This window comes from Bombyx mori, chromosome 12 (genome assembly GCF_030269925.1).
Source record: "Bombyx mori chromosome 12, ASM3026992v2".
Lineage (NCBI taxonomy): Eukaryota > Metazoa > Arthropoda > Insecta > Lepidoptera > Bombycidae > Bombyx > Bombyx mori.
In genome coordinates, this window is record NC_085118.1 from 17,406,849 (window position 1) to 17,693,079 (window position 286,231).

The 286,231-nt window shown below is 47.2% G+C and overlaps 14 protein-coding genes, 2 long non-coding RNA genes and 6 other non-coding genes across 43 annotated transcripts; 10 read left to right on the plus strand and 12 right to left on the minus strand.

Annotated features, from left to right (window-relative positions):
• Positions 1-339: 339 nt before the first annotated feature.
• On the minus strand, positions 340-26,754 carry LOC101739453 (reticulon-1-A). 9 transcript variants are annotated; one of them, XM_038014379.2, is made up of 9 exons: positions 26,595-26,754; positions 26,440-26,489; positions 25,434-26,086; positions 15,944-15,979; positions 4,507-4,714; positions 2,476-2,577; positions 1,748-1,854; positions 896-1,001; positions 340-519 (listed from the first exon to the last, which is right to left on the minus strand). In XM_038014379.2, the coding sequence occupies exons 3-9, from the start codon at positions 26,080-26,082 to the stop codon at positions 465-467; spliced, it is 1,263 nt and encodes a 420-aa protein (XP_037870307.1). In that variant the 5' UTR covers positions 26,083-26,086; positions 26,440-26,489; positions 26,595-26,754; the 3' UTR covers positions 340-464. The 9 variants fall into 9 exon arrangements, with proteins under 9 accessions (XP_037870307.1, XP_037870306.1, XP_037870308.1 ...); XM_038014378.1 differs by lacking the exon at positions 26,595-26,754 and having other exon boundaries at positions 25,434-26,321; XM_038014380.1 differs by lacking the exons at positions 15,944-15,979; positions 26,595-26,754 and having other exon boundaries at positions 25,434-26,321.
• A 5,396-nt stretch (positions 26,755-32,150) lies between these two features.
• On the plus strand, positions 32,151-43,162 carry LOC101739306 (serine palmitoyltransferase 2). 2 transcript variants are annotated; one of them, XM_038014715.2, is made up of 10 exons: positions 32,379-32,521; positions 34,266-34,370; positions 34,888-35,085; positions 36,765-36,919; positions 39,102-39,315; positions 39,427-39,654; positions 39,736-39,967; positions 41,250-41,424; positions 41,935-42,105; positions 42,262-43,162. In XM_038014715.2, the coding sequence occupies exons 3-10, from the start codon at positions 34,894-34,896 to the stop codon at positions 42,389-42,391; spliced, it is 1,497 nt and encodes a 498-aa protein (XP_037870643.1). In that variant the 5' UTR covers positions 32,379-32,521; positions 34,266-34,370; positions 34,888-34,893; the 3' UTR covers positions 42,392-43,162. The 2 variants fall into 2 exon arrangements, with proteins under 2 accessions (XP_037870642.1, XP_037870643.1); XM_038014714.2 differs by lacking the exon at positions 34,266-34,370 and having other exon boundaries at positions 32,151-32,521.
• Positions 43,163-44,691: 1,529 nt separating this feature from the next.
• Sir-3 (sid-1-related gene3) lies at positions 44,692-72,509 on the plus strand. Of its 3 annotated transcripts, NM_001113265.1 has the most exon segments (20): positions 47,650-47,880; positions 49,975-50,044; positions 50,291-50,387; positions 52,031-52,287; positions 53,940-54,050; positions 54,665-54,748; positions 54,891-55,070; positions 55,520-55,676; positions 58,368-58,520; positions 59,914-60,155; positions 60,450-60,611; positions 61,415-61,597; positions 67,761-67,878; positions 69,104-69,226; positions 70,056-70,172; positions 70,806-70,920; positions 71,848-72,035; positions 72,292-72,482; positions 72,484-72,488; positions 72,490-72,507. In NM_001113265.1, coding segments are annotated over 20 exon segments (2,634 nt in total). In that variant the 5' UTR covers positions 47,650-47,806; the 3' UTR covers positions 72,497-72,507.
• Positions 51,498-62,070, minus strand: LOC110385326 (uncharacterized). Its single transcript, XR_009974555.1, has 5 exons — positions 61,705-62,070; positions 61,408-61,615; positions 60,398-60,640; positions 54,828-57,753; positions 51,498-54,746 (listed from the first exon to the last, which is right to left on the minus strand). It is a non-coding gene; the product is annotated as an uncharacterized LOC110385326 (long non-coding RNA).
• A 374-nt stretch (positions 72,510-72,883) lies between the features above and the next one.
• Positions 72,884-87,716, plus strand: LOC101739172 (blastoderm-specific protein 25D). Its single transcript, XM_038014397.2, has 5 exons — positions 72,884-82,022; positions 84,488-85,957; positions 86,112-86,449; positions 86,784-87,009; positions 87,462-87,716. The coding sequence occupies exons 1-5, from the start codon at positions 81,972-81,974 to the stop codon at positions 87,714-87,716; spliced, it is 2,340 nt and encodes a 779-aa protein (XP_037870325.1). The 5' UTR covers positions 72,884-81,971.
• On the minus strand, positions 80,817-83,968 carry LOC101737108 (chitinase-3-like protein 1). Its single transcript, XM_004926866.5, has one exon. It carries the CDS (start codon positions 83,362-83,364, stop codon positions 82,075-82,077), a length of 1,290 nt encoding a protein of 429 aa, XP_004926923.1. The 5' UTR covers positions 83,365-83,968; the 3' UTR covers positions 80,817-82,074.
• Positions 87,717-95,917: 8,201 nt separating the features above from the next.
• Positions 95,918-106,982, minus strand: LOC692993 (guanine nucleotide binding protein). 6 transcript variants are annotated; one of them, XM_062671315.1, is made up of 10 exons: positions 106,182-106,982; positions 105,730-105,899; positions 105,454-105,554; positions 104,693-104,895; positions 103,630-103,726; positions 103,146-103,268; positions 97,890-97,999; positions 96,983-97,192; positions 96,528-96,675; positions 95,918-96,351 (listed from the first exon to the last, which is right to left on the minus strand). In XM_062671315.1, exons 1-10 carry the CDS (start codon positions 106,419-106,421, stop codon positions 96,224-96,226), a joined length of 1,530 nt encoding a protein of 509 aa, XP_062527299.1. In that variant the 5' UTR covers positions 106,422-106,982; the 3' UTR covers positions 95,918-96,223.
• On the minus strand, positions 100,825-103,090 carry LOC105841729 (uncharacterized). Its single transcript, XM_021348471.3, has 2 exons — positions 102,703-103,090; positions 100,825-102,509 (listed from the first exon to the last, which is right to left on the minus strand). Exons 1-2 carry the CDS (start codon positions 102,833-102,835, stop codon positions 101,512-101,514), a joined length of 1,131 nt encoding a protein of 376 aa, XP_021204146.2. The 5' UTR covers positions 102,836-103,090; the 3' UTR covers positions 100,825-101,511.
• A 478-nt stretch (positions 106,983-107,460) lies between the features above and the next one.
• LOC101736804 (protein phosphatase 1 regulatory subunit 14B) lies at positions 107,461-128,708 on the plus strand. 2 transcript variants are annotated; one of them, XM_004926863.4, is made up of 6 exons: positions 107,461-107,603; positions 118,262-118,420; positions 118,965-119,090; positions 120,598-120,696; positions 127,026-127,067; positions 127,311-128,708. In XM_004926863.4, the coding sequence occupies exons 1-6, from the start codon at positions 107,574-107,576 to the stop codon at positions 127,350-127,352; spliced, it is 498 nt and encodes a 165-aa protein (XP_004926920.1). In that variant the 5' UTR covers positions 107,461-107,573; the 3' UTR covers positions 127,353-128,708. The 2 variants fall into 2 exon arrangements, with proteins under 2 accessions (XP_004926920.1, XP_037870326.1); XM_038014398.2 differs by lacking the exon at positions 120,598-120,696.
• A 6,682-nt stretch (positions 128,709-135,390) lies between these two features.
• LOC101739025 (serine/threonine-protein kinase grp) lies at positions 135,391-143,498 on the minus strand. Of its 2 annotated transcripts, none has more exons than XM_012691008.4 (6): positions 142,981-143,498; positions 142,582-142,741; positions 141,389-141,591; positions 138,526-138,855; positions 137,087-137,329; positions 135,391-136,030 (listed from the first exon to the last, which is right to left on the minus strand). In XM_012691008.4, the coding sequence occupies exons 2-6, from the start codon at positions 142,641-142,643 to the stop codon at positions 135,507-135,509; spliced, it is 1,362 nt and encodes a 453-aa protein (XP_012546462.2). In that variant the 5' UTR covers positions 142,644-142,741; positions 142,981-143,498; the 3' UTR covers positions 135,391-135,506. The 2 variants fall into 2 exon arrangements, with proteins under 2 accessions (XP_012546462.2, XP_012546460.2); XM_012691006.4 differs by having other exon boundaries at positions 138,460-138,855.
• Mir79 (microRNA mir-79) lies at positions 136,141-136,240 on the minus strand. Its single transcript, NR_107257.1, has one exon. It is a non-coding gene; the product is annotated as a microRNA mir-79 (primary transcript).
• Positions 136,147-136,236, plus strand: Mir9b (microRNA mir-9b). Its single transcript, NR_107275.1, has one exon. It is a non-coding gene; the product is annotated as a microRNA mir-9b (primary transcript).
• Mir306a (microRNA mir-306a) lies at positions 136,318-136,425 on the minus strand. Its single transcript, NR_107302.1, is given in 1 exon segment — positions 136,318-136,425. It is a non-coding gene; the product is annotated as a microRNA mir-306a (primary transcript).
• On the plus strand, positions 136,334-136,409 carry Mir306b (microRNA mir-306b). The gene is given in 1 exon segment (NR_107463.1): positions 136,334-136,409. It is a non-coding gene; the product is annotated as a microRNA mir-306b (primary transcript).
• On the minus strand, positions 138,315-138,422 carry Mir9c (microRNA mir-9c). The gene has a single exon (NR_107298.1). It is a non-coding gene; the product is annotated as a microRNA mir-9c (primary transcript).
• Positions 143,499-148,545: 5,047 nt separating the features above from the next.
• On the plus strand, positions 148,546-151,809 carry LOC733135 (nonmuscle myosin essential light chain). Of its 3 annotated transcripts, none has more exon segments than NM_001047082.2 (5): positions 148,546-148,762; positions 148,836-148,863; positions 149,269-149,450; positions 151,061-151,207; positions 151,298-151,808. In NM_001047082.2, coding segments are annotated over 5 exon segments (444 nt in total). In that variant the 5' UTR covers positions 148,546-148,759; the 3' UTR covers positions 151,382-151,808.
• Positions 151,810-151,964: 155 nt separating this feature from the next.
• On the plus strand, positions 151,965-162,210 carry LOC134198670 (protein borderless). The gene is made up of 9 exons (XM_062671593.1): positions 151,965-152,930; positions 157,954-158,185; positions 158,259-158,540; positions 158,609-158,799; positions 158,886-159,104; positions 159,190-159,418; positions 161,029-161,235; positions 161,314-161,553; positions 161,847-162,210. Exons 1-9 carry the CDS (start codon positions 152,733-152,735, stop codon positions 162,041-162,043), a joined length of 1,995 nt encoding a protein of 664 aa, XP_062527577.1. The 5' UTR covers positions 151,965-152,732; the 3' UTR covers positions 162,044-162,210.
• Positions 162,211-167,252: 5,042 nt separating this feature from the next.
• Positions 167,253-183,356, minus strand: LOC101736467 (serine protease snake). The gene is made up of 10 exons (XM_038014635.2): positions 182,405-183,356; positions 176,709-176,806; positions 175,996-176,063; positions 175,744-175,805; positions 174,847-175,013; positions 174,654-174,766; positions 174,410-174,562; positions 171,720-171,858; positions 167,529-167,660; positions 167,253-167,453 (listed from the first exon to the last, which is right to left on the minus strand). Exons 1-10 carry the CDS (start codon positions 182,499-182,501, stop codon positions 167,289-167,291), a joined length of 1,194 nt encoding a protein of 397 aa, XP_037870563.1. The 5' UTR covers positions 182,502-183,356; the 3' UTR covers positions 167,253-167,288.
• Positions 183,357-247,570: 64,214 nt separating this feature from the next.
• LOC101740213 (uncharacterized) lies at positions 247,571-249,983 on the minus strand. The gene is made up of 3 exons (XR_210106.3): positions 249,969-249,983; positions 248,628-249,175; positions 247,571-248,380 (listed from the first exon to the last, which is right to left on the minus strand). It is a non-coding gene; the product is annotated as an uncharacterized LOC101740213 (long non-coding RNA).
• LOC119631101 (collagenase) lies at positions 249,094-258,361 on the plus strand. Of its 2 annotated transcripts, none has more exons than XM_062671595.1 (6): positions 249,094-249,182; positions 256,607-256,867; positions 257,303-257,570; positions 257,659-257,748; positions 257,873-258,069; positions 258,203-258,361. In XM_062671595.1, exons 2-6 carry the CDS (start codon positions 256,673-256,675, stop codon positions 258,305-258,307), a joined length of 855 nt encoding a protein of 284 aa, XP_062527579.1. In that variant the 5' UTR covers positions 249,094-249,182; positions 256,607-256,672; the 3' UTR covers positions 258,308-258,361. The 2 variants fall into 2 exon arrangements, with proteins under 2 accessions (XP_062527579.1, XP_062527580.1); XM_062671596.1 differs by lacking the exon at positions 249,094-249,182 and adding an exon at positions 256,063-256,396.
• A 10,207-nt stretch (positions 258,362-268,568) lies between these two features.
• LOC101740345 (microvitellogenin) lies at positions 268,569-272,002 on the minus strand. The gene has a single exon (XR_005246526.2). It is a non-coding gene; the product is annotated as a microvitellogenin (transcript).
• A 6,025-nt stretch (positions 272,003-278,027) lies between these two features.
• On the plus strand, positions 278,028-279,748 carry LOC119628337 (low molecular mass lipoprotein 3-like). Its single transcript, XM_062671594.1, has 2 exons — positions 278,028-278,189; positions 278,410-279,748. The coding sequence occupies exons 1-2, from the start codon at positions 278,170-278,172 to the stop codon at positions 279,698-279,700; spliced, it is 1,311 nt and encodes a 436-aa protein (XP_062527578.1). The 5' UTR covers positions 278,028-278,169; the 3' UTR covers positions 279,701-279,748.
• The last annotated feature ends 6,483 nt before the right edge of the window (positions 279,749-286,231 follow it).

Consider the following 286,231-nt stretch of genomic DNA (forward strand, 5'->3'; position numbering starts at 1 on the left):
GCACACAAATAGTGCATTTTTTAGTTTGATTTTAATTCAGGATGTTATTCCTTCATCGTGGAAGTCTTTTGTGATCATGAGTTAGTACGTACGTATTTTGTTAGATAAATTGGTGCCCGTCCGCGGGACTTGAACCATGTAGAAAATGGGACAACTTTCCTTTTAGACCACGGCCATTTCAAGCTCCCTCACATCTCACTGCCGGGCCAAGGCCTTCCACCACGTGATATAAGCCCACGAGTCTACGCAGCGCAGCCGTCTGCGGAAAGCTACTAGATTCGGATTCCATCCCAAGCCGAGCCCCTGGTCGTCTCCGACAAACAAAAATAAAACGCAACGTTTCGACAATTATTTTATTTAATTTAAAATTTCAAAAAGCAAATACAATAATCTCCGCATGACTCTCATAAAGCTTTACACGTAAAGTAGTAATGTAGTTAATAAATAACAGCGCGGAGCGGCGTCTACTTGTCCTTGTCGCCCTCCGCCCTCCTGCCCAGCGGCACCGCGGCGCGCACCCTGCAACACGAGCCCTCGGTCAGCACCATGTACCAGCCCGCCGCGGAGCACGGACGGTCGGCGGAAATAGGCGGAGCGGTGGTACCTACCCGCGCGGACTCACAAGAGGTCCTACCGCCAGTAATTACGCAAATTATATTTTTGCGGGTTTGATTTTTATTACACGATGTTATTCCTTCACCGTGGAAGTCAATCGTGAACATTTGTTGAGTACGTATTTCATTAGAAAAATTGGTACTCGTCTGCGGGATTCGAACACCGGTGCATCGCTACATACGAATGCACCGGACGTCTTATCTTTTAGGCCACGACGACTTAAAAACTTAGATCAACAAGTATGGTACGTCGCGCGGAGGGGGGGAGGGGGGGTACTCACTTGGCGGTGATCTCGTTGATCTTGGCGCGCGCCAGCTCGAGGTTGGCGTCCACCTGCGCCTTGTTCATCTCGTAGGCCTTCGGCAGCGTGAACAGCGCTATCCAACCTGCAACAGTACGCGCGCGTTCTCAGGTATATGACGAAGACTAGTTCCATTGTGTTTTATAAATGATGACGTCAAGTCGCTGACACCATTCTTTTCATCATTATCATTACCTTCCTTCGTGACGGTAATTAAGACTCACTTTTCCAATGAATTCTATTTATTACCTATCAAGTGTACAACGATAACAGCAGCGAGCTCCATTCCGTTCGGCTGCTCGGGCTGGAATGCTTTGTGCGTTTTTTTCCCTACCCATGCTGATAGCCTTGAGAGACTATTTCACTTGGCGTGTAGGTAAGCTCACGGGGCTCAAACCGGAGAGTTGCTAACACTGACCCTAGCAAGAGCAGTGCTTCGCAGAATCTACCACCGGATCGGAAACGCGACCCACTGAGAAGATCCGGCGAGAAAGTCAGTGGCCTGTGTCTATAGATTAATTTACTCGTCTAGCCCTTCATCGCAAACGACGGGTTCGACGAGGACGGTGACCGACAATAGTCACTCGTATTTATAGTAGAAAGTAGAGGTAGCTTAGTCATGAATTGTTATGAACACCGTCTTAAATAATTGTATACACGCGTTAGACTTACAATAGTCCACAAACTATGTCAATATCAAGGAGACAGATGATCATTAAAACCACTGTAGATTTATATATTAGTATAGATATAGATTATGTGCTTTAGTTGAGTTGTGGGCAGGGAGTGCGTCAGAGGTCCCTTGTGATGCTGGCGGGCAGCGGCACGTACCGAGGATGATGAGCGTGATCCCGTTGAAGCACGCCCCCACGTACGTGAGGCACCACAGCAGCACGCCGAACTTCAGCGAGTCCACCAGGTCCTCCACCAGGAACAGTCTGCGGACACGCGGGGCGCAACCGCGCTGTACAAACTACTCTCATCTTCGGAGCCATTACAAGTGCCGGGTTAAACAACAACAAATACTCAAGGGACGCAGGCGGGTTAAAATATTCTGTGCCCAGTGTAGACAAACTACGGCAGATTGACAGTCGAAATAACGGCAACCGCTTTTTTTATTGCCCTTGTAGGCAGACGAGCGCACGGCCCTCCTGATGGTGAGTGGATACCGTCACCCGTGGACTTCAGCAATGCCAGAGGCAGAACCAAGCCGCTGTCTACGGCTTGATACTCTCCACAAGCCTCGTTTGAAGAAGGACATGTCATAGCGCTCGAGAAACACCGTGGAGGGGAGCTCATTCCACAGCCGGATGGTACGTGGCAAAAAATATATCTGTAAACGCACTGTGGATGACCGCAGTGGCTCCAGGTAGTATGGATGAACTCTACTCCGGTGGCGGGCGGTGCGATGGTAAAAACGAGATGACAGTATCATCTCGAACAATTCCTCAGACGTGACGGATAGTATGTCGACTACTAACTACAATAAAATGAAAGAGTGAGGGATGCTGTGGTAGGATCTTCCTGAGAGTTGATCCCCACGTGGCGTGGGTGTGTACCTGCGCAGCTCATACAGGGCGGCGTTGAGGTGCGCGGTGGCGGCGGCGGCCAGCGCCTGCGCGCGCTCCGCCGACACGCTCACCTCCGCCTCCAGCAGCCATCTGGAAGCCACACCACCGACACCGTTAGTGCCTAATCAGTTCCCGCGGGACGCGACATGCGCCGCGGTGTGTGTGAGGCGAATTAGGAGCTCGCGCCACTAATATACTCAACAAGTCAGCACACAGGCCAATTAACCGGAAGTCGTCGTGGCCTAAAGGATAAGACGTCCGGTGCATTCGTGTTGAGCGATGCTCCGGTGTTCGAATTCCGCAGGAGGTTACATACAGTTTTTTCTAATGAAATACGTACTTAAAAAATATTCACGATTGACTTCCACGGTGAAAAAATAACATCGTGTAATAAAACTCAAGACCTCAAAATTATAATTTGTGTAATTGCTAGTGGTAGGACGTCTTGTGAGTCCACACAGGTAGGTACCACCATCTCGTCTATTTCTACCGTGAAGCAGTAATACGTTTCGGTTTGAAAAGTGGGGCAACCATTTTACTGTAAAAACTGAGACCTTAGAACTCATATTTCAAGATGGGTGGTGGCGTTTACCCTGTAGATGTCTATGGGATTCGGTAACCACTTAACATTGGGTGAGCCGTGAGCTCGTCTGCCCACCTAAACAATCTATATATATATATAAATGAATTGTTGTTCGTTAGTCTCGCTAAAACTCGAGAAGGGCTGGACCGATTTGGTTAATTTTGGTCTTGAATTATTTGTGGCAGTCCAGAGAAGGTTTAAAAGGTAAACATGAAAATGCTCGAAATTAAATAAAAATAACAATTTTGTTTTTCCTTTGATGGTTCCCCCCGTTGGACGGATGCCTTTTGTTTGGTTTAAATTTATTTTATACAAAAGTTTAGGTCTTTTATTTATCGATTGAGGCACAACAAAGTCTTCCGGGTCAGCAAAAAAATAAAAACATAAAGCTGCCACTGACATTCGGCGGGCAGGGAGTTTGGTTCCGTTCGAGTGGTGCGTGCGTCATCGTTAGTATTCCTGGAGTCGGAACTGACCGATACACACAGTTATTTAATCGTCTGACGTTCTCGCAACTATTTATGATACCATGTAGGTATTATTAATGTGTATTATTTTCTATTTCATTAGTCCCAAGTCATATTTCATTTTGTTTTCGTTTCTCCAGTTCATACCTTCATATTCCTCAATCATGGCTCAACAAATGCCTGAATTCAGAAATATATGCGAAAAAAAACGCGAATTTGTTTTAATTTTGTATCTGCTCAACAACTGCCCGAATTCAGAAATATATGCGGAAAAAAAAAACGAGAGTTTGTCGAGTTTGTTTTAATTTTGTACATCATAATTAAGGGACTGTTTTCAAATAAATAACCCGACCTGATACCCTGTATTCAGGTATACCTACATATTATTATGTTCTATACAGTTATAAATATGGGACACACGGAGCAGACGGCCCGGCCGCCGCGTTGCTATCGATCGGATATGTAATTGAGAAGTACCGAGCCGTGAGCCGAGGCAGGTAGTTGTGAAGCATCACGTTACGTTATATATCTATAATCATCGACTCGCTACTCCATTCGTTAACGGCCACACAAACATAATAATATGAACAATCTCAAGATTATATAACTTCATTATATATTTGCAAGTTTGAGAAGTATGTTTATCCCGCTCACGGTGAGAAAGTCAGCGTAAGCAGGGACTCGGCAGCACCGCGAGCCTGTCCATAGTACATACACTCTTTAAATGTATTTTTAATTCGAATACTTGAATATAGTTTTCCCGCACACATTACTCCTATCGAGGTACTGAGAGAGCACCACAAGAAACGTTCCCAACACAATAATTTACATAAATCTGTATGGAATTGTGCTAGCAACAGCGTCGCGGCGCTCCGAGTTACTTCCATAAGGATCCATAGAGGCAATAATAACACACGATAATATCGTTAGTTCCTGGTGGTGGGGACAGAGTGAAGTCGTTACACTCACTTGAAGGGATGTCCATCGTTGGTCTTCTGAACGGCCTGCAGCACGTTCTTGTAGAGGCGGAAGGCGACGGCCGCGCTGAGCGCCAGCAGCGACACGTAGGCGAGCACCGACACCACCGAGCAGCACGCCAGCGCCACCAGCAGCGCCAGCCCCGCGCCCAGGGCCGCGCCAGAGCGTGCCGCGTTCCGCCAGTAGATCAACGACTCCACTGAGGAAAACAAACCGTCACACTCCTGCAATGTCTCACTACTCACTCTCAGTACTCAGTACACCTCTCCTCACATTGCAACAATAGTTTATTAATACCCTTAATATGTCGCTTCTGTCGCTAAACAGCAACAGAAAAATATGCTGTGTTTATGGGACACCGGCGAGCTCTTAGCATTAATCACCATCACACAGGCAGCAATAGAGGACCTTTTGCGCCAAATCCCATATGAATTCAATGGACACACTACACTACCGATATAATGAGTCACGACAATCTATGTAGTAAAGACCGACGCACGGTGCGTCAACCAGCCCCCTCCACGCCCCCGGCCTGATCATCATGTCATACCGGAGCACAGGAGCAGAGCGAGCAGAGCGAGCACCTATCGAACTGGATACATACCGCTGTCAATGTTTTCACTAGCTCAAAAATAAGAGTACCTCAAATAGAAACAATGTACTCGGTTATAGTGTGTTTAGTGCAATTTTTTTTAACTTCTCAATTGGAGTTGGAACAGCGCCACTAGCGGCAAACGAAGGGCCTCCCTGTTCCAAATCCAAGTTAAAAAAACTCGCACTAAGCACACAGGTATGTATAAAATTATAAATTTATAAATTATCTGTAGGATGCTGCAGAACAAACACCATAATATTATGAGATAAGCAATATGCACCGATGGGTTGCAGATGTGCAACCAGCTAAATTAAATTATTTTACATACGGCAACAAGGTTGATGACGAAATACTAGATTAGCATAACTAATAAACGATATAATAGTATTCATCTTTAAATAAGTTCTACTTTAATAAGCGTAAGTCGCAAAAATTCAAATTCTAATTGACATTTAGACGAATTAATATTTTAAGTTCAAGATGCGTTAAGGAAGGATGTCCTTGGATGTTGGATGTACTTTGGAATTTATTTATTCACTGTTTTGTTATAATCGCAACGAGCAACGCAAACATGGTCACACTCCGTACCGTGTGAGAGCAACTAGCACTTGGTTTGCGACAGTCGCGACACGCCCCGTGCTCGACGACGTCCAGCGAGGCAGACTCCCACCACCCCGACCTCAGTATCGATATTGATGTCAGTATGGTCATAGCAGTCCGGGGCAGGAAGACTAACTGAACGAGTTTTGAACATGAAACGTGGAGAAGGCCAGCATCCTCTTGCACAACTAACTCACAAATACTAATTATGCTCTGCTCAATATTATGATTAAACGCAGAGCGTTTGTATTTTTGACCGCGTTCTCAGGAGTAGCCTGTTGTGTTCGGATGCATTCCAGTACAGCAGTCTACGTACAGACTATACAGTGACGTCATCGATGCTTTAATACGGGTTGCTGGTAGCGGATGACGGCGGGTGTCACTGGCCGCGTGTTCGGACGTAAAGCTCTTGTGTGTTTCAACTACTGAGACAAAGTCGATTAATAACGAACACAAGCCGATCGGCAGCAGGTGAGTGGTACTATTTGACACAAACATTTAATTTTGTTCGTTTCATATAAACGAAGTCACGACCGCTTAGTTCCGCAACACCGTTATATTATATCAACGCTTTCATTTTATCTCTTACATATTCTACCGCGACTGTCATTAAGCTAGTAATATAATATTAAATATTAAGATAAATAAATAAATAAAACTAAGATAAGATAGTTATTTGAAGACAGACACCTTCTGTCTCTGCAAGCAACTGCGTTTTCGTGATTTTTAATTGTATAGGCACTGAATTGTAACAAAATAATTAAGTAGCAATCGAGTTTTCATTTCAAATTATTTATACGCAAACTTCACTCTTACCATTAGTTTGAACAAAGAGTCTACCGGCTACTAGCACTCGCGAACGGCAAACATTCAAGTTACGTCCAAATGACTTAATAAGACCGAAAGTGTACGTGCACAGTTTGAAGCTGCGACTTGATCGATCCGACTGCACTGACTGCCGCTGACTGCACTGCACTGGGCCATTGACACACCTCGTTTTATAACATAGGTACTCACGCTTACATTTCAACTTGAGCAGACTTTAGGAAGGACGCTAGGCTCGGGAAGCACACACTTTTTAAGGAACATCAGAAAAAATACTGGAAGTACATTTAATTTTGTTAATTAGATTTATACCTAAACATTACTTTAGGCAGTAGTTTGTTGCGATAAACTGGTACACTACGAGGAACAAGACACATCTGTTACATTACGATAGTTTTACGGAAACGACTAATTTTTTCACGTATTTTGGATCCACGGATATATTTGAATATGTCCACTGTGATGTTTAGGTTGTTAGAGGTACGGTTTGTGTGAATACCTGGTCCACGGGGCGGCAGGTCTGCTTGGGAAGTGAATCGCGGCGTCTGCCTCGAGCGTGCCATGGCGACTGAGTGAGCGCGGGTGTCGGCGTGGCGCTCCACGCGGCCGGGCCTTTCTACACACGTCACCCGCTACCGCCACGCAACCCACGACTCCACTCTTACACTACGCGACAATCATTTATCGCAAACTATCGATAACATATTATCTGTCTCTGCCTGCATTCATTTTCAATAATTATGATTCACGATGACTGGCTATCCGCAATATAGACGATCACATTGGTATCGTTTTACTAATTTATTCATAACAAAACTATATAAAAAAGAAATCAAAAAAACTACCTTACATAGAACTGAATACACGACACTTAAAAATCGTATCGTAATATATAAAATAATCACCTATCGACATTTCAATGAATGCAACGATGCCAATGCTGTGAGGTTATCACCAGGTCGCGAAGAAAGTCAAAAAATCTATCTCTTTCTGTTTTAATAAGTGAGAGACGTACAGGATTACGAGCATAGGACATTGAACTTGAAGCGTGATAAATTACAAAGTCAATAATTTGATACAGAACTTAAAGAAAAAAATTCAAATTAAATTGTTGTGTCAATGTTAAAATAATTTTAATCGGATTTCACTGTAACCTAAGTAACATCTAACAAAAATGCTGTTATCATGTGATCTCAATGGCATGTAACGCATCTTCTATACTTCTATACTAATATTATAAAGAGGAAAGATAGATTTGTTTGTTTGTATTGAATAGGCTCCGATACTGAACCGATTTGAAAAATTATATCACTGCTTGGAAGCTACACTATTCCCGAGTGACATAGGATATAATCTTTTTTGAAAAAAATTAGGGATCCTTACTAAAACTCCAATAATGTAGCCCAAGGTGTAAAAATATTACCTAAAATATTCTTTACATCGCGTGCCCTGCGAAAACTATTGATGATAGAATAAAATAATGTACTACGACTTTGTAAAACACATCACTATTTACAAAAAGTGTCGCGACAGCATACGTCTAACTATTATAGTTGTGCCGCAATAAGTGTACTTTTATTTAAAAAAATAAAACAACGTCAAATATCGTTGAAATTTTTGTTAAGACCCGAGCGGAGCCGCAGCCGGAGCGTGCCGCTAGTTTTATATAAATTAAAATTACTGTTTAGTCTTAATAGTCTTGCATTTGCTATTTACATTTCAATGTCTCCGAAGTTTTGAATACTTCATAATCTTTGTGTAATTGTAATTTGTTCAGTTGTCGACTCTGAAAACTAATATAATCCAAACGTCGGAAATAATAAAATGACCATAGCGCTCAGTAACACTGCGGAGAGGGGTTTATTCTAAAGCCGAATGGTATGTGATAAAAAGTATGATCTTTGTAAGTGCACATTAGACTACATAACAGCCAAGTCAGACTCCAGTTCGTCCACGTGATAGCTTTCAGAAATGAATGTTGTGAACGTGCTGTAGCGCAATCAACGCCGGAACTATCTGGTTTCCTATTAGTCCACTTTCAGTTTCCACGCATCTGAGCCGATCACTTTCACTATAACGTACGTATGTAACTATGACTCTGTATAGTTTTGCATTATGTAAATAGATTCGCTTCGGTAACACGCACATCATTGTGTTAACAGAACCTCGCAAAGTATCAACCTTCCCAAGGGATGGTTTCCCTAAATAACAATAGCGTCACCTAGGTCTTTGATAACGTCGGTACATTTCTAGCAGCGGCTGCGTTACCTATGTTCTGTGGTGTTCGAAAAAACTGAAATTATATTAAAATACGTAGTACGTATCCTATGTCTTGAACCCGGAACATTATTTTTTACTGCATAAACGTACCTACACGGCCACTTGCTGTTACGTACATAGTATTCCGAGCTCAGATACACGACCGCCACCCACCTTGAGATATGAGGTTGAAGTCCCAATCGTGTTATTGTGACTTCTTAATTCTGTTATATACTTTTGTCTGCTGTAAAGTTTAGCCGGTGACAATGTTAATAGTCAATGACAATAGGCACAAGCCCACTGAGTTTCCTGCTGCATCTTCTCAGTGGATAACGATCTCGATACGGTGAGATTCTGCAAAGCATTGCTAGTACTAGGGCTATTACTACTGCTACTGATACATACCCAATCCTCTGGACCGAAGGGTAAGCAGTCGACGTCGCCCTAAACACGTCATTACGGATCCTCCCGTTTTTTCCTACCTAAGCTGATAGTCTAGAGAGACCATATCAGCGTAACCTTAACTAGTAGGTGAGCACACGGTGCTGAAACCTGACGACGTTGCTAACACGAACCCTAGCAAGAGCCATGCTTCGCAGAATCTATTAACGGATTGGAAACGCGACCCACTGGAGAAGATCCGGCGAGAAACTCAGTGAGCTGTGTCTGTGGGTTAATTTACTCGTCGAACCCTTCGTCGCAAGGGACGTGTTCGACTACGACAGGAACTTATAATGTATTATAAAAACTGATTCAGAACGTTGCTTAGTTAAATCCCATCAACCTAGTGCTGTGAAGATATCATAAGATACTTAAATTTATATTATGAAAGAAACAAACGTAGCAAGCGTACGAGTACACCATCATCCATACTACCTGGAGCCACTGCGGTCATCGACAGTGCGTTTCCAGAGGTCTTTTCTGCCACGTACCATCCGGCTATGGAATGAGCTCCCCTCCACGGTGTTTCCCGAGCGCTATGACATGTCCTTCTTCAAACGAGGCTTGTGGAGAGTATTAAGCGGTAGGCAGCGGCTTGGCTCTGCCCCTGGCATTGCTGAAGTCCATGGGCGACGGTGACCACTTACCATCGGGTGGGCCGTATGCTCGTCTGCCTACAAGGGCAATAGAAAAAAAAAAAAAAAAAAAAAAAAAACACCGGCGGGCCTTGATAAGTCTCGGCACACGATCGAACGTGGGCGGAATAAATAACGTTTTGTCGATCGCTAATTAAGAGCGATGAGTAAACTAGGGGCTGTCCGTGCCAGCGACCACACAGCTCAAACACAATCCGTCCGTCGACACCTATGTAGTCTAAGTGCAGAGAACCACAACATGGCGATTAGTATTACAGACAAGGTGTCCAGTCAGCAGAGGTGTGCCACTGTTCGATAAAGTGTCGATCCCTGGGCATTGTTTTTGATATTATATATATGTATTTCTTCGCGGCATATAGTACACGTAATAAAATGAGAGCCGCACATAATTCAACGTAGTCGTGGCCTAAAGGATAAGACGTCCGGTGCATTCGTATCTAGCGATGCAACGATGTTCGAATCCCGCAGGCGGGTATAAATTTTTCTAATGAAATACGAACTTAACAAATATTCACAATTGACTTCCACGATGAAGGAATAACATCATGTAATAAAAAGCAAACCCGCAAAATTATAGTTTGCGCTCTAAAGGGTGGAGCAGCCTGTACTGTAAAAACTGAGACCTTAGAACTCATCTCTCAAGGTAGGTGGCGGCATTTACGTTGTAGATGTCTATGGGCTCTGGTAACCACTTAACATCAGGTGGGCCGTGAGCTCGTCCCCTCAATTAAGCAATAAAAAAAACGATCAACAACGTACGCCTTGTTATAATTAGCGTGTTATATATAACACAACGACTTGAAATTCGTATACTTCAAGTCGACAATCAAGAGTAATACCGGTATGTAATGTTATATTACTAGATGGACAAGTCGCGGTTTAGACGTACGCACGCACTTCGCTAGTAGCCATTGTTGCCAATATAAATACGCAGGTAATGCCGTGTCTTGGCATCGCAGTAGCGAGTGCAGCGGTCAATGCCACTCGACAACAGCCCCGAACAGATGACGTATGTTTATCTGCTGATCTTTTAAATGGTCGCAGACGTGAAAGCGATGTTTCGGATCGGTCCATCCTCTCAGTGATTACTGTGGCCTCAAGACACCATAATGCTAATGCTGCCGTCCAATAGGACTCTCAAAATTAAATTTTTTGTAACAAAGCCTGTCCTACCCTTCAATATGACTCAAAGATTTTTGTACAACTGACTATTAACTTGACTGTAATTTGACATTAAAATATTGGTCTACTTACTGTGCGCCTTGTTGTGGAGACATGAGAACGTTGCTATTTTAAGCATCCTTACAAACAATGATTAAAAATAAAACTTGCAGGAGTATTAATTGCTTTGTGGGTTTGTTTCGAACAAAAAACTGAATATTATGTCCGTCTGAGTCATTACACAATTAGTTTCGTAGACACGTGGGATCAATGCTCATGTGAAATATTAAAGTATTATGGTAAGGTTCAAGGTTGAGTTTGGGCGCCGCAAGTGATTGACCTCGAACTCGGGTGTGATTACGTAATGGTATAGTTTTTGTGTCCAATCACTTGTGACGAAAACAAACGAACACATAGTCTTTAACGCAACTACCTACTTCCCCATTAGACGAACTGATAGTGAACAGGTCGATTGCTTCGCTGATTCATTGTTTCCAAACAGTGCTATTAATTTTGTAATTGCATAAAATTTGGTAATATGTTTTAATTGTAATAGAAAGGTGTTCGATATTTAGAAAACCACAACACCATCACGAAATTTGAGGGGGGGGAGTCGCCGTCCAAACTATCACAATTAACAATAACTCTTCAGGACCCGACTGAATACCGTCCAATTTGAGGTACGAGATCGAAGTCTCAAGTAGCTAGCTAGAAATAGGATTAATTATTCTCTGGTAACAAAGACTAGTCCAGCCTTCAAACCAGAAAATCTAGGAAAAAAGACAAGACAATGATACCCACCCGTGCGGGCTCACAAAACGCCCATGACGTTGCTGACGTACTTGAAAGACAGTGACCACTCTCCATCAGGTGGGACGTGTGCTGGTCTGCCTACAAAATCAATAAAAACAGAGGAACGATATTCGGATTTCCATGTCTAGTTAACGTATCGCGTCAGAAAGCAGCGACTGATTGAAAGTGGCAAGTGTCGCGTTATGTCGTCACGGAGCGGCATCATGACGACGGTAACTAACGAGCCAAACTACGGAATGTAAACCGGGAATACACGCTACATAATTTGAGGCAGATTTATTGAACTAACAAACTTTTACACAAACATTTCGAGGACGGAGCTCAATGTCAAGAGTCGATGCCCAGATATTTCACTACACACTTAATACAGTGAGCATTTTGAAGAATTATATTATATAGACTTGCACTTGTACAGAACGGACGACGAGCTCACGGTCCGCGTAGTCCTCGGTTGGCGACACAAACTACATATCAGAAAGCGTGAGGAAAAGATTTTTCTAGTCTTTTGTAGGAACTGACCGTGAAGGTGCTCCTCAGAGGTGTTCCTCGACATTTGAATATTGCACTAACGACTGTATTCTGTCCTACGTACCAACGTTTATAAGTTTAAATTATATTAATCTGACCTTTCTTTGCACACAGCAACAGGACTAACTAGAGTCTTGAGGTCTGGCAATATTAAACTTTAAAAAGTAGTTTTAATAATGTTAGCGACTCACGAAAAATAATGAAACCACTACATTGACTACTACACAGACGAAGTTACTGCTAGCGGATCTGCCAGTTAGGATCTTTCTTGCCACGTACCATCCGGCTTTGGAATGAACTCCCCTCCACGGTGTTTTCCGAGCGCTATGACATGTCCTTCTTCAAACGAGGCTTGCGGAGAGTTCTTTATGGTAGGCAGCGGCTTGGCTCTGCCTCTGGCATTGCTGACGTCCATGAGCGACGGTGACCACTTACCATCAGGTGGGCCGTATGCTCGTCTGCCTACAAAGGCAATAAAAAAAAAAAAAAAAAAAAAAAGGATCACTACATAGTGGGACATTGTTGTTGTCGCCTTGTGGCGAGAGTAGACAGGAAAGTACTCACGTTATCAGCTCATATCAATGACATTATCAGTGCGGGGCAATAGTGTTGAGTAAAGAGTTCGGTCGATAAACACGCTCATTATTTTCATGCTATTACTTGTCTCGGTAATTTACACATCTACGAGTATAATCACAAGTAAACTGATTTGTTAAGGCGACGTTAAACAGATCGGAGCTAGAATTTACAGTATTATTGCATTCCCGGATAATTTGATAAAGTATTATTGTAACTGAGCACAGGGAAAAGTGTCCGTTCAGAGAAACAAATTAACCTTAAACCTACATGCGTTCGATGATCGAAGAGGGTCATTCTACTACCGGCTGCTTTTAAGGCGACAACAATACCTCAAGTTTTTTAAACATTACAGATCATATTACTAGACACTAGACACCGATACAGACAAATTCAAAGCTGTTGTTCTCGGAACAACCTTGAATACAATATGAAAGCAAAGGTTGCGAGATTGACAAACAACGCAAGAAAAGACAATTCTTAAAAAATGGTGTTGGGTATGTTTTTGTTATGATTAATATTTGAATGTAGTTTTTCAACTTATTATTGGGACAAGCATCTATCTGCATGAAGGATGCCAGAACACAACGGTCAGATCACAAGATTTGAACGGACACTCGGCAGCCGAGAAGTATCTGAAGGGGCATGTAATGACCACCACCACCACCACCATGAATTTTGGAACAAAGTGCGCAGAAAAGTTTATTTTTTTCATTCTATCAGCACACAGTCGTCGATTACTGGACATTGGCCTCCCACAAGCGTCGTCACGACGATCGGTCCTGCACTGCCTGCATCCAGCGGGGACCCGCGAACCTTTATACCTTGAATAGGTTATGGTAACCTTATCATAAGGGTCTTCAAATCGATTTACTGATTTTTTTTATATTGTGCCTGTGGCTTCTCTCCGGGCCCTTCTTCTCTCTTCGCATATTTTAGATTTTTTAAGTACTGGATTTTTTACTTTTGCGGCCTTCCGAAAATACATAATATGTAATGGAGGCATTACAATGAAAAATAAACTTATGTATTTCTTTAAAATTTAAACGACAACATGGTAAGTTATCTTTCTGATCATCAACACTCTCCACTTTGTGATTCAAAAACTCTGAGATTCGATGCACAAAGAGCGGCGACATCACATTAGTCAGATGCATAAATCTTCCATACTACATCATGAGGTGACGTAAGCGACTGATGATTGGTTACAAATGGGCATCAAGGCAACCGCTAATGAGAATGTTAATAATGCATGATGCCATTACATTCAGGTGTATCAAGAAGAGCTTAAATATTCATTTTATCCTGTTTATGTCAACTCCAGAGTAGTTTTTTTATTTAACTGTTCAGTGTGGGTCCCGATTTTATTGAAGTACATTTTCTAAGTATGTACGTGTCGAGTCGGCGACGTGATCGATACTACTATAACAAACACAGGGTTTCAAACAGTCTATCTATTTAGACTAAAAAAAACAACTCAAAACTATTCTTTTAGAAAAAAAACAAAGTCATAAGTAACCCTAGTGTGTTTACGACTTCAATCAATGTTTACGATACATAAGACTGAGCTTTGTCGGACTCAGCTTCCGACCCGCGCTCCGGTCACCGAGCAGCGACGGGGAAACTGTCCCATTGTCATCTCTTTAAGAATCATCTGCAAACCCAACGAATTACTATGTACGTGCGCCACTAATTCAATTAGCGTGTTACGTCTTAGGGATCGAATCTAGGTCATTCCGACAATCTAGCTCGGGATTCAATAGTAAAATCAGAGAAGTTCTTTTGACAAAATTTACATCGGTAAAGTCATGTTATATTTAAAATGATAATTATCACAACTGGTGTTTATGAGTGTAACCTTGTGTGTCGAATAACGCTCGTATCATAGGATTAATTAGTTTTCACCCAGTGTCGCACGTCTTGTTACATCCACATTATTTATTGATCTAACCAATTTACCAACGTTATAAATGTAAGAACATACCTACATAATACAATGACAGTTGCTACTCGGATCATTACAACAGGTAATTTAGAGCGGGTTGCTTAGACTAGGTAATAATAGCGGGTTGCTTTTCTTTAAATAAAAATAAGAATTAAGTAAGATTAATTTTGACAGTTGATCTGCTGGCTTTTAAATTGCTTACCTACCTACTGGTAAAGAGTTATTCATTGAAGTACTCTTTGTTTAGCGCATCACAACCACACGAATTTGCTTTGAAAAAAATATTGACATGAAGATGTTCCTTGTGTGTGGGGATTAATTAAACTATAAGTCAATAGTTTTTAACTGTTTACAAAGATCATTGAATACTTCAAATCATGCCTGACCTATTTCTAGTTTGGTGACGGTCAAATCGCATTAATCAGGTGCGCAGTCATCAATGTCAGCCGAACTAGTCCAATCTGATCTTGGCACGGTCGTCGACGGCACGGTGTCCGGCGAGGGGCGACCGGCACGAACACGCATGCGCGAATCGGACGACTTTTACGACAAGGTGCATTCCAGACGACATAACTAAGTCGGGTGACAAAATTAAACTTTGAGAAACAATAAAGCGGATACGCATCAAATGGACGGTTGCACCTTCTCGTCTCTATCGGCGAGATATAAATACACAAGACTGTAGCCGCGTTCCTGATCTACACAGACTGGTGGTCGATGACATTTGGACGTAAGCCTTCTCGGCGCGATACCTACGACATTCCACGTGTCGTGTCGCGCGGCCGATCCAGGTGCTTCAGTGTAATGAGAGCGAACCTTGACGCGACCTGGCAACTTAATATTGTTATGTGGACGCTAACTGATCGCAAACTGTTCTCTCTCACGAGTTCGGACATCCTTCCGGCTTCTTGACAGCGAGTAGCGACTAGTGTTAGTGCTACGCCAACACAAGCAGCGAGTTAAATGCGGCGACGGCCGCGGCGCCCGGGCGGGAGCTGGCGCCTCGCCCGCCCCCACCCTCACACTCACCTTCGGGGTGCAGTCGCTGTGGGTCGAACCAGGCATCTGGAAGAGAAGGCGGCGCGTTAGCGGGTTAGTTGCGACAGAAAGAAGAAGCGAGAGAAGCGTATTCGGCGCGGCTACTCACGGGGGTCGAGGATGGTGCATAGCGAGGGTGCTGACTCGGGCATGCTGACACTTTACGTAACGCGTGAGAATGAGAAACGAGCGGCGTTTGTTACGGGCGCCGCGCCCGACTCTCGCGTCGATACTGGCGAGGAGGAGCCCCGCGCCGCTCATCCCCTCCCTCCCTCGCCCCGCGCCACCACACAACCCGCACGCATGCGCGGCCCAGCTCACCCCCGCACTGCATCACCCTGCGACCCTCGACCATACCCTCGACCGCAAGCATGCTTTTACATTTCGCACTTAAACTTTAAAAATCAAAATCCTACGAAAACAGGCAAACTAAGGCATAATATTAAAAAGCAAATGATAAAATACTTACCTACTTCACGAACATCACAAGCGAGTCACTTGATTAAAAGCAAAACAGATAAAAGCAAATCAAAATCTAGTTTACCTACTTGCTTCATGGAAGAAACAACATTAATGTCATTCAAAACAAAACAAAATCCAATCGTGAAGAAGCGAACGATTGTGCTATAAGGTACAATATGTGCCGGTCGATCATAGCCTGGTGACCCTTATCAGCTACAGACGTTATAGTTGATAGTGCCGACAGTGAGTCAGCTCGTACGTCATCACACTTAGCACATTAAATCACGTTCCTACATACTGACGATACTACTCTAATTGCACTAGTTCAAATTGCATCCTCTAGTACATAATGTAGATACTTAGTAAAAGTTATACAATTAGTTACGCAATGAGTGTGAACCACTTCTATTGGATTTATTATATTCTTTACCTACATGTTATTGTGAGTTTTTTAAGTAATCTGAAACAGCGAGTCATGTCTTAAGGGGAGCAGCATAAATTATAGGTTAATGCAGAACATCTAGGAATATCCAGGAAACACAAAATCTCAATAAAAGGATTAGTTACATTGACAGTACAGCTTAAAAAGTACTCAACATTATGAACAATAGAATTTAAAGAACAAAATAGGTCAGCAGAATCAAATGTATAAGCTCCTGCAGTTGAGATTGCTGACAAATTGCAAAAATATGAGTGTAATGTTCATAGGCACCGGCATCACTCAACACCAGTCGGATTGTCACATCGTCTGTCTAACCTGTCTTCCGGCTTACTTGTCCCAAACGCTGCGCTTTGGTAGTTTTGGTGTGAACACTAAGATAGCCGCTATCTAATGCCATTGGGAATAAAGGTAACAGACAATCGTAAAGCATAAATTACCAAAATAGGAACCGATAATCAACTACTAATGACCCGATGACTCTTTAGTGCAAATCACACATATCTAGTGCCTATCCTACTTAGGTCACATCAGCAGCGATGCGGCTACAGAGTTCAATAGGCCATAGGACTAAATTAGAAAGCATGCGAGGAACGGATAGCTTTGCTATTGGAGACGCTATGAGAGTAAGACGATAGTGTAGTCTAATAAGGTCTACTATAAATAAAATCCATCCTTATTTAAACGATAAGGCACATGAAAAAAGTTTTGGACTTATTTAACTACTTCTTCAAAGAAATATTCTAAAGTTGAGGTTGACTGCTTCATTCTGCCGTGAAGCAGTAATGCGTTTCGGTTTGAAGGGTGGGGCAGCCGTTGTAACTATACTTGAGACCTTAGAACTTTATATCTCAAGGTGGGTGGCGCATTTACGCTGTAGATGTCTATGGGCTCCAGTAATCACTTAACACCGCCCACCTGGTGTTAAATGGTTACTGGAGCCCATAGACGCATTACTGCTTCACGGCAGAAATAGGCAGGGCGGTGGTACCTACCCGTGCGGACTCACAAGAGGTCCTACCACCAGTATAATTCTTGGGTCTTCGACGGATAGAAAACTACTCAAATTGTTTTCCTATGCGTTTTTTCATGCTCTGAGCAAGTTAGATAGTGTGGCAACTTAATACAGTACCTATTCATGAACATTTTCTAGTGAAACACGGACGACATTGACCGATTACCTTCATGCACCGTCAGACATCACACAAAAAGTTCAACCGACTCCAACCAAACTATTCATCGTTGAAAATCGGCAATTTAAGATACCAGTTAACGATTTATGGCGATTCTATTATATTGTGAAAACACTGCAGAAAGCCAAAAGAGAATTATAACTGTAGCAATGTGGATAAATTTATATGTTCATCCATTGCTCCAAGTATTGTGTCCACGAATGCGATTAGTTACTATCGTTGTTTACGCGACTCACGTTTTGTCCCGATTATTCTATTAGGTAATATAATTTTTTATTTTAAATTTATGATTTTTAAGTTTTTATTAAGTACTCTGACTAAAAATCGTAAAATTATTCTTAAATGAAACCGAAAAGCCATTGTAAACATTTTCCACTTACTTTAAATACCTTTTTATCCGACCATAGGCAAACGAATTTAAGGCCCATGTAATTTTATATGGGTAATTACGAGGATAACGGACAATGTGCAATGAGCATGCTATCGAACTCCAGAATCTACGACTTCATCTTCGACATTTAATTTACAATCAATTACTAACAATTTAATTTGTTTAAATATCCAGTCTTTGCAACGAGTAAATTATTTCTAGTTTCATTAAGCGAATGTTTTAAACATTTTGTGGTCACGTACTCCTCGCTTCGAAGTTGCAGATTTGGTACAATTAATTCCATCAACGCCATAATAATATTAAACTGTCATAATTCTTCGTTACGAGTTTTTATCTACCTATTCGCTGGTAGCCTAAGGGGCTATTGCAGCTACGCGCGGACGTGTAGGTCAGCTTTCGGGCTCAACCTAGGACAATTTGCTAATTGTAACCCTAGCAAGGGCAGTGCTTCGCGAAATCTACCACCGGATCGGAATCGCGATCCACTGAGAAGATTTGCCGAGAAAGTCAGTGGGCTGTTTACGAGTATCCACCAAGCCTCTTTCGTACAGACTCACATTACAATGCGTGGGTACGTAACTTGAACCTACAATATATTCTCTAAATTAGCGATTAGCTGGTACTATGCTTATGGTGCAAATGTCTTATGGTGCAATTTTTAATAACCAAAACATACAATAAAAATGATATAATTTGAAGTATTGCATTAAATTATTTGGGGCCAATAGATCTTACCCGATACGATATTAATAATCTAGATATGCGGATGAGAATGGACGCCACCGCGGGGTGAAGACCCAACGGAGCAGAGCGTACATTTGGCGCCACGGTCCCGCCTATTTCATTCGCGAATGCTTTCGTTGCGAACAACGATAGGTATTTACGTTCTCGCATCGAAATACCGCTAACTAAGAGATAGCTGAGCTGAGATGAGCTTAATAAAAAATTAACAATCTGAAAGCAAGCTTACTATGTATTTATGATAAGCCATTTTAGGAGACGCTTAAATAACGCCATTTCGGAATAAGTGTACACAACATCATATTTTGTTATACCAAGCCACGCGACTAGGCCAGCGTCAGGTACTTGTTCAAAGTTGTTAAAATTCAAAATTTCTTAAAATGATCACGATTCCGACGTGGCAGATGGACAGCACGTCGTACTTTGAAGTATTGTATTGTTATTGAGTTCAGCCTCGTTTATTGTGGTATGTACGAATATATTGAAATCACGAGAAGCCTTGCATGAGTCACCCGGTCCCGCCGGTACTGATTGCTCGGGCCACACGAGTCTACACGATCATAACTCGAAACTGTTCAATAGCACGCAATTCAACTTTCAAACAACGACCATAATTGAAAATGTTGGCGGACTTGTTCCACGGCCAGACGCACGAACACTCATTGACTTGGGTCCACGCAGCCGCACGGGCTCCGGGCGCTCCTGTCTCGGAAGCTACGGGGATGTTCTCTGTACATATCTTCGTAATGACGTCTCTAATGACGAACAGATAACTACAAACATATTCAGAAAAATCTCAATTAACAAGCTCAGAATAAAATTAGTCGTATGCGTGGGCACAGAAACATTTGACACTCTTAATTTCAAAATTTTAATTAAAATAGATAAATGTAGAACTGAAGTACTTGTTCTTTGTGACGTCTACCTTGGAATATGAGGTCGAAATCTCAATTGTATTATTTGTATCTCAGCTATTCCATCCTTTAAATCAAAAGGTAGGTATGACTTCTTGGCAGAAGTAGGTAGTTTTTTTTTTTTTTTTTTTAGGTAGTAATGGAAAGTAGGTAGCATGTGGGCTCAGAACTAACAATACCTATCTTCATTCATACCGAAATTCAGTTTTTGGCGGCTTCATGTTAAAACAAAAAAAAACATTCAGAAAAGTATTCAAATACTGTTAATAATTGACGTGGTAACAACGCACGCGAAATACCTAGTGATTCATTTGACGAGCCGGCACCCCCTTAGCACTTTAATCGATATCATAGTACACAGCTCACCAAGCTCACAATAGCTGAAACAAGTGAACGCGGTGCGTTGATGGCGAGTAAAACTTCCTGTGAGGAGCTTTAATCACAGTTAGCTATCACTGAGATTATGTTCGCACAACTAACTGCATGCAGACTAACTGTAACCAACCGGCTCAATTTGAGCTCAAAGTTAGGTTAGAAAGCCTACATCTAAAAGAGAGTAGCCGAAAGTAATCGAGCGACCAGACCACGAAAGGAATGTTTCATATCGATTCTGGTTCCTGAAATCAATGCGTTTCAACAATCAAACTCTCCAGCTTCACGTGGTGCGGATATATGCACAACTCGTGCCGCTAGTGCCGCTACTCTACCAGCGACATGTGAGTCACGCTGCGTATAACGTTCGATATTTTAGTAACAATTTACAAATCACCTGATTTTCACCTGTGATTTCAAATCGAAGTCGAATCGAAGCTTTCAAATTATTCAGGTAATCTTCGAACTCATTCTGAGTCAAGATATACAATTTAAAAAGTTCGCTGATAGGTTTTGCACACCTACGTCATATTCTGTTATATATTGGATAGAAATCTCAATGAAACTATAATAAAAATGCTAAGAAAAAGAAACTTTAATTTGATTAAATGTGAGCTCTGTCAAAGTTGTTGTAGTAATACATAATATACATTATGGTAAACTATATTTATGACCTTGTGACAGACAGGCACACGCTCGCGGTCTGATAGTCAGCCAGGGCAGTCAGGTGGTCGTGGACGGAATCCTCTTTTATAGAACATACACTGTTGTCCTCAAGCTAGCCACTAATATTAGCCTATCAACAACGCAGCGAACGAACAGGTCTCGCTTTAAGGACAAGAGGGCAAACGTTATCTGTGTTATTATTGCGATGCGGTGTCAGTGCACTCGCGACAATACTCGTCGAGTATATGCACTCACTTGGAAATGTATATTACTTATGTTACAATCTAATACTCAAATATAAAAACACTGTTGTAAGAATGGCCAACCCGAACCTTGTAGCAAACTTAAAGGCGTCATAAAATATGAAAATATGTAACCAAATTTTCATCATACGTGCCAGCTTAATAAATTTCTGGCTGAAACATACCGAGCAGTCGTCCTAGCTATGACCGATGTCAGATAAAGCGGTCACCATCGTTCTTCGATATCAGCAGAACTATTGAAGTTACAAAAATTATAGCTGATAGTTCTAACTAAGTGTCAACACTGGCACCTCTGTCTTCTCTTCGCAAATACTATTCGAATGAATCGCCAGTATGGCCCGAATCAAAGCTTGCAAAAAAGCACGATATTTATTTGGCAGTTTTGTTTATAAATCTACCTAGTTAATTATTGGCATGTCTTCGTAGCCTTAGAAATGAAGGAGGAGGTGTAAAATTGTTCAATAGATTAGCATAGAGTCGTGTATCCAAGGGAACAGACGGTGTGTCTGCACGGAGGGCGGTATCGATTGGAGCCGAGCGCCGCCGCCGCGCCGCCCGCCCCTTACTGCACGAATGTCTGGCCCCGACGTACATCACCAAATATATACTAACCTATCTCTAAAACTAGACATTTACTTTTATCAACATTTTCGATGGTTGGACGTGCCGCAGGACATGATTGCCTCTTGAATTCACTGTCTATTTATTACAAATGTCTTTACATACGTAACGGAGTAATGATGCGTTAGCTTAGTGCCACTGAGGCACAAAGTGGCCTGGTGTTCACAATGTTATCAACCTCTCGGTTCAAAACGGATACGTCTTATATCAGGACATATTGTTCGTCAAAAACGTCAATTCGATTAAGATGGGAGTGGCTAAGCCAAGGGTGACATTTGGTAACGTCATCGTTTTCAAACAAAGAAAACAGCGCACCGAGTGAAGAGGGTGACAACTAGGACAACGCCGAACCGAAACACTACCCTATTCCAGATTACAACGGCATAGGAATTACTTTAGGAGTCTTACGAGAATCTAATATCTACGCAGTGATATTTTAAAGCTAATATAATATTATCATTAGTTGTATTATTGAACGTATTGAAATCCAAATTGAATCATGTTATCAGAGTCCTCTGGGTACTAGAGTATCAAGTTCACAACAGGAAGCTATTACTGATAATTATAAAACTGTAACAGAAAACCAAATGCATATTTAAATTAAATTATTACGTGTTTACAAATGAAAAGGTGTACAGGAGGTACCTACGTGCCCAAGTCCAAAAGACATTATTTTGTTTCTTGGTTAGTTTGTAACCCTGTATGTTAGTTCGGTAAAAAATATCTTCTCGGCAGGCTTGTTTGGAAAACAGGCGGCTAGCATTGTTATCATGATTGGTTTTAAAGCTAATACGTGACTTCAATATAGCAAATAGCAGTGAATTTAACTAATGGTGTCTGAAGCTATGACACTGATTTTAATATATAGTAAAAATAGGTTATTAAAGCCAAAATTCAACAAACGTACTCAGTTGTTGGTAGACGTGTCGGGAATGGACATAATCACAGAAAGAAAATTAACGAACTATTTCTAAAACTAAACTGCTCTAGTTCTGTCCCTAGCTGCGTAGCTACGATCGACAATATTTAGTTTCATGTCTTTAGGTACTGATTTTTGTGTATTTTTTATTTATTTCTTACTTGGGGCTCCCACCTGATGTTAAGTGGTTACTGGAGCCCATAGACATCTACGATGTAAATGCCACCCACCTTGAGATAAATATAAGTTTTAAGGTCTCAATATAGTTACAACAGCTGCCCCACCCTTCAAACCGAAACGCATTACTGCTTCACGACAGAAATAGGTGGGGTGGTGGTACCTACCCGCGCGGACTCACAAGAGGTCCTACCACTAGTAATAATAATATTCAAATAAAAATGCCGCAAATAAAAATTCGCGGGTTTGATTTTTATTATACAATGTTATTCCTTCACCGTGGAAGTCAATCGAGAACATTTGTTGAGTACGTATTTGATTAGAAAAATTGGTACCCGCCTGGGATTCGAACACCGGTGCATCGCTCAACACGAATGCACCGGACGTCTTCTCCTTTAGGCCACGACGACTTAAAATCTGAAGTCCGCAAACAGTTACGAAATAGCAATGTGTCGGAGCAACCGACGCAACCGTGTCACTATGCGCCATGCGGGATGGCAGTGGACAGATATAATTTATGCCGGCAGATACTGAATAACCGTTCTCTATTCAACTAAATACACATACGTTTTGCGAATATTACAAACTATACCTAAACATTGCTAACTACGAGCAGACGAGAGACAGCCTAGTTTTGAAAATCAATAAAATAACGCTAGAGATAATAGGTATTGGTTTGTTTGCGACGGAGCTCTGAGGACGTTTCGGTCACATGAAACGTCTCGAAACAAAAAAAATCGATGTCACGCATAATTAAACGGAGAACAGACACAATATGTCCGTATCGAACGCCTTCACTGACTACATAATCATATGTGTAAATATATGTAGCGCAGCTCTAATAGCTTAACGTTCATATCCTTCCAGTACAAGCGCCAAAAAAGGCCACGGGACACAACGAATGATTCCGGTTGACGTAATTGTTTACTGATATCAGTGCGATTGGATTATATTTATACTTGTATGAAAGGGAGGAAAGCACACCGTGCAGCAGGAGAGCACTCGCTCGGGTAACACACACAGCCGACCTCGGTAATGAAGCGCCAACCCAAGGTTTTATAGTTTTTTCCACATACTCACATGTGACATCGGCGCTATCGGATCCCATGTTTGTTTTCAAATAGGTACACAATTAAATTACAATTTAGCGAAGAGTTATGAGTCTCGATCACTGTTAGAACACAATGCTACATGACAGAGTGCCGGCGATGTGGACAGCGAGAGCGCGGAAGACGTGAGCCGGCCTCCGACAGATCCTCGGTTGTGTTCGTGCCGCTTCCGAACTGCTGCTATAATTAGCATCGGCGGTCTGCACAGAACGCTTACAGCGCGCCCCAATCTTACGTCGAGTGCCATTTTTTCATGACATTATCTATGAATCTACCGCATCTGAGCCCGCGATTAGATACAGTCTGCGTAACTTTGTCGCTCTGAGTCCGCTGCGATAAGGCAAACCTACTATCTCTAGTGAAGTACGGCCTTCAAGCATTATTTGCACTAACTCGATTTTATGATAAAGGAACGTGACACAACGTAAAGTCACAACAAATGAAATGCAATCATTAGCTACAATAAGTTCTCGATTGATCTGCATTCTTCACTAGTTGTGCACCTGATGCATCAACATGGTTATTGCGATATCAAAGATGTATGAAATGTAATAATTAGATGAGTCTGTATTGTACGTGCATTGTGTTGATCTCAATTGGCAATGGAACGGAGGGTGAAAGGCGAAGTGAGCGGACATGGTTTTGCTGGAGGTGCAACCGTGCAGCGACAGACAGCCGGCTCCGTTAGCCGACACTGCAGCGCGGTCATCGCTCTTGCCGCTCCGCCACCTCGCCCACCTCTGCGGACCACCCCTCCCTCGCCGCCCACACACTTGCGAATCATACCTAATCATATTGCGTCTTCTATCCTGAGCGACTCTGAATCATACATTTGTATTGCGTCATCTCAGGTGTTCTAAATGTCGCTATGTCCTTGCTGACACACGGTGTGTAATGAAATATAAGGGAGAATAGTATGTTTTGTGAGCTAGCCGTCGCCGCCATTGTTCACCTGCAGACGAGATTCTTCACGCTCCGTGGCACATAGAACTAGACTATAAACTACATCATTGTACGTTCTAGCTACTGTGCGACAACATTTTGGACTAAAACGATAAAACTATACTGTTGGAAATTTGTAGGTGTGGCGATAATAAACACAAAATTAAAAGTTTGCATGCTCGGTCAACTATCGATTTGTACGTTGCGTGTCTGAAGCTAAACTGATGCTACATACGGATGCTTATTATATAAATAGAAAAACTGTAACTCACCAAGTCCCATTTGACAGAAGATTACTTCTGCTTCGATGACATGCGCCGTAGGTCCGCGAGTCGGCTCCGGCTTCTCCTCTACGGGGACCGGCTTTGGTTGCGAGGCTGGCTCAGGCTTGGGCGGAGCCACCTCTTCTCGCTTGACGGGTTCCGCTTTCGGCACCGGCTTAGGCTCAGGGACGACGGCCGGCTCCACTTTGGGCTCCACAGGTTTCTCGGGGACAGGCGGAGCGGGCGCGGGGGCCAGCACCGGTGTCGGGTCGTGAGCTTCAGGCATCGGTGGTTCCGGTGTCGGAGCGCTAGGCTTCGGGAGTTCGACCCTCGGCTCGGGCCGATGGAGGGGCGACTCTCCTGCAGTATCGGCGTCTGACTCACTGTCGGTAAATTTGTCGGCCATGTGGTCCATAAGCTTTTCGGCGACGGAAGGCGGCCGATGTTCCGCTGCGGGCCCACGTTCCATCTCCAAGAAACTCTGAGTGGCCACGCGATGATGGTGTACCGGTGAATCCGCCGGGTCTTGTTTAGTTTCACGATCGAGATGCTCGAAATCATCCGTCGAGTCCTGGTCGCGCTTCATGGTCTGATCCGCACCGGGCGCCGCATCACCGGCGGCGGCGAAGCCTCCCAGGAGGGCGCCTGTGCTCTCCATGATACTTTACAGAAAAGTAAAATAAGTGATCGATAGGGTGCGGTGCAGACGCGAGTGCGAGGGTGCGACGAGCGGGTGAGTCCTGCCGAGTCTCGGCGCGGTGTAGTACTGCGGCGGGCGGCGTGCGGGGGCAGCGCGCCGGTCGCGGGTCGGCACTGCACGACGTCACTCACCACGAGAAACGGTACCTATTACTCACGGACCGGCCGCTGCACAGAGCGCCTCGATCGAACGTTGCACTGTTTCATGAAAATACATAAACTTCTTATGTTCTTAATGATTGGTCTAAATAACGTGAATGCGTCTTAACTGATCAACTTGTAGAAAACATAAAATCTATTGAAATTTCTTGCATACCTTTTTGTTAACGGCGCGGCGTGCTGCTTATGATGTTTTGACAACAGTGCCTGACAAGTTAGAATAGCAGTAATTTCACATAAAAAACAAAAACTTCGTAGAGATGCAAAACTATGTACATTCATGCTATCTAATGTTTCAATAAGGATACATACCTAAATAATTAAGTAAATTACTAGAAAATAAAATCCAATAGATAATAAAATTATTACATATATGTTTCAATATTTCTTTAACTTTAACACATTTATTATTTCATCTCCATGGAAAATAATGTTATTGTGTTCCCGTGACTTTTTGGCGGGAATGCAAGAAGTGATGCTGTATGGAGTTATTTAATTATTTTGAAGGTTAACAAATCTGAGAAACTGAAACAAAAATACCATTGAACTTTTAATGAATTTTAATTAACATTAAATGGATGGTTCCAAATTAAATGGAGCTAAATATATTAAATTGACTAAATTTAATATATTTAGCTCCATTTAACTTTTTATAAATCAGATACGGTTCTATCGCTGTTTTTTTTTTTCCTTCTTTTTGGCTTTTACATAAATCGCTGTGTTCCTTTGCTGATACAATAATTATATTTTTTTTCGGAAGACTACGTATCTAATACACATCGACTTTTTAGCGGAAAAGCACGGCGTTAGTTGAATTGTTTTATTTTGTTAACTTAATGTTTCCCGGTGTGGCGTTTAAGAACGCACCTTTTTATGATGCGTAGGTCGGAACGCATCAGAGGTGAGAAAAAGAATATAGTCTGTGACACGAGATCTTTTTACCGCCGAAAATTTAAAACGTAAAAATTAAATTATAATGTGTTTAATAACTAATATAATATAATATCTTAGAATTATTTATGCCCCTACAACAATAAAATTTCTATTGTTTCAACTGTGGTGTTAATTACATAAAACACGACATTACGGCGAAATAAAGAAAGGACTCTATAATGGACTCCCTCACCAGGCTTAAACGTGCAACAATGGTGACTTATTAACTGCTTAATATTTATGAAAGTGTACAAGTGTGGGAAATTGAAACATCGTCCCTGAACGTAGCTTCTCAGGCTCTTTCAATGAGATTTATGTAAATTGCTAACATTTAACTGAGGGGCCATTCAATTCGTCTCAGTCAGTACCTTAATAAAATTCAGAATCATAATATAAATTAAAATAAGACATGACTTAAAGATTTTAGTTACCAGGTCATAAAATCCCTTAAAAAAAGGTGCTAAATCTATGGTATGTTTTTTTAAGGAATTTTATGACCTGGTAGCTAAGACCTTTAGGTCAAGTATTATTTTAATTTATATTCTTAAATTTTTATGAAAAATGATAATATGGAGCGAAATGAAATGAAGTTGATTAATATGAAACATTGCATGATTTTAGCGTACTTTTTGGGGGATCCCGAGAAGTTACGTTCAGCGGCTTTGTTTCATTTTTCCCACTTTGTGCACTTTCACAGAGATACTAAACAATTAATAAACCACCATTATTACGCATTTAAACCTGAAAAAGCACTAAATAGACAAAAAAAAAAAGTGTGCAATTCACACGTGGTAGAAGTGAAACCTTCCAAAATTAAAATACAATTATCCTAAACGTCTTAAGTATATGTAAAATTTTGTCATTTGTAAATAATTGTAAGGTAGCGCCCTCTGTGAATTGATATTTTAATTTCACGTATAATCCTAAATTAAAATTCACTATAAGAGCTTTCATACACACGTTAGTATTAAAAAATCTCACAGATGGCGCTGTATTAAATAGTATGTATATTTCTGTCTCATTCTTTGCTGGCTTCATCCTACACATTTTTGTATTTGTGTCTCTTACCTGTCGTTTTTTCCGTTGCATCCGGTTTGAAATCACAACGATTCTAAAGAAGTTTTCACTTCAATAAAACAAATCACACAACTTCACTCCTCGCGTTCCCGCCAAAAAGTCCTATGGGATGGTACCTATCTAATATCTATCACCAGCCGTAGATATTACACCGGTCACTCACATGCGCACGAATAAGCAATAGTCTAGTCAACAAGTTCAAAAACGTGTTAAATAGACATAAAGCTCCTAAAAATATGTACGATGCGGAATGATGTCTACAAAAATGTTTTTTAAGGGCTTGTTAGCACATAAAAAATTGCGATTGTTATAAACAAAATAAGATTTAAAAAAAAAAGAATTTGGTTTTTCCTTAATAATTTCTAAAATAATGATATTTAAGGAATTTTGAATAAAGATCCTGAAAGAGGAGGAAATTTCCAATAAAAAAGTCCCAACTCCCGGAATTCTATCTCTATTATTTATAAAAAAAAATTAACGCTGAAAATAGCGCTCCGCGAGGTCGCTACGGCATAGGCGCGCCGTCTAAAAAGCCGGTATATCACCTAAAATATTTTTTTTATAGTATTAAATAACAATTTAAAAATTTGAATAAATTATGGTGTAATCTAAACACTTGAACGAAAAAAACCTAGGTGAAAAAAAAATTTTACATCGATTTTTCAAAAATTTACACCATTGTTAATTAACTAACTTTTTTCCAATCTCTGTTTTTATAAATTACGGTATAAAAGTTACAATAATTCATCTATAAATTTTTCCCTTCGTGGAGCTCTTATCATTTAAGTACTTAATAAAGATAAGCAAAAAAATTTTTTTAATCTTTATTATTTTGATAATTATAATTTTTTTTAATTAACAAAAAATTAAATTTCTAAAAAATGTTTAGAAAATTTGTTTTTTTCCGTAATATCTTAATATTGCTGTTTTTGCATCTATCATAGGTATTAACTAACATTTAAAAAAAAAATTTACGCTATTTGTTAAGAAATTGTTTATAAACAAATAAACTATTTTGGGACTTTTTAAAAAAAAAATGTTACCGTCTTATTGTATAGGTGAAAAAAAAATTTAAAAAAAAAAAAATTCTTAAATAAATGTTTTAATTGTTTAAAATCGTTTTTTTCATATTTCAATTGTTTAAGAAATAATTTTTTTCTTAAAAATCATCATTGACTCTTTTCAGCGGATTAACAAAGAAATAAATTTTTTTATAAATAATTTCATTGTTTATTAACTTAACAATTTGTTATAAAAAATTAATATTAATCATTATATTTTTTTTCGAAAACTACAAAAAATTACAAAAACAACCATACATAACAAAATATAGAGAAAAAAAGTGTGTGTGTCCGCTCCGACGCACGACTGGAGTTTACTGGATATAAAAAATTAAACGAAACAATACGAGAAATAGTTCTATATTACGACAACACGATACACTACAGATTATTAACAAATTAACGAGACACAAAACAAACGACTAACAAATATATGAAAATACAATAATGAGAGAAACGCGCGATCAGTACGAGGCTTTGTGGCGGACTGCCGGCGCAGCAGCCCGGCGTCACCTGCGATAACGCATTTCGTGTGACATGCGCAATCAGGCGCATAACGCATTTCGTGTGACATGCTAGTACGATTTTGGTCCCCATAATTTTCATACCCCGGGCCTATATATGTAAATCGATTCTAAAGGAGTAAACTCCAAAAAAAATTGTATTTTTTACAGCATTTTTAGATATTATATGATAATGAAATTACAGCCGTTACATAATTTGTCAAGCTTGTTACAACTTTTAAACTATAAGAGATACGGTAAAGGACACTCAGGTCATTTTTATAAAGGATTTATTAATATTAATTTTTTATAACAAATTGTTAAGTTAATAAACAATGAAATTATTTATAAAAAAATGTATTTCTTTGTTAATCCGCTGAAAAGAGTCAATGATGATTTTTAAGAAAAAAATAATTTCTTAAACAATTGAAATATGAAAAAAACGATTTTAAGCAATTAAAACATTTATTTAAGAATTTTTTTTGGAGTTTACTCCTTTAGAATCGATTTACATATATAGGCCCGGGGTATGAAAATTATGGGGACCAAAATCGTACTAGCATGTCACACGAAATGCGTTATGCGCCTGATTGGCTCCTGATTGCGTGATGCGTGCGCGCGCCAATCAGGAGCCAACGCGCGGCCGCGTTATCGCAGGTGACGCCGGGCTGCTGCGCCGGCAGTCCGCCACAAAGCCTCGTACTGATCGCGCGTTTCTCTCATTATTGTATTTTCATATATTTGTTAGTCGTTTGTTTTGTGTCTCGTTAATTTGTTAATAATCTGTAGTGTATCGTGTTGTCGTAATATAGAACTATTTCTCGTATTGTTTCGTTTAATTTTTTATATCCAGTAAACTCCAGTCGTGCGTCGGAGCGGACACACACACTTTTTTTTTAAATCTTTATTTCACCTATACAATAAGACGGTAAATTTTTTTTTTTTAAAAAGTCCCAAAATAGTGTATTTGTTTATAAACAATTTCTTAACAAATAGCGTAAAAATTTTTTTTTAAATGTTAGTTAATACCTATGGTAGATGCAAAAACAGCAATATTAAGATATTACGGAAAAAAACTATTTTTCATAACATTTTTTAGAAATTTATTTTTTTGTTAATTAAAAAAAATTATAATTATCAAAATAATAAAGATTAAAAAATCTTTTTGGCATTACTTTATTAAGTACTTAAATGATAAGAGCTCCACGAAGGGAAAAATTTATAGATGAATTATTGAAACTTTTATACCGTAATTTATAAAATCAGAGATTGGAAAAAAGTTAGTTAATTAACAATGGTGTAAATTTTTGAAAAATCGATGTAAAATTTTTTTTTCACCTAGGTTTTTTTCGTTCAAGTGTTTAGATTACACCATAATTTATTCAAATTTTTAAATTGTTATTTAATACTATAAAAAAAATATTTTAGGTGATATACCGGCTTTTTAGACGGCGCGCCTATGCCCGTAGCGACCTCGCGGAGCGCTATTTTCAGCGTTAATTTTTTTTTATAAATAATAGAGATAGAATTCCGGGAGTTGGGACTTTTTTATTGGAAATTTCCTCCTCTTTCAGGATGTTTTTTCAAAGTTCCTTAAATATCATTATTTTAGAAATTATTAAGGAAAAACCAAATTCCTTTTTTTAAAAATCTTATTTTGTTTATAACAATCGCAATTTTTTATGTGCTAATAAGCCCTTAAAAAACATTTTTGTAGACATCATTCCGCATCCAATGAGCTATCGTACATATTTTTAGGAGCTTTATGTCTATTTAACACGTTTTTGAACTTGTTGACTAGACTACAAATCCGCAAGTGTAGGACGACATTTGCGAATGATTATGCAAAGTTTTCGCTGCATTCGTGGTTTTCCAAGCTGTGTCGGTTTTTTAACAGACATCAAAGCGCGCGAACCTCGAACCTTCGCGTAGTCTCCCACACATTCGCTTGCCCAGTCCCAGTTGCGCCGACGATTGCGAAGGTAACGGACGTATCGCCATTTTTATAGTTCGTGACGTCTACTGTGTAGCGTATCTTCATCAAAAGAAATCCCATAAAAAGAGCATGGCTGTTAATGATGTCTGGGAAAGAATTCAAAACTCTTTCTTTTCAACGTTCTATTGACGAATTAAAAAGGAGGAGAAATTCGTGAGACTTCGTAAACAAGTGTAGGAGGAAGCGCAAACGGGTTCGCAAATTGAGTATGCGAACCCGTTTGCACAGCCGCTAGGTTTGCGAATGAATGTTTCACGGCCCTTCACATGCGCGCAAACATTCGTACAATGTACGATAATTTGCGCGCATGTCAGTGGCCGGCATTACGCTTGCTGCCATAATGCACCATTACTTATTTAAAAAAATCTCGTAATGCACTTAAATAATATTTATGATGCTTGCCATAGATTATACACTTAATATTTGATGCTTGCATTGCATTGCAGCTCTCAAGTATAATAAGTGTATAATCTATGATTGCAGCACTTGTTAATTGGCACTTACTTGTATAGGATGGCGGCTAAAAAAAATGGTTTTGTTGATATCGGTGATGGTGATTCACTAAAGACTACTAAAAAATCATACGAGCAAGACGAAAAATTAATTAATGGTAAAATAAAAGATCGCAAAAATGGTTACATGAAGTCCACGCAGTCTAATGGATCAACGGTAAGGAGGTTTTGCATTTATTTTCTAACCTAAATTGAATTGATGATTAAAAAATTAGAACAGTATGTATTTAACGGCACCGCCTTGTAGTTGGATAGGTTGCAAAGGTACCGCTGGCAGAATTTTTTTAATTCTTCATTTAGCTTTCTGGGACAGGCCTGCTTCTATGCTGCCTGATTTGACCTTCTGCAAATTGGAAGGTGCAATAATGGGCTTAATGTCGCATTTATTATATTTATAAATAATCATGACAATACGAAGTCATATATTTCCGGACAATTGAGGCGTCAGGTCAGATATCCTTGTTTGGAACTGTCTAGATTAAAAATATATAAGTGTTGATTGATTGTGTTAGTAATAAGTGTAACCCTTTTTATTAAGTTGTTTAATTATTATTTAAATAATACTCTAGAGGTTGAGGGTTTTAGGGAAAAGAAGTAAACACAATGATATCATTTTGAAAAAAGTCAATTTAAGTTTTTCTGATGTTAACATACTATGATTTGTCCATAAAAAAACAAGGATCATTAATAAAAAAAATTGATACATGTGTATTGTGACTAAAAAATTTATTAGTTTTGCATTTATTTCTCATATATTATGTATGGATTAATCCATACTAATACTATAAATGCAAAAGTAATTCTATTACGCTTTCACGCCAAAACTACTGAACGATTTCAATGAAATTTGTTACACAGCCTGAATATATCTTACTTTTTAATGCAAAAAATGGGTTGTAAAGGGTTGAAAGGGGGTGTAGGCATACGACAAAGGAAAGATTTCCACAGAGCAGATGATGTTAGTCAGCAGACTGATTGTCTGAATGTTGTTGTTCGGAACTAAGAAAGAAGTGTTGGCTGCTCGTGTTAAACTCTAAAGGGATGTATTAGTCAACAGTGATGTAGGAAGCCAAGGTCATAGACCTGTATCATATTTAATAGCCGGGCAGACTATTGAAATACAAGATTTACCTACTATCTACACAACTTGATATGAAGTAGTCACTTCTATCTGTAAGTTACTGCTATTTTGTTGTAGGTAGTGGTATACTCAAACTTTTTTTAAAGAAAGCCTTATTCAAATTAATATTGGAAGAATTTTGTATCCCTACCCAATATATCTCAACAAATATTGTCTTATTGTGGCAGTGGATGTGTTTAATAACTGAAGATATTATTATGGAAAAGTTTAATCTATAAAAAATTGACCTCACTTGACATCATTTATTCACAATAAGGATTAGAGGAAACTTAGCTAAGGTGATTGTTAAATAATAAAATACTAAAAGTTGAAAAATAGTTTTCAATATACTGACTCGGTGGGTCAGTAATAAGCGCCCCTCTGTTGCTCTGAGGGTCGTGGGTTCGATTCTCATATCAAACAAACATTTGTGTGACGAAAAAGTTTGTTTGGTCTTTGCCGGCACATCAATTTCTGCACCAAACGAGTGTTGAGTGAAGCCGAGATAGAAGAGAGTGCAAAGGGTTAATAGAGTAGAATATGTAGACAATTGGGTAACAATTACATTGTAAAACACTATCATTGAAAACAGAAGAACAGTGTTTGATTGTAATTTGATACCTGCTTATTGATGATGTAATTATGCCTTGTGCTGTTTAAAAGTCATTATCGCACCTATTTAGCGTTGCGTTGTGTTCCACAAGCTACTGCAACAATCCAATACTAATTAAATACTGTAGGAAAGAGTCAGCTGATGCAGACGATGAACGGCCTGTTTTAGATAGTACCGCACTAGTTCACCTTCCATGTGATTGCGTTCTATGCCCTATACCAAACGAGGCTTGAGAAGAGTCCTTATAGGCGGCAGCCGTTAGAATTTAAATGAGTAAGTATAGTTAATTTAATCAAACTGGGAAGGACATGGTCTGGTGGCTTCTTCCTATTTATTTCAAGTTATGTCTCTTCACTAATATATTATTATGTGTATACCTAGTGCTCTATCATATTCAATAATACTCGCATACAAAAAAAAATTGAATACAACAAACAGCCACCTCCTTAACTACATGTAACTACAGTGAAGCCAAACTTTTACTGTTTATTGACGAATGCACGATTTGAACTGTAACACTAAGTGCCATAACATACTAGCGGATTGCGAGCCTTCTCAAAGCGGAGTTCGCCACGAACGAATAACAGCGCGGACGCCATTTTGTACCAGCTCTCGTACAGACGCCAGCCCGTCCGCCCGCCTCACTTCACTCCGTTAACGATGTTATTTGAATTTACTGTCAATTTTCAAATATTAAACATTATAAAATTGTAACCGACACAAATTACAAATTATAAAACTACATGACGACATTAACTAAATCTTCAATCTTGCTAAAATATGTTTTCAGCCGAAGATGACACAAGTGGAGGGAGGCGGCCTGCCAAAGATAGACTGGTCCAAGTACGACACGTTCCCGGGCTCGTTCGAGAAGTGTTCCCTACTGACCGCCGTCCTCACGCACGTTGGACTTTACGTTCTCATGTTCCTGGGCTTCGTCAACCAGCTCATATTCAAGCCTAAGGCCGCCACCGAGAAGAACAGAGAGGTTCGTTGATTGTCTAATGTCTCTAATACTATCTCACTAACAAAAACTTTTCCAATAAAATTAGGCATCCATGTAGGCTTTTAAGATTATAACCATCGCTTCAGAAGCTGTTTGATAACTTCCTTGAGACTGTCAACTTCTATCAAGGCAACGGCGGCCCTCTTGTTAATATTTTTATTGTCTCATACAAAAGGCTATCGATAATTACAGCCTATCAACGGGGACATTGTTCAGAAACGAGCGTTTTAATTTCTTTGCCAGACAGAGAGCGAAGTGCCACAGGTGCATTGCAGCACTCGGGATAGCGCTCAATCTCTATGAGCAATTCACAAATCACAGAATTCTTTAGTAAATGTCGTATATTTTTTTCAATATCAGCACGTATAATATTTGACGGAGCGACTATAACCTGGCTGTTTTCAAGAGACTAACGTCACCATCGTCATCACTAAGGCCGGGCGGCCGCTCGTGCTTGGCGAAGTAGAAAAACAAACTTGTGCACCTGTTACAGTTCGCACTAGACGACTACACTAAAACCAAGGCTCGTAAACTGCCTTGAAATGTCGATAAAATATTTTTTTGTGAATAAGCAAAGGTCAAACAAAATTAGGTAAAAATAATGGGAATTAAAGATTAACTTGTCATTGAAAATTGATCTTCTATGTACAGCTGGCCTATTCCCCGAAATAGATTCCAATCAAAGAAAATTAAAAAAGCTCAATGCTCATTGTAAATTTCAGATTAATTAGTACAGTATCATCGTAGAATTTAGGGAAGCTTAAAAAGTCGTCGGTAGGATTCGAAGGCTTGGCTGGAAGGGCACTCGACAAATCCCAGACCCTGTTGTTTCACGGGGCCAGGAGAGCACCGCCTCGGGGTGCCCACTCTGTGATCGGAGGCAACGGTAGTTAGAGTTGGGTCTGTCCTGTGGGGCCGCCGTATCACTGAGGATGGTATCGTTGGTCGTCGACGATTGCCTCGAGAACCTAACGGTCAGGTATCGTCGGGGTGCCGTCACGAGTCTAGTTGTACTGTCAAGTCGCCCATACTCATAAAATCAGCACTGTTCGATGCATACACTTTAAACAGCATTCGCCTTTTTTCTTTTCTTTTATTTATCTACCTGTAATAATCTCTAAATCAGTGTAAAACTTAATAAATTATTATATTATTATTGTAATTATAAATATAAAAATGATCATGGAAATCTTAAAAAAATATGATACTAGAACTTGATACAGCGACTCGTATCAAGTTCTCACTGGATAGACATTACTACTACACTACTCCATAGACATCACGTGAACGCCGCCAGTCACCTTGAGGTCAAAACTCAATTATATTGTACAACAGATGTCTCAATCTTCAGACCCGTGCATTTAATTCAATAAGACTAGTATATTTATCAATCGATGAAGCCAAGGTCGTAACCTGATTCCAATCTGTTCCGCTAACTACTAGATAAATAATTAAAGGTCGAGGAGTACTGGCAGTGTTCCTGATTGCTCGGTTGCGACTGCCTCGATGGTACGCCATCTTGTTCTATCTCCTAGCTTGAGTTCAGATAAAGTAGTTGTCGTAAAGCTCGATTGAATGAGCAGTGTGTGTGTGGTGTAAAAGATCACGGCTCAAGTGGGTAGTGAAGGGCGCGGAGTGTAGAGCGCAATGGTGGCTTCCAGGGGTACGCTCCGCTGTACGATCCGTTCGAGCAGTTCTTCTCTCGGTACGTGTACCGGCGCGTGCGGCACTGCTTCAACCGACCGATATGCTCGGCGCCTGGAGCCGAAGTCGTCCTCAAGGAGTGGGAAAGCACCGATCACAATTGGACTTTCAAGTATGTATTGTGTCATAAAAGAAAGAGTGTATCTAATTTTACAGCACGTTGAGGTCATTGATTTTGGCAAAAAACGTTTCTAAATGATTTATGTCGTTCATGGAAAACATAAAAAAAAAAAATCCCCAAAGTTGTAATTTAGGTACCCGGCGATGTGGCCCCCGACCGGGAACGTCCTCTTTAAGTGTACGCGCGCGCGTGTGTGTTGGGCCGTTGGCTGAACTCATTCTGTGGCATAAAGTAAATACTATGGAGATTGATTTGAACAATTCGCTCAATTATGATGTTAATTAAATATGGTTTCCTTGGTTCAACAAATTGACTAGGTTTTTTTTAATACAATTCGGTTTGAGATAAAAGCCAATTATTATTACCCAATCCCAAACGAGTGAGGTTCTCGCTGAGCTCTGAATAACGATATTCACGTTGCGATGTACTTGGAGGCGGCGGGTCCCGTAGCATCAAGCAGAGCATTCGATTGTCTGTCCATCTGCGCCAATACTTGACCTTGTAATTGTACCTTAATGGGTTTTTTATTGTAGAGTGCACAGAGAGCGTAGAAACTTAGCTTCTTAAATATTAGGTCTTTACCTACGAAATTACGGTTAGTGATTTTGGTTTTTTTTTTAATTCTATTTTATTTCTGTCTATCAAAATATGCATTCATGATATCGATGCATCTCTGCCAGCGCAGTCGTAAATTTTCAATGTTCTTCGTGAAGAAGTCAGGGGTGCGGGAGCCAACAAATTCTTCAAAGGTATTGTGCACTGTCTCTCGGGTACCTACCTATTGAATTTTTTCCCAGCCAAGAAGTTGTCCAAACTTTGGAAATAGTAGAAGTCTGTCGGTGCAACGTCTAGTAAGTACGTTGGATGACGCAGAACTATCATTTGGTAAGCAGCTGTGATGAATTATACCGGATGCACTAGATCACCAAACAATGACCATGACTTTAAGGCGTAAGTTCTCGTTTGAGACATTGCCTAGATGCTGTAACTAGGATTACAATGACCAAAAAGTGTCTACTTTTCAAGCGGCTCAAAACCCCTTCGTTTCTGTATCTGTTAATCAACGCACGGCACACCTTGCCGCGTGCGTCGTGCTGGCGATCGTTCAGTTCGTGCGACTCACACTTATCGAGTTTTGTTATCTCGCCAACTTGACGCAAATGGACCGATATTGATTTGATGCTAACGTTGAAAACTGCAGCTAACTCAGCGGTAGATTGAGTATCGTCAGTTTCTTAATAGACTAGTTTTTAGTTGACCACAAATTTCATTTAAAAAAATTCCATGTCGGAAACGTTCAAACTAAACGAGTCGTGCGTCGTGCGTCATAATGTCTTGAGTCATTTGTGCGGTATTGCTGTAGCGACGGAACTCGTAATCCATAATTACGGGTATTCTTATCGTGTCCATATTGATGATAAAGATACAAATGTAGATAAAACAAAACACTAATCATTATCAAATCACTGAATTTAAAAATAGAATTCCAAATTTTAAATAAACGTTATTTGAATTAAGAATTTATTGCCAACCATACATAAATAGATGATGATCTTCGAAGAGGGGTCGGCAGGTGGTGGATGGGGAGAGCCGGAGACCGGGCTCAATGGTGTGGATCCAGCAGTGAACGACTGGGGGCTGATAATGATTATGATTATGATGATGATGATGATACATAAATTACGTTTAAAATGGCAACTATTGCAAAACGCAACTTCATAGGTAAAGACCTAATATTAGGCTTCTCCTTTGTCTATTATAATATTTTTACTTTATTGACTGAGATGGAAGGTAGAAACAAGTAATGAGCAGTTAGGGCGTGATAGCATAGGATTGTTGACCGCGGGAACTTACTCTGTCCCGATTCTGACTCCGAGTGGAGGTCAGACGGCGGGTGAGACAATACTAGGTACAAGGTACAGATAACAGATTTGGATTTTAGTTCTGGGTCAGTATATCGTAAAGGTGTTTTTATTGTTAATGTTAAATTACGTCCATTTGTCGCTGACCTGTTTTAGAATGAAACTCATTTTTAAAAGATGAAGTTGAAAAAAGATTTTATTAAAATAAACATACGACCTGCTTACAGCTAGCGTAAACAATGAGAAAGCGTATAATAGCGATATGAAAGCGATGATATCGTGTGCCGCCTTAACCTGAGCCTGTCGGTCAGGTTCACGGGCGTGGAGCGGCGCTGCGTCAACCTGGGCTCGTACAACTACCTGGGGTTCGCGGGCGGGGAGGGCGCGGAGGGGGGCTGCGCGCGCGCCGTGGCCGACGCCGTGCGCCGCTACGGCATGGCGCAGGGCTCCTCGCGCGCCGAGCTCGGCACCACGCCGCTGCACCTCGAACTGGAACGGGCCGTGGCTGACTTCTTGGGGGTCGAGGTACGGTAGCGCGGTCCCACTTACCGGAACCCATAAGCCTCAACCGACTAGAGCGACGGGGGAGTGGCGCCGCTGAGCGCGTAATTGATCTACCCGCGTCTCCGTCCGCAGGACGCCATCGTGTTCGGAATGGGGTTCGCCACCAACACGCTGAGCATACCGGGGCTGATCGGGCCGGGCACGCTGGTGCTGAGCGACGAGAACAACCACGCGTCGCTCATCCTGGGCCTGCGCCTGTCCCGCGCCACCGTGCGCGTGTTCCGACACAACGACGTGCGCCACGCCGAGGAGCTGGCCCGCGCCGCGCTGGCCGAGCGCCGCTGGGCCAACGTGCTGCTGGTGAGGGACGCTGCACTGGGCCACAATACGCGTTAGTGGATCGGATGATGTTAGACAGTCAGATGTTATGGACGCCCGCAGGTGGTGGAGGGCGTTTACAGCATGGAGGGCTCTGTGGCGGCACTGGAGGGCCTGGTGGCGTTGAAGCAGGCGCTGGGGCTGCACCTGTACGTGGACGAGGCGCACTCCGTGGGCGCTCTGGGGTCCACGGGCCGCGGCGCGCTGCAGCGGTGCCGCGTGCTCGCCGCGCACGTCGACGTGCTCATGGGCACCTTCACAAAGAGCTTCGGCGCGGCCGGGGGGTACATCGCAGGTCCGAGCCTGCACACATAAACACAACACTAAGACAACACTGTGGCAACACTGACAGCACAGCACAAATAATTTGTCAGTCTAAGGTGTCCGTTAACAAAGCTGCAGCAAAGGACAATGCCCATTTTCTATGGGCGTTTGGGCCCCTAAAAAAAGTTGTCCAATGATGATGGTTTTAACTTAATTTGATAGACAAATAAATATCGTTTCATATTCAGAAAACGATTTTTATATTCTCACCCAGGTTTAAGAGAAATTGTTTTTTTCTGCAGCTAAAATTAAGTTGTTAATTGTTTTCTTCGAAATCAATAATTGCTCTCATCATTATTTACAGTATTAAATAAGTTAATTGTGGTTAATGTTGTTAGAAATAAGCCCTTACGTACATTTTATTATTATTTTATCTTCATAATAATAATAAAATGAAATGAAATCCGGAAGCCGGCAAAGAGCGTAGCCTATACAGCCTAGTCTGTCGTAGTTTTTTTTTTTATGTCAATAAAAAGTCGGTGTATCTCTTTTTATTGCTTTTTGGGAGTTTTGATGTCAACTCGATGAATAGCAATCTTGAAAAAAAAAAAAAACAGTCACTGCTATGTTAGCCACAGTTTTATTCCAATGCCTCAATAATTGTGAACAACGATTATTGACGTTTAGTACACAAAACAACACCCAATGTGTATATTATACATCACAATAAACTATTAAAAAAAACATTAAAATAAAACTTCAAGTGACGCTTCACTCGGGTAGCTGCCAAAACTCTCTGATCATATATAATAAGAATAGAGTAATGGTAGGCCATTGAGATTTTTACTAATGAAATCATTAATATCTAAAAATATTAAATAATTCATAGTTTTAAGTAATAATTATTATAACAATAGATAAATATTGAATTGTAAATTGAACAACAATAAATTAAAAAGTCTGTGAATTATAACCATTACCTATATTTTTTTATTTGTTATTCAAGTCACAGACAACTCTTTCGTTTGGCAGCTTATAGGTTTACTATAAGGCTGTATGGGCTAAGCCCTTTGCCTATTGGCGAATTTAAAAACTGGCATTCAGTTTTGGGATGTTATTAAATAAGTAATTTATTTTTTTGTAAAACAATACCAGGGTGAAAGAAGTGTTGATATATAAACTAAACAACGTGAAAAAATAAGGCATAGTTTTTCAAGTACAAATAGTTTTGACATGAAGTTGGCCCACTTTTGTCCTTTGTTTGAAATGAAATACCACTTGACCATTTGAGCACTCGACGTGTGGTCCCGCAGGCCCGCGGCGGCTGGTGCAGTGGCTGCGCGCGCACGGGCACGCGCACGGCTACGCGCACAGCATGTCGTGCGGCGTGGCGGCGCAGGTGCTGGCGGCCGTGCGCGCGCTGGACGCGGCGCCGGGCCGGGCGCGGGTGCGGGCGCTGGCGCAGAACACGGCCTACTTCCGCCGCAGGTCCCACTCCACACTCCAACTCAATTCTAGTAAAACGAACACAATCGCCATAGTTGTGTTGATGGAAGTACCCGCGACGCGCTCGGGTTCGGGATAAATAAAATTCACCGAAACACAAATTAGAACTCAATTTAATTATTACAACACTTGAAGTACACTTCACAATTCGAAATTTTCTTCTTGACTTCGCCTCGAGTGACTGACTGACTTCATGTTACAACGTTTTTATAATCAACACGACACGTGTACTACTATTGTCAGGAACGTTCCCGAGAGTACTAGTCGTTTCGATATGCTAATTATTGACGGCGGGCGCTGCTCGCACCGGCACAGCGCGCCGCACCTGCTCATTTCGTTACTCGTTTTACCCCCGAATGACATCACACGCAATTCAACTAGGATTAACCGCGTTCTATAAAAATGCCCGTTTTTATGTCAATTGCTGATAAAGTCTTAAATTACAAAAGATCAACTATGAGATTGAGATGGGCCGGTCGGCTGTGCCCGCAGGCTGCGCGAGCTGGGCGTGGTGACGTTCGGGCACGACGACTCGCCGGTGGTGCCCATGCTGGTGTACACGTTCAGCAAGATGGCGGCCACGGTGGAGCGCCTCACGCGCGCCGGCGTCGCCACCGTCGGCGTCGGCTTCCCCGCCACGCCGCTCAACATGGCGCGCATACGGTACGATACCAGCTCGGGACCTTTCCTGAACTATTCTAAGGAACTATCTTACAAATTGAACTTTTTTATTTTATTACCCGGACATAGCGCTCTGGAAACACCGAGAAAAGGAACTATTTCCAAAATGGGATGAAATGTGTGTCTGTCTGTTTCCAGTTTCTGCCTGTCGGCGTCCCACACCCGGGAGCAGCTGGACCGGTGCCTGCTGGCCGTGGAGCAGGTGGCGGACGAGCTGGGCCTGCGCTACTCGCGCCGCCGCCCCCTCGCGGAGCCCCGACCCTCGTAAACCTTCACGCTGCACAGATACAAATAAAAGTTGCATGAAATGCATACTTTAACTGTTATGAAATTCGCGAATCGATCATAGAAAATACTTACTCGAGTTAATTACATACTTGTTTAATTAAAAGTTTCGTGGTGGGTTGGATGTTCTGATGTTCCGCAAAAGGGCGCCGCGTCCCCGCACTGGCCCCGCACTCTGTGTGCACACCATCACTAAAGATGTAATGAAGTACCCATATACTGATGTGATCACTGAAGTGCACCTTTAAAAGCGGAACAATAAGCATTATTATTGCATTTAATTATTTTTATGAAGATAACATTAAGTATCAGTAGTGAGCAGCGGCACGAGTCCGCGAGACGGCGGGCGGGCACTGAAGAGAACTTCTAAAATTAAATTGTGTTCAAAGTGCACAAGGACTATATTGGAATGCACTGAATGTAATGGAATGAGCTGCAGCCTCAATTGATTTATGAAAAACTAGTTCATCTTATTATATGATATTATATAAGCTGATGTAGATCAATAAACAATCGAAGACGCTTCACACTGCGTCACCCGCCCACAGACCTGCGCGGTCTGTGCGTGCAAACCGGGCTCACCGACAGTATTGGGGGCCGCCCCCGCCGCCGGCAAACCGGACTGGGACCACCTGTTTCTTCACAAATTGATCAGTCCATGTTCACATCGGGTCCGGTGGACCGGCGCACGAGTCTTCATGAGCGTGTTCGTGTGACTATTTTTATACTCAATAAATTATATTTTGTCACGCTGCATCGTTATTTTTCTTAATATAAGAATAGTGAGTCGTCGATTCAATGCACACAATTCGTGACACAAAATTAACAGAATGAAGTTGCCCACTAAATCGCTCATTACAATACGACCGACGTAACTTGGCGAGTCTGAATATAGCCGCAGGTGAACTTTCCGAACCCTTTTTTTTGTCCTACCTATGCTGATAGCCTTGAGAGGCTATTTCAACTTCACACTAACGTTTGTATGTGAGCTCACGGGGCTCAACCGGAGAGTTGCTAACACTGACCCTAGCAAGAGCAGTGCTTCGCAGAATCTACCACCGGATGGAAACGCGACCCACTGAGAAGATCCGGCGAGAAACTCATTGGGCTGTGTCTGTGGGTTAGTTCGCATGACGTCGAGCCCTTCGTCGCAAGCGACGGGTTCGACGAGGACGGTGACCGGCCGAACCGTACCGAGAATTACCGAATTTATACGATTTCAAGAAAAGGGATGTCCAATATGCGTGTTTGAGGATGTTGTTCAATTGATTTTTTTTCAAATTGATTAAAGTTTAAATAAAAAAAAAAGAAATTTAATAAAACTTCTTACGCGCGTACATAAGTACACGGACCGTTTTTTGTTATATGGTGAGCGAAATCACGACCCAGCTGACGTCAAGTGGTTACGGGAGTCCATGGACAATCAAACATCAATGTCGACACGAGGTTGAAGTAGTATGTCTGCAGCGCGGCAAACTGAACAGAAGGGCGGTACCCACACGCAGGGCACACCCGCTGACCGACACCCATCACACACTATGACAAACCGATTTAGATTCAATCTGTACATGACGAATGACCGATGCCCTGACTATTTCGAAAAGGCACGATGTCAGGCATGCTGATGTCACTACCTTCATTCATAACGGTGGTGGCTCATGCGTAGTGAAGTAGTAGGAACACAAACATGTGTACCTGTAGCCGTTTATTTCCCTTTATAATATTCAAGAGGTCCGACCTGTTCGGCGGTTTGTACTCGACCACGGTCCTCCTGCGTTGTTGGCAGGAGTGATGTTTATGCTGGTAGAATGATGAACAACGAGTGGTAGTGGTGAATGATGGTGGGGATGAGGCTTTGAGACGTTTGATAATGACGATCAAACACAAAGTAAACTAGAATAACACTGAGTAAGCCAATATTAATCAACACAGAGTCAGAGGTGTGACAGCAACCTCCTTTAATATTTCCATGCTGGAGCTCTCACCCATACAGGAACTGTACAGACCACAGGAGCGATGGGAGAGGGCTGCAGCGTGCGCTCAAGCCCTCTTCAGTGGAGGTATTTACACCGATCCGGACCCAAGAGAGCACGGAGCGGAAGGGTCCCTCCCCTGACGGTTCCACTATCGCCTCCAGACGGGGTGGCGCGGTTCTCTGCCTCTCGAAATGTGAGGAGAGGGTGAAACCCAGTCCCAAGACGGGCTCATAGATCCTTTTTAACTCCGAAAGATGAAGAAGTTCTCGGGGAAACGTCTTACCATCGGGTGTTTTGGCGTGTAACGGACAATGTTGTGGAGATGCTTATGGGGACCGTTTTCGGCTCGTACATGTTGCAGGCGAGTCTACCGACGAACTCCACACCCAAGTCGCGGGCGATAACGTCGTTCCTGATGTACCGCCTTGCCCCGATAATAGTACGGAGGGAACGATTTTCCTGGGCCTGTAACCTCGCCCACTGGGACGGCGACAAGGCTATTGGTGGTAGGACGTCTGGTGAGTTCGCATGGGTAGGTTCCACCATCCTGCCTATTTCTGCCGTGAAGCAGTAATGCGTTTCGGTTTGAAGGGTGGGGGAGCCACTGTACTGTACTGAGACTTTAGAAATATCTCCAAGTAGATGGCAGTATTTACATTGTAGATGTGTTTGGGCTCCGGTAACCACTTAACACCAGATCTACGACCAGAGCGGTAGCCCCGCGTCCCGCTGGTTGTGAAGCAGCCCCTCGTGTCACACACGGTCAAAGGCCTCAATATCGAGTGTATTGTTCCGAGTTGCGCCGATCCAGAAAGTGGTGCAGAACGCGGTTCAGTTACAGAGTTGTTGGTTGGCCGGTCCTAAAGCCGACTTGCTCCGGCCTGAGGAAAATATACGACGATATTCAGTCAGGAGAAACATCTCAAACAACTTGTCCCCGTGCAATAGTAAGGTAACCAGTCGATAGTTGGAGACCTTTCGCCTATCCTTTACGGGTTCTAGCAAGACAATAATCTAAGTAAGGTAGACTTGGACCAGCCTGTAGTTCTCCATCGACGGCGGCAGAATACGACAGTATGTCCCCATTCGACGCACAAAGCGAGCTCTGAAGGCGTTTCGTGATGGCTGCGATGTAGTGGGTCCAATTGGTGAGCGTCTCCACCATCATCGGCGGATGTCGTTTGAGCTCCACTCTGTCCTTCCCGTCCCGATTTGACTTCGAGGTAGCTAGCATCCCCTTGTCCGCTCTCGGATAGAGATATTTGTACTAAAGCTAAGGTCCGCACGAGCAATGTTTTCAAACTTCACTAAAAGTTAGCGGTGGGTAGTTTATTTAACTAATCACCCTCGGATAGACCGAACAATAACATTTGGATATTCGTCTTCAATACAGTTATATTGTTGGGGTTTAATCTCTTGACACGTTGTGTTATTTTTGCCTCTACCTGACACATTAGAAAGGTATTATTTGTCTTTTAAAGCTAAACATAAAAGTTTTCTTAAAATAAATATCAAAGGTTCGTGCTAAGCAATGATACAGCAGTTACTCTACCGCTGAAACCAAGTTATAAGTAAACCGTGGGTATCGAAGCGTTGGTTCTCTCGTCCCTACGCGGCACGGAGCGGCACGTCAGCGCGCAACGACCTTGTGAAATTACTGAACTATAAAAATGTATTGTTATTTGGAATTCATTAAACTGTACTGGGAATGTTGCAGTGACGATTCTTATGATAGTGCCCTGTCAATCCCTGTAAATCACGACTAAATTTGAATCCACGTGTCTTATTGTTGATTGTTGGGTGATAATTGGAATTCAAAAGCCATGTTCATATACCTATATATAATTCTGAGCGATTCCCGTCTGTCCGTGCGACAGGGACGGGTGTAGGTTTCGAGTCGAAGTTAGTCTCGACCTTCTCAACCAAAGCTCGTTTGGCTCCCGGTGAACTTATTAACACCTGCCTATATCTACTATCGACCTAAAGTTGTGAAATACGCTGAGAAAAGTTATAGCGCAGGTATATGGAAAAATTTGAAAATTGTTTATTAGTACCTTTAACGAATTTTTTCAAATAAAGATCAATTTATTTTCGTCCTTCAAATCAAAAGGCACTCCACAATTTGATGTGATTAAGATTCTTATGCTGCTCGAAAATGAGCTTTTGGGCTGTGAATTCGTCCACCCATATAAGCAAAAAAATAAATAAAAAAAGCTTTGCTTAGATAAGGATGAACGCGCTAGTCTTATCTTCATTATAGTACATCCGAGTATTTGCCTAAAAAGTTTGAAATTTCGACACCTACGTAACGCCTGTGACTTCACCCTTGCGGTCTAAACATGGGTGGCCTTGAACTATCTACCAAGATCGCTTATGATATAATAAATACAGAGTTGTAAATTAACAGTATGAAATTTAACAAGATGAACCCGAACCGGATAGTAGGTACTAGAAGTATTGTTACAAATCATACGCGTGGCCCTCATTAGAAGATTTGCAGATTGGCTTCCCTCCGAATTGCAACACAAATTCTCAGCTTCCTATAGCTTTGTGGCGGAAAAAATTGCTATTTCAACATCAAAGCTCACGCTATCTCAATTACCCATTGAAATTAATATTTGAATAATCAAATAAAATTTTGATTTACGACGATTTTTCATTAATTGTGAACAAGAAGGTTATCAGTGTGTATGTGGGTCACAACCGACATTGTACATCCACCAGGCTTACGTCACCACAGTGACAAGGAACTAATACAGATTGTCATGTACCTATATTGTTATTACTTAGGTACTAATATATAATAAGTGAGTTAACTCAACAAGATGCAAATCAAGACCAGATTAGTATTGTCTTGTCTTGGAGTACACGTCTTCGACGACACATGACACACGACACACGACACACGACGACATCACGCCGCTTAGCAAGTGGACAGTCCTTGACCCCCAGTACCCCCTTCCCCTGTCTCCTCGCACACCCTGCGGTACTTCATACTCAGAAAGGTACGTAATACAAGTTAAATTTAGATTCCTAAAAACACAAATATTAGTTGTGAATTTGATAAGCTTTAAATACGCACTTAATTCCACAATTACATACGTCTATTAAAGCATTGCAAGCGCAGCACCGGGACGCACGCTCGCCGCGAGGCTCCGCCACCAGTCGCGCCGACCAGTGCTGTAGCCGTTTCTTATCGTATCAAATCTGGTACATTTATCCGATAAGTAGACTGATTCACGGGGCGAGTGATACAGGTCGCGCTAGTTATCGATGTATTCCAAAACTTGATAGTGGTGTCGGCGTACTGATAACGCGCAAGCCTGATTCTGCGAACGCCGAATTCCCAAGTACTCATCCAGTGACTCTTGGAATGTGTATTAGTATTGACGGATGTGGTTAGTAGCGTGCGCGATGCAGCGATGATCTCGTGGTGCGCCCTAGCCTTGTGCGTGAGCGTAGTCCTCGCAAGCAACATCACCGTCGAGCAGAGAATGTGAGTACCCAGGGAACGTGAAGCCAGGCCTTTCTAGACCAGTGCTGTCTGCTACTCTTGAAACTGCCACAGCAAATACAAAGCAGTCAGCAACTCTAGTTTATAGGTTAGGCTAACATTCGTAACAATACACCCGTGGATATAATTTAGGTATATTCGCGACCCAGCTTCAGACATGAGGTCGAAGCCCCACCTGTATTGTGTAACGGCTGCTCCGTCCTTCAAATCACAACGCATGCTTCGCGGCAGAAATAGTCAGAATGATGGTAACTGCTCGTATAGGCAATGTGCGAGTACAGTACTTAGAGAACTGCTGTTTATTCTCCGGTCAATTCCAAAGTTGATTAGTAGTTAGACGCCACCACGGCGACGGGAGGAAGCGCGGTGGTAGGTAATATTTTAGGCCACCGCACACCCAAAACTCAACACATGTCACTCGCGCAGTACAAACACACTGGGAATCAACACTGATAGTCAACTCGGCACCGGCATTTCGATTTCATTTAAACAAGATTATTTAATAGCGAAATGCAAAACTATCGATTAGGAACTGAACTCCGACTTCAGCATGCACAGTGGTGTAGCTTGGTGCTTCATATTATGATTCCTCGCTAGTGAAAGTCATTTCAGTGACGATTGGAAATGATCAGCATGAATTCACATTTACATAGCTGAGCACGTATTTACGTATTTACCTACTGTATATAAAAACACTAAATCCGTTCTAATAGAGGAGGCCTTAGCCAAAGTTGGGCAAACCGTCGAAGTTGTCGAAGTCATCGACTCAGCAGAGCCGATAAGTTAAATTTATTATTTGTAAATATCTTTTTAGCTCTTCCCAATATACGTATTAATTGTAAATGCCGTCTTTCCTTAACTGTCTATCAAAACTAATATTAAACCGGAGTATTTGTTTGTGGGCTACAAAAATCATCATGACATAGCTATTTACGTATATAGTAAATACTTTAAAACCATAAATTATAGCAAATTATCCACAAACACACACACAAAGACTAACACACACACACATTTAAAAGTAGGTAGGTATTTAATGACTAAACTTTTGCACAGAACTGGGCGTGGCTCGGACGAATGTTCCGTGTTTACAGTAATGTATTATTGCGACAGGAAAACAAAACAGATATTGTTGGAAATTCACAAAAAAATCGCGGTCACAAATAAGAACTGTTTTATTTATTCACTAAGATTTTGCCGTGAGCAGTGTTCCTGGTAACCGCTAGGAACTGAATAAGAGATCTAGCCGCTGCCACCTGCCTATACTCCGAATGTTGACTACACGACTATTACATATATTAGAAACTGGGTATTTAGAAACATTATTTTGATTATGATGTTAATGTCAAAATACACATTACCCTTAACGAAATGTGAAATGAATTTGACGGAGATATCCGTTAACCGTGATGTTTGAGGGGGCGGTAGTACTGCTACTTGCTATCCAGGACTGAATAGCGATTTAGTTCGAGAGCTGTTTACCACGCTATGCTTACTTCCAAGATGACATGGAGTTGAAAATAAAGTTTAAGAGTTTCTAGATAAGACTGTTCAAAATCAAATTCCAGTCAGAGCATTGTATAGAAGTTGTTGTGGTATAAACGACCCCGTCCGCGTGTAGTTGGAATAGCCCTTTATGCTACCAGCGAATAGGCAGGGAATAAGAACACGATGTGGTACCTACACGATGTGTTCGTATCAAGCGATGCAACTGCGCTGATGTAAGAGTCTCACAATGAAGTGACGATTGGTGCCATTGGTATCAAGGAATTACGTAGCTACTTTACATGTGCTCACGACCGACTGGCACGATCAAGGACTGATATTGTGTAAAAAATCAAAATTTCAATATTTTCGTAATTACTGTTGATAGTTCGTATTGTTACCGCACGTGTAAGTCACGCTTATTTGTATAATAATAATATGCTTTATTTTGCTTATTTGTATCGCGATGCAGTCATGCGTTCCGGCTTCAACAGCGTCACAGGCGTGATACTTTGTACTTATCTCTCAATGTAGGAAGCCGCGTTCACATTGTCTTTTATTTAAGTTAAGTTAATGTTCACGTCACTCCAGATTAAACCTCGAAGAAGAGTACACGTTGGTGGTGACGCCATCCATAGAGTTCATTCTACAGTTTGTGCCGGTGAGTGAAGATGTTACATTCTAAAAATATTTTCTGAAAACAGGTGGATACAGACTTACAGCACACCGATTACTGACCACATTAAACGATTATCGGAGCCCATGGACATCACATATAATGCCGCCAACCATCGTGAGACTTGAGGCCGAAGTCTCGATTGTATCGCGCTACAAACCGCAACGCGGCAGGAGGAGGGCAATATTTCGTATACACTCTAAAGTAGGAATAATAAGTATCTCTACCCAGAACGAAGATCAAGCAGAGTTCCCGAGTCGGTTGTGGGTGCGCAGCGTCGGCGGGGACACCTCTCGGCCGCTACTGCTCACCGCCAGAACTAAAACAGGTAATATCAATCGGTCGATATTACATTACAATTACAACAAGAAATCAAACATTAGATAGATCAAACTGCGCTGCTACGCAATCATTAGAGCAGAGTGCGGAGGCTCCTAGCGTCGTTGGTAGCAACACGCATCAACATACAATAACGTTCATCTTATATCTAGATGTTTTAAAGATACATACGAGAGTGTTACCTCAACTTGCTTCAACGATTGTTTGGATTATTCATATTTTTTGAATATGTAATTTTGTAAACGTTATATACATATGTACATTCAAATGATGTCGAAAAGACAACAACCAAGCGGGCGTTGTGTCGATCATATACTGTTATATCCATTGTAATCGACAGCAGTGCATGACCATTCATCGCCTTTTTAAGAAAAACTCCCTCAATCATAATGAATCCGCTGCATTGATAATGTTGGTTTGAATGAAGTTACTCGACAACACAAACGTCACTACCTACTCGTATTACTTTTGAGAGTATTTCAAGAAAAGTAAAGTATGTAGTTGGGTGGTTTAGCTCGAGTTTTGTGGTCAATTACATTTAAGAAATAATTATCTGGCGGTTTAAATTTTAACTTATTATTTAACTACTCATTCTCTTGCTGACATATAAAACCAAAATGTTTGAATTTATAGTAGATAAATACGAAAATAAATAATGTATACATGATCGACATTGGATTTTGGTATGATTGGGCGATGAGTGCAATTACACTTCGCACATGACCCTGATAATTAATAAATGTATATATTTAGCTACAAGTTGGAACGTCTAATATTCTGCATTCGACTGCATTAAATTTCGTCCCAAACTTTGTCCCCTCCTTACTCGTAGTTGGTGAAAAACTATAGTAAATCACGCATTAAGCGAGTGACAACATTTTATTAGATATTGATAACCTTTAAATATTTATTCAAGGAACCCAACGATAGCGCGTTGTAGAAATAAATTACAAGTTTGTACTTTATTTCTACAACTCGCTATAGGTAGGTATGTCCTATGTGCGGATGCAATACGAATATACACCAGTCAATATACAGAATTACCATAAACACTTACGAGCTGTGTGACAGTGCAGATCGTCCTCTGATAAGAAAGAAAGAAAGAAAGAAAATCTTTATTCGCCAGAAATATAGTTTATAAGATATAGGACATAGCTTCATATATTTCGCCTGTTTAGGCATGCGAAAATTTAATTTATTTTTATATTAATTATAACACAAAATTTACTAAATCTATCTATTTTTACATTCTATCACTTCTTATTCTAATATTTTATTATGTACAACACTTATCATTTAAAAATTCTTGCACACTATAATAAGCCTTATCTATCAGCCATAAATATAATTTTCTTTTAAATTGAGTTAGTGGAAGATCTCTTATGCTGTTTGGTATCTTATTAAATATTCTGATAGTCATAGGATAACAGTTTGTATGGTAGTAACGAGTATTTATACTTGGTAACATTAGTTTAGTAGGGTATCTTGTATTAAATTGACAGTACTCGCCACACGATTTATATAATTGTGGGTGCTTTTTAACAAACAAACAACTATGATATTCTAATAATAGTCGACGAAGAGAGACAGAGACGAGAGTTGATCTAGTTTCACAGTTTGTTGATGACGCAGGAGCGACAACATGGCAGCTCCCGTACCAGTCCGGATCGATGCTGATGTCTGAGCTGGAGCGCACGCTGTGCTGGGATGGCTCCCCGACGGACGCGGTGGGGGCGCCGTCCGAGTGCGAGGGCGCGGGCTCGCAGCGCGGCTTCACCCTGCACCTCGCGTCCGCCTGCGCCGCGCCCCTCACCGTCACGCTGCGAGCCGCACCCGCCAGGGACTGGCTGCTCGGCTTCCAGGCCCGCACCACCGTCACCGCGACACAGGTACTAAGTCTCTGCCCTTTATAATTCGGCCCAAGCTCACACATTCTCCCGCTATATGTGAAAAGGTTATAAAAACGATTAGTCCTTCACCGCCTCAAACTGCCTGACGACGTTAAAGATCGTTTACGAGCAAAAAACCGATCGATCCAGGTTTATGATTCGTAGCCAACCGAAACAAGGTTGCGAGCTTCATAGCGTTATCTAAAATCATCGTAGAATTGTCTCAGACCTCCGGGCCCGACGCGGCCGCCGTTGTGTCTCCTCGCACACGCCGACCGACCGACCTCCGGCATTCGATGACATAGAAAATTAGAGTTACATACTCGTTCTTGTATTAAATCCGCGAGCCCCGAACAGCCAGAGCTATTCCTTATGGTTCGAACGTAGAACTCCCCTAAAACCCTACGTAAGTAAGTAAGTAATAGACATTATGGGCATTTACAAACTCTGCAAATCAAAATAGCACCTAAGCCCACCGTCAGACTAGCCTCATGTCTCTAATAAACAAATATACGAGTATCTGATCTGCAAGCGCCTCGGGGATTCGTCTCCTCCCAGAGCATTCCCATGGACGAGTAGTGTAGGTGTTAAGTGGTTACGGGAGCCCTTAGACGTCTACAGGGTAAACGCCGCCACCCATCTTGAGATATACTTAAGTTCTAAGGTCTTAGTATAGTTACAACGGATGCCCCACCCTTCAAACCGAAATGCATTACTGCTTCACGGCAGAAATAGGCAGGGTGGTGGTACCTATTTGTGCGGACTCACAAGAGGTCCTACCACCAGTAATTACGTAAATTATAATTTTGCGGGTTTGATTTTGATTACACGATGTTATTCCTTCACCGTGGAAGTCAATCGTGAACATTTGCCAGATACGTATTTCATTAGAAAAATTGATACGCGCCTGCGGGATTCAAAAACCGTTACATCGTTCAAAACGAATGCATCGGACGTCGTATCCTTTAGGCCACGACGACTGGGTTCCACTTCAAACACTTGTGCACCACATCACGGATCTCGTTCAAGTATTTCTTAACAGACCCAAAATCGTTTACACGGGAGTCGCTTTCTTTAATGTTGTGTAGGCGTTCAGCAAAGTTACAACAATTACAACGATTTGCACAACACTTCACGAGAGTTCTCATCCAATCATTAATTTCAGTATCGGGTCAAGTAAATTCGTTTCTGTTTGCGCCCAATCTTGTTTGGAGCTTCGCAAGGGTCCGTCCGGTCCGCGTTACTGTTCAATCTCTACGTTAACCGATAACTTAGAGCAAAAAGGTCAGGGAAAATGGGAGTTATTCTGCAGAACTCCGACACGTGAAGTGACTCCGTGATCGCACCGCATTCAGCCTCTGCAGACTATATGGGGTAGACTTGCCAACGAAGGAAAATGTTCTTTTCTCGTAAGGTGGCGTTGCATCAAGCCTTCCTATCCTAAAAAATACCTCAAAGCCACCTCCTATATATTTCCAATATGACCGACAAGTATCGCATTGCGTCTGCTGTACTTTCGACTTTTAGGTACATCGGTGTCTGCTCTCATGCACTAACATGAGCTGTAAATCAAACAAAGCTATGAATATTGAACAGACTGCTTGACTTATTGAGCACTACCTTCACTTGAGAATTAATAAATAATATTTCAGACTGGTCCTGCGGTAAACTACTATGACTTCATTCCGGGACAGAACAGCGTCCGACTGATCGTGGAGTCGGAGGACGAGGTGTGCGCGACCATCTCCGTGCAGAGATACACGGTAGATCTTATGTTTGTGGTCGGTGGGTGTGATTGTCCGTACGTTTTAGCTCAGGCGCACATTGTACGTCGGCCCGGTGTGGAAAGTAAGTTTTTTGTTTCTCTTTAAAAAAAGTTGAACGAAGAAAAGCTCTCGCATTAGAAAAAGTTGAACAATTAATAAAGCTTGTGAGGTCTAATAAAATTGTATACATAAAATGTCTTTCGAAGCACCGGCGCTGACGTCCAACATGCACCCGAACATGCATGTATTGATCTTTAGAAATGGCTTTGGATCTATAGTTGTTTTTAATTTCGTGATTACAATAGTACGTGATACTCTGTGTAATGTTTGCTCGGGTCAGAACGCATACACGCACACGTTGCTAATGATGATCTGCAAACATTTTTGGTACAAATTGTATTATTTTAAAACTAGCGTTCTGAAGTTGATTGTATAGAGTGGGTAGTATCTAGGGAGGATGCTCTGACCTCGTTTGGTAAATATAGCCCCAAATGTAAATAAATTCGCTCAACTCGTGCATTTTTCAACAACAGTAAGGTTACGTCAACATGACCTGAGTTTTTCATTATTATTATTTTATTTTGAAGACGCGTTTTGTTTTTCTCCTTCAGTGTCCGTTGGCGGAGACCATCGAGGACATCGACCTGACGACCCTCAGGATGACCGTCATGCGCTCCGGCGCCGTGCAGCTCTCTGTAAGAACCACAATACAGTTCGTAAACATCGATTCAATACAATCCATTTAATTAACTAAAAAACCGAAAGATTTGTAACTCGTCACTTCGATCCTTGAGATGTTCCGCGTCATCGAAAAGAGTTCTTGTCGTGCGTTGACAGCGCAGCCTGTACCCGATGGGGTTCTACGTGGTGTCGCTGGTGCGGCCCGACGACGCGGCGTGCTCCGGCGAGCCGGCCCCCGAGGACGACTGGCTGCTGGAGGCCGCCCTCTGGGCCCACACTGACCGCCCCTCCCCCCCGGCCACTCTGCGGCAGAAGACCTTCACGCTGACCGTTAGGGTACAATCACTCATTCTCACAACAAATAGATAACTTTTCTGTTCTTGCATCTTTAAATCGACGAAAATTTGAGAAAATTTTTTTTTTTTTTTTTTTTTTTTATTGCCTTTGTAGGCAGACGGGCATACGGCCCACCTGATGGTGAATGGTTACCGTCGCCCATGGACTTCAGCAATGCCAGAATCAGAAATGAACCTGACATGATTGAATTCTATAGAGAACATCGTGTAGTCATAATTAAAACTATTGAAAGAGATTCAAGAGGCTTGCGTAAGCAAGGACGGACAAGTAATTGTCCGCCCGGGCCTGTCACTTTGTTCTTCTCTCTTTGTCTTAGTGAGCGCTAAAAGATTCGTTCAAAATTTGATGAGTGTCTTGTAGACTCTCTGTTCTGGCCCAAAATAGCGAAACGTGCAGTAGGTGATTAGAAGTAAGATGTTGGTGTGCAGGCGTCGCTGTCCCGGGCGCAGTACATGGTGGGCGCGGGCGTGACGGTGGCGGTGTTCCTGCTGTTCTACGCGGGGTTCGCGGCGCTGGTGCTGGCGCAGCGCTGGCCCGCCTGCGCGCGGCTCACGGCGCCGCGGGCCGTGCTCGCCGACGCGCACAGTACGCACGCACCCCGCGCGGTCCCACTACAGTACACCGGGCCAAAACGTGACCTCTGTAATGTGTTCCTCTACGTGTTCGTTCGTAGCCGAAGGGGTTTGCTAAGTGAACTCACAGAGCTCAACCTGGGACGACTTGCTAACACTAGCCCTAACGAGAGCAGCGCTTTGCTAAATCTATCACCGGATCGAAATCGCGACCCACTGCAGAGATCTGGCGAGAAACTCAGTGGGTTTCATTTATGGGCTGGGCTGCAGGTCAGACGGCACCGAGAGTGGATCGGGAGGATAAAATAGGATGTGCTTGGCGTCGCTCCGTCATCTGGGTCGAGCATATAAGTTTAGGAAATCACAATATGAGGGCTATCGTGTCGCGTCGCTTTTTTGAAGAAGCGTTCTGACAATAATTAGTAATTTCATACAATAACTAAATTATTACCTAATTGCTTCACACTTTGAGAAAGCGGCACGACAGGAGAATCCTCTTGTCGTAGCCGCTGGAAACTACATACCCAATCCTGTAGACCGAATGGTAAACAGTCGACGTTGCCCAAAACGCGTCATTACGGATCCTCCCGATCCATTAACGGTGCTTTTAGGTATCTCAAGCACCGGTCACCGTCCTCGTCGAATCCGTCGCTTGCGACGAAGGGCTCGACGAGCAAATTAACCCATAGACACAGCCCACTGAGTTTCTCGCCAGGATCTTCTCAGTGGGTCGCGTTTCCGATCCGGCGGTAGATTCTGCGAAGCACTGCTCTTGCCAGGGCCAGTGTTAGCACCACTCCGGTTTGAGCCCCGTGAGCTCACCTACACATTAGGGTGAAACTGAAATAACCTCTCAAGGCTATCATCATAGGTAGGAAAAAAATAATAATTGCTTCAACTGTTCTATGAGAGCCTTGACTTTGTACAACAAAAGTACCATTGCGTCGTTCATTCGGTTCATGCGTCAGAACAAAATTATAACAAAGGCTTTCAACTTATTTCAAACAAAGAATACAGCAAAATACAATCATATCACTAGGTTCACAAGGCTCAAAAGCTTCTGCAAACTTGAACATGTTATTATATTACTTCTTTATTGCAAAGACAAAAGAAGACACATTCGGAGCGACTGCCGCAGCCCTTCAAAGGCCTGAGTCTTGGCTGAATTTGTGTAGCGGAACTAGGACTGTTATTATTAATTTACTGCTGTACATTAGTTGTTGAGCATACGGCGCACCTGATTTTACGTGATTATCGCACCGCAACTCATAGATATTATAACATGTATACCACCACCTACTTGTGAAATGAGGTCGAGTCTCCATTGCAATCTTGCTTTCTATCCTATCTTTGAAACAAGTATATGTAACTATAATTTGACGCATGTAGGTACGCGGCCTACTCCGATTGGAGTTAGATTTCGACTAATTAATTAAGTAACACGCGCGACGAAACTTAGCTCTTGCAAACTCAGAGTCTGTTCCATTTTCCTTGACCTAGATGATACAGATGGTTCATCACGTTCCAAAGAGGACTTAATGAAAGCGATATCGCCAGGACAATGCCTATTGAGCGGAGAAAATCGTTTACTTCGGACTTACTCGTAGCCTGCGTTATTTTTTGAAGTGAAACTTATTTAGGCGCATTGAGAGTAAAATTTAACTCGCGACAGATTCATTGCGGCTAGACAGACAGGATACAATTTAGGAAGAGCGAGAGTGAGAAAATAGACCGAGCGTCTCGCGATCCACTCGACGAGCGCGGGGAGAGGGAAAGGACAAAGAGAGCTAGGTCGTTTCTCTTATACACAGCATTCCCTATTACAAGAAAATTTTGATTTAAGGTCGAAAAATGAAGAAAATCACAATACTAATAATAATAATAACCTTAATACGATACCTTGTGTAATATAATTCAAAGGATGGCCGAAGAATGGTTTGTTCGTCATGTTCAAGTACTCTTTATTACGAAACTATTTACTGGGAACTTTTTTTCTTTTGTCGAGTCAATTATTCTGATGGAACGCTGTCTACAGTTTCGGCTCGATGTACTCTTTGTGGGACAGCCGGTATGCAGGCGCCTCAGCGCACCTGAAATAATATTCATAGCATTAACGATAGAATATAACATTTAAAAATAAGTAGCCTCTGAAATCAGAGAGTAAGACTTCTTGAAATATGTAGGTACATTGCATTAATGGGTACCACTGCAGCAGCGTTCTTCTACTCAGTACACTTGAGACCTTAGAACTTATATCTCAAGGTGGGTGGCGCATTTACGTCGTAGATGTCTATGGGCTTCAGTAACGACTTAAAACCAGGTGGGCTGTGAGCTCGTCCACCCATCTAAGCAATAAATAAAAAAAACATTTCTGCCGCAAGGTAACTCTTTGTTCTTAATTATCTGAGCTCTCGGACGGTGTGAACGTTGTCCACGGCTGTGCCCGCACCTCAGTGCGGACGTGCCTCGCGTCGTGGTCATCAGTCACCACTTTAATAAGTCCGAAGTCGTCATGATCTAAAGGACGGCAATGTTGAGATTCCGCTGTTTTTGTATTTACTATCCTATTGGGACCTAAGTTGAGCTAGTGGTTACATTCATGTGGTAATGTCCATAAATCAGGTGGGTCGCACATCGTCTAGATAGACTATCTTTTACTACTAACGAGACGACTACTACGACTAAGATAACTTGGCGTCTACAGAGTCTGAGAGCGGAGCGTTGTCGGAAGGCGTCAGTGTGACCGGCGTGACTGCCGAGACCGGCGTGACGAGCGTGACCGGCGTGACGAGCGTGACCGGCGTGACGAGCGATGCGGGCACGCCCGTGCGGACCGCGCGGCGGCGGCGCGGCTCCGGTGAGTGCGCTGTATACTTGCATTCTCAGTGCTCTTTGCTGTCGTTGTGGTTGCCGTTAGGTTGGCACAACTGTTTTCTATTTTGGCGCGGAGTTTGAGTTGCATCTGCTATTTGGATTGCTACAGTGCTGTTCTTGTTTATATCACATTTAGTGTGTATTGCGAATTTGATAATGGACAAAAACATCGAAGAAAGAGACTGTCTTAAATTTTGCATTTGCATTCAAATTTGTAAGAGATAGCCGCCGAGCTTTCTCTCTCGCAAGTCGATCCGTACCATTTAAATAATCACTTTGTTTGAAACATATTGCCGCTCCGCTAGTACTAAAACGCTTGAATTTTCTTCAAAAACTCAACCACACAAGGAGTCGCTGAGGACATATTTGGAACGATTCAATTCCGACACAAGATTCATGAAATGCATTGACATTGCACTGGTGACGAGACGCGGGTTTACGAGTTACACATGGAAACTAGCCAACAGTCTTCGGAGAGGCGCCTTCCAACTGAACCGAAACCGAAAAAAACCACGACAAATTGATCAAAGTCAAAATCGTGTTGAGTGTTTTCTTTGACTGTCGCGGGGTTTGTGCACTCGGAATTCTTCTCGAAAGATCTAACGATAAATGAAGAATTCTAATAAATATTTGAGCGTTATGTGGCGTTAAAGTTCGACACAAAAGATCACATTTGAGGAAAGAAAAGTCTTGGGTTTTTCATGATGATAATGCGCCCTCGCACAAGAACATCATTCTGAATGAATTTTTGTCCAAAAACAAATACCATGTAGTAACCACCTCATTCACCAAATACGGCTTCCAGCCGACTTCTTTCGATCGTCATTAAATACAATCGGTCTTTAGCTATGAACTTGCCTCAATAAAAAATTATGAAGTGAATACTGCTGGCTTAAATCTTTGATCCGTATACTTTTTTCCATAAGACTATTCTATATCAGTATTTTATACTCGTAAATTATAATTAAGCGTAATGCAGATGATAATTACACTGTCTGTGCACTGCAGACCTACTGTAGCGCTAGTTATAATAAAATAAAAGGAATTCGAAAAAGCTTGAACCAAGCTAAGGAAATTTACAAGCCCCAAAAAAGTGCCGGTATAATTCATCATAGCTTCTTACCAAATGACACCAGCATTACTGCAGATGTGTACTGTGAGGAACTGGACACAAGGGCGAAGAAGCTCGCGAACTCCGGTCAGTCTCAGTCAATCACACGTCCCCGCTGCTCCTACACAACTCTCGACCTCATAGCTAGGGTTTACTGTTTTGCGTCATCCTTCGTACTCTCCAAACCAGATATAATATCCATAAATTTTCGTAGAAGGGGCTTTTAAAGAGTACATTCCACAATAAAAAAAATAACGCATTTCAGATGCAACATTTGACAGCAGTGATGCAAGTGATACAGATTCGGAGGAGGAGTCTCCTGCCGTCACAAACGACACGATCACAAACAATATGATCGCCAATCCCACCGCATCGTCCTCTGCCGCTAACCCCACTACGTCTCCCGGGACCCCCGGTAATCACGGAGCAGCCTCGCCCCCGGACCGAGCCAATGGAGCCGTCACGGAAGGCGACGCCATAGAACGGAGCACGGTACAGGAGGAAACGGTAAGGATCATTGCTTCTTCTCTCTTCCTTCTCTAACTTTAGGGGGACGTGAAAAGTCATGTTCTGGAAAACTAATGCGTAGATGGGCGGAAGAACTCGCAGACCTCCTGGACGCTAAGTGATTACCAAAGAGCACAGATATTACAACGAAGTCTTCGTTGTGCACCTTTCGAACTAAGCTACAACTGTAGTGAAAAAACCGCTGTCTTACCTACGATGCATGGAACTCCCGCTTCACTTACTGGTAGGGCGTGTTGGATAGAACCGTGGGTCCAGATGTACTGTGCTCTGCAGAGTCGTCCGTTCGGTCTGCCGGCGCGGCTGCACGTGGCGGCGCTGGCGCGGCGCGGGCGGCGCGTGCTGCGGGCGCGCTCGGACCGCTACCTGCACACGCTCTACACCGTGGCCGTGTTCTACGCACTGCCCGTGCTGCAGTTCGTCGCCGCCTTCCAGGTGGTACGTCCTCTTTTTTTTCTTATTTATTCCTACTTAAGCTGATAGCCTTGAGAGGCTGTTTTTTTTTTATTGCCTAGATGTGTGGACAAGCTCTTAGCCCACCTGGTGTTAAGTGGTTACTGGAACCCATAGACATCTACAACGTAAACGCTCCACATACCTTGAGATATAAGTTCTAAGGTCTCAGTATAGTTACAACGGCTGCCTCACCCTTCAAACCGAAACGCATTACTGCTTCACGGCAGAAATAGGCGGGGCGGCGATACCTACCCGTGCGGACTCACGAGAGGTCCACCAGTAAATGCCAGAGTTACCCTAACGTCTAGGTGAGCTCTTTGGGTTCAAACTTGGAGGCGTTGCTAACACTAACCCTAGTAAGAGCAGTGCTTCGTAGGGTCTACCACTCACTGAAAAGATCCGACGAAAAACTCAGGGGTCTGTGTTTATGGGTTAGTTCACTCGATTCAGTCGATTACAGCGAGTTCTACGCCCTGCCTATTTCTGCCGTGAAGCAGTAATGCGCTTCGGTTTGAAGGGTGGGGTAGCCATTGTACTGCCTGTATGAGACCATTGTATGAGACCTGAAAACTCTTGCCTCAAAGTGAGTGGCGGCATTTCCGTTGTAGTTGACATTGACGTTATAGTCCACACGAGGAAAATACTAAAATGAAATTTATTCCCAAGCGTGATGGAATATGAGTAGCTCAGATTCTAACACTAGATGGACACTACTTTCCGGTGGTTTCCGCTACTAAGCGTGCAGATGATCTAGCATGCGCCATACAAGTGGGCTCACTCGTCAGATGCTGAACATATCGGGGTCGCTGGACATGTGCTACTACAACTTCCTGTGCGCGCACCCGGCGGGCGGGCTGTCCGACTTCAACCACGTGTTCTCGAACCTCGGCTACCTGCTGCTCGGCGCGCTCTTCATGCTGCAGCTGCAGCGCAGGAAGCGGAACAGGAAGCGGGCGCCACGACATGAGGTTCCACTTTACGTCATTCTACCACGAAACATGTCAAACGTTTACATACATAATAACGACAGTTGTCCAGAAAATGTTTAAAAAAAGGAATATGTTTATAATTTAACCACAATTGAGAAGTGGTGCGGACAGAAGCTACGTCCGTCGCCGATGGCGGAAGGGCTTGTGATGAGCCCGCAGGAGTGGCTGTCAGCATTATATCCCTGCCGCGGAGCTGTAGTGCGTCCCGCGTGAGGCTAGCAATAAAATGTAGATTTCGACCTAATGCCTCATTGTGAATAGCGGCAATCAGGCGGGCCACGGCGCGGGCAGCCATCTGCGCTATCCACAGATTCGGTAGAATCTGGCGCCAAGTTCCGTTCAAAAATCCCGTTGTAAACGGAGCGCCAGACTACCGACTGTGTTTACTGTGAGCAGAACAGTTTTTTGAGGTTGCGAAATTTTATTTAATTCTACGGTACTTCTGGTTCCTAAATTGTATATTATATCAATCACTCACAACTTTATTTTACTGATATTAACTAGTTATATCAATTACAACAATTAATCTACTTGAAATTATTAATTTTATCACCACAAACTATGGCTCGCTCAAAAATTTCGATCCTGACTTTTTTCGATGTAAAAAGTGACATGCCACAGACTATAAATATTCGAGAATGGTAATCTACGGCCGCCAGGGTGCGCTGGAATTATTCCTATTTGTAATGGATTTTATGACCTGGTAACTGAGACCTTTAAGTCATGTCTTATTTTAATTTATATTCATATTTTTATGAAAAATGATATTATGGAGTGAAATGAAATGTGATATTATGGAGTGAAATGAAATGAAGATGATTAATTTGAGACATTAATCAAAAGGGATGAAATGAAATGAGATGAGATGATATGGAATGAAATATAATCTCAGTAAAATGGTGGTGGTCATTTACTAAGATCTCAGTGGACTTTTTGGAGGAAACCGAGAAGTTACGTACAGCGGCTTTGTTTCATTTTCCCACGTTTGTGCACTTTCACAGATATTAAACAGTTAATAAACCAGTATTATTACACATTTAAACCCGAATAAAACACTAAATAGACAAATTAAAACAAATCACACAACTTCACACCTCGCGTTCCCGCCAAAAAGTCATTATTCCTACATAAACTGTAGCTTCAAGGGGATAGTTTGCAGTTCTTATTGAACGGTTTATACATTAAATAACGTTAATGTTGTTACTGTTAGTATTTTAGTTTAAGTACTGCCGAAGCAAGTACTGTTGTTACTGTTGGAGAAACAATTTTGTTTTGTAATGTAATACCGAAATACTTTACGAGATGGCGTTACAAAAAATCCCTTCCCAAAACTATAAAACCGTTGTGATTGTCTACGAATAATAAATAATATAATAACTAATATTTATTCGTAGGTGATTGTTTAAGATGCTATGAATATTTCGGTTTTGATTTCATCAAAATAACTTGAACTTTACTACTGAATTCCGATGAAAATTCTAATTAAGGCTGAGTTAAGTTCAGCTTTTTATTTAAGCCTCTTACTGTAGTTTTTAAATTACATTTATGCGGATTGATGTTTCAAGGCTTTCAGATTTTAATTTTAAATTCTGAAATAATTAAGAACAGCGTCATCTACCCTTCACATTTGAAACAAAATTTAATTCGGTTTAAATTTGTAAAAGTTGATGTTGATTATTATTACACTGTAACGCAGCGTTCCGTTTCGCGGGGCAACAGCAGCCAAAGGGAATGTGACTCAGGTCCGTGCCCGACGACCCATCCCGCGCTACCCGCGCCCGCGCATCTGTTGCATCATTCGCACCCCCAATTATGGCAATTAGTGCGCGCCAGACTTTGAAGCGAAATACACGCGTCCCCGGTCGATACCGGAACTGACAACCCGAGTCTCATGCCAGTCGGGCACCTAACATTAAACTGGCAGCCCAAGCGCGGGCCCTTTAACTAGTATTTCGGAGTGAATCTACGTAATTACGACACGTACTCGTCGTCAGTCACGGCGTCAATCCGATTTTCAAGACGTTGAAGAAGAAATTGGTTCAACCGCGGGACCGACGCCAACATTTACCGCAAACAACATGGCGTCATTACAAGAAAGTCAAATGGCAGCATTCGAACGCCTACTCGACCGAGTTTTTGAGCATAAAACTCAACTCGAATCATCAGCAACACCGACGTCGGAGCCGACATCGCCGCCTTCCTCGACGCCCGCTCACCATTCTGGGAACTTCGCGTCATGCACGGCGCGGTTCAGCGGAGCGCCCGGCGACTCACTCGACGGTTTCCTTGACGCGGTCGAATCATACAAAGATTGTGCTGACGTAGGACACGCCATCGCGTTACGAGGATTCCCGATGTTACTAACCGGAAATGCAGCCGTGTGGTGGCAAGGCGTTAAAGCTAGCATCACTTCCTGGGACGACGCTTTATCATCGTTACGAAGCGCTTTCGGTGATTGCAGACCGCCCCATCGAGTCTACTTAGAGCTCTTCAAAATGTCGCAAGGACAAAGAGAGAAGACGGAGATCTTCGTTGCCAGAGCACGAGCCCTACTAGCTCGACTCCCACCTGGTGACCTTAGTGAGAAAGTTCAAATTGATATGCTTTACGGCCTTCTACACCGTCGTGTTCGTAAAAGATTAAGAAGAGACGAAGTAACTTCATACGACACGTTATTAAAGAAAACGCGCCATATCGAGGACTCCATCTACGAGACCAGTCCGCCTGAATTTATTCATCATCCTCAGCGAGCGACGCCACGTTCATCGGGTAGTACCGTAGGCCGCCGGTGCTTCGACTTCGGCGCGGATGACGCCGCGGAAAATATTCAACTCGGGCGCCGCTGGCGGCCCGCCACGCGACGACAGCGCTGCGCCGAGCACCGTTCGAGTCCCCGCGCCTCGCTACACGAACACTGATAATGTATCATCTACGTCGATTGTTAAAAGACTGTTCTGTGTTTATTGCAAAAAGTACGGACATATTCGTGATGAGTGTTTAAAATTAGCGTCAAAAACGAAATTCGACAACGAAAATACGCAAGCTGTATCCTCGCGTTACGGGTGTGGTACCAAAGGTGTTACTCGGTCTCAGTGTACAAAGTGTAACGCAAGTTATTACGCCGTCGACGCTGCACGGACCCGATCAGTCACATCCGATTTACCTATTGGTAAAGTAAATACACAGCTGTCAAGTTCAGTGAACTCTATTCATCGCGACAGCTCGTTGCATACAGCTTGCACTTCAAACACCGTAAAGTCGTCCATTTATATTAATAATCGTAAACAATGTTTTGTTGATAATGAAAATAATTATTATCCTACCGATTTTAAGGCGATTCTTCCTCCGCGCTTTTTCGGTACTGATAACAAGGTTAGACTTCAAAATTATTCTAGACTTAATCATAATATAAACAATAATATTAGTTCTAGGAATAGGCCCCTGATGCGTTACTCGAGTGGTACCGAACCAAAACATAGTTATTCCGAGGTACCAAGTGGCCGCGATAGGGTGACCATGATGAACGAAAATAGGGTGACCATGGAAAACGTCGGACATTTTTCGACAATTAATTCTAATGTGAAAAGTGTTGCCCAGAGTAACTCTACTGAGCACCAGGTTAGGTTAAGACCAATTTTAAGTGTTCAAATGTTAGGTATACGAGGTAATGCTTTGTTGGATACGGGAGCTAAGAGTAGCGTTGCTTTATGAATTGCTGTTAAAGCATAACCATCCGTGTGAGGAAACCAGGCGTCGGGTGAGGCTTGCAGACGGTTCCGCGCGCACCCGCCGAGTTTTGCTCACTACTCTTGAAGTAAGGGTAAGTCCCGAAAGGTCAGTAACCCTTGAATTTACTGTTTTTCCAGATGCTCAAAATAATGAAACTTTGCTTGGCATGGATTTTTTGGTGGCAGCAGGTATTGTGCTTGACTTTGCTTCATCCACTTGGCATTTTTCAGGAAAACGGGTTACCTATCCAATTGAATATGAGTGCCCTAAGCCATGCATGTTTGCTTCTACTGCTGACTTCCTGCGTGATGATAAGGGTTCTATGCTTGGCTCCGATGAACGGCAGCAGCTATCACATTTATTGCAGGAGAATGGAGACATCTTTAGGGTGGGGGGAGCCCCAACCCTTTACGCCGAGCACCACATTGATACCGGTGATCATCCGCCTATATTGGTACCGCCGTATAGGCTCACTCCTGTGCTTCAACAGCGAGGAGAGGTTCTCGCAATCGATTTGTTCGGGCCACTGCCAGAAGGAGAGCAGGGGAGCGATGGGTACTCCTGGTAGAGGATGTAGCTACAAGATGGGTAGAACTCTACGCACTTGTTGATGCCACCGCCGTGGCTTGCTCCCGAGTCCTACTGGAAGAGTATTTCCTTCGTTATGGCTTGCTTATGCGTCTAGGGGTGTAACACGTAAGTTCATGCCACGACGGGATGGCCCGTATCGCGTAGTAAAGATAGTTAGTCCTACAACGTACTTCATAGCAGACTTGTCAAACAATGTCATCGGCAAGTATCACACCGCGGATTTAACCCACTCTCCGTCAAATTCAAGTACGGATCCAATTATGCCAAAGAGGCAGAGAGGAAGGCCGCGTCTTCAGACTAACAGTCCCAAGTTGGACTCGGGACGCGTTCCCAACTTGGAGGGGGAGTATGTAACGCAGCGTTCCGTTTCGCGGGGCAACAGCAGCCAAAGAGAATGTGACTCAGGTCCGTGCCGCGACGACCCACCCCGCGCTACCCGCGCCCGCGCATCTGTTGCATCATTCGCACCCCCAATTAGTGCGCGCCAGACTTTGAAGCGGAATACACGCGTCCCCGGTCGATACCGGAACTGACAACCCGAGAGTCTCATGCCAGTCGGGCACCTAACATTAAAACACTAATTAATTGAGCGTTTCATTAGCTTTTAAGCTGAGTGACTATTTATAATTTATTTTTATTAAGTAATAAATGAGCAAAAAATAATACTTAACAAAAAGATATGAAATCCGAACAAAAACAGTTTCACTGTAAAAAATTGCGCCAAGTCCACGTTTATAAAACTCATCTCAATAACATTTGCACTTTACAAAAAAAGAAGACTTCAATAGCTTTCATTCTCTACAAAAATATGTGAAATACAAAAAAATACCAAGAAACCGTCATAAAGATGAAAAAATTAAAAAAAAATTGTTGAAAATTTAAAAATAAAAAAATAAAAATTTTATCGTGCTTGGCGCGCGTCATTGAGTACCCCAAAATTTTTCGGAAGAATTTCAACCCGAGAAAAAAACCATTTTGCTTTAATATACAGTGAAAGCTGAAAAAGTTACCCAGGTTGTCTTTTTCGCTCTTGTTAGCGTTTTATGAGAAATTGAGACAGAACTACGGTAATTTTCAACAGCTCTCACTATATACCTATGGGCTATTATATGCCAAATCGACCACTTTTGCGTCCGACCCCTTTAGATTCAGCTGAAACTTTAATATTCTTTTCTACCCTTTGAAAAACATCTTTGAGAATTTTTTCAAATGTTTTGAAGCCAACGTATACATACGTATCGACTCGTAAGTAGTTTGTATTTGTATAAGCGAACACGAGAGGGTGTTTAGTTCAAATCATAAAAGATGAGTGGGAAATGAAAAAAATTCAAATAACATACGTATGAGATGTCGATTTTACTTAACTTTTGTAAAACTTATTATGAAATAATAATTCATTAATTACATTTATGCATTTCATAGGTTGACCTACTTATAAATTTCTAAACATTGAAAGGATGTTCATTTATCCTGAAAATTTTGGGGTACTCAATGACGCGCGCCAAGCACGATAAAATTTTTATTTTTTTATTTTTAAATTTTCAACAATTTTTTTTTAATTTTTTCATCTTTATGACGGTTTCTTGGTATTTTTTTGTATTTCACATATTTTTGTAGAGAATGAAAGCTATTGAAGTCTTCTTTTTTTGTAAAGTGCAAATGTTATTGAGATGAGTTTTATAAACGTGGACTTGGCGCAATTTTTTACAGTGAAACTGTTTTTGTTCGGATAATAAATACTATAAATGATGACGTGTGATACAAACAAGCCGGACGGTTGTGCGGCGTCAAACCATTGTGACGCATCGACACTGTTGTGCAGGAGTACGGTATCCCGGCGCACTACGGACTGCTGTCGTCCCTGGGCGCTGCCATGATGGTGGTGGCGCTGCTCTCCGCCAGCTACCACGTCTGTCCCAACAGCCTCAACTTCCAGTTCGGTATGCACTTTGGAACCTCCTCGCTCGCACTAACTCTACAACTCTGCACATGCCACGTATCATTGAACGAAGTTCAGCAGAGAGGACAGACACAGAAAGTCATTAAAATTTTTGGAATGCAATATTTATTCAGACTGATGCGTAGAATTCAATCTTTCAGGGGGATGCCTTCTAATATCGTCGATTGAGTTAAATATCAACGACGACTGCGTACCGGAAAGCGCAGCGCGGGTGGGTGCGCCACCGACCAGCAGCCGACCGGCTAAAAGTCGCGGGGACTCGCTGGATCCGGCTGTCACTGTGGCGAACCTTAGAGGAGGCCTATGTCTAGCAGTGGACATCCGTGGACAGAGGGAAAAAAGAAGGAGTTAAATATTAGAGCGAGAAAGAGGGAGAGAGAGAGAGAGTCTACAATTATCGAGAACGTTCCCGACAGTACTAGTTGTTTTGATATTCGTTTCTGCTATTTGTTGACAGATGGCATTATTTATAAAGGCATACAATACGATTACATCGTAAATTTTTTTACAAAGGCCTTCCAAAAGCAAACCGTCTATCCTAAGCTCTTGTCAAAAAGCTACTTTTTCTGTCTTTTAAATTTGGAAAGAGCGTACTTTTGATATTGTCTCTGTTAGAACAGCCAGTATTATATTAGCTAGTTACTAAGGTTTCAAATATTTATCTATGAGTTTATTATTTATTTATTTTTTATTGCCCTTGTATGTAGACGAGCATACGGCCCACCTGATGGTGAGTGGTTACCGTCGCCCATGGACTTCAGCAATGTTAGGGGCAGAGCCAAGCCGCTGCCTACCGAAATTACCTACCTATTAATAAATTTATTTAATTTATTTACTATAGATATATTATTTTGAGACTTTTCCTTTTACCTGTGCTATAAGATTTAGCCTCTCACCAAATTTTATTATTCTAGGTCAAGAGAAAGTGCCCTATAGATTTTTAGGAGTAAAAATGTAGCTGTGTGTTTTTTGTTATTTGTTATTTTTTGCTTTTGTTTGCATTGAGTTAGAAGATTGAGATATTTAATAATTCTTTGCGCCGTAGACCTTATGTTATCAATATTTTTAACTAGACAAGAATTTGGTTCAACTATGTAGTTGAATAGAGAGACAAACAGACGGACAGCGAAATGAGGACTTCATGTTTTCTGTTGAGGGCCAGTTCCTTAAAAACATGTAGTTGAATACGTGATGTGTGTCTTCAGACACGGCCTTCATGTACGTGCTGGCGGTGCTGTGCATGGTGAAGATCTACCAGTCGCGACACCCCGACATCAACGCGCGGGCGCACGCCACCTTCGGGGTGCTCGCCGTCTTCATCGCGCTCGGTAAGGGCCCACCTCATCATTCAACATTAACACCTACAAAACTTCTGCACCTGCGCAAATACAACTAAACGTAAACATCACAGTGCTGCTACTTTAAAAATGTGCCGCGTCAGGCTCCTTAATCGGGTACAGATATATATTGAATTCTATTTAATTTAAAATATATATTGAATTCTATTTAATTTAAAATTAAAGTCCCATTTTCCCTGGTAAATTGAGGAACAAGTGCCTCAGAACATAATAATATCGCTTCATACAAAATTTGTATTAGCCTGCGACGCTCACATTAGCGGTATGCCCCGTGGCGTCGATCTCTCTCGGTGCCTGCAAGTGACGTAGTCATGTTGCTAACAGTATCTGCGCGAGTACAGTACGTGCGCGCCCACTTCGACAAAGCGGCACGACACGAGAACCCTCTCATCGTGGCCGCCGGTAACTACATTCCCGATCCTGCGGAAAGAATGGAAAGCAGTCGACGTCGCCCAAAACACGTCATCTCGGATCCTCCCGATCCACTAACGGTGTTTTTAGGTACCTCAAGCCCCAGTCATCGCTCTCGTCCAACCCGTCGCTTGAGACGAAGGGCTCGACGAGTAAATTAACCCTCAGACACAGTCCATTGAGTTTCTCGTCGGAGATCTTCTCAGTGGGTCGCGTTTCCGATCCGGTGGTAGATTCTGCGAAGCACGGCTCTTGCTAGGGTTCGTGTTAGCAATGTCGTCAGTTTTGAGCCCTGTGAGCTCACCTACTAGTTAAGGTTACGCTGAAATAGCCTATCAAAGCTCTCAGCTGGGTAGGAAAAAAAAATCAAAACATGCGCGTGTTGCAGTGGTGTGGGGCGTGCTGGGCGGGGGGCCGCTGTTCTGGAGCGTGTTCACTGTGCTGCATGTGTTCACGTTCCTGCTGCTGTCCCTGCGCATCTACTACGTCGGACAGTTTCGTCTCGGTAACGAGCTTGCTATTTTTAGAATGTACTTCTTAGGAATTGATTTCATATAAAGGTCCTATGGCTTCGTCCTAGAACGACACCGCTCCGATGCTCGCGCGGATGTCGGCACGAGCGACTGTGGGATACGTTGGAGAATGGCATTGTCTGTGTATTACACCGGGGTACTCCGACCGCCGACCGGAATATGAGACACGCGTCTCAAGATGGGGGCAAATTAGCGATAACTATACTTTGCGTAATTGTTAAGATTCAATTGTACAGTATGACAATTATCCCGTCCTTCAAATCGGAACGCGTTACAACTGCTCGCGGCAGAACTAACCGCGGCGGTGGCACCTTCACGTGTGGCCTCACAAGATGTCCTATCACCAGTAATTATGAACGTTTGGATAATTTTATTTTTAAAATATTATATTATTCCTTCATACGGAAATCATTCTTGAGCATGAGGAAAGTATGTACAATAGGCGACACCACGTGTGGACGCTGCCCAATCTATAGGTCTCATGGACTAGCTTAGCAGCTGGCGGTTCGTCTCCAGCAGCGACGAAGTAATAGAGGACTGTGTCCTGAGCATCTCGTACGCCATGTTGTCCCGCGACCGCCTGCCATGTGTGTGTGTGTGCGCAGAGAAGTCGAGCCTGGCGGTGGCGGCGCGGGGCCTGCGGGCGCGGCCGCTGTACACGCCGCGGCTGGTCATGCTGCTCATCGCCAACGCCGCCAACTGGGGCTTCGCCATCTACGGGTGATCTCACTGCTCTATTACCTTTATTTTTTTGTTTCGGCAACCAAATTACCTACGTGCTAGTGGGTCAATAGGGGCAGTCGCGGCCATCTTGGGGATGAGTCACCGTATAATTTGTCTGCGAAAAGGAACGCGGTACTGAATAGGATCAATGGGACAGGCTGCTTCCTGCGGGGTCTAGAGCTGAGCGTAACCCTTCCCCGGCCCGCAGCCTGGTGCCGTCCGATCGGCGCAGAGAGGCCACTGCTGCTACCTTAATCTAACACGTTCAGTAGCGGACGTTGTGAGATAGATGTGTACCTAAGTGAAATCATTTAGTATACAAGCGCGCTGCTTCAATGCGGCTGCAATAATCAGATAAAAGGAATGAAGATGCTGATTGTATACGAATCCTCAAACCATTAGGATTAAAACAGCTTCAAACCTCGACAGTCGGCCCTCACGGGGTCTTCTTGGGGCTTTCGTCCTGCCCGCGGGCAGGTACCTAACAGTCTCTCGAAGGAAATATTTACTTAACACGGTCTCAAAAACGATTTTAATGTTGGTAAAGTAATGAGATCGCAATATGTAAACAAATTAACATAATTTAGAAAACTGCGCAATTACAAGGTTTACCGCCGGCGGCACAATGCGGCATAATGTCCGCCGTAAAGTATTCGATGAAGTGGAGCAGACGTCATGGTGACGACGTGACGGCTGGCGACATCACTATGGGCTTTGATGAATACTATAAACCTGACGTTCATATTATTTGACCATTTAACGCAATAACAAACACACACTCTCACTCTCATCTCTCTGGACACGCCAACAATGGCGGCGGCAGATGGACAGGACGACGTGCCAATTCGCAGAGCTAAGTTTGTCGACTTGCCTGCTAGCGCGAGGATCCTGCCCCCTCGCCAACCGCACCATGTGCTCCGGCAGGCTCCTGACCCATGCGGGGGACATAGCGACCCACCTGCTGAACGTGCTACTGTGCAACACGCTGCTGTACATCGTGTTCTACGTGCTGATGAAGCTGCTGCACGGGGAGCGCATCCGCTGGTACTCCTGGTGCTTCTTGGCCGCGGCGGCCGCCTGCTGGGTGCCAGCTCTCTACTTTTTTACTTCCGGTAATATATTTATTAAACTTTATGTATGTATAAGAGTACAGTGGCGGAAGAGTGCATTGCTTTATTGTAAAAAGTAACGTACACAAAATGTGCAGGATATAACAAACCAGCTAAGTATATGTATTAACTAAAACTAATATCTTTTTACCATGAAAGGTTGCTGCTATTGATCTACCGACATACCGGCCGCCGCATCGGTATATTATTGTATATTGTATTCACTGACATAAAGTAGCATGAGTGCGGTCGTGCGCAGGCAGCACGGACTGGTCGGCGACGCCGGCGCGGTCCCGGCACCGCAACCACGAGTGCCGCGTGCTGCAGTTCTACGACTCGCACGACCTGTGGCACATGCTGTCGGCCGCCGCGCTCTACTTCACCTTCAACGTCATGCTCACCTGGGACGACGGACTCTCCGCCGTCAAACGGACAGAGATTGCCGTCTTTTGAATTTAATATAACTATTTTTTATTGTTTGTATCTTTTATTTCTAAGTGTATTTATCATGTTAAAACAATTCGTTAATAATTGTAAATAGAAATGCTTTAACAAAAACCGACTTCAAATAGAAAAAAAAAAGATATTCCAAAACAAATTTATATACACTAAAAACAATAATCATCGAAATCGCTTGGCGTGACATTGAGTTATTGAATTATTCATCTATTTGTCGCGCACGTACTTAATGTAAATTTAAGACTTATATGGTTTTCTCGTGGATACGATTATCAGAACTGGTCTAAATTGAAATGGGACCACGCGGGAAGCGTCAGCTTTCTAATAAAAAAGAATCATCCAAATCGATTCACCCATTCAAAACCTATGAGGTAACAAAAAAACAGTCGGATTGAGAACTTCCTCCTTTTTTGAAGTCGGTAAAAACAGTAGAATCCGATGTGTCTCGTACATTGAAGAAAAAAAATTAAAATAGAAATAGGGGCGGCACTGAAAATTTCGGGAATGAACGAAGTGATACAACATTACTATTTAAAAATGAATTTATTGCTTTTCGAAGTATTCTCCGCGAAATTTGACATATTTTTCCATACGATAGAACCAATCATTGAAGCAACCATTCCATTCGGAAGTTGGGGTCTCCAAAATGGCCGTTTTGTAGGCGTCCACAGCTTCTTCAGGTGATGAAAATCTCTGTCCACGCAATTTATTCTTTATTTTAGGGAAAGTATAGAAATCATTAGGGCTTAGGTCGGGGCTGTACGGCGGGTGGTCTAATAATTCTATGTTTTCTTGCTCTAAAAACTCTTTTGTTCTGTGCGCGGTGTGAGAACTCGCATTGTCGTGATGGAGGATGATGCGGCGGTTGCAGTTCTCTTTACGGAGTTCAGAAACGACCTGTGGCAAACAAATGCTAGCATACCATTCTGCATTAACCGTTCTTTGTCTCTCAAGAGGAATAGTCGTAACATGGCCGGTTTTGGAGACAAGCGTGGCCACCATTTTTTTGCAACACTCCGTGAACGAACAATTTTTGTTGGCTTTAACTCATTTTCGAACACCCAAACTCGTGACTGGTTTTTTATTTCGGGTTCGTACGCGTATATCCAGGATTCGTCACCTGATACAATGTTGTATACAGCATTTGAGGATCCTGTGTGGAATCTTTCGAGAGTTCTGACGCACCAAGTAACGCGAGCCGCTTTTTGCTCTTCACAGAGCGAATGCGTTATCCATCGGGAAAACAACTTTTTTACACCTAATTGTTAATGCAAGATTATTGTATTTGACTCATGCCAATGTCTAAAGTTGCCTGAATTTCGCGGTATGTCACACGTCGATCTTCCTCAAACAGCTTACGCACAGCATCAACGTTTTCTTGGGTGACTGCAGTTTTTGGACGACCTTGACGGGGATCATCACTGAGCTTGACACGTCCACGTTGAAACTCAGCAAACCAGCGATAAATTGTGGTTTTGGATGGGGCTTCATCACCAAATGCAGAAATCATCCGGTCAACACACTGTTTTTGTGTTAAACCACTTCGAAAGTCATAATAAATCATCGCTCTTGAATTTTCTCGAGTCAATTCCATTTTCTCAACGACTAAACAAGTTTGAGTCCGTTGTTTATAAATAATTTTTATTTCTATCAATCATGGTATCGATGCATCTCTGTCAGCGCAGTCGTAATTTTTCAAGGCCCTTCGTGAAGAAGTCACGTAAGCCAAAAAACTCTTCAAAGGTATTGGGCACTGCCTATCGAGTATTGAATTTTTCATACCAAGAAGCTGTCCAAACTTTAGAAATAGTAGAAGTCTGTCGGAGCAAGGTCTTATTTTTTTTAGATTTGTCTAATGTACTCTCTAAAAGCCCCGTCTACGAAAATTGATGGATATTTAAATCTGGGCTGGTCTGGTGAGTACGAGGGATGACACAAAACTTCCAACAAAAGCTCTTGTAGCTTAGAGACCGTCTGTTGTGTCGCGTATGAGATCGAGCGATATCGTATAGGAGCAGCGGGGACGTGTGAATAAGAGATAGAATAATCCCATTTGGTAAGAAGCTATATTGAATTATTTCGACACCACTAAAGTGACCATGACTCTTTTATGGATAGGTTATAGTTTAGGGCAATGCCTAGATGCTCAACCAGGTTCTAACAACCATGACTTACGATATCAAAAAGAGTTCATTTTTCGTCGCAAGTGACACTGTGATTCAAAACCCCTTCATTTCTGTGCTGTTAAGCAATATGACGCATCATCATCATCATCATCATCATCATCAGCCTTTATCTGCCCACTGCTGGACATAGGCCTTCCCCAATGCCTTCCACATAATGCGGTCCTCCGCCTTCCGCATCCAACGACTTCCCGCCGTGCGCACTAAGTCGTCAGTCCACCTGGTTGGAGGACGCCCCACGCTCCTTATACCCATCCGTGGCCTCCATTCGAGGACTTTCCTCCCCCACCTGGCGTCGCTGGCTCGACAGATGTGACCGGCCCATTGCCACTTCAGCCTGCTAACTTTGAGAGCTATGTCGTCGACTTTGGTTCTCCGTCGAATTTCTTCGTTCCGGATTTTGTCCCTTAGAGAAATACCTAGCATAGCTCTCTCCATCGCCCATATGACGATATCTCTCCCATATGACGCATAATAATATCAAATCGCGTTCGTCGCGCTCGCGATCGTTTGATTCTAAGTAGTGGTAGCTGCTAGAAAATATAAAAGCGATATACATTACGTAAGTTTTTTTTTTTTAATTTACCTTACTCAAACCAAAATAAAATAAAGCTTTCAACATAGCGTAAAAAGAATCTTAGTTTTTAATGTCAAATCAGTGACACTGTCATGGTGAAGTGACGTCACGGCGGCGACTGTCGTCGCGTTCTCATTTATTTTTATTTCGCAACTTCCAGTAGGTATACCTATGTAATTTTCTCTTTTCCAATCAAAGAAAACGCCAACATTTCACTTAATTACATATCATCGGAATGGATAACCAATACTATTACAAGTTAATGGCGAGTTATTTATCGAAACGAAACTGTGACGAGTCATTCATGAGGTACTTTTTTGGAAAGAATGCCTTGAAGAAGACACCCGAAGAGTTGGAACGGGCTGATGAAAGGAAGAGACGACTACAGCGGGAGCGGTCACGGAGGTACCGAGCGCTAAAGAACGCGCGACGACAAAACGAGAACGGCAGTCGGGACAGCAATGACGGAGATTCTTCGCGATCGAAGTCTCGCACGCTGCTACTCGAAGAGGAGTTCAGCGACGGCGACGAGCCACCCACTTTGTGCGATCTTAACTACGAAGATAAATGGCGTGAATCCTCCGACTGTGCTTCAGACGACAACTCTGCGCAGTCGGCTGCAGAACTAAAGGACTCGGCGAATGGCAACGAGTCGCTCACTCTGCGTGAGTTCCTTTCTTCACCGAATGCGGAGCTGGACTATCCTACAGTGCACAGTCTCATGTTCCACTGGTTGCAAACGTAACATCTGAATGTCACTACGATCTCACTACAGGTACTGTTTCGGTATTGTTTGATTAATAGTTCTAAATTACAATTACCTGTAATTGAATCTCTGAAGTGAGCACATGACTGAGCGTGGTAGTGTAACACATATCATAAATGTTGCTGCTTAAATTCACATCACATCTTGACAGAACCGTCCTTAATAATTTTTACTTATAGTTAGGTTGTAATTTTGGTTGAAGTGTCAGGCTGGTTTTGCGTATGTTCTGTTTTTATGAAATTTAAAAATTTAATTTCACAACAATTATAAAATAATTGTCACATACAATGGCTAAAAGTGGTTCATACCATCAGCGGTTCATAATAATATGTATAGCATACTATGTGTTTGATAAGTACACATCTTAAGTGAAAACCAACATGTACCAGAACAATTAATTATTCTGTGTGAATTATTGTACTGAACCCTTCTAAAGTATAATGTCAATGTTTTATTACCTACAGTAAAGAGCGTAACCTACAGCCTGATTACTTCTAGTTGATAGAATATTCCAATAGACAATAAGATGTTAAGTTGCCATATCCTAATATTTAGATACTCAACTATTATAATTATAATATATATATGCATATAGAAATGTATAAAGTATTATATACCTAGTTTGTGATACGAATGAATTTACTTTTGTGTGAATATACAACATAGATATAGCAAGTTTAGAGTAAGAACTAAAATTTAATGTCAAGATTAAAAAAGGAGAAAAATCTGTTTTTCAATGTGGATGCGTGCTTCACATAGCTCAGAACAATTTAGTTATTAATGTTTCCATTATTGAGTTGACATTATTAAGGACATGGATCATATTTGTAATTAATACTATGATGACTTAATAATAGTAGCATTCATTACAAGAAATGTAATAGTTTATAATTTATTAAGAACAATATTTGGAGTGTTTATCTCTTGAGCAAAGCACATGATGCCTTCTATTATGACAGTAAACAATAACACCATTTCTTAAGTTGTTGACTGTGGCTTCACTTCAACTTACAATCTGCTGCTTGAACTAGAGTCAGAATATTTGGTTAAATAAATTAAATTATTAAAGACGATTTTAACATTCTACTTAAGTAAATAAGTCTACTTTGGGCATTTTCATAAATAAGCTATGTGTGGAATGCATCCACTTTATAAACAAAGTAATTTCATTATGATACTGACTGTTTCTTTTAACATTCCAAAATTTGGTTTCTCTTACGAGTTTTTTTGTATTTTTTTATTATACTGTTTGTGTTTCCACAAAGTTTTTCTTTTTATATAGAAATTATGTGGATTAATGTAAAACAATGGCATGATATATTTGAGTATACCATCTTTGTTCTATGAAAGAGTGCATATTGAAAAACTAAAACCCAATAATAAAATTAAACATTGTGTGTACATCAGTACTATCGGTACTCACAAATATTTAAAGACTAAACTATAATATTGTGCATTTATTATAATTGTTCTCCAATTGTATGCTCTCTTGAGTTTGTCTAATGTAGTTATTACTTTCGTATGTATGGAGGATAACAAACTTAAAACCTTGTCATCAGTGCTCCATAGAGTCATCTCATCTATACTCGCATTTTGTTAGACTGACTGACAAAGTAAATTTTGTAGGTGTGCAGACTAGAAGACCCACCCAAAATTTTGCGACAGACAGTCTAGTACTCGGAGATCTCGAGGCAGAGCCAAGAGATTTTCTAGTACGTCACTCATGTAGTCTAAGGCTATCAGCCCAGTACAAATAAGTTGGGGTCTGTTTTAAATTCATTTAATTATATAGTTGGTTGTACCAATATCCTTACATAGTAAACATTTGCCATTCCTAGCTACAGCGACGCTACGAAACAATACAATTGATTAAACGGGCCAGGTCCCAAGATCAACCCACATGACAACCCCGCCACCATGACCACATAACTTCATGGCCTCAATATTCGAGATGTAAACATATCTGCTCTTAATTTTGGATATAATGTCTTGTGCCTTTTCATATTGATAATCTGCTTTTATTTTCGTCTATAATTTTACCTAATTGTATTTTTTAGGAGTAGTGATTAGTTTTAACTAGCAACTATGCTTCCTTTATTCGAACATGTTTCGCTCAGATGTTAGTAAATTTTAAATTATAACTAATATATTTGATTAGTGGAATTTTTTGGTAATCAAAATCTAAAAACGTGAACAAGACGTACATATGATCCCTCTTTATAATGTTACATATTATATTATTATTAATTTATATTTTTTAATGTGGATAGGATGTAAGGCTCTCCTGAAACTGAAACCGTACGGAGCGGTTCTGTACACCCTACAATATGGGTACAATGTAACTAATAAATAGTGCCTATAGGCGGTGTAGATATTGTAAGCAAACGTTATCAGAGCACCGCAGCCATAATTAGTTTTTAGTTAAATAATAGCACTTATTGATGTTGGTGCACTAATTTAAGAAATAGTCTCCAAAAGAGCAAGCAAATTCATGTAATGTAACAACAATTAAAGCCGTTGATATCGACTTAGTTCAGAACGATACGGAACAAAATTAAATATCTTGCCGTACCTACCCGCATTGTCATACGTCAGTGAAGTCGGTATGTGTACGTTGGGGCAATGGACCGTAACAATATAGCAGATAGTTATAATAACCGGCAAACTTCTTGAGCATTTGTTGACGTAGTGGGGGTAAGTTTGCGCATGGTACACTCACGTGCAAAAAAATTACTTACTCTGCGTCATAATGCTATTAAATTATTAAAATCAACATGTATTTATTTATATATTTATTAGAACATCAACAAAACATATAGGTTAATAATTGTAATAATTTAATCTTGGGGTAAAATAGATATTCCTTCTATTAAGTCAAAACTAGAGCTGTTGCCAGGTCTTGGTTCAGTTAAAGCGAAGCTGGTATTTGTAATTTTTTTTTCGTTATCATAATCTTGACCATCATCTGATCATCATCATCACTGTTTTCATCACCCGAGTCGCTATCATCGTGATGAGTCGACATAGGGCTCATCGGCGTAGTTTACAACTCGGTCGATTCGGTCTTCTTTTTTGTCTATAATTAATTATTTTTTGAAGATATTCGATTCGTAGTAATCGAATGTTACTTTTTTCATTTACCAGCTTCCGATTATTTTCTGTTCTTTTTTTCCATCTGAAGCCTAGCTCTTTCATAATTCGTCGTAAGCTTCGTTCCGAGCCATTAAAATTTATATCTTCTTTAAATTCTTCGAAGCCTTTCTACGGTACGGAGTTTCGCTGCTTGTTATGTAGTTATTATGATTACATCTTTTTATTACAGATTGAACGAAACTATCCGTTCCGGTAACTTTCTTCTTCCCTGATCTTTTCTTACCCGGAGTCCGAAACACGGCGAGCAAGCCAGAGCCTTTAGCTTCGTTAATAATGCACCTAACAGTACTCACTGATGTTTTTGTTGCTTCCGAAGTCTGTTTTAATTTTTCCATATCATTATTCCCCTGTTTTATAATGAAGCAATATACGTCGTACACAAATTTTCTACCCTTTCTTTTAAGTACTACACCAGTTTGTCACGGCATAGTGTATGTTTTATAAAAAATCAACAAACACTCAACAAATAGCAATGGCAACAAAGTCCACAAGCAATTATAACAAATAACTTAACGATTAATAACGATAGACTTTCCACTGTACACAAGCGTACTTTTGGGAGCAAGCGGAATGAGGGCGCGGTGCGGGACGCAAGGTTCGACTGATCTACCAATAACGCGCTCGATACGATTTCCCCTGCCGTCGCGCCTCACCCTCACCACCAAAGTGACCTAAAATTCGGTTCTGCGCAGTCAAGGTCATTTGCTCAAGAAGTTTGCCGATTACTATAATAATTGTTAGAATTGAAAAGAAGACGGGTGTCCGGCGGCCGGCCATTTTAGATTTAGTACAGGTAATTCTAATTTGGAGCCGGATGACCGTGCGTGACTTGTTCACTTATTTATTATTTTCCGCTGATATTTTTATACGAGCCCTTAGATTAACACATTTCTGTTTAATTGCGTAGATTTAGGATGAATATTATTAATCAAACATTTTTCACGCGGCGAAAACCTAAGTCATATATTTTAAATCCTGCTCGCCGAAGAACTTACATTTGCATTTTGAAATCTGATTGATACATTAGTGTCATCATGTCCGATCTGTGTGCAGATAAAGGATTTGTTACGGTCCCTCCCACACCGGCGTACACCGTCTGCCGCACTGCATTCATAGGCTACACAAGTAAATAACATTTATAAGTCCTTGCAAACATAGTTCCACTTGCCTATTGGTTGGTGCTTATTAGTGTTTGTACTTATAGTTCATATATTTAGTATTAATGTTGGCAGCTGAAAAGGCATAAAACGATAGCAAGAATAATAATTAAATATGATGGTACCCAAAACTGTACAAATGGGTTAAAATGATTGAGGAGGATGCGTGTTCGGAACTGTTGGAAGGAACGTCGTCGAATGTCGATATGCGACGGTGCCGGCGGTATCAGAGCACGCGTCCTCTGCCGCGAGATGCCTTTTATGATCGGTCTAGTGTAGTCTAATGCATAGGTACTATAAAGTAGTGCCATATTAAAGAGCTTCCTGTCTATTTTTAATACATCTTTTATTTGCGTCTGAGCGCCCGAGTGAGCACCGCACCGGTCGGACCGGTTTCCTTCCCACTACCTTCACGTGCTCCGTGCAACTATAAATATGTACTTGATAATATAATTTACTGCAGCTTTAGTTTTCTATAGAACAAACAGGTTTATAGAATATTAATTATTTTTATTCATTTATTACAAAATAACATTATTTAGACATCTGTAACTTAAATAAACATATTTAATATGGTAGAAATCGGATCTTAAAAATAAATTTATTTGAGAGCTAAGCCTCGACTAGATCTTTGCACACACAGTCGTTAGTCGCCTACGAGTTCCGCTTTAGCCTCTAAAATGGAATGTCCAATGTCGAATGCTGTTTTCACAACATCCATAGTTTCGGCAGGTGGTGCAGCATTTATAAGCTCATTTACAACACTGTCATTGTTATAGGTATATTAAATCTAATGTTGTAATTATTATTTGTACTCCTCTTCAGATTAACCTTATGGCAATTATATTCAGCCTTCAGAATGATAGACTACTAGATGCATCGACATAGTGAACAAAAAAGGCTGCTTGCCCTTGCTTGATTTAGATAACACCTATACAGTTGATAGTGATGTTTATGAAAACAAAAGAGATAACGATTGGTCAAAGTGATCTTGGAAATAGCGATCGCCTAAAATGAAACAAACTTATAGAGTTCGTGGAACCGCGAATGTTAGTTCACATTATGATACTAGTCTGGTCTCTTGACAATTTAACAGACGTTGTAACAGTATTGTAAAGCCCAAAACCAATTAAGACAGCGCAAATCGAGAGTCGACATAAAGAAAGCTATAGGTCCCACTAAGGACAGTTCACACAGATCGACAACAGTTCGGTTAGAAAACAATCGTGTTTGACTATTTACATCTTTTATTAGTTACTCTCGACAAATCGTTCTGACGGACGCACTAGTGTATTGTTCATAATACGTTATAACTGCCCACATGTACGTCACGCCCAGAGATTATTATGGCGAGCGCCTCAATAATTTATCTTATTATATCATATTTGGCCTGAAGGCAATCAACTCTCCCACACATTGTCGGCAAACTAGAATAAATGTGATTTAACGGCATAAAACAGTGCCCAGTGGAGCGTATATCTCCGGATAGGGGGTAGGGGTATGAAACAGTAAGACAACATTCTTACTTTTTTAGAACGGTAAAAGTTAATTAATATTGTCTAATGAAGGCGCGTGTGTTCTGTTTGGACGAGCACGAGCCGGCGCGGGCGACTTCGCGCACTGTACGCGAGTACTACAGCAGCCATGACATCCCGCACCATGTATAAAATCACCTATGTCACCAAGAGGCAACAGGTACACTATTTTCTTATCAACACTTACTTTATTAGACTTGGGCCGCCCCTGCTTAGACAAGTATAACATCTTGTGTGCTTTTGGTTATGAGAGTGTCCCTAATTGATTGAACAAGAGGGAACAGTATGGTGTTATTTGTTTTACTAGTACATTTTCCTTCATAGTCATCAGCATTTAATGAATACACCATAGCACCTCGTAGTCTATTGTCTTTTATATATTTTGCCTTCTCCATGACACTGTGAGCTGAGTCAAATGAGGTCCATTCTTTCTGTTTATATAAGTAAGGCACTTTTGCGTGATCATCAAATATCACTCTAACATTACTGTTGGCTACAAATAAGCAAACATCTGGGTAATTAACAAAGCCTAGTGAACCTAGAGATCCGTAGCCTGAAGCTGGACTGCCAATATTTGGGTTGTCTGCATTCACTAGAGTAAATGAATGTCCATATGTTGGTATTCCAACAACTATCTTATCTCGATCCAATCCTTTATTTAAATACATGTTGACTGTGTAATTAACATTAAGTGTGCCCATGTACAAACTTTCCGAGGGTCTTGAGAATAATGGGGAGTTGAAGCCAGTGAATGGAGTGTATTTAGTATAATAGTGGTAGTCATATGTCATGATGTTAACATAGTCTACATAATTATTAATCTGCTGCACATCGTAGGAAACATCAACTATTGCCTCTGGAGCAGCAACAGCTACAGTCAGCAGGTAATCTCGCTTTTCCCTCAAATATTCCATTCTGATTTCACGCAGTAACTGGGAGAAGTGTTGCCTCTCGCGACTTCCTTTCATTTTATAAAGCTTGTGCACTTCTGGAAACTCCCAGTCTAAATCTATTCCATCTAATTTGTAATTTCTTAGAATAGTTTTGATTGATTTGATAAAAATTTTCCTAGAAGCATGATTGGCAACCATGTCTCTAAAACCAGAAGCTTCTCCAGCACCTCCCACTGAAATCAATACTTTAAGGGCAGGATTTTCCTGTTTGAGTTTGCACAATTCAGTTATAGTTTGGTATTGATATTCATCTAGATGTATCTTTTTGTCGATGACTCTTGCAAATGCAACATTGATGTGTGTGCACAGGTGAGGGTCAATACTGGCTGGCAATAGTTGTTTGCCATCATTATCAGGTGTGTTGTAATAACAAGACACTACTGTATTACTTTTGATGTCTGATGTAACTGGGATGAAGAACACATTATCCTGACTTTTGGAATGCAGCTGACCACTATATACCAGAGTTAGCATCGACATGTATACAGCAGTTCCAAGGACTATGAAAAGGCTCGCTTTCGTCAGAATTCCATCGTAATCTAAACGCATCGCTATATTCGTCTTGTTGCAACTAATAAATTGTAAATTCTATTTAGATGTTATCAGCTGTTCATAGTACATTGGATATGTTACACTCACAATAATTAACAGTATCTAATATTGTATTGATGAGATCATAGGATCATAGGTTTGTCATTTTCAATTTTGTTTTCGGAATGTCAATACACAATATAGTAGCAATATGGTAGGTACCTACCCATAGATTATACACAAATATATTTTACCTACCTACCTACCTACCAAATTACCTGCATTCTTTGATTCTATGACTTTTGACAGCACTCACTTTTTGTTGAGCTATTCTACTTCAATACGCAAAAGAACCAAGCCTGAAAATCTTAAATTGTTTTTGCATTTGTTAATGGAAGGAGTGTCCTTTTGGCGAAAAATGAAATGAAATAGTGAAAATTTTCTAGATTTCATTAGTATTATCTGAGAAACCAATTCCATCAACTTTGTTCAATTTCTCTACGATTGTATTCATTTTAAAACACTAATGCTTAAAAAAGGAGGACCTTAAGTAACTCGTTTAAGGTGTTTTATTTTGTGTAACTAATGGTTTAAATGTCTCATAATAGTGGTTTATATCGTCTGTGGAAAAATAAAACAAAAGTCTCTGGTAGCTATGGTATTGTCTTATTTCACTTCATTACTACATTCAATCAATTTAATTTCACAACTCCTTATCACTTTTCAAATAAGGACATGACTTCGGCTTTGGTTTCAAAAAATTTGGCACTATAAGGTAGTTTCTTATGCCCATCCAAATAAATAAATAAAATTGAAAAAATTGCAGACAGATAACAATTTCATGACAACTGACAATCCGATTAGGATGTGTGATATGAGTTTCTAGATGAATTAATAAGAATGTGAACAAACAAATAATAACATAAAACAATTCCACTATGTAATACAACAAATTGAGTTGAGAGTTGAGAGTTGAGACTTATAATACCTTCTCTTTCTTTACAACGGAACGTCAACCATGGAAGAATCTACGATGAACCATTACGAGAAACAGCTGTACACGGTGTTCAAAACATTCGACGTAGATAATAAGGAAGCTCTTGACAAAAATTCCGTTCACGCCCTCTGTGACTCCTTACAGCTCGATGGTCGTGGCGTTCAACTCGTCGAGACGCTCTTCGGTCGGCCCTCCGACAGAGTCACCTTCACGCAGTTCCGTAACGGGCTCCTTTCCGTACTCGACACCGACAGATCTGATCCTTCGGTTGAGCCATCAACTTCAGACGACGCCGACTTAGAACTGGCTCCAAGGTACGTTTTCGGTTCCAAAAAATATGGTCGCCGTTCTCGTCCACCTCGTCCTCTTGAGACTACCTCGACCCCTCGGGCGTCCTCTGCTTCCCGTCTTGATAGCGACCACCGTCGTGCCCGCCATCGTCCTGTATGTAGGCGTAGCTCTTCGGCTATGGAATCACGGGACTTTGAGTCTGATGATGACTACAAACCTTCAGCAGAACTTGATCCTGGTCGTCAGATCGATCGCTCCGAAGCTTTAGCACTGTGTCAAGGTTTGAATATGGAAGGAGTTGACCGTCTCATTGAACACATTTTTACTCAAAGTACTGGTACTGAAATGACTGTCGCAGAATTTTTTAGAAGACTGGATTCAGAACTTGCCACAACAATTCGAGAAGTACGAGAACGTAGTAATACCAATCCCAGAACTGGATCCTCTGAAAGCATTGAGGAGACTAGACTATCAGCTGACAATATTATTGAGGCGTGGGAGAATGCAGGGGTGCCGCGTCCACGAGCCCTGCTTGCTGAGTTAGGATTTAAGGAAAATGCAGTGAACTCAGTTGGCTTGGAAAACATTCTTGATGAAGAACTGCGCACACTGAGCAGTCCTGTTGATGAAAGATCACTACTACTCAATGCAGCTCTTGCAATCGCACGACTACAGGCTAAACTATTACGTGAGCGTGCCGACGCAACTGCTGCTGAACGTGACAAACTACGAGCAGATGTGGCTGATGCTAATGCGAGAGCTCGCCTTCTTGCTCAAGAAATTGATGAAAACCATGCTCGACTTGAAGCTGAATTAAAGTCTAATTTAAAACGGGCAGAAGCACGTCATGCTGAAGCAGTGCGTGGAGCGTCAGCCGAAGCTGCTGCAGAGAGAGAGCGCACTGCTGTCTTATCATCGCGATTGCAAGAAGAGATTAAGCGACGCATCGAAGCTGAAACACGATTAAAAGTAGAATCAGAAGAATTGAAATCGCGGCTTGAGGACACAGAAGTGCGACTTCATAGATCTGAAGAACGTGTTGCGGAAGTCGAGCGCGAGAGAACTCGTCTCGAAGCTGAGGTACTCGTAGCAGATAGGGCAAGTGCAGGGCGAAGCCCTCTGTCCGCAGAGCAGGGATCAGCTGGCGAAATCGAGACGCACATAGAACGACTACAGCTCGAGAACCTACGGTTGCGCGACCGCATCGACGAACTGTGTGCAGCATTGGAGGTACAGGGTCGCGAGACAGTATCCACTGTCGTCACGGGGGTCGATGATCTCTCTGCTGAGCTGGGTTCACTGTTATATCCGAATCGTGCTGAGGTGATCATAGTTTTGTATACCATTATTCACATTTCATTATACTAGCACAGCTATAGGCACATAGCACAATATTAACAAATTGCTTATACATAATTGGTTCTGAAGTATTTTAACTACTATTTACTTCTTCTCAGAATTCAAAATGCATTTCCAGGAATGTGATTCTTCACCAACAAGCTTGGATCAAAAAGTGCTCAGTCATGTCGAAGCAGTTGTTAAATTACGTGATCTGCTGGATAGCTTGCGAAAGTTGTCGGCGAGCCAGAGCACTTGTGAAGTTTGTTCAAACATTCTGGATACTATAGAAACCCTGAAAGAGAAGATCCAGGAGTTAACAGAGGCTGTGGTTATGGCAGGGCCGGAGCGATCAAATACTTGTGAAGGCAGTACTCAAACAGAACAAGAGGAAGACTCTGTTCAGCTGACGATGGAACTGGCTGATACTCTGCAGCAACATGAGGAGGAGAGAAACAGACTTGAAGCTCTAGTCAAGTAACTTGGATTTGGTTAAATAATTGTAACATGTTCAATAATCTGTCTCAACACTGTCAACATGTTCACTGTTGACTGCCTCGAGCCATCTGTCGACACTGTCCACTGTGAGGTAGAATTATTACAGTGTCTATTACATCAGGTGAATTGTTACCCTACCTTTTAAATAGAACGAGTAAATGTTATTTGTTCCAAATAATTAACAGAACTTCTAGATAGAAAGTGGAAATTTAATATTAAAAATATCGAAAAACTGACCAATACCAAAATTGCATAAAATTTGGTTTACTAAGTAAAAGCTTGAATTTGAATTGAAGTACTGTATCAATTTCAGAGATTTAGAAAGTAGCCTGGAGCAGATGAAAGCCGAGTACGACAAGTGCGAGGAGTACTGGGCCGGCAAGGTGGAGGAGGAGCGGCGGCTGCACGGCGACGAGCAGCGCGCGGCCGACCAGCGCCTCGCGGACCTGGCGGCCAGGGTCCACGACTACGAGCGGCAGTTCGCGCTGCCGCCCATCGACGAGCGACCCAAGCTCGAGGCGCAGGTCAACGACCTGCAGGTACTCACGCATCATCACGACCGATCTAGATCCGAACCGATACTCGTCGAAAGCTGAATACAGAAAGTAAATAACGATATTTAATTTGAACATCGATTGTCGAAGTTCCACAATAGTATTTTGGCATAATGAAACGCAAACGAGACCGTTTCATTGAAGCACTGAGGTCCTTCGTCCACTTATGGTCCAGAACACACGCAGGTATTGCAATACCTACAGCAACCCAAGGGCTCCTTCAGCAAGTCACAGGACAGGACCACTGTCAACTCAGAGTTACGAGTGCACTAATGTAATGAGTGTTCACACCGGGTGGCTCTCCATTAACGGTGCTTTTAGGCACCACAAGCACCGGTCACCGTCCTCGTCGAACCCTGTGGTTAATGTCTAAACTTCTGTGGTTAATGAATATTGAAAAAACAAATTTCTGTTCCCTAATCGATCGCCCCTCGCAGGAGGAGTTCGCGCGCTACCGCCGCGACAAGGAGGCCGAGCTGGCGCGGCTGCGGGGCGAGGGCGCGGGGGCGGGGGGCGGGACGGGCGGCGCGGGGGGCGGTGCGGGGGGCGCGGGGCGGCGCGAGCTGCGGGCGCGGGCGGCGCGCGCCGAGGCGGCAGTGCGGCGGCTGCAGGCGCGGCTGGCGGCCGCAGACGTGCTGGTGCGGGACCTGTACGTGGAGAACTGCCAGCTGGCCAGCCGGGACCGGCTCTGACCCCGTCCGGGGCCGTGTCCTCGAACTAATCGTTTCGGTAAATTCGCATTTAATGCATTTTGTAGTTACTCCGCATTAGGAGCGAGGGAGGCTCACGTCCGCCCTGTACATAAAATATTTAAATGATAATTAATGTATTAGCACGTAACCGCAAGTTCCTCAATCATATCATTTAGCTAACCCGTGAGTGTCGGCAACTTAATATGCTCATTACGAATTGATATAATCACAATCTCATGTCGGCCGGGGCCGCTCGTGCTTGTGTTTATTAATGCTCTGAACCACGCATCGGCGTGTCGAAGTGTCGGTCGGGCCGCGGTGTGCCCACGCCGCTCATTGCTTCACTGGATGGACGAGCTTCCGGCCCGTTTACGGCTTAGTGCGCACCGGGGCTCACAGAGATCACCGCGTGGATGTCACTGGCCACAGCCCTCACAGTCGCGGGCTGCGTGACTGCTTCGCTGCAAGAGTCGACAGGGAAGTGGTACCTACCCGCGCGGGCTCACAAAACATTTTCTGCTTATATAATTCAACGTGAAAGTGTCATCACGTTCTTATTCACCAAGTGCCTTCTGTGCTGTATCACTTACTGTATACTACTTATAATAAGATTAGTCGAGTCGTGTGTGTAAACAACACGTTTAATGCCTTGCGCAAGTTTCCAGTAATTCATATAAGTACCGCAAAGTTCTTAAGAACCTTAAGCGGATCCTAGACTCTAGATCTGATTTTGCTTAGTTTGCACTAAACTACAGAACGAAACTGTCGCTAAATAAATATACCCGTTACTTAGTATTTGTCGAAAACGAAAAAATATAATCCGTTTATAAGAAAACCGCTCGCTCGAATCTGGGTCCTTACTCTCCATTATATAGAATCTTCCGGCACCGCACCGACGTGTGCCCGGCCCCCATAGTGCCCCCCGCACGAGCGCCTCCGTGGCCAGACCCCAGGGATTCTTCCGGCGGCGAAGGCCTCTCCCGCGGAAGAAAATCGTTCAGACCTGCGTACGTCCTCCCCCTGCCACGACCACAGTGTCCGCGTAGCCAATAACGACCAGGCATTATCATAGCCCGGTACAGGAAATTCATTTGCACATTGTCATAAAGCTCATCAATCAATGAGCCTTGAAGTCAATGAACATGTGATAAGGGCTAATATATTTTCAAAGATCTGCCTCTGGGAGAAGATTTGATCTATTGTGGATCTATTAGAAGTCGTCGTGGCCTAAAGGATAAGACGTCCGGTGCATTCGTATGTAGCGATGCACCGGTGTTCGAATCCCGCAGGCGGGTACCAATTTTTCTAATGAAATACGTACTCAACAAATGATCACGATTGACTTCCACGGTGAAGGAATAACATCGTGTAGTAAAAATTATAATTTGCGTAATTACTGGTGGTAGGACCTCTTGCGAGTCCGCGCGGGTAGGCACCACCGCTCCGCCTATTTCTGCCGTGAAGCAGTAATGCGTTTCGGTTTGAAGGGTGGGGCAGCCGTTGTAACTGCATATACTAAGACCTAAGAACTTATATCTCAAGCGGGGTGGCGCATTTAGGTTGTAAATTTCTATGGGTGGAGCCCACTTAACACCAGGTGGGCTATGAGCTTGTCCACCCATAAAAATATTTGAGTTAAAACCCACACTGATACTCTCCCAAGCAGGATTCTATATATGGCTTTGCTGAAAAGCACATTGGTAAGAACCAGGTGCTGAAATTCTTACTAGAAATCAGCTCTAGCATTTTTTATAAGTTCCCCATGGATATCGTCAATTTAATTGGAAAAACCTAAAGTACACACACACCGCCCCGGTCGGACCTGAATATTTATAAACGACCCTGACTTCTCAAGGGTGCTTTAAAATTAATTAAGTGATTTATTATATTAATTATCCTGCACTCGGCGCGGCTCAGTGTCTCGCCCTCCCCGCCGCCCCCCGCCGGACCCCCCCGGCCCCGCGCGTGACGCTGCACATCGGTGCAGTAACTCGTAAGGGCGCGATGTGTGTCTCTTTTAAGTCTCTTGTAAGCAGTATTATGATCGTCAGAAGTTTTTCTGGAACATTCCTGAAGCTGGCGTCATTAAATCAATTGAAATATGATTAGTCATTGTCGCTGTAGACAAATTCCTTACCCCGGGATCGTACTCGATAGGTAAACCGCCAAGCAATATCAGCAAGTTTACCATCAATTGTGCGTCCAATATCTTGCAGCTGGTTAACTGACTCAGTGACATTATCTACACAGTCGTTCATTGAGCCGCTGTACAATATTGGATACCATCAAGTGCTCGGGTTTATTTACCTATGAAATTACTATTCAGATACAATAAAGTTGAGTTCATTTTTGTAAATAGTTTTTAATTCTATCTATCAAAACATGCAACCATAGTATCGATGCATCTCGGCCTGCACAGTCGTAATTTTTCAATGTTCTTGTGGAAGAAGTCAGGTGTGCGGGATCCAACAAACTCTTCAAAGGTATTGTGCCTTGCCTTTCGATTATTGAATTTTTTCCCAGCCAGGGAACCAATAACATCGTTAGTGTCCTGTGGCCGCTCGTTGTCGTCACGCGATGCTCCGCGTGCTTACGAAATAGATTCAATTACGATTAAAACTAACACTAATCAATATGCAAATGTATAACATCAATATGAAAATAAATTTCACGTTTTATACTAAAATCATTTGCATTTATAAGTCTTAGATACAATACAAGCATAGATGTGCAATCGCACACGGACAGCACGCGCCGCCCCGCCCCGCCCCGCCCAGCCCCGCGCCGCGCGAGACACGAGCGGTCACAGGCGACGCTCGTTGGAGCTTCTATATACTTTTATTTTATTAAATGTATACAACAAAGAAATGTGTGTATTGTACATAATTTAATAATTTTATTTCACAAACAAAACGTAGGTATTGCATATAATAACGCAATTAGATTCAATTAAGATCAATATTCGTGTGAGTATCGGGACCATAATGTATCAATTAAGTTTATTTTTATTTCGTAAATGAATTGTAAATGTGAAAAGTTAAGTAAACATTTAGCGTAAATAAGGATTTTGACAAGTTTTTTTCTTGAAAGACAGTTTAGTAAGACTTGATTAAACATGTGTTTAATTAATTTGATATATCCAGTCGTCACTAGCCGCAGTTGCAACGACTTGAATACCGATATACACGGCCATGTACGCCAATCATGTTGTTATAATCATAAGATGCCCTCTCAACATTTGGATCCTACAAATGATGTACTTAAGATACTTATTTTAAATAATCATTCCTACAATATTTCGGTCGCAAAAATGACAGTCTAGCTGTAAATATGTATATTAACTAATTCTAAAGGATCAATGTGGCGCCGCGCGAGCCCGCGGCCGTTGGGCCCCGGGGCCGCGCCGACACGTGCGACACGTGTACCATCTCAACACTGCCCAGGCATAGTTACAATACGTTAGTTTTTATCCGAAGCAGAAAACAGAATCGTGTATGTGATACTGTTCTCGGTTTTGAGAATGCTTGCAGTCCCCCCCCAGGGTTCCTCAGGACCCCCTGCCGTGCGACTGTGCAGGGAGACGGGGTTGACTGATGCTACGTGGTTAAATGTAGTGATATAACTATAACAGAAACATGATTCAAAGAGCGCGTGAATAAATAGCCCTCTCCCTCCTCCCCCCGCCTCCTCCTTACTGCCTATCACCGCTATACAATTAGAAAGACCAGCTTATAATTTTAGTTCTTCGGTCCGGAAATGTTCCATTGAAAGTGTAGGTATTTGTTTATACTCGTGTTACAAATATTGTATCTCGCGTCAGCGGGCGACCTGGACGCCACGCCGGGTGTCCCGGGCACTGGGCAGGCCCGCGCGATGCCCGGGACACAGGTGTGCCTAAATTGGACCCGCTGTGGTCCAGATAGTCTATTTATTAGCTGAATTATTATTGAAAACGACGTGTATGTGACAATTTCGATCCCTTCCTTCATTAAATAATTTCAAATATTTTATTTAAAAATTTTAAGCGAAAGGAAAATATATTTTAGTTGTAATGATAATTGTTAAATGTTGTAAATGATAATTAATGTATTAGCACGTAACCGCAAGTTCCTCAATCATATCATTTAGCTAACCCGTGAGTGTCGGCAACTTAATATGCTCATTACGAATTGATATAATCACAATCTCATGTCGGCCGGGGCCGCTCGTGCTTGTGTTTATTAATGCTCTGAACCACGCATCGGCGTGTCGAAGTGTCGGTCGGGCCGCGGTGTGCCCACGCCGCTCATTGCTTCACTGGATGGACGAGCTTCCGGCCCGTTTACGGCTTAGTGCGCACCGGGGCTCACAGAGATCACCGCGTGGATGTCACTGGCCACAGCCCTCACAGTCGCGGGCTGCGTGACTGCTTCGCTGCAAGAGTCGACAGGGAAGTGGTACCTACCCGCGCGGGCTCACAAAACATTTTCTGCTTATATAATTCAACGTGAAAGTGTCATCACGTTCTTATTCACCAAGTGCCTTCTGTGCTGTATCACTTACTGTATACTACTTATAATAAGATTAGTCGAGTCGTGTGTGTAAACAACACGTTTAATGCCTTGCGCAAGTTTCCAGTAATTCATATAAGTACCGCAAAGTTCTTAAGAACCTTAAGCGGATCCTAGACTCTAGATCTGATTTTGCTTAGTTTGCACTAAACTACAGAACGAAACTGTCGCTAAATAAATATACCCGTTACTTAGTATTTGTCGAAAACGAAAAAATATAATCCGTTTATAAGAAAACCGCTCGCTCGAATCTGGGTCCTTACTCTCCATTATATAGAATCTTCCGGCACCGCACCGACGTGTGCCCGGCCCCCATAGTGCCCCCCGCACGAGCGCCTCCGTGGCCAGACCCCAGGGATTCTTCCGGCGGCGAAGGCCTCTCCCGCGGAAGAAAATCGTTCAGACCTGCGTACGTCCTCCCCCTGCCACGACCACAGTGTCCGCGTAGCCAATAACGACCAGGCATTATCATAGCCCGGTACAGGAAATTCATTTGCACATTGTCATAAAGCTCATCAATCAATGAGCCTTGAAGTCAATGAACATGTGATAAGGGCTAATATATTTTCAAAGATCTGCCTCTGGGAGAAGATTTGATCTATTGTGGATCTATTAGAAGTCGTCGTGGCCTAAAGGATAAGACGTCCGGTGCATTCGTATGTAGCGATGCACCGGTGTTCGAATCCCGCAGGCGGGTACCAATTTTTCTAATGAAATACGTACTCAACAAATGATCACGATTGACTTCCACGGTGAAGGAATAACATCGTGTAGTAAAAATTATAATTTGCGTAATTACTGGTGGTAGGACCTCTTGCGAGTCCGCGCGGGTAGGCACCACCGCTCCGCCTATTTCTGCCGTGAAGCAGTAATGCGTTTCGGTTTGAAGGGTGGGGCAGCCGTTGTAACTGCATATACTAAGACCTAAGAACTTATATCTCAAGCGGGGTGGCGCATTTAGGTTGTAAATTTCTATGGGTGGAGCCCACTTAACACCAGGTGGGCTATGAGCTTGTCCACCCATAAAAATATTTGAGTTAAAACCCACACTGATACTCTCCCAAGCAGGATTCTATATATGGCTTTGCTGAAAAGCACATTGGTAAGAACCAGGTGCTGAAATTCTTACTAGAAATCAGCTCTAGCATTTTTTATAAGTTCCCCATGGATATCGTCAATTTAATTGGAAAAACCTAAAGTACACACACACCGCCCCGGTCGGACCTGAATATTTATAAACGACCCTGACTTCTCAAGGGTGCTTTAAAATTAATTAAGTGATTTATTATATTAATTATCCTGCACTCGGCGCGGCTCAGTGTCTCGCCCTCCCCGCCGCCCCCCGCCGGACCCCCCCGGCCCCGCGCGTGACGCTGCACATCGGTGCAGTAACTCGTAAGGGCGCGATGTGTGTCTCTTTTAAGTCTCTTGTAAGCAGTATTATGATCGTCAGAAGTTTTTCTGGAACATTCCTGAAGCTGGCGTCATTAAATCAATTGAAATATGATTAGTCATTGTCGCTGTAGACAAATTCCTTACCCCGGGATCGTACTCGATAGGTAAACCGCCAAGCAATATCAGCAAGTTTACCATCAATTGTGCGTCCAATATCTTGCAGCTGGTTAACTGACTCAGTGACATTATCTACACAGTCGTTCATTGAGCCGCTGTACAATATTGGATACCATCAAGTGCTCGGGTTTATTTACCTATGAAATTACTATTCAGATACAATAAAGTTGAGTTCATTTTTGTAAATAGTTTTTAATTCTATCTATCAAAACATGCAACCATAGTATCGATGCATCTCGGCCTGCACAGTCGTAATTTTTCAATGTTCTTGTGGAAGAAGTCAGGTGTGCGGGATCCAACAAACTCTTCAAAGGTATTGTGCCTTGCCTTTCGATTATTGAATTTTTTCCCAGCCAGGGAACCAATAACATCGTTAGTGTCCTGTGGCCGCTCGTTGTCGTCACGCGATGCTCCGCGTGCTTACGAAATAGATTCAATTACGATTAAAACTAACACTAATCAATATGCAAATGTATAACATCAATATGAAAATAAATTTCACGTTTTATACTAAAATCATTTGCATTTATAAGTCTTAGATACAATACAAGCATAGATGTGCAATCGCACACGGACAGCACGCGCCGCCCCGCCCCGCCCCGCCCAGCCCCGCGCCGCGCGAGACACGAGCGGTCACAGGCGACGCTCGTTGGAGCTTCTATATACTTTTATTTTATTAAATGTATACAACAAAGAAATGTGTGTATTGTACATAATTTAATAATTTTATTTCACAAACAAAACGTAGGTATTGCATATAATAACGCAATTAGATTCAATTAAGATCAATATTCGTGTGAGTATCGGGACCATAATGTATCAATTAAGTTTATTTTTATTTCGTAAATGAATTGTAAATGTGAAAAGTTAAGTAAACATTTAGCGTAAATAAGGATTTTGACAAGTTTTTTTCTTGAAAGACAGTTTAGTAAGACTTGATTAAACATGTGTTTAATTAATTTGATATATCCAGTCGTCACTAGCCGCAGTTGCAACGACTTGAATACCGATATACACGGCCATGTACGCCAATCATGTTGTTATAATCATAAGATGCCCTCTCAACATTTGGATCCTACAAATGATGTACTTAAGATACTTATTTTAAATAATCATTCCTACAATATTTCGGTCGCAAAAATGACAGTCTAGCTGTAAATATGTATATTAACTAATTCTAAAGGATCAATGTGGCGCCGCGCGAGCCCGCGGCCGTTGGGCCCCGGGGCCGCGCCGACACGTGCGACACGTGTACCATCTCAACACTGCCCAGGCATAGTTACAATACGTTAGTTTTTATCCGAAGCAGAAAACAGAATCGTGTATGTGATACTGTTCTCGGTTTTGAGAATGCTTGCAGTCCCCCCCCAGGGTTCCTCAGGACCCCCTGCCGTGCGACTGTGCAGGGAGACGGGGTTGACTGATGCTACGTGGTTAAATGTAGTGATATAACTATAACAGAAACATGATTCAAAGAGCGCGTGAATAAATAGCCCTCTCCCTCCTCCCCCCGCCTCCTCCTTACTGCCTATCACCGCTATACAATTAGAAAGACCAGCTTATAATTTTAGTTCTTCGGTCCGGAAATGTTCCATTGAAAGTGTAGGTATTTGTTTATACTCGTGTTACAAATATTGTATCTCGCGTCAGCGGGCGACCTGGACGCCACGCCGGGTGTCCCGGGCACTGGGCAGGCCCGCGCGATGCCCGGGACACAGGTGTGCCTAAATTGGACCCGCTGTGGTCCAGATAGTCTATTTATTAGCTGAATTATTATTGAAAACGACGTGTATGTGACAATTTCGATCCCTTCCTTCATTAAATAATTTCAAATATTTTATTTAAAAATTTTAAGCGAAAGGAAAATATATTTTAGTTGTATTCAGTTTCAAAATACATAAATTTTTTAAATTTGACTTTTTAAATATCTGTCATATATCAAGCACTCATAAATTTCTCTGATACATTAATAAATTGACCTATTAAAAGTGTTGACTAAAGTTTGTTTCATTACATGTTCATTCCTTGGCGCACAATGTGTCGCTGTGAGTCCCGATGGTAATAATAATAATAGACGAATTAAGCTTTTTGTATTTTATTTAGAAACGAATAATGAAAATAAACATTGTTCAGTAGTTAGCGTTGTACAATATGCACGTATTCTAATTCATTTTATAATACGATGTGACTCTTGACATATGCAGGTAATTACCCCGGTATGTATAATTACTGTACGAGGTACAATCACACTTTATATTAATCCCAGCACCTATGTAGTTAAACTTATGAACTGTTAAATAACAAATTTTTATTTTTTTTGTACAAAACTTTAAGTCGACATTAAGTTGAGTCGCGCACAGAGCACAAGCCGGGCCTGCGGTCCCGCTACAGGTACATCCCGTTGACGAGGTAGTCCGCGTCGTGCGCCAGCGCGGACTTGCGTCGCAGCCGGCGCCGCGCCGCGCGCGCACGACACGCCAGCATGCCCGCCAGCGCGCCCGTCAGCGACACGCCTGCAACGTGCGCGCCCTCATAACTAGCCGCTCTCGACAAGTATTGTCACATCGTCATGCCGCTCGAATAGCTTGGAGGGAACTTCAGTTACAACTCGATATCGGGCAAGAGAGACTGCGCCGTGCCTAAGAGATGATGATGAACAAAAAATTGAGATTGCACAAGAGATAGTTACCGAGCACTAGCAGCAGCACGGCGGCGGGGGGATGCTCACTGAGGCCGTCGTGGTCGTCGAGCGGGGGCGGGGGCGCGGGGTGGCGCCGGGCCGACGCCGCGCCGCCGGGCTCCCGCGCGACCGCCTTGTTCGACTCTGCCGTCTGTATCTAATCATACGCAACTGGTTCATTTATGACGCACTAAAAATACATGTACATAATACTCTGAAAGTGTCTACCCATTCTCCAATGAACGCCTTAGTCTCTTTAAACGACAGTCACGGAAAAAGACGAGCTGATGCTAATCCAGGCGGACATCACGCAGACAAAATCTTTTAAAATATATTTCTGGCTTTGTAGTATTAGGTCTTTACTTATGAAGTTGCCGTTAGGATACAGAAATTTAATTAATATTATTCAAAGAGCGAACCGGAGGACATTGTATGACAGTTCAATTAATGCTTGGATCCATTACTATTTCTTTAATAGGTTTCTTCTTAGTATGATTCTCAAGTAGGGGCGGCTTGTTCTCCTCTCTCAGATCGGGAGCAGGGGAGGGTGGCGGGGCGGTGGGGGGTGGCAGCTCCAGGCCCTTCTTAGGTCCGTCGCGGAGAGTTTGTTGCTGACTAGAGTACACTATCGGCACCTCGGGCATTGTCTTCGCAGGCATATACATCTGCATCTCCTGAAAACATTCGTATAGAACATTATCAATACTAATATTAATATCTTAAAGTTAACATCTTCCAATTGTATAATTTGGCGGAGGCGAGGCCCTCATAAGAAGGATGAATCCTTAACACGAATGTGTCAATATCATCTGGATATGGTAAAGAGTGTATTATATTTTAAGGCCTAGGTACTCGCGGCGACCTTGCACACCGCCTCTGGGTCGCTTGGAAGGTAATGTCGCCATGCGCGAGCGACTGTTTATTAATATTAAAATTTTATTTTTCATTACCTCACATGAATTTCCTATCGTAAACTATCTTTTTACGCATCTATGCCTGTACAAAATAATATAAATGTTTCACATCGGCCAGCCTTCCCGCGATGCCAAATTTTTTTTCTAGCTCACGATCCGTCTGTGTGTTAAGTCGTACCCCATAGACATCACGTCAAAGTTGTCACTGAACTTTAGACATGAGTTTCATACTTAAACAGTTGTTCCGTTCTTCAAGTCGGAACACACTACTGCGTCGCGTAAAGAAATAGAGAGATAGGATGGTGGTACCTACCCATGCGGACTCGCAAAGCAGTCACTGGTGAACGTGTATTTGGTACATATTTCATTAGATCAAAATATCTCGTCACCGGCGACTTGCGAGCACAGCGGGCGGGCTTCAGGTACAAGAAGCAGGCTCAAATAACTGTGTGGTTACCGTGTCTTGTCGCTGCTGCGGAACGGGCCAGGCGCGGCGCAGGTCGGGCTCGGGCCACGCGAGCCGCGGGTATCCTGCCCCCCACCCACGCTCCTCCATCCCTCCCACACCTGCACACACAGTAGCGGACTACATATTATAACCCCGCCCTGGGCGCGTGCAGGGCTTAGGGCGCACTCACACATACACACAGTTCGGAGATTGTTTGCGATGCCGCGACACGAAACTCGTAGGCCCTATTCAAATGTGAACGAAAACTAATATTATATTCATTTAAAGTTTTAAGCTATTGCATAGCTTTTATCGCGGGCCTTGAGCGCGGCGACCGAATCATGAACTTCCGTAACGAAAAAAACCTAACACCCTCACTCCGACTACCATGTAGCTCGCGTTCAACACATTCACACGTTGCGCTTGTGTAGTGTTTGTGAATAAGCGCGGCGTGGCGACGGGACGTCGCACTGCATGCGTATCATGAAAAATCTACCCATCTCTCTCTCGCACGGTCTAGCTTATGAGGGTGAAGGGGACAGTTAATGTTTTGCTTTTATTAATGTTTAATATAGCGTGGTCTTGTTTTATTATTGTTTTAATATTAAATTATCATTGTCTAATTATAATTGCATAAGTTGATAAAAAACGCTATGCTTTACCGGGGCAGTTCCCGAGTGCCACACGTTTGCTTTTTTTATTTTTTATTCGTTAGTCGTTGTATCTCAAGGTGCTATTCGAGCTAGGTCTGGTAAATGAGCTCACAAGTGCAACCTTGAGGATTTGCTAACACTAGTCCTAGCAAGTGCAGTGCTCACTGAATCTCAGCGAGTTGTGTTTGTGGTAGCGTGTCGAACTCTGTGTCGCGAGCTTAGTTCCGATCTCCTTCCTGATGACGTTGGCGCCGATTTAGATCGCCTTACATTTTCATTCACATGATTTAGTTAAAGGAACAGAGTGTTTATATTGAGGTTTTTTTGTATTGACAAAAATTAAATGTTGTGTATCTGTGCTACTTTATGAATGACTGTTGTCGACATCGATATATTACCACTAGATCCCGCGTAAAGGCGTCAAAAGTAACCAAACAAAACAGTGCTTAGATTCATATTAAGCACAGTTTTGCCGTCAGTGTCACGCCGACCGTCGAGTGGAACGATCCTAAAATGCGCTGTAAAAAGATGTAAAAAACACGCTTATACAGAGAAAACAACATGAAATTTAGTATTTTTGGTAGGTTTTATAATTTTTATTAACAGATGGTGATAAATATTTCAAATAAATCAATTATTCTTACCAAATTAGTACTTCAAGAAATTAAATCCTATTACTTTGCTTCGCAGTTATTTCTTTCGCACACATAATAACGGTTACATGCAAGACAAGGATGAAATAGGGCTATTTCAGAACAAGTGTAGTGGAGTAACATAATTTTTTATTTTTTTATTATTTTTTATTACTTAGATGGGTGGACGAGCTCACAGCCCACCTGGAGTTAAGTGGTTATACTGGAGCCCATAGACATCTACAGCGTATTTACGCTGCCATTTACGCATTTGCGCCACCCACCTTGAGATATAACTTCTAAGGTCTCAAGTATAGTTACAACGGCTGCCCCACCCTTCAAACCGAAACGCATTACTGCTTCACGGCAGAAATAGGTGGGGTGGTGGTACCTACTCGTGCGGACTCACAAGAGGTTCTACAACCAGTAATTACGCAAATTATTTTGCGGGTTTGATTTTTATTACACGATGTTATTCGTTCACCGTGGAAGTCAATTGTGAACATTTGTTAAGTACGTATTTCATTAGAAAAATTGGTACCCGCCTGGGATTCGAACATCCCGTGTATCGCTAGATCAGATACGAATGCAACAGACGTCTGTACAACGGACGGCGAAGTGAAATCTGTAAACTGGAATTTGTTTTTACATTTTTACAGATTTAATAACAGAGTAATAAAAGAAAAAAGAAGCGACAATTATTTCAAACCTAATTGCTCCAGTGTGGTTTGTGCAGACCATTTTACCGAATCTGACATGTATTTAATAAATAAACCAATTTGATGGGGATTATGTTGTTGTGATTTAAAAAGCTCTTATCCATTTTCCCCACCGATGTACAAGGTACAATATAGCTAACTCAGGTATAATTATCTATAGTTATACAATATTTGTTGTTAATCATAAGGAATTAAATTAAAAAAAATTAATGAATATGAATTAAAAAAACATAATAAAAAATAAATTACTCAAAATATTCTTTAAAAAAAAGTATAAAGTGCGACTCCGTAATACTCTGTTCGGAGCAGTAAAATCTTAATATCGTAAGTTTAAAAGGGCGTAAGTAAAATCATATGCGTGTAAATTTTTGCGTTATCTTTAAGGAGATAAGGTTAAATTTGGAATAAAAGTTATTGTAAAAAACTATCTTTTTCTGTCATTCATGGCGTAAGGTCGTAAGTGAATGTTAAAATAATCTAAGCTGCACTTTATTGCTTGGGGAAAAGGCATAGTTTAGGTTACAATTATTATATTATACATCGTTTTTCTCCACTTGATGGTATAGTCAGATCAGTTAGTCGATGCCATATTTGTGCTTGGTTTTTGTATGTGATGCGTTATCTAGTGGTAATATATCGATGGTTGTCGACAATAACCATTAATAAAAATATTGGCAAAGTTACAGTTACAGACCGTTCACCATAAGATGTCCCCTGCCTTGAGAGTTGGTAGCATTGCCAACGGTGTTGCAAACAATATATGTACCTTTTACCCCCATTATCTTGTGTGTAATGTAAAATTATTGTTTTGGCTTCTGTTGCGCTAATAAAGACCTCGTATATTAGTTTTTCTTCAATATCTTCAAAGTACAGATATCGACCTGGCTTATTTTTATAATATATAGCTAAAAGACTAGGAAGGTTGTAAATTATGACACAATTTAAATTTGAAATTATTTATTAATTGCATTTTTACTGACAGTAATTATGGTCGAAAGAAACGATTCCAGACATATCACTGTCACTTGCATAAGCGTCGTCTGACGTATCCGAATCTGTGCTGCTGTCGTTTCCTAGTTCAATTATGAATTTATCCGTAATATTATCCATGCAGCCATCACGTTCACAAAATTTGTCTTCTAAATGTTTTACGTGTTCACACTGTTTTTGCCAATCCTGAGGAATTATCGATGAAAAAGCTTCTTCAGTTAATATCACGATATTACCAGCTTCTTGGCCGACATTATTTATTATTATTATTATTATTATTTATTAACACTTTATTTCAGTTTTTTTTTTTTTTTTAAACCATAACATTTTGTTAGTAATAATTACTTATAATCTATGTTAGTAACTTAAAAAAAAAAAAATTCATTATATACATTCATATCATTATATACATTTTATACCATTATATATTTTTTTTCTCCTTCCAAGTGCCTACTGCAAAGGCTATTGATCAGCAGTCCCTCGATCTTGCTCGATATGATTCTTAAAAGACTGTTGCCACTGTCACGAACTCGACGCAATAACGATGCACTTCTCTTCCGCATTATTGCAAAGAAGTCATCGGTGTGAGATGTCGCAAACATTGTGGATGCACTACAAAAGCGCGGCAGTGACAACATCATCCTAAACGCATTATTATATTGTACACTGGATTATTGCTAGCTACTCGTCTCTTTAAAAGACTCCACATAAACTCAATAACATTTAAGTCACAGTGATAGTGGGGCAACCTAAACACTTTATGGCCATGACTTATCAATAATTGGTCAGCCTCATAAATGGGCGCTTCTTTGTGCTTTTTTATAATTTGATAAAGCTCTGCTTTCAACATTGTCGGTAAATAAGATAATTCCTTATTTGTAATCCATTCTTGCATTTGGACTTTTGAGGAACTCATAGTAGGTGCTTTATTCACTTGTACTGTATGATAGGGAGCATTATCCATGACGACTAACGAGTTTGGAGGCAAATTGGGTATAAGTTTCTCTGAAAGACATTTCATAAAATTTGTTCTATTTATATCGTCATGGTAGTCCCCTGATTTACTCTGTGATTTAAAAATCAATTGAGCATTCGAAACGAACCCCATTTCTCCACCTGCATTAACAATAATCCATCGCGTTCCAGGAGAATCACTTGTTAGTACTCCGTCCTCGTCACCTTTTTGCCAACATTTTTGCACTGCATTTGATGCGTGAATGTATGTTTCATCTAAGAAAACTATTGGCCGACCTTCTACACGATTTTGTCTCATAGTATCGATATACTTGCGTCTCCATGTAACTATGTCGTGTCTTTCCATTAAAATTTTCCGCTTCGAACCACAATTTTTGTATTTAAATTCGATTCGTTTTAAAATTTTCCACAAAGTAGTTCGACCTCCACCAAAGTTTATATCATTCCTTAATTCAATAAGTAATTTATTCAAGGTAGGAACAACTTTTCTGACAGTATACATTTCATGGATTTTATTTCTTAATGCGCATAAATCGAAATCATCAAGATCCACCGTTTTACGTTTTTGACGGTGTTTTCCAGGAGACTTGAGTTCTTGAGACGTAGAGGCAGCAACTTCACCTTTTTTAGTTATTCTACTCACGGTTTTCTCCGACATGCCTGAAATAGACACATAAAATTTGTATCCTTTTATAAAATTTAATATTTATATAAACTCAAGTAATGACCGTATTATCGAAATAAATTAAATTCACTGAGATGTGTACTTTTTTATTTTAATTCTTTGTCAGTAAATTCTTATTACCCATACTAAAGGCATTATGTCTGAAGCTTGTATCCCCATTTTACTAACCTGTCATTGCGGCGACTCGTGCTCGCACTTGATCGAGTCTAATTAACGGGGCTTCGTTTGCCTTTTCTCTCTCACAAAAGGCACGAACCTTCAACACAATCTCTCTTGCACTGCTTTTAAATGGCTTTGACATGATTAATTTGAAGGATATTAAATATTAACACAAAAACTAAACGCACACGTCACAACAGACAATCTGACAACAACAGATTGACAAAAGTGACAAGTAATAGTGCCAACATCACGGCAGGGGACATCTTCGGTGAACGATCTGTACTGTTGAGCGCGAGTGGTATACCACTGGCGCAGCGGCCCAACGACTGGACGAACTGCTCGTTAAGCAAATATTGGACTTCGGTTCGATATTCCACTCCAAGAAACCTTCCTTATAGAGCACAATGTGTGTATTATCTGATTGTGTAAGTGTAGGTGTTTGCGTCTACCGGCTTGCGATCCCCAAGGCCGTCGCTGCCAGGGGGGCTCGAAGGCGGGGAACTGGGCGTCGCCGCTCGGCTCCTGAAGCAACCCGCCCTTGTGACTGAAGATATGAGAGCTCGGACCGGACTCTGCAAATGATCGACTCTAAATGAATTAAATGTTTAGTTAAGCCTAGTGCTGTAGAATTTAATATAGAATCAATGTAGCACGGTGTCATTTACTACATTAACTACAGGAATTTTCATTATTTGAAGTTTTTTTTTATTGCTTTGATGGGTGGACGAGCTCACAGCCTGATGTTAAGTGGTTACTGGAGCCCATACACATCTACAACGTAAATGCGCCACCCACCTTGAGATAAATTCTAAGGTCTCAGTATAGTTACAACGGCTGCCCCGCTCTTCAAACTGAAACGCATTTACTGCTTCACGGCAGTAACGGTAAATGTATTGAGTAGGCATAACAGTTCAACATATAACTGACCAGTACCCGTGTATCTGTGTGGCGGCTGAGCCTGCGTCAGCCGGTGCGGCCACCGGTCTCCGTCCACGAGACTGTCGCTGCCCACGCTCAGGTCCATGCTGTCCTGGAAGTTTACAGTGGAGCGATTCATAACCAAATTGTAGGAACGCAAATTGTAGGAACGATTTCCCTAGATGTTCCGACAAACTCACGACCCGCTTGGCCTTCAACGGAACACATAGACGTCACAGCCTGGATACCCACTTTGCAACTTGATCTCGGAGTCTCTTAATTATACGCTGTAATCCAACTGTACAACAGAGGCAACGTACGATCCAGCTGCTCTTATGATACAGAGGTCGTCGTGGGCCCGGCGGTGCGACTGCCCCTTGACCTCCTCTCAAACAGGTGTAAATAGGTACCTAATACTTTGTTACATGTGTGGCGGTAGCTATCATAGAACAAAATATTTGACAAATGTCTGAATCTCGCTTACGACATTTTCAAGATAAGCTTACATACATTGTTTATAAAAATTCCGAACAATTAGTTATTAAGAACATTCGGACCGTCAGTCTACCGAGCAATATCAGCCGCTCGGTAGAAGACCTTCCCTTTGTCGTTATTATCAAACGTTTATAACGTATAATAATTATTTATATTTCTTTTTAAGCTAGTTTGTGCACGATACTTTTGCCGATGTAAATGTGGTCGCAATTAGGGGTTGTCAGCACGTTCGGTGAAGCTAGCTTAACGTCTCGAGGCTACTACCAAAAAGTAGGCAAAATAACGGGAGTTGTTAGCTGTTGTATAGTTAGATGCAAGGTGCGTGAAAGGTAAAGTGAAACAGAGTTAACTAGTACTAGCGCATCAAACAAGGACGGTTGCCAGACGTACGCGTTTTCAAAGCTATTCCTCTAGATCTCGTACCTACTACAGTGAAATAAGTCTCTACTTAACTCATATTATTATACACAAGTGACTGTCACGGTGAGCAAATGACGTTAGAATAAAAACCAATCAATAAAATTGAATCGTAATTTAAGACAATGGATAAATATCACCCAGTAGACTCTGGTTTATGTCATACCTGCATCGGTGGTGCGTGCCGCGTGGTGGTCGGCACGGTGGTGATGGGGAGGGCGGAGGGGGCGGTTGGGGGGGATGGACACGACAGCTGGGGCGGCTCGTCGCTGCCGTCGGCGCACTGCGGCACGCCGTCGCACGCGTTGTACACCGCGACGCACTCCCCGCCGCGACGACACTCGAACTGGTTCCAGCGGCATCGACCCGCTGCAAAGGATAGCTTATGGCTTAATTAGATTCGTTTGTGAGCTCTGTGAGCTCTGTCCTGACAGGACAAGGAATAACATCGTGCAATAAAAATCAAACCCGCAAAATTATAATTTGTGTAATTACTGGTGGTAGGACCTCTTGTGAGTCCGCACGGGTAGGTACCACCGCCCCGCTTATTTCTGCCATGAAGCAGTAATGCGTTTCGGTTTGAAGGGTGGGGCAGCCGTTGTGACTATACTGAGACCTTAGAACTATATCTCAGGGTGTGTGGCGCATTTACGTTGTGGATGTCTATGGGCTCCAGTAACCACTTAACACCGGGTGGGCTGTGAGCTCATCCACACATCTAAGCAATAAAAAAAAAATGTAAAGGAGGCGCGTCTCCTGGTCACTTCCATTCAATAAATAATGAGTTGATTATTTCTGAGATCTTTAATAACTTCAGACCATTAAACTACGACCTTAGCGGCTCAGTTCCTGGCACAGAGTACTGAAACGTCTGATATGTGTAGGTAACAGAATACTATTACTCCTAGCGAGGGTGTAGGTACTCACGCGTGGGGGCCGGAGACTGGAGAGGTAAGTTCGTGCGGGGCGGGGGCGGGGGCGGCGGCGCGGGCGTCGTGCTGGTGCTCGCGGCGGTGCCCGGCCCGCTCCTGTAGCGCGTTCCCAACATGTGACTATTACCATTAGACTTATTAGATTAATTAATATCAATGTGACTGTGAAGATACACCGAAACGATTCCTATCTCACCTCCTCTGTATCTTCAAAGTACACCGTAAGGCGATGGCACAGGTGATGATTATTCCGTGTAGCTCTGAGTGATACCTGAGGTTGGCGAGTTCCCGCTCGTGGTGGGCGCGTTGCTCCTGGTCCTGCAGCTCGGCCAGGCGGCGACTCAGCGCCAGCACTCCGCTACTGAAGTTACTGTGAGCCGTGAACTTGCAGCGGAAGTCTTCGGGCGGTCCACACTTGAACAAGTAGCAGCTGCCGGGACCCTGGACCCACACCAGTGCGTGTTACTAAGTGTTACAGAATTTGGCACGTCTGTCTCTGGGATGATATACAATATAATTTAAAATGTAGGATTTTTTACGTTTAAATTTTAAAACTGGAACCACAAGCGACGCGCGATAACGCGGTGTCCCTGGACCTGTGGCCCGCGCGCACACGTCGCCACTCTGGACGCACGAGCCGACTCTCTCGTTAGGGCAGCGAGCGGAGGTTGCAAGCTGCGTACGTTGTTTAGATAACAGGCCCCGCATTACACCCGTCCATACCTTTTCCTCATAGACGAAGACGTCGCAGGCTTCAGTTTCACAGCAGAGTCGCAGGCATTCCGCTCTCGTGCCCACGTCAAGCTCGGAGAGGTAGCGGGCGCCCATCTCGCGGGACTCCTCGGTGCGGATGATCTTGTCTCGCTGCACGTCGAAGCGCGCCACGCAGGCGGCCGGGTCCAGCTCGCGCGCGCTCGCCAGCGCCGCCACTCCCAGCCACCACACCCACGCGCGACTCTCCATGCTCTCACTGTAAGCTCACGAACGCGATTCTCGTCGACGGACAGGCTCCTCCGCCGGTCACTTCGTCCATAGAGCCCGAGTGTCAGCCGGTGCAAGAACTAATTAATGTATGCAGAATAAGTACGTGTGATGGCGGCGCTATCTGTTCCCAGCCCCGCTCGATAGCGTCGCGGCTGCGCACTCTGATCGACTCTCCCCGCCCCCGAAATGATTGATCCCTTGACTTTGAGTGCGGGTAGGGCTGAGGTCGATTAATCGAAGAATCGAAGTTTTAACCGAAAATTGTATATGTACATAATAATATGTGGTGTGTTGTGTTTTTGTGGTAAATTGTATATGTATGTAGTATATTTAATTGAGAATGGGACATTAAATCAATTGGCTTATAATTAGTGATTAATTAAATATACATGTAAAAACATGTGAAACATTGTTCACTTAATTAATCACGAACTCGATACACGGCTTCAGTTTGTTTAATGTCAATTATGTTCTTTAGTTAGTCTATGGGCTAGTAATAGGTACGTTCGTTGAAATTACATAAGTATTGCTTCTTTTTGAATCTCTCTTGTGTCAATTATGTTCTTTAGTTAGTCTATGGGCTAGTAATAGGTACGTTCGTTGAAATTACATAAGTATTGCTTCTTTTTGAATCTCTCTTGTGTGACACAAGTTATTCACTGGTATTTCATTTTATATCAATAAATAAAAGCTCGTTCAAATCGAATAAAGATGGTAGAAATTCTTTTCGATCTCGATTATACTGTGTATCGATTCTTCAGATTTCGATTCACATTTAAATGAAGATCGATTCTTTTCGGAAAGAATTGCCATCCCTAGTTACAGACTTCGGATTGCTCTAACAATCGAGTCACGCGATCTTCATATTATAATGAAGAACTAAATTGTCACAATTTTAATTTCATTAACTTTTGCGATTTAGCCTTGTTTATCTATGTACATACTCGTAATATTGTTCTAAGCGTTGAAACATTTTTTGTAATTCTGATGTGATCGAATCGCAGTGGTGTCGTTGGCTGCCATCCCAGGGTTGTCGCAGAGGCCTGGCGTAGTGCGGGCGTGGGGCGGGTCCAGTGCTAGGGTAGTGCGGGCGTGGGGCGCGCAGGGTTATTGTCGGAACCGGCCGCGCTCATGTCGCTGTTCTTCAAGTTCAGAAGCAACGTGAGTATCTAGCGCTTCCTCTTGGCTCTCCGGAGCCCGCAACGTGCCGCCGCCGCGGTGCACTCTGCCTTTTGCACACTCTATTTACGTGACGCTGTTGATACGTCTTTGCAAATTTAATTTATATTCCGTGCGATATAAGCATAATAATGCGATAAATATTATGCACATTATGATATCCGAATCCGATTTCCCTTGAGTGAAACAACTGTAGTTCTGGCGATGCAAGTCACGGTCGTTTCTTTAAAGTTCAATATCTGAAACTGGATAAACAGCTCATTCTGGCCGCGAAACAGTAATGTGTTCGGATTTGAAGGGTGGGACTGCTTTACACTATCCAGTTGGGGCTTAGACCTCAAGTGGCGGGGTGGTTTCTGGTGGTTTGTGGCGTTCACATTGTGATATCTATGATATCTATGGTCTCAGGTAGGTACTTACCACCAGGTGTGCCTTCGGATGTTTCGGTTAGGGGGCCGAACCTCTTACGAGGCTCCCGCGCCTGGGGAGCGCGCGGCCCAACCACTAAACGATCCCCTGTACTGTCGACGACTCCCGATTACCGCCCGAAACAGAACCTGGCCAAGGCAGGCACGCACCTCTCCCGAAAGACGCCCGACGGACGAGTCGTCGAGGTGATGGTCGACGACTCCAAGTTGCCGGTCTTAATATGGCAGGTCCAGGTCCCAGCTCGCCCGGTGCCACTGCTATCCCGGAATACCCAGCTGCACCAGAACCAGCGTGCCGGCTCGGGACCTGGTGCACCGCCGCCCGGTCGCACTTCCACAGCCGCTCCCCGGGACCGCTGTCGTGCAGCGCGCTAAAGTACGGAATCGACCCCTGTTCTCGTCTTGAGTTCGCCTGCCAAACAATAGCAATGAGCATATTTCAGAAGAAGTCTCAGAAATGTCTACATTGTGATAGTTATTGTAAAGATAGCATGATAAAGAATAAAGGCACCCGTAGCGAGGAACCATTCTTAGTGAAGTCACTGGAGCTCAGAACACAACGCCAAGCGAATGAATAAAGTGAGTTGAAGCCGGCGGCCGAGCCTCCTGCGAGGTCCTCGCGCCTAGGGGGCGCCCGGGGCGTGTGGGACTGAACGTTCGCAGATTTTGGAGACGCATCTCGTGTGCTGTGAAGTATATACTTCTAAACAAACACTTTTTGTAGGTTTATGTAACGCTTCATGAGGACATATCATGTACCTGAGACCGAAGTCTCGACATCCTTGTCCTTCACACCGGCCCGGAACACGCCCCTGAACATACAGTTAAAGTGGCACCTGCATTGTTAGCTACTACTTTGTGTGAAATAGTCGAATCGCATGAGAAATTGTCAATCATCCATTCACGTTGTAAATTATTTAATTTTTATCTTCATCTTAATATAATTTCCATTCGTTTGAGGAGACAGTTTTGGGAACATTTTTGTGAAATATTTAAAATTTAGCATTAATGTAAATAAAAATAATAAGGTACGATTCATAATGTACCTACGTAATGTTTAACGGCCGTTTGGTGTAGTGGTAAGTGACATGGTCACTACACAAAGGGGTCGCGGGTTCGAATCCCGCCAAGGGAAGATATTTGTATGATAAATATAAATGTCTTTTCCAGGGTTATGGATGTATATTAAATATATGTATGTGTATAATAAAAATCTTACATTTATTTCCGTTATCTGGTACCTGTAACACAAGTTCTTTACGAACTTATCACGGGACCAGTTAAAGTGGCGTGATTGTTAGTAAATATTAAAAAAAAAAAAAAAAAAATTAATGTTTTCGCCCTCAGCGACTCTCTCCCTCTCTGCAGCCTGGTTGTCTCGCGTTTTTTTTAATGCTTAGATGGATGGACGAGCTCACAGCCCACCAGGTGTTAAGTGGTTACTGGAGCCCATAGATATCTATAACTTAAATGCGCCACCCACCTTGAGATATAAGTTCTAAGGTCTCAAGTATAGTTACGACGGCTGCCCCGCCCTTCAAACCGAAACGCATTACTGCTTCACGGCAGAAATAGGCGGGGTGGTGGTACCTACCCTTCGGACTCACAAGAGATCCTACCACCAGTAATTACGCAAATTATAATTTTTACGGGTTTGATTTTATTACACAATGTTATTCCTTCCGGTGTCTGCATCGCTCAACACGAATGCACCGGACGTGTTATCCTTTAGGCTGCGACGACTTCAAAGTCGAGCGTCGAGCAGGTCGTCGACGTCAATGTTCCACTTTTGGTTCATTATCCTTTTTAACATTGTTTTGTTTTCTGCATGCCCGGTGATTTCACTATCTCGTTTCGGATTCACTTTCTTGGAAAAGAGGTTAGATATCAGTAGTTCTGATTATGAGGCACTATATTGGTACAATTCTAGAGAGGGCGTGAGTCATGGTGATTGATGTCCTCTCCAACAAGCATCACTTTTAACAATTCTTTTTTAAGAAGCGTTGAACTTGCTCCGATTATTCTTATAAATGGATGTATGTAAATATACGTACACATTTTATGACATCCAAATAAAGTTTTATTTAATACGCGTAACGCCAGCGTCAAGTCTGCACACGTATTGTGTATTATTGTAGTTGTCTTGTATGGAGTCATTGCGGTAGACAGTTAATTAAATAAACATGTACCGTGTCGTTCTTTACACTGCAAATGGCAAATGCTCACAAACTCCACTCTACAAACGCATGGATGCTATACAAGTATAGGTACAAGCTTGCAAGTACAAGTGTGGTAAGTGTGGTCCGGTCAGACGAGCTGTACACTTGTGCAGGCGAACATGGCAGACGTGAACGTGGAAGCTGTGTCGGCGTCTGAATCGACATATTTTCATCTGTAGTACAGAGAAAAACAAAAAAAAGCGAAAAGTTCGGCGGAGAAGATGATGGATATTAAAAATCCATAGAAATGCAAATGGTACAATAACCGCGCGCCAATGTATAAATATGTACGTATTTCTTTGTTCGGTGTTCATATACCGACATTATCGGATCGGCGACAAGCTCTCGCATGCCAAACCAAGCACCTCGTCAAAGTCACCCACGCTTGTGTTTGTGGACGTTGACCAAGCCTCGGCAAGCGTGTGACAAACGTAGCATATAAAATTGAACGGTGTGATAGCGTTGTAAGAATTAAAGTAGCTACCTGGAGAGTAGCCAAAGGAACCAGTTCCAGGTATCCTGGGTGGGCGCGGCGCTATCAGCTGTGCGTCGCCCCCGGCACCCCGCCACCCCTCTCCTCCCCGCACGTCACCCCTCCCCGAGCGGAACGAGCCGGGCGGGCGCGGGCAGACGCGGCGGCCACGCACGAGCGAGCGGCGCGGCAATCCAGTGTCAGTCTCAGTGTTCTTGCCGTGGCGGGCGGGACGGTAATTTGAGTCGCATCGCCGACGCATTCGGACGTTGTGTACCGCGAAAGCTTCCGCGAGTGTCAAGTGTGTGATCATCGACATAACCGTTGTAGTGTTGTGTTGAGTGCTGCAGCCGCGGAGTGTGCCGCCACGGATCCGTCGGGGGCACTGACCGACCACCAGATCACGGTACGAACTCGGAGATGATTAGTCGAGCGGCGAACTTCCAACTCTTTCATTCTATTATACCTACGCTATAACGGTCACATCAACTAAACGATCTGCTCCCAACTAGTTCGATTAATTATAGCATTAGTAGAACGTTGAGATTAATTTACACCAACAATGAACTGTTCGCTGTCTACGTAATAATATCAATATTGTATTGACGCACCGTAGATAGACTACAATAGAGTGCTCACGGTCAATGAAGCTAACATAACCCCTCGAGGTTATTAGCAATAGGTAGGAAAAAAGATAGACCGCTCAGTCGTATGTTTTCGTGACAAGTACATAAAACCGTAATCTAATCCATTTAACAGATTAATACGCGCCAATTAGGCGCTTGTAAGTTAATTATTGCACAGTACTCGAAGGAGCTTGGATTCAGTTGCGTGTGTATTGGGTACGTTGTGTGTGTACCTAGCGGGCTAGTACTTAGAATCGCGGTGAGGGAGTAACCATTTAGTGGTACCTATCTAAAGAACTGAAAGACGATTAAGACTACGACGGCGTGTAATGTATTAGTTTGACGTCTGCTGAGGGTGCCGGACGATAGCGATGGGCCATGGCCATCCGACACACTCACACACACACACAGCGGCGGTAGCACTAACGGCTCCACTATCTGCTGCACCTCCACACTACTCCACAGCGCACAGTGCACGTTGCGATAAGCCACTGAGTTGCGACATGCAAACAATAACAACTGCGTACGGCGCCCGACTTCAGACTCTACCTTTGTATAAACTTTATAATTGTGCTACATACTACGTGCACTACAGATACTACATACCTACCTACTCGTACATAAACGACGAGTAGGTATAGTGTCTATTCTGTTTGTAGCCGCGGACATCCCCATGCTAATCCTTTAATCGATATCAAATTAGGTTTCTAAGAAGCTGCGCTGGGAGCGCGGTTTCGCCTGTAGTACAACGACGTAACAGTCGAAGTGACACCAACGAGTGAACGAGGAACATATTTTATATTCACATAAAGCTGGAACACAGACCGTCTGTGCGTACCGCAGCGGCACTCACAGCGCATACTGTAGGTACTGTTAGACGACACTTCGAAATCCCGATAAATAGCGCATTTTTTAAGCTAAGGGTTATTAATTTGAATTTTATTAAGCATCTTAGGTATTCAAAACTCAAACATGCTCGCAATCTAGATGAGTCAAGTGTTGCCAAGTATAAAATCGTAACAATTTAATATAATTTTAACAAAGCTATTCAAGGTTCAATGACGTAATCGGGTTTTTCCAGTAAAAAGCTATGTAATCTACTCGGAGATTTTCTAAGCTGTCTTTTGTCTGAGTAGTGGCCCCGGCTAGACTATTACAGCAGACAAATGAAGCCTCGCCACTGCTCTTTATTTCACAACTATATTCATAGACGTGCGATGTGAATATTTGATAGAAATCGTAAAAATCTAAGATATCTTAGATACATAAATAGAAATGTGAGCTGTGGAGTGGAGATGGCGACGCCGCGCCGGCACTGCGGAGTGACACACGGATTTATTATTCCGGATAATACTCAAATATCGTCGATGACATTATAATTACATCCACAGTATACTGCAGACCTTCATATAGCGCTAGTTATCATAAAATAAAAGGAATTGGAAAAAACTTGAACCAAGTTAACGAAATTGTCCTGATGATCTTGTGCACAGGCTCCGAACAAAGACATTGGGACCGGCCAAGCAATCCGAACCCTACGGTGGCCGCCCGCCTTCGACTAGAGCGGTGCATACATAACGCGGTGGCCTACCTAAGCACTGGTCACCGATCTCGTCGAACCCGTCGATTGCGACGAAGGGTTTATCATCAAAGTTAACCCACAGGCACAGTTCACTGAGTTTCTCGCCGGATCTTCTCAGTGGGTCGCGTTTCCGATCCGGTGGTAAATTCTGCGGAGCACTGCTCTTGCTAGGGCTAATGTTAGGAACGTCGTCAGGTTTGAGCCCCGTTAGCTCACCTACTAATCCTGTGAATCTAGTTTTTACTTTTTTCTACCTAAGCTGATAGCCTTGAGAGGCTATTTCAGCGTAACCTCAACTAGTAGGTGAGCTCACGGGGCTCAAACCTGACGACGTTGCTAACACGAACCCTAGCAAGAGCAAAGTCTCAAGCGACGGGTTCGCCGAAAACGATGACCAGTGCTTGAGTTACCTAAAAGCACCGTTAGTGGATCGGGAGGATCCGAAATGATGTGTTTTGGGAGACATCGACTGCTTTCCATTCTGTCCACAGGATCGAGAATGTAGCTACCGGCGGCCATGAGAGGGTTCTCGTGTCGGGCCGCTTGATCGAAATGCCATGAATCTAGTATAACCCCTCGAAGTTACTAGAATACATAGGAAAAAAGACATCCACATTTTGATAGCTATGGATTCCAGCACCCATTTCATCGGTTAGAGTGTGCTTCATTCTTCACTAAAATAACTCAATAACGCAAAAGGAGTCTGCGAGATCTCTCTCGACATTCGCCCAATCCCGCAGTTAGTTTTGAACTAGTGGCGCTTATTTTTGCTTAAACTGACGACATTATGTTTTGCGGAAGTACACCGACGCGACACAATATAAACACTCGTAAGATCAGTAGCAGTCCTAAATGACAGTCACTCGTCTTATTTTTGTATTTAGATTTGTATGATCGTGACGCTGGTCTGCTGTGGAACATTGTTCGGATTCGATTCCCGGTCGGAGCCAGCATAGCACACATACATACCGAAGCCTAACGTACATACATACCTGACTTGTATGTTTGTCTGACTGAATGTGAGTAGTTCAGCGCGTGACGCGTGACGCGTCGCTTGTGAGTGACGTCACCCGACCCACGCAAACGTGTCCCTAACCTATGAGATGTATCCACGCATGTTAGACATTGTTTATATTAGCAATTGAACCCCCGCCTTAAACTAAAACTAATACTGTGCCAGCATTTTGCGGCCAGACAACAAGTCTGTTCGTTAAGGCAAATGGAATCTCGCTATTAAAATATGTAAAAATATGTTTCTCGGTAAATTCGAGATTGCGCGCTGAGCAAACATCGTGTCATTGTTTACTGAAGCTGTTAGGACTACAAGCCAGACATAGTAACCCCGGCGCGCGCTGCACAGCACCGACTCTATAATAATATGTGCAATGTACCTACATGTAATAGTATCGGTTTATTCACGATTTATCGGAACAAGGTCGTAAGTGTAATGTATGTACTACAAGAACAGCGCACAATATAAACAGTTCATGCGAGTGATATGTGTCTACAGGACGGCCGCGGGGGTGTGGGGTGTGGGGTGTGGGGGGTTCAAGGAGCACGACTGCTTCACTTGTGGACTTTGGACTTTGCACACTCTTCATGCAATTTCCCCGTTAATCAAACATCCGAAAATTTCGTTCTAAAATGCAATTGTAAAATCTAGCTATAATTAGCAGGTGCATTTTGTAGTTGTTTTGCGCCTCATATCGCATTACATCGCATCGTATCGTATCGCGTCGCATCGCATGGGGCGGCAGCGGTTCTCGGGAGCAAGACGGCCCCAGTAACAATAATACTACGACGACGGCGACGGATCTAGCTCAGAGTGAGCGGGGTCGATGACCTCTGTACCTTCAAAAACTATCAATAAAATGGAAAATACCTAATTATATTATATTATTGCATACTATTAAGTATTCGCATTCTGCTGGGACTTCGAACTGATGCTTCAACGTCGGGATCTCTAGGCTCCGTGCTCTGAGCTCGTGTGTCAATTATACTTATTATAGTACTGTACTCTAAAAACGGAGACTTAGAAGTCATGTATCAAGGTGGATGACGGTATTTACCTTGTTGATGTCTATGGGCTCCGGTAATCACTTAACACCAGGTGGGCTGTGAACTTGTCCACCCATCTAAACTGGCATAATAAGAATCGCGCTGTCAATCATGTCCGGCCGTGTTATGTCAGCCTAGAGTAGCACCGCCCCATCTTTTACCGCGGGCATTGGTTAGGTAAAACTTGGATAGATATGTGTCAAGCAGTGGGTCTCTGCTTGAAGGTTGTAGTTCATTGCGATCAGCGACGGGTGGGTGGTTGCACTTGTTTCAGCTGTAATGAATGGGAATGTTCAGAGGGCGCGGCGGCGGCGTGTGTGCGGTCGCGTGCCGGCCGGGCAGACGCCGGTATCGATCGCGCCGGCCGGAGAGCATCCTCTCACGACCCAGCGTAGACTGATGTCCCCTGAGAACAGTCAACGACCCTGCTATCTTTGTACTTGGGAGATTACTATATACTGCAATATGGTATATTACTTTGTTTGTTTTATTACTAAGGCTTACGTATAAACGTGATGGTATTATATAAATACAAGCCCGTATGAAAAGTCAACAGGTACGTCATATCAAGGGTCATTGATAAGAACAATTGCACCGCGTGCGTGGCAACGTGCAGTGGGCGTGCCGTAATGTTGGACGTATTGAGTGAGGTGTGACCGACGATGGACATCTGCAGTACCTCATCACACAAGTTAAGGAACTTGTGTGACTTATTGATCGCTGCTTGCGACTCGATTTTTTCCTTATTTAGGTTAACTTAAAAACTTTTTTGATCTATGAAACTATGCCGAAATACTCGGCATCAAAATCTGGTTGAAGAGATTACCAAGCACAGCTCCGGCCTGGTGTGGGGTTATGCTCCCCATCTCTGTCCCGGAGCTCCAAAGTTTCGAATTAAGGACGATCTCGAGCGACAGGCCGCAGCGACTGTGCCTTGGCATTCGTGACTGCTACGAGTAACGGTGACCAAGAGCTGTCCGCTTTCCAGATCCAAGATCACAATAAGCGCTTCTAAGAACTATGATATATGATTCAAACTTTTCCCGAAGGCTCAGAATTTGCTTCAGAGTGAATAGAGCACTGTGACGGTTTATTCGGAGGGAGCTACCTTATTTATTGTAGTCTATTATAATGAATAGAGCGCTCGTGTAGCGGGTGTCGTGCCACGAACTGTCAGCCACACCACCTGGAATTACTGCGCCGACCCACATGCATTTCTACAGATCTTTTAGCCACGTACCATTTAGCTCGGCATGAGCTCCTTTCAAGGGTGTTTCCTGAGCGCTGTGACATTCATGTGTTCACAAACAGTATTTGAAAGAGTCCCAGACCTGCGTCACGGTGACCGCCCGACATTATGGCAAAAATAATGTACTTACCTTAACCATCACGTTATCTATAAACATAAGACACATAGAGCTCATGAGTCCACTAGCGGTTACGTGCTGTCGTCTCGTTCGAATTCATCCTCTGTACTCTAAATTAGTAACAAGTGAACACCTAGAGCAATCTTTTACAAGTAATTAATTATATCGACAAGCCTCCCGCTACGAGTATCTTATCTTATTAGTTATGCAAGCGCATGCAGACTCATCATGGCCTCCGCAGAGTTATCGCGGAAGGTGACTGAAAACACTGAATATCAGTTTGGTTTGGCGTCGGTGTTATGATAACAATAGGATAATAATACAACTAAGCGTATTAGTAGACCAAAGAGAATGTGAACGCTGGATTGTTGGCTGCTGTTGACGGATCACTAGCGACGCGAACGATGCATTTTTGTTAATTAGATTAAGAAAAGGGACTCATCATTTCTCTCTTCTTTAAGTTATTTTTCAGATTATGAAATGGTCTTGCATTCTTGTATAGTTAGATCATAAACATTCGCTTGCCTGCGTGTGTGTGTGTGTGTGTGTGTGGACGCCGCATCTCTACATTCGTATATAATTACTGTTAGTGGATTGTTAGTCACGCCACAGAACAAAAACAATTTTCTTTTGTAATTTTTAACAGAATACTAAAAGTGCCTACGGATTTACTCGTGTTAGTTTTGTAATTGTACATTAACAAAATGAAACAGCTATAGGATAAACCGTAGGCCCGCTCTCCGCTGTCTGTCTGTCTGTCTGTTCCCAGCGCTCTCGTTGCAAACCATCAACCGCTCCGTCTGCTGATACGTGATAGATATACAAATAGTTTAAAAAAAAAAAAAAACTTTCGTTGGTTATTGGTTTTATATTATTGTTTCATTTTATAACTGGGTTAATTTTGACAATTTTCGCAGAAAGTGGTTCAGTTGAACCAGACCGCTAAAAGCTCAACCTATTCAAAAATGTTTAAGGGCACAAATTCTGGTAGTGTTTTTATGCAGTTTTCAATTATTTTTCTTTATGTAAAAAATATATTACATGCGGTAAACGGAGAGCAGCCGAAACTGACTGGTAGCTACTACTGACAAGCGACCCCGCTCACCCAGCCCAGCGCGCAACAAGTGCTTCACACACCGACCGCGCCGGCTCCGCTGCGTGCTGTGCGCCACTCGCAGTGACGCGGTCCCCTGCGCACTACCCGCGTCACACAGCACGGACCTGGTGCTCTGTGGAGGAGAAGTTCGGCGCAGTCGGAGGAAGTGCGCTCCGATGTGCAGTCTCCCACTGCGTCGCGCACGCAACCGACTGCGTCCTTGTGATTAAAAAATAACTCAGAACGTCATCACGCTGGTTTTTAGCTACATGCTCTTTTGTAATGTAACTAAGTTTTCTTCGATAGGATTTAAATATGATACAATGAATCGGCGTAAGGAGCGCGATGTGCTGATGCCGGCGCCGGAACCAATACACATATTATTATACGAATCACAATATAACCTACCAAACGCTAATATATGTACTAATCTGATAACGAAAAGATTTACATAAAACAATGATTGCCAAGCAGTCATGCTGCTACATCACTAGGATACAATAATGGAGTACCTACTTAGTCAATAGTGTGGGAGCCGAAAAGCACAAAATAGTGTATTAAAATTTACATTATACGATAATAATTTATTGCTTTAATGCTAAATGGTCGCCGTCGCTCAGGAAAATCAATATTAAGGACACAAGCAGCTGTCTAGTGCCGCCGTGAGCTGACGCATTCCGCTTCGTTTGAAGAACGACCTGCGACAGCGGTCCAGAGCAGAGCGCGTCGCGTCGCGTCCCGTCGCGCACAATACGGAGAGTGTCGTCGTAACTGGTTACTGGTTGTACGCAGCGAGGCAGCGGCGCCGGTGCGGCTGCGTGCGGCATGGAGTGCGGAGTGGCGGCGAGCGGCTTCCCCGCGCCCGCACCCCGCGCACACCCCGCCCTCTCCCCGACAGAGCGCTCCCCCGCCAAGGCCGGACTGCACGTCAACTTCAGCGATAAGGGAGAGGTGAGAGACACGCTCAATTGTTTCCGTAGGCAGAAGAGACTATGACCCACCTACTAGCAAGCGGTTACCGTGGCTCACGGGCAATAACAACGCCAGTGGCACGGCCCAGTCGTGGCCTACATGACTTCTCTTAGAACTAATATATCGGACATTACCGAGAGTTTCTGCGCCACGACTTCCTATTATCGTGGTTTTAGTTTCTATCATATACTTTGGTTTGTTGCTCGGACGGGTTAGAGAGCTCACGATGCTCTCGATGTGAAGTGGTTACAGCAGACCACATATGGTCTATCCTCAGAGTCACATGCGTACTGCGCGACACAGATGGACGGGACGGGGTGGTGTATCTACCGCTGGGAGTGCTTACAATACGAGTTATTAAAGGATTTGTACGATGATAAACTTCGGTGGCGACAACAATGCCTGCGATTATTTCGATAAATCAATGAACTTAGGCCAATTAGCGCTAGATAGCTAGTAACCAAGACTTACGAAGTTTGCGGTGAGTTATTCTATGCGCGAGCCGCTTTCTTTGTTGTTCCAGGTAAAAGAGCGACGCGAGAAGTTCCTAACGGCGAAGTATGGCAGCCATCAGATGGCACTGATACGCAAGCGACTCGCGGTCGAGATGTGGCTCTACGACGAGCTGCAGAAGCTCTACGAGATACCGGTCAGTGCGCGGCGCCTTCTCTCTATGTTGAACTCTATAATACCCTGTGTGTACGCAGCTCGTGGTTAATCCTGAACAAGTTGTTTTCAATCATTGAAAAATCCCTAAACGATCTCTAAATTATATGTACAAATGCACATACATCAGGCTGGCCCCGGCTCACTCGCGGTGACGCCTTCGTCGAACTCGTCGCATGCGAGGAAGATTTCAACCTGTAGCCTAGCGCAATCGCAATCAACTGAGTTTCTTTTTTTCTATTACTTAGTTGGGTGGACGAGCTCACAGCCCACCTGGTGTTAAGTGGTTACCGGAGCCCATAGACAACTACAACGTAAATGCCGCCCCCCCACCTCGAGACATGAGTTCTTAGATCATAGTTTTTATAGTACAACGACTGCCCCACCCTTCAAACCTAAACACATTACTGCTTCACGGCAGAAATATACAGGGTGGTACCTACCCGTGCAGACTCACAAGAGGTCCTACCACCAGTAATTACGCAAATTATATTTTTGCGGGTTTGAATTTTATTACACGATGTTATTTCTTCACCGTAGAAGTCGATGTAGATCCAATAACCTTTGCATTAGATGCCTTCAGCTCTAACACTAGGGGCAGGTTTAGGGACCCCGGTAACCGTACTCGTCGAACTCGACAAAGAGTTCGACGTGCAACTTAACCCATGCATCAGCCCGCTGAGTTTCTCGCCGGATCTTCGCAGCGGGTCGAAGTTCCGATCCGGTAGTAGATTTATTCGCGAAGCAGCTGCTCTAGAGTTGTTAGGTCTCCTTCGGAGGCGCTCGGGTAGCTGTTAGCAAATCCCACCCCTCCTGGCTAAGCCTTTGCTCGCCCACCAGTCCTGGTGAAACTCAACCGTGAACAATTGTCAAGTACGTAGGTATTTCATTAGGAAAATTGTTACCCGCCTGCGGGATTCGAACACCGGCTTATTGTTTGAAACGATTGCACCGAACGTCTTATCCTTTAGGCCACGATGAATTCGCCAAATGTTCTCAGTGGGTCGCGATTCCGATCCGATGATAGATTCAGCAACGCACTACTCTTGCTAGGACTAGTGTTAACAAGTCCTGCTATGTTGAGCCCCGTGAGCTCACTTACCAGTTCACGCATAGTTCAAATAGCCCTTTAGGATACCAACCAACCAACCAACCCAACCAACAATTTGGTTGTTGAAAAAAAGTTATTTCAAAAACCCGCAATTTGTAGGCGACAAGCGTCTCGCGAGACAGAATCTCAGCTTGAACTTGAACTCCTGGTTAGCGAGTATCACTTCTCACAGCATCACCTTCGCCTATAAGTTTCTGTGGGTTTGTTTTTATCCGATGTTGTTTCTTCATTTTGAAAATCGTTTAAGTACTTAAACAATTTAAATACATGTAGCTAGTCCCCACAAGCCCCCCTTAGCCCTTGGTACATCACGGCACCAACACACGATGACAGCGCCGACGCGTCCATTGTAGTACAACCGTGTACTTGCGCGTTACAGAAGGAGAGCAGCGGGGCGGCGGGCGCGCAGGAGGTGGAGGTGGACATCGACGAGCTCCTGGACATGGACACCGACGACTCGCGGCGGCGCCACCTCGCGGTACGGTCCCTTGCCGCTGCGCCCGCGCCCTCAGACGCCCTCAGACGCTACTTACTACCTTACCCTCCTCATAATCACTAACATTTTTAATGCGCTTTTTCGACCAATTTTGGTCCACAGCTCCATGTGATACACTGTACACAATCTATTCCAAACAATCAAAGAGCGTTCTGAAGTGATTGATTTTTCTCCCGCCCTTCCTAGTGCTACGCTCGTCTGCAACATTACCGACTGAAAACTTTAACATTTACCTGCAACTTTTTCGACTTCGCTTCCTTATACTATGGAGGGTAGAGGTAAGGAGAACCGTATCTATGTGTGAAAAAGTCTCCATTAAAATCTGATAAATAAGGGTGGCACCACAGTAGCAACGGGGTAAATTTAAAAAAAGGCGCTGTAAGTTATTAGAATAAGATAGAGAAATAAAAAAGGACGAAAGAACCGTAATCACTACAAAATCACAAAAAGTATTTTATTTCAAGCTGATAAGAAAATGCAATCGATGTCTCCACGTTTTCCCACAGCAATAATTTTAGGTTATATTGACGAAATTAGTTTTGACTACGTAAACATGTGAGGTCTTGTATATTACACTGTCACTAACTACTCTAGTCATTAAATATATTCAATTTCCTAACTCAGCATACTTCAATCAGTTAACAACTGCTCAATTCATATCATACCCTGTGCCTATGCTAGCGCCATTCTGGACGATTTATGAACTGTTATTTAGTGCTGAAAGTGGGACACTTCTTCAAGCTTCTCCCACATGAGACGGTTCTCCTTCGATACCTTATATAAAATAATTTATGATACGGTCGACTCAAATCAATATATCAATCCGGTTGTCAAGGAAAAACACATACAAGCTTTTAAGGGTTCCCTTTCCATTCCAGGAACAAAATTTAGACATCATGTTACCGCCCCCAGGCTCTGCAGTTACAATTTCCGATGTTGATATTAGTCAAATTTTATTAAGATCAAAAAGTGCGTAAGCGATATTGTTTGCAATAGAGAAACCTTAACACAACAAAACAAAATAATATTATTAGTCCATTGAAATGTTACATTACATTTTTTAGGCCTTAGCGTGCGTTTTGCAGAGGACGCAATTTAATTTTTTTATTGTGTAGGGGGTATAAGTATAAGTACAAGTGAGTCGTCTATTATCAAAGGTGGCAATCTGTGCATTTGGACAAAAAAATGTTATTGATATGTCACTACAGATTGATTTGAATATAATCGTCACTTTCAAAGAATACGGTTCAAAACCTGCATTAAATAAAGGTTAATACTTAACCTGTTATTTATCTAAGATGTCGTTCAGAAGAGTTTTGTGACTGCCAATGGAATACAAAGTCAATAATTCGTTTTTCTGATTTATCAATAATTGTCCAAAAGTCACATTGCCGGCTTTGATAATAGTCGACTCAAGTATAAGTATAAATAAGCTTAAGTTCAAGTTTGTGAGGCTGCCACCCTTGTCCGCCGGGCGCCATTTTGGAAAAAAGCTTTTCGTGCTGTATCTAAAACTACCAACCTTATAAAAAATTTAAAAGAATATAGATATAATATTATTATTTGTAGCAAATTACGTTGATAAGAACTTTATTTTTATAACTTTTTATCGTAAAGTGGTTAATAAAATAGTTATAAACAAAAATAATGAAACATTTAAAAAAAAGGAGTAGTAATCAAATATTATACTTGCGGATAGTCCATAGTGAGATAGTGTATTTGTACAAACCCAACATACTTCTCAAGAATATTGTCCAAAGACGAATTCTGATCCCAAACCATTTTTCGTAAATGTACACTCTGATTAGGAATTATGGTAAAACCAATGAGATTCTGAGTTAAATTATAAAATAGATGAATAACAAGAACATATAATAGAAAACTAAGCCTAATGGTTTGTTTTTATCGTATTCTTACGAGTGCAGGTATAACGACGAAAGGAAGATCTTCCACCGACCGGCTGTAATCGTTCGGTAGACTGCCGGTCCAAATGTTGTTCGGAATTTGTATATATTATGCAAGCTTATGTCGTAAGCGAGATTCAAGCATTTGTCAATTATCTTGTATTGTATGATATCCTACCCGCCACACGAGTATTCAAGAACCCGGTCAACTTCGGAGCGCTGTAAAACACAGATAAAATAATGAAATTAAACAAATTTGTAGTGGAAAGTATACGTTAAAAAGCCTTCTACACTCGCGAGCAAAAGTTTGGAATCACTTACTTGAAATTGGTTCCGTGCGATCTTGTGTACTAAATATTTTTTTGATAATCACAAAAATGAGATCATTTTAAAGATTCAACTGTTAACTTTAAACTGATACCAAATTCATTAAAATCAATTCAGTATTTAAGAAGCTATCCCGGATTAAGTGAAGGAGGTAGGAAAACAAGGAAATATGGAAAAATAATGAGTGAATGAAACAACAAAAAATAATAAACAAAATTTTTATTTAGTCTTAAAATTAATTTTCAGTACTTTGTGTACCCTCCCCTCGCCCTAATAACTGCTCGAAGACGATTCTTCATAGACCTGATCAGCTTTTGAATTGATTTTTGTGGGATACTTTCCCACTCCTCAATCAACGCCGATTTCAGCTCATTCAGACATGAAGGAGCAGAAGTTCTGGAACGAACCTTTCTCTTCAGTTCGTCCCACACGTGCTCAATAGGAATCAAGTCAGGGCTGAGCGCAGGCCAGTCCAATGTGGCGATACAGACTTTTTCAAGGTATTCAGTCGTTACACAGGCAGTGTGACAACGAGCGTTATCGTGCATAAGGAGAAAGTCATCGCTGGTATATCCCGCATAGGTAACGACATGTTCCAGCAGAATATCGGAAATGTACCGGTCCGAAGTTAGACCGCCTGCTCATCCCCCACCAAGCACGAAAACAAGCTCGGTTTTATCGTCGAAAGAAATGCCGGCCCACATCATACAATAGCCGCCCCTAAAACCACTGTTTCAGCGAAACAGCACTGCGTAAATCGCTCCCCAGGCCGCCTGTAGACCCAACCTCTTCGGTCGCTACCCTGCAAACACATCCTACTCTCGTCGGAGAGCAGGACTTGTCTCCATTGCTCAACCTCCCAATCAAGAAGGGTGCGAGCAAATTGAAGGCGTGCTTGTCGGTGAGCTGCCGTGAGTTTCGGGCCTGTGACAGGCCTTTTTGGAGTCAGATTCGCTTGCTTGAGTCGTCGACGAACAATCCACTCGCTGGCTGCTACCCCACGAACATCTCGGAGCTCCTGTTGGACGTCGACACCAGGTAAATGTCGATTTCGGAGAGAGATTGACACGATAAAACGGTCATTCCTCTCCGATGTGCACCAGCGCCGTCCAGATCTTGGTCCCGGGATAAAGCTACAAGTATGCCGAAAGCGCTAGCAAGCTTTTGAAACACTGGACTTGCTTATGTGGAGCCGACGAGCGACAACCCGCTGGCTGAGCACTTCTTGCAATAGGGCTACGATTTGTGCTGCTTCTGTAGGTGTTGTCTCCATTGTCGTACAAGATAAAGGGTTAAAAGTACCGGAGGTGTGTAACGGGCAACGTGTGAAAGTCGACTGATAAAGAAAATCCGATAACAGGTGCTTTTATAGAGGGTAATAAGTTGCAACTCGCGACGTATCAATCAATTGAAACACGTCTTTTTCGTTATTCCTTCACTTAATCCGGGATAGCTTCTTAAATACTGAATTGATTTTAATGAATTTGGTATCAGTTTAAAGTTAACAGTTGAATCTTTAAAATTATCTCATTTTTGTGATTATCAAAAAAAGATTTAGTACACAAGATCGCGCGGAACCAATTTCAAGTAAGTGATTCCAAACTTTTGCACGCGAGTGTATATAGACAGATAGATATAAAATGACCAGCAAAAAAGTTATAACGCCCAAATTTTTTTTTACGCAATGTTATTTTTGTTTACAATTATTTTATTTACCATATTAACGATTAACGTTACGAGGACCTCTTCCTCTACCCCTTCCACATTCATAGTTAACATTCTCCTACCAACCTCATTTTCATTTCGTCTCATCACATGTCCATACCATCCTAAAAGCGCACTTCTCAGCTTCTCTGTCACAGGTGCCACTTTCAGACATCCTCTTAAAATATTCATTCCATATTCTATCCATTCTCGTTACTCCACACATCCATCGCAGCATTCGCATCTCTGCTGCATGCAATCTCCTTGATTATTGACGTTTGTAAAGGAAAAAACCTATTGATGTACTGGAATGAATTGTTTGTTGGTCTGATGCTGGTTCGCTCGTCGCTGCACAGGTCTTGGCGGAAGATCAGCGCCGCAGTACCGATTGAGTCCTTTCTGTTAAGCATGGTTGAGCCGCTAACCTTTTCTAAGTCCTCGTCCTCGAGTTAACGAAAATAAACACGTGTGGCAATCGGGGACTGCCGCGGTAAAGCTATTGCTTAGCATTTTTTATCAACTTATGCAATTATAATTAGACAATAATAATTTAATATTAAAACCATAATAAAATAAGCCCATGCTATAAACATTATCAAAAGCAAAACATTAACTGTCCTCTTCACACTCATAAGCTAGACCGCGCGAGAGAGAGATGGGTAGATTTTTCATATTACGCAGGCAGTGCAACGTCACGCCGCGCGCTTATTCACAAACACTACACAAGCGCAACGTGTGAATGTGTTGAACGCGAGCTACGTAGTAGGCGGAGTAGGGGATGTTAGGTTTTATCTTCGTTACGGAATTTCTTGATTCGGTCGCCGCGCTCAAAGCTATGCAATAGCAATAGCTTAAAAGTAAAAGAAATAAAGTTGTAGACAATTTAATTTGCCACAAACAATGTCTTTCAAATTTTCTAAAGGGTTGCTAGTTTATGAGATACAGCGCGAAAACCCTTTGTCCCCCTTTTTCCAAGGTGGCGACTGGGGCGCAAAGGTTGCAACTCCACAAATTTGAACTTAAGCTTAAATTAACACCGACTTTTTGGCGGGAACGTGAGGAGTGAAGTTGTGTGATGTTTTATTTTGTCTATGTAGTATTTCTTAAATATGTAATAACGGCGGTTTATTAACTGTTTAATATTTGTGAAAATGCACAAATGTGGGAAAATGAAACGAAGCCGCTGGACGTAACTTCTCGGCATCCTCAAAAAAGTCCACTGAAAGGATCTTAGTAAATGACCACCATATTACTGAGATTATATTTTAACCTATATAATCTTATCTCATTTCATTTAATTTCATCCCAGTTGAAGTCAGAGTTTGATGTCGTCGTGGCCTAAGCGATAAGACGTCAGGTGCATTCGTGTTGAGCGATGCACCGGTGTTCGAATCTCAGGCGGGTACAAATTTTTCTAATGAAATACGTACTCCACAAATGTTCACGATTGACAACCACGGTGAAGGAATAACATCGTGTATTAAAAATCAATCAAAAAAATCAAAATAATTTGCTTAATTACTGGTGGTAGGTGGTAGGAACTCTTGTGAGTCCGCGCGGATAGGTACCACCACCCTGCCTATTTCTGCAGCCGTTGTAACTATACTGAGACCCTGAGAACTTATATCTCAAGGTGGGTGGCGCATTTTACGTTGTAGATGTCTATGGGCTCCAGTAACCACTTATCACCAAGTGGGCTGTGAGCTCGTCTACCCATCTAAGCAATAAAAAAATAAATAAAAAGTTGATTAATGTCTCAAATTAATAATCTTCATTTTATTCCATACTAGCTGACCCGGCAGACTTCGTAGTGCCTCAGTCGATAAATAAAATACCTAAAGTTTTGTATAAAATAAACTTAAAACAAACAAAAGGAATCCGTCCGACGGAGGCCACATCAAAGGAAATACAAAATTGCTATTTTTATTTAATTGAGTCTTTTCATCTTTGTCTACTTTTTAAACCTTCTCTGGTCTAACACAAATAATTCAAGACCAAAATTAGCCAAATCGCGTCAGCCGTTCTCGAGTTTTAGCGACACTAACGAACAGCAATTCATTTTTATATACATATATAGATTATCATTTTTCATAAAGATAAGAATATAAATTAAAATAAAACATGACTTAAAGGTTACCAAGTCATAAAAGCCCTTAAAAAATAATTATATTATTAATTAATAATTAATATCAAACGCAACCCTAAATGTAACTTATCAATGGACTATTATGTGTAACGCTTCACTATTATAATTAGCTAGTTTTCCTGTAATTCAGGGAGTACACACGCCAAGAACCTTTTGAAAATTATTGTGCATATCATTGGTTGTAAAAGATAATTAAATAATAAAGTTAAACGTCTTCACATTTATTTCAGACATTGCTAGCGGATGCCAAAAAGCCACAAAAGGACGTCCACGTAAGTTGAACATTATTTCACGAAAAACTATTTCATTACAATATATTTTATATTTACGTTCCTCTTCAAACTCACGCTGAACGACAATGCACATGGCTAAGTGTTGACCATGACCATGACTATGACGTAAAGAATTGAGCAGGTACGAGCACCCGCTGTAGTGGAACAAGAACCGCGGCACACTGCAGCACATATGTTAATAATCGACTCCTACTATAATTACGTTTTCTCTTCACGTTACAGAAGTTTATCAACGAATTATTAGACAAGGCTAAGACTCTGTAAAGGACTTAGCACACGTCGGAGTTAAATCTCATGCAAGCGGCGGTGCGGACCCTGGCGCCCGCGGACTGGACTCGCGCGCTTTCAACTTGACTTCCCGAACTGTTACTTGAACTGTTAGCGGTGCCGTCACCAGCACCGCGTGCGGTCAAGCGACAGCAAACGTATAAATGACATATCATTATGTTGAAGCGCTGCGGTCGATGACCCCGCAGATGTTGTGAGGCTCTGAGCTTCACGGCGCTTGTCCAGAAGAACAGGAAACAACGAGGAGAGTGAAGTGATCCAATGAGCGCGTTCTTTTTTAAACTCTAAGCACTGTTCTCTCGGAGTTCTGTACCGCAACTCAAGCTTGTGGATGTGTAACTTTGGCTTTTCATAACTATTGAATCTAGATTATTGTCGTGTTCGTAGTAGTCAACTAATAATTGACTTGCCAATCTTTTGTAAAGTAACTCGGGGTTGCGGTGAAACTACGGCAGTTTGTGCCGCGGCGCCCTGCGATTTAGATAACGATAACAATATTTGTTAGTTAGTTATTAACAGATTAGGTTAAGAACGTAGTATACGTAATGTATTAATGTATAATATTTAATAGCATACATGTGAAGTGGCGCCACACACTGCGGTCCGACCTTTTGTCCTTATGAAGTGTATTCAGCTGCAGTCATAAATTATGTGTAATAATACTGTAGGTTCATTGTAAAGGTTCGAGACTTCGGTGGCTAATTATATTTGAAGTTGCAAGAGTGCGCAGCAGAACACTACCTCCCGATATTTCGATAATGATTAACTGTTGATTGTGTATTCAGTCACTACAACGAGACTAATACATTAACAAAATATAGAAATCGACACCTGTTTGATTTCATTTGTGAAAAAATGAGGGAATTTCTTTGTAAACACTTCAAAATCCTGCTATGTAAACCGACAAAATTCGGTGGTTTTGGCTAATTCGGGCCCACGAGTCGCGTCACAAGTCGGCGCGACAGTGCGCCATGGCACGGGGACGAGTGGAATGTTAGAGGCACGAAATGCGAGCCCAGACCAGCGTCGCACGCGGGGCCAGCAACAGCTCTATGCTCAAATAAGTTTCGTCGTCACACGCGCTCCGACCACATCTCCAAGAGACTCGCCTGCGTAGGTACCTGCGCGCTGCGTTGCATAAAGCATTGATCTGTCGGTGCCACTCGTGAATGCGTGCACTTGTGGGAATATTCATACTTAGTATAAATTAAAAGTACGATATTATGTTAAATTATTAATTCCGGTAGATATGTCAATAACTATGTACCTAGGTGTTTTGTAAATTGTAATGTTCATTAGGTACTTGGTTAATAAAACGGCCTCACCAGTCAAGAGCCATTTAATTTTCCCTCCTACTCAAACATTTTCAGCTTTGGCATAAAGGATCAGACGTCTGGTGCATTCGTATGTGTTCGAATTTTTGTAATAAAATGAGTACTTAACAAAATTAAAGATTGTTCAAGATTGACTTCCACGGTGAAGGCACAACATCGTGTAATAAAAATTAACCCCCCAAAATTATAATTTGAGTTATTACTGGTGGTACGTCTTGAGTCCGCGCGGGTAAGTACCACCGCCCTGCCTACTTCTGCCGTGAAACAGTAATGCGTTTCGGTTTGAAGGGCGGGGCAGCCGTTGTAACTATACTGAGACCTTAGAACTCATATCTCAAGGTGGGTAGCGGCATTTACGTTGCAGTGTTCTTAGTGCGAGTTGTTTTAAAGTTCTCGATAACGTAAAAGTTAGCTCATATTAGTACGGAATGGGATCGTTTGCCTGTTTGCCGCTAAGGAGCGCTGTTTCAACTGCATGCAAAGTTGAGTAAACTTTTGTACAATCGAGAACATTAAAAAACTTTTTTTTTTATTGCCCTTGTAGGCAGACGAGCATACGGCCCACCCGATGGTGAGTGGTTACCGTCGCCCATGGACTTCAGCAATGCCAGGGGCAGAACCAAGCCGCTGCCTATGTCATAGCGCTCGGGAAACACCGTGGAGGGGAGCTCATTCCATAGCCGGTTGGTACGTGACAAAAAAGACCTCTGGAAACGCACTGTCGATGACCGCAGTGGCTCCAGGTAGTATGAATGAACTCTACTCCGGTGGCGGGCGGTGCGATGGTAAAAACGAGATGCCGGTATCATCTCGAACAATTCCTCAGAGCATTCCCCATGGAACATTCGGTAAAAAATACAGAGGGATCCGAAGTCCCTCCGCAGACCCAAAGGTTCTAAACGATCCGCGAGAATGGGATTATCGACGATCCGAACGGCCCTCCTCTGTATGGAGTCAAATGGAAGAAGCTGGTATTTGGGAGCCCCGGCCCAGAGATGGGAGCAGTACTCCACGCGAGGCCGGACTTGTGCTTTATAAAGCAAAAGTCTTTGTCCAGGCGTGAAATACCGCTTTGCTCTGTTGAGGACTCCCAGCATTTTGGTCGCCAACTTAGCTTTGCCTTCCAAATGACTCCGAAATTGGACATCACTCGAAATGTCGACCCAAGTATCCCGATACTCTCGGAAGGTTGCAGGGATACTCCTTGGAATTGCGGCGCCATGACAAAGGGGTCTTTCTTCGCAGTGAACGCGCAAACTTGTGTCTTCAACGGGTTGAATTGAACTAAGTTCGATTCACCCCATTCGGAGACTCGCCCCAGAGAGTTCTCCACTTCAGACACAAGTTTTGATCGTCTCTCTTGCACCACGCTCCGAGAAAGACCCTGATGGCCGATATATCGCGCATCCCCCGTGCTGTCGTCCGCATAGCAATGCATGCCATCAATAGACAGCATGTCATTGATATACAGGATGAAAAGCGTGGGGGAGAGCACCGAACCTTGTGGAACACTAGCATTAATGGTCATGGTATCAGAACAGTCACCGTCTACAACGACCGTGATGCTCCGCCCATCCAGAAAGCTAGCGATCCACTTGCAGAGATCCTCGGGGATTCCGTAAGATGGTAGCTTCGACAGAAGCGCCCTATGCCAGACCCTGTCGAAGGCCTACGCGATATCAAGGCTCACAGCAAGAGCCTCGCCCTTGCTCTCCAAGGCTTCAGCCCACCTATGAGTAAGGTATACAAGAAGATCGCCAGTTGAACGACCGTGACGGAAACCGTACTGTCGGTCACTGATCAGCTGGCGATCTTCAAGATACTTCAGGAGTTGTGTATTTATTATTCGCTCCATCACCTTGGAAAGCAAGGAAGTTATCGCGATAGGCCTATAGGGTATTTCACGCCTGGACAGAGACTTGCGCTTTATAAAGCGCAGGTCCGACCTCGCGTGGAGTACTGCTCTGACCTCTGTGCCGGGGCTCCCAAATACCAGCTACTTCCATTTGACTCCATACAGAAACGGGCTGTTCGGATGGTCGATAGTCCTGCTCTCGCGGATCACTTGGAACCTCTGGGTCTACGGAGGGACTTCGGTTCTCTCTGTGTTTTATACCGCATGGTCCATGGGGAATGCTCTGAGGAATTATTCGAGATGTTTCCCTAATCTCCTTTTTATCATCGCACCTCCCGCCATCGGAGCAGAGTTCATCCATATTATCTGGAACCGCTGCGTTCATCGACAGTGCGTTTCCAAAGATCTTTTTTGCCACGTACCATCCGGCTTTGGAATGAACTCCCCTCCACGGTGTTTTCCGAGCGCTATGACATGTCCTTCTTCAAACGAGGCTTGCGGAGAGTACTTTATGGTAGGCAGCGGCTTGGCTCTGCCCCTGGCATTGCTGACGTCCATGAGCGACGGTGACCACTTACCATCAGGTGGGCCGTATGCTCGTCTGCCTACAAAGACGGAACCCTGTTAGTGCAATAAGAGAGGTGATACAAACGCGTTAGCGCAGGCGTCAGCTCAGGGGCGCACTTTTTCAGAACCACTGCGGGGATGCCATCTGGCCCACTCGACTTATGGACGTCCAGGAGTCGGACGGAGCTCCTGCCTGACTGCACACTGTGTGAAGCAGATTTCCGGCAGGGAGCTATCACACCGGGGGATGTTCGGTGGTGTGGCACCCCTGTCGTCCACAGTCGAGTTCGAGGCGAAGAGTTTGACCAGAAGGTCAGCCTTCTCTTTCGCACTGTGGGCCAGAGTGTAATCGGATTTGCGCAGTGGTGGGAGACTAAACCTGCAAAAGTTTCCTTCTGCAGCTTTGGCGAGCGCCCAAAAAGCACAGCTCCCAGTGGGATAGCTCTTTAGTCGCTCGCCAACTCAAGCAACGTGCTCCGACTTCGCCTTGGCAATTACCTTCTTGTAGGACCTGGAAGCGGTGTTATATTTCCGCCTTTCCTCTGAGATGTTAGGATCCCGACGCCTCCTGGCATCATCCCATGCCACGTATGCGGACCGCTTGAAGTGTGCAGCATCCCTGCTGGCATTGTTATACCACGGTCTGCCGCGACCCCCAACGGGCACTTCAGAAGAGGGAATAAACAATTCCATCACCTGGAGCACCACGACTTTAAGACGGTCCGCACAGACGTCAGGATCAGCAGAGGAAAAGCCCCCATGGGTAGGATGCGTAAAATTCACGCAATCCATCCCAATCTGCTGACATATACCGCCAAACTCTTCGATACCCGGTCGTCGTTCGACGACCAGGACGAGAGAGTGGTACGGCAGCACGGATAAGACAGTGATCAGACGATCCAATCGGAGCGTCGACCACCACACTGTATCCGGCCGGATCCGTGGTCAGCAGAAGGTCCAACAGAGAAGGCTCGTGCCCCTCGATATCTGGGACACGGGTGGGCTGTGTCACCAGCTGGGAGAAGCCGTAGGCCAAGGCGAAATCGTAGGCAGTCCGACCCGGGAGGTCAGTGGTTCTGGACCCCAACCACTCTTGGTGGTGAGCGTTAAAGTCTCCAAGAACCACCACCTCCTACTATGCACTAAGCACACTGATGTATATAGGCTCCTGCAACCACTTAATACTCGGTGGACCGTGAGCGCCACGTTGTTCTGCTAGTTGTCATTACCTTCCATACTTCCATAGCAACAGTAAATAAGACTCACTTTTCCAATGTTTTTTTTTAAAGGATTACTGGTGGCCCGGAGGCCTTTCCAGTTTCACCAAGACAGGTGGGCGAGCAATAGCTCAGCCAGGGGGATGGGATTGGCTAACAGCTGCCTGAGCGCCTCCGAAGGAGACCTAACTTCTCAAGAGTAGCTGCTTCGCGAATGAATCTACGAGTACTACCGCACCGGAATCGCGACGCGCTGCGAAGATCTGGCGAGAAACTCAGCGAGCCGATGCATGGGTTAGGTTGCGCGTCGAACTTTTTGTAGAGTTCAAGGAGTACGGTTACCGGGTCCCTAAGCCTGCTCCTGGTGTTAAAGCTGAAGGCGCCTAATGCAAGAGTTATTGTATCTGATAGATCCGTAAGGACGTGTCTAGGGCGTCGACGGTGACTGGCTCCTGCGTGCTCAGGATTTAGGGAGTAGTCAGCGGTGGCAACAATAAGCCGATTATCATGACGCATTTGTTTTGTGCGACAATTGTCACTCATATTTACACAAAGGATGAACACTAAAAAGGAAGCTTTTATAGAAAATCCAAAAAATTTAGAACACTGCGATTTGTGAGGTGCGGGGCGTCAATAGTGTTACGCGCTGGGCTTCGCGATAAATAAAAATTCCACCGAAGTAAGGATTAAAACACTATTTAACACTTAGAACACTTACAGAGCACTTTACAATTCGTAACTAGCTTCTTCCGTTTAGTTTCGCTTCGAGTAGTTCCGATTACTAACTGACTTCGTGGCATCTCTGCAACGATTTTATAGTCGATACGACATCTCGAGTTATCAGAACATTCCTGAACGGTCGTGTAGTTTCGACACGTGTTTACGCTATTTGATAATAGATGGCGGTGTACCTAGCGTTCTCGATCTTGCTAGACCTTACGATGTTCGTTTCTGCTATTTGCCGATAGATTGCGTTAATCTTACCAACGTAGCAATAGTTTAAACATTTTAGTGATTTATTTAGTGACAGACAAGATAATATCATAATATTTTATTAATATCTTAAAAAGCACCTCACGTTTATTTTAACAATAATATTATTTTTTAGTTGGATTTTCTATAAAAACATGTTTTTTAGTTTTTTTTTTAAACTATTATTCATTTTTCATTTTATAGTTTAAGTAGCATTATGTATCATAGCCGGTCATCGTTCTCGTCGAACCCGTCGCTTGTGAGGAAGGGCTTGACGAGAAAATTAACCCACAGACACAGCCCACTGAGTTTCTCGCCGGATCTTCTCAATGGGTCGCGTTTCCGATCCGGTGGTAGATTCTGCGGAGCATGGCTCTTGCTAGGGTTTGTCAGATCGATCTGGCAAGATCGTCAGGTTTGAGCCCCGTGAGCTCACCTACTAGTTAAGGTTACGCTGAAATAGCCTCTCAAGGATAACTTAGGTAGGAAAAAAAAGTAGGTAACATAAATTATTCATTCATGTTCAGTATTCTGTGTAACTATTCATTATGTCAAATAAAACAGTTTCCAAATTTGCTAAGTAAAAAAAAGAAGGCGCCCAAATGAATTTGTTGTTTCGACTGCCGAAAGTAAATAACGGGTCTGTTTGAAATACGTATTGAACTCGGTCTTTGATAAGTATTGCAAATTTCGAGTTAATCTAACGTTTTGAAGGGGGTCAAAATTACGTTTAAAGATTCCGTTACCTTACAAATGACGCTAAAAAAGCCTGCTAAAAGACAAGTCATTTCTTTCGATTGTTGCACTTTCAATCAGAATGGAATAGAACACTTCAGAAATTTTCACTGCGACCCGGAAATGAACCCTCGGTGAAATGAAACATGTATAATTTCTGCTCGCGATAGAAAGAGAGAGAAATACCCATGAAGGTTCCTGGGAGCGTGGCGCGAACAGCACTTCTTTGAACCCGAGGGTGGGACGTCCCCGCAACATCCTGCTGCAAGTCGTCGTGGCCTAACGGATAAGACGTCCGATGCATTCGTGTTGAGCGATGCACCGGTGTTCGAATTTCAGGCGGGTGTCAATTTTTCTAATGAAATACGTACTCAATAAATGTTCACGATTGACTTCCACGGTGAAGGAATAACATCGTGTAATAAAAATCAAACCCACAAAATTATAATTTGCGTAATTACTGGTGGTAGGACCTCTTGTGAGTCCGCGCGGGTAGGTACCACCGCCCTGCCTACTTCTGCCGTGAAGCAGTAATGCGTTTCGGTTTGAAGGGTGGGGCAGCCGTTGTAACTATACTTGAGACCTTAGAACTGATATCTCAAGGTGGGTGGCGGCATTTACATTGTAGATGTCTATGGGCTCCAGTAACCACTTAACACCAGGTGGGCTGTGAGCTCGTCCACCCATCTAAGCAATAAAAAAAAATAAAAAATAAAAATTTGTACCAGAGCCCCGATGAAACTTGAAGGTCGTATCACTTACCTTGGATCGAAGTTTCGATTACGTGGTCTATACGTTGACATAAAAATATTTTTCAATCCAATTTCAGGAGTATGAACCCCCAAAGTGGCTTGCATGAACTCCCCTACACAACGTTTCCTTGGCGCTGTGAAATGTCTTTCTTCCAACGATGTTTAAGGCGCCCTCGGGGGCGGGCAGCCGCTTGGCGTTGACCCTGGCATTACCGTATACCGTCCATAAACGACGGTGACTACTTACCCTCTGATGGGCACATCTTCGTCTGCCCAAGAAAGCAATCCAAAATAAAAAAGAATGAGAGTTTACGCTAAGTTAAATTACTAAACATGCTAAGTTTCTCAACATAATCAGTAAGGTTATACTAGTTCGGTAGATGTGGTCGTCGCGGCGACCTCCCCGAGCGCGCGGGCGACGCTCAAGGACGCCTCTACAGTCACTCCGTCGAAACGTAGCTGAACCAAGGATTTTTTGTAATTATAATTAACGCTCAGGGCCGGGTCAGCTGCCACGCGGCGCGCCATCAGCGCGATCCGTATGGAGCTCGTCTACGGAGTGATCATTTAATGGAAACGACGTTTATTCAACATCTATCTTTATTATAAAAAAATCAATGTACTGAAATATCACAAATATAAAACTTTGCAAGGCACAGAATTTTTGGTTCAAATCACAACTGACGCACACATCAGGTTCAATCTGCGGGCCCCGGGGCCGCGTCCTGCAGCATGGGCTCGGCGAGCGGCAGCGCGGGCCCCAGCGCGGGCGCGGGCGCGGCCAGCGGCTGCAGCGCCGCGCGGAGCCGCAGGAAGCAGCGCTTGAACTGCAGCCCGCATCCTCGCGAGCGGCGGAACTCCAGCACGGCGCGCGCCTCGTGGCCCGGCGGCAGCGGCGCGGCCCACGCGCGCACGCGCAGCTCCGCGGCCGCCAGCACGCGCACGCGCACGTGCAGCGCCCGCACCGCCAGCCCCGCCGCCCGCGCCGCCTCCTCCAGCGCCGCCAGCGCCTCGCGCGCGCCGCAGCGCAGCCACACGCGCGTCCGGCGCCGCACCAGCCGCTGCGACACGGCCGCCTCCACCACGAGCTCGTCGGCGTGCGCGGGCTGCGAGTGCCACAGCAGCGCCTCCATGTCGTCCTGCGACAGCTCGTTGGGCGAGGCGGGCCCCGGGCCGCAGGACGGCTGCGAGCACCACGCGCGAGGTTCGTCCCTCAAAGGTCCTGAGAAACCAGCCCCGTTTACTATCCGGAAACTGCCCGGGATTACTTTATGGTCCTAAGAATCAGTACCCCCCGGTGTCGAACGATCTCCTCCCGTACGGCGGCAGTGGCGTTGAGACGGCGCGACGCGATGCTTTGGTAATCTAGCTTTATGAACGGAATGATGTCACGGAGCTAAATCGCCAAAGCGTCGCAGCGCGCCCGGCGGCGGATGCGGCAGGCGCGGCGGGTGCGGCAGGCGCGGCGGGTGCGGCAGGCGCGGCGGGTGCGGCAGGCGCGGCGGGTGCGGCGGACGTGTCGGCGGAGGCCGCGCTGAGGCACGAGGCGGCTCTGAGACCGGCACCACTCAGAGTCACCTAGTACCTGAGGCGGCCGCCCGCCTCCGTCTCCCGCGGCGACGAGTTCCACACAGCAAAACGATTAAATAACAGTAGTAATGTCTACTGCGATTACTTGTAATATGAATTCAAGTAAATAGAATTTAGCCATGTCCTAGTTTCTAATTTGTTTGTTACCCAATCATAGGTTCAGAACTCCATTATGGAACCTTATGAGTAACTACTGGTGGAGCCGCCGTGCCTTACTCTGCATCTCAAAAACACTCAATTGTTAAACATAAGGTCGCGCCAGCTGTCGGAAGATGTCATTGTCACAAAACATTCCGTCAACTATTTACAATCTCAGATCACACAGACAGCGCGTATAAATACCGATTAAAAGAATATGACACATTCAGGTATTAGATTCACATAGCACTAGACGAGCCGGACTGGGCGGGATCCAGAATGATGAAACTTGTTCAGTTGTCCCGGGGTACAGTTGCTCGTGTGACGCTGCGCCCAGCGACTACCAGTCGACAGTAGATACTTTACTACAGCACCACTAACAAGTACAACAGCATGTGTTGATGTTACCCAGACTATAACACTATCTTTGAACAAAATTTACTTTTCATCTAACCTATTTAGCCATTTATGTATAATTGAGTAAAAACATAAATTTTCAAATTTATATGTAGTTGCGCATTACTACCGTTAGACGGAGGTGGGTACCGACCTGAGGTGCGGTCCCTGGTCCAGGGGTGCGCGAGCACGTCGGCCAGAGCGGGGCGCCGCGCGGGGTCGGGGTGCAGTGCCGCACGCAGTAGCGACGCGCACCGCAGCGGCAGCTTGTGCCACGGCGCGCCCGCCTTCGCAGAGTCCGCCGCGCCCGCTCTCGCCGAGTCCGCCCCGTCCGCCGCGCCCCCCACCCACGCCGCGTACCGCGCGTCCGAATGCGACGCACGCTCCCACGGCAATTCTGTATACGTCATTTAACGATAACGTCATCATGCCGTTCTATAATCTCCCTCAACCAGACGTTGATTGATACATATTACAAATAGTGTTATCGCACAATAATACAAAATAGTTTACGAACATGAGGACACGATGCTTGAGCGGGTAATTAACATGTAGCTCCAGGGGTACCGCCTTAACGATGACCAGCTGATTAGCGACGGTGAAGGATTCTTTTTAATATGGCGCCGAAATTCCACTGCATATTCCCTAAAACCTTCAGAACCTCTCGGGGATTCTAGGGATCGACTTTTCGAGCGGTGGTCAACATTGGAATCAGTTGAGAGTAAAGCCAAGTTAGTATCTAAAACGTACAGCGAAGCCGTACGTCACGTCTGGACAAAGACTTGTGCTTTACATAGCAGCAGTGCGGGCTCGCGCAGGGCGCTGCTCCCGGCATTCTTCATTACTGAAGGTCGTGTCCCTGAAACCTAACCGGTGCTTGTCTCGTGAGCTGTTTCCGCTCCAGCCGGTCCTCAGCTTCTCGAATGGCGGTTGCGACTGGCAGCACAGTTAGGGCGGTTATTTAATGACACCAGCGGCTAGGTGATCGGCTGCGGGGTCTCTTTCCTTCTAGTTGGCCCGTCACAATCACTTTGTCCAAGCTATCTGACTGTCGGCGGACAATGTGACCGAAGAAGCAGAGGATCCTCTGGTAACAGATTGTTGAGAGCCTGACTCGGATGCGAAGTTGATCTAGAATAGATTTGTCCTCTTGACTGTCCACGGAATTCGGAGCATTCGTCTCCAACAACACATTTCAAATGCGTTTATTTTCTTGCGCTCGGATGCCCTAATTGCCCAACTAAACATGAGGAGACACTACTCTGTTCTAGTTTTAAAAAGACAACAAACACGTGTTAATCAACTGATACAGGTTTTCTTATTCAATAGCTATAAATATCTTCCAACTTACCACACGAGCGCACGACGAAGTCGCCGGGCCGGACGTCGACTGATACGTCACGAGCCGTAACTTCGGTACCATAACTTTAGGGCCGCGCACGCCTACAGCTAGGATACCAAAGAGACGGCCCGCGACCCTCGGCGCGCTGCTGCGGGGGCGGGGGTGGGGGCGGGGCGGGTACGTACCGCCGGCGAGCATGGCGACGAGCACGACGGCGGCGGGGGTGAGGGCGGGGCGGCGCGGGTACGTACCGCCGGCGAGCATGGCGACGAGCACGACGGCGGCGGACCACAGGTCGGCGGGCGCGGCGCGGTAGGGGCGCTGGGCGGCCGACAGCACCTCGGGCGCGGCGTAGGGCGGGGTGCCGCACACGCGGGACAGCATGCGCTCGCGGCCGCCGTGGCGGAACACGGTGGCCAGGCCAAAGTCGGAGATCTTGACGCGGTCGTGGTGGTCGAGCAGCAGGTTCTCGGGCTTGATGTCGCGGTGCGCCACGCCGCGCGCGTGCAGGTACTCCAGGCCGCTCAGCGTCTCGCGCCAGTAGCGCCGGGCAGTGTCGCTGTCCATGCCCACGTCGGGCTCTGTCGACCGGGCAGATCGTGTTTATAATTTTGACAATGAAAGTCTTCATCCCTTGAGCAATTTTTTTATTGAATATTCAAATATTCAAAAGATAAGATGTCTTGATTAATGATTTATTCGAGCATCACCTACCTAGTACTAGCATTGGATTCAGATTGAAAACATTAAAAAAAAGGGTGCGTGTACTTACGTACGCGTGTATTACATTATACTTTATTTTTAAATTTATTTCTTTTTTTTTTTATTTAAATTTTAATCAATTTGAAAAAAAATCGATTATACAACATCCTCAAACACGCATATTGGACATCATTTTTCTTGACATCGTATAAATTCGGTAATTCTCGGTACGGTTCGGAAAATTCACCTGCGGCTATATTCAGACTCGCCAAGTTACGTCGGTCGTATTGTAATGAGCGATTTAGTGGGCAACTTCATTCTGTTAATTTTGTGTCACGGTGCGCGTGCATCGTAAAATTTCACTCTCATCAATTTTTCATAACGCGCCTGAAGAAGTATAACTTCAACAATAAAGAAAATCGAAGCTTTCTTCAAAACCCAAGGAATACAATTTCTTCTGTTTCTGTTATTTTATATTATACATGTTCACTTATGGTAGAATTTCGAGACAATTACTGATTTGTCATTATGAAAAATATAAATATATATATCATAGGTCAAAAAGATATTTTGTGTGTGTTTATTTACAAATTCTGGGTATTTTTGTATCGTAGTTGTGTAGGACGAAAGCGAAATATGTGCAGTACAGAATTAAAGTTTGTCTATCAGCAAAAACCAGACCGAAAAGAATTGACACAAATCTGAAACAGCTCTATAGACCGGGGGGTCTACTTGCATTTTAAATATTTTAATATATATGTGCCACTTTGTAGGTAGAGTATCCCATATAATCCCATTAGTTAAGAATTGTTGGTTTTCAGTCCTCTCGTGATGTTATGCTAAGACTACCGAAAGAATGCCGAACGCATAGAAGCTGGTGAAAATCTGAAGCTGGTGAAAGTGCAAGCGCTCTATTTGTCGAGTGGCATGTGTCTGCCATGTGTTTGTGGTAGGTAATCCAGTTTACATTACCAGTGATCAATCAAAAAGGTTCGATTTTAATACATTTCAATGGAAAATGTCAAACAAGTACACAATTCATTTGGTCTCTTCATTAAGCTTGCGTGGGCAATCTTCAAGGCAATTTTCTTTATATGGAGACTCATTCCAATGGGTTCAAACTGCTTTATGGTCTCTAACTATTCAGATGTATTGTAACGACTAATATGCCCTCTTTACATCAAAATTTTCAACTGCGATCACTTAAATCATTTTGTGGTACTTACTCTTATAGACACTGTGTCCATTACGTACATTTGTTGTTTTTTTTTTTGCAGCTTATGTCGTATCATTCTCTATCAAAAATTTTTAATCTATTTTAGAGAATGCTCATATCAAATATTATCATGTGCTCTCTTGAACTTACAAAAGCGACAGCATTTAACTTATCCAATGGATTGTTATATTATGCTAGTAGAGGTGAGGGAGCCTACCAATCCAATACAATACTCATATTCATATCTACATATATTATTATTCATATTGTTATTCAGTTAAATTCGACATGTTGTAAAATTTAAATTACAATTGTTTTTATTTTTAAAAATGGGTTTTCTACATATTGTTGAGATACCAATATTTCAAGTTAGTGGCACCCGGTCCCAACTGCTGTGACTCGCTAATCATATCAAAAATAAAACTTTTTAAACTACCCGCATACCTTTCAGGCCTTGGTGGTACTGTAACACCCCTTACTGGGGTTTCGTCATAATCAAATGAATCTCTTAGGAATACAGAGCACAAACATAATGTGAACATTCTCATTTTTATTTACATGCATATTTTGATGGGTAAAAGTATTTATAATGTAGGAAACTACAAAAGCTTAAAATAATATCGACGTTTGAAAGGCAAACTTGACTAAGCGACAATAACTGCTTTGTACATAAATGATAGGCAATAACCATATTCGATGCCCAATAAATATATATTTCTAGGGCTATTAAAATAATTTCAATCCTACAGCTAGATTCGTTAAAATATAATTTTTTTCAGGTATTTCAACTTTAAATTAGTCTACTGTAAAGTTCACGCATTGTCGCTTAGTCACGTTTGCCTTTCAAGCGTCGATATGTAAACATTAACAAAATATATAATGATTATAGAATGTGATAATAAAAACAACTGCAATAGATAGTCATACTTTCTTTTATTTGTATTTCATAAAAAGTCACATGAAAGTGACATTTGCTAAAGTACATTTTTACTCAGTTTTAATTTATTCAAACAAATAGACTGGCATCTAGTAAATTATAATTTTGATCAATCTTTGAGTTAAAAGAAACAGGTCGCAAAAAATGCACAATAAGCTGATCGAACGCGTCAACGGCCTGTGTAGAGCAAAAAACGCGGTCACGTTCTGCCGAGCCGGCTGAGGCGAAGGGGGTCGGGGGGGGGGGGAGAGGCACTCACCGATTCTGTCGAAGAGCTCGCCGCCCTGCGCGTACTCTAGGAACACGTAGTGATGTTGCAGATGCGTGCGCTCGCCCAAGCAGCGCAGCACGTGGGGGTGCCGCAGCGCGCGCTGCAGGGCTGCCTCCCGCGCGCCGCCCGAGCCCTGGGCCGCCTTCACCGCCACCGCCGCGCCCGACGCGCCGTGCACCAGCAGCCGAACCCTAACCCGTCCTTTGTTCATTATTCAACTACTCATTGGAGTCCAACTTATTTATCAAATCCATATAACTTCACTACCACCTCTTCAGTAGGTACTTAGTTGTGCCAATAATATTGTTGATCTGGGTGAATGATATCCTGATCCTGTGAAGATGTAGCCTATGATAACCAATGCTCATGGTCTACACTGCATCTTTAAGCTAAGCACACTTGCTATTGAAAGCAATAAAATACTGGAGGTAATAGAACACTACTGCACTGTGTATTACTGCAAGAATGAGATCTTACTGTGAAGGATACATTAGATTCGACATGGACTTTGAGCTTATATAATAAGGTAAGGTATGCCCTAGAAGTCATTTTAAGTTTGTGGCCTAAAGTTGGATTTTAGCATCCAATGGGCTACATGATTTTCTATCAAACTAAATATATATAAGTGTTACATATCAAAGTATTAATAATTTTAGGCTCAATTTCAATTTTCTTTTTTTAATGAAGTGATCAGTTTTTCATTTTCATTTTTTGAATTTTTTTTTAGTTTCTTCTCAATCTCCAGGTACTTAGCTTGTTTTTCCATTACAGTGGGAAAAGTAATATCCTCCTGACAATATTATAATTTATCAGTTTCTATCAAAGATTGTAGTTTACGAGACTGACTAAGGTCTTCAGACAACAATGTCTCACCAAACATTAATCTTGTGGTGACTGGGATTCAGTAAATGAATAACACAATAAAGAACATCAGCACCACCAAATGCAGCAACAGTGACTATAAAAAATATTGTTAATTGCTAAGTATTTTGTAGTGAATTTAAATCAGGATTGTTTAAATTATTTTGTTATTTATTGCACATACACCCTTATATATAAGTAATACTTTTCTGGTTCTGGTCTTATACTGTATATACTCAAATCAGCTGATACTGAGCTGTCGTGATCGTGAGTGGTTAAGATGAATCCGGCATCTAGATAGCGGATAGATGAGAACTCACTCTCCATAGGCGCCTTCACCAAGCACCTGCGCGACAACCCAGCCTTCGACGAACTCGGTCATTGGTTGGGAGCACCGCGTTGCCGGAACAAGGAAACAGTTCTCTCGACCACGCCACCAACTCTTCTCATTCGGTATTTTTGTATTTTCCACACGTGTTACTGTTTAATACGAAGAAATTTACGTTTAAAGCGATTATTTAATCTGTCAAATGTGTTACATTTTATGTAAATTCAACGATAAAACTGCCAAATGGCGGAAGGCACGTGGATGTGCCGAACAAAGCAAATTGATTACGCCGATACAATACTTGGTCACCGGCAAATTGCGTCGTGCTACCATGGCATGTAATATTTTGGCTGAACGACAAGTGTTAAAAATAAAATTGAACAATACTAACCTCATCTGTGATCGATGAATCGAATTTAGCCATCTTTTTCTAGGAACCGCTGACATCGAATGCTACGCTGGGAACTGCTATTAAACGTGTGCAGCTATTTTATGATCGCCTGATCCTTAAACTTATGGAATAGTACGAGTAAACATTAAGTAACTGACATCAGTTTTTTGCAATTTAACCGGCATACATGTGACGACGGCGGCAATTCTGACTTTCGCCATTTTTCTGTTCAACAAGATCAATGATGGCTGCCGCGAACGGAATAATGGCTAATATTGGCTGACGAGGCGTTCGTTCTGAAACAAAACTGTCAAACGTCATTATTTTAGTAGTAGTAGTTTTATTTTTCCAAATAGAAAGGTAAAAAGGTATCACACCATACAGCCTAATCTTTTGTAATATATTTTTTTATGAAATATGATATTATGAAATGAAATTAAACTGATTAATATGAAACATGGCATGACATGAAGTGAAATGAATTGAAATGAGATGAAGTGAAATGAATGGGGTGAAATGAAATGAAGAATTTGAGACATTAATCAACTGGGATGAAATTAAATGAAATGGGATGAAATTTAATCTCAGTAAAATGGTGGTCGTTTACTGAGATTTTTTCAGTGGACTTTGTGGAGGATCCAGAGAAGTTATCCAACGGCTTTGTTTCATTTTCCCACATTTGTGGACTTTCACAGATACCAAACCGTTAATAAACCACCGTTCTTACACATTTAAACCTGAAGAAACACTAAATGGACAAAATAAACTTCGCGTTCCCGCCAAAAAGTCCCCCTATATCTTTCAGTTTCAGTTATATATTTCCACAGATCATAAACATATTAAGAATGGTGGCCAACTTTCAACGAAAGCTTGACAGTTAGCATAAACGCGCTATTTCAAATTTGTGTTACCTTTCGTCAAATATATTGTTAAAATTTATAAGTTTAGTATATATATATATCATTAAAATCGAGAAACCGTGTTTTAAAGAATTATTGGTGTATTGATAATTAGCCACATGTCTAATAGGTAATGTTATGGCTATGAATAGTAACTTCTTGGCTTTATCGATATACAGCTGGTACGTAGATAGCCAAGCCCTGATAGCCAAGAGCTAGATCAAAATATTTTTCCTTTTTTTATCGTATATTCAAGTGTTGGAATAATAATACTTCCATAATTTAATTTACGAGTATTTCCATGTAATTTTGTTAGTAATGATGTTACAAATCGTGAAATATCCACAAATTCTTATGTAAGTGCTATAATTTAAAGTTAAAGTTTTACTTTGAGTGCGACTAACGGCTCCACAGCTGACTTTAGATTTTACTTAACTTTTATTTCTTAGGTCCTTTCTGTGTAATTACAGAACTGTAAATCTATAAAGTTTTAATAGAACAATCTTATTATAAACTACACTACATATTACTTTAACAGGTTAATTTCGCCACTGCTGCGAAAGATTTAGTCTTTGGAAGTATACAAACTTAATCTGAATTTGTAATGTTTTTGAACGACTGAAAAATTACAAAAGTGCCTTGCTACTGTTTTTCCTATAAATGGTAGAGATAAGGAGTAAGGAGCACCATCTTGTATACGGGACAAGTTGAAAAATGTCTACCTGTAAACAGCAAATTATTGTTGGAAGAAACGCCGGCATAGCGCTAGAGTAGGAAGTGGAAATGTTTTTAAAGCAGTTTCAAACAGAATGAAGTGTGCTGGAATGTATTGAAGTGAAATTTCACAGAACAGGAGGGCCGGATTGTCGATAATCCTGTTCTCACGGATCGTTTGGAATCTCTCTCTCCCACGCTTTTCATACTGCATATCAATGACATGCTATCTATTGATGGCATTCATTGCTATGCGGATGATAGCACGGGGGATGCGCGATATATCGGCCATCAGAGTCTCTCTCGAAGCGTTGTACACGAGAGGCGATTAAAACTTGTGTCTGAAGTGGAGAACTCTCTGGGGCGGGTCTCCAAGTGGGGTGAACTGAATTCAGTTCAGTTCAACCCATTGAAGACACAGGTTTGCGCGTTCACTGCGAAGAAGGACCCTTTTGTCATGGCGCCGGAATTTCAAGGAGTATCCCTGCAGCTTTCCGCGAGTATCGGGATTCTGGGGGTCGATATTTCGAGCGATGTCCAGTTTCGGAGTCATTTGGAAGGTAAAGCCAAATTGGCCTCTAAAATGTTGGGAGTTCTCAACAGAGCGAAGCGGTATTTCACGCCTGGACAGAGACTTGCGCTTTATAAGGCGCAGGTCCGACCTCGCGTGGAGTACTGCTCTCACCTCTGGGCCGGGGCTCCCAAATACCAGCTACTTCCATTTGACTCCATACAGAAACGGGCTGTTCGGATGGTCGATAGTCCTACTCTCGCGGATCGCTTGGAACCTCTGGGTCTACGGAGGGACTTCGGTTCTCTCTGTGTTTTATACCGCATGGTCCATGGGGAATGCTCTGAGGAATTATTCGAGATGATTCCCTTATCTCCTTTTTATCATCGCACCTCCCGCCATCGGAGCAGAGTTCATCCATATTATCTGGAACCGCTGCGTTCATCGACAGTGCGTTTCCAAAGATCTTTTTTGCCACGTACCATCCGGCTTTGGAATGAACTCCCTTCCACGGTGTTTTCCGAGCGCTATGACATGTCCTTCTTCAAACGAGGCTTGCGGAGAGTACTTTATGGTAGGCAGCGGCTTGGCTCTGCCCCTGGCATTGCTGACGTCCATGAGCGACGGTGACCACTTACCATCAGGTGGGCCGTATGCTCGTCTCCCTACAAAGGCAATAAAAAAAAAAAAAAAAACCTCTGGGTTCTGGGGAGAGACCTCAGGTTTTCTTTGTATTTAATACGGTATGTTCCATGGGTATTGCTCTGTGAAATCGTTTCAGATGATCCCATCATGCCGTTTTTACTATCACACCGATCGTCACTGGAATAGTGTTCATCCATACTACCTAGAACCACTGCGTTTATCCAAAAGTATTCTAAAGATCTTTTTTGTCACATCCCATCTGGCTTTGGAATGTGCTCACCTGCACGCTGTTTCCCGAGCGCTATGATGTCCTTTTTCAAACGAGGTTTGTGGATAGTACTTAACGGTAGGCAGCAGCTTGGTTCTGCCCTTGGCATTGGTGACGTTCACGGGCGACGGTAACCACTCGCCATCAGGTGGGCTATATGCTCGTCAGCCTACAAGGGCAATAAAAAAAGGTAGTCTAAGGCGCTATTTTAAAAAGCCTTGTTCCTATGGTGCCACCTTAATTGGCTCCCTTTCAGCGAACATTTTTTAATGCAGTGAGATGTTGTTCCTTACTTCACTGTTCACTCAGTTCACTCACTCTGCTTAAAGCTGCTATATTCATACCATTTCCACTTCCTACACTAGCGCTATTTCAGTGAATTTTTGAACTTAAATTTGCTGTTTACAGGGGGACACTTTTTCAACTACCAACGTCTCGTTTTTACCATCGCACCGCCCGCCACCGGAGTAGAGTTCATCCATACTACCCGGAGCCACTGCGGTCATCCACAGTGCGTTTCCAGAGATCTTTTTTGCCACGTACGATCCGGCTATGGAATGAGCTCCCCTCCACGGTGTTTCCGAGCGCTATGACATGTCCTTCTTCAAACGAGGCTTGTGGAGAGTATTAAGCAGTAGGCAGCGGCTTGGCTCTGCCCCTGGCATTGCTGAAGCCCATGGGCGACGGTAACCACTCACCATCAGGTGGGCCGTATACTCGTCTGCCTACAAAGGCAATAAAAATAAAATAAAAAACTTGTTCCTTACACCGGTCACTCACTTGCGCACGAATACGCAAACCCACAAGTGTAGGACGACATTTGCGAATGATTATGCAAAGTTTCCGCTGCATTCGTGGTTTTCCAAGCTGTGTCGGTTTTTTAACAGACATCAAAGCGCGCGAACCTCGAACCTTCGCGTAGTCTCCCACACATTCGCTTGCCCAGTTGCCCCGACAATTGCGAAGGTAACGGACGTATACTATACGCCATTTTCATAGTTCGTGACGTCTACTGTGTAACGTATCTTCATCAAAAGAAATCCCATAAAAACAGCATGGCTGTTAATGATGTCTGGGAAAGAATTAAAAACTCTTTTTCTCTTCAATGTTCTATTGACGAATTAAAAAGGAGGAGAAATTCGTGAGACTTCGTAAACAAGTGTAGGAGGAAGCGCAAACGGGTTCCCAAATTGAGTATGCGAACCCATTTGCACAGCCGCTAGGTTTTCGAATGAATGTTTGACGGCCCTTCACATGCGCGCAAACATTCGTACAATGTACGAATATTTGCGCGCATGTCAGTGGCCGGCATTAGACAAGAGTGCGCTCCTTAGTTCTATCCTTCATAACACCAAATTGACGAACTTAGGTTCTCTAGTGATGCGATTTCTAACGAAAACCATTTCCGTTATTAATAATATACATAGAGAGTGTAATTTATTGAAGTGAAACTTCCTTATCGGCGTTGGAAAAAAATTTACCGTCACGTTTTTCGGTTACGCGTCACATTTTTCCGTTACGCGCCATCTGTTTTGTATTCATGTCTATGATAATAAAATCCTTTTGTTTAAACTTTATCTAATTTAACTTTTTTGTATTCATGTCTATGATAATAAAATCCTTTTGTTTAAACTTTATCTAATTTAACTTTATTTAACCAATTTCTAGAAAGTTGCATGTAGATCATTTTTCGAAAAATAAGGCCATAAATAAGTTTCACTTCTTACGTGTGTACACTAGTACACGCACACATTTTTTTTATAACAGAGGAATAAAATTTTGATAGTCCTTATAAATATATATTAGGATACCTAGCGTTACTGTACCTCATTGCCTTTTGTTCATAAAATGTTGGTCTGAGATAATATTTTTAAAAGCTACTACTATGTACTAAGCTAAAAAAAGACTTTCTTGTCTAGTTTTGTGTCTAAGGACTATGTGTGACCATCGATTTTCACAGGCTAATTTGAAAAGATCTTCAAAAATCCAACAAAAATGACAAAGTGTGTTGGGATAAAAATAGGAACGTAGAAGACGAAAAGTATCGCTAGATTTGAATCGATTTTTTTTGTAAACGTTCTTTTCATATTAACATTTTTGGTGAATACTATATCAATATATCCGTGTAGCGTGAAAGAAAAAAATAGCATTCAAAAACAATACTAAAGAAATACCAATTACATAACAGACTTTTTTATTATTTCAAACTAATAATCATTTGAACTTAAGAATAACGATAATTTATTTATTGTTTCAAAATAAAATACCTTTAGTTTTCGTTTATTATTCTAACAAAATTGCATTTCACGATCAAGGACGATTGACTTCCGTCACGAAAACTGTAAAGTCTTCTATCCTAATATAATAACATAAAAAAACGCGAGAACGCCGTAGGAGTAATTTTAAAGTCTACGCCTCGAGAAATCTGATATGAAGGAATCTATAATAAAATATTTGTATTACCGTATATACCTTCTCGGTACTTGAATTTTAACCGATAAATCGAAACATGACATTTAGCTTAAAAATATCGATTTATCGTATTTTTTTTCGACGTTCCTAGTGTTGCGTTGCGCATGTGTTTATATCTGTGGTCCATCATCGTTGACATAGATAATGCACTTAAACTAGATAATCGTCGACATCATCAAAAAAAAGCCTATATTTTGTTGCTCTTCGATAAGTCGCAGCCTTTAAATATACCTATTTCATTACCTTCAATTTCATTTGTAGATTCATAATATGGTAAGTAGGTAAATGTCACGATTGTTCCATTCCTTTGAATGTTTTTCAATAACCACTGAAAATATGTTTTCAGGCTGGATATTCAGAGGATCAATTGGCAGGTGGGTCACTATTTGCACTCCGCAATTAGTTTAAATGAATAGTGAAAAACGAGAAACAGAGGTGGTGAACCGTGCTTTGTGTAAGTGTCAGTGTAGAACAGCAACCGCGGAGGGCGTGGTTCCGTGACTCACGTCAATCAACATCCTTACAAAAACCGGCGGTCGCTGCAAGCGCCCTACTTACCTTATAAGGTTTTGTGTTTAACAGCTAGCAGGTGTTCACTGAGGTAACCTTCGCTACGGCAGTATAGTTTCGCGCGTCGCAACATGTTCATGTACGAGGCACCTTCTAAACTTAAACTCACATCAGTTGATGGTATAAATATATATAAACATCTGTAACGCAGTCCCTTAGCCCTTGTTAGTATTACTTTCAAATAAAGTTTTTTTATTGTTTGGTTTTAGAATTTCAAGAAGCCTTCCAGCTCTTCGATTCTCGTGGAGATGGAAAGATACATGTCGCTCAGATCGGAGATGCGTTAAGAGCTTTAGGACAAAATCCTACAGAGTCAGATGTGAAAAAATGTACTCTTCATCTTAAACCTGATGAAAGGATATCTTTTGAGGTGTTTCTGCCAATTTACCAGGTACATATATGAAAAAAGCTAAGTATTTACCTAATATAAGGCTTTTAACTGTATTCAAAATGTTGTTAGTTTTGATACTTTAAAACATATATAGTATATTTCACAAAGAATCTGAAAAGTAATGGCAAATTCGTTTTTTCCAACCATAAGTTGTTTTTGTAACCATATTGTTTGTTCACCTAATATAATTCTAAAGTTTGTTCTCTTCTCTTTTTGTTGGTTCTGCATTGTAGGAAAATGAGTTTTAGGAGTCCTCTGGTAAAACATACTTCTATGACCCTTGAAAATATGTTATGTACTAATGATTCACATTTGACATTTCTCATTATTTCTATACTTTTCAGTCAAACAAATATCATAAAATTATTTAATTTTATAACAGCACCATTGACACAATGTGTAAAGATACAGAAAATTAATTATGAACTATACAAATCATAATAAATTTCATAGTACAGAAGTAGTATACAAATGTCACCTTACGAGTACTGTGTTATAGGGATTACTGTAAGTTCATAGACTAGTTGTTTGTAACATTTGTCTTCATAAGTTCATATTATACTAAAATGCTATATCACAGAAAACTTAAGAATAAATATTTTTCGTAAAGACAATTACAGTGCTATAATGCTATGCTAAATTAGATAATTATCTAACAACAACAATTGTTGGCCATCTGCACCTGCCCTAATGAACATGTTCCTCATTATACTCACATTGAATGATGCCAATGATTATGCCAGATCCCCACTCCTCAGAGCATTTTCAAGACAAAATAAATAACAATGTGCATTATTTATTTACTTACATAATTACTGCTTCACACTACCACCCAGACAATTTTTAAGCAATGTTGTTCTCTATTAAACTACTACTGAGACTCAGTTGCTTCTCTAAAGACAGTAAACCTTTAAAATGCTTAATTGGGAGTAGTGTTTTATAAAAAAATGTAATGATATAGATATTGTTAATGTATTTAAATATATGTATGTACATTCTGTACCATGTTGTGCTACAGTAAAATGTTTTTATTTTTTTATTTGCTTAGATGGGTGGACGAGCTCACAGCCCACCTGGTGTTAAGTTGTTACTGGAGTCCATAGACATCCACAACGTAAATGGGCCATCCACCTTGAGATATAAGTTCTAAGGTCTCAGTATAGTTACAACGGCTGCCCCACCCTTCAAACCGAAACGCATTACTCCATCACGGCAGAAATAGGCAGGGCGGTGGTACCCACCCGTGCGGACTCACAAGAGGTCCTACTACCAGTAATTACGCAAATTATAATTTTGCGGGTTTCATTTTTAATTACACGATGTTATTCCTTCACTGTGGAAGTCAATCGTGAACATTTGTTGAGTACATATTTCATTAGAAAAATTGGACCCGCCTGAGATTCGAACATCGGTGCATCGCTCAACACGAATGCATCGGACGTCCTATCCGTTAGGCCACGACGACTTCTAAAATAGTAATAAAATTGCTAGTAATAAAATTACTAAATTTCAATCCAGTCCAGTTTTTGAAATATTTTATAAGAAATTACACAATGTACCAAGATTATTTTGAACTGTAAATAATTTCCTTTCTGTTTCTGTGATTGTAGGCCATATCGAAAGCACGCAGTGGCGACACTGCTAATGACTTTATTGAGGGTCTGCGCCATTTTGACAAAGATGGCAATGGGTTCATCTCTTCTGCGGAACTGCGACACCTGCTCTCTACTCTCGGAGAGAAGCTCAGTGATGATGAGGTTATTTCTTACATACTTGAATCATTGAACAATCTACTGATTTGTATAAATATAATATGATCTAAAAGGCTTACATATTTATTTTTGCAGGTAGAGCAACTCCTGCAGGGACAAGAAGACTCTCAGGGAAATATCAACTATGAGAACTTTGTTCACCTCATCATGCAGGGCTGAGTTCTAGGTCATCATCTGCTGCAGCACTTTTATCTGTAAACTAACCAAGTCTGTAACCATACAGTTAGAGCCATAATGGGACACTGTTAACAAAAATTTATTAAAATATACTTAAACATTCTTATTTGGCTACATAAATGTAAACTTATAGTGAACAAATATAAGTAAGTGATAGTAGAATATTAAGAATATCTCAGAAAATTGTAGGCGCTGTGTGAACCACAACTAAACTTGTATGCATTTATCAATTAGGTGTAGGTTATGTGAATCATTCTTGAATGTTATTCCATTAGTTTAGTGCTGCAATGGCAGTGTGAATCCCAAAATAAGCCTTTTTATTGTTTAAGATTTTATGATAAAATTATAATCTATTTATAATTGTATAAAGACAAAAAGCAAAACGTAATAATTAAATATACTACACAGCATTATTACTTTTAATGAGGATCTCAATTTGGAGATATTTTCCTTTCGTAGGCCACACAGCGGCTACCAGCGCTGGCCGGTGCTGGCCGCGCTAGTACTCGGCGAACCCGGCGAAGGGCTCGTCGAGTAAATGAACCCACAGACACACTCCACTAAATTTCTCGCCGGATCTTCTCAGTGGGTCGCATTTCCGATCCAGTGGTAGATTCTGCGAAGCACTGCTGTTGCTAGGTTTCGTGTTAGCAATATCGTCAGGTCTAAGCCCCGTCAGGTGGACAAGGTGGATGGCGCACTTACGTCGTAGATGTCTATGGGCTCCAGTAACCACTTAACACCAGGTGGGCTGTGAGCTTGTCCACCCATCTAAGCAATAAAAAAAAAAGGTCACCCATTAGCTCGGTGACGCTAATATGGTCTCTCTAAACCATCAGCTTAGGTAGGAAAAAAAAAACTTCCCCCGTCTCACCCCCCCACCAGTACTACCAGTAGTACCTCTATTTTATAAATATTGCGGCTTCGGAAATGTAATCACAGAAAGTCGGCTGGTAGAGAAGACTAGGAGAGCACAATGAGCAATAGAAACTCACAATTTACTTCGCATCAAATGTCACGTAGTCTACAAACTAGTACGGAGAGAACTGACAAATAAAGGGAGTAAACGCTCACACGCGGGAGCTTACTGCGCAATTGGAAAGGGCAAATTGAAAAATGAATGTGCGCGCTGCGTCAAACGATTGTCTGGAACGTCCAGCAGGAATCAGGCACTAGGTCGCAGCAGAAATTAAACTGGCTATTTATTTTGTAAAGAACGGAAAGAGGTCGAAGGAGAGATAAACGGCGCGCGCGCATTACCGGCGCTTCCGGCGCGCGGTGCGCTCACAGACGCGCAGTCAGTCAGTCGCTGGGCGCGCGCGGACCGGCCAGCATGCGAGTACAGCTAGTGCCCGCCGCACTGGCGCTGATGGCGAGCGGCGCCGTGCTGTGGCCGCCGAGCCGCGCCTCGCTGCTGCCGCTCGACGCAGAGCACCTGCACGCCTCCGTCGGCGGGTACGCCGTCATGAACTGCCATCTCGACTTCCCCTTCGGACACGAAATCCCCTATCGACTCCAGTGGGACAAGGATGTGAGTTCATTCTTTACCCCTATCGTTTGATCGAACTTCTAGTCTTACCCAATACCTATCTACACGTTCAGAAAGTAAGCTATAAAGACAATTAAAAAGTAAAAACAATCAACAATCAACATAATATTTTTTATGTAATGCCTATTTCAAATAAATTTACCTAATTATACAATTAGGAAAGACGCGTATGTCGGTCCCGCTTAGTTCTCCCGGACCACATGGACAGCGGGAGGCCTAATTCGACGCATTTATTGATATTATTATTTTGCTACCGCCTTCGCGGTTACTCTTCGTTTCGCTGGACCGGTAGGCGAAGCTCACGGGTCTACTTGGCCTGAGAGAATTTGCTGCCATTTGCCCTAGCAAGAGCAGTACTTCGTTGAATTTCACGTCATTACGGATCCTCCCGATCCATTAACGGTGCTTTTAGGTTACAAGCACCGGCACCGTCCTCGTCGAAGGGCTGGCTCGACGAGCGAATTAACCCATAGACACAGCCCACTGAGTTTCTCGCCGGATCTTCTCAGTAGGTCGCGTTTCCGATCCGGTGGTAGATTCTGCGAAGCACTGCTCTTGCTAGGGTCAGTATTAGCATCACTCCGGTTGAATCTACTACCGGATCGGAATCGCGACCCGTTGAGTAAGTAGATCCGGTGCGGGATTTAGTTTTGTCTTTAGGTTAATTATTATGAAAAAAGTAAACTGGAACATCTAAATCTTGAATAATGTTTGTGACACGCGAAAACCATTCCCTTGTATTGAAGTGGCGTGCGTTGTGTGGATAATAACACACACGATCCAATTTCTGTACACCTACTTACGTACATACATTAACTGTATCCACTCGGCACATCGCTCGTTTTATTTGCAAATGAGCAGCCCAGTCTTTAACAACTTTTTTACAATTTAAGAAAGTAAATTGTGAATAGAGTAGGTACATGCTATATTTAGTTAGTTTGTTTCGCTAGTTCTTCTCAGGACTGGTCGGCGGTCGCTGGCCCTATTTGTCCGTGGTGGTAGTCTGTTGTGACACGATCGGTTGTTCTCAACCACAATTATTACTCACTAGCTATTGTCCGCGACTTCGTCCGCGTGGAATAGTTACTCTGGCATAATGCTAAATTTTACCCGCGACTTCATTTACGTAGAAAGTGAAAACATTTTTGAATAATAGAATGTTAAGGAGCAATTTAACTTGACTTGGACTTGAAAAAAAGAAGTTATCAATTCGACCATAATTTTTTTATCTATGTATGTTCACCGATTTTTCGAAAATACTTGAACCAATTCTGATAAAAAAAAACGTTTTTTTGTTCTTTTTTTTATCTTCCCGAATGGTCCTGTAATCATCAAGATCTGATGATGGGATCCTGGAGAAATCCAGAAAAATCTATAATTGTCAAAGCCTATCTTGAAGCAAATTGGGTGTTTCAATGTTGTAATGAATAACGTATTTGTTTGGATAGGGATTACTATAATCTTCATAAAAACATATTCACAAATAATGCTTTATTTTAGAACAAATTTGGTTAGCATAAGAAAAGTTATAGTGAGCCAACCTTAACATATAGACATATGCTGTCGCGGACTTTTTTTGAGATCTTTTAAAGGGGAGGAAGGAAGGGAACAATTCTGTAATACATTATTTTAGCGAAACTAACCGTTTCCGCAGCGCACGCAGCGGAAGCTCTCAATAAGGAAAAAAAAACCCGATTTTGAAACATTATTTATTGGTGCTCCACTTGTATTGTTCTTAGCGTGATGTTATGTAGCCTTCCTCAATAAATGGTCTATCTAACACTGAAATAATTTTTGAAATCGGACCAGTAGTTACTGAGATTAGCGCGTTCAAACAAACAAACAAACTCTTCAGCTTTATAATATTAAATATAGTATAGATTATATTTGTTATGTAGGTACCTACGTGAAATGTATTGATAACTAGCCAGCAGTTACTGTTCTAACTATAAGCGGTAACAATTATGTATTAAGTAGTTCTCCGTTATATTAAGGCAGCAGGTTTATTTTTTTTTATTGCTTAGATGGATGGACGAGCTCTCAGCCCACCTGGTGTTAAGTGGTTACTGGAGCCCATAGACATCTACAACGTAGATGCGCCACCCACCTCGAGATATAAGTTTTAAGATCTCAGTATAGTTACAACGACTGCCCCACCCTTCGAACCGAAACGCATTACTGCTTCACGGCGGAAATAGGCGGGGTGGTGGTGCCTACCCGTGCGGACTCACAAGAGGTATATAACTACTTGATGAAATTCAACAAATAGTCACTCTTATTTATAGCAGAAAAGCGGGCTAGTTTATTTATTAATGAATGTTCTTGAATAACGTAAAAAAGGTTTACATTCGTTGGACTTATAATAGTTAACTATTATAGTAATATGAACGTTAAGGAAACAGTTAATTTTAACTAATTATAATATTGTTGCCCCGATATATATAATTATATTAAAATAATTGGATAAGAGAATGAGTCGTGACAAACAGATTACCAAGGCGACAGGAAGACGACATTAATTAGCGCTTGATATTAACGCATTATACGAGTAGTATAGGACGGATTGTAGGTACGTGTCACACCGCGTGAGTATACCGCGGCCACCCCCGCCAGCCCCCGCCAGCACCCGGGGCTCCGCAGACACCGCCCGTCTTGATGACCGAGGTTGTATTGATCAAGTTTTGTTCCAGTGGGCAGTTCGAGTACCAGTACGGGGTGTATTTGGTTGTTCATTGTTGACTAACTGTATTTTTTTTTGTATCAAGTTGAATCCAGTGCGGTTCGAAGGTAATAAATACTCTACGGTTGTATATACCTGCGCCCGGTGTGAGACCGCAGAGCAAGTTCGGACGCAGGCCTCGCCTCATTGTGTGGTCGGACAATAGGCGGCGCTCCCGTCTTACATCATCCATCGGCAATCTGACCTCTGCTTCAAATGTACCTACATATTAACACAACATTTATTGTATACCTATAGGTAAAAATGTCACCAATACATATCTACAATACATATCTACTTGTAGAATATCAAACATGCTCCCTCTACTACCACTTCCAAAAATAAGACTACAGTTCTGAGAACAAAGATCGAAAGAAACTCAGCGGGTTAATAATTAAAACCGCTACCTATTATGGTTTAATTTCACCTTTTTTATTGTCAATATATTATTTCCGACGTTTAGAAAGTTGTACAGTTTTCGTGGTCACGGACAACTTAGTAGTTTTTTTTAAAATATATTTTCTTATTAGGTATGTGCATTTCTTATTTTACTTAAATATCGGAAAAACGGCATTATTAACACCATCGTCAGACATCATAGGGGCGAATAGGTGATCGACTTAAGAGAAATATTGAGTACACAAAACACGCTTGTTGTCTTAGAACAATTTAGCAATCTTCTCTTGACGTTAGCAAACGAAAGCAAATGACAGTTCCTGGGATGCTCCTCGATTGCCTAACACTTCTAGCACATTTCAGTTATTTGATTATTCGAACACAATTCGTTGATCTGGTAATATTCTAAAATATTACTTTCTTGTGTAATAATCAATATTATCGAAGAAATTGCATTATGTATTACGTATGTAGCTTTGTGCTACACGCCCTCGCGCCACCATGTCCAACTCTCCCTAAAGTCAACAGAGCAAGAAACTTGACGAGAGAATGGAAAATGAATACTTATTGCCACGGATGACGGACCTCAAGTAATGATAAAAAATTCAATCGACAACAAATTCGTTACCCCGCCCTTCTACAAATATTTGAATAAACGATCATCCAGGGATCGTCTCTGTACAAGGCGTAGGTCCAGCATGTGGTCGCGTGTGGTCAGCGCCGTGGGTCGCGGCGAAGTCGGCGAGAGGAAGTTCATCAAGTGGCTCTGCTTGGTCTATAAATAGTGAACGTCTAAATGTTGTTGTTCGTCTGAGTGGAGCGCCGCGGAGAGCGAGCGAGCTGGAGATCCGCATTGCATAATTAAGGTCGTCGCATTATCTCAGTTAACCGCAATGAGTGCTCCATTACAAGATGCTCTGCGACCCACACACGTGCGCCCCCTCCCCGCGTGCCTGCGCCGCGCCGTCGCTGGAGTGACGCGGGCGTCATCGGGCCTAGTCATCCTCGTGTCACTTGTCGCCCGCATCATCATCGTCTAATCAAACTTTCCCTGCTTCACGCTCGCATCAACCCACGCAACATAAGGCGCTTTACAGGAGCGTTGTTTGAGATTAAAACCTGCCGTTCATCGGAGTACTGAGGACTGATGCTGATGCCTCCTTCAGGTTTTAATTATAACTTGGAGACAAAAAATGTGCACAAAACATCCTAGTTGATTATTATTTCGATGGTGATATATTTAATAGTACTTTTTTTTCTTAAATCTATGTTTGAATTAATCTCTTTAACTTCAGTAGGTATACCAGTTACTAGCACGTGGTGTAGCTTACGACAGAGATAGCTTTGTCAAGTCAAGCTTTCGGAGAAATCATTCCGACAGGTCAAACTCTTTTATCATAATGAGGTGAAATATAGGCCGTATCACAGATCAGCCACGCGTCTTATACGGTCGAATGACGCGTGGAATGGTGCTACGCCCATCAGCTACCACTCTAGTACCGCTTACTGTCAGGTGGACAATGTGGCTCGCAAGGGCAGAAAATAAGATAAATAAGATTAATCGGATGAATGGGTCGCGGCGGAGCCCCGTTCGCGGTGGCGCTTGTGTCCTAGTCGCACGCAGCGGAGCAGACTTGTCGCTGCCGAGCGCTCGACGGAATGGACCATATTTTCAATACGCTTTTATTAGTTTCACCATTATCTATGCAACCTAATTATCACTAACTTTACGGCATCCGATTAACTTGAGAAAAAAGAAATTTGTAACTATTGGACAATTCTTGTTACTGATCAGTTAAATTGTAAATAAAGGTGTTAATATATTGAAAAACTGGTAAGTAATCTGTCGAATTGATCAGTGTGCCTACAACGTATCCACGTTTTGTTCAGGGAGAGACGATATTCTCGTGGTACAGCACGGAGGGTAGTGCGCAGACTGCGGACCGGTGGGGCGGGCGCGTGCGTCGCGTGGACGGGGAGGTGCTCGGCCTCGGGCGCGGCTCCATCAACGTGACGGCCGTGCGCGAGACCGACGCCGGCCTCTACCGCTGTCTCGTCCTCTTCCCCAACCGCACCCCGCCCGCGCGCAACAACGGGACCTACTACCGCCTCGAGGTGGACGGTGAGTCGATCGCGCTGCCAGCGCCCCTTCGCCTCAAGCACCGCGCCTCGACTGAGTCCGCTCCGCTCGTCAGGTGGGAACCTGATAGTCACGCCGCCCATGAACGTCACGGTGCTGGAGACCGAGCGCGCCGAGCTCGAGTGCCTACCCAAGGACCCGCAGTCGGCGGTCGAGTGGTACAGGCAGGGTGCCCTGCTGAACCAGCTGCCGGAGCTCGCGGCGCGCTCCGAGGTTGCTGCTAACGGCAGTCTCGTGGTGCGCGTCACGACCAGCTCCGATCCTGGCGAGTACGAGTGTCGTGTGAGCTCTCCCGACGGTCACATCCAAAGCGCCAGCGCCTTCCTCGATGTCCACTGTGAGTATTCAAACATATTTCACACACATTTCTGCATTGTCTTCATTTCGAATTCTTCTTTTGTTTAGACAAAGCCAAAGTAGTGTACTCACCGAAGGAACGGCATTTCCCGTTCGGCAAGCCGGCCAGTCTCGACTGCCACTTCAGTGCCAACCCTCCTTTGACGAACTTGCGCTGGGAAAAAGATGGATTTCTGTTCGATCCCTATAACGTCCAAGGTGTGTTCTACAGCAGGAATGGTAGTCTGCTCTTCAACCAAGTGAGTGTTTGTCGGGAATTGAGCACGATCTGTCCTGCTGGCACGAGTCTGCTGGTCTGTTTGACGTTGTGTTGCGGTCGCTGCAGGTGGACGAGACGCACGAGGGCGTGTACTCGTGCACTCCGTACAACGCGCTGGGCACGGAGGGCCCGTCCGCGGGCGTGAGGGTGCGCGTGCAACGACCGCCGGCGTTTGCCGCACGCCCTCTGCCCCTCTACGTGGCGCGCCTCGGGGCCACGCTCTCGCTGCCCTGCAAGGTGGCGGTCTATCAACACAACGACCCTCCGCTCCTCCGCTGGACTAGAGTCAGTCGCTTTATTTACACGGATGTGGTGTAAAGCTACTTTCTAAACGGAGTAGGTACTGATGATGAACATACTTGGTTCACAGAAAGACGGTAGCTCCCTGCCCGACGGCCGGCACTCGGTGGACGAGGGCAACCTGACCGTGGTGGACGTGGCGGAGGAGGACCGCGGAGTCTACGTGTGCACCGTCAGCAACGAGGCCGCCTCCGTGAGCGTGGAGACCGAACTCCTCGTCGAGAACGTGCCTCCTCGGGCCCCGTACAACCTAACCGCAGCGCCGTCCAACGACTCCATACATCTCACCTGGGTGCCCGGTCAGTCAGCCCTCAGACGCTCTCACTGATTCTACTCAATTATTTATGTATTTATTTAAAGTTCTCAACCACCATCGATCGGCATTTTACAAACCAATTATGTTGAATTTGTAAAAGACTCAGTGATATATCGTTGGAGGCGTATATAGTTCTCAAAATAGAAGTATGGCGAAAACATACATTCACTTATATTACTTAATTAAGTCTTATAGAACAAAAAAAAGAAGAGAGCAAAAAAAAAACACTTAAACTAAACACTAAATCTATATATACCTCTTCCTTCCTATTCGTACACTATTGACAGAGTGGTCGTGGTCATGCATCAGTCGGATCCTGCGATACCGATGCTCTCGCGATGCGACGCCATGTGGCACGGTGTTTCGCAGAGTGAGAGCAATCATTTATGTTGGAGTGAGTCACAGATTTTATGAGGTTGGTCCATTGTGTTGGAGATCGTCCGCGAGATCTTTTGCCCTCGAATTTCCCTTGCACCACCAACCGCTCAATGGAGTCCTCATTACGAGTGATGTGCCCGAAGAACTTGAGGATTCGTATTTGGACTATTGATGATAGTCTCACCTTGATGTTGAGCTCTTTCAGGATCGAAATGCTGGTACGGTGCGCGGTCCACGGAATTCTGAGGAGACGTGGAGACTATATATAGGTACCTATGCAAAGCAAATATATTAATGGACGTATGTTCATCTAAAATTATATATAAAGCTTTCTGAATCTTCAAAGGGTTTTATGTTTTAACATAACGGAACCAAATATCCGAACGTGCGATACCGCCCCCGCCGCGCCGCCCCCTACCCCCCGCTGAGACAGAGCCCTCGGCGCGCGCGACGACGACCGCCAAAATATAGTCAGTCTTAGTTTATCTGTACGGTTCTCAACTCATTTTGTATTTTATTTTATTTTAGTTATTGTGTCGCTTTTATATTAAAACCTCATACGAATCGATGTAAACATCATTTCCATATCTTCTTCGCAAACAGCACGGAACAACGAACTCACAAAAACTCACAAAACCCCCACCCGTCGGACTTTTAGTGTTAAATAATCTTTTTTTTGTTGCTTCTTATTTATTTATTATATTAGGGATTACTGGTGGTCCGGAGGCCTTTCCAGTTTCACCAGGACAGGTGGGCTAGCCAGGAGGAGTAGGATTAGCTAACAGCTACCCGAGCGCCTCCGAAGGAGACTTAAAAACTCAGAGCAGCTGCTTCGCGAATGAATCTACTACCGGAGTGGAATGGCGACCCGCTGAGAAGATCCGACGAGAAAGTCAGTAGGCCAACGTAGGGGGTAGGTTGCATGTCGAACTCTTTGCGGAGTTCGACAAGTATCGTTACCGGGGTCCCTAAGTCTGCTCCTAGTGTTAGAGCTGAAGGCCTCTAATGCAAGGGTTATTTATCTGACGTTGACAGGCTCCTGCGTGATCCGGGTTCTGTGAGTAGTCAGCGGCGGCAACGATAGCCTATGCCTATCTAACTATGAATTTGTATTTTTTTTGGACGTCTCGGAATATTTCTGTGTATGGAAATATTGAAGTAGTAAAGGAGAGCGGAACATCGGGTACAGTAGTGTTTCTGATCTGTTCGTCACAGGCCACAACGGTCTCGACGTCGACTACAACGTGTGGTACCGCGAGCGCACCGTCAGCGAGTGGCGCACCATGAAGATACTGACGCGGGGGCTGACCGAGGCGACGCTCGTCGGACTGCGCCCCGCCACCGAGTACGAGCTGCGGGTGCTCTCCCAGGACCTCATCGGAGACGGGCTCTTCAGCAAACCGATCTTCGTGCGAACCTTTGGTGAGAACCCCTATTAGACCAACAACCCTACGAATGACGTCGTCGATTGTAGCTCACTGATGTCGTTCCTCGTTGTAGGCTCCGAATTCAACGAAAAGTCCGAGTACGCTCCAGTGGCGGCCGTCACCGAGAGCTCGGGCACAGTACCCCTCGAGGGAGAAGAGTTGGAGGTGTCGGTGCGACTGATCGACGAGGGGGCGCTGGTCCGCTGGGCGCGCGACGTGGAGGACGACACGGGCTGCACGCTGCGCTGGTACCTCGACCAGGGCGCGCCGCGACTGCTCGCCACGCTGCGCACCCACGAGGACTACGCGCTCGGTGAGTCAACCTACGCGCGCCGGTACGTGAGCACGACAGCGCTCTTGTCGCGGCCGCCGCCAGCTGCCAGTCGTGGTGCGCTTATGTGCTACTTGTACCAACGCTAGCCCCGACATGTGCACACGGAAGAATTATATCTGTACGCAGTGAGTCCACTGAGTAGCATCAACTCGTTGAGTTTGACGCCGTCTTCGAGTCTACTCGGGTGTGCTGGTGAGCTGCTAGGTCGCCGGGACGAATGCATGGGTCCTTCGTGTTGTCGCTAAGCGTGTTGTTTGTCGTATTGCGTGCAGTGCGCGAGGTGGAGGAGGGCGCGCGGTACCGGGCGCGCGTGGAGTGCGCGAGCGGCGCGCGGGGCGGCGCGGGGCTGGCGGTGCCGCAGTACGCGCGGCTGCGGGGCGCGGCGCTGGGCTGCGCGGGCGGCGCCGTGCTGCTGGGGGCGGCGGCGCTGCTGCTGTACGCGTGCCGCCACCGCCTGTGCGCGCGCTGACCGGCCCCCTCGGCTCGCGCTGTGACTAACTTTCCATACAAATGTAAAACTTATAAAAACTAAGTTTACGTAGTGAATGATTTGTTTTTTTTTAATGTGTCAAACAAGTGTGGTAATTGAATGTTGAAAATGTGATTATTAAAATCAATAAATTCAGATATCGTATATTTTTCATTTTCATATTGCTAACCTGTAAAAATAAATCCAAATGCCTATAAATGAAATTCGTTTGGCGAAAGACCCGGTTAGCACCCAATCGGATGCTGCAAGCTTCACATTTCAATTCATCTAATCACGCTATTGTGCGGCGTATGCGTGCAACCTCATTGTCGAGAAGTAAGTACCTACTAGTTTTGCAGCATTCATACATACTAACCTACGAAACCACTTTTGAGAGAATCTCTTTTGTTGAAATATGACTCTGACGATGAACAGATAAACAGAACAAAAACAGAAAAAGAACCGCCTCGCCTACATACATATGTGTACGTAGGGCGCTCGATGCCTCCGATGCAACACCATATTATGTGTGTATAATATACATAACTAATGATGTAATAAGGAATTAAGTGGCTAAATTAACCGACACTCGAATGCGTTTCATTTCGCTCTGAAGCCAGGGAGCTCAAGGGAAGAATTTACAAAGCGATCATTAGAGCTGTCCTGCTGGATGGATCCGAGTGTTGCGCGACGAAAGTCAAGCACGAACGAGGAGTGCACGCGCCAGAGATGCGAATGTTGAGATGGATGTGTGGAGTGACAAGAATGGATAAGATAAGGAATGAGTATAGCAGAGGAAGTCTGAAAGTAGCCCCGGTAATCTACATATTAAAGAGCGGACGGTTAGCGTGGTATGGACATGTGATGCGTAGAGAGAAGATGCATGTGACTAGGAGATGCATGGAAATGGTAGTGCCCTTGCAGCAGTGGTAGAGGGAGAAGAGGTCGATCAAAGAAGACATGGATGGAGTGTGTGAATGACGATATGAGAGAGGGAGGAGTGAGTGTTGAGATGACGGCTGAGATGATAGAAGAGAATGGAAGAGAAAAATTAGCTGTGCCGAGCCCACCTAGTGAGATAAGGTGGAGAAAAAGAAGAAGAAGAACACGTTTTAGAGACACAGATACTGGCTGTTCATGACTCTCAAGTGCCTAAAACTTGCACTTACTCGCTCGTGCATCGCTCAAAGCTAACAAATAGTAGGTACAATGTGATGTACAGATCTGTATTGCAAAAAATTTTCCCCTTTACTGCGACGTGGGCGACATAGATATATTCTCAATGCCGCGTTTATAAGGTTATAAAATTGAAATTAAATTATGAAAGTAATGAAATTAAACAGATTTGGCAAGAAATCATCTTGGGAAAGTTACTTACAAGCGAAACCGCGGCCAGAAGAACATATATTAATAACTGTAATGCAGCTTTATTACGAATGTTTAATGATTTATTAAGTATATGATTTATTAAGTATATATGAATTAGTAGACAGTGTGGTAGAACGCAGAGTCTCCTTGCCACCCTCGGATGCGTTACCACCCGTCACCCCGATGGAAGTTAAAGACTTGATCAAAGACCTACGTCCTCGCAAGGCTCCCGGTTCCGACGGTATATCCAACCGCGTTATTAAACTTCTACCCGTCCAACTCATCGTGATGTTGGCATCTATTTTCAATGCCGCTATGGCGAACTGTATCTTTCCCGCGGTGTGGAAAGAAGCGGACGTTATCGGCATACATAAACCCGGTAAACCAAAAGATCATCCGACGAGCTACCGCCCGATTAGCCTCCTCATGTCTGTAGGCAAACTGTATGAGCGTCTGCTCTACAAACGCCTCAGAGACTTCGTCTCATCCAAGGGCATTCTCATCGATGAACAATTCGGATTCCGTACAAATCACTCATGCGTTCAACAGGTGCACCGCCTCACGGAGCACATTCTTGTGGGGCTTAATCGACCAAAACCGTTATACACGGGAGCTCTCTTCTTCGACGTCGCAAAAGCGTTCGACAAAGTCTGGCACAACGGTTTGATTTTCAAACTATTCAACATGGGCGTGCCGGATAGTCTCGTGCTCATCATACGGGACTTCTTGTCGAACCGCTCTTTTCGATATCGAGTCGAGGGAACCCGCTCCTCCCCATGACCTCTCACAGCTGGAGTCCCGCAAGGCTCTATCCTCTCACCCCTCCTATTTAGCTTATTCGTTAACGATATTCCCCGGTGGCCGCCGACCCATTTAGCTTACGTTACTTCGATAAGACTATGCGTCATGATAATCGCCTTATCGTTGCCGCCGCTGACTACTCCCCGAATCCTGATCACGCAGGAGCCAGTCACCGTCGACGCCCTAGACACGTCCTTACGGATCCATCAGATCCAATAACCTTTGCATTAGACGCCTTCAGCTCTAACACTAGGAGCAGGCTTAGGGACCCCGGTAACCGTACTCGTCGAACTCGACAAAGAGTTCGCCGTGCAACCTAACCCATGAATCAGCTCGCTGAGTTTCTCGCCGGATCTTCTCAGCGGGTCGCGATTCCGATCCGGTAGTAGATTCATTCGCGAAACAATTGCTCTTGAGTTGTTAGGTCTCCTTCGGAGGCGCTCGGGCAGTTGTTAGCAAAGCTTACCCCTCTTGGCTGAGCCTTTGCTCGCCCACCTGTCCTGGTGAAACTGGAAAGGCCTTAGGGTAACCACTTAACACTAGATGGGCCGAGAGGTCGTCCATTCATCTAATCAAACAAACTGTTAATTTGATGATATTATTTTTGTTGTATAGACGGGTGAACAAGCTCGCGGCCTCTATGGTTGTAAAGAAAGAAACGTTGTAAGTGCTATAGCTCACAAATATCATAATACGAATGTCGTCAACGCTACACTTTCAGACATGAGAATGAGTTTCAATAATATATCATATATATATATATATTAAAGATAAATGAAAAGATTGTAGGATGTAAATATATATATATATATATTAGAGCACAACGGCCTTTCTGACCTTCAAGGCAGAACGCATTAACGAACGCTTCGCGGAAGTAGAAGGAGGCTTCAGAAATAAACAAGATGGTTGTCCCTTCCGGGCGAACTCACGGCACGCCCCACCGGCAGCAGCGTGACATGAGTTGCTTCAAATGATTACCGGTGGATAATTCTGTTCCTTGTAGTCCAAGATGAGTGTCTCGCAGTGCTTCGCAAGAACACACGTGCCGTTGTAGCCGTCGCGCTGACACGGGGAGCCTGCCAAACAACGTGTCACTATACAATGCGTATTTGAACCACACGAGACTGCACTTAATGCGGGAGTATACAGGGTTTGAAATAAAGATACACCTCGTTGGATTAGAACAACTGCGGGGTTGGAATGCGATGCCGCTATTCGATTGCTATTACTTAATGCCTTCTTGAGTTTATAGGTACCTATATAAGCATTTCTTTAGCTACATTGAATATAGCAAATTATAGCTTTGATGCTGAAGGCGCCATGGTTACTGCGATACTGTGGATTTCGCGACACTAATTTTTTAACGAAATTACTCACGCATATATCGAAACTACTTTCGTGAAACTGAGCTCAACATGCATGACACTAATTTCGTAATGTAAACTCCGCATTACTGTACGCCAGTTGCGCAGCGCCGCGCCGGTCTACGTGAAAGCACAAAGGCAATAAAGGGCGTTTTCATTTTATTATAGATGTAACCCAAAAATATATACGTATATTATTTGGATTTTAATCAAATCCTATAAACTGTTTAGTTAGTGCTTAGTACCACTAGACTAGAGCGCGTTCAGATACTTTGATTTGTGCAGACCCCATGTGCTCCTTGGCTCTAACCGAAATGTATCTCTTAGTGTGTCCTGTGTGTGAGAGTCTACAGCCACAGCACAGCTCGTAGCCGCACGCCTCAATATGTCGACAGTCTAGTGTGGACTTGCCCCTTGGCGTACGACAGGAACACTGGAACCCGTCCCACTGTGGCTGGTTTTGATTTGTGATGATGGCGACCAGGGAACTCCAAATTGTTCATACTTAAAACCCGCTTCATTTTTGACGTCTAAGTTACATTAAATTATTAATGGAATTTTTCTTTAATTTTTTTAAGATATGAAGTTTTTGTTCTGCAAAAACAACACAATATATTTATGAGATAACGCACGCAAAAGGAATGATAAAGAGCACCGCAACAGGAAGGTTTGATATAGCGGCCACCCAGTCACAATCAACAGCCGCGGGCTAGGCCAGCCAGCTATGCACCCAGAAGTGGTACCATCAGTCAGATTTTATTGTTAGACAATTTAGACGTGTCCAACAGATGCAGTAAAATAACTGCTATTTTAAACACTCCCGCGTGGCTCCCTGAAACTCAAGTAGCTACTTTTTTTTTTTTTTCTGGTCGGGGTAAGAATCTCCTGCGAGGTCCCTGCGCCTAGGGGGCGCGTGGGGTATGTGGGACTCAACGATCTGCAAGGTGTTGGGAGCAGACCGCGGGCCCAAGGAATTTTAGGGCCCACCAACTAAACGACTCCCCTGCACTCTTATACCCGACGTCCGATCTCCGTCCGGGGTCAAAACCCGGTCAGAGTAGGGGGGCTCCCGCGGTCAACACTTCAACCAGACACGCGGCGCCACCCTGAGGACGCCCGAACGACGGGTCGTCGAGGCGATAGTCGATGACCAATGACGTCGGTCTCCGCGGTACGGCGGCCCTACCAGGCCGCCCGGGCGATGCCGCTGATGTTCCGGGATACCCTGCTGGGCCAGAACCAGCCTGCCGGGTCGGAACGCGTTACACCGCCGAGCGGGTTGCTTTTCCACAGAATGTTCGACGACGACAGCGACGACGGAAATGCGGACCGCATTGCAGTCCGCAGCCGCCGACTTGTCGTCCCGTCCTCTTAGTGCCAGCGCGCTAGAGTGACGGTAGCGTGCGGCGCAGCCTCAACCCCCTTAGGTCGCCCCGTGACCATCACCGGGAGGAGACTGCCTGCTCATAGGGGCCGGAGCTGGACAAACGCCCTCCTCCGGCCCCCGGCTCGGCGGCGGCGGTACGGCGCCGAGAGGGAAGAAGAGCTCTCCCTCTCCCGTTCCACCGCCTCCTTCGCGAGATGGTGGACTCGCAGACTACATAATGTTCATGTCTCAACTCCGTTAACCATGAGTCTCTTTTTTTGGAAATCGGTTAAAAAGAAAAGAACATATATATTACTAAGCAATATTTTTATTAGGTCACAAGTTCTCAAGGCCAGACGATGCTCTCAATCCAGGGCTTGTAGGGCTCGACGCGCGTGTAGAGGCCGGCGCCCGCGTCGCCACACGCCACGCCTGATGACGTCACGCCGAGCACAGCCCTGGTGCAGCCCGCCTCGCTCTTGTGCAGGATCAATGGACCGCCGCTGTCACCCTGTCACAATACGTTATCATATGAGACAATTCAATCGTGCATCTGGACTATTCAAGTTATGAGAACAAAGGTAACCTGGCAAGTGTCGTGCGGTGTGTCGCGGTCTCCGTAGCACATCTGCGTGCTGTTGTCGAACCCGTCGAGCAGGTGGCGGTGCTCAGGATATTGCGTCAAGCACTCCTCAGTGGTGAACTCGCTCACTTCGACCTAGTACAGAATGACCACATTCAATTAATTTATAAAGCAAGCTCGCTTTCCAGCCTAAATGCCGTGAGTGCGAGTAACCTATCAGTCTCTTGATTGGTAATCAAGAGAGCAAAAGAGTAGAACCGAACTTTCAGTATCACTTGAAAATTGCAAAAATAGGGTTGGGGGTGGCATGTTGGGGTTGTCCCCAGATAGAAGAATTACCACTGCAATTCGACTTACTGCTAGTAATTAGCATCAGAATTAGAGGGATAAAAATAGAAAAAACGAGAGAAGAAATAGATATAACATTGGAATGAAGGAACTCGTGGAAATGTCTGCGTTGGTCTTCGGCTGTGAGGACAGAATAGAACAATACATTAAGCCGCGTGCTGTATTCAAATGAAACACAAAATGTAATCCTAAGATTCTTAAATACTTCATGCAAATACGAGAATACGTTTTGTTGCGGCTAGATGTAGCAGCGTTGCAGCGTTGCGGCGTTGTGTATCGCTGTGTAGCTGGATCGAGGAAATGAAAAACTTAAAAGTAAACAAGACTGTACAAGTATTTACACCGCGATTGCGATTGCGAATGGTTTATTAACATCACCAAAACGAAGTTATAAGTAGGTCTAAACATAATTTGAAGCCCTGCGATGTATACGGAAATGAGAACGACTTCATAACTTGTCAGGCTACGCTGACGTTGTCATAGTCTCTCAGGGCTATTAGCTTAGGTAGGAAAAAACTTATTTAATATCTAATTTTAAAAGAATCTGTGCAGGACGAAATAGGATTTTAAATAGTTTTATCAAACAAATAGAATTATTATAGTTAATAAGTAATTACGTAACAAAAATGTATAATCTTAAATTATTTAATATGCAATATGTTAGTGTATCAGATCAGAGAATGTGAATAGACCAATAGGAACAATTCGTGGAGCGCTTTCACTACGGTAACATACAGATCAAGGGACCCCGAAAGTGGCGCGTTGATAGCGTGTCGCGAGATGGGGTACTGAAATAAATATAAAAGGATGGCCATTTATAGGCAAAAACACCCGTCAGTAAGTATCTACAGTCGGCATCGCTGCGCCACTTTGAGAAGGCGGCACGACATGAGAACCCTCTTGTCGTGGCCGCCGGAAACTACATACCCGATCCTGTAGACCGTTTGGTAAACCGTCGACGTCGCCCAAAGCACGTCATCACGGATCCTCCTGATCCACTAACGGTGCTTTTAGGCAATACAAGCACCGGTCACCGTCCTCGCCGAACCCGTCGCTTGCGACGAAGGGCTCGACGAGCGAATTAACCCACAGACACAGCCCACTGAGTTTCTCGCCGGATCTTCTCAGTGGGTCGCGCTTCCGATCCGGTGGTAGATTCTGCGAAGCACTGCTCTTGCTAGGGCGGTGTTAGCAATTCTCCGGTTTGAGCCCCGCGAGCTCACCTACACAAGCTAGGGCAAGCTGAAATAGCCTCTCAAGGCTATCAGCATAGGTAGGAAAAAAAAAAAAAAAAAAAAAAAAAAAAAAGGCAAAAACAGTTCTCAGTGGATCTTCGACAGAAACAGTTCTCAGCGAATCTCCGACATAGAAACATCAAGAAACAGTTCTCAGCGAATCTCCGACATAGAAAAATCATAGAAAAACAGTTCTCAGCAGATCATCAAGACAGAAACAGTTCTCAGAAGATCTCCGACATAGAAACATCATAGAAACAGGACAGTTCTCAGCGAATCTCCGACATAGAAACATCAAGAAACAAACAGTTCTCAGCAGATCATCAAGACAGAAACAGTTCTCAGCGAATCTCCGACATAGAAACATCAGCAAGACAGAAACAGTTACCAGCAGTTCTCCAATAGTACAGTTATCAGAAAACCACCAGTGAATCAGCTACCAGTGAACCAGACAGTTACCTGTGAAACCTCGCTACAGAAGCCGAAACCCATCGAAAGAAACAGCCGTCTTCTACCAGCGCACAAACAGACAGCAGAAAACATTATTACACGACTCGGAAACAGCCATACAGACCGGGTCGTGTACAGAATCCTAGCGATTAAATCTCTTCCAATCGCCATCGTAACTTCTGTAACGACCTCATTCGGAACCTCAAGCTGGAGTTTGTGATTTGACAGATCACTGATGGTAAAGGAAGTCCAAAGAGATTATGGTAAACATTGAAAAGCTTTTGTCCTTTATTGGTTCAGAACAAAGAACCTACTGAGCTGGTTACAGTTTAATTTAAGTCAGACGCTAGTGCAGGGCTTCAGTGTTGTCATATCTATTTATTCTATTAATGGAATTCAGGTCACTGAAGAGTACCTTTTCATCTTAAGCTAAGCGTATCTTTGCTCCAGTAAATATTTATAATTAAAACCTGCTGATCTTTACGAGGACATAGAATAATGATGGGTCTGTGTAATGAGAAAGCACTAAGATTAATGATATTTTTAATCAAGACATTGAAAGTTGCAATTTTAGTTCCACTATTTTACATTATCAAATTAAGCCTTTCTAGCGGAGAATTTCTTGAAGATTGTAAATTTTTCTCTGTTTATCCAGCACATAAAGTAGGTTTTGGGGATACACCTGATAATTAAAAACATATATCTATATTGGGTACCTCTTCTAAAATTCTTGAGAGGCTAGTTAACAAAGAAAATTGCGCGAATCTTTCGGTCTGTTATCGCTCAGACAGCCCAGTTTCAGACAAAACAAGTCGACTAACGATGCATTCACTGTCCTATAATTCATTGTGTCCCCGTATTTCATCCCCGACAAGCAGCTTGGTGTGTCACAGGGTGGGGAGTATCTGGAACAGCCCACAGAAAGCAAATTTTGATGTTGCACGGGGTAGTATTTTTGGACCTAGCTTATTCATTTTGTACATTAAGGATGTATATCAAATAAGAAATTAAATTAAACCACTTGTTGTTTGTTATGATCACACCACCGAGATATTTTTTGGAAATTTTTGGAGTGGTCCTGTTGCTTATGTGAAGGATGAGATGAGAGAGAATAAATAGTGAGAAGACTAAATATTTCATAAGAAACTCACACCGATGTTGTGCTAACCAACGATTAAGTCTACAATTAAGTTACATAAATGCCGAGAAAACAAAGTTGCATCCATAATAGTTGTACCCATATTAACAGGTCTGAGAAAATAAGAGGAAGTAAGTGAAGTCAAAGCGTTTATAGACCGTTAATAAAATTGTAAGCACCGTGATGCGTCGCCCTGCTTGGTTCTGTATGCTGACGTTGGTCTATCAATCACTGTGTCAGTCTTTGATATCATGCTGTATAGTTATGCGGAGGAGTGGTCCCTTTTTTTGAGCAGGATGCGTCATACATGTAGTTTCCGCACCGAGACGAAGCGCAGGGTACGTGGGTCTTTACAGTTCGCAGATTATGGAAGTGGACCGCTGCCCCAAGGATGTTATTAGGGCCCTACCCACCAAAGGACTCCTCTTGCACTCTCATCCGATGTCCAATCCCAGCCCGTTGTCGAACCCGGGCATAAGGCATACTCTCGGTCCGGTCGGCGGCGTTGATCGGGGGAACCGCCTGGGTCGCTCTTCCACAGCACGTCCGGTGACAACAGCAACGGCGCGGACCACACTGCATACCACATCCGCCGTCGCATCATCTCGTCCTTCTGGTGCTAGCGCGCTACAGTGGCGGTAGCATGAGTCGCAGCTTCGACCCACTCAGGTCACCCCGTGACCATCATCATCACATCGGGAGGTGACTGTCACTGGTGACTCACAGGGGCTGGAGTTGAACGAACGTACTCCGTCAACTCTCGGCTCGGCAAGAGGGAAGGCGGCACGGCCCCGGGGGGAAGAAGGCGCCGAGGGCAGCCGTGTCCCGTGAGAACCTCCATCGCCCGAAAGGTGAGACGTCCTAAGTCGGGATCCACCAAGTCCAGGAGGACGAGCCGAACGCGTCAACAATCCAAGCAATTCATTACGCGTAGCGGGAGAGCTCCCAAGACAACCTAAAAGAGCTTAAAATAGTATTCTCAAAGTGACTTAAGGTGTGTCTATACGTATAATATGTAGGTACCTTCTGCAGAACATCGGCCAAGCGTTGCCGCGGCCCCAAGTAGCCCCAGCCCAGTGCCAGGGCTCGTGTTGGGTCAATTCTCTTACTGTTCACACCGGAGTACAAACACGCGGGCACTACGTTCACGTTGAATATTATTCTAGAACATAGGGTCATCGTCAATCATGGCAGCAAATTTCGACAGCGTCGCTTTTCATGGAAATGGTCAAAGGTTTTAGATGTTTCACTTCTGGGCTTAATTTTAGATTTATTATATGCTTCCTACTCAACAAAACCTGTATTTATGTACCTGTGTGTATGTATAAAATTCAATAAGTATGTCTTTCAGTCTGTAGTTGTGGCAGGTCAGGAAACCTTATTTTGGGACCAGATGACCTATAAAATTTGCCTCGATAATTTATTTATTATCTTATTCAGGTAATAAATCAGGTATGTAAATCACTACCATCCACGTTAAATTTTGGTAAAACTTAAAATAATTATAATAAAAAATATTAAACGGTTTTACCGGAACGCTCGATTTTAGTGTCGAAAAAAATGTCGTACTGGTCTTGTATGAAATGAAATGAAACGTGAAATCAATAACCTAGAAATACAGCTATATAATTGATTTTTTAATATTTTTTTGGTCGGATTCTCTCGTCTCCAGAGAAGAACAGGGGAAAAGAGAAAGGCCGAGGTCCTCCCTTACTTCCAATTCCTCCCGGGAGACTACACGCGTGTAAGAGCGCGTTGAGAAAAGCGTGTGAGGCGCTGCGCGGCGTCAGCGAAAACTGCGGTACTGCACAGTGCGCCTTCCGAAAGTTTGTCTTCGCCGGTATCCGTCCTGATAACAGGAGTTTAAGCGCCTAGAAGGCGTACTTGGTACGTGGCTCTTGTCGTTCCTCAGATATTGGAAGCAGACCGCGGGCCCAAGGATGTTTTAGGGCCCTACCCACCAAACGACTCCCTTTGTACTCTTTCACCTGGCGTTAGATCTCCGCCCCGGATCAGAACCTGGACAGAGTATCGAGGTTCCCGCAGTCAACACCGCCAACCGGGCTACTCGTCCACAGTACGTCAGGCGACGACGGCCACGCGGATCGCTTCCCATCTTCCTGGTGTCAGCGCGCTAGTGACGGTAGCGTGCAGCACAGCCTCGACCCCCTTAGGTTACCCTGTGACAATGACCGTGAGGAGACTTGCCTTCAGTGTCAGACTCTCTGACCTCTCCCTCCTCGGACCCCCGGCTAGGCGGCGGCGGCGTGGCACCGATTGGGAGAAAGAAGTCTTCGTCCCATTCGGCCGCCAAAACGCCGCTAAATTATGTCTATGAACTAAAGTCCATAAACATTTTTTTTATTATGTAGTGAGGTGAATGATCTACCAGCCCACCTGAAGGGTGGTAATTATCGTGCCCATAGACATATACGCCATTCATTACGCCCTACGATCACAAGTACACGTGCTGTACTACTCCAAGAACACTGCTGCTTATTCTTCGGTGAGTCGTGTACGATAGCTTAGTCTTATGAATGATTTCAGGACTGACTTGTTCCAAACGTTGCACACACTACGGCAACGCGTGGCGATATGATCGCGCTCAGTCGGTCGCGCTATTACGGGCTACTTGAAGGGACATTTCAAAATTGAAACCTAAAAATAAAACAAAATCCTGAGTAGCCTTTTAAGACATATGCGCCAGGAGATGGGTGGTGCTATTCTAGAGCACACAGCTAAACTACTTGGAATACCGTTCACTTCATTTCTTGACTAACAATGAAGTTTTGTAAGAACTATGTTATAATGCATAATGAGCGCTCCAGCATACGAGCTATGCGTCATGATAATCGCCTTATCGTTGCCGCCGCTGACTACTCCCCGAATCCTGATCATGCAGGAGCCAGTCACCGTCGACGCCCTAGACACGTCCTTACGGATCCATCAGATCCAATAACCTTTGCATTAGATGCCTTCAACTCTAATACTAGGGGCAGGCTTAGGGACCCCGGTAACCGTACTCGTCGAACTCGACAAAGAGGTCGACGTGCAACCTAACCCATGCATCAGCCCGCTGAGTTTCTCGCCGGATCTTCTCAGCGGGTCGCGATTCCGATCCGGTAGTAGATTCATTCGCGAAACAATTGCTCTTGAGTTGTTAGGTCTCCTTCGGAGGCGCTCGGGCAGTTGTTAGCAAATCATACCCCTCTTGGCTGAGCCTTTGCTCGCCCACCTGTTCTGGTGAAACTGGAAAGGCCTTAGGGCCACCAGTAAACTTTCAATCATAGAAACATACGCTTAGATTTAATCAGCAGAATCGCACGCTAGATCAAATTGGGGAGCTCACAGCTATCGTAAATAAAATTACATTTAGCAGAAGCAGTCCAAATCATAGTAGACTACCGATAGTTCAATATATATATATATTTTTTTTTATTGCTTAGGTGGGTGGACGAGCTCACAGCCCACCTGATGTTAAGTGGTTACTGGAGCCCATAGACATCTACAACGTAAATGCGCCACCCACCTTGAGATATAGGTTCTAAGGTCTCAGTATAGTTACAACGGCTGCCCCACCCTTCAAACCGAAACGCATTACTGCTTCACGGCAGAAATAGGCAGGGCGGTGGTACCTACCCGCGCGGACTCACAACAGGTCCTACCACCAGTAATTACGCAAATTATAATTTTGCGGGTTTCACTTTACGTACTGTTTCTCGGTCTTGAGGAGCGCGATGTCGTGGTACTTGGAGGGCGAGGCGTAGTCGGGGTGCGGGATGACCTGGGCGAGGGTGTGCCGCTGCCAGATCTCAGGAGGGTCGGAGCGCTTCAGGATACCGAGAGCTGCGTACTTCAAGGGTCCCCTGCGGACGACAGGGCGTGCTGTTTATTGGCGTCTAGTGTTTGTGTGTGCGTGTGCGTGGTAGCGTGAGCGCCGGCGGCGAGTGAACTGACAGGCGTGGCTCGGAGATGCAGTGCGCCGCCGTGAGGATGTACCGCGCGGAGAGCACCGACCCGCCGCACAGCCACTGCGCCTCCTCCGCGCTCGCCCCGAACCCCAGCAACGCCTGCAGCACACGTGCACATCAGTACCTATGCGAGCCTCTCCGACACGTGCACTGCCCTTACGATCTCTGCGGTGCATTACCATGAAGGGGAACTCCGCTCTTTCGGCGTCTTCACCGCCTACAGGTGACTGCCAAGTAATATTTATTCTGTGACATTTCTTCTCCGAATCCCAAGCTTTGTTAATATTAAACGTCACGGTACTAGTACAAAAATACTCAGGTATGTTCAGAACGTAATCGATACAAGCTGAAAAAAAAACAGACTTTAAATGTCATGAAAAAGCGTCTTTCGTCTATCGGCTATCCAATAATAATAATATTGAGGAGTGAAAGGCTATTTCGTTTAAGCGACATTTCACTTATTTTTCTTCTTCTTCTTATCAGCCCATGGACGTCCACTGCTGGACATAGGCCTCCCCCAAGCCCCGCCACAAAGACCGGTCCTGCGCTGCCTGCATCCAGCGGATCCCCGCGAACCTCAATAGATCGTCGGCCCATCTTGTGGGAGGCCTACCCACGCTACGTCTTCCAGTACGCGGTCGCCACTCAAGAACTTTCTGGCCCCAACGGCCATCCGTTCTGCGAGCAATGTGTCCTGCCCACTGCCACTTCAATGTCGCAATCCTTTGGGCTATGTCGGTTACCATGGTTTTCCTGCGAATCTCCTCATTTCTGATTTGTTCTCGCAGGTAAACTTTTTTTTTTTTATTGCTTAAATAGATGGACGAGCTCACAGGCCACCTGGTGTTAAGTGGTTACTGGAGCCCATAGACATCTACAATGTAGATGCGAAGGTACGTCGCGACGTACCTTGACTTGACAGTTCGCTTACTTCACTCCGGTTAGGAAAATTTTCCAAGGACGTTTGAGTGGAGTTTATTTTTACGACTAATCATACCAAAACGCGCGTTGGAGGTTGAGTCGAGTCGAGTTAAGCTCGTGTAAACGACTAAAGATACGGGGGACAGTGTACATACCGTCCCAAGATTTTTTATTTGTTTTTTCGAGTCGGCTGTATCTCCTCGTCAGGTATATGTTACTGAAAGAACGTATATTTATTATTATTTTCATGGTTTACAGAAATACACAACTACAGCTAGGTAGTAAATATGTAAATCGGTTATTATCTCAAATATTTAAATTGAGTCATTTCCTATTGTAGCTTCGCGCACGTGTATCGTCTGATCGTTCAGTTAGTGTATATGTAATATGCAAAATGAACAACTCACTCGATGTTGTCCACGAGCTCACAGTCGGTGCAGCACACGATGGGCTCCTTGCCGCGCAGCCCGCACACCTGACGACACACACAGACACATCAGGTCAGGTACAGTAAGGGCCCGCAACAGCGACAACACGCACACGACGTGCTGCTACGTGGACCCAGGGACCGGGCATATCACAGACACACGCTCGTGGTACAGGCGTCACGTGGTACATTTGTACCACTGCAAGTCGCGGAGTTCTTCGCCGCGCCATTGTCAAATACCTTTGCCTACGTGAATAAGGCTATACACAGATGCACAGTTTTATTTGGGCAGTGGTTGCCCCTCTGGCATTAAGTACTGAAGCCTATGAGAGTGGATGATCACACACCATTAGGAGAGCCGGATGCTGAACTGCCTCCGTAGACAAAGACAATTAATACATGCAGCAGTGAGCCCGCAATCCCGTGAATTGTGTTAGTTTCATTTTCTTTGCATACAAATAGTGGTATTTGCTGCAAGATTTCAAGATTTGAACCCTGCTACAGTCGCCGCATTTGCTACGACTATACTAAGCGGCTTCTTACCCACTAGGCTTTGGACATTTTTGGTAACAATCCATTAAACATATAAAACAGACAAACATATTATTATAAATACAGCATTCCATACATTTATAGCTCAAAACTAATAATACAAATTGCTATGTACGTCTGGTGTACAGCACTGCTACTGACCGGCGGGAAGGATCTATCCCTGTAGTCCAGGATGAGCGTCTCGCAGCGCTTGCTAAGCACGCACGTGCCGTTGTAGCCGTCGCGGACACACGGGGCCCCTGCAACACGACACGTGCTCACACACATAAACACATGCAAGGTAACACAAACACGCTACAGTAGGTATGTAAACATAGAATCGGTGTTTTAAACTGACATTTTTTATTTTGTTTCGTGTTTAATTTTTTTCTATTCTTCTAATTCACTATTCGTATCCGTAAAACTCGTTTAAAGTCATAATTTATGAAAGGAAATAAAAATAATTGTGAACGTTAGCAGTGTGTGACGTCAGCAGGGTGGTCACGTGTAACCGTGTAACAAACACATAACGAGCTTCATTGCAGACCAGTTTGATCATTCCGATAGAGGCACCCGTCACGTGCGGACGTGCTCATCGTCCACTCGATCGCCCGGTCTTTGTTCGCCCGGCTTTTGTTAGCCCGGCCATTGTTCGCGCGGCCTGTGTTTGTGGTACATCTGCCGACTAAGTGCTCTTTCTGGAAGTTTTTATTTGTTTTGTTTCCTTTTGTTGTTTCTGTGTTCGTGGTACATCTGCCGACAAAGTGGTTTCCTGCAAGTATTTATTTGTTTTGTTTCTTTTCGTAATTTCTGTTTTGTTGTGCTTTTTCTTTGTCCTGTAGTAATCGCGCCGCATTGCCACCTGTGTTCAATAGAACCGCTCAGGTCCGAGAAGTTGGGGCCTCGCCGCAAGGCGAGTGTTTTCAAGACCCGGGGCCGCCCCACCTGGGTACTCAGCGATCATGGACGCTGTATTCGCGGAATTCCTCCGACTTCGCCACCCACAGCTCGCCTCGGAGTTTTTGGCCTTCAAGGCCAATCACACTGCGAGCCCTCTCGAGGACTCCGCCGCGCTCGCTGCTCCTGCGTCGCCTGTACCTGCGTGCAGAGCTTCTGCATTGAGCACTGCAGCCTCTGTCGTGCCTGCCGCTCCCGTGTCGCCTATACTGGCGAGAAAAGCTGCTGCGTCGTCCGCCGTGACCATCGTTTCAGCTGAGCGATCATCCGCGGCCTCCGTCGCGCCCTCTAAAACACCTACACTTGCTCGTAGGTCGCCTGCACCCGCCTCCTCGTGCTCCGACTCTGACTCGGACATGGAGGTCGACCTCGCCCCCGCCTCATCGACGGATGGATTCACCCTGGTACAGAAGGGTAAGAAGCGTGCCGCGGAGTCTCGAGCTCCCGCGGCCGCTAAAATTAGCAAAGCCGTGAACGCGTCGCGCCCCCGCCCTCAGACTCCCGTTGCGCCCCCAGCCCGTGCCACTCCGTCGCCGCGTCCGGTGGCACAAAATAAAACCCAGACCCCTCCCCCGGTTATCCTTCAGGAGAAAGCAGCTTGGGATCGAGTTTGCCTGGCCCTTAAGGCCAAAAATATAAATTTCACGAATGCCCGCAACCTCGCGAACGGCATTCAAATTAAGGTTCAAACACCCGACGACCATAGGGCCCTCTCTTCTTACCTCCGTAAGGAGCGTATAAGTTTCCATACGTATACGCTCCAGGAGGAGCGCGAACTCCGCGTTGTAATACGCGGAATCCCTAAAGAGTTAGATGTAGAGCTCGTAAAAGCCGACCTGTTAGAACAAGGCCTACCAGTGAATTCTGTGCACCGTATGCACACCGGTCGCGGTAGGGAGCCATATAATATGGTTCTAGTCGCTCTCCAGCCTACCCCCGAGGGTAAGAAAATCTTTAACACACAGACCGTCTGTAGGCTCTCTGGTATCGCTGTCGAAGCCCCCCATAAAAAAGGCACTCCTAGCCAGTGCCATAACTGTCAATTGTACGGGCACTCTTCCCGTAACTGTCACGCGCGCCCCCGATGTGTTAAGTGTTTGGGCGATCACGCCACGGCCCTCTGCGCTCGCGACCAAAAAACCGCGACGGAACCGCCTAGCTGCGTCCTGTGTCGAACACAGGGTCACCCCGCGAATTACCGTGGTTGCCCCCGAGCCCCTAAAATAAATCGCCGCGTCGCCCGCCAAAACCGCCTCCGAGCTTCCGGCCCAGACATCAAAGCCTCGGCACCCTCTGCGTCGCAGGCTAAGCCAGCGTTCGTTCCGGCGGCGGTGCCCAGTGTCTCGGCCTGGGCAAAACCGCTGCCGTACACGAACACGGCTACAACTCCCTCCTCCGCGATTCGTCCCGCCCCCGCGACTCGTCCCTCTCCCGCGACTTGCCCTCCGACCGCGTCCGACAATCTCGCTTTAGCGATCGACTTCTTTCAGTCGATCAACTTTGAGCGCGTTAACGCTTTGGGCGACGCCATTCGCGCTGCCTCCACTGCACAACACTTTATCGCCGTTGTGCAGGAATACGCCGACGTATACGCGTCATTAAATACGTACGTCCTCCCCTCACTCCGCCGGTAATCAATGGCGTATATAAGTAGAATAAAGCCCCTATCCGTAACGATAGGATTTTTTAACGCTTACGGTCTCGCAAATCAACGTGATCAGGTTTCTGACTTTTTGCGTGACCACCAAATTGATATCTTTTTAGTGCAGGAGACCCTACTTAAGCCCGCGCGCCGTGACCCTAAAATCGCGAACTATAACATGGTCAGGAACGACAGGCTCTCTGCCCGTGGTGGTGGTACCGTCATTTACTATAGAAGAGCCCTGCATTGCGTCCCGCTCGATCCTCCCGCGCTCGCTAATATCGAAGCATCAGTGTGCCGAATCTCACTGACGGGACACGCGCCGATCGTTATCGCGTCCGTTTATCTTCCACCGGATAAGATCGTTCTAAGCAGTGATATCGAGGCGCTGCTCGGTATGGGGAGCTCTGTCATTCTGGCGGGCGACCTAAATTGTAAACACATCAGGTGGAACTCACACACCACAACCCCGAATGGCAGGCGGCTTGACGCGTTAGTCGATGATCTCGCCTTCGATATCGTCGCTCCGCTAACCCCGACTCACTACCCGCTAAATATCGCGCATCGCCCGGATATACTCGACATAGCGTTATTAAAAAACGTAACTCTGCGCTTACACTCGATCGAAGTAGTTTCAGAGTTAGATTCAGACCACCGTCCCGTCGTTATGAAGCTCGGTCGCGCTCCCGATTCCGTTCCCGTCACGAGGACTGTGGTGGATTGGCACACGCTGGGCATCAGCCTGGCTGAATCTGATCCACCATCGCTCCCGTTTAACCCGGACTCTATCCCGTCTCCTCAGGATACCGCTGAAGCCATAGACATCTTAACGTCACACATCACCTCGACATTAGATAGGTCATCGAAACAAGTTGTAGCGGAGGACTTCCTTCACCGCTTCAAATTGTCCGACGATATTAGGGAACTCCTTAGAGCTAAGAACGCCTCGATACGCGCCTACGACAGGTATCCTACCGCGGAAAATCGTATTCGAATGCGTGCCCTACAACGCGACGTAAAGTCTCGCATCGCCGAAGTCCGAGATGCCAGATGGTCTGATTTCTTAGAAGGACTCGCGCCCTCCCAAAGGTCTTACTACCGCTTAGCTCGTACTCTCAAATCGGATACGGTAGTAACTATGCCCCCCCTCGTAGGCCCCTCAGGCCGACTCGCGGCGTTCGATGATGACGAAAAAGCAGAGCTGCTGGCCGATACATTGCAAACCCAGTGCACGCCCAGCACTCAATCCGTGGACCCTGTTCATGTAGAATTAGTAGATAGTGAGGTAGAACGCAGAGCCTCCTTGCCACCCTCTGATGTGTTACCACCCGTCACCCCGATGGAAATTAAAGACTTGATCAAAGACCTACGTCCTCGCAAGGCTCCCGGTTCCGACGGTATATCCAACCGCGTTATTAAACTTCTACCCGTCCAACTCATCGTGATGTTGGCATCTATTTTCAATGCCGCTATGGCGAACTGTATCTTTCCCGCGGTGTGGAAAGAAGCGGACGTTATCGGCATACATAAACCCGGTAAACCAAAAAATCATCCGACGAGCTACCGCCCGATTAGCCTCCTCATGTCTCTAGGCAAACTGTATGAGCGTCTGCTCTACAAACGCCTCAGAGACTTCGTCTCATCCAAGGGCATTCTTATCGATGAACAATTCGGATTCCGTACAAATCACTCATGCGTTCAACAGGTGCACCGCCTCACGGAGCACATTCTTGTGGGGCTTAATCGACCAAAACCGTTATACACGGGAGCTCTCTTCTTCGACGTCGCAAAAGCGTTCGACAAAGTCTGGCACAATGGTTTGATTTTCAAACTATTCAACATGGGCGTGCCGGATAGTCTCGTGCTCATCATACGGGACTTCTTGTCGAACCGCTCTTTTCGATATCGAGTCGAGGGAACCCGCTCCTCCCCACGACCTCTCACAGCTGGAGTCCCGCAAGGCTCTGTCCTCTCACCCCTCCTATTTAGCTTATTCGTCAACGATATTCCCCGGTCGCCGCCGACCCATTTAGCTTTATTCGCCGACGACACGACTGTTTACTATTCTAGTAGAAATAAGTCCCTAATCGCGAAGAAGCTTCAGAGCGCAGCCCTAGCCCTAGGACAGTGGTTCCGAAAATGGCGCATAGACATCAACCCAGCGAAAAGTACTGCGGTGCTATTTCAGAGGGGAAGCTCCACACGGATTTCCTCCCGGATTAGGAGGAGGAATCTCACACCCCCGATTACTCTCTTTAGACAACCCATACCCTGGGCCAGGAAGGTCAAGTACCTGGGCGTTACCCTGGATGCATCGATGACATTCCGCCCGCATATAAAATCAGTCCGTGACCGTGCCGCGTTTATTCTCGGTAGACTCTACCCCATGATCTGTAAGCGGAGTAAAATGTCCCTTCGGAACAAGGTGACACTTTACAAAACTTGCATAAGGCCCGTCATGACTTACGCGAGTGTGGTGTTCGCTCACGCGGCCCGCACACACATAGACACCCTCCAATCCCTACAATCCCGCTTTTGCAGATTAGCTGTCGGGGCTCCGTGGTTCGTGAGGAACGTTGACCTACACGACGACCTGGGCCTCGAATCAATTCGGAAATACATGAAGTCAGCGTCGGAACGATACTTCGATAAGGCTATGCGTCATGATAATCGCCTTATCGTTGCCGCCGCTGACTACTCCCCGAATCCTGAACATGCAGGAGCCAGTCACCGTCGACGCCCTAGACACGTCCTTACGGATCCATCAGATCCAATAACCTTTGCATTAGATGCCTTCAGCTCTAATACTAGGGGCAGGCTTAGGGACCCCGGTAACCGTACTCGTCGAACTCGACAAAGAGGTCGACGTGCAACCTAACCCATGCATCAGCCCGCTGAGTTTCTCGCCGGATCTTCTCAGCGGGTCGCGATTCCGATCCGGTAGTAGATTCATTCGCGAAACAATTGCTCTTGAGTTGTTAGGTCTCCTTCGGAGGCGCTCGGGCAGTTGTTAGCAAATCCCACCCCTCTTGGCTGAGCCTTTGCTCGCCCACCTGTCCTGGTGAAACTGGAAAGGCCTTCGGGCCACCAGTAAAATTTCAATCATAAAAAAAAAAAAAAAAAAAAAAACCAGTTTGATATGAATATAAGGATATAAAAAATAACTTATTTATTTATAATTTTTCATTGAGATCAGAAGATAACATGTCAGAGTCTAAGTGTAATAAGCAATATTAGTGCTATTCAACAAACAACTTACCTTCGACATCAGCCGCGGCAGCCCCGTGCCGGGCGGGCAGCAGCGCGCACAGCACCGCGCACAGCAGCGCGCACGACACGAGCGCGTCTCGAGACATGCTCGTGCGCACACAGCGGCGTCTAAACAACACACGCACGGCGACCGCCGCGCCGGCGCCCCCTTACTTAGTACACCTCCCCTCATGGTAGCGCAGCCTCCGCTGAGTCTTACTTCAACGAGAAGAGCCTCGACGTTTAAAAAACAGTAGGTACAAAATTGACGCGGAATTTCTCAAGGTCTAAAGAAGATTTACGATTACTTCATTCTAATATAATATATGATATTCGGAAAGGACGATAATGTTGTTGCTGCATTATCGTCAGCACGTATGTACGTATGAATCTTGATATAAATATAAATTATAAAATATGCACTCTACGTACAGAATCTAGTTGAGACTTGACAACATTTGAGGGCAAATCTAGACCATTATCTGTGATAGGTGCGAGTGATAACGATCCAACCAACATTTGAAAATCGAAATATCGAATTCTTGGAGAAGATTTAATTTTATTTCCTATTTTGTGGATTGTCTGTGGTGGTATATGTGATAAATCTTTTTTATTTTAAGATATTGTAGATAACATTTTTAATAATAAACTTTTAGTAATATTGACGTTGGCAGGAAGCAATCAGCTCTTTAGCCTCCATTTCAAGGTTTTAAAAAACCTAGAAATTACATCATCCAAATTCATCTGTTCGTTATGATGCCAAGGCTCTATGTATCCGAGTCGTTATACCAGAGTATGTGAAGCCGAAAACTGTAGATAGTGTTTTATTAGAACCATCGCATCGGTCCGTTTGTGTTTGAGCATTTCGCTTCCGTAAGAGTTACAGTGTACTGCGACCGATGCATTATTGCGGACAGAAGTACAATCACTATTAGGTTTAATATGACTTTAATATCCTGGCCTTTTCATTTTTCATTATTTCATTCATGTTTTTAATTGTATTTTTTGACTTGTTTTTTCCTTTATTGTAAATATTTTTATTTATTTAAAAAAAAGAAAATATTTGAGAAAAATCAAAAAGAAAAACCCGCTGAGTTTCTTTCGCCGGTTCTTCTGAGGACTGTGGCTTTTTTTGGACAGGTGGTAGAGTTAACAATGTTATTTATATTTTGACATTCAACAAGTGTGTCATATTGACATCTAAGTTGAAATAAATGATTTTGAATTTGAATTTGAATATTACGATTATATGTAGGTCGGTCTGCGTGTGGAGCAACGTCGGTTATTGTCACCATCCCTAGTGACTACAACCTCGTGTAGGCAAAAAGAATAACTTTATAAAAGATTGGTTCTTTACCTACGAAATTAAAATATTTTTGGAGTTTACTCCTTAAGAATCGATTTACATATATAGGCCCGGGGTATGAAAATTATGGGGACCAAAATCGTACTAGAGAGTATAGCATGTCACACGAAATGCGTTATGCGCCTGATTGGCTCCTGATTGCGTGTTGCGTGCGCGCGCCAATCAGGAGCCAACGCGCGGCCGCGTTATCGCAGGTGACGCCGGGCTGCTGCGCCGGCAGTCCGCCACAAAGCCTCGTACTGATCGCGCGTTTCTCTCATTATTGTATTTTCATATATTTGTTAGTCGTTTGTTTTGTGTCTCGTTAATTTGTTAATAATCTGTAGTGTATCGTGTTGTCGTAATATAGAACTATTTCTCGTATTGTTTCGTTTAATTTACCGACATCGTTTTGCTTGTGGCCGGACGCCGTTCGGGTTCGATTCCTGAACGTATCAACTGTTAGTGGGTTGATACCCGAATATAACCCGCTACAAATCATTTATTAATAAAGCTTATTAAATATAAACAATTCCTTCTATCAGTGAATGGACAACTTATATATTAATTGTAAAAGTGAATTATATAGACTTACTTAATTACCGCATCCACGTGTTCCGCAACTCCCGGATCATTCTCACTAGAATACGTAACTTCCATATTTTACTGTATTCAACTGACACAAATTTATATTTATATCCAGTAAACTCCAGTCGTGCGTCGGAGCGGACACACACACTTTTTTTATCGTTTTTTTTTTACATATGTATATCTATATATCAAATCCCATAACCCATGGTATCGATGCATCTCTGCCAGTGCAGCAGATATGCGGCATTAAGTCTAATTGAATTGTGCTGAAGCTGTGTCCCATCACAAGTCAATATTTTAGGGCTCTTCTTGAAGAAGTCCGGTGTACGGGAGCCAACATACTCTTCTAAGGACAAAATGCCTTAGAACTTAGGTTGTACTGCCTCCCTGTTTTTTCGTGCCAAAAAGTTGGCCAAACTTTGAAAATAGTAGAAGTCTGCCGGCGCAAGGTCTGGTGAGCACGGTGGCTAACGTAAAAGTGCCAACCCTAGCTCTTGTAACTTAGAGACCGTCTATTTATAAATAAATAAATAATAAATGAAATGAAACGAAACGAACATCAGCTTTAACAAAAATGACATGCTCTGTGTAATGACCGCGTCAGGTATCAGGCAGTGCCTGTATTGGGATTAAAGCGCACAATGTACCACCGCTCAACTAGCTATATTATGAATAATTTGATCATTATCAGGTGGGTCAGTCTAGTCAGTGAGTATATAATAATACAAAGAACCAAGAACACACTTTGACGTTGCTTCATTAAATTCAGTACCTAGATAAGTAAACATAATTTTGTAGATAGGCTGCTCAAGATTATCAGAGCTCCTTTATATTAAGGGCCCGCTTTATCTGATAAGACCATTTTATCAACCAAGGTTTTTTAAGAAATGTTAGTGTCGTACATTTAGAGGTGAGCTCAGAACGACCTCATGTCAACCGACCGACGACCGGAGCCCATAGACAACAACCCCAACCTTTTTGAAGTGAAACTTCTTTAGAATCGTTGTGGTTTCAAACTCGATGAAACGAAATGAAAGGAAACGAAAAAATAAGTCCATAGAGACACAAACACATAAATGTATAGGATTCAGCCGGCGAGAGAATGAGATAGAACATTATACGTGAAGTTAAAATATCAATTCACAGAGGGCGCTACCTCATACTATAAAAGATGATTTACAATTAACTCTTTCTACTTAGTTTGATATCAACAGTGGTTACTGCACGTAAATTCAACAATTCCTGAATCGCAGTGACGAGATGTTACACAGTTGATACTTGCACACACACACTTTTTAAAAAAAAGATATTACTGCTCGGTTAACTACTGTATCAAGAAAACACTGGGCAAAAATCATTAATACACAAAATGTTGTTCCAAATTTATTTTATCACCTTGAATGTATGCTCCTGTAGAATACGATTACAATGAGTAGTGAGAAAGTGAGAATTGAGTTAATTGAGTTAATTGAGTTAAGTTAAATTAAATTGACTGAAATGAGTTTATCAAATGTCATAAAAAAATGTTGCTATTTCCAAAAAAATTTCTATCCTTAGGGGAGTTCTGGGGTGTTACAAATATATACTAATTATATATTGACATCCCAGTTTTCTCAGGTCTTATTTTTATTAATTACTTTTTGAGCTACTTTAATAATGTATTCTATAAATTTCTTTTTAAACTCTTTTTCTGTCATCAGTTTTGGTAAAATTTCCCTGTTTAGTTCGACACCCAGCTCCTGTTCCAGGTCATAGCGCTCCCGGGCAAAAATAGGGCACTCCAGCAGTACGTGCGGAACCGTTTCCTCCGCGTCTGGATCGCAGGTGCACGATGAGCTCTCCTTACACCCGAATCTTTTCAGGTATGCAGAGAACCCACCGTGCCCTGTTAGTATCTGGGTAGTAATGCTGGAGTGCTCCATCCCCCTCACGACCGCATATGCCCCCAACGCACTTGGGAAAAACAATTTAGTTCCTGATGCGGTCTCCCCCGACCTGTATCTCCGATCCCACTCGTCAAGCGTCTCTAATCGAATTTGTCGCCTGACGAATGATATCGGACACAGGTCGTAGTCCGGTTTTCGTTTTGACCACAGAGCAGCTTCCTTGGCCAGTTGGTCGGCTCTTTCGTTCCCCTCCAATCCTACGTGGGCCTTTATCCAGAACAAGGAGACACTCTTGTTCTGGAGCATGCACCGTCTGATGGTCTCTTGTTTCCACTGCTAAGGGATGGGGGGAAGTGACGTTGGTGATCGTTTGAAGAGCCGACATCGAGTCACTAAAGATGCCGAAAGCAGTCCCAGAGTGATTCAGTTCTGCCTGATAGACGGTGCAGAAAGGCGGAAGCGTGAGCTTTGGTTTCGGATACCCTATCCCATAAAGATAGCGCTGCTCCCACCTTACCCTCGAGCTTGCTTCGTCCGTGAAGATTCGGACCTCAAAGTTGTTGTGGTGTTCATATTGTTCCTCGTCTATCAGGCTTTTGAATTCCAGGTTTACTTGCTCTGCGGGGTGTGGCGCTTTTATCATCGGGGCCATGCGTTCCACTTCCCTGTCTCCCAATACTGGCTGTGGCACACCTCGCTTGGCTTCATAGAGTGTGGCCACTTCCCGGATGCGGAGGTCGAGCGGTAGGATCCCAGCCAGCACCAGTGCAGAGTTTAGGGAAACTGTGCGGTAGGCCCTACACAATTTTTGGGCAAAGCCCCTCTGGACCACGTTCAACTGCTTCCGGACTCCAAGTTTAGTCGTGGCTGGTGCCCATGCGCTCGCCGCGTACATTATGATGGGTTCGACGGCTGCGGTGTATATAAATCTGATCACCTCCGGGTGCAGCCCCCAACTCACACGTGCTGCCCTGGCTAGATGTTTATATATCGTAATTGCCTTATTGCATACCTCAGTCACGTGTGTGTTGAAGGTGAGTTTGGCGTCCACCGTGAGCCCGAGGATCTTAATTTCTTGGGACAGTCCAATCCCGATCCCACCCATGCTCAGGCGCGGGTTGTCGTATTTTAATTTTCGCGTCAGCACCATCGCACAAGTTTTGTGCGGCGCAAATTTTAAGCGATTTCTGACTCCCCACGCCAGAACATGTCCGAGTGCGGCATTGATCCGTCCCTCGATTTCTAGAGCTGTTTCGCCATCGAAAACCATCACCACATCGTCGGCGAACGCCTGGATGTATTCACCACGACTTTCCTTGCTCTTTTGGGGCATATAGCCGTATTGGCGAGTACTTATCCTGGGTAATAGGTAGAATTTGAGGCGAGCAACCAGCATCTTTTCGTAAATCTTCCCTAGGACAGGCAATAGCCCAATCGGCCTGTAAGACTTAGGGACGGTGTACGAGTCCTTGCCGGGCTTCCTGAGCACCACTACTGTCGCCTCTTTCCAGCTCCTCGGAAAATAGTGGTGTGCCAGGCATTTGTTTAAGAGGGTTAGGTTAGGTTAGGTTAGGTGTAGTTGGGGTGCCTGACAGAAAACCTCCCCGAGTGTTCAGTGGCTGCTGGTCCTTTTGTTTTCTTGAGAGGACGAGCAGGCGCTGGGCCGGTGCACCCTGGGCGTGGGCAACAATCTCCTCGTGAGGGGTGAGAAAGAGGAGATTGTTGCCCACGGCGAATTTCTGCCGGGGCGGAGGAGTCGCTCCCGAGGGCTCTCTATCTGCGCTCTGCAGCTGCAGAGTACACGACTAGGGAGCAAGGAAGGGTAGACCACGGGCTGTTTTACAGTTCGTGGCCTAGGGGTCTCCGCTACGTGTACGTCGCGGTGATCGAGGTGGAGAAGACCGTGGGTTGCTCAACCTGCGGCCTAGGGGCATCCGTGGCGAGGTGATTAAACCACGGTGCCGGGTGGTGGCTAGTTTAAGTTACTTTAGTTTCGTTTAGTTTAGCTACTTCATATACATAAAAAAAAAAAAAAAAAAATTTGCTTGTAGATACCGACCAGCGGGCGGTATATCCTGCACCGGAGGCATCTGCGGGCCTCGGGAGGATCAAACACCCTCCCAAAAAGAGCGGCCACATCGCCTTGGGGAAGTTATGTGCGTACCACCCAATTCTTTAATATGAAAATGGCTAATTATGAGAGAGATTTGTCATGCGACCCGGCTGACGCCCGGCGCTCGCAGGTACCCGGGCCTGCGAGTGATAAATTGGTTACCGATGGACGCGCAGGAGTAGGCGACCAGGCCCCTGTTGCTGATAATATTACTGGAAGCAGTTATTTTGAAAATATTGACGGAGGACCGCGTGGGTCGTCTTCCGTTAGAAAACGCTCACGCGACAATGCTCCAGTGGGAGATGGGTCGGTGGATCTGTCCTCAGATGAGGAAGGCTTGCTGCCCCCCAAGAAATTACCGACCACGAGGAGAGGTCGGCAGGCTTCGAGAGGAGTGAGTGCTTCACGGCCGCGGAGGAACGCACAGGGTAGGTTCGTGTGCTCCAATACTCCGGCTGCCAGCAAAGCAGATAGTGACATGGGGGTCACTACCGAGGACCCTGGTGGCGAGAGCTGTGCCTCGCTAGGGAGCTCAAAGGCGGAGATCAACGCCGCCCGAAGAGAGCAGCGCAAAGCTGTCGCGGCTGACGAAGTGTCGGAAATGGCCCGACGCGCTCGCGAGCGACGCGCTACTCTAGCGGCGGAAGGGGGGGAACCATCTGCGGTGGCCCTAAGTAAGCTTGCCTTGGACGGGGTGGACTTAGTCCTGAAGGTTGCCACCAAATCCGGCAGCCTTAAGGGCACGTTTACCCGCGGTCTGAAAGAAGCTGCCGCGGACATTAAGGAGGCGATTGGCATCCTCCTCAACAGGACGGCCTCTGACGAGGTTGCGAAGTTGCAGGAGGAAAACAGCCGTCTCCGAAATGATATGGAGGACCTCCGGCGACGAGTCACTGCGTTGAGCGAGCAGCAGCAGCGGCGTACGTCCACTGATGCCGCATCGGTAGTGGCCCCGGCTCCCGCACCGAGACCGACAAGCACTCATACCGACGACGAGGTCGAGCGCATTGTCCGGCTCTGTATGCTCCAGTGCGGGAGCATGGTCAATGCTCGTATGGAGGCAATTTCTCGGCGCCTCCCTGCGGAAATCCTCCGTCCGCCACTAGCGGCCGATACACGGCGGAGGGCTGAGGAGCCGCCGAGACCTAAGCCTAGGGAGGGGAAGCCCGCGGAGGGTGTTAAAAAGCCCGTCGAGGGAGCCCCATCGAGCGATCAGCCCACGACTGCTGGGTCTAAGGGTGAGACCTGGGTTACAGTCGTGGGCCGCAAGAAGGCACGCAGGGTCGCCAAGGCGGCCTCAGCAGCAACGCATGCCCCCGGCCAAACCGCAAAGGCGGTTGCGCAGCCTGCGCGGCGGGCTGCCAAAGGCGGTCGCAAAGGACCGGCGATACGTGCTCCGCGTTCCGAAGCTGTGACGCTCACGCTACAGCCTGGAGCTGCGGAGCGCGGCGTAACGTACCAGTCGGTCATCGCCGAAGCAAAGGCCAAGATCAAATTATCAGATCTTGGTCTTCAGGCCGTCACCCACAGGCAGGCTGCCACGGGTGCACGGTTGTTCGAGGTGGCTGGTACTACGAGTGGCAGTGCCGAAAAGGCGGACGCTCTGGCCGCCAAGATGAGGGAGGTCCTCAGCCCCGAGGACGTCCGGGTCTCCAGGCCAATGAAAACCGCAGAGGTGCGGATTACTGGCCTGGATGACTCCGTGACCTCTGAGGAGGTGGTAGCGGCCGTTGCCCGAAGTGGAGAGTGTCCATTGGACAAGGTGCGGGCCGGCGATATACGCACCGACGCCACCGGACTCGGCGTGGCCTGGGTTCGGTGCCCTGTAGCGTCGGCGAAAAAGATCGCCTTAAGCGGCAGATTGCTGGTTGGCTGGGTTGCAGCGAGGGTGAAACTTCTGCAGCCCCGGGCTCTGCGGTGTTTCCGGTGCCTGGATAAGGGGCACGTCCGGGCAAAGTGCACCGCTGAAGTTGACCGCAGTGACCTTTGTTATCGCTGCGGTCAGCCCGGCCACAAGGCGGCTCAGTGTTCCGCGGCGCTCAACTGCAGCTTGTGTTCAGCTGCAGGGAAGCCAGCGGGACACAGGCTGGGTGGAGGAGCCTGTGGCGCACCAGCCAGCAAGGCCAAGAAGAAGAAGAGGAACTCAAAACCTGCCGGGGAAACCTCGCCACCCCCGCAGGCTAGTAGCTCCGTAGCCGACTCCCGGCCCAGGACCGTTGCCGAGGGAATGGAATGTCAGTAATGGCACAATTCCATTTCCTCCAGGGCAATATCAATCACTGTGCCAGAGCTCAGGATATTTTACTCCAGAGCATGGCAGAGTGGTCGATCCACGTGGCTGTGGTCGCCGAACCGTACTTTGTCCCCGCCCGTGACAACTGGCTGGGGAGCATTGACGGCTTGGTGGCCATTATCGGCCAGACTCTGATCAACCCGTCTCGGGGCCGCGGCTGGGTTGCTGCGGTCTCGGACGGTATCGGCATTGTAGGGGCGTATTTTTCTCCCAACAAGAGTCTCGCCGACTTTGAGGGGTTCCTCGTCGAGTTGGGCGCCGTCGTAGGCCGCTATCACCCTCGTCCCGTTCTGGTGCTCGGGGATCTCAACGCCAAGTCGTCGGCGTGGGGATCTCCGGTCACTGACCATCGGGGCGAGGTGCTAGAAGAGTGGGCGGTGACAACTGGTCTGGTCGTCCTGAATCGGGGTTCGGAATACACGTGCGTGCGGCAGCGGGGCGGCTCGATAGTGGACGTCTCGTTTGCTAGCCCCTCTGTCGCCAGCCGAGTCCGCGACTGGCGTGTCGCCGTGGAGGTGGAGACGCTGTCGGACCATCGGTATATCCGGTTCGACGTCTCTGCCCAGACCGCGAGCGGCCGCCAGCCAACAGCCCCGATTAACGACGGCCCACGCTGGGCACTTAAGCGCATCGACAAGGAGCTACTCGAGGAAGCTGCCTTAGTCCAGTCCTGGATTTGGGAGTCGACAATGAACGGTCCCGTCGACGTCGAAGCGGTGGCGCTGTGGTTTCGAGGGGCGATGACGCAGATCTGCGACGCGTCCATGCCCCGTGTCCACCAACAGTCCGCAAGGCGCCAGGTGTACTGGTGGACCGACGAGATCGCCCGGCTGCGCGTTGAGTGCGTCGCGGCTCGCCGCCGGTACACGCGATACCGGAGACGACGTCGACGGGATTCCGTCGAGGAAGACGCGCTGTATGAGGCGTACCGCGCGTCTAAGGAGACTCTGTGGCTGGCCATCGGCGACTCTAAGTCGCGTGCCAGGGAGGAGCTGCTGGGGTCCCTAGATCGGGATCCGTGGGGGCGCCCCTACCGTTGGGTACGGGGCAAGTTGCGTGCCTGGGCGCCTCCACTGGCGCAAAGCATGCAACCCCAGTTGCTAGAAGCGGTTGTATCGGCCCTCTTCCCTGAGCGAGCGGAATACGTTTCCCCGGCGATGGCTTCACCCTCAGCCACAGACTCTCGAGAAGAGGAAAGCACCGATGTCCCCGAGGTGACGCAAGCAGAGATGAGAGCGGCCGTGTCGCGACTCCGGTCTAAGAACACGGCCCCGGGACCCGACGGAGTTCCTGGTCGAGCACTCGTCCTGGCTCTGAAGGAGCTAGAGCCCCAGCTGAGGGAGCTCTTCACGGCATGTCTCGAGCAGGGTCAGTTTCCTAGTGTATGGAAGGAGGGGAAGCTGGTCCTGCTCAGGAAGGAGGGGCGCCCCGCGGACTCGCCGTCCGCGTATCGGCCCATAGTGCTGCTCGATGAGGCGGGCAAACTTTTTGAGCGCATTATCGCAGATCGCCTCGTCAGCCACTTGTGCAGGGAGGGGCCGGACCTGGATGACAACCAATTTGGTTTTCGTCGGGGGCGCTCCACCATAGACGCCATCATGCGCGTGAGGGCCCTGGCGGAGGAGACGGTGTCCCGGGGTGGGGTGGTACTGGCGGTGTCTTTAGACATCTCCAACGCTTTCAACACCCTACCCTGGAGTTGTATTCGGGAGGCTCTGAAATACCATCGCGTGCCTCCCTACCTCCGCCGCACGGTAGGGGCTTATCTGGAGGGTAGATGCGTCACTTATCGGGGACGTGACGGTGCCGGTCGGCACCTCATGTCGTGCGGTGTTCCACAGGGATCGGTCTTGGGACCACTCCTGTGGAACATCGGCTACGACTGGGTGCTGAGAGGCGAGCTCCCGTCGGGCGCCAACTTGACGTGTTATGCGGACGACACGCTTGTCACTGCCCGGGGGAGCTCGCACAGGGAAGCGACGTTGATAGCCGCGGCTGCGGTGTCACTGGTGGTGAACCGCATCCGGCGCCTGGGCCTGGAGGTGGCCCTAAACAAGTCGGAGGCTATGGTGTTTCATGGCCCCCGACGTGCGCCGGCGCCGGGATCACACATCGTGGTAAGTGGGACCCGGATAGCTGTCGAGTCCACCATGAAGTATCTGGGATTGGTGCTCGACAGCCGATGGGAATTCGGGCCCCACTTCCGGCGGCTGGTGCCCAAGCTGATGGGTGCAGCGGGCGCGCTTTCAACGTTGCTTCCCAATTTGGGGGGCCCGAGCGCCGCCTGTAGGCGGTTGTACGTGGGAATCGTGCGGTCCATGGCCCTGTATGGGGCCCCTGTGTGGGCGATGGACATGACGGCCAGCACACTCGCCATTCTGCGTAAGCCGCAGAGGGTGATGACCGTCAGAGTCATCCGCGGGTACCGCACGATTTCCTACGAGGCGGCTTGCGTACTGGCCGGATCCCCGCCCTGGGACCTAGAGGCGAAAGTACTCGCGTCATTATATCGATGGCGCGAGGAAGAGCGGGCACGGGGCTCGAGGCTGGTGCAGCGGCAGATCGCGCTGCGCCGAGAGGAGCTCCGTCTGGCCTTGGTGGCGGAATGGCGGCAAAGGCTTCTGCGCCCTACCGCCGGCCTCGCAACCGTCGAGGCGATCCGGCCAGTACTCGACGACTGGCTCGGGAGAAGGCACGGATCCCTGTCGTTTAGGGTGACACAGGTGCTGTCGGGGCACGGTTGCTTCGGCAAGTACCTGTGCCGCATAGACAGGGAGCCGGACGCTCGGTGCCACCACTGCGTCCACTGCGGGGAGGACACGGCGCAACACACGCTCGCCGAGTGTGTAGCTTGGGAGGAGCAGCGCCGTGTCCTCACAAATGAAGTAGGAAGCGATCTGTCGCTGCCGGCCGTAGTGCGGAGGATGGTCGGCAGCGCAGAGTCGTGGGACGCGGTGGTGTCCTTCTGCGAGGACGTGATGTCGCAGAAGGAAACTGCGGAACGGGAGAGGGAGATCTCGACTCCCTTTCCCGGCCGCAGAAGACGCACCGGGCGCAGGACAAGGGCGGACAATGCCCTTTTCCGCCCCCCATGAATGGGTCCAGGGGCGAGGGACTTGGGAAAGCCCTCGCCCCCTATTCGATGGACCTGAGACGGAGGCGCATGCGGGTGTCGGCGCGTGCCTCTGAGGCGATGCACGGAGTAGCTGAACGCCTCACTACTCCGTGCAGGAGACGAGGCCTGGATAGACCGGGCCAGCACTGGTGTGGGGCTGCGGAAGAATTTTGGATTCCCGCGGCCCTGCGCGCACGTGTGGGTGGACACCGGGGTGGTTTTAGCCGGTAGGAGTCCGGCACGCCCCTTCGCTTTTCCCTAGGCGAAGGTAGTCCATGAGGATTTCCCCCCGAGAAAAAAAAAAAAAAAAAAAAAAAAAAAGGTTAGGTTCGTCCGTTCTCGGAAGCGGAAGTCGGCTCGTCGGCCGGCGTCCTCCGCTCCGTCCGATTCATCGGAAGGAGAGCCTGCCAGCGCCAAGTATATGGCGTTGGCGGAAGGGCCGGCGGCTGCTGCGGCGCCGCCCGCCACTGATTTGGACAAGTCGTCGACTTGCGGACTGGACGCTGCCTCCTCGGCGCAGTCCAGGGCCGCCTGCCGTGAGGCGATAAAAAAGAATAGGAAGCTGGAGGAAATCGAGCGCCTACAGCGATCCCTGACGGAGGTGGGACCATCTGACCCCCTCCGAGCTTGTGGAATAGTCGGGAGAATAGTCGCGACCATTGCGGCTAAATCCACTGCAGGCCTCAAGGGCTCGGAATTGTCGGCCATGAAATCGGCGGCCGCCACGCTCGAAGAAAGGCTGCAGGACGTTGTGGACCGCACCACAACCGTGGAGACGGCGGGATTGCGACAAGAAGTGGCCCTGCAGCACGCCCGCCTCGAACAACTGGCGGATGAGAATGGCCAACTTCGGGCGGAGAACGGACAGCTCCGCGTCGACATGGCCGAACTGCGAACAATGGTTGCCGATCTCATCGAGCGGCAACGCAGCTCGGCCCCTGTCCCTCCTCCGCCCGAAGCAGAAGGCCTTACTGAGGTCGAGGAGCTGAGGCGGCAGCTCCTTATACAGGAGGCAAGGAGTTCGAACGTTGAGCGCGCAAGACCGCCCCTCGCTCATGAGGTGAAAAACGGAGCTCCTACACCGGCACCCCGCAGGACTGTGGCCGCTAAAATGTATAGCGGCCCTAAAAAGGGCGCGACACCCGCGGCACGTCCGGCTGCTTCGGCTTCTGTTCCGGCCAAACCAGGACCATCGGGGACCCAAAAAGATACGGGGGCACCAAAACCCGCTCCCTCAGGAGCACAAAGCACCGGCCAGCGTATGACGCAGAAGACTGCTCCTGCCCCGTCCCAGCCTGCGAAGGCGGGGCCCGGCAGGAGCCGGACCAAGAAGAAGGGGGGCGTCAACGCCGCCAAACCGGCACCGACCCCCCAGCCCCGCCCACTGCCCCCGGCCCCGGTAAACATGAACGAGGCCTGGACGACGGTGGTGCGGCGCGGGCCCAAAAAGGTGGCGGCGCCTCCTGCGCCGCGCCCCAAGCCCGCCCCTGCGGCTGCCGCTCCCCGCCAAGGGGGTCGAGCGGAGCCGAGGGGCCGAACTGGACGAAGGAGGCCGCGCGCCCCGCGGTCGGCTGCAGTGGTTGTGGAGCTGCTGCCGGCCGGCAAAGAAAAGGGCATCACCTACCACGAGGTGATGACCCAGGCGCGCGGTGGCGTAAATGTGGACGCCCTCGGCGTGGAGGGTGGCCTGAGGGTCCGGCAGACGGCCAACGGGGCCCGCCTGGTAGAATGCCCCGGCGCGAATTCCAGCGCCGCGGCAGAAAAACTGGCGGTCCGTCTGCGGGAAATCTTGCCGGACCCCGAGGTGGTGCGCATCGCGCGGCCCGTCAAAATGGCGGAAGTGAAAATTACGGGCCTCGACGAATGCGCCACCAAAGAGGAAGTCGCCGCGGCCATTGCGTCGCAGGGCAACTGTGCCCTCGCCGACGTAAAAGTTGGGGAGCTTCGGCCTACATATATCGGAACCCGGACGGCGTGGGCGCGTTGCCCGGTAGCAACGGCGACAGTCCTGGCTACCCCTCCACAGGGTCGGCCTTCGGACAGCCCGGGACAACTGCGCGTGGGCTGGGTGGTGGCCCACGTGCAACTGCAGGAGAGCAGGCCGTGGCGCTGTCTTCGGTGCTTCGGCACCGGCCACGGCCTCGCCAAGTGCCCCTCGACAGTGGACCGCAGCAACCTGTGCTTCCGCTGCGGCCAACCGGGGCACAAGGCAGCATCCTGCACCGCAGCCGCGCCGCACTGTGTCTTGTGCGACGCGGCTAAAAGGAAGGCCGACCACCGGGCCGGGGGCCCGGCGTGTAAATCCGCCCCCTCCTCTACAAAAACGAGGAGGGGCGGAAAGAAAAAGAAGCCGGCTGCAAAAAGGGCAGCCGGTGAGTCAGCTCCCGCCGCGGCACGAGAAGAGCCGCAGGGCGGGACAGACGAGGGAGCGATGGACGTAGCCCCGTAATGGGTTGCGTCCACCGCTTCCTCCAGTGCAATTTGAACCACTCCGCCAGGGCACAGGATCTCCTCGTCCACACCATGGCGGAGTGGTCAATTGATGTTGCTGTCGCCGCGGAGCCGTACTTCGTCCCCACCGACCAGGACTGCTGGATGGGGGACGTCGACGGCTCCGTGGCCATCGTACTAAGACAGTCCGCGGCGTTACCCCCCTTGGATATGGTGGCCAGGGGACCCGGGTACGTCGCGGCTAGGATCGACGGGACCGTCGTGATCGGGGCGTACTTTTCTCCGAACAGGAGCCTCGCCGAATTCGAGCGGTTTCTGGGCGGGCTCGAGGCGCTTTTACACCGCCTCGGGTCCCGCCCTGTCATCGTCGCGGGGGACCTCAACGCCAAGTGTACGGCTTGGGGTTCCCCCCGCACGGATTCGCGAGGCGGGGCCCTTTCGGAGTGGGCGATCGCGACCGGCCTCTGTCTCCTAAACAGAGGCACGGTCGCGACTTGCGTGCGGTGGAACGGGCAATCTCACGTGGACGTGACGTTCGCGTCCCCGTCCGCCGTGCGCCGCACCCGCGGCTGGCGCGTACTCGAGGGGGCGGAGACGCTCTCGGACCACAGATACGTCCGATTCGAGCTCTCCGCCTCCTCCTTGTCGTCGTCGTCAGCCGTGGGCGCCCGCGGCGAGGAGGAGCTCCCGCAAGGTGCGCCTCGTTCGTTCCCCAGGTGGGCCTTGAAACGGATGAACAAGGAGTTGCTGATGGAGGCGGCCGCTGTTGCTGCGTGGGCGCCAAAACCCGCGCGGCTCGCGGACGTGGATGCGGAGGTCGACTGGTTCCGGGGCACCATGGCAAACATTTGTGATGCCGCCATGCCCCGGGTCGGCCCCCGAGCACCACGTGGGGGTGCGTTCTGGTGGTCGCCCGAGATCGCAAGACTCCGCGAGGAGTGCGTGAGGGCGCGCCGCCGGAGCGCACGCCACCGCCGCCGCCGTCGTCGCGACGCTGCGTTCGCGGAGACGGCGGCCCAGCTGCACGCTGACTGTCGTCAAAAGCAGACGGCGCTGCAGCTGGCCATCGGCGAGGCCAAGAAGCAGAGCATGAAGACTCTCCTGGAGTCGCTCGACGAAGATCCCTGGGGGCGCCCATACAAGATGGTTCGCAGGAAACTGCAGCCGTGGGCGCTCCCGGTGACCGAGCGGCTCCAGCCTCGGCAGCTGCGGGAGATAGTTTCCGCGCTTTTCCCGCCGGCAGCGGGGGGGGACTTTGAGCCCCCCCAGATGGACGCCACGTGGGGCACACCTCCACGTCGCCCCAGCGTTCCCGCTGCCGAGGAGCCCCCTCCCCCTATCACGGGGGCGGAGATCCATGCGGCCGTGTCCAAAATGAGAGCGAAGGACACGGCCCCCGGCCCTGACGGCGTTCACGGCCGGGTCTGGAGCTTGGCCTTCGAGGCCCTAGGGGACCGGCTCGGGGGGCTTTTCGAAGCGTGCCTCGAGTCGGGACGGTTCCCGTCGAAATGGAAGACGGGCAGACTGGTCCTTCTGCGGAAGGACGGGCGCCCCGCGGACTCACCCGCGGGCTATCGCCCCATCGTGTTGCTGGACGAAGCGGGCAAGATGCTCGAGAGAATCGTCGCGGCCCGCATCGTCCGGCACCTGACCGAGACGGGTCCCGATCTTTCGGCGGAGCAATACGGCTTCAGAGAGGGCCGCTCGACTATCGACGCAATTCTGCGCGTGCGGGCCCTCTCCGACGAAGCCGTATCCCGGGGCGGGGTGGCGATGGCGTTATCCTTAGATGTAAGGAACGCCTTCAACACCCTGCCCTGGTCGGTGATCGCGGGGGCGCTGGAGTATCACGGCGTCCCCGCATACCTCCGCCGACTGATCGGCTCCTACCTCGAGGGCAGGTCGATCCAGTGCATCGGACACGGTGGGGCGATGTACCGCTTTCCGGTCGAGCGCGGTGTTCCGCAGGGGTCTGTCCTGGGCCCCCTGCTGTGGAACATCGGCTACGACTGGGTCTTGCGGGGCGTCGTACGGGGTCCCCTCCCCGGGCTGAGCGTAATATGTTACGCCGACGACACGTTGGTCGTGGCTCCGGGGAGGGACTACCGGGAGTCTGCCCGTCTGGCGTGCGCAGGCGTGGCACACGTCGTCACAAGGATCCGACGGCTGGGACTCGAGGTGGCGCTCGACAAAACCCAGGCCCTGTTGTTTCACGGGCCGGGACGAGCGCCGCCTCTGGGTGCCCACCTCGTGATCGGAGGCGTCTGCGTCGGGGTCGGGGTGACCGGTCTTCGGTACCTCGGCCTCGAACTGGATGGTCGGTGGAACTTCCGCGCTCACTTTGCGAAGTTGGGCCCTCGACTGATGGCGACGGCCGGCTCTTTGAGCCGGCTGCTTCCAAACGTCGGGGGTCCCGATCAGGTGGCGCGCCGCCTCTACATGGGGGTGGTGCGGTCGATGGCACTATACGGGGCTCCCGTATGGTGCCACGCCCTGACCCGCAAGAACGTCGCGGCGCTGCGACGTCCGCAGCGCGCGATCGCGGTCAGGGCGATCCGAGGATACCGCACCGTCTCCTTCGAGGCGGCGTGCTTGCTCGCCGGGGCGCCACCCTGGGACCTGGAGGCGGAGGCGCTCGCTGCCGATTACCGGTGGCGAAGCGACCTTCGTTCTAGGGGGGAAGGGCGCCCCGGCGAAGGAGTAGTTCGAGCGCGGAGGCTCCAATCTCGGCGGTCCGTGCTGGAGGCGTGGTCTCGCCGCTTGGCGGACCCGTCGGCCGGCCTCCGTACCGTCGAGGCGGTCCGCCCGGTTCTCGCGGACTGGGTGGGCCGCGACCGCGGATGCCTCACCTTCCGGCTGACGCAAATGTTGACCGGCCATGGTTGTTTTGGCCGGTACCTTTTCAAAATAGCCGGAAGGGAACCGACGGCGCAGTGCCACCACTGCGCTGACCGCGACGAGGAAGACACAGCGGAACACGCATTGGCGCGTTGCTCTGGATTTGACGAGCAACGCGCCGCCCTCGTCGCGGTCATTGGAGAGGACCTCTCGCTGCCGCGCGTCGTGGCTACGATGCTCGGCAGCGAGGCGTCCTGGAAGGCGATGCTCGACTTCTGCGAGTCCACCATATCGCAGAAGGAGGCGGCGGAGCGAGAGAGGGAGAGCTCTTCCCTTTCCGCACCGATCCGTCGCCGTCGAGCCGGGGGCCGGAGGCGGGAATACGCCCGTACGTCCCGGCCCCTGTAGGTGGCGGCCTCCCCCCGGTGAAGGTCAAGGGGCGACCTGAGGGGGTGAGGCCGCGCGGCGCGCTACCAGCACTCTAGCGCGCCGCCGTGGAGTGATTAGAGCGACCGGTCGACGGTGTATCGCGTCCCGACCCGGCAGGCTGGTTTTGGTCCAGCGGGGTATTCCGGGACACCAGCGGCACCGTCTGGGCGGCCCGACGGGCTGCCGTACCGAGACGGCCGACGTTTCAGAGCCTTCGATTCGCCTCGAAGGCTCCGTCGGCTGGGCGTCCTTGGGGTGAGCCGCGCCGTCTGGTTGTAGTGTTGACCGCGGTAGCCCCCCTACCTCATCCGGGTTCTGACCTCGGAGGGGATCGGACGTCGGGTGTAAGAGTGCAGAGGAGTCGTTTAGTGGGTGGGCTCTAAAATCCTTGGGCCCGCGGTCTGCTCACAACACCATGCAGATCGTTGAGTCTCACATACCCCGCGCGCCCCTTTTGCGCGGGGACCTCGTAGGAGGTTCGGCCCTCTACCCGAAAAAAAAAAAAAAAAGAAAAAAAAAAAAAAAAAAAAAAAAAAGGTTCGTCCGTTCTTTTTCGTTGCAAGGATTCTTAGGCGTAGGTTCTAGGCTTAGGATTAGACTTAGGTGTAGGATAGCTTAGTTAGGCTTTGCAACGAAAGAGATCGGATGACGCGGACCAAACCAGCACTAGGGGGAGCGGGAGAACTGCGCCCTCCTTCTGGAGAACGCAGCTTCCGCCGGCAGCGGACTGCCGGCGTGCCGTGAGCGGTGGCACTCTGTGCCCTGTTGTCGTAGGAGTGAGCCAGCGTTGCATTTATGCGACTGCTGGCCGCTGGTTGCCATGTCCCCGGCTTCGGCTACAGGGGCACGCCCTCCCGAGGGGGGTACCGGTATACCGGCGTGGCTTCGTGGATTATTGTCCACTCGAGCGTCGGGCGGTGGTCTGTCGTGCTGCTCGTTGCACTCGATGGACTGCCGGCCAACCCGTAATCCTCACCGTGTGGGGGACGGGGGCCGCTGCCGCGAGGTACGGGGCCGCGAGGACGTAAACCTCTATAAAAAATACCCCAATCTTAAGCTCTGGCGCCCGGCGATGGGATGCATGGCTGGTGGGAGACCAGTCGTGAGGGCGTCCCAGGGGACCGCACCCCTGGTTAATAAAAACAGGAAAACCAAAAATGAAATGATCAGTTATGAAGATAATCTACCCCAGGAGGGTACCTCCCGCTCTGCGGGGGGAGAATCCCTCCGTGCGGTCGAGAGATCGGCCGCACGCTGCCCCACCGTTTCTGGGGGGGGCAATAACTGCTCTAAGGGGTCCGAGAAGGACGGCGGTAGTGTGTCCGTGAAGGACGGAGGAAACGATGTAAGTAGAGGAGGGTCCGTGAAGGACATTGAAGTGATTAGTATCCTGTCAGACGACGGCATGGCCACTGCCAGCTCAACCCGTTCGTCCCCGACCAGGAATAGAAGAAAAAGGAACAAAGCATACAGTCCGGACAGAACTGGGAGCAGTTCAGCTGAAGATACGGTGCGCTCGCCCAACAGAGCCACAACCTCCAAGACATCGTCCAAAAGGGGTCGAGGAAGACCGCCCACAATAGGGCAATACGTTGGCCTCACGGCCGCCAAGGAGGCGCACCTGAAGGCCCAACGCGAGGAAATGGCGCTGCTCGCCGAAAAGGAGATTATGGAGAGCGTCCGGAACCTCAGGGTGAAGGAGAACTCCGTCGCGGGCAGTACCGGGGAACCCAGACCCGATCCTGAAAATAGACTGGAGGAGACCGCAAAATTGGCCGTCACTATTGCGGCAAAGTCAGGAAACCTGAAGGGCACATACGTACGTGCCCTGAAGGAGATGGCTTTCCGATCATGGACGCTGTATTCGCGGAATTCCTCCGACTTCGCCACCCACAGCTCGCCTCGGAGTTTTTGGCCTTCAAGGCCAATCACACTGCGAGCCCTCTCGAGGACTCCGCCGCGCTCGCTGCTCCTGCGTCGCCTGTACCTGCGTGCAGAGCTTTTGCATTGAGCACCGCAGCCTCTGTCGTGCCTGCCGCTCCCGTGTCGCCTATACTGGCGAGAAAAGCTGCTGCGTCGTCCGCCGTGACCATCGTTTCAGCTGAGCGATCATCCGCGGCCTCCGTCGCGCCCTCTAAAACACCTACACTTGCTCGTAGGTCGCCTGCACCCGCCTCCTCGTGCTCCGACTCTGACTCGGACATGGAGGTCGACCTCGCCCCCGCCTCATCGACGGATGGATTCACCCTGGTACAGAAGGGTAAGAAGCGTGCCGCGGAGTCTCGAGCTCCCGCGGCCGCTAAAATTAGCAAAGCCGTGAACGCGTCGCGCCCCCGCCCTCAGACTCCCGTTGCGCCCCCAGCCCGTGCTACTCCGTCGCCGCGTCCGGTGGCACAAAATAAAACCCAGACCCCTCCCCCGGTTATCCTTCAGGAGAAGGCAGCTTGGGATCGAGTTTGCCTGGCCCTTAAGGCCAAAAATATAAATTTCACGAATGCCCGTAACCTCGCGAACGGCATTCAAATTAAGGTTCAAACACCCGACGATCATAGGGCCCTCTCTTCTTACCTCCGTAAGGAGCGTATAAGTTTCCATACGTATACGCTCCAGGAGGAGCGCGAACTCCGCGTTGTAATACGCGGAATCCCTAAAGAGTTAGATGTAGAGCTCGTAAAAGCCGACCTGTTAGAACAAGGCCTACCAGTGAATTCTGTGCACCGTATGCACACCGGTCGCGGTAGGGAGCCATATAATATGGTTCTAGTCGCTCTCCAGCCTACCCCCGAGGGTAAGAAAATCTTTAACACACAGACCGTCTGTAGGCTCTCTGGTATCGCTGTCGAAGCCCCCCATAAAAAAGGCACTCCTAGCCAGTGCCATAACTGTCAATTGTACGGGCACTCTTCCCGTAACTGTCACGCGCGCCCCCGATGTGTTAAGTGTTTGGGCGATCACGCCACGGCCCTCTGCGCTCGCGACCAAAAAACCGCGACGGAACCGCCTAGCTGCGTCCTGTGTCGAACACAGGGTCACCCCGCGAATTACCGTGGTTGCCCCCGAGCCCCTAAAATAAATCGCCGCGTCGCCCGCCAAAACCGCCTCCGAGCTTCCGGCCCAGACATCAAAGCCTCGGCACCCTCTGCGTCGCAGGCTAAGCCAGCGTTCGTTCCGGCGGCGGTGCCCAGTGTCTCGGCCTGGGCAAAACCGCTGCCGTACACGAACACGGCTACAACTCCCTCCTCCGCGATTCGTCCCGCCCCCGCGACTCGTCCCTCTCCCGCGACTTGCCCTCCGACCGCGTCCGACAATCTCGCTTTAGCGATCGACTTCTTTCAGTCGATCAACTTTGAGCGCGTTAACGCTTTGGGCGACGCCATTCGCGCTGCCTCCACTGCACAACACTTTATCGCCGTTGTGCAGGAATACGCCGACGTATACGCGTCATTAAATACGTACGTCCTCCCCTCACTCCGCCGGTAATCAATGGCGTATATAAGTAGAATAAAGCCCCTATCCGTAACGATAGGATTTTTTAACGCTTACGGTCTCGCAAATCAACGTGATCAGGTTTCTGACTTTTTGCGTGACCACCAAATTGATATCTTTTTAGTGCAGGAGACCCTACTTAAGCCCGCGCGCCGTGACCCTAAAATCGCGAACTATAACATGGTCAGGAACGACAGGCTCTCTGCCCGTGGTGGTGGTACCGTCATTTACTATAGAAGAGCCCTGCATTGCGTCCCGCTCGATCCTCCCGCGCTCGCTAATATCGAAGCATCAGTGTGCCGAATCTCACTGACGGGACACGCGCCGATCGTTATCGCGTCCGTTTATCTTCCACCGGATAAGATCGTTCTAAGCAGTGATATCGAGGCGCTGCTCGGTATGGGGAGCTCTGTCATTCTGGCGGGCGACCTAAATTGTAAACACATCAGGTGGAACTCACACACCACAACCCCGAATGGCAGGCGGCTTGACGCGTTAGTCGATGATCTCGCCTTCGATATCGTCGCTCCGCTAACCCCGACTCACTACCCGCTAAATATCGCGCATCGCCCGGATATACTCGACATAGCGTTATTAAAAAACGTAACTCTGCGCTTACACTCGATCGAAGTAGTTTCAGAGTTAGATTCAGACCACCGTCCCGTCGTTATGAAGCTCGGTCGCGCTCCCGATTCCGTTCCCGTCACGAGGACTGTGGTGGATTGGCACACGCTGGGCATCAGCCTGGCTGAATCTGATCCACCATCGCTCCCGTTTAACCCGGACTCTATCCCGTCTCCTCAGGATACCGCTGAAGCCATAGACATCTTAACGTCACACATCACCTCGACATTAGATAGGTCATCGAAACAAGTTGTAGCGGAGGACTTCCTTCACCGCTTCAAATTGTCCGACGATATTAGGGAACTTCTTAGAGCTAAGAACGCCTCGATACGCGCCTACGACAGGTATCCTACCGCGGAAAATCGTATTCGAATGCGTGCCCTACAACGCGACGTAAAGTCTCGCATCGCCGAAGTCCGAGATGCCAGATGGTCTGATTTCTTAGAAGGACTCGCGCCCTCCCAAAGGTCTTACTACCGCTTAGCTCGTACTCTCAAATCGGATACGGTAGTAACTATGCCCCCCCTCGTAGGCCCCTCAGGCCGACTCGCGGCGTTCGATGATGACGAAAAAGCAGAGCTGCTGGCCGATACATTGCAAACCCAGTGCACGCCCAGCACTCAATCCGTGGACCCTGTTCATGTAGAATTAGTAGACAGTGAGGTAGAACGCAGAGCCTCCTTGCCACCCTCTGATGCGTTACCACCCGTCACCCCGATGGAAGTTAAAGACTTGATCAAAGACCTACGTCCTCGCAAGGCTCCCGGTTCCGACGGTATATCCAACCGCGTTATTAAACTTCTACCCGTCCAACTCATCGTGATGTTGGCATCTATTTTCAATGCCGCTATGGCGAACTGTATCTTTCCCGCGGTGTGGAAAGAAGCGGACGTTATCGGCATACATAAACCCGGTAAACCAAAAAATGATCCGACGAGCTACCGCCCGATTAGCCTCCTCATGTCTCTAGGCAAACTGTATGAGCGTCTGCTCTACAAACGCCTCAGAGACTTCGTCTCATCCAAGGGCATTCTTATCGATGAACAATTCGGATTCCGTACAAATCACTCATGCGTTCAACAGGTGCACCGCCTCACGGAGCACATTCTTGTGGGGCTTAATCGACCAAAACCGTTATACACGGGAGCTCTCTTCTTCGACGTCGCAAAAGCGTTCGACAAAGTCTGGCACAATGGTTTGATTTTCAAACTATTCAACATGGGCGTGCCGGATAGTCTCGTGCTCATCATACGGGACTTCTTGTCGAACCGCTCTTTTCGATATCGAGTCGAGGGAACCCGCTCCTCCCCACGACCTCTCACAGCTGGAGTCCCGCAAGGCTCTGTCCTCTCACCCCTCCTATTTAGCTTATTCGTCAACGATATTCCCCGGTCGCCACCGACCCATTTAGCTTTATTCGCCGACGACACGACTGTTTACTATTCTAGTAGAAATAAGTCCCTAATCGCGAAGAAGCTTCAGAGCGCAGCCCTAGCCCTAGGACAGTGGTTCCGAAAATGGCGCATAGACATCAACCCAGCGAAAAGTACTGCGGTGCTATTTCAGAGGGGAAGCTCCACACGGATTTCCTCCCGGATTAGGAGGAGGAATCTCACACCCCCGATTACTCTCTTTAGACAACCCATACCCTGGGCCAGGAAGGTCAAGTACCTGGGCGTTACCCTGGATGCATCGATGACATTCCGCCCGCATATAAAATCAGTCCGTGACCGTGCCGCGTTTATTCTCGGTAGACTCTACCCCATGATCTGTAAGCGGAGTAAAATGTCCCTTCGGAACAAGGTGACACTTTACAAAACTTGCATAAGGCCCGTCATGACTTACGCGAGTGTGGTGTTCGCTCACGCGGCCCGCACACACATAGACACCCTCCAATCCCTACAATCCCGCTTTTGCAGGTTAGCTGTCGGGGCTCCGTGGTTCGTGAGGAACGTTGACCTACACGACGACCTGGGCCTCGAATCAATTCGGAAATACATGAAGTCAGCGTCGGAACGATACTTCGATAAGGCTATGCGTCATGATAATCGCCTTATCGTTGCCGCCGCTGACTACTCCCCGAATCCTGATCATGCAGGAGCCAGTCACCGTCGACGCCCTAGACACGTCCTTACGGATCCATCAGATCCAATAACCTTTGCATTAGATGCCTTCAGCTCTAATACTAGGGGCAGGCTTAGGGACCCCGGTAACCGTACTCGTCGAACTCGACAAAGAGGTCGACGTGCAACCTAACCCATGCATCAGCCCGCTGAGTTTCTCGCCGGATCTTCTCAGCGGGTCGCGATTCCGATCCGGTAGTAGATTCATTCGCGAAACAATTGCTCTTGAGTTGTTAGGTCTCCTTCGGAGGCGCTCGGGCAGTTGTTAGCAAATCCCACCCCTCTTGGCTGAGCCTTTGCTCGCCCACCTGTCCTGGTGAAACTGGAAAGGCCTTCGGGCCACCAGTAAACTTTCACTCATAAAAAAAAAAAAAAAAAAAAAAGAGATGGCTTTCGCCATTCGGGAGGCCAAGGAAGAAATGGCAGCGAGGACTACCGACGGTGAAAATAAGAGGCTGCAGGAGCTCTGCAGCAGGCAGGAGGCCGAGATCCTGCACATGAAGAAGGCGATCGCCGACATGAGGTCGGAGATAGCGCGCCTGGCCCATGCAGTAGGATCACCGGCAGCCGTACCTGCCCCCGCCCCGATCCAACGGAGCGACGATGAGGAGGAGCGGCGCCTCCAGCGCATCATGCGTGCCGTCGGAACGATGCTAGACGCGCGTTTCGCAGTGATGGAAGCACGGCTACCGCCGGAGCCAAGGCTGAGGCCACCGCTGGCCGCAGACCACAGTAGGAGCCGCGCTCAGGAAAAGACGCCGACACCACCAACGGCAGAAGAATCAATGCCGACGCCCGAACGAACAGCTGCGGTCGCGACTGCGGCACCTAACGGTGGCGGCCCACAGAAAAAGAAGGCGCCGAAAAACAGGCAGCAGCCGGCTCCCCCAGAACCACGGACATTCCCCCCCGCCCCAGCTGCTCTGACGGAAGCGTGGACGACAGTAGCCCGAAGAGGCGCCAAGCCGAGGACGGCAACGGCGACCGGCACCGTGCCCGCTCCACCGCCCCTGAAGGAAAAGAAGAAGAGACTCCGGCCACCGCGCTCGCAGGCGGTCATTGTCAAGCTGCAGCCGGAGGCCGTCGAACGCGGAGTCACCTATGGATCGGTCCTCGCCGAGGCTAGGGCTAAAATCGATCCGGCAGAGCTGGGGATCCCTATCCAGCGGATACGCTCTGCGGTGACGGGAGCAAAAGTATTGGTCGTAGACGGCGCCGACCAGTACGAAAAAGCCGATTTGCTGGCGAATAAACTACGGGAGGTTTTGCCCTCGGACAGCATTGTCGTCTCGAGGCCGACAATAACGGCCGCTGTCAGACTGAGCGGCCTCGACGAATCCATATCCCGGGAGGAACTTGGTGCCGCGGTCGCCAGGATTGGAGAGTGCCCCCCCGACACTGTGAAGGTTGGGGAAATAAAAATGGGCCCCGGAGGCACTGGCCAGGTCTTGGTCAGATGTCCCATAGCGGGCGTCAAAAGAATATTGGCCGTCGACAAGCTGCGGATCGGGTGGAGCGTCCTTCGCGCACAACTCCTCGAGACGAGGCGCCTGCAGTGCTACCGCTGCCACGCACTGGGCCACGTGAGTGCCCGTTGCCCATCGTCGGTGGACCGCAGTGGTGAGTGCTACCGCTGCGGCCAGACCGGCCACAAGTCCGCGGGCTGCACGCTCACCCCGCACTGTACGATCTGCGCCGGCACCGGTAGGCCTGCAGCGCACGTCTCCGGGGGCAAGGCTTGCGCCAAGCCCCCGAAACAGAGACGACCGATGATGAGCACCGCCGAAGAGAGTCAGCGGAGTCGGCCCGGTACGGCTACGGCGACACCGATGGACGACGGACGATGACCAGCAGCCCTTTTAATATCCTTCAGGCCAATCTCAATCGCTCCGCCAGGGCTCAGGACCTGCTGATCCAGAGCATGGCGGAGCGATTGACCCATCTAGCGGTCGTCGCCGAGCCCTGCCGGGTCCCTTCGGTTCCCGACTGGGCGGGAGATGTTGACGGCCTGGTGGCCGTGGTCCAGCGTCGGTCGGCGGTGGGCGCTCCGCCCGAATTCGACGTCGTGCAGAGGGGTCGGGGCTACGTGGCAGTCTTCTGGGCAGGCTTGCTCGTCGTCGGGGTGTACTTCTCCCCCAACCGGCCGCTCGCCGAATTCGAGTCCTTTCTAGACGAACTCGGTCAGGTAGTGGGGAGGTCGCGCTCAAGGCGCGCGCTCGTTCTCGGGGACCTCAACGCGAAGTCGTCCGCTTGGGGTTCCCCGGTCACCTGTCCCAGGGGACGGGAGATGGAGGAGTGGTTGGTCGAGAGCGGTCTCGTTGTCCTCAACCGCGGCGCCGAGAACACATGCGTCCGTCGTTCGGGTGGGTCCGTGGTGGATGTGTCGTTCGCGACCCCCGACGTCGCGCGCCGCGTCCGCGGTTGGAAAGTGTTGTCCGACGTGGAGACGCTCTCCGACCACCGCTACATTCGTTTTCGTGTAGCCGCGGCCCCGGAGTCTTCGACGGCGACTTTGCCCTTTGATGGTGGCGCGGAGGGTCCGCGCTGGGCCCTGAAGCGCCTAGACGTGGAACGACTGCAGGAGGCGGCCGTCGTCCAGGCTTGGCGGTTGGACTCCCTGGGCGAGCCGGCGGGCGTGTGCGAGGGTGCGGAGCGGCTGCGCGAGGCGATATCGCGAGTCTGCGACCACGCCATGCCCCGCGTCCGAGCGTACGCGCCGAGGCGCCAAGTCTATTGGTGGAATGTGGAGATCGCCGGTTTGCGACGCCGGTGCGCCGGCAGTCGACGAAGATACCAGCACCTTCGTCGTCGAAGGCGTCGGGATGAGGAAGAGGAGGACCGGGCGTACGAAGCTTACCGGGTGGACGTGCGCGCCCTGCGCGTCGCGATCGGGGAGGCGAAGGAAGCGGCGTGGAAGGAGCTGCTCGAGACGCTGGACCGTGACCCGTGGGGGCGACCCTATCACATCGCGCGGAGCACCATGCGCCCCTGGGCCCCACCCACGACGAGTACCCTGCCGCCTGACATGGTGCGGCATGTGGTCGGGGGACTGTTCCCGAGCGCACCCGAGATTCCCTTTGTTCCCCCAGTCATGTCGTCAGCACGAGACGGGGCTCGGGCCGAAGAAGACGACGACGTGTCGCCAGCGGAATTTGATGCGGCCGTCGAAAAAATGAAACTAAAAAGAACGGCGCCAGGTCCCGATGGTATTCCAAATCGGGCCTGGGCGCTGGCATTGAAGATGGAAGGTGGCCTGGGACCTGTCCTCCGAGGGCTGTTCAGCAGGTGCCTCCGAGAGGGTAGGTTCCCGGCAATATGGAAAAAAGGTAGATTGGTTTTGATTCCGAAGGAGGGGCGCCCCAGGGATCAACCCTCGGGGTATCGCCCGATCGTCGTGCTGGACGAGGCCGGCAAGCTCTTGGAGCGCGTCGTCGCCAGTCGCCTCGTTCAGCACTTAGAAAACGTAGGTCCAAACTTGGCGGACTGCCAATACGGTTTCCGGAGGGGTCGCTCGACCTTGGACGCGGTCCAGCGCGTCCGCGACCTCTCCGACCAGGCGTGCTCCCGGGGAGGCGTGTTGTTGGCGGTGTCGATCGACATCTCCAACGCCTTCAATACGATCCCCTGGAGCACGATCTTAGAGTCGTTAAGGTTTCACCGCGTCCCCACCGGTCTCTGGAACCTGATCGAGGATTACCTCGCAGGGCGGGCTGTGGTCTTTCCCGAACGGAGGGGGTGGGGACAGAAGGCGGTCTCGTGTGGTGTCCCGCAGGGGTCGGTTCTGGGTCCGCTCCTGTGGGACGTCGGGTTTGACTGGGTCCTCCGCGGGGCTAACCTGCGTGGCGTGCAGGTCATCTGCTACGCCGACGACACGCTGGTGACGGCCCACGGAGACGACTACCGTTCGGCGTCGATTCTGGCTGCGGCTGCGGTGGCAACAGTCGTAGCCAGAATAAGGAAGCTCGGCCTTGAGGTCGCTCTGCACAAGTCCGAGGCCGTGTGTTTTCACCCGGCTCGGAAGGGGCCTCCTCCCGGCGCGAGCATAACCATCGGAGGGACTGCGATCGCTGTCCGGCCTCACATAAAATACTTGGGGCTCGTATTGGACAGCAGGTGGAGTTTTGACCGGCATTTTGATGTGCTGGTCCCGAAATTGCTCGGGGCGGCGGGTGCCTTAGCCCGCTTGCTCCCAAACATTGGAGGAGGAGGAAAGTCGGTCCGGCGTCTTTACCTGGGAGTGGTGCGGAGCATGGCCCTGTACGGCGCTCCCGTCTGGTCGCCCACGCTCTCCGCTCGCAACGCGGCCCTCTTGCAGAGGGTTCAGAGGGTGCTGGCGGTGAGGGTCGTGCGGGGCTACCGCACCATTTCGACGGAGGTCGCTTGCGCCCTCGCCGGTTCCCTTCCGTGGGAGTACGAGGCCGAGGTCCTGGCCGCGGTGTACCGGCGCAGGGCGCAATCTTTGGGTCGGGGAAGTGTGCCCCGTCTGTCTGTCGTCGCCCGATAGAGGCGTGCTGCGCGTCGCGTGGCAACGTTAAAGTGGAAAGAGAGGCTGGCTGCAGAGGAGATCCACCGTGGTTCTCGAACCCGGCGGCGCACCCTCGCAGCCCTGGTGCCCGTGTTGGAGGCCTGGATTGACAGGCGTCACGGCGTGCTCGACTTCCGGCTCACGCAGGTCCTCTCGGGGCATGGCTGCTTCGGGAGGTACTTGTGGCGGGTCGGGAGAGAGCCGCATCCCGGATGCCACCAATGCGGGCATCCAGACGACGACGCGCAGCACGCCCTCGAAGCGTGCCCGAGGTGGGAGTATCCGCGGCAGTCACTCGTCGCGGTGCTCGGGGCAGACTTAAGTTTGCCGGTCGTAGTGTCCCGCATGGTCGAGGACGAGCGTTGCTGGAGAGCGATGGCCGACTATGCGGACCTGGTCATGACGCTCCGCGAAACGGAGGAGCGAGAAAGAGAGTGCGACCCAAACTCAGTTGCACTCAGGCGAAAGAGACGGGGTGGGCGGCGCGGGCGAAGGGCCCCCGCTCAGCTCCCGTAGGGACCGTCGGGCGTCGGGCGCGGGGGCGCCTGATGCTCGACACGATAGTCCAGTTGTGGTGGTGAGGGTATAGGGCGCTGTGGCTCCGGTGCCTACCTCACGAAGAAGTTGCGGTCAGCAATGGCCGACGTTGATCCCGCCGTTCGTCAGGCTGGGAGCCGGTGTGGGGGGCCTGCGGGGCGCGTTTCCCTGCGGTATCGTGGGTTCTCCCTATGCCGGAAAGGAAGGAGCTCGTTGGGTTTTAGTCGGTAGTCGTTAAGCTGGGCAGGTTCGGCGCGAGCTGAACTTAGCCCAGCGCGCCTTTCTCAAGGCGTAGTCTCCGTGGACTAATTGGTCGAGGGCGCGGACCTCGGTTCGCGACTTCTTCCTGTTTCTTCCACCGGAGGCGCGGAGTCCGACATAACCCGGTCCGACCCCCGTCGGCCGGGTATCCGTAAAGACTGGGATTCCCCATCGATACCAAAAAAAAAAAAAAAAAGTTTAGGTTAGGTTAAGGAACGCCCCGAGGGACCTGGGCGGGCCCCCCGGCGCGCACTCTGCGTGGCCGGGGGCTCCGTCTGTGGGGGAGTTTTGCTGGACTTCCACCGGGCGCGTCCGTAGGTGGCGGATAACGGGATCCTCTGGGAACAGTCCCACTCCCAGGGGTATCGTCCGATCTTTTTCGTTGCAAGGATTTCTAGGTGTTAGGTAGGTAGGCTAGGTGTAGGAGTAGGGTAGCCTAGTTAGGCTTTGCAACGAAAGAGATCGGATGACGCGGACCAAAACCAGCAGGGGGAGTTGCGGGCTCTCCACGCCCTTCACTCGCTGAAGGGTGTTCCTCCTGGAGACACTCGGGCTCCCTCTCTTGTCCCCTTTCTTCCCCCTTTTTTGTTTTCTTCGGGTCACGTCCGACCCGTTTCGGACGTAACCCATGGGAGATGGTGGGCCACTTTTGGCCTGCCTTTCGATGGAGAAGTGAGCCGGCGTTGCTTACGCATCTTCCGGCCGCTGGTCGCCATGTCCCCGGCTTCGGCTACAGGGGCACGCCCTCCAGAGGGGGGTACCGGTATACCGGCGTGGCTTCGTCGTTGTTGCTCTTTTGAGCGTCGGGCGGTGGTCTGTCGTGTTGCTCGTTGCACTCGGCGGGCCGCCGGCCAACCCGTAATCCTCACCGTGTGGGGGACGGGGGCCGCTGCCGCGAGGCACGGGGCCGCGAGGACGTAAACCTCTTTAAAAAATGCCCCAAATCCTAAGCTCTGGTGCCCGGCGATGGGATGAATGGCTGGAGGGAGTCCAGTCCCAAGGGTACCAACCAGACCCCAGGGGACCGACCCCTGGTTAATCAAAAAGGAAATATGACACAATGGCACATGTAGAAAAGTTATTACCCCAGGAGGGTACCTCCCGCTCCGCGGGGGGAGAATCCCTCCGTGCGGTCGAGCGATCGGCCGCACGCTGCCCCACCGTTTCTGGGGGGGGCAAACATTGCCACGACGAAGGGGGCGACAGCACGGGTCGCGTAAGGGACAGGGTCCCCACCGTGCGCCTCGAGCGCTGCGAGAGCCTTATCTCGCTCTACTCGGCGCGGAGCTCCGCGAGGGGCGACGCGTCTAGTGGGCGGGAGACGCCAGCGCTGTTTGTGGACAGCACCCGACAGCGGACACGGCGGAAGCGGAAGTCGGCTCGACAGCCGGCGTCCTCCGCTCCGTCCGACTCGTCGGAAGGAGAGCCTGCCAGCGCCAAGTACATGGCGTTGGCGGAAGGGCCGGCGGCTGCTTCGGCGCCGCCCGCCATTGACTTTGACAAGCCGTCGTCTCGCGGACTGGACGCTGCCTCTTCGGCGCAGTCCAGGGCCGCCTGCCGTGAGGCAAAAAATAAAAATAGAAAACTAGAAGAGATCGAGCGCCTACAGCGATCCCTAACGCTGGTGGGTCCCTCTGACCCCCTCCGATCGTGTAAAATCGTTGGAAAAATAGTTGAGACCATCGCGGCCAAGTCGACTGCAGGCCTCAAGGGCTCAGAAGTGTCGGCCATGAAATCTGCGGCCGCCACACTTGAGGAAAGGCTGCAGGACGTCGTGGACCGCACCACGACGACGGAGACGGCGGGCTTGCGGCAGGAAGTGGCTCTGCTGCACACCCGCCTCGAACAAGTATCGGCCGAGAATGGCCTGCTTCGGGCGGAGAACGGTCAGCTCCGCGTCGACATGGCCGAGCTGCGAACAATGGTTGCCGATCTCATCGAGCGGCAACGCGGCTCCGCCCCTGTCCCTCCTCCGCCCGAAGCAGAAGGCCTCACTGAGGTCGAGGAGCTGAGGCGGCAGCTCCTTATACAGGAGGCGCGCAGCTCCAAAGTGGAGCGGGCGAGACCGCCCCTCGCCCATGAGGTGAAAGGCAGCGCGCCTGTGCCCGCACCTCGTAGAACAGTGGTCGCTAAAACTTATAGCGGCCCCAAACAGACAGCCACACCTGCGAGGATTCCCGCCGCGACTGTCTCGCGGTCAGCAGCTTCGGGGGCAACAAGATCTGCCCCCCCAAAGAAACCGGCATCCGCTCCTGCTCCGCCCCAGCCTGCGAAGGCAGGGCCCGCCAGGAGCCGGACAAAGAAGAAGGGAGGCGTCAACGCCGCCAAACCGGCACCGACTCCCCAGCCCCGCCCGCTGCCCCCGGCCCCGGCCAATATGGAAGAGGCCTGGACAACGGTGGTGCGGCGCGGGCCCAAAAAGGTGGCGGCGCCTCTTGCGCCGCGCCCCAAGCCCGCCCCTGCGGCCGCCGCTCCCCGTCAAGAGGGTCGAGCGGAGCCGAGGGGCCGAAACGGACGAAGGAGGCCGCGCGCCCCGCGGTCGGCTGCAGTGGTAGTGGAGCTGCTGCCCGCCGGCAAAGAAAAGGGCATCACCTACCACGAGGTGATGACCCAGGCGCGCGGCGGCGTGAATGTGGACGCCCTCGGCGTGGAGGGGGGCATCAAGGTCCGGCAGACGGCCAACGGGGCCCGTCTCATAGAGTGCCCCGGCCCGAACACCAACGCCGCGGCCGAAAAATTGGCGGCCCGGCTGAGGGAGATCCTGCCGAACCCCGAGGTGGTGCGCATCGCGCGGCCCGTGAAGATGGGTGAAGTCAAAATCACGGGCCTCGACGAGTGCGCCACGAAGGAGGAGGTTGCCGCGGCCATCGCGTCGCAGGGCAACTGCGCCCTCGCCGACGTCAAAGTCGGGGAGCTCCGGGAAACATATTCTGGTACCCGGACGGCGTGGGCGCGTTGCCCGATTGCAACGGCGACCCTCCTGGCCACCCCTCCACAGGGGCGGCCTTCCGACAGCCCAGGAAGGCTGCGCGTGGGCTGGGTAGTGGCCCACGTGCAGCTGCAGGATGCCAGGCCGTGGCGCTGTCTTCGGTGCTTCGGCACCGGCCACGGCCTCGCCAAGTGCCCCTCGACCGTGGACCGCAGCGGCTTGTGTTTCCGCTGCGGCCAACCGGGGCACAAGGCAGCCTCCTGCACCACAGCCGCGCCGCACTGCGTCTTGTGCGACGCGGCCAAAAGGAAGGCCGACCACCGGGCCGGGGGCCCGGCGTGTAAATCTGCCCCCTCCTCTACAAAAACGAGGAGGGGCGGAAAGAAAAAGAAGCCGGCTGCAACAAGGGCAGCCGGCGAGTCAGTTCCCGCCGCGGCTGTTGTCGAGCCGCAGGGCGGGACAGACGAGGGAGCGATGGACGTAGCCCCGTAATGGGTTGCGTCCATCGCTTCCTCCAAAGTAATTTGAACCACTCCGCCAGGGCACAGGATCTCCTCGTCCACACCATGGCGGAGTGGTCAATCGACGTCGCTGTCGCCGCGGAGCCGTACTTCGTCCCCACCGACCAGGACTGCTGGATCGGGGACGTCGACGGCTCCGTGGCCATCGTACTTAGACAGTCCGCGGCGTTACCCCCCTTGGATATGGTGGCCAGGGGACCCGGGTACGTCGCGGCTAGGATCGACGGGACCGTCGTGATCGGGGCGTACTTTTCTCCGAACAGGAGCCTCGCCGAGTTCGAGCGGTTTCTGGGCGGGCTCGAGGTGCTCTTGCACCGCTTCGGGTCCCGCCCTGTCATCGTCGCGGGGGACCTCAATGCCAAGTGTATGGCTTGGGGCTCCCCCCGCACGGATTCGCGAGGCGAGGCTCTTTCGGAGTGGGCGATCGCGACCGGCCTCTGTCTTCTAAACAGAGGTACGGTCGCGACTTGCGTGCGGTGGAACGGGGAATCTCACGTGGACGTTACGTTCGCGTCCCCGTCCGCCGTGCGCCGCACCCGCGGCTGGCGCGTACTCGAGGGGGCGGAGACGCTCTCGGACCACAGATACGTCCGATTCGAGCTCTCTGCCTCCTCCTTGTCGTCGTCAGCCGCGGGCGCCCGCGGCGAGGAGGAGCTCCCGCAAGGTGCGCCCCGTTCGTTCCCCAGGTGGGCCTTGAAACGGATGAACAAGGAGTTGCTGATGGAGGCGGCCGCTGTTGCTGCGTGGGCGCCAAAACCCGCGCGGCTCGCGGACGTGGATGCGGAGGTCGACTGGTTCCGGGGCACCATGGCAAACATTTGTGATGCCGCCATGCCCCGGGTCGGCCCCCGAGCACCACGTGGGGGTGCGTTCTGGTGGTCGCCCGAGATCGCGAGACTCCGTGAGGAGTGCGTGAGGGCGCGCCGCCGGAGCGCACGCCACCGCCGCCGCCGTCGTCGCGACGCTACGTTCGCGGAGACGGCGGCCCGGCTGCACGCTGACTGTCGTCAAAAACAGACGGCGCTGCAGCTGGCCATCGGCGAGGCCAAGAAGCAGAGCATGAAGACTCTCCTGGAGTCGCTCGACGAAGATCCCTGGGGGCGCCCATACAAGATGGTTCGCAGAAAACTGCAGCCGTGGGCGCTCCCGGTGACCGAGCGGCTCCAGCCTCGGCAGCTGCGGGAGATAGTTTCCGCGCTTTTCCCGCCGGCAGCGGGGGGGGACTTTGAGCCCCCCCAGATGGACGCCACGTGGGGCACACCTCCACGTCGCCCCAGCGTTCCCGCTGCCGAGGAGCCCCCTCCCCCTATTACGGGGGCGGAGATCCATGCGGCCGTGTCCAAAATGAGAGCGAAGGACACGGCCCCCGGCCCTGACGGCGTTCACGGCCGGGTCTGGAGCTTGGCCTTCGAGGCCCTAGGGGACCGGCTCGGGGGGCTTTTCGAAGCGTGCCTCGAGTCGGGACGGTTCCCGTCGAAATGGAAGACGGGCAGACTGGTCCTTCTGCGGAAGGACGGGCGCCCCGCGGACTCACCCGCGGGCTATCGCCCCATCGTGTTGCTGGACGAAGCGGGCAAGATGCTCGAGAGAATCGTCGCGGCCCGCATCGTCCGGCACCTGACCGAGACGGGTCCCGATCTTTCGGCGGAGCAATACGGCTTCAGAGAGGGCCGCTCGACTATCGACGCAATTCTGCGCGTGCGGGCCCTCTCCGACGAAGCCGTATCCCGGGGCGGGGTGGCGATGGCGTTATCCTTAGATGTAAGGAACGCCTTCAACACCCTGCCCTGGTCGGTGATCGCGGGGGCGCTGGAGTATCACGGCGTCCCCGCATACCTCCGCCGACTGATCGGCTCCTACCTCGAGGGCAGGTCGATCCAGTGCATCGGACACGGTGGGGCGATGTACCGCTTCCCCGTCGAGCGCGGTGTTCCGCAGGGGTCCGTCCTGGGCCCCCTGCTGTGGAACATCGGCTACGACTGGGTCCTGCGGGGCGTCATTCGGGGACCCCTCCCCGGGCTCAGCGTAATTTGTTACGCTGACGACACGTTGATCGTAGCTCCGGGGAGGGACTACCGGGAGTCTGCCCGTCTGGCGTGCGCAGGCGTGGCACACGTCGTCACCAGGATCCGACGGTTGGGGCTCGAGGTGGCGCTCGACAAAACCCAGGCCCTGATGTTTCACGGGCCGGGACGAGCGCCGCCTCTGGGTGCCCACCTCGTGATCGGAGGCGTCCGCGTCGGGGTCGGGGTGACCGGTCTTCGGTACCTCGGCCTCGAACTGGATGGTCGGTGGAACTTCCGCGCTCACTTTGAGAAGTTGGGCCCTCGACTGATGGCGACGGCCGGCTCTCTGAGCCGGCTGCTTCCAAACGTCGGGGGTCCCGATCAGGTGGCGCGCCGCCTCTACATGGGGGTGGTGCGGTCGATGGCACTATACGGGGCTCCCGTATGGTGCCACGCCCTGACCCGCGAGAACGTCGCGGCGCTGCGACGTCCGCAGCGCGCGATCGCGGTCAGGGCGATCCGAGGATACCGCACCGTCTCCTTCGAGGCGGCGTGCTTGCTCGCCGGGGCGCCACCCTGGGACCTGGAGGCGGAGGCGCTCGCTGCCGATTACCGGTGGCGTAGCGACCTCCGCTCTAGGGGGGAAGGGCGCCCCAGCGAAGGTGTAGTTCGAGCGCGGAGGCTCCACTCTCGGCGGTCCGTGCTGGAGGCGTGGTCTCGCCGCTTGGCGGACCCGTCGGCCGGCCTCCGAACCGTCGAGGCGGTCCGCCCGGTTCTCGCGGACTGGGTGGGCCGCGACCGCGGATGCCTCACCTTCCGGCTAACGCAGATGCTTACCGGCCATGGTTGTTTCGGCCGGTACTTGCACAAGATAGCCGGAAGGGAACCGACGGCGCAGTGCCACCACTGCGCGGACCGCGACGAGGAAGACACAGCGGAACACACGCTGGCGCGTTGCTCTGGATTCGACGAGCAACGCGCCGCCCTCGTCGCGGTCATTGGAGAGGACCTCTCGCTGCCGCGCGTCGTGGCTACGATGCTCGGCAGCGACGCGTCCTGGAAGGCGATGCTCGACTTCTGCGAGTCCACCATCTCGCAGAAGGAGGCGGCGGAGCGAGAGAGGGAGAGCTCTTCCCTTTCCGCACCGATCCGTCGCCGTCGAGCCGGGGGCCGGAGGCGGGAATACGCCCGTACGTCCCGGCCCCTGTAGGTGGCGGCCTCCCCCCGGTGAAGGTCAAGGGGCGACCTGAGGGGGTGAGGCCGCGCGGCGCGCTACCAGCACTCTAGCGCGCTGCCGTGGAGTGATTAGAGCGACCGGTCGACGGTGTATCGCGTCCCGACCCGGCAGGCTGGTTCTGGTCCAGCGGGGTATTCCGGGACACCAGCGGCACCGTCTGGGCGGCCCGACGGGCTGCCGTACCGAGACGGCCGACGTTTCAGAGCCTTCGATTCGCCTCGAAGGCTCCGTCGGCTGGGCGTCCTTGGGGTGAGCCGCGCCGTCTGGTTGTAGTGTTGACCGCGGTAGCCCCCCTACCTCATCCGGGTTTTGACCTCGGAGGGGATCGGACGTCGGGTGTAAGAGTGCAGAGGAGTCGTTTAGTGGGTGGGCTCTAAAATCCTTGGGCCCGCGGTCTGCTCACAACACCATGCAGATCGTTGAGTCTCACATACCCCGCGCGCCCCTTTTGCGCGGGGACCTCGTAGGAGGTTCGGCCCTCTACCCGAAAAAAAAAAAAAAAAAAAGGTTAAGGAACGCCCCCGAGGGACCTGGGCGGGCCCCCCGGCGCGCACTCTGCGTGGCCGGGGGCTCCGTCTGTGGGGGAGTTTTGCTGGACTTCCACCGGGCGCGTCCGTAGGTGGCGGATAACGGGATCCTCTGGGAACAGTCCCACTCCCAGGGGTATCGTCCGATCTTTTTCGTTGCAAGGATTTCTAGGTGTTAGGTAGGTAGGCTAGGTGTAGGAGTAGGGTAGCCTAGTTAGGCTTTGCAACGAAAGAGATCGGATGACGCGGACCAAAACCAGCAGGGGGAGTTGCGGGCTCTCCACGCCCTTCACTCGCTGAAGGGTGTTCCTCCTGGAGACACTCGGGCTCCCTCTCTTGTCCCCTTTCTTCCCCCTTTTTTGTTTTCTTCGGGTCACGTCCGACCCGTTTCGGACGTAACCCATGGGAGATGGTGGGCCACTTTTGGCCTGCCTTTCGATGGAGAAGTGAGCCGGCGTTGCTTACGCATCTTCCGGCCGCTGGTCGCCATGTCCCCGGCTTCGGCTACAGGGGCACGCCCTCCAGAGGGGGGTACCGGTATACCGGCGTGGCTTCGTCGTTGTTGCTCTTTTGAGCGTCGGGCGGTGGTCTGTCGTGTTGCTCGTTGCACTCGGCGGGCCGCCGGCCAACCCGTAATCCTCACCGTGTGGGGGACGGGGGCCGCTGCCGCGAGGCACGGGGCCGCGAGGACGTAAACCTCTTTAAAAAATGCCCCAATCCTAAGCTCTGGTGCCCGGCGATGGGATGAATGGCTGGAGGGAGTCCAGTCCCAAGGGTACCAACCAGACCCCAGGGGACCGACCCCTGGTTAATCAAAAAGGAAATATGACACAATGGCACATGTAGAAAAGTTATTACCCCAGGAGGGTACCTCCCGCTCCGCGGGGGGAGAATCCCTCCGTGCGGTCGAGCGATCGGCCGCACGCTGCCCCACCGTTTCTGGGGGGGGCAAACATTGCCACGACGAAGGGGGCGACAGCACGGGTCGCGTAAGGGACAGGGTCCCCACCGTGCGCCTCGAGCGCTGCGAGAGCCTTATCTCGCTCTACTCGGCGCGGAGCTCCGCGAGGGGCGACGCGTCTAGTGGGCGGGAGACGCCAGCGCTGTTTGTGGACAGCACCCGACAGCGGACACGGCGGAAGCGGAAGTCGGCTCGACAGCCGGCGTCCTCCGCTCCGTCCGACTCGTCGGAAGGAGAGCCTGCCAGCGCCAAGTACATGGCGTTGGCGGAAGGGCCGGCGGCTGCTTCGGCGCCGCCCGCCATTGACTTTGACAAGCCGTCGTCTCGCGGACTGGACGCTGCCTCTTCGGCGCAGTCCAGGGCCGCCTGCCGTGAGGCAAAAAATAAAAATAGAAAACTAGAAGAGATCGAGCGCCTACAGCGATCCCTAACGCTGGTGGGTCCCTCTGACCCCCTCCGATCGTGTAAAATCGTTGGAAAAATAGTTGAGACCATCGCGGCCAAGTCGACTGCAGGCCTCAAGGGCTCAGAAGTGTCGGCCATGAAATCTGCGGCCGCCACACTTGAGGAAAGGCTGCAGGACGTCGTGGACCGCACCACGACGACGGAGACGGCGGGCTTGCGGCAGGAAGTGGCTCTGCTGCACACCCGCCTCGAACAAGTATCGGCCGAGAATGGCCTGCTTCGGGCGGAGAACGGTCAGCTCCGCGTCGACATGGCCGAGCTGCGAACAATGGTTGCCGATCTCATCGAGCGGCAACGCGGCTCCGCCCCTGTCCCTCCTCCGCCCGAAGCAGAAGGCCTCACTGAGGTCGAGGAGCTGAGGCGGCAGCTCCTTATACAGGAGGCGCGCAGCTCCAAAGTGGAGCGGGCGAGACCGCCCCTCGCCCATGAGGTGAAAGGCAGCGCGCCTGTGCCCGCACCTCGTAGAACAGTGGTCGCTAAAACTTATAGCGGCCCCAAACAGACAGCCACACCTGCGAGGATTCCCGCCGCGACTGTCTCGCGGTCAGCAGCTTCGGGGGCAACAAGATCTGCCCCCCCAAAGAAACCGGCATCCGCTCCTGCTCCGCCCCAGCCTGCGAAGGCAGGGCCCGCCAGGAGCCGGACAAAGAAGAAGGGAGGCGTCAACGCCGCCAAACCGGCACGGACTCCCCAGCCCCGCCCGCTGCCCCCGGCCCCGGCCAATATGGAAGAGGCCTGGACAACGGTGGTGCGGCGCGGGCCCAAAAAGGTGGCGGCGCCTCTTGCGCCGCGCCCCAAGCCCGCCCCTGCGGCCGCCGCTCCCCGTCAAGAGGGTCGAGCGGAGCCGAGGGGCCGAAACGGACGAAGGAGGCCGCGCGCCCCGCGGTCGGCTGCAGTGGTAGTGGAGCTGCTGCCCGCCGGCAAAGAAAAGGGCATCACCTACCACGAGGTGATGACCCAGGCGCGCGGCGGCGTGAATGTGGACGCCCTCGGCGTGGAGGGGGGCATCAAGGTCCGGCAGACGGCCAACGGGGCCCGTCTCATAGAGTGCCCCGGCCCGAACACCAACGCCGCGGCCGAAAAATTGGCGGCCCGGCTGAGGGAGATCCTGCCGGACCCCGAGGTGGTGCGCATCGCGCGGCCCGTGAAGATGGGTGAAGTCAAAATCACGGGCCTCGACGAGTGCGCCACGAAGGAGGAGGTTGCCGCGGCCATCGCGTCGCAGGGCAACTGCGCCCTCGCCGACGTCAAAGTCGGGGAGCTCCGGGAAACATATTCTGGTACCCGGACGGCGTGGGCGCGTTGCCCGATTGCAACGGCGACCCTCCTGGCCACCCCTCCACAGGGGCGGCCTTCCGACAGCCCAGGAAGGCTGCGCGTGGGCTGGGTAGTGGCCCACGTGCAGCTGCAGGATGCCAGGCCGTGGCGCTGTCTTCGGTGCTTCGGCACCGGCCACGGCCTCGCCAAGTGCCCCTCGACCGTGGACCGCAGCGGCTTGTGTTTCCGCTGCGGCCAACCGGGGCACAAGGCAGCCTCCTGCACCACAGCCGCGCCGCACTGCGTCTTGTGCGACGCGGCCAAAAGGAAGGCCGACCACCGGGCCGGGGGCCCGGCGTGTAAATCTGCCCCCTCCTCTACAAAAACGAGGAGGGGCGGAAAGAAAAAGAAGCCGGCTGCAACAAGGGCAGCCGGCGAGTCAGTTCCCGCCGCGGCTGTTGTCGAGCCGCAGGGCGGGACAGACGAGGGAGCGATGGACGTAGCCCCGTAATGGGTTGCGTCCATCGCTTCCTCCAAAGTAATTTGAACCACTCCGCCAGGGCACAGGATCTCCTCGTCCACACCATGGCGGAGTGGTCAATCGACGTCGCTGTCGCCGCGGAGCCGTACTTCGTCCCCACCGACCAGGACTGCTGGATCGGGGACGTCGACGGCTCCGTGGCCATCGTACTTAGACAGTCCGCGGCGTTACCCCCCTTGGATATGGTGGCCAGGGGACCCGGGTACGTCGCGGCTAGGATCGACGGGACCGTCGTGATCGGGGCGTACTTTTCTCCGAACAGGAGCCTCGCCGAGTTCGAGCGGTTTCTGGGCGGGCTCGAGGTGCTCTTGCACCGCTTCGGGTCCCGCCCTGTCATCGTCGCGGGGGACCTCAATGCCAAGTGTATGGCTTGGGGCTCCCCCCGCACGGATTCGCGAGGCGAGGCTCTTTCGGAGTGGGCGATCGCGACCGGCCTCTGTCTTCTAAACAGAGGTACGGTCGCGACTTGCGTGCGGTGGAACGGGGAATCTCACGTGGACGTTACGTTCGCGTCCCCGTCCGCCGTGCGCCGCACCCGCGGCTGGCGCGTACTCGAGGGGGCGGAGACGCTCTCGGACCACAGATACGTCCGATTCGAGCTCTCTGCCTCCTCCTTGTCGTCGTCAGCCGCGGGCGCCCGCGGCGAGGAGGAGCTCCCGCAAGGTGCGCCCCGTTCGTTCCCCAGGTGGGCCTTGAAACGGATGAACAAGGAGTTGCTGATGGAGGCGGCCGCTGTTGCTGCGTGGGCGCCAAAACCCGCGCGGCTCGCGGACGTGGATGCGGAGGTCGACTGGTTCCGGGGCACCATGGCAAACATTTGTGATGCCGCCATGCCCCGGGTCGGCCCCCGAGCACCACGTGGGGGTGCGTTCTGGTGGTCGCCCGAGATCGCGAGACTCCGTGAGGAGTGCGTGAGGGCGCGCCGCCGGAGCGCACGCCACCGCCGCCGCCGTCGTCGCGACGCTACGTTCGCGGAGACGGCGGCCCGGCTGCACGCTGACTGTCGTCAAAAACAGACGGCGCTGCAGCTGGCCATCGGCGAGGCCAAGAAGCAGAGCATGAAGACTCTCCTGGAGTCGCTCGACGAAGATCCCTGGGGGCGCCCATACAAGATGGTTCGCAGAAAACTGCAGCCGTGGGCGCTCCCGGTGACCGAGCGGCTCCAGCCTCGGCAGCTGCGGGAGATAGTTTCCGCGCTTTTCCCGCCGGCAGCGGGGGGGGACTTTGAGCCCCCCCAGATGGACGCCACGTGGGGCACACCTCCACGTCGCCCCAGCGTTCCCGCTGCCGAGGAGCCCCCTCCCCCTATTACGGGGGCGGAGATCCATGCGGCCGTGTCCAAAATGAGAGCGAAGGACACGGCCCCCGGCCCTGACGGCGTTCACGGCCGGGTCTGGAGCTTGGCCTTCGAGGCCCTAGGGGACCGGCTCGGGGGGCTTTTCGAAGCGTGCCTCGAGTCGGGACGGTTCCCGTCGAAATGGAAGACGGGCAGACTGGTCCTTCTGCGGAAGGACGGGCGCCCCGCGGACTCACCCGCGGGCTATCGCCCCATCGTGTTGCTGGACGAAGCGGGCAAGATGCTCGAGAGAATCGTCGCGGCCCGCATCGTCCGGCACCTGACCGAGACGGGTCCCGATCTTTCGGCGGAGCAATACGGCTTCAGAGAGGGCCGCTCGACTATCGACGCAATTCTGCGCGTGCGGGCCCTCTCCGACGAAGCCGTATCCCGGGGCGGGGTGGCGATGGCGTTATCCTTAGATGTAAGGAACGCCTTCAACACCCTGCCCTGGTCGGTGATCGCGGGGGCGCTGGAGTATCACGGCGTCCCCGCATACCTCCGCCGACTGATCGGCTCCTACCTCGAGGGCAGGTCGATCCAGTGCATCGGACACGGTGGGGCGATGTACCGCTTCCCCGTCGAGCGCGGTGTTCCGCAGGGGTCCGTCCTGGGCCCCCTGCTGTGGAACATCGGCTACGACTGGGTCCTGCGGGGCGTCATTCGGGGACCCCTCCCCGGGCTCAGCGTAATTTGTTACGCTGACGACACGTTGATCGTAGCTCCGGGGAGGGACTACCGGGAGTCTGCCCGTCTGGCGTGCGCAGGCGTGGCACACGTCGTCACCAGGATCCGACGGTTGGGGCTCGAGGTGGCGCTCGACAAAACCCAGGCCCTGATGTTTCACGGGCCGGGACGAGCGCCGCCTCTGGGTGCCCACCTCGTGATCGGAGGCGTCCGCGTCGGGGTCGGGGTGACCGGTCTTCGGTACCTCGGCCTCGAACTGGATGGTCGGTGGAACTTCCGCGCTCACTTTGAGAAGTTGGGCCCTCGACTGATGGCGACGGCCGGCTCTCTGAGCCGGCTGCTTCCAAACGTCGGGGGTCCCGATCAGGTGGCGCGCCGCCTCTACATGGGGGTGGTGCGGTCGATGGCACTATACGGGGCTCCCGTATGGTGCCACGCCCTGACCCGCGAGAACGTCGCGGCGCTGCGACGTCCGCAGCGCGCGATCGCGGTCAGGGCGATCCGAGGATACCGCACCGTCTCCTTCGAGGCGGCGTGCTTGCTCGCCGGGGCGCCACCCTGGGACCTGGAGGCGGAGGCGCTCGCTGCCGATTACCGGTGGCGTAGCGACCTCCGCTCTAGGGGGGAAGGGCGCCCCAGCGAAGGTGTAGTTCGAGCGCGGAGGCTCCACTCTCGGCGGTCCGTGCTGGAGGCGTGGTCTCGCCGCTTGGCGGACCCGTCGGCCGGCCTCCGAACCGTCGAGGCGGTCCGCCCGGTTCTCGCGGACTGGGTGGGCCGCGACCGCGGATGCCTCACCTTCCGGCTAACGCAGATGCTTACCGGCCATGGTTGTTTCGGCCGGTACTTGCACAAGATAGCCGGAAGGGAACCGACGGCGCAGTGCCACCACTGCGCGGACCGCGACGAGGAAGACACAGCGGAACACACGCTGGCGCGTTGCTCTGGATTCGACGAGCAACGCGCCGCCCTCGTCGCGGTCATTGGAGAGGACCTCTCGCTGCCGCGCGTCGTGGCTACGATGCTCGGCAGCGACGCGTCCTGGAAGGCGATGCTCGACTTCTGCGAGTCCACCATCTCGCAGAAGGAGGCGGCGGAGCGAGAGAGGGAGAGCTCTTCCCTTTCCGCACCGATCCGTCGCCGTCGAGCCGGGGGCCGGAGGCGGGAATACGCCCGTACGTCCCGGCCCCTGTAGGTGGCGGCCTCCCCCCGGTGAAGGTCAAGGGGCGACCTGAGGGGGTGAGGCCGCGCGGCGCGCTACCAGCACTCTAGCGCGCTGCCGTGGAGTGATTAGAGCGACCGGTCGACGGTGTATCGCGTCCCGACCCGGCAGGCTGGTTCTGGTCCAGCGGGGTATTCCGGGACACCAGCGGCACCGTCTGGGCGGCCCGACGGGCTGCCGTACCGAGACGGCCGACGTTTCAGAGCCTTCGATTCGCCTCGAAGGCTCCGTCGGCTGGGCGTCCTTGGGGTGAGCCGCGCCGTCTGGTTGTAGTGTTGACCGCGGTAGCCCCCCTACCTCATCCGGGTTCTGACCTCGGAGGGGATCGGACGTCGGGTGTAAGAGTGCAGAGGAGTCGTTTAGTGGGTGGGCTCTAAAATCCTTGGGCCCGCGGTCTGCTCACAACACCATGCAGATCGTTGAGTCTCACATACCCCGCGCGCCCCATTTGCGCGGGGACCTCGTAGGAGGTTCGGCCCTCTACCCGAAAAAAAAAAAAAAAAGGTTAAGGAACGCCCTAGGTGTAGGATAGCCTAGTTAGGCTTTGCAACGAAAGAGATCGGATGACGCGGACCAAAACCAGCAGGGGGAGTTGCGGGCTCTCCACGCCCTTCACTCGCCGAAGGGTGTTCCTCCTGGAGACGCTCGGGCTCCCTCTCTCTTCCCCCTTCTTCCTCCTTTTTGTTTTTCGGGTGACGTCCGACCCGTTTCGGACGTAACCCATGGGTGGTGGTGGGCCACTTTTGGCCTGCCCTTCGATGGAGAAGTGAGCCGGCGTTGCTTACGCATCTTCCGGCCGCTGGTCGCCATGTCCCCGGCTTCGGCTACAGGGGCACGCCCTCCAGAGGGGGGTACCGGTATACCGGCGTGGCTTCGTCGTTGCTGCTCTTTTGAGCGTCGGGCGGTGGTCTGCCGTGTTGCTCGTTGCACTCGGCGGGCCGCCGGCCAACCCGTAATCCTCACCGCGTGGGGGACGGGGGCCGCTGCCGCGAGGCACGGGGCCGCGAGGACGTAAACCTCTTTAAAAAATGCCCCAATCCTAAGCTCTGGTGCCCGGCGATGGGATGAATGGCTGGAGGGAGTCCAGTCCCAAGGGTACCAACCAGACCCCAGGGGACCGACCCCTGGTTAATCAAAAAGGAAACATGGATACAATGGCAACTGTTAAAAATGTACTACCCCAGGAGGGTACCTCCCGCTCCGCGGGGGGAGAATCCCTCCGTGCGGTCGAGCGATCGGCCGCACGCTGCCCCACCGTTTCTGGGGGGGGCAAACACTGCCACGAGGAAGGGGGCGACAGCACGGGTCGCGTAAGGGACAGAGTCCCCACCGTGCGCCTTGAGCGCTGCGAGAGCCTGATCTCGCTGTACTCGGCGCGGAGCTCCGCAAGGGGCGATGCGTCTAGTGGGCGGGAGACGCCAGCGCTGTTTGCCGATTGCGTTCGGCAGCGGACTCGGCGGAAGCGGAAGTCGGCTCGTCGGCCGGCGTCCTCCGCTCCGTCCGACTCCTCGGAGGGTGAGCCCGCCAGCGCCAAATATATGGCGATGGCGGAAGGGCCGGCGGCTGCTGCGGCGCCGCCTGCCACCAATTGTGACATTTCTTCCCGCGGACTGGACGCTGCCTCCTCGGCGCAGTCTAGGGCCGCCTGCCGCAAGGCAAAGAACGGGACAGAGGTAGGAGAGGTCGAGCGTCTGGAGCGCTCCCTGACGGAGGTGGGTCCCTATGACCCCCTCCGTAGATTGAACATTATCCAGAAACTTGTGTCTGCGGTGGCGACGAAGTCGAGCGCGGGCTTAAAGGGTGATTACCTACGGGCCCTCAAATCCTCAGCCGCCTCGATGGAGGAGATATTGGTGGAGGTGGTGGAGCGCACGACTGATAAGGAGAACGCGGACCTGCGGCGAGAGCTGGACCTGATGCACGCCCGCTTTGCGCAGGTTAGCGAAGAGAACGGCCACCTGCGAGCTGAAAACGGCCAAATCAAGGTCGATATGGCAGAGCTGCGCACGGTGGTCAACGACCTGGTAGAGAAGCAGCGCAGCTCGGCCCCCGTTCCCCCTCCGCCCGAAGTGGAAGATGAAAGCGAGGCCGAAGAGCTGAGGCGGCAACTCTTAATCTCGGAGGCACGCAGCTCCAAGGTGGAGCGTGCGAGACCGCCCCTCGCTCACGAGGCGAAAGGCGCTGCCCCCACACCGGCACCCCGAAAGAAAATGGCCGCAAAAACATATGGCGGTCCCAAAAAGGATGCGACACCAGCGGCACGTTCGGCCGCTTCAGCTGCTGCTCCGGCCAAACCCGGATCATCGGCAAAGGATACGGGGGCACCAAAACCCGCCCCCTCAAGGGCACCTATCACCGGCCAGCCCAAGACCCAGAAGGCCGCTCCTGCCCCGTCCCAGCCTGCGAAGGTGGGGCCCGGCAGGAGCCGGAATAAAAAGAAGGGGGGCGTCAACGCCGCCAAACCGGCACCGACTCCCCAGCCCCGCCCTCTGCCCCCGGCCCCAGCAAATATGGATGAGGCCTGGACGACGGTAGTGCGGCGTGGGCCTAAGAAAGTAGCGGTGCCTCCTGCGCCGCGTCCCAAGCCCGCCCCTGCGGCCACCGCTCCCCGCCAAGAGGGTCGAGCGGAGCCGAGGGGCCGAAATGGACGAAGGAGGCCGCGCGCCCCGCGGTCGGCTGCAGTGGTAGTGGAGCTGCTGCCGGCCGGCAAAGAAAAGGGCATCACCTACCACGAGGTGATGACCCAGGCGCGCGGCGGCGTGAATGTGGACGCCCTCGGCGTGGAGGGGGGCATCAAGGTCCGGCAGACGGCCAACGGGGCCCGTCTCATAGAGTGCCCCGGCCCGAACACCAACGCCGCGGCCGAAAAATTGGCGGCCCGGCTGAGGGAGATTCTGCCGGACCCCGAGGTGGTGCGCATCGCGCGGCCCGTGAAGATGGGAGAAGTCAAAATCACGGGCCTCGACGAGTGCGCAACTAAGGAGGAGGTCGCCGCGGCCATCGCGTCGCAGGGCAACTGCGCCCTCGCCGACGTCAAAGTCGGAGAGCTCCGGGTGACATATTCCGGAACCCGGACGGCGTGGGCGCGTTGCCCGATTGCAACGGCGACCCTCCTGGCCACCCCTCCACAGGGGCGGCCTTCCGACAGCCCAGGAAGGCTGCGCGTGGGCTGGGTAGTGGCTCACGTGCAGCTGCAGGATGCCAGGCCGTGGCGCTGTCTTCGGTGCTTCGGCACCGGCCACGGTCTCGCCAAGTGCCCCTCGACCGTGGACCGCAGCGGCTTGTGTTTCCGCTGCGGCCAACCGGGGCACAAGGCAGCCTCCTGCACCACAGCCGCGCCGCACTGCGTCTTGTGCGACGCGGCCAAAAGGAAGGCCGACCACCGGGCCGGGGGCCCGGCGTGTAAATCCGCCCCCTCCTCTACAAAAACGAGGAGGGGCGGAAAGAAAAAGAAGCCGGCTGCAAAAAGAGCAGCCGGTGAGTCAGCTCCCGCCGCGGCACCAGAGCAGCCGCAAGGCGGGACAGACGAGGGAGCGATGGATGTAGCCCCGTAATGGGTTGCGTCCATCGCTTCCTCCAAAGTAATTTGAACCACTCCGCCAGGGCACAGGATCTCCTCGTCCACACCATGGCGGAGTGGTCAATCGACGTCGCTGTCGCCGCGGAGCCGTACTTCGTCCCCACCGACCAGGACTGCTGGATGGGGGACGTCGACGGCTCCGTGGCCATTGTGTTGAGACAGTCCGCGGCGTTACCCCCCTTGGAAATGGTGGCCAGGGGACCCGGGTACGTCGCGGCTAGGATCGACGGGACCGTCGTGATCGGGGCGTACTTCTCTCCGAACAGGAGCCTCGCCGAGTTCGAGCGGTTTCTGGGCGGGCTCGAGGCGCTTTTACACCGCCTCGGGTCCCGCCCTGTCATCGTCGCGGGGGACTTCAATGCCAAGTGCACGGCTTGGGGTTCCCCCCGCACGGATGCGAGAGGCGAGGCCCTTTCGGAGTGGGCGATCGCGACCGGCCTCTGTCTCCTAAACAGAGGCACGGTCGCGACTTGCGTGCGGTGGAACGGGCAATCTCACGTGGACGTGACGTTCGCGTCCCCGTCCGCCGTGCGCCGCACCCGCGGCTGGCGCGTACTCGAGGGGGCGGAGACGCTCTCGGACCACAGATACGTCCGATTCGAGCTCTCCGCCTCCTCCTTGTCGTCGTCGTCAGCCGCGGGCGCCCGCGGTGAGGAGGAGCTCCCGCAAGGTGCGCCCCGTTCGTTCCCCAGGTGGGCCTTGAAACGAATGAACAAGGAGTTGCTGATGGAGGCGGCCGCTGCTGCTGCGTGGGCGCCAAAACCCGCGCGGCTCGCGGACGTGGATGCGGAGGTCGACTGGTTCCGGGGCACCATGGCAAACATTTGTGATGCCGCCATGCCCCGGGTCGGCCCCCGAGCACCACGTGGGGGTGCGTTCTGGTGGTCGCCCGAGATCGCGAGACTCCGTGAGGAGTGCGTGAGGGCGCGCCGCCGGAGCGCACGCCACTGCCGCCGCCGTCGTCGCGACGCTACGTTCGCGGAGACGGCGGCCCGGCTGCACGCTGACTGTCGTCAAAAGCAGACGGCGCTGCAGCTGGCCATCGGCGAGGCCAAGAAGCAGAGCATGAAGACTCTCCTGGAGTCGCTCGACGAAGATCCCTGGGGGCGCCCATACAAGATGGTTCGCAGGAAACTGCAACCGTGGGCGCTCCCGGTGACCGAGCGGCTCCAGCCTCGGCAGCTGCGGGAAATTGTTGCGGCACTCTTCCCGCCGGCAGCGGGGGGGGACTTTGAGCCTCCCCAGATGGACGCCACGTGGGGCACGCCTCCGCGTCGCCCCAGCGTTCCCGCTGCCGAGGAGCCCCCTCCCCCTATCACGGGGGCGGAGATCCATGCGGCCGTGTCCAGAATGAGAGCGAAGGACGCGGCCCCCGGCCCTGACGGCGTTCACGGCCGGGTCTGGAGCTTGGCCTTCGAGGCCCTAGGGGACCGGCTCGGGGGGCTTTTCGAAGCGTGCCTCGAGTCGGGACGGTTCCCGTCGAAATGGAAGACGGGCAGACTGGTCCTTCTGCGGAAGGACGGGCGCCCTGCGGACTCACCCGCGGGCTATCGCCCCATCGTGTTGCTGGACGAAGCGGGCAAGATGCTCGAGAGAATCGTCGCGGCCCGCATCGTCCGGCACCTGACCGAGACGGGTCCCGATCTTTCGGCGGAGCAATACGGCTTCAGAGAGGGCCGCTCGACTATCGACGCAATTCTGCGCGTGCGGGCCCTCTCCGATGAAGCCGTATCCCGGGGCGGGGTGGCGATGGCGTTATCCTTAGATGTAAGGAACGCCTTCAACACCCTGCCCTGGTCGGTGATCGCGGGGGCGCTGGAGTATCACGGCGTCCCCGCATACCTCCGCCGACTGATCGGCTCTTACCTCGAGGGCAGGTCGATCCAGTGCATCGGACACGGTGGGGCGATGTACCGCTTCCCCGTCGAGCGCGGTGTTCCGCAGGGGTCCGTCCTGGGCCCCCTGCTGTGGAACATCGGCTACGACTGGGTCCTGCGGGGCGTCATTCGGGGACCCCTCCCCGGGCTCAGCGTAATTTGTTACGCTGACGACACGTTGGTCGTAGCTCCGGGGAGGGACTACCGGGAGTCTGCCCGTCTGGCGTGCGCAGGCGTGGCACACGTCGTCACCAGGATCCGACGGTTGGGGCTCGAGGTGGCGCTCGACAAAACCCAGGCCCTGCTCTTTCACGGGCCGGGACGAGCGCCGCCTGTGGGTGCCCACCTCGTGATCGGAGGCGTCCGCGTCGGGGTCGGGGTGACCGGTCTTCGGTACCTCGGCCTCGAACTGGACGGTCGGTGGAACTTCCGCGCTCACTTTGAGAAGTTGGGCCCTCGGCTGATGGCAACGGCCGGCTCTTTGAGCCGGCTCCTTCCAAACGTCGGGGGTCCCGATCAGGTGGCGCGCCGCCTCTACATGGGGGTGGTGCGGTCGATGGCACTATACGGCGCGCCCGTATGGTGCCACGCCCTGACCCGCCAGAACGTCGCGGCGCTGCGACGTCCGCAGCGCGCGATCGCGGTCAGGGCGATCCGAGGATACCGCACCGTCTCCTTCGAGGCGGCGTGCTTGCTCGCCGGGGCGCCACCCTGGGACCTGGAGGCGGAGGCGCTCGCTGCCGATTACCGGTGGCGTAGCGACCTCCGCTCTAGGGGGGAAAGGCGCCCCGGCGAAGGAGTAGTTCGAGCGCGGAGGCTCCAATCTCGGCGGTCCGTGCTGGAGGCGTGGTCTCGCCGCTTGGCGGACCCGTCGGCCGGCCTCCGTACCGTCGAGGCGGTCCGTCCGGTCCTCGCGGACTGGGTGGGCCGCGACCGCGGATGCCTCACCTTCCGGCTGACGCAGATGTTGACCGGCCATGGGTGTTTTGGCCGGTACCTCTTTAAGATAGCCGGAAGGGAACCGACGGCGCAGTGCCACCACTGCGCGGACCGCGACGAGGAAGACACAGCGGAACACACGCTGGCGCGTTGCTCTGGATTCGACGAGCAACGCGCCGCCCTCGTCGCGGTCATTGGAGAGGACCTCTCGCTGCCGCGCGTCGTGGCTACGATGCTCGGCAGCGACGCGTCCTGGAAGGCGATGCTCGACTTCTGCGAGTCCACCATATCGCAGAAGGAGGCGGCGGAGCGAGAGAGGGAGAGCTCTTCCCTTTCCGCACCGATCCGTCGCCGTCGAGCCGGGGGCCGGAGGCGGGAATACGCCCGTACGTCCCGGCCCTGTAGGTGGCGGCCTCCCCCCGGTGAAGGTCAAGGGGCGACCTGAGGGGGTGAGGCCGCGCGGCGCGCTACCAGCACTCTAGCGCGCTGCCGTGGAGTGAATAGAGCGACCGGTCGACGGTGTATCGCGTCCCGACCCGGCAGGCTGGTTCTGGTCCAGCGGGGTATTCCGGGACACCAGCGGCATCGTCTGGGCGGCCCGACGGGCTGCCGTACCGAGACGTCCGACGTTTCAGAGCCTTCGATTCGCCTCGAAGGCTCCGTCGGCTGGGCGTCCTTGGGGTGAGCCGCGCCGTCTGGTTGTAGTGTTGACCGCGGTAGCCCCCCTACCTTATCCGGGTTCTGACCTCGGAGGGGATCGGACGTCGGGTGTAAGAGTGCAGGGGAGTCGTTTAGTGGGTGGGCTCTAAAATCCTTGGGCCCGCGGTCTGCTCACAACACCATGCAGATCGTTGAGTCTCACATACCCCGCGCGCCCCTTTTGCGCGGGGACCTCGTAGGAGGTTCGGCCCTCTACCCGAAAAAAAAAAAAAAAAAGGTTAAGGAACGCCCCCCCGGTGAAGGTCAAGGGGCGACCTGAGGGGGTGAGGCCGCGCGGCGCGCTACCAGCACTCTAGCGCGCTGCCGTGGAGTGAATAGAGCGACCGGTCGACGGTGTATCGCGTCCCGACCCGGCAGGCTGGTTCTGGTCCAGCGGGGTATTCCGGGACACCAGCGGCACCGTCTGGGCGGCCCGACGGGCTGCCGTACCGAGACGGCCGACGTTTCAGAGCCTTCGATTCGCCTCGAAGGCTCCGTCGGCTGGGCGTCCTTGGGGTGAGCCGCGCCGTCTGGTTGTAGTGTTGACCGCGGTAGCCCCCCTACCTCATCCGGGTTCTGACCTCGGAGGGGATCGGACGTCGGGTGTAAGAGTGCAGAGGAGTCGTTTAGTGGGTGGGCTCTAAAATCCTTGGGCCCGCGGTCTGCTCACAACACCATGCAGATCGTTGAGTCTCACATACCCCGCGCGCCCCTTTTGCGCGGGGACCTCGTAGGAGGTTCGGCCCTCTACCCGAAAAAAAAAAAAAAAAAAAAAAAAAAGGTTAAGGAACGCCTCGTGCTGGAGGCGTGGTCTCGCCGCTTGGCGGACCCGTCGGCCGGCCTCCGAACCGTCGAGGCGGTCCGCCCGGTTCTCGCGGACTGGGTGGGCCGCGACCGCGTATGCCTCACCTTCCGGCTAACGCAGATGCTTACCGGCCATGGTTGTTTCGGCCGGTACTTGCACAAGATAGCCGGAAGGGAACCGACGGCGCAGTGCCACCACTGCGCGGACCGCGACGAGGAAGACACAGCGGAACACACGCTGGCGCGTTGCTCTGGATTCGACGAGCAACGCGCCGCCCTCGTCGCGGTCATAGGAGAGGACCTCTCGCTGCCGCGCGTCGTGGCTACGATGCTCGGCAGCGACGCGTCCTGGAAGGCGATGCTCGACTTCTGCGAGTCCACCATCTCGCAGAAGGAGGCGGCGGAGCGAGAGAGGGAGAGCTCTTCCCTTTCCGCACCGATCCGTCGCCGTCGAGCCGGGGGCCGGAGGCGGGAATACGCCCGTACGTCCCGGCCCCTGTAGGTGGCGGCCTCCCCCCGGTGAAGGTCAAGGGGCGACCTGAGGGGGTGAGGCCGCGCGGCGCGCTACCAGCACTCTAGCGCGCTGCCGTGGAGTGAATAGAGCGACCGGTCGACGGTGTATCGCGTCCCGACCCGGCAGGCTGGTTCTGGTCCAGCGGGGTATTCCGGGACACCAGCGGCACCGTCTGGGCGGCCCGACGGGCTGCCGTACCGAGACGGCCGACGTTTCAGAGCCTTCGATTCGCCTCGAAGGCTCCGTCGGCTGGGCGTCCTTGGGGTGAGCCGCGCCGTCTGGTTGTAGTGTTGACCGCGGTAGCCCCCCTACCTCATCCGGGTTCTGACCTCGGAGGGGATCGGACGTCGGGTGTAAGAGTGCAGAGGAGTCGTTTAGTGGGTGGGCTCTAAAATCCTTGGGCCCGCGGTCTGCTCACAACACCATGCAGATCGTTGAGTCTCACATACCCCGCGCGCCCCTTTTGCGCGGGGACCTCGTAGGAGGTTCGGCCCTCTACCCGAAAAAAAAAAAAAAAAAAGGTTAAGGAACGCCTCCCGAGGGACCTGGGCGGGCCCCCCGGCGCGCACTTTGCGTGGCCGGGGGCTCCGTCTGTGGGGGAGTTTTGCTGGACTTCCACCGGGCGCGTCCGTAGGTGGCGGATAACGGGATCCTCTGGGAACAGTCCCACTCCCAGGGGTATCGTCCGGTCTTTTTCGTTGCAAGGATTCTTAGGTGTTAGGGAGGTAGGTTAGGTGTAGGAGTAGGGTAGCCTAGTTAGGCCTTGCAACGAAAGAGATCGGATGACGCGGACCAAAACCAGCAGGGGGAGTTGCGGGCTCTCCACGCCCTTCACTCGCTGAAGGGTGTTCCTCCTGGAGACGCTCGGGCTCCCTCTCTCTTCCCCCTTCTTCCCCTTTTTGTTTGTTTCGGGTAACGTCCGACCCGTTTCGGACGTAACCCATGGGTGGTGGTGGGCCACTTTTGGCCTGCCCTTCGATGGAGAAGTGAGCCGGCGTTGCTTACGCATCTTCCGGCCGCTGGTCGCCATGTCCCCGGCTTCGGCTACAGGGGCACGCCCTCCAGAGGGGGGTACCGGTATACCGGCGTGGCTTCGTGGTTGTTGCTCTTTTGAGCGTCGGGCGGTGGTCTGTCGTGTTGCTCGTTGCACTCGGCGGGCCGCCGGCCAACCCGTAATCCTCACCGCGTGGGGGACGGAGGCCGCTGCCGCGAGGCACGGGGCCGCGAGGACGTAAACCTCTTTAAAAAATGCCCCAATCCTAAGCTCTGGTGCCCGGCGATGGGATGAATGGCTGGAGGGAGTCCAGTCCCAAGGGTACCGACCAGACCCCAGGGGACCGACCCCTGGTTAATCAAAAAGGAAATATGAAAACCATGGCACTTGTGAAAGATTTATTACCCCAGGAGGGTACCTCCCGCTCCGCGGGGGGAGAATCCCTCCGTGCGGTCGAGCGATCGGCCGCACGCTGCCCCACCGTTTCTGGGGGGGGCAAACAATGCCAAGACGTAGGGGGCGACAGCACGGGTCGCGTAAGGGACAGAGTCCCCACCGTGCGCCTCGAGCGCTGTGAGAGCTTGATCTCGCTGTACTCGGCGCGGAGCTCCGCAAGGGGCGACGCGTCTAGTGGGCGGGAGACGCCAGCTCTGTTTGCTGATTGTGTTCGGCAGCGGACTCGGCGGAAGCGGAAGTCGGCTCGTCAGCCGGCGTCCTCCGCTCCGTCCGACTCCTCGGAGGGTGAGCCTGTCAGCGCCAAATACATGGCGTTGGCGGAAGGGCCGGCGGCTGCTGCGGCGCCGCCCGCCACTGATTGTGACGATAGTCTTCCTCGCGGACTGGCTGCTGCCTCCTCGGCGCATTCCAGGGCCGCCGGCCGTGAGGCAAGAGGAAAAATAAAAATAGGAGAGGTCGAGCGCCTGGAGCGCTCCCTGACGGAGGTGGGTCCCTATGACCACATCCGAGCATTCGAAATAGTGAAGGACATGGTCGCCACCATAGCTACAAAATCGGCCAAGGGATTAAAGGGCGACTACGTGCGTGCCATGAAGTCAGCAGCCGCCACCTTGGCAGAGCGCATGGAAAGGATAGTAAGCCGCACAACAAATGAAGAGACAATGGACCAACGCAAGGAGCTGGATCTGATGCACGCCCGCCTCGAGCAAGTGTCAGAAGAGAATGGCCATCTTCGGGCGGAGAACGGTCATGTCCGCGTCGACATGGCCGAGCTGCGAACGATGGTTGCCGATCTCATCGAGCGGCAACGCAGCTCGGCCCCTGTCCCTCCTCCGCCCGAAGCGGAAGGCCTCACTGAGGTCGAGGAGTTGAGGCGGCAGCTCCTTATACAGGAGGCGCGCAGCTCCAGGGTGGAGCGTGCGAGGCCGCCCCTGGCTCACGAGGCGAAAGATGGTGCCCCTGTGCCGGCACCTCGAAAGATCAAGGGAGCGGCTACTGTGAAAGCGTACGCGGGACCGAAGAAAGCTGCAACACCCGCGACACTGTCGGCCACTTCTGACGCTGTTCCGGCCGGGGCTCGTACAACCGGAGCCTCTACGCCTGCAGCTGCGGGGGCAACAAGATCTGCCCCCCCAAAGAAACCGGTATCCGCTCCTGCTCCGCCTCAGCCTGCAAAGGCAGGGCCCGGCAGGAGCCGGACAAAGAAAAAGGGAGGCGTCAACGCCGCCAAACCGGCACCGACCCCCCAGCCCCGCCCACTGCCTCCCGCCCCGGCCAACATGAATGAGGCCTGGACGACGGTGGTGCGGCGAGGGCCCAAAAAGGTAGCGGCGCGTACCGCGCCGCGCCCCAAGCCCGCCCCTGCGGCCACCGCTCCCCGCCAAGAGGGTCGAGCGGAGCCTAGGGGCCGGACTGGACGAAGGAGGCCGCGCGCCCCGCGGTCGGCTGCAGTGGTAGTGGAGCTGCTGCCGGCCGGCAAAGAAAAGGGCATCACCTACCACGAGGTGATGACCCAGGCGCGCGGCGGCGTAAATGTGGACGCCCTCGGCGTGGAGGGTGGCCTGAGGGTCCGGCAGACGGCCAACGGGGCCCGCCTAGTGGAATGTCCCGGCGCGAATTCCAGCGCCGCGGCAGAAAAACTGGCGGTCCGTCTGCGGGAAATCTTGCCGGACCCTGAGGTGGTGCGCATCGCGCGGCCCGTAAAAATGGCGGAGGTGAAAATTACGGGCCTCGACGAATGCGCTACGAAGGAGGAGGTCGCCGCGGCCATTGCGTCGCAGGGCAACTGCGCCCTCGCCGACGTCAAAGTCGGGGAGCTCCGGGTGACGTACTCCGGAACCCGGACGGCGTGGGCGCGTTGCCCCATCGCAACGGCGAACCTCCTGGCCACTCCTCCACAGGGTCGGCCTTCGGACAGCCCAGGATGGCTGCGCGTGGGCTGGGTAGTGGCCCACGTGCAACTGCAGGAGAGCAGGCCGTGGCGTTGTCTTCGGTGCTTCGGCACCGGCCACGGCCTCGCCAAGTGCCCCTCGACCGTGGACCGCAGCAACCTGTGTTTCCGCTGCGGCCAACCGGGGCACAAGGCAGCCTCCTGCACCTCAGCCGCGCCGCACTGCGTCTTGTGCGACGCGGCTAAAAGGAAGGCCGACCACCGGGCCGGGGGCCCGGCGTGTAAATCCGCCCCCTCCTCTACAAAAACGAGGAGGGGCGGAAAGAAAAAGAAGCCGGCTGCAACAAGGGCAGCCGGCGAGTCAGTTCCCGCCGCGGCTGTTGTCGAACCGCAGGGCGGGACAGACGAGGGAGCGATGGACGTAGCCCCGTAATGGGTTGTGTCCATCGCTTCCTTCAAAGTAATTTGAACCACTCCGCCAGGGCACAGGATCTCCTCGTCCACACCATGGCGGAGTGGTCAATCGACGTCGCTGTCGCTGCGGAGCCGTACTTCGTCCCCACCGACCAGGACTGCTGGATGGGGGACGTCGACGGCTCCGTGGCCATCGTACTAAGACAGTCCGCGGCGTTACCCCCCTTGGATATGGTGGCCAGGGGACCCGGGTACGTCGCGGCTAGGATCGACGGGACCGTCGTGATCGGGGCGTACTTTTCTCCGAACAGGAGCCTCGCCGAGTTCGAGCGGTTTCTGGGCGGGCTCGAGGCGCTTTTACACCGCCTCGGGTCCCGCCCTGTCATCGTCGCGGGGGACTTCAATGCCAAGTGCACGGCTTGGGGTTCCCCTCGTACGGATGCGCGAGGCGAGGCCCTTTCGGAGTGGGCGATCGCGACCGGCCTCTGTCTCCTAAACAGAGGCACGGTCGCGACTTGCGTGCGGTGGAACGGGGAATCTCACGTGGACATGACGTTCGCGTCCCCGTCCGCCGTGCGCCGCACCCGCGGCTGGCGCGTACTCGAGGGGGCGGAGACGCTCTCGGACCACAGATACGTCCGATTCGAGCTCTCCGCCTCCTCCTTGTCATCGTCGTCAGCCGCGGGCGCCCGCGGCGAGGAGGAGCTCCCGCAAGGTGCGCCCCGTTCGTTCCCCAGGTGGGCCTTGAAACGGATGAACAAGGAGTTGCTGATGGAGGCGGCCGCTGTTGCTGCGTGGGCGCCAAAACCCGCGCGGCTCGCGGACGTGGATGCGGAGGTCGACTGGTTCCGGGGCACCATGGCAAACATTTGTGATGCCGCCATGCCCCGGGTCGGCCCCCGAGCACCACGTGGGGGTGCGTTCTGGTGGTCGCCCGAGATCGCGAGACTCCGTGAGGAGTGCGTGAGGGCGCGCCGCCGGAGCGCACGCCACCGCCGCCGCCGTCGTCACGACGCTGCGTTCGCGGAGACGGCGGCCCAGCTGCACGCTGACTGTCGTCAAAAGCAGACGGCGCTGCAGCTGGCCATCGGCGAGGCCAAGAAGCAGAGCATGAAGACTCTCCTGGAGTCGCTCGACGAAGATCCCTGGGGGCGCCCATACAAGATGGTTCGCAGGAAACTGCAGCCGTGGGCGCTCCCGGTGACCGAGCGGCTCCAGCCTCGGCAGCTGCGGGAGATAGTTTCCGCGCTTTTCCCGCCGGCAGCGGGGGGGGACTTTGAGCCCCCCCAGATGGACGCCACGTGGGGCACACCTCCACGTCGCCCCAGCGTTCCCGCTGCCGAGGAGCCCCCTCACCCTATCACGGGGGCGGAGATCCATGCGGCCGTGTCCAAAATGAGAGCGAAGGACACGGCCCCCGGCCCTGACGGCGTTCACGGCCGGGTCTGGAGCTTGGCCTTCGAGGCCCTAGGGGACCGGCTCGGGGGGCTTTTCGAAGCGTGCCTCGAGTCGGGACGGTTCCCGTCGAAATGGAAGACGGGCAGACTGGTCCTTCTGCGGAAGGACGGGCGCCCCGCGGACTCACCCGCGGGCTATCGCCCCATCGTGTTGCTGGACGAAGCGGGCAAGATGCTCGAGAGGATCGTCGCGGCCCGCATCGTCCGGCACCTGACCGAGACGGGTCCCGATCTTTCGGCGGAGCAATACGGCTTCAGAGAGGGCCGCTCGACTATCGACGCAATTCTGCGCGTGCGGGCCCTCTCCGACGAAGCCGTATCCCGGGGCGGGGTGGCGATGGCGCTATCCTTAGATGTAAGGAACGCCTTCAACACCCTGCCCTGGTCGGTGATCGCGGGGGCGCTGGAGTATCACGGCGTCCCCGCATACCTCCGCCGACTGATCGGCTCCTACCTCGAGGGCAGGTCGATCCAGTGCATCGGACACGGTGGGGCGATGTACCGCTTCCCCGTCGAGCGCGGTGTTCCGCAGGGGTCCGTCCTGGGCCCCCTGCTGTGGAACATCGGCTACGACTGGGTCCTGCGGGGCGTCATACGGGGTCCCCTCCCCGGACTGAGCGTCATTTGCTACGCTGACGACACTCTGGTCGTGGCTCCGGGGAGGGACTACCGGGAGTCTGCCCGTCTGGCGTGCGCAGGCGTGGCACACGTCGTCACTAGGATCCGACGGTTGGGGCTCGAGGTGGCGCTCGACAAAACCCAGGCCCTGTTATTTCACGGGACGGGACGAGCGCCGCCTCTGGGTGCCCACCTCGTGATCGGAGGCGTCCGCGTCGGGGTCGGGGTGACTGGTCTTCGGTACCTCGGCCTCGAACTGGACGGTCGGTGGAACTTCCGCGCTCACTTTGCGAAGTTGGGCCCTCGATTGATGGCGACGGCCGGCTCTTTGAGCCGGCTGCTTCCAAACGTCGGGGGTCCCGATCAGGTGGCGCGCCGCCTCTACATGGGGGTGGTGCGGTCGATGGCACTATACGGCGCGCCCGTATGGTGCCACGCCCTGACCCGCCAGAACGTCGCCGCGCTGCGACGTCCGCAGCGCGCGATCGCGGTCAGGGCGATCCGAGGATACCGCACCGTCTCCTTCGAGGCGGCGTGCTTGCTCGCCGGGGCGCCACCCTGGGACCTGGAGGCGGAGGCGCTCGCTGCCGATTACCGGTGGCGTAGCGACCTCCGCTCTAGGGGGGAAGGGCGCCCCAGCGAAGGTGTAGTTCGAGCGCGGAGGCTCCACTCTCGGCGGTCCGTGCTGGAGGCGTGGTCTCGCCGCTTGGCGGACCCGTCGGCCGGCCTCCGAACCGTCGAGGCGGTCCGCCCGGTTCTCGCGGACTGGGTGGGCCGCGACCGCGGATGCCTCACCTTCCGGCTGACGCAGATGTTGACCGGCCATGGGTGTTTTGGCCGGTACCTATTTAAGATAGCCGGAAGGGAACCGACGGCGCAGTGCCACCACTGCGCGGACCGCGACGAGGAAGACACAGCGGAACATACATTGGCGCGTTGCTCTGGATTCGACGAGCAACGCGCCGCCCTCGTCGCGGTCATAGGAGAGGACCTCTCGCTGCCGCGCGTCGTGGCTACGATGCTCGGCAGCGACGCGTCCTGGAAGGCGATGCTCGACTTCTGCGAGTCCACCATCTCGCAGAAGGAGGCGGCGGAGCGAGAGAGGGAGAGCTCTTCCCTTTCCGCACCGATCCGTCGCCGTCGAGCCGGGGGCCGGAGGCGGGAATACGCCCGTACGTCCCGGCCCCTGTAGGTGGCGGCCTCCCCCCGGTGAAGGTCAAGGGGCGACCTGAGGGGGTGAGGCCGCGCGGCGCGCTACCAGCACTCTAGCGCGCTGCCGTGGAGTGATTAGAGCGACCGGTCGACGGTGTATCGCGTCCCGACCCGGCAGGCTGGTTCTGATCCAGCGGGGTATTCCGGGACACCAGCGGCACCGTCTGGGCGGCCCGACGGGCTGCCGTACCGAGACGGCCGACGTTTCAGAGCCTTCGATTCGCCTCGAAGGCTCCGTCGGCTGGGCGTCCTTGGGGTGAGCCGCGCCGTCTGGTTGTAGTGTTGACCGCGGTAGCCCCCCTACCTCATCCGGGTTCTGACCTCGGAGGGGATCGGACGTCGGGTGTAAGAGTGCAGAGGAGTCGTTTAGTGGGTGGGCTCTAAAATCCTTGGGCCCGCGGTCTGCTCACAACACCATGCAGATCGTTGAGTCTCACATACCCCGCGCGCCCCATTTGCGCGGGGACCTCGTAGGAGGTTCGGCCCTCTACCCGAAAAAAAAAAAAAAAAAAAAGAGGATTGTGTTTTGGTGGACAGTAGATAGCACTGATGTTAATAGGCCCAAACTTTTCGTTTATAGTTATAGTAGTAGCTTGAAGCCATTCCTCTCGAAAAGCACTGTGTACATTATGCCTTATGTTATTTTTAATAAGAACGGCGGTTCCTCCATGTGAAGTTCCATCAGGATGATTTGTGTTATATACACTATAGTTATCTATCAAAATTGTTCTATTGTCATTAAGATGAGTTTCTGATATTAGCGCAATGTCTATTTTATTAAGCTTGAGCAAAATTTCTAGCTCCTGTTTATTTGACGCCAATCCATTGATATTCCAGGTAGCGATGCGCAACGAGAACATTATGGAGCTTTACTCACGAGTGTAATGATAAGGTTCATCATTGTGTTTAGCTGTGTTATAAGTTGGTCAATTCTTTCAGATTGTCTTGTTATGACCTTTTCTAACATAAGTATTTGCTCTCGAGTGTCATTGTCGCTATCTATTTTTTTAATTGTGTTCTCTGTGACATATTGTCATCGTTGTATTTTGTCATAGGTTTTTGTGTTCTTGGCTGATGTCTATTTATGTATGTATCTGATCTCTGTGTTTCTGTACTGTTATCTAAAGGCCATGATGTCTGATGATCCTGCGTATCTTTTTTATATTTGATTGGATCATAAGTATGATTCCTGAGAGATGAATTTTCAAGACCTTTTTTAACAACCTCACTGTATTGTTTTAAACTTTCTTGAACAGTAGCATGCTGTTGAGTGGTTTTTACTTTTCTTTCTTTTTCAGTTTCTATTTTGGTAGCAAGAGAGCAATTTTGTAGCAAGAGAGTTGATTTTGTATTTCGTGTTAGGTTTATTAGCCATTTTCTTCCTTGTAAGAATTTCGTTGTATACCATACATCTTTTGTAACTAGCAGGATGACTTCCTGAGCAGAGAGTGCACACAGCTGGGGTATTTTTGTCTATAGTGCACAATGTTGTCTTATGTGGACCAGCACATTTTACGCATCTAGGCGCATACAATAATTTTTGCTGTGCCCATATTGTTGACATCTTGTACACTGTACTATAGTTGTCTTTCGTTTCGGGTCTTCTATTTTTACTTTTTGGTGGTAAATGAATTTTATATCTTTGACACGTTTATTATTTTCATGGGATGCTACATTGACAAAAAATGTATTAATGGTTCTTTGGTGCCAGGTTTTCGTGCAGTGACGATCTCTCCTTGTACTTTGTTACCTGTCTTCTCTATTGCATCAATGATGGCATCTTTAGGTGTGCTAAAGTGTAGATGTTTGATTACTATCCGCATACATTTTTGATCCTTTCGTGTGAATGTATGGCCTATTAGCCCTCTAGCTCTGATATGCTCTATAAGGATTTTATACTTGTCAATTGTGGCAGAGGATATGATGATTTGGTCTTTAGATGATACTTTAAAGGTGTAGTCATTCTTTTCCAACACTTGTTCTATTAATCCTGTTAATTTGGCAAGGTCTTCAATACCATATAGTATAATGGGTGGCGGTTTGGGGGTCTTCTTTTGTAGAGCCGAGTCATCAGCTTCAACATCTAATATTGAGTAACGATTACTTGTTTCTATTTCTGGACTTTGTCTACTTGTAGATTCAGTAATGTCTCTGTTTTGGCTGATCAGTTGGTTTCTTGTATGTAACCTTTTGGCTTCATTAGATTTAGAAAGCGAATTTTCCTCAGGAGAACGGTTCCTTTTTTGGTTTGGCATTCGTTGCCATGGGATATTTGGATTATGTAAATCAGTCACATTGTTTTCCTGCTCGTTGACTTTTTCTTGTTGTTTGTCATTGTGTTTTTTAATTAGTTCTCTGGCATCACACAGTGACGCGGATCGTTGGCGATTAAAAAGACCCGGGTGAAATAACTGTTGGGTCAAAGTTTTTGTTGGTTTTTTCACAGACAGCACTACTTTGCCCCCCCCAGAATACGCGGGGCAGCCTGAGCTAAGCTCAGGGACGGATTCTCCGGCATCGCCGGTACCCTCCTGGGGTAATTTGTCTTTAAGTCTTGCTTCCATGTAATTTAGTTTTTTTTTAAGGGTTAACTCCCCGAGCCAGCTTATTCGGTTATAGCGCCGAAGCCTCGCTTTCGGACTTCATATTTAGCTACTATGTTCCCGAGGTAAATGAAGTGTGCGGAACTCGTACTAGAACATAGCATTTCCGGAGGGGACGACCCACAAAGATGTAGATATGTGGGCCCATCACCAATGAAATGTGATGGCGAGGACGTATATGAAGCACTTGTCGGTGCGCGCCTAATAGCCTGGTTCCACACACCCAGGCGTACGCAAGCAGATTAGCATTTTTTAGGTATGGGTTCACTGGCAGAACCCATCCCACTAATACTTATCACCGACTCCTCCCTCTTATAACATATCTACTAATATATTATTACTACATTATATATAAAACAGACATACACACACGACAATTGATCGTGCCGCGTCAATCAGCTGGTCGTCCGTTCGTTCGCGCTGTGGACACGCGCGCTCGGACGGGATGTCGCGGGTAGATCGACAAAGCACTCCTGCGCAGCTGACCGCGGCTAGCCACGCCCCCAGTCCAAACCTACATCGAGACTGAACGCGCCTCGTTTTTGCATAATATTATATAGTTACTGTTGTATTGTTTTCGAAGCTTTTGCCTCACTAGTGATAACGCGCTTTCCTTGTGTTTATCGTAACTGTATTGTCGTGTCTTCTGTGTCTTTTGTGTACTACCTATAAATTGAATTTCTTCTGCGCTCGTAGCCTTCTATTCTTCATTATTATAATAATATAGACTGTGTTGTATTTTCGTGTGGATTAAGTGTTAGTTGTAATAAACATTTAATATGGTGCAAGTTGTCGTATTTAATTTATTATCCGAACACCGACGGCGCCTACTCCGGTACCTTTTCTCCATAACACACACACCGCCGAAGACCCATACAAACCACATCTATACTGGTGACTCAATTCCCCTCTATAGTCTAGTCAACAAGATCGAAAAAGGGTTGTTGACTAGACTACTATAGCAGAAACGAATACCATAAGGATTTTTTTGGTTTTGTTTCTTTTTGTTATTTCCTTTTTTTGTTGTTATTTCTTTTTCTTGCAGTAATAGCGCCGCATCGCCACCTGTGTTCAATCGAATCACTAAGTTCCGAGAAATTGGGGCCTCGCCGCAAAACGAGTGTGTTTAAGACCCGGGGCAGCCCCACCTGGGCAATCAGCCATCATGGATGCTGTATTTGCGGAATTCTTCCGGCTTCGCTACCCAAAGCTCACTTCCGAGTTTCTGGCCTTCAAGATTGATCACGCCACGAGCCCTCTTGCGGCCTCCATCGTACCTGCCGCTCCCGCGTCGCCTATACTGGCGAGTAAAGCTTCTGCGGCGTCCGCCGTGGCCACGGTTCCACCCGCGCGACCATCCGCGGCTTCCGACTCTGATTCGGACATGGAGGTCGCCCTCGCTCCCGCCTCATCTCATCCCGAGAGCTTACGCAGCGCCCGCTCGTCTGCTGCTGCAAGCGCTGCTACCGAGGCTGTCGTTACAGAGCTGTACAAAATAGGCAAACGTTCACCGACTAGTGTGTGCAAAGTGCAAATGTGAAGTGTTCCGTGTGTGGTTATTCGAATCACAAAGCCGCGGAGTGTCATTTTACGAGCTACACTTGTAGGAAATGCAACGAAAAAGTGCATTTGCGTAGAATGTATTAGAATAAACTTTGAGATTAATAGTGGGTCAGCTGTTACCGTTATGTCCCACGATACATATAAGAATTGGTAAAACCGTATATATTGTAAAATACTTTAAATCTTCAATGCAGTTGAGAAGGCACTCCGAGCAGCTCTTTTCGTGCAAAACTAACCTGGTGCCACTCAACCCTGGGACGTTGACTTGAGCAGTTCGATTGCTCCAACCGCTGCAAGTCCGGCGCCGGAGTCGATGTCATCGCCTTGTGAAGATAGTAGCGGCATCGGACTTCACACACACGACGGAGAGAGTGCGAGTGAGGAGAGCCGCCGTACAGCGATCTCTAGTGCATGTGATTATCAGCCGAATCGGGAGTTGCCGGAACCGAGCCACGTGACTGTCACGCGAGGAATGTGTCGACCCGCACAGTCTGAAGAGTCTGAAGAAGGGGATCTGTTCTTCGAGGCAGAGGAGGCGAGCTTGGAGCCTCAAAATATTAGGGCGCCCAGTGTTCCGAGCGTAACCGTCCTAAGGTTAATTATAGACAGTTTTACTAAATTTGTTATAGGATGTAATTGTTTAGTTATATAACTAGTCAGGTCATAAGTATTGTCACACAGTAAAAACTTTTCTTTTAGAATGCTGGCCACAAAAAAGTTTATTGAATTCGAATTTCGAATTGTTCATGAAAATAAAAATGTATACTTTTAGAATTTTACTCATTTTTAAATATGGAGTGGACGCTTAAAGAAGACCGTGTTGCAGTTATTGCGTTGCATCGTTGCGGTTACGCGCCAATTCAAATTTTTAACATACTGAAAATTTTGAATATAACCAAAAGATTCGTTTATCGTACCATCAAACGATACAATGAAGACTCTAGTGTAGATGACAGGTCGAGAAGTGGTCGCCCTCGGTCTGTTAGGACTCCTCCAGTCCAGATTTGAATCCGTTAGATTACAAGATATGGCAACACTTGGAGGAAAAGGCGTGCTTAAAGCCTCATCCCAATTTGCAGTCACTCAAGACATCCTTGATTAAGGCAGCCGCCGATATTGACATGGACCTCGTTCGTGCTGCGATAGACGACTGGCCGCGCAGATTGAAGGCCTGTATTCAAAATCACGGAGGTCATTTTGAATATACTTTAGTGTCATAAGAATCTATGTTTTGTTAAGTTCATTTTGGTATATGAATGGTTACATAATGAATAAACTTGTTTCAATTATTTTACATTAAACATGTGACAGAATTTATGACCTGACTAGGTAGAATTGTTTCTAGTACCTATACGTCTTGAATTGTTAAGGGAGGATATGTTATGTTTGAAATAAATGTTAGTGTGCCACTGGCCGTCTTGAGTATCACTTGTCCCCATACGTGCTAACACAACAGTAATAAAAATTAATTAAACTCGCAAAATTATAATTTGCGTAATTATTGGAGGTAGGATCTCTTGTGAGTCCGCACGGGTAGGTTCTATAAATTCGGTAAATTCTTTCATTCTTTTTATACTTTAAATTGTTTTATATTTATGTATTAAACTAACACACTGTAAAAGTAATAAATGTTATTTGCAATAGAATTTTTTTTTTCCTTTATCTCAGTATTTATGGTAAGACTGGGTATATTAGAAATAAAAAAGACCCAAAATGGAACCCTGAGGTACACCCATTTTCAACAGGGTGCCTGAAGATCTATTACCTTTTACATCTACTGTTTGTATCTTTCCTGATAAATAGGAAGTAATAAGTTCCAATGCACCATCCCTAATACCATAGTGATGTAGTGATTAAGTTCCAATGCACCATCCCTAATACCATAGTGATGTAGTGATGTAGTTTCCTCACCAATGTTTCATGTTCAACACAGTCAAATGCTTTGGATAAGTCACAGAAAATTACAAGACAATCATGCGACTCCTCCCGAGATTGAAATATATTTTTGATTAAATAAGCGCCTGCATCAGTTGTAGAACGTCCCCTGGTAAACCCGAGTTGCTTATCATGAAGCAGGTTATTTGAATTGAAATGTTCTAAAAGTTGTGAAGTGAGAAGTGAGTGTGCTTAAAAAAGTTAATAGGGGAACGGCACAGTATTGACAAAGTATTTTGAGAGCCACGCTTTAGAGGTACTACAAACAATTCGCTATACAATATCCTAAAGAAATTTTAATAAAATCAATTATAAATTATAGACCCCGAAGCGAAGCCAGAGCGCGTCGCTAGTTTAGATATAATCTCGAATATGTAAGTTTTGACACATTTGTTGTTGTAGACGGTTTCTATGGTTATTATTATTATTATGTCTTATCTATGATTCTTTCTATCATTATTACTAAGCTAAATTTTGGTCTGAGTTGAAAACGTTCCAGAATTGTATTAACGAGTCCGTACAGAAGAGACAGCGACTTAGCATTAGAAACGTAACGAAGACCTCCTCTGTCAAGGCCTTGGGGCCACCAGTAATCTTTCAATCATAAAAAAAAAAAAAAATGGAGGTCTGTGTTACACTTGTATCGTTCAAAAAAATAAATCATTATGGTCTTTACCCGAGACTGACACACACTATAGCGTACGAAGTCCGTTTATCAGCCGCCGATAAAACAAAATTAGGAATCCACACAGTAATATTATTTTACCAAAAAAAGTGATACCTATACGCATTATCGGTACTGATTCCACTACTTTTATCTGATAACGATTTTGATAATTCTCATTAGTAACTATTTTGCACTGACAATATCTGCTCCACTTGGTTTCTCTCACGGCTAAGTAATCTCTACGTAGATAGCCGTATAGTCCGCGAAAAGGGCTAAGTATTTTTTAATTGGATAATTATACCAATTCGAATTAAAATTTTATAGTCAAGAAAGAACAATGTCCGTTAGGTCGGCAAACGGTAGTTTCGTAGGCAAAATCCCATAGACACAGCCCACTGAGTTTCTTGCCGGATCTTCTCAGTGGGTCGCGATTCTGATCCGGTGGTAGATTCAGCGAAGCACGGCTCTTGCTAGGGCCAGTGTTAGCAATGTCCTCAAGGTTAGAGCCCCGTGAGCTCACCTACTGGCTCTGGTACGCTGGCATTGCAAGGCTCCCAGCATACGTAGGGAAAAAAACGATCAGTTTGTAAATATCTTTTTTAGTTTTGGGTGAATAAGGTGCTTCTAATTTAACAAAAAAAAAACGCAAATAAGAACTAAAATTTCTTTAATAGAACACAAACTAACAACAACGGTTACATTCTTGTTTCAGCTAATGTGTTCGATCGTCGCGGCCTCTACTAGTAATAACCAGCGACTCACACAGATAGACAGACAGACAGACAGACTGGCGCTCCCAAACCTGTAACAGAGCCTGTGTGCCTACCGAATACTCGCCTCAGGGATACCACACGTCACATTATCTGTTCTACAATCATTTCTGTACACGCATTGCGCCCCGCATGCACACAGTGCAACAGTGACATGTGGGACTTTTAGATTGTTATGACGCAATGCGCATCCTATCGCTAGTACAGGGAGGGGGCGTGTGTCTGCGCACACGGCTGCACGGCTGGACTATCGACGTTTTGTTTCGTTCTGTTCACTCGCCACTCCCTAAATAAAATTACGATGTGACGAGGCGGCTGCGGTCCTCGTAGCTCGTGCGAGCGATGCGGCTGTGTCGGTTTTCAAATCGCGCAGGTATTCTAATGAAATTCGCACTGAATTTTTGTTCAAGAATGACTTCTTTCGGAAAGAATAACATTGTGTAATCGCAATAAAATTTGCGTAATGACTACCCAACAGGAGGGCCCCTGTATGAGTGCAGTGGGAGGGCGGGCTCGACCAGGAGAGACGCGCCGAGTCCACCCCTCCGACACACTAGTGCCTGAGTGCACATTACCTCCCTGTGAGCGTGGACCTCTGCTGCGAGTAATGCTGCAGCACCCGGACGTCGGTGCTGCCACGCTCACCAGCCGCGTTCAGCGTGTTGGGTCACCAGACTGGGAGGGCAACATCTGCAACGAATGAGATGTTCTTCAACAGCGCTCTCTGCTGTACACATAATTATTTTATGGCTTTTATTCAGAAAGAGAGAGTTTTATACACGGATATTTAAATCAGATGTTCAGTGGTCATCATGAAGTAGATATAATATAATAAAGAAAGAGAAAATAATATGAGACAGTATTCCTTCCCAATTCATTTGAGTGCTTGCTTAATGTGGATGGTGCTCATCACTTCCCCCAGATAAAGTGTGTATACCTGAGTCCCACCAGTCGTCTTGGATACGGAGCTGACTGTCGCGCCAGCGTCGTCATCAAAGAGTCTTGCAGGCGTACTTCCGAATGACGCGGAGGTCTTGTCGCTGGACCTCTGCTGAGCTGAAGTCTGTCTTCGCGAAGACCGAATGTGCTGCAGGTACTCCGTATCATCTGTTCTAACCCTCCTGAAAAATGTGTCTCAGTAGTCCTTTAATAGATCCTCGCATTGATAAAGTTGATGAATTTTGACGAGGAGCGTGCGTGTCGAGCAGCGGCGAGCCAGCCCGCGCGCGCTACTCACTGATGTTTATTTATAGGTTCTCCATCAGTGATCGATCACACACGATCGCTATCGGAGCTGTCCCCGCTTATCAAAATATTCCTATCGCCAGATATCGCGACGTATCGACTAAATGACAAATTACTTTAAGTAATTAGGTGCGTACTTGATAACGATGTCTTAAATTCCATGTTGTGGTGCCCAGCCCAGCGCCCAGCGCCCAGCGCCCGAGCGGGCTCAACACGCTGCCTACTCCGCTCTGCCGTCAGCTGTGAGGTACATACATAAATGGACTATTGCGAGTTTGATATTGTTTCATGACAATATTCACTGGGCGAGTCATTCGTGAACACGTACCAAGGACGTAAGTGTTTAGCAATATGCCTGGTAGGAAGGTACCTGCCCGTTGGATTTGAACATCGGCGCTGTCGCATCGCTCCACAGATAAGATTTTGAACAATGAAATACTCCAAGTATGCAATTCTTTAGCGGGCACACTTTACAGAGACAACGTAATAAGTAAAATTTCAGTTGACACCAACCCCACTAAAAGCACAGCGGTGCTCTTCAAAAGGGGTCACCTTCCGAATAACACTTCGAGCATCCCACTCCCTAATAGGTGCGTTAACACCTCCTCCGTCAGCCCCATCACTCTCTTTGGCCAGCCATATACGCCCCGTCGTGACGTATGCAAGCGTAGTGTTCGCTCATGCAGCCCGCACCCATTTGAAACCCCTTCAGGTTATTCAATCCCGATTTTGCAGGATAGCCGTCGGAGCACCATGTGGTGGTAGGATCTCTTGTGAGTCCGCGCGGGTGGGTACCACCGCCCTGCCTATTTCTGCCGTGAAGCAGTAGTGCGTTTCGGTTTGAAGGGTGGGGCAGCCTGTAGTGTGTAGCTCGCCTAACCTTATATTTGTAACTGCACACACTAAATTAATTGAAACTTGAAACCAGCTGAGACGCGGTACCCTGTGATTGAGTTAGAACTACTTGCTATTATTGACAGTTCGACAATTTAGACCTTATTTATATGGGAAAAAGTTTTATATAGAAACTCACCATAAGCCATTGATTTACTTATTTAATATGACCGATCCTTCAAGCCGTTTAACTAAGTTTAGATTATATCTCGAGGAGTACGATTTTGAGATCAGCTATGTCCCAGGACGGCACAACGCAGCTGCAGATGCATTGAGCCGGATACCTATAACATCCAACAGTTTAAAGGAAATTCAACAGCATGTAGTATCCTGTACGTATTGTGTGTCGTATGTATATCGTAGTTACGTATTGACAACAATAACATGACTACGGAGGTATCCTCTACTCCAAGGCCTGATCACCCTAAAGTAGTGGAAATCCTCAAACGACCAATTGACGGCGTTGAATTGATTCTATTTTGTAATAAAAATACATTAAAACAAATAGAAAAATTCAAACATTTTACCAGTGATAGTGGTAACTGCAAATTCGTGCCTGAAAAATCAGCAATTTTTATAACTTCTCAATCGTTGTCTACCGTAAGTCTGTTAACGAGAGAATTACAACGTTTTTGCAAGCAAATCAAAATAAACGAGCTCGTAATAATTAAAAGCAAGCGCTGTGAACGATTTGTAAACAATTTTGTAAAGGAAATGAGCCATTTGAAAGGTTTTCCCAAGTTAATTGTCATTAAAAATGTGACAAGAATTACTGATAAAGACACAAAGACTGTGATCCTAAATGACTTCCACCTGTTACCCGCGAGTGGCCACGCGGGGGCAAACAGAATGTTAAATAATATTAGGAAGTATTATTATTGGCCAGGAATGACCAATGAAGTATCAGAATACGTAAAGAAATGTAAAAGTTGTCAGATTCAAAAGCATTCCAATAGACATACGAAGGAGCCAATGGTTAAAATATTGTTTTATTGGATTTTTGTAAGTAAAGTATGAGGTTTAATAATATTTTGTGTAATTTAGTTTAAGTAAAAACAATAATTAATAATCATGCAATGATGACTTTTTTTTTTTAAAAAGTGTGGAGGTGTAGTGTCCTGCTCGCCTAACCTTCTATTTGTAAGTGCACACACTAAATTACGACATTATTACACGAATTGTCGACTTGAACAGTTCTCTTTTATTTTGCCTCCACTACAAGCCGTTGTAACTATACTGAGACCTTAGAACTAATAATATATCTCAAGGTGCGTGGCGCATTTACGTTGTAGATGTCTATGGGCTCCAGTAACCACTTAACATCAGGTGGGCTTCACAGCCCTCTTCACAGCTCACGTTCGTCCCCCATCTAAGCAATAACAAATAAATAAAAAAACCATGGTTTCTGAGGAACGTGGATCTCCATGATGACCTGGAATTTGACTCGGTCAGTAAGTATCTACAATCGGCATCATTGCGTCACTTTGAAAAGGTGGCACGACATGAGAACCCTCTTGTCATGGCCGCTGGAAACTTGTTGGACGGTTAAATTTGACGGGATTGGGTTCTGTAGGTGAGAGGCTATTTAAAAAGACTGCTTCATGGTTAATATAATTACTAGATGATGATGATGATACTAGATGATGATACTAAATGATGATGATGATGGTTTTTTTATTCGTCTTGTTGCGTCTTTAAGGCGGTTAGTTGACCTCAGTTAAGAAAAATAGTATTATTATTCGCCAATAGATGTCGGGAAGAGTTGATTATTGAAAACACGAACAAAACAACATTTTCTGAAAATAAATCGTAGCTAGATCGATTTATCGCCCCCGAAATCCCCTGTATACTAAATTTTATGAAAATCGTTGGAGCCGTTTCCGAGATTTAGATTACATATATACTTAGTCTGGCCATAAATACTGTTACAATTAAAAATAAAAAAAAATCTATTGCAAATAACATTTATTACTTTTACAGTGTGTTAGTTTAATACATAAATATAAAACAATTTAAAGTATAAAAAGCTTTTTTTTGTTGTTGCTTAGATGGGTGGACGAGCTCACAGCCCACCTGGTGTTAAGTGGTTACTGGAGCCCATAGATCTTGTTGAAAAGTTGTACACCCAGCCCCCTAAAAGAGTTGCTTATTTTCTTAATTCGAGCCGCTGGTAACGCCAGCCTATGTTTGTTCCTAGTGTTCACATTGTCCAAATCGCAGACTCTGGGGAATTCTTCAATGTTTTTATGCACTTACAATAAATTTTCAAAAATGTATTGGGACGCTAAAGTTAGAATTTTGATTTCCTTAAACTTGTCCCTCAAGGATTCCCTCGGGTGCATATTATAAATAGCACGAATAGCCCTCTTCTGCAGGATGAAAATCGTTTCGACATCGGCAGCATTGCCCCATAGCAAAATGCCATAGGACATAACACTATGAAAATAACTGAAATAAACTAGACGTGCCGTATCTTCATTAGTATACGTTCGTTTTTTTTTTTACCGCAAACGCTGCAGAACTAAGTCTACTCGCTAACTTGCATATGTGAGGACCCCACTGCAGCTTGGAATCAACTGTTATACCAAGAAAAACTGTCGAATCCACAAGCTCCAGTGTCTCTCCACTTACAGTAATATTAGTGTCTACTTGTCTAACATTAGGTGTGGTAAATTTTATACATTTTGTTTTTTTGTTATTTAATAACAGATTATTAACACTAAACCAATGTACCCCGCGCGAGATAGCATCATTCACATCGTCATAATCTTCCAATTGTTGTTTAGTTTTAAACAATAAGGATGTATCGTCAGCGAATAATACGACCTCGTGACGGGTTTCACGGCCCTTCCGAAAGCCGTGCTGCCCCGCCGAGAGATCGGGACCCGTCTCGGCCATGTACTGGTACAATGCGGGCCACTGCGATACGCTCGAGTATTTTGCCGGCTTCGTCCAGCAAACCGATGGGGTGGTACCCCGCGGCTGAGGCCGCGGGACGCCCGTCCTTCCTTAACAGGGCCAGTCTGCCTGTCTTCGTATCCTGGACACAGTGGCACGACCTCCGCCCCGGAGATAGGGGATAGAGAAGGCGGCTAGTTCCACGTTCCATCCATCTGGGGGGGCTCGAAATCACCCTCTCCCCGCGGAAACAGCGCTGACACAATGTCCCGCAGCTGCCGAGGCTAGAGTCGCTAGGGCGCCGAGGTTGCCCACGTTTCCAACTTCCTGCGAACCATCTTGTATCTTCCTCCGCGAAAGAAGCTTCGCGTAGGCGGTGACGACGGTGGCGAGCGCTCCGGCGGCGCGCCCTCATTCACTCCTCACGGAGTATAGTGATCTCGGACGACCACCGCCACGTGGAGCTCAGGCACCGACCTGGGGCATCGGTCGGGACGTCTTATCGGTTATTAAAAGTGCATTGAAGTCTCAGTAAGCGCCCCTCACTTTACTCGAACATTATTTCGTCGCAATGAACATCAACATTTCATCTCGTTTCATTCTATAATCAATTTCAGATAAATCAAGTTCATTTCACTTTCTTCGAGTCACTGCTCGTACAGCAAAGTATCTAACAATTAATGAAGATATGGCTAAAGAACTAAAAAGCAGGTGACTTAATTGATGAGCAGGGTAAAAAACAGTGCAGGATACCAACTAGGTACCAATAAACGTATTAATGGCAGTGGCGCGTTTAAGAATGCAATTCCGAGCGACAGGCAGCGATTACAGAATAATAAATATTATTAAGCCGTCAGATACAATCTGCGCGCGTAACACTAACGATCATAATCCACCGGCCACCGATAACAGTTTGGAAAACCCAGGCGCTGCTATCAGTTTTCCTGTACTTGTCATCCTACGTGCTAATTTAATAATAAATTGTTTTAATCAAATACAAATCTTTGTCGAATCGGGAGGAACCGAAATGTCGTGTTCAGAGCAGGATCGGGAGTGTAGTTACCGGCTTACACGACATGAGGGTTTTCGTGTCGCGCCCTTTTCCCGAAATAGCACACTGATGCCGACTGAATATCCTTACTAATGGACTCTAGGTCCATATCTCCTGGAGATCCACGTTCCCGCCTCACATTCTTGTGGGGCTTAATCGACCAAAACCGTTATACACGGGAGTAACACAACGGTTTGATTTTCAAACTATTCAACATGGGCGTGCCGGATAGTCTCGTGCTCATCATACGGGACTTCTTGTCGAACCGCTCTTTTCGATATCGAGTCGAGGGAACCCGCTCTTCCCCGCGACCTCTCACATATGGAGTCCCGCAAAGCTCTGTCCTCTCACTCCTCCTATTTAGCAAGTCCCTAATCGCGAAGAAGCTTCAGAGCGCAGCCCTAGCCCTAGGACATTGGTTCCGAAAATGGCGCATAGACATCAACCCAGCGAAAAGTACTGCGGTGCTATTTCAGAGGGGAAGCTCCACACGGATTTCCTCCCGGATTAGGAGGAGGAGTCTCACACCCCCGATGACTCTCTTTAGACAACCCATACCCTGGGCCAGGAAGGTCAAGTACCTGGGCGTTACCCTGGATGCATCGATGACATTCCGCCCGCATATAAAATCAGTCCGTGACCGTGCCGCGTTTATTCTCGGTAGACTCTACCCCATGATCTGTAAGCGGAGTAAAATGTCCCTTCGGAACAAGGTGACACTTTACAAAACTTGCATAAGGCCCGTCATGACTTACGCGAGTGTGGTGTTCGCTCACGCAGCCCGCACACACATAGACACCCTCCAATCTCTACAATCCCGCTTTTGCAGGTTAGCCGTTGGAGCTCCTTGGTTCGTGAGGAACGTTGACCTACACGACGACCTGGGCCTCGAATCTATCCAGAAATACATGAAGTCGGCATCGGAACGGTACTTCGATAAGGCTATGCGTCATGATAATCGCCTTATCGTTGCCGCCGCTGACTACTCCCCGAATCTTGATCACGCAGGAGCCAGTCACCGTCGACGCCCTAGACACGTCCTTACGGATCCATCAGATCCAATAACCTTTGCATTAGACGCCTTCAGCTCTAACACTAGGAGCAGGCTTAGGGACCTCGGTAACCGTACTCGTCGAACTCGACAAAGAGTTCACCGTGCAACCTAACCCATTTTCTCGCCGGATCTTCTCAGCGGGTCGCGATTCCGATCCGGTAGTAGATTCATTCGCGAAGCAGCTACAGCAGCTGTTAGGTCTCCTTCGGAGGCGCTCGGGTAGCTGTTAGCAAATCCTACCCCTCGTGGCTGAGCCTTTGCTCGTCCACCTGTCCTGGTAAAACTGGAAAGGCCTCCGGGCCACCAGTAATCCTTCAATCATAAAAAAAAGATCCACGTACACGATTACGAACCACGATGCCCCGACGGCTATCCTGCAGACACAAGATTGAATAACTTGAAGGGGCTTCAAATTAGTGTTGGCCGCGTGAGCGAACACTACACTTGCATAGGTCATGATGGGGCGTATGCAAGTTCTGTAGAGTGTCACCTTATTACGAAGGAACAATTCACTTCGCTGGCAAATCATCGGATAGAGGCATCCTGTATCGTGTATCGTTTTTATGGGTACGGAACGTTATCCCTCTGTCGAGGGTGACGCCTAGATATTTGGCCTTTGGTATGGGCTGGCCGATAGAGTGATGGGGCGAAAGGCGGAGGTGTTGACGCGCCTTTTACGGAGTGGGCTGCTCGAAGTGGTATCCGGAAGGCGACCCCTTTTGAAGAGCACCGCTGTGATTTTGGTGGGGTTGTGTGGCGCGACCATGGCCACGCGTGTTTATACTCGCAGTAGAACAGTGGGGGTTGTTTGTTCAAGAAGGCTTTGAATACCGTCCTAAATAATTGTTTACATGCGTTGAACTTGTAACACTTAATCATTTTAACATTACGGAAACAGTCAACTTTAACTACTCTTAGTTAAGGAAACAGCATTACTACACCGATATAACAATATAAGTATGAAATAATTCAATTAATAAATAACTTCATTATTAATTATTTTAATTGAATTACTTTCATTTTTTTATAAATTAATATTAAAATGAATATTAATTATTAAATTAATTAAATTTATAATCATTTTAAATAATATAAGTGATATTACCATTTATATATAAACATTATATTAATAATAATTAAATAGTTTTTGGGTCGAGAAGCGCCTTCGAATCTATGGAGCAATATGCGTAAAGGACACAGCCCACACTTTTGGTAGACTAATAATAAATCACATATAAGTTTAAATGTGTTAGGGTGCTAGGAGATACAATCTGCTTTAAGTTGCCACTTATAAAGCATAGCATTTAGTGGACTAAATTAAGAACAGTGCAGTCGCCCTCCACCGAAGGCTGCCACGCCGAGCGACTGCCAAGCGACCGCATAGCGACTGTTGAGCGACTGCCACGCGACCGCATAGCGACTGTTGAGCGACTGCCGAGCGACTACCGAGAGGCACCCATGGGCCGGTCGACGGTGCCCGACCCTCTACTTACAGAGACATAAACTTAGTGTCCCAATAAACATACTTTAACAACTGGATCATGAATAAATCTTGAAACATTCGGTAAGAGCCGTAATTCACCCGACACGCGGGGCCCGCCCGTTGGTATATTGTTGACACACAAACAAGGTCTCGTCAATTTACTATCTATGATGATTTTATGAGCAGTGGGATTATTTTCGCAAGTTAATTTTATCATCATTTACCTGTCAAATTCATTAATTCCATGTTTAAAATGATACTTTAGATCAGATAAGATACTATTGTTTCAAGTATAAAAGACACTGAAGCAATGACTGACAGCATTCTACTCGAGGGAACCTGTAACTGGTAGTAGTCATGAAGGTCTTCGCAGCAGTATTGATGGCGTTGGCGGCCGTGGTCGTGGCAGAAGAGCCCATCGAACTCGACTACCACATCAAGATCGGTATCCCCCGGGCCGAGAGTCTTAGACGCGCCGAGGAAGCCGCTGACTTCGACGGTACCAGGATTGTGGGTGGTTCTGCCGCAAACGCTGGTGCTCACCCCCATCTTGTAAGTACCTACTGCTATCCAATACACCCTAATCCTACCGATTTCAAACTTTCATTAAAATTTTGATCGAAATATTATAGCATATTAGTCATTTAATTGTTATTATTACTATTTTTCTACCTAATCACCGGTAGCCTAAGGGGCTGTTCCAACTTCCCGCGGACGGGTGGGTGAGCTCACAGACTTAAGCTGATAGAATTCACTGACAACAGTAACAGCAAGAGCAGTGCTTCATAGAGTCTATCACCGGATCGGAATCGCGTCCCACTGAGAAGATCTGGCGAGATACTCAGTGCGCTGTGTCCACGTGTCTATCGCCGGATCCATAACTGTGTTAGTCCAGAGGAGAGTCGGTGACGTGTACCCTCCTGCTGGGACTCTCCGGCTGTTAGCGCACTTCTCTAACAGATTTTTCTTATTTTTCTCATATCGTAGGCTGGACTTGTGATCGCACTGACGAATGGCAGAACTTCCATCTGCGGAGCTTCCTTACTGACCAACACCCGCTCCGTGACCGCCGCTCATTGCTGGAGGACCAGGAGAGCCCAGGCTCGTCAGTTCACCCTCGCTCTTGGCACAGCTAACATCTTCTCCGGAGGCACCAGGGTCACCACCTCCAATGTCCAGATGCACGGCAGCTACAACATGGACACCCTCCACAACGACGTCGCCATCATCAACCACAACCATGTTGGCTTCACCAGTCAGTACCATTATTTGTTTAATTATAATCAATCATTTTAGAGTTCCTACACCTCTAATGTGATTCTGTCTACTTCACCTCATTACAGACAACATCCAGCGCATCAACCTAGCCAGTGGAAGCAACAACTTTGCTGGTACTTGGGCCTGGGCTGCCGGCTTCGGAAGGACCTCCGATGGTTAGTATTTATCATTACTGAAAAAAAAAACAAATAGTTAATGCTCTCATTTTGTATTCTGCGTTGACTCCGCGACTAGAAGGCGCCATGAGAGAGTGCTGATAAAATTCATTGACCATTCCAGCTGCTTCGGGAGCCAACAACCAACAAAAACGCCAAGTGAGCCTCCAGGTCATTACCAACGCCGTCTGCGCCCGCACGTTTGGAAACAATGTGATCATTGCCTCCACCCTCTGTGTTGACGGCTCTAACGGTCGCAGCACCTGCAGCGGAGACTCCGGCGGCCCTCTCACCATCGGCAGCGGCGGAAGCCGTCAACTGGTCAGTACAGTATTTTTGTTTAATTTTACTGCTTTAACTGGTTGCCTATAGATTCTCTGTTTGCTTATTTATTAGGCTAAATGCTACCTTTTATGACTCACTACATTTCCCATTTGTTTCTTGTACTTTCCAGATCGGTATCACATCGTTCGGATCAGCTCAAGGTTGCCAGAGAGGCCACCCTGCCGGCTTCGCCAGAGTCACATCCTTCAACTCCTGGATCCGGGCTAGAATTTAACTGACGAATGACCAATGATTCAATAATAAAATAATTTCATTAACAAAAAAAAAACTTTTTTTTCGTATTTCTCAATCTCATCCACTGTAGGAAACTTGGATACAAATCCTAGTCTTGGCATAGCAGTCGTGGCTGTCGATGGACAGGGTTCCGTGTCGTCGCAACTGGGATAAGCACTCAATAAACATTAAAAAATAAAACAGTGTTGATTCACGCCACTGTGCTCCAACTGCTCAGAGTGTAGGTATTTCTTTTTTTTGCTACTCGATAGCTTAATGTTAAGCAGTATATTATGAAAGTAGCATGTAAGCAGGCAGGTTTACTAGTCCTATTGAGTAAACTGAAGATCTTCGATCGCCTAGGTACCGTCTCGGTCCTGTCAGTCGAGTAACTTTACCGAAGCGAGCACCTCGAATGTCCTTTGTACAAGCGAGGGTGAGACTTAACAGCTCAAGGGCAGCTGCTTCATGCATCTACTACTGCTAAGGAGACGCGGCGAGAAGCTCAGCGGGCTGATTGATGTATGGGTTAGGGCGCACCTCGAACTTTATGGCGAGTTTGACGAGTGCGGGCATCGGGGCTCTTATGCCTGTTCTTAATGCTAAAGGTGCAGGCGTCTAATGATCGGATGGATCCGTAAGGACGTGTTTAGGGTATCGACGGTGACTAGCTCCTGCGTGAGCCGGGGTAGAGGAGTAGTCAGCGGTGACCACGATTAGGCGATTTTCATGACGAAACTCCATAATGAAGTAGGGGGTACCGTTCCGACGTTGACTTCAGGTGTCTTGAGATGGATTCGAAGCCCAAGTCGTCGTGACCTGAGCTATTGATTGGCAAGAGCGTGCGAGAGATCGGAGTGTAAGATTCCTTCGCCTAATGTGAGAGAAAATTCCCTTTGATTTTCCCCTTTAGTACGGCAGTGCTGGTTTAATTAATATCGATTCGCCATTTTCGGAATTACTGTCCGAGGGTGACGGTATTTCTTTTCAACTCGTGTAGTAATGTGAATTTTATTAAAAAACGTCATAAATAACCAAAGAAAGAGAATTCCGAGAGCTGGGACTTTTTTATCGGAAATTTCCTCTTTTATAATTCAATTTCTATTTCCTTGTTTATACTTGTCTTTCTATTGTATTTTAAATTTACACTTATTATTTTACATTCTGTTTCTTTCATTGCAATTTTTCTTTAGCTTTTCATTGCATTGCCTAATTCTTTTTATATATCTTATTACATTACATTTTCCAAAATTTGCCTTTTTATTACCTCATATCTTCAATATTTCCATTTTACTTACAATACTTAAGCGGTGATTATCATAATATCTTTATCTATTCTAATGTTAACATTGGAATAGATAAAGATATTATGATAATCATATCGGCTGTCCAATTTCAAAACCTAGTATCTGACAAATTTAAAAAAAGTGTGTTTTTGCATTTTTCGACCCCTTGTAGACCATTGTAGAAGACCATCTTGTAGACAAAAACCCCCAAAAATTTGTAAAAAACGAAGTTACACAAAGTCGGAAACCTAGTATCTACAGTAAAGGTTTTCAAAATGCAAAAATTACAAGATTAGAACATAGTATATAACATCAACCATTTTAAAAACCTAATAAGTGCTTGTAAAGGGTGATTTTTTAGCTATTTTCTTTTTGGCAACACTGATTTTGAAAGCTCACGCATGTTTCGTGTTTTGTGTTATTGTCAAACATCTTCAGTTTGGTATATAATTTAACCATGAATCGTCTTACAAACGAACAACGCTTACAATTCATTAAATGTTATTACCAAATGCGAGCTCTGTTAAGAAAGTTCATCTCGCGTGATTCTTCCATTTTATGGTCAGTTTAATCGACCCCCTGAAGCGGCTATTCGGGCTATTGTGACTAAATTTCGCATTAAATTTACATTGTTGGACATTAAACTACCATCACGCTTACGTACAGTGCAAACTGAAGAAAATACCGCAGCTGTATCGGCCAGTGTTAGCGATGACCATCAATTATCGATTCGGCGACGTTCGCAGCAATTGGGCCTCTGTTACTCAACAACGTGGAAAATTTTGTGAAAGGATTTAGATGTGAAGCCTTTCAAAATACAGCTGGTGCAAGAATTGCAGCCGAAAGACATACCACAACGCAGAATTTTTGGTGAATGGGCTCTTGAAAAGTTGACGGAAGATCCACTTTTTTATTTCACGTTTGGGACCGGTTAATTGGTCGCCTAGATCGTGCGATTTAACAGTTTAATTTAACTATTTTTTGTGGGGCTATGTTAAGGTTCATGTCTATGCTGACAAGCTCGCTTCGATCAACGCATGGGAAGACAACATTGAAGCATTTATTCGTGAGATACCAGCCGAAATGTTGGAAAGAGTATGCCAAAATTGGTCAAGCGGATGGACCGTTTGAGGCGCAGCCGTGGTCAACATTTTCATGAAATAATATTCAAACATTAAATTATACGGACCGTACTATCGATTCAAATAAAGATTTCATGATTTTTTCTGAATTTTATGTGTTTTTTTAAAATCATTTCCTATAGCTATTAAAAAATCACCCTTTAGTTACTTGGATTTAAAATGGTTCATGCAGATACTAAGTCAATGAAATTGTTGAAATAAACGTCAAAACTCCCGTGAAACTTTAGTAAGTGAGAAAATCGTTGCACGTCGTTCGTGTTTTTGTCTATAAAATGAGTAAAAATCAGTTTTATAGGTCGAAATTGATCTTGAATGCTTTAAAAGAACAACATGGTGAAATGTAAGTACGCTTCAGTGTGTTTTATTATTGTCAAGGTTTTTTGTTTTCCAAAATTGCAACCTACTAGGACACATAAAGTAAATGAAGGTGCAAATATTCCAGAGGATGTTAAAACTGCATACGGGGATCACAAAGCTAAAGCAAGTAAAGCAATACAAAAGTATCAAGAAGATGCCTCCTTAGAAAATACTTCCTCTGTGAGATACTATTCGATGGATTTACAAAAAGTTATGTTGTTACCCGACATGCCTAAAGTCAAAGAATCGTTTTTCTTGAGTAGAATGATAACTTTCAACTTGACATTTGCACCAATCAGAAAGAAAACTAATGTTAATAATATTTGTATTCTATGGCATGAAGCCTATTCTGGACGAGATGCTCATGACATTGTTAATGCAATTGCAGCAATGATCGAAAAAGAAAGAGATTTGAATCATTTGATATTGTGATGTGATAATTGCACAGCTCAAAATAAAAATTGTATCCTCTTTACATCACTTGTTACTATAATAATCTCTGAGTTTTTCAATTTAGAAAGTTTGACTTTGTAATACCTACCTAACTAAAGATCACACACGTATGTCAGCTGATGGAGTTCATGGCAATATGGAGAGGCAGATTAAAAACAAAAGATGCTGTGTACGATTTTGAAGACTATAAGAATGTAATTTTGGGTTGCAGATCGCATATTGAAGTTATCGAATTCCAAAAATCGTATGAGTGGGTAAAAAAGAAACGCATACCGCGACGCAATGATGACCTTGTTCCCATTAATAATTTGTTGCTTAGTTCTTTGGTTGAAGTAATATTTGTAAATGGGTGCCGTAATATGTTTTATATTTTTTTTTATTTTTTTTTTATTGCTTAGATGGGTGGACGAGCTCACAGCCCACCTGGTGTTAAGTGGTTACTGGAGCCCATAGACATCTATAACGTAAATGCGCCACCCACCTTGAGATATAAGTTCTAAGGTCCCAGTATAGTGACAACGGCTACCCCACCCTTCGAACCGAAACGCATTACTGCTTCACGGCGGAAATAGGCGGGGTGGTAGTACCTACCCTTGTGGACTCCCAAGAGGTCCTACCACCAGTTATTACGCAAATTATAATTTTGCGGGTTTGATTTTTATTACACGATGTTATTGCTTCACCGTGGAAGTCAATCGTGAACATTTGTTGAGTACATATTTCATTAGAAAAATTGGTACCCGCCTGCGGGATTCGAACACTGTTGCATCGCTACACACGAATGCACCGGACGTCTTATCCTTTAGGCCACGACGACTTCGATTGAGGAATTAGGATTATAGGAATGATTTTGAATCTCCGTATTCCGAGTTGGATTTTCTTATTAAAAAACACAATCCCTTGATCATGCCAACCTTAAAAAATATTCCAAGAGGCATTAATGAAAGTAAAAAGGAAAGCATAGTAACAACTTGATTTAGCTTATGCCAATGAACAGAAGTTTTGGCAAAGTGTACCGATTAATAATAATCCAGTTAATTTAGTTTCTAGTGGACAATTATTAATAACCGAATAATTTATTTTTATTTAACTGTTTTCAAATATTTTGAGTGATTATTTTTTGATTTTTTACTGTGAACAAATAGTGTTTGGTTTCCGATTATGTGTTTTTTTTCTTTTTCATTAAAACTGCTTATTTCTGCCCATATTTATGTTGTTTTATTCTGTTTTTTCTTACTATGTCTATAAAATTGCATTTAGTTCCTACTCAGTAAATTCAGACCTAAATGAAAACAAAGCAAGTGATCTTACTAAGTCTATTAATTTGCGTTTATCCCCACTCATCGTATTTTAGAACTAGATGAAAACAAAGTAAGTGATCTTACTAGGTTTTGAAATTGTCACACTCAAAAAGTTTGATCTAAGAGAACAATCTTTTTATTAGTAACTGCTCCTCTACGTACATCTTTTGTGACAGACGCATGAAATCTACTTTTTTATAAAGCCTGTTATGTACCTCAAATTTTGCAATCACTCTCAAGAAGGTACGACTAATATTATTGAAACGGCACGCTGTCAAAGATATGAAATTGTTTTTCGGCTCTCCTGTAAAATTTAGTTTTATGCAGATACTGGGTTTTGATATTTCACAGCCTATATGAGGTAATAAAAAGGCAAATTTTGGAAAATGTAATGTAATAAGATAAATAAAAAGAATTAGGCAATGCAATGAAAAGCTAAAGAAAAATTGCAATGAAAGAAACAGAATGTAAAATAATAAGTGTAAATTTAAATTACAAAAGAAAGACAAGTATAAATAAGGAAATAGAAATTGAATGCCCGCTTCGAGGAGTTTACATTGGCACTGTAGTGATTTTATAGTTTGTGTATGTATTTAACATTGTATATTATATATCTGCATATTTCCAAAATACACTTTTATATACGATTTATTTATTTCAAACATTTACTTTTCTTATTATTTTATCACAGTGTTCTATAAAATCATGTTTGACCAATAAGTTTGGCTTCTATTTTAATTCCGGTTTTTAGTTCTATATCCTGACGATCCTGCTGCACTGGGAGAGGTTGGATCTTTTTCGAGGCATTCTTACAATAAGTAGTACCTAGTAACACAACGTTGTTTGGCTAACATGTACTTATCATAAAACTAAATTATAAATACTTACAGATTATTACACAGTTTAACTTTATTATAGTTTAATAACTATAAGACGTGTCAACCTGATCTTTGAACTATATAAAATAAACGAAATGTGTCATAGATACTAACCTGAGCTAAAAAAAATGTACTTTTTCTTTGGAAAAAGTACATTTTTCTAACTGTCAGTACTTCCTGATTTTTAGAACAATTAAAAAAGTAACCTAACTAATAAAGCAAGTTAAGAAAAATAACCTAACTTATATTATCACTGACCTAAGCTAACAAATATATATTAATAACAAATTACATTATATATTTTTTAAACATAAATATTAGGAAATAATTTAAATTTAATATTTAAAGTAAATTGTAAGGTTTATAAAAAATCAAGAACTTGGAATCAAATTATCTTAAACATACTATATGTCTTGTATGTATTTACAAGCCCTATAAACCCTAAACAAATATGTTCTTATCACAAACGACTAAATTGTAAGTACTTTCAGATTTTTACACATAACATTAAGCAATACATAAAAACAAGAAAATAAATGCCTAACTTTATATTTATACACACTGTTCTTGATTGTGAATTTTCAGATTGTATCTCCTTTGTGATTTCTTAGGTGGTTTGTGAAGTCTGCCGTTAAATTATGAAATACTATTAAATTATTTTAAGGTTTTTAATGTGAAAGTAATATTGTAGGTACATAATAATATAGCGCGTCTTGTAGCTGGAAGTGAAGGTGGTTGTGTGTCGTAGTCTACGGGCACGAAACTTGCGATGGCTGAGCGATGCGACGCGACGCGGCGGGCAGGCAGCGATATCTCGCGCGGGCACGAAACAAGCTGGCGAGCAGTCGCGCTCATACAGTATTGTGCGAATCATGAGCTTACGTCGAAAACAACTATTGGAGCCTAGTCCCCTGATGAGGGAATTATTATTAGTTAAAGATGGTGTTCATCCAAAAAATCAACGAAGACGCAATTGGGGAGAATTTTCTACGCTTTATTACGTGCTAAGGTGTCATTCAATGAAATTTTAAATTCTTTGTTAAATTATAAATTCCTCATCATCAATTTCCATTACTAAAATAATAATTGAACACAACACTGTGTACCCGCGCAAGCGACGAAACCAAACTAGTTTGTTCTCGTCGCTTCCGCGTCGCCGTCGCCCCATCATCGCCCGTACATCGCTCGATCGCCCCGCTCCGCCATCGCCCGTTTCGTGCCCGTCCCCATACTGTGCAATGCTTTTGTATACATCGCCGTCGCGCCGCTGCCGCCGTCGCTCGGCCATCGCAAGTTTCGTGCCCGTAGACGTACGTGTCGCGGCGTCGCGGAGCTATCACCGTCCCGCCGGTTTGCCGCCCCTCCCTCGCCGCGCTGTCTGCGTCTTCCCCGACTTTACGAAAGAGGAGTTGATGCGTAAACATATTGATTAGAGTAACAACTCAACAACGTCCAAAAAAAGAACACGAAACATAAGTACTAAGCCCGAAAAAGAAGAATCCAATCAGATAGTAATACTATTTAAAAATATATAAAATATACATGATAATACTACACCGGTAAGAGCAACGCCATATATCGTCGAATAAATAAATAAATAAATAAATAAATAAATAAATAAATAAGCCTTTTATTTCTTACAAGTGACATAAAAACAAAAAATTAATGCAATGCTTATCTAATAAATAATGTATCTGTTGAATAATATTAGGCATTATTTCCCACTTGCAAGAACCCCTCCTCGGGTAAAGGCCTCCTCCAAGGATAGCCAATCTTCTCTGGATTACGCAATCTTACGTCTTGTTTCCGATAGTCCTATGATGTCATATTTAAATTCTTTCAATGCTTCGTTTACTTCTATTAAATGTTCATGTGACGGGTGATCTGACATTGTAGGTCAATATGTAGAATTTCTTTTGAAGGTTTTTTTGATTCCTTGGAGGGTTTTGGTCATAATCTTCCACGGGGACCAACCGTATTGGAAGATGTTTTTCTTGTGTATTTTGCTTGTTTTCTTGTGGAAGGGGGGTGGTAGTGTCTATATATTCTTGTTTTGGTTGTTCTGCTTAATCAGTGCGTTGTTAGAATTGTTTGTAGTGAGGAAGTTGAGCATGCCCTGTTTCAAGATACCCTCCGATAGACTAGATGATCTTTGTATCGGAGCTTGTGTTTTGTTCTTCTTGCTTGCTTGAATCTTTTTCTCATCTTGAGGGAGGGAATGAAAACAGGGGGTTTCGGGTGAAGCAGAAAGTATTCTTTTATTGGTATTTTTTGTATTCTTGTTCTTAGTTATTACTATCACTTTATCACACTTGATGAATACAGTGTTGGTTGTCCTTCTCTCGCTCTTCCTGTACCTGTTCTTGTAGTTCCTTCCTTTTTTCCAAAATGCTTTGTGGATAATCCTCTTTTAAATAGTATGGAGTATCATTCAGTTTTCTTCTGTTTTTGTATATATCTCTATTTTTAAACCCAAAGTAACAAATGTCACAATAATTGGTCGAGGATTTCTCCTTTCTTACCTAATCTCTTAGCCTCCTGAATGTCTGTAGAATTCAGTTTAATAGATAAGTTACGTTCTATGAAACTGGCTAAGGTTTTTTTCCAAGTTTGAATATGATATTTCCGTTTCAATCAAAGAAGACAATATTCCTTAGTCTTGCTTGTTTTTCTAAAACATACAGTCTTTTTCCTTGATTTTGCACTTCAGCTTTGAGATTATCGAATTTTTCTTCCCAGTAATTAAACTTTTCGTCCAGTATTTTATTTATGTTTTGAGTCACTTGTTCTGTCGCGTTGTGCTTGCTCGACACTCTGTGCTATCCGTTCACTCCTCGTAGATTTTTTCCCTCGATCAGATCACAAAATGATACTCAACGATGTTCTTCTCACTCGAGTATTTTTTATACAATTATTCATGAAATCCTTAAACAATTGGCTGGTATTCACTGTTTAGCTTGCAGAGTACGGGCAGTTACGCGTACTTAAACTCACTTTTTAAGGAATGGCACTATTTTAATATTTTTATTTATTTATTTATTTATTTATAACTTCTTATACTATAAAGTATAAAGGTGGACTTAATGCCATAGGCATTCTCTAACAGTCTACCTTAGGGGAGTGCAGAGATGAAGCTTGGTAGGTGTAGTGTGAAGGTGATATTACTGAAACATAATAATATGTGTATATATATTTTTAAATCACGATAAAATACAGAGACAATGTGTATTGTGGCAAACTACCCTACCCTCCATCTAATCCAATATAAGTCATATCGTCGAATAGCAAGCAGAAACGAATATAAAAAAACTAGAAAAATCGAAAATTCTCAAGTACAACGCCATCTATTGTCAAATGACGGAAACGCACATCGAAAATACTTGACTTGTCAGGAATGTTCTCAGTAATTCTAGGGATGTAGTATCGACTATACAAGCGTTGCAGGGGTGTCACGAATTCAGTCAGTAATCGGAACTACTCGAAGCGAAACAGCGAACGGTTCACCCGAAGCGAAGCGGAAGAAGTAAATTACGAGCTGTAAAGTGAGCTGTAAAGTGTTCTGTGTTCTAGGCTAGGTGCGCTATATAGGTACAGCTTTAATTTATAAATCGGTAGAACTTTTATTTATCCCGGACCCTAGCGCGTAGGTAATAATAAATTTATATATGATTACCGAGTCCAGGCAACCCCCAACCGAGAGCCAGCGCTAAACTATAAAATCGATCCCTCGCTGCGGCTTTGCCCCTCTATCCGATGATTTGCAACCGAAGTGAATTGTTCCTTCGTAATAAGGTGACACTCTACAGAACTTGCATACGCCCCATCATGACCTATGCAAGTGTAGTGTTCGCTCACGGGGCCAACACTCACTTAAAACCACTTCAAGTAATTTAATTCCATTTTTGTAGGCTAGTCGTCGGAGCCCCGTGGTTCGACCTAGACTCCATCAGTAAGTATCTACAGTCGGCATCTACATTCCCGATCCTGCGGATAAATGGAAAGCAGTCAACGTCGCCCACAACACGTCATTTCGGATCCTCCCGATCCACTAACGGTGCTTTTAGGTACCTCAAGCACCGGTCACCGTTCTCGTCGAACCCGTCGCTTGCAACGAAGGGCTCGACGAGTAAATTAGCCCACAGACACAGCCCCCTGAGTTTCTCGCCGAATTCTCAGTGGGTCGTGTTTCCGATCCGGTGGTAGATTTTGCGAAGCACGGCTCTTGCTAGAGTTCGTGTTAGCAACGTCGTCAGGTTTGAGCCCCGCGAGCTCACCTACTAGTTAAGGTTACGCTGAAATAGCATCTCAGGGCTATCAGCATAGGTAGGGGGGAAAAAAGAAAAAAAAAGCCTTTGCCCTTTTTTGTGCGTGGCGTTCGTGCGTGCGGTTCTTGTTGAAACATGTTGAGACTTGTTGCGTAATATTAACAGTTTTCGATAGTAGTAGATTGAAATCATTTTGTTACAAGTTTTGGTTACTTCAGTGAAATATAATTAGGCCAGTTCTGTGTAATTTCTTTCCTTTTTATTTTTTACTACCTAACTCACTTCTGATTGATAACAAAATTATAAATATAAAAAAGTGTTCATGCAACTTGGTGCACGTGAAAGAAGTGAAACTTCTTTTGCGGTGTGTAGTATTGTGGTTTTATTCATTTTTTATCCTTAATTTAATTTGTAACAGGGAATGCTGTGTGTGTGAAACGATCTCTTCGCCATATACCTACCTATATATTTTTAATTATATATTTTAAATTTTGAGTCATCGTAAAAGATAAAACGTGAGGTGCATTCGTATCTAGCGATGCAATAGGGTTCGAATCCCACAGGCGGAATACTAATGAAATACGTACCGTCAAACTAGCCAACATTGCCCACATTTTTTAAATAACACTAGATATTTCAAGATTTTTGTATGTAGCCCATTACATATTTGCTTATCTATGGCAACAATAAGTTCATATGCATGCATGTGTTTACTTAAATTTAACATTAGTAATGGTTTTCTGGATAATATAAACAATTTTCAAGGCGGGTAAAGTTATCTAGACTTTTGGCCAACATTGCCCACCTTGAATTTTAGCACAACAATAACACTTAGATGAATGCCTTAAGAACCAATAAAAACATTTTGGCAATATAAGCGATCGCCCAAAATGTTTACTTAATATCATAAATATTTTCTTACTAAAATGAAAGGACAATGTTATCCTGACATTTTTTCTCTTTCCCATACAAACGGTACGTAGCGATTTAAAAGTGCTAGGGTTGTCACATTTGAGTAATCTTCACAGAGTATCGCAATAGGTGAGTAACATAAACAATTTTTAAAGTGCAGTTGTTTATTAAAGACTTCGATCAATTAAAATCAAAGACTCATTTTTATAACAGGAGACTTAAAATCTGATAACTAAATTTAAGTTTTGTGCTGCCTGGACCTAACTTCACGTCTCGACCTTCTTTATCGAATACGCGATTTATGTTTGTTTCTTCTGAAATACAAAATTTCGAATTATTATAGGTAATAAAGAATAAAATATTTTTTTTTTCTTCTGTAGATATTTTTATTCTATTCCAGTTGGGGTACATAGCCAAAAGGATTGCGACTTAAAGTGTAGTTGGGACCGCAAAGTTCTCGAGTTCGGCTGCGTACCGGGAGACGTAACATGGATAGGCCTCTCACAAGATGCACTGACGATCCAATAAGATTCTCGGGGTTCTACTGGATGTAAGCAGCGCAGGATCGATCGTTTCGGTGAGACTTGGAGGAAGCCTATGTCCAGCAGTGGACGTCTGTGGGCTGAAAGATCCATAGGGATACATAAATTCTCAACAGTAGTAGTAATATTCTCAATTCTCAATAAACATTATAGACATACGTACATGAACCCTGAAAATATAACACTCTTTTTTTAACAATTGCGTAAAAGAAAACCAAAGCGTCAACCCTAGATGTTTTTTGACGGTGGGCAATGTTGACAATGGTGCGGCTGCACATTTCTGTGTAACTTTGCCCGTCATCATAACTTTTGTTATACTTGAGCTACAGCAACGAATCTATCAGCAAAATACTAAGCACATTGTTTTACATAACAAATAATTTATTAAACTTACCGGTGTTTTCGTTATAATGCACAATTTACTTCAAAAAACTCACAGTAATTAGCCCGCAAAAACTCATCCCTTTTTTGACAAGTGCCGACAGGTAACTGTGTCAAGTTAGGAACGCACGCGCTATCCTATGATGTCACAGGTATGTTTGATTCTCTACCAATGTTATAAACACTGTACTAAGTTTGGTACTTTTTATGATATTAGTTGATTTTCTTAGAAAGTGTGTTTTGGGCAAAGTTTACCCTCGTGGCAAAGTTGGCGTATTTGACGGTACTTGACAAATGTTCACGATTGACTTCCACGGTGAAGGAATAATATTATGTCGTGTAATAAAAATCAAACTCGCAAAATTATAATTTGTGTACCTAATCACTGGTGGTAGGATCCCTTGTCAGTAGGAGTAGGTAGGTACCACCACCCTGCCTATTTCTGCCGTGAAGCAGTTCGCAGCAGAATGCGTTTCGGTTTGAAGGGTGGGGCAGCCGTTGTAACTATACTGAAACCTTCGAACTCATATCTCAAGTCGGGTGGCGGCAATTACATTGTATATGTCTAGAGGCTCCGGTAACCATTTGACACCAGGTGGGTTGTGAGCTATTAGCTGTGCTTATAAAATAAATAATAGGTACCTAATAGTATAAAATAAACGCGCAAGTGTGCGACTAGGAGCGTCCGCGCGGGGCCTCATGCAGCGCGACATGACCGGTACACTCACGCTGACCGCGGCTCGTCACGTTAAGGAAAATCATTTTGAATCAGCACAAATATTTATTGTCGCCTGTAAGCTATCTGTAGTTATGTGAAGTTCTACGGCCACGCGTTGATGACCCAGCCGAAGTAGCCAGGGTTACCATCGACGTTTCCGTTGTTTCCCCAGAGCAGGCGGTCGCCGTACCTGTCCACGTGCGCGTCCAGCTTCAGACTCTGCCCGTACTCGTGGTTCTCTATGAGTAAGACGTTGCCGGTCTCCAGCACTACAGGCGTCAGCTTCCACAGGTGGCGCTTCTCGTTCGAGTTGTTGGAGCCCCACGCTTGCCTGTCTCCGTACCCGTCTACGTTCACGTCCAGCTTCAGGTACATAGTATGTTCAGTGTTCATTATTTTATACAGCAGCTTGTTATTCTCCCATACCGGGATAAGCTTCCAGCTCACTCTGTGACTAGTTTTGTCCTTGCTGTCTCCCCAGGCCAGGCGGTCGTTGTACCTGTCAACATTGGCGTCCAGCTTCAGAGCTTGATTGTAATATCTTCCGATGATTTTTACCCTTTCTTGCTTGGTGATCAATTTGATTTCCGAAGGGAAAAAGTCATTGACTATATCGTGGTGTCCGGCGGACCACAACTTGTCCGCGTATGCGAACACGTTAGGTTCTCATGCGCGCAGGAGTCTGTCGACCAGCTCCTTGATAACAAAACCGACGTTATCATCTTGCAAGGACTTCGTGATAGTCACTGCCTTGTTGTAGTCCCCGGTCGACACGTACTTGAACAGCAGATCCATAAGAAGTTGCTTGTTGAGGAAAGCCACGTGCGAGTCCATCATTGTCGGCTCCTGTAAGTAAGCGGACAGCTCGTAGTCGGGACAGTACAGCAGAAGCTTGTTCTTTAGCTCGGCAGCCAGAAGCTTAATACCCTGGGACTCTACCGGCATTCCGTAGATGACGACCATGCCGACGCGCTCGTTAACGATTCTCGTAATGTCTCTGGCGCTGTTCGGAATGATGGGCGCGCTCATGAGCGTCACTATTTTGACCGAGTCATCCTTGATGTAAGCCCGGGTGTCGCAGTCGTTCTCGTCGCGCACCGGGATCCTGTTGGGGATCTTGCGACCCTTGTCGGGCCCGTTGCTGACCTCTTGGTACTGTCGGTTTACGTTGTAGCAGTTGCGGAAGCCCGAATACAGTCCCCCGTTGACGATCCTCCCCTCGCCCCAGTAGTCGACATGTTCGATCAGCTCTCCAGTAAAGGGGAGCTTGAGCAGCTTGTACTGCCCTATGTACGGCAGGTCTGAGTACGGATACTTCAGGTCCACGTTGGTCACGTAGTTGGGGAGCTTGTCGAATGGGTCCATCTCGTGTGGTCCTTCGCTCACTACCGGCAGACAGTATATCGTAGAGTCGTATGTCGGCTGCATGGAGTCGCATCGTTTATATATACATTCGACGTCAACTCTATGCCTTGTATTATTTTATGTTTTAAATGTAATTTGTTGAAAACCACAGCCGCAATGTTGCTGGAGCGGTGATAAGAGAATTTAACCTTAAAATGGTGAACTTGAGAAAGGTCAATTGGTTTGATTGCATTTTAACCGATAATATAACTATCGTCTTCACTGATGTCTAATGTTTGCAACTTTTATTGCCTGTCGTCATATGTAAATAAAGCTTAAACTTTCATAAGCATCCATCTGAGGTGGAAATGATCTGTACGCAGGGTCATCGCTCGCTGCTCCGTTATATTTTTACGAGGATGAGCTCTTCATCACAATAAGCATGGTGGACTATCAGAAGTATTGCGACATGGCATAAACTGCTATCGGTTGCAGCGGCAGTACTTTATTATCATAATAAAACTAATCTGCATCATCCTATTATTATCAGTGTTGTCAGCTACGCGGCGACGTTTTTTTTTTTTTTTTTTTTTTTTATGATTGAAGGATTACTGGTGGCCCGGAGGCCTTTCCAGCTTCACCAGGACAGGTGGGCGAGCAAATGCTCAGCCAGGAGGGGTGGGATTTGCTAACAACTGCCCGAGCGCCTCCGAAGGAGACCTAACAACTCAAGAGCAGTTGCTTCGCGAATGAATCTACTACCGGATCGGAATCGCGACCCACTGAGAAGATCCGGCGAGAAACTCAGCGGGCTGATGCATGGGTTAGGCTGCACGTCGACCTCTTTGTCGAGTTCGACGCGTACGGTTACCGGGGTTCCTCAGCCTGCTCCTAGTGTTAGAGCTGAAGGTATCTAATGCAAGAGTTATTGGATCTGATGGATCCGTAAGGACGTGTCTAGGGCGACGACGGTGACTTGCTCCTGCGTGATCAGGATTCGGGGAGTAGTCAGCGGCAGCAACGATAAGGCGATTATCATGACGCATAGCCTTATCGAAGTAACGTTCCGACACTGACTTCATGTGTTTGCGGATCGATTCGAGGCCCAGGTCGTCGTGTAGGTCGACGTTCCTCACGAACCACGGAGCCCCGACGGCTAACCTGCAAAAGCGGGATTGTAGGGATTGGAGGGTGTCTATGTGTGTGCGGGCCGCGTGAGCGAACACCACATTCGCGTAAGTCATGACGGGCCTTATGCAAGTTTTGTAAAGTGTCACCTTGTTCCGAAGGGACATTTTACTCCGCTTACAGATCATGGGATAGAGTCTGCCGAGAATAAATGCGGCACGATCGCGGACTGTTTTTATATGCGGGCGGAATGTCATGGATGCATCCAGGGTGACTCCCAGGTACTTGACCTTCCTAGCCCAGGGTATAGGTTGGCCGAAGAGGGTGATCGGGGGTGTGATATTTCTCCTCCTAATGCGGGAGGAAATAAGCGGTGAGTTTCCCCTTTGAAATAACACTGCTGTGCTTTTCGCTGGGTTGATGTCTATGCGCCATTTTCGGAACCACTGTCCGAGGGTTAACGCTGCACTCTGGAGCTTACTCGCGATTAGGGACTTGTTTCTACTTGAGTAGTAAACGGTTGTGTCGTCAGCGAATAAGGCTAGCTGAGTCGGCGGCGACCGGGGAATATCGTTAATAAATAAACTAAATAGGAGCGGAGAGAGAACGGAGCCTTGCGGGACTCCAGCCGTGAGTGGTCGCGGGGAGGAGCGGGTTCCCTCTACTCGATATCGAAAAGAGCGGTTAGACAAGAAGTCTCGTATGATGAGCACGAGACTATCCGGTACGCCCATGTTGAAAAGTTTGAAAATCAAACCGTTGTGCCAGACTTTGTCGAACGCTTTTGCGACGTCGAAGAAGAGGGCTCCCGTATAGATCGGTTTTGGTCGGTTAAGTCCTACAAGAATGTGCTCCGTGAGGCGGTGCACCTGTTGTACGCATGAGTGATTTGCACGGAATCCGAATTGTTCATCGATGAGAATGCCCTTTGATGAGACGAAGTCTCTGAGGCGTTTGTAGAGCAAACGCTCATACAGTTTGCCCAGAGACATGAGGAGGCTAATCGGGCGGTAACTCGTCGGATGATTTTTTGGTTTACCGGGTTTATGTATGCCGATAACGTCTGCTTCTTTCCACACCGCGGGAAAGATACAGTTCGCCATAGCGGCATTGAAAATAGATGCCAACATCACGATGAGTTGGATGGGTAGAAGTTTAATAACGCGGTTAGATATACCGTCGGAACCGGGAGCCTTGCGAGGACGTAGGTCTTTGATCAGGTCTTTAACTTCCATTGGGGTGACGGGTGGTAACGCATCCGAGGGTGGCAAGGAGGCTCTGCGTTCTACCTCACTGTCTACTAATTCTACATGAACGGGGTCCGCGGATTGAATGCTGGGCGTGCACTGGGTTTGCAATGTATCGGCCAGCAGCTCTGCTTTTTCGTCATCATCAAACGCCGCGAGTCGACCTGAGGGGCCTACGAGGGGGGGCATAGTTACAACCGTATCCGATTTGAGAGTACGAGCTAAACGGTAGTAAGACCTTTGAGAGGGCGCGAGTCCTTCTAAGAAATCAGACCACCTAGCATCTCGGATTTCGGCGATGCGAGACTTTACGTCGCGTTGTAGGGCACGCATTCGAATACGATTTTCCATGGTAGGATACCTATCGTAGGCGCGGATCGAAGCGTTCTTAGCTCTAAGGAGTTCCCTAATATCGTCGGGCAATTCGAAGCGGTGAAGGAAGTCCTCCGCTACAACTTGCTTCGATGACCTATCTAATGTCGAGGTAATGTGTGACGTTAGGATGTCTATGGCTTCAGCGGTATCCTGAAGAGACGGGGTAGAGTCCGGGCTAAACGGGAGCGATGGTGGATCAGATTCAGCCAGGCTGATGCCCAGCGTGTGCCAATCCACCACAGTCCGCGTGACGGGAACGGAATCGGGAGCGCGACCGAGTTTCATAACGACGGGACGGTGGTCTGAATCTAACTCTGAAACTACTTCGATCGAGTGTAAGCGCAGAGCTACGTTTTTTAATAACGCTATGTCGAGTATATCCGGGCGATGCGCGATATTTAGCGGGTAGTGAGTCGGGGTTAGCGGAGCGATGATATCGAAGGCGAGATCATCAACTAGCGCGTCGAGCCGCCTGCCATTAGGGGTTGTGGTGTGAGAATTCCACCTGATGTGTTTACAATTTAGGTCGCCCGCCAGAATGACAGAGCTTCCCATGCTGAGCAGCGCCTCGATATCACTGCTTAGAACAATCTTATCCGGTGGAAGATAAACGGACGCGATAACGATCGGCGCGTGTCCCGTCAGTGAGATTCGGCATACTGATGCTTCGATGTTAACGAGCGCGGGGGGATCGAGCGGGATGCAGTGCAAGGCTCTTCTGTAGTAGATGACGGTACCACCACCACGAGCAGTGAGCCTGTCGTTCCTAACCATGTTATAGTTCGCGATTTTAGGGTCGCGGCGCGCGGGCTTAAGTAGAGTCTCCTGTACTAAAAATATGTCAATTTGATGGTCACGCAAAAAAATCACAAACCTGATCACGTTGATTTGCGAGACCGTACGCGTTAAAAAATCCTATTGTTAAGGATAGGGGTTTCAGCCTACTTTTGTACGCCATTGATTACCGGCGGAGTGAGGGGAGGACGTACGTATTTAACGACGCGTATACGTCGGCGTATTCTTGCACAACGGCGATGAAGTGCTGTGCAGTGGAGGCGGCGCGGATGGCGTCACCTAAAGCGTTAACGCGCTCAAAGTTAATCGATTGAAAGAAGTCGATCGCTAGAGCAAGATTGTCGGACGCTGTCGGAGGGCAATTCGCGGGGGAGGGGCGTATCGCGGGGGCGGGACGAATCGCGGAGGAGGGAGTTGTAGCCGTGTTCGTGTACGGCAGCGGTTTCGCCCAGGCCGAGCCACTGGGCACCGGCGCCGGAACGAATGCTGGCTTAGCCTGCGACACAGAGGGTGCCGAGGCTTTGATGTCTGGGTGGGAAGCTCGGAGGCGGTTTTGGCGGGCGACGCGGCGATTTATTTTCGGGGCTCGGGGGCATCCGCGGTAATTTGCGGGGTGACCCTGTGTTCGACACAGGACGCAGCTAGGCGGTTCCGTCGCGGTTTTTTGATCGCGAGTGCAAAGGGCCGTAGCGTGATCGCCTAGACACTTGACGCATCGGGGGCGCGCGTGACAGTTACGGGAAGAATGCCCGTACAGTTGACAGTTATGGCACTGGCTAGGAGTGCCTTTTTTATGGGGGGCTTCGACGGCGATACCGGAGAGCCTACAGACGGTACGTATGTTAAAAATTTGCTTACCCTCGGGGGTAGGCTGGAGGGCGACTAGAACCATATTATATGGCTCCCTACCGCGGCCGGTGTGCATGCGGTGCACTGAATTTACTGGTAGGCCTTGTTCCAGAAGGTCGGCCTTGACGAGTTCGGCATCCAACTCTTTAGGGATGCCACGTATGACGGCACGAAGTTCGCGCTCCTCCTGGAGCGTATACGTATGGAAACTTATACGCTCCTTACGGAGGTAAGAAGAGAGGGCCCTATGGTCGTCGGGTGTTTGAACCTTAATTTGAATGCCGTTCGCGAGGTTACGGGCATTCGTGAAATTAATATTTTTGGCCTTAAGGGCCAGGGAAACTCGTTCCCAGGCTGCCTTCTCTTGAAGGATTACCGGGGGAGGGGCTTGGATTTTCTTTTGTACTACCGGGCGCGGCGACGGTGTAGCACGGGCAGGGGGAGCAACGGGGGTCGGTGGACGGAGGCGCGACGCGTTCGCGGCTCTGCTTACTTTGGCGGCCGCGGGAGCTCGGGCTTCCGCAGCGCGCCTCTTACCTTTTTGGACTACTGTGAATCCATCAGTCGAGGGGGCGGGGGAAAGATCGACCTCCATGTCCGACTCCGAGTCGGATGAAGAGGAGGGCGCGGGCGACCCGCAGGCGGGCGTTTTAGAGGGCGCGGGGTTGACGGTCGCGACGGAGGCCACGGACAATCGCTCGGGGGCAGAGGACGGCGCGGGCGCGATGGAGGCCGCGGATGAACGCGTGGACGCGACGTGTGCTGCGGATGAGCGCAGGGCTGGAACCGAGACCGCAGCGATCGACGCGGGAGCTTTGCTCGCGAGTATTGGGGACACGGGAGCGGCGGGCGCGACGGAGACCGCTTCTGAGTTCGCGGCGTGATTGGCCTTAAATTCTAAAAATTCGGCCGATAATGTCGGGTACCTCAGACGGAGGAATTCCGCGAACAGATCGATCGTGGACTCCATTGTAACTGTCACGTGCCCAGGGGGGGCTACCCCGGGACTTTAAACACACTCGCCTTACGGCGAGGCCCCAAAACTATAATAATCACGATTAATTACGGCACACAACCGTCCGTTCACAAACGGGCCACTAAGTTGCCGAACGAATTCCAGGAATTTAGGGGTCCGCCCGTTCACAAACGGCGGTGCGACGCAATTAGCACAGGTAGTCACTTCCGAGAAAACACTTGGACGCCAGATGTGCCACGAACCGAGGTCGGGCGATCGAACGAACAATGAGCACGTCAGCACGCGGCGAGTGCTTGGATCGGAATGACGCGGCGACGTCTTCCAGGCTACTAACAGGTAGAGAATGTTCGTATGTTCGTGAACCGGTACATGTGTGACAGTAGCCATCACAGAACACAAGATATTTGACAGATGCCTGAATCTCGCTTACGACATTTTCAAGACAAGCTTGCATATATACAAGTTCCGGACAACAACGTTCGGACCGTCGCGTCGGTCCACCGCGCAATATCAGCCGCCCGGTGGAAGATCTTCCCTCCGTCATTAAGCTTTCCAAACACGCATACTTGTAATAATATCAATTAGGTAAGCACCAGCGCTACCCGTACACCGGGCCCGCCGCACCACCAGCCCGCCCGTGTCCCGCGGTGGGGGGAGGGGCGGCCGTCGTACTGGACAGTTGACACTTGGACTATTATAATAAAAACAAACGAACAAACATTTGTTTTTTATTTTCGTTTTTATTTATTAATAATATTATTATTATTAATTACCACTTCATTATTATCTAATTATTATAGTATCAGGTTGCGGTTTGTAGTATCGTGTGAAGGCGATAGTGGAGCCCTGGACTTGAGTATATAAGAGGGGTCGTCTCGACACGGCGCACACGCAGCAACACGCGCAGCCTCAATATGACAACCAGTTTCAGTCAGTAAGTATACCCCTACTATTTGTATCTAACATATTATTATAAGCTATGCTATTTTCTTTTAATATTTACGTGAAGCGCTAGGAGCGTCTCCTGGTGGAGGCAGACCTGTGAACTGGAGTGGGTACAGTCCTCGCGATGAAACAGTAACAGTAAGGCGCCCTTTAGCGGTTCCTTCGTGATATTCACATTCATCACACGTGATTTAATGTATATTGCATAGTTCCCAGGTAAAAACACCGTCAGAGGAAAAATGGGAAGCCGCCTCTGAGCCAGACTACCACACAAATGAGGACCTGTTGTATCCATACTCCCCAATACCCTACTTCGGTATGTACCACCTCGTGAAGATACCGATTGGTAGAGGGCTGGTACACCACGTCGATTACTGGGGAGAAGGAAAAGTGACTAACCTTGACAGGGTAAGAGGCTTTCGTCGGAGCTACAATGTGAACGAACAGTTTGCGCTCGTCAGTAAGGGCCACAGCAAGGGAAAGCAAATACCCAACAGGATTCCCGTCGTGTCTGTGGACGACAGCGACACTTCCAGTTACATCAGAGACGGCGGCGTTAAAACTGTTACCATCAGCACGGGGCCGATCAGTAAGCGGTGCGCTGCAGACGTCGCCAGGATTGTCAACGCCTCCGAAGGACTCGTCGTTGCCTACGGATATTCTGAAAATTCTGACGACATTCAAAATCTCGAGCGTGAGCTTGGTAAAAAGGGCTTATACTATGGAGCCGGGTACGAACTGCCCGCAGACTTGAAGACCCAGACGGAATTCAGCACAAAAATGGTCTTTGCCGACGCAAGGTCAATCAACGATCACTTGTACAACTTGGTTACGGGCGGCGACTACATCAACGCGGTGAAGACTGTGCGCAGCCTCGACGACAACCAGGGCTCCGGCGTCTGTCGCGACGTCGTCTCGCGGCTCGTCTCGCAGGGCATCAAGAACGCCATGTCGTTCGCGTACAAATTGTGGCACGAGGGCCACAAGGACATCGTCGAAGATTACTTCCCGAGCGAATTCCAACTCATACTCGACCAAAAGAGAATTAAACTCATCGGCAACCATTACAATCAAGCTCTCAAACTGGATGCTAACGTTGACCGGTACAAAGACCGCCTAACCTGGGGAGATGGAAAAGACTACACCAGCTACCGAGTCAGCTGGCGACTCATCTCTCTTTGGGAAAACAACAACGTCATCTTCAAGATACTGAACACCGAACACGAGATGTACTTGAAACTGGACGTGAACGTGGACAGATATGGCGACAGGAAGACCTGGGGATCGAATGATTCCAGTGAGAAGAGACACACCTGGTATTTATACCCGGTGAAGGTGGGCGACCAACAGCTGTTCCTCATTGAGAATCGGGAGTACCGGCAGGGCCTGAAGCTGGACGCGAACGTGGACCGGTACGGGGACCGCCTTGTGTGGGGGAATAACGGGACAGTCGCCGACAACCCCGAGTACTACGGCTTCATAATCCAGCCGTGGCAGTGAAACCCTTCTACATCTGACCATGTTATAATAAACTTTATCACTGCATGACGTGTTGTTTTATTGAGTCTCTACCACCCCGCCTATTTCTGCCGTGAAGCAGTAATCCGTTTCGGCTTGACCAAAACAGTAGTAGGGTACTACCCTCAGTAGTCCCCGAGGATCGAACTCTAAACACCACGTTGAGTCGCCGGTAGACACATCAAAAAAATTGAGGTTTACCTGGCAACACGCACACATAAACATACATACATGTGCACATGCACATGATTCACATCTATGTCACTGTAGTAGAACCTCTTATGAGTCCGCTCGGGTAGGTACCACCACCCTGCCTATTTCTGCCGTAAAGCAGTAATGCGTTTCATTTTGAAGGGCAGGGCAGCCGTTGTAACTATACTGAGACTTTAGAACTTGTGTCTCGGGATGGGTGGCGCATTTGCGTTCTAGATGTCTATGGGCTCCAGTAACTACTTAACACCAGATGGGCTGTGAGCTCCTCCACCCATCTAAGCAATAAAAAAAAGGCAACCGGTTAAAGCAGTAAAGTTAAACAAAACTAGTGTACTGACCAGCTGACGGCCTCCGCCGCTGCCGATGGAGAGAGGGCCGCCGGAGTCTCCGCTGCAGGTGCTGCGACCGTTAGCGCCGGAAACACAGAGGGTGGAGCCAATGATCACAGAGTTTCCGTACGTGCGGGCGCAGACGGCGTTGGTAATGACCTGGAGGCTCACTTGGCGTTTTTGTTGGTTGTTGGCTCCCGAAGCAGCTGGAAAAATCGGAATTTTTTTCCATTTTGAGAGCTTTCGCTGCGTGCGCTGCAGAAACGGTTAAAGTTTCGCTAAAATAATGTATGACAGAATTGTTCCTGTTTAAAAGTTCTAAAAAAAGTCTGCGACAGCATATATGTCTATATTTTAAGGTTGGCTCACTATAACGTTTTTCATGCTCACCAAAGGACAATGCCCAAAAGTGGGCCAACTTTATGTGAAAACTATTTGTACTTGAAAAACTATGCCTTATTTTTTCACGTTGTTTAGTTTATGTATCAACATTTCTTTCAACCTGGTATTGTTTTCCAAAAAAATAAATTACTTATTTGATAACATCCCAAAACTATCCATGCCATAGTTTTTAAATTCACCAATAGGCAAAGGGCTTAGCCCATACAGCCTTATAGCAAACCTATATGCTGTCAAACGAAAGAGTTTTTTGTGACTTAAACAACAAATAAAAAAAAATTGATAATGCTTATAATTCACAGGCTTCTTAGTTTATTTTTGTTTAATTCAATATTTATATATTGTAATAATAATTATTACTTAAAACCATGAGTTATTTAATATTTTTAGGTATTAATGATTCCATTAGTAAAAATCTCAATGGCTTACCATTATTCTATTCTTATGATATATGATCAGAGAGTTTTGGCAGCAACCCGAGTGAAGCGTCACTTGAATTTTTATTTTAATGTTTTTTTAATAGTTTATTGTGTAATTTGTATTATTTGTGTTTGTAATATTGTGTATAAAAGGTCTGCGTAAACTCGTGCTCAGTCAATGTGGTATTCGTCGAGTTGACGTCAAAACTGCCAAAAAGCAATAAAAAGAGATACACCGGCTTTTTATTGACATAAAAAATATATTATAACTTCGACAGACTAGGCTGTATAGGCTACGCTCTTTGCCTGCTTATTGGTGAATTTAAAAACAACAACAACAACAATATCGTTGCCGGCTTCCGGATTTCATTTCATTTTATTATTATTATGAGGATATAATGATAATAAAATGTACGTAAGGGCTTATTTCTAGCAACATTAACCACAATTAACTAATTTAATACTGTAAATAATGATGAGAGCGATTATTGATTTCGAAGAAAACAATTAACAACTTAATTTTAGCTGCAGAAAAAAACAGATTTCTCTTAAACCTGGGTGAGAATATAAAAATCGTTTTCTGAATATGAAACGATATTTCTTTGTCATCAAATTAAGTTAAAACCATCATGACAGGACAACTTTTTTTTTGGGGCCCAAACGCCCATAGAAAATGGGCGTTGTCCTTTGTTCTAAAATAAAGCATTATTTGTGAAGGTGTTTTTTTAAAGATGATATATTAATCCTTATATATAAATCCAAATAAATAAGTTATTCATTACAAGTATTTAGTTTAAAATAAATTTGCCCACACTTGATTTTAATGAGTATCTCGCTATGAGTATTTTAATGAGTATGAGAAGATATTATCACAGTTTTAAAATAACATCGCGGCAAAATAATGAGCAAGCGCGCAATATTGATGTACAAGGCGCCGGCCGCCGCGCGCCGGTGCGTGGACACACACAATAAGAACAATAACAAGAAACACCCAAATCACTTCAAGATAGGCTTTGAAAATTATATATTTTTCTCAATTTCTCCAGGATACCATTATCAGATCTTGATGATTACAGGACAATTCGGGAAGTCTACCCTTTCGAACAAAAAAAAGAAAAAAGAATTATCAGAATCGGTTCAAGCATTCTCGAGAAATCGGTGAACATACATAGATAAAAAATTGTGGTCGAATTGATAGCCGCCTCTTTTGAATTCGGTTAAAAAGTGATTTTGGACCTTCCATAGCTCCTTAACATTCTATTATTCAAATATATTTTCACCTTCTACGTAAATGAAGAGGCGGGTAAAATTTAGCGTTATGCCAAAGTAACTATTCCACGAGGACGAAGTCGCGGGCAAAAGCTAGTTAACAATAAACTCGGAATAGGAAATTAATAATAATATTAATTATAATATAATAATAATAATTTCTTTATTTACTACATAAACTCTTAAATCATGACCTAGAATACTATTTACATATTTAACAAACTGAGAGATTACGCAGATGGCATCAACAATATAAAATTAACCAATGATCCTCACACTAGGCATAGCCTGTATCGTGAGGACCAAAATGCGATTTACTGTATATATAATTGACCTCAAAACGACATCACTATTATTAATAATTATTACGCTCAAAAACATGCGATACAAGATTTAACATATAAGATAATAAAAAAAATTTGAGTAATAAAAATAACACATCAAACAATTACACATATGTGGGGAGCGTAGACATAAACAATTATAAAATAAATTAATAAGAAAAAAATAAACAAAAAGATACAAAATTAATAAATCTCCTGCTATTTCTTGCTTTTAATTAAGTTCTCTGTGTCCATATAGTTCAATGTAAGCAACCATTTTTTCACTAGTGGTTTAGCTTGCCTAACCGTTTTGTGTTTTAGGTTTTCATTACAATGTCTAATAACCGCGTTATAAATATAGATCTTAGCAACATCTTGAAATAGATGTTTTTGGATAGATGGTAATTTTGTAGCTGTCTAAGTTACAGGTAATTTGTAAACCCTACGTTTAATCAAGGAATCGTACATATCAGATGAGAGCACCGCTCCATGTATCAATAAAAATATGATTTCAAACTGTAATTACAAATAGAAAGTTTTTAAACGACCATTTCAGCGTTTACACATAACCCATATGTACCCAGTTCGGAATCTGGAAATAACATTTTAAAACCACACTTTACGCTCGTCGCTATTAACGGCTAAATCGAGGTCGTTTTCATACACTTTTCACATAGTTTTGTAACGCCATAGGATCGACGACATAATCCCTAAAAATACAATTTAAAGTAATATTTACTAACGTTTAATAATGCGACGTCCATTGCCGTTTCAAACTGGATTCAATATAGTCTTAATTTCCGCTATCTGTCAATAGATGGCCTCGAGTGTTCTGGATCCTTCGATATTCGTTCGACTATTCGGCGATAGATGGCGTTACTCTTACCGGCGTAACACTGCCCCCTCCTTAGATATGCTCGTCCCGAGCATCATTAGACCCATAATATTATTTTAGGCATACCTCGCAGACCTTTCTGAATTCGATACGTGACGTCATTAATTTTAGTCAAAATCTTAAGAGTAACTTAGGAGACTTCCCTTTGCTTCGAACTGGGTTGTGAAGCCACACTAGGGAACCCTCCGTGAATCCCTTATGATTTGCTTTCCTGTCGTAGCGGGTCTTCTTCCTCGAAAAGGCTTTTTGGCCTGACTGTCTGACATGCTCATGCATTTCGTTCATCTTGCTGCGCAGATCGCGTACTCTGTCACACTCCGAGGAGCGTCGGGAGGAGTGCCTGTGATTAAGTCCGCAGGCATCCTCAACTCTCTTCCAAAGCTTGCGAAAGCCGGCGTCACAGTCGTACATTCGTGAACTGCACTGCGGTACGATAGAAGGAACGGTTGAATGTGTCTATCCCAATCCCTTTGCCTATTCTCCACAACTTTTGCCAAATAACTCTCCAATGTTTGATTAAAACGTTCCACCATTCCATCGGATTGCGGGTGATAAGATGTGATTCTAGTTTTATGGATACCCAAGACTCTGCAAGTCTCAGGAAAATGATGTGAAAATGTACCAGTTGTGCTGCAGTTAAAGGTCCTCACACACGTAGCAAAGGTGCGCTGAAATTATCCTTTTTTTTAAGTATAGTTACAACGGCTGCCCCACCCTTCAAACCGAAACGCATCACTGCTTCACGGCAGAAATAGGCAGGGCGGTGGTACCCACCAGCGCGGACTCACAAGAGGTTCTACCACCAGTTAATTCTTCCATTCATCACTAAGATCCATCCTCAGCGTCCGCACGGGCACAACCTCCTTAGTCTCCTGTCTAGCGCAATGCTTGCAGCTTTCAACGGAAGGTCTTCTAGACAGTGCGTCCGCGTTACCGTGGGATCTTCCACTGCGATGTTCATAACGGAGTCGAACTTTCTAAGCCGTCTGTCTTTCCAGTCACGTGCATGTAAGATAGAAACCGTGGGGGCTCTTTGATTACCATCCAGCACCCGCCCCGTAGTCCTGGCATTCATTTGCTTCCCTGCTGCTGCTAGCCGGTACTTGTCGCCCCTTTCTTCCCGACGTTCACCTTTCGCTGTACCTCTCGCCGGGCAACTCAACCGGAGATGGCCTCTCTCGCCACAGGCGTAGGCATCTGGGGCCGTATCGTTGAGGTCGTTCGTGTGCAGGTGACCTCTCTGACACGATGAGATCCATGATCCTGTCTTACTCTCCTCTACCTCCAAGACATGCGCTAAGGCGTCCTTCAGTCCAAGTCTGGGATACCGTCGATGAATGCTTGCACCAGGTTTCCATCAATAAAGGCAGGTGAAGATCGGTACGCCTTGCGAACTTCCCTTTACGAATGACACTGGGTATCTGTCATAGTGCTCTTCGGTTCGGCCTCTACTCGTAAGAGCGGCTTCCTTTGCAAGAGCATCGGCTCTTTCGTTGCCTTGGATACCTATATGTGCTTTGACCCAATGCAGTGTGACACTCTTGCCCCCCAGCCTAGCTTGGCGCAGATATCGTCTGGCCTCCATTGCTAGCGGATGCAGCAGTTCACTGTTAACTATTGTATCAATAGCTAGAGAATCGCTCATAATAGCGTACTTTATGCTGGTACCACTGGCCGCCACCTCTGCAGCCTTGCTTAACGTAAGTAGTTCAGCTTGGTAGACGGTGCAGTAGGATGACAGTTTAATTTTTTTTTTTTTTTTGGCCGTGGTTTCGGCTCTATCAATCCATATGGATATCGAGGCTCCTACCTTGCCTTCAATTTTGCTGCCATCTGTATATATTTGAACTGCACCGTCCACCTGTGCTGCAACCTCCTCTTCACTGGTGATATGTGCCACCGGTATCTGATGGTCCTCTGACGGATGCGGCCTCGCCGTATATGGAGCTTTCCTTTCCACCTGTCTATCCTCCGGTAAGTGGCGGAATTTTTCCTTTCTTCTCGCTTCATACAGGGCGGAATTTTCTCTTATTCTTATATCTAGTGGTAGCATTCCGGCCAATACTAAGGCTGCGCTGAGGGAGACCGTCCTATAACCTTTACATATTTTTTTTTGTGCAAAGAGACGTTGTACTGTATTCAACTCTTTTTTTTTGGTTCTTACCTTATGGGTGGCTGGGGCCACTGCACTGGCTGCGTAGGCAATGATACGCTCCACTGTCGCCTTGTATATGATCTTAATTATTTCGGGGTGTAGGCCCCAATTAACCCTGGCGGCTTTCGACAGCTGCTTGTATACGCCCAACGCCTTCCTGCACACATTTGCAATGTGAGCGTTGAACGTAAGGCCGCAGTCTACCGTTAGCCCCAGGATCTTGATCTCCTCGACCGTGGACACGCTGATCCCACCTATGCAGGTTTGGGTTAGGTTTGGGTTAGGTTTGGGTTAGGTTTTGGTTTTTTTTTTTTTTTTTTTTTTTTTTTTTTTTTTTTTTTTTTTTTTTTTATATCCTGTCTACCTCCGACGTTATCGGAGCCTATGTTAAACCTAATTCTCTTTCTCATTCCAGTTCTCGCTATTTTTCCGCTCGCACATTCATGCCGCATACATTTTCTTTCTGCATTCATCACATCTTTCTTTCCTTATTCTGGGTGGGACTCCCATT

Excerpts from the sequence above, each read along its gene's own strand:
- LOC101739453 (XM_038014379.2), bottom strand. The coding sequence starts at position 26,082 with ATGGAGAGCACAGGCGCCCTCCTGGGAGGCTTCGCCGCCGCCGGTGAT. Across the intron at positions 2,578-4,506 it reads AACGATGGACATCCCTTCAA|ATGGCTGCTGGAGGCGGAGG; the intron begins GTGAGTGTAACG and ends TGTGGCTTCCAG. Across the intron at positions 520-895 it reads ATCAACGAGATCACCGCCAA|GGTGCGCGCCGCGGTGCCGC; the intron begins GTGAGTACCCCC and ends CTCGTGTTGCAG.
- LOC101739306 (XM_038014714.2), top strand. The coding sequence starts at position 32,366 with ATGGCGGCTAAAAAAAATGGTTTTGTTGATATCGGTGATGGTGATTCA. Across the intron at positions 39,316-39,426 it reads CTGACTTCTTGGGGGTCGAG|GACGCCATCGTGTTCGGAAT; the intron begins GTACGGTAGCGC and ends CTCCGTCCGCAG. Across the intron at positions 39,968-41,249 it reads GGCCGGGGGGTACATCGCAG|GCCCGCGGCGGCTGGTGCAG; the intron begins GTCCGAGCCTGC and ends GTGGTCCCGCAG.
- Sir-3 (XM_038014236.2), top strand. The coding sequence starts at position 47,807 with ATGATCTCGTGGTGCGCCCTAGCCTTGTGCGTGAGCGTAGTCCTCGCA. Across the intron at positions 50,045-50,290 it reads TCATTCTACAGTTTGTGCCG|AACGAAGATCAAGCAGAGTT; the intron begins GTGAGTGAAGAT and ends ATCTCTACCCAG. Across the intron at positions 55,071-55,519 it reads CCTTCACGCTGACCGTTAGG|GCGTCGCTGTCCCGGGCGCA; the intron begins GTACAATCACTC and ends GTTGGTGTGCAG.
- LOC101739172 (XM_038014397.2), top strand. The coding sequence starts at position 81,972 with ATGACATCCCGCACCATGTATAAAATCACCTATGTCACCAAGAGGCAA. Across the intron at positions 85,958-86,111 it reads TATATCCGAATCGTGCTGAG|GAATGTGATTCTTCACCAAC; the intron begins GTGATCATAGTT and ends ATGCATTTCCAG. Across the intron at positions 87,010-87,461 it reads CGCAGGTCAACGACCTGCAG|GAGGAGTTCGCGCGCTACCG; the intron begins GTACTCACGCAT and ends CGCCCCTCGCAG.
- LOC101737108 (XM_004926866.5), bottom strand. The coding sequence starts at position 83,364 with ATGCGTTTAGATTACGATGGAATTCTGACGAAAGCGAGCCTTTTCATA.
- LOC105841729 (XM_021348471.3), bottom strand. The coding sequence starts at position 102,835 with ATGTCAAAGCCATTTAAAAGCAGTGCAAGAGAGATTGTGTTGAAGGTT. Across the intron at positions 102,510-102,702 it reads ACGAGTCGCCGCAATGACAG|GCATGTCGGAGAAAACCGTG; the intron begins GTTAGTAAAATG and ends TGTCTATTTCAG.
- LOC692993 (XM_021348455.3), bottom strand. The coding sequence starts at position 106,421 with ATGGAGAGTCGCGCGTGGGTGTGGTGGCTGGGAGTGGCGGCGCTGGCG. Across the intron at positions 105,900-106,181 it reads TCTTCGTCTATGAGGAAAAG|GGTCCCGGCAGCTGCTACTT; the intron begins GTATGGACGGGT and ends GTGTGGGTCCAG. Across the intron at positions 104,896-105,453 it reads CCAGTCTCCGGCCCCCACGC|CGGGTCGATGCCGCTGGAAC; the intron begins GTGAGTACCTAC and ends TATCCTTTGCAG.
- LOC101736804 (XM_004926863.4), top strand. The coding sequence starts at position 107,574 with ATGTCGCTGTTCTTCAAGTTCAGAAGCAAC. Across the intron at positions 118,421-118,964 it reads ACTTCAGCGATAAGGGAGAG|GTAAAAGAGCGACGCGAGAA; the intron begins GTGAGAGACACG and ends TTGTTGTTCCAG. Across the intron at positions 120,697-127,025 it reads CGCGGCGGCGCCACCTCGCG|ACATTGCTAGCGGATGCCAA; the intron begins GTACGGTCCCTT and ends CATTTATTTCAG.
- LOC101739025 (XM_012691006.4), bottom strand. The coding sequence starts at position 142,643 with ATGACCGAGTTCGTCGAAGGCTGGGTTGTCGCGCAGGTGCTTGGTGAA. Across the intron at positions 141,592-142,581 it reads GGTGAAGGCGCCTATGGAGA|GGTTCGGCTGCTGGTGCACG; the intron begins GTGAGTTCTCAT and ends AGGACGGGTTAG. Across the intron at positions 136,031-137,086 it reads GACCAGGGACCGCACCTCAG|GACCTTTGAGGGACGAACCT; the intron begins GTCGGTACCCAC and ends CTGGTTTCTCAG.
- LOC733135 (XM_012690984.4), top strand. The coding sequence starts at position 149,131 with ATGTTCATGTACGAGGCACCTTCTAAACTTAAACTCACATCAGTTGAT. Across the intron at positions 149,180-149,268 it reads TAAACTCACATCAGTTGATG|AATTTCAAGAAGCCTTCCAG; the intron begins GTATAAATATAT and ends GTTTGGTTTTAG. Across the intron at positions 151,208-151,297 it reads AGAAGCTCAGTGATGATGAG|GTAGAGCAACTCCTGCAGGG; the intron begins GTTATTTCTTAC and ends TTATTTTTGCAG.
- LOC134198670 (XM_062671593.1), top strand. The coding sequence starts at position 152,733 with ATGCGAGTACAGCTAGTGCCCGCCGCACTGGCGCTGATGGCGAGCGGC. Across the intron at positions 159,419-161,028 it reads ACATCTCACCTGGGTGCCCG|GCCACAACGGTCTCGACGTC; the intron begins GTCAGTCAGCCC and ends TGTTCGTCACAG. Across the intron at positions 161,236-161,313 it reads GATCTTCGTGCGAACCTTTG|GCTCCGAATTCAACGAAAAG; the intron begins GTGAGAACCCCT and ends TCCTCGTTGTAG.
- LOC101736467 (XM_038014635.2), bottom strand. The coding sequence starts at position 182,501 with ATGTCTCGAGACGCGCTCGTGTCGTGCGCGCTGCTGTGCGCGGTGCTG. Across the intron at positions 176,807-182,404 it reads TGCCGCGGCTGATGTCGAAG|GGGCCCCGTGTGTCCGCGAC; the intron begins GTAAGTTGTTTG and ends GTCGTGTTGCAG. Across the intron at positions 174,563-174,653 it reads TGCATCTCCGAGCCACGCCT|GGGACCCTTGAAGTACGCAG; the intron begins GTCAGTTCACTC and ends TGTCGTCCGCAG.
- LOC119631101 (XM_062671595.1), top strand. The coding sequence starts at position 256,673 with ATGAAGGTCTTCGCAGCAGTATTGATGGCGTTGGCGGCCGTGGTCGTG. Across the intron at positions 257,749-257,872 it reads CTTCGGAAGGACCTCCGATG|CTGCTTCGGGAGCCAACAAC; the intron begins GTTAGTATTTAT and ends TGACCATTCCAG. Across the intron at positions 258,070-258,202 it reads GCGGCGGAAGCCGTCAACTG|ATCGGTATCACATCGTTCGG; the intron begins GTCAGTACAGTA and ends TGTACTTTCCAG.
- LOC119628337 (XM_062671594.1), top strand. The coding sequence starts at position 278,170 with ATGACAACCAGTTTCAGTCA. Across the intron at positions 278,190-278,409 it reads ATGACAACCAGTTTCAGTCA|TTCCCAGGTAAAAACACCGT; the intron begins GTAAGTATACCC and ends TATATTGCATAG.